We start from the raw sequence: 281,154 nt of genomic DNA, 5'->3' as shown, positions 1-281,154 counted from the left end.
CCCCTCGACCTAAAGAGAGCGCAGCGCGGAACTGTCCCCCGCGCCCTCGCCCCCACCCGTGACCAGTCACGTCAAAAGGGCTGGTCCAGGGGCCTCGGAGTCCCTAAAGCTTAAACCTGTGCTTCGCACCTGCTATGAATACAGTTAGGCAGTGAATGACTTCCCTGAGCCACTTGTTTGCAGAAAAGGGGTTCTTTAAAAATTGCAATTTGGGATACTAATTTTAAGGTGATTATTAAGAAACAAAAGACTCAACCAGGAAACAGCGACCCTAAAGAGGGGTGCGGGGTGTGGGGGACGGGAAGAGATTAACCAAAGAACTTGTATGCATATATGCATAGCCCCTGGACTCAGACAATAGTGTGGTGAAGGCCTGGGGTGAGGCAGGGACTGGGTAGCGGGGGAGGGGGGAGGAAATAGGGGACATCTGTAAAACTGTCAACAATCAAAAATGAACTTTAAAAAAAAAAAGACAAAAGAAAGAAAAAAACTCAGAAAGAACCTTTGACCCCCCCCCCTTTCTTGTCTAAGAGATTCAGATGGGAAAACTTACTTTAGAAAGCATTCCTGCCCTAGCTGGTTTGGTTCAGTGGATAGGACTGAAGGGTTCCGGGTTCGGTTCTGGTCAAGGGCATGTACATCGGTTGCAGGTTCCCCGGCCCTGGTCGGGCTGTGTGCAGGAGGCTACCAATTGATGCGTCCCTCTCACATCGATGTTTCTCTATCTCTCCGTCTCCCTTCCACTCTCTCTAAAAATCAATGGAGTCCTTTGGCTCAGTGGATAGAGCATCGGCCTGCAGAGTGAAGTGTCCCAGGTTCGATTCCCGTCAAGGGCATGTACCTGGGTTGCAGGCACATCCCCAGTAGGAGATGTGCAGGAGGCAGCTGATCGATGTTTCTCTCATCGATGTTTCCAACTCTATCCCTCTCCCCTCCTCTCTGAAAAAAAATCAATAAAATATATTTTAAGAAATGGAAAAATATCCTCAGCTGAGGATTAATAATAATAATAAAAGGCACTCCTTAAAACAGTCACCTCTAGGGTTCATCTTCTAGTTCAGACACCACCCCGCCTCAATATCCTATAATGTCTATCAACCTTTATTTGATGTGTATTAGATGGAGAGAGAAGGAAAATTGGAAAAGTTTACAAGCACACACACACACACACAGCTAATATGATCCTCATTTCTAGAACTGGTCTTCATAACTTCCTTCTCCCACTACCCTCCCTGTCCCCCTTTTGCTCTGCAGCCAGGACCTCAGCTGGTCAGAAGTCTCTACCTGGTGAGTGACGCAAACCTTTACTCCCATCGAGTCTGAATCCTTAGTGGTCTTGCCTGGACGTAGCAGTAGGATGAGAGGATCCTTTGGATTCAAGACATAGCCCTTCTCATCCTGTTATTTACCAGCAACCTGGTTTCCATAGGATAGTCAACATCAACCGTCCAAGCTAGCTCAGTAGACTCCTAGTTTGCCTTTTGATTCAATGGCATAAAGAAGCCTCAATGGCTGCACTAGCTGGTTTGGCTCCGTGGCTAGAGGACTGAAGGGTCCTGGGTTTGATGGCAGCCAAAGCACCTGCCCAGGTTGCGGGCTTGATCCCCAGTAGGGAGCGCGATCAATGATTCTTTCTCATCACTGATGTTTCTTCCTCTCTCTCCCTTCCTCTCTGAAATTTATAAAAATATATTAAAACAAAAACACACACACACGTACACACACAAATAAGTGCCTATTCAAGTGAGTACAAAATGCTCCCCCTTTTAGATAAATGTGGTCTGAGTCCATCAATCTGCAACCAGGGGGCTGGCTGGACGCCCCCTAAGGATGTTACCTGATAGGGGTTTCAGCGTTGGTCTCTGCTGTGGGCAGGTTGAGTACATAGCAGTGGCAGTGGCTGTGGCCATATCAATTGATGCCCGTCCCTGGGAGCCTCACCACTCATTGCTAATTCCCTTCAGCTTGCTCTTGCATCTGTATACTCACCTGGAGAGTATGATGCTAAGTAAAATCAGCCAGTCAGAGAAAGACAAGTATCACATGCTCTCACTCATATGTGGAATCTAATGAACAAAATAGATCCAGAGACATTGAAGCATGCAACAGATGTACGTGTTTCAGAGGGAAAGGGAGGGGGAGATTAACCAATGAACTTATATACATATATGCATAGCCCATGGCCAGACAGTAGTGCAGGGGAGGGGATGGGAGTGGGGTAGAGGGCGTCAATGGGGGGGAAAGGGAGACATCTGTAATTCTTTCAATAATAAAGAGAAATTTTTTTAAATCCCCTCATTATACTCTCCTCAGTTCAATCCACTGAGTCTACCATCTGCTTCCTTCTGAGACCTTGATCAATATACCCATCTAGCCATGTAGAACTCCCTATGATGTCACAGGTGTGAGTCAAAGGAAAGGGTGTCACGTGGCAGTGCTTTCCAGACCTGCTGGAGTCCTGGTGCCAAATATTCCACTTGCAGAGGATGTCAGTGCCCAGTTTATCAGGGGCAGCTGAGGTGCCCTGGCGCCTTGGTGCCCCATGGTCAAACATTTACACTTCACCACAGCCCAGGAGCCAGCCAGAAGCTGCTGCTCAAAAGGAAAGTACCTCTTTTGTGCTAGAGGACATGATTTGCTTCAAAACTCTGGGGGGTATGCCCTGGTCGGTGGCTCAGTGGTTAGAGATTTGGCCCATGCACTGAAGGGTCTCAGCTTCGATTCCCAGTCAAGAGCACGTACCTGGGTTGTGGGTTCACTCCCTGCCCCCTAGTTGGGGCGAGTGCTGGAGGCAACCAACCAATGTGTCTTTCTCTCATCAATGTTTCTCTCTCTCTCTCTCTCTCTCTCTCTCTCTCTCTCTCTCTCCCTTCTCCCTCCCTTCCACTCTCTGACAAGAAATGGAAAAATATCCTCTGGTGAGGATTAACTGTATGTTTCTCCTCTTGGGATTTGCCAGAGACTCCATGTAGCCTCCCAGTATGTCAAAGGGCTCTATGCATGTTGAATCTGTGTGATCATAAAGGTCAAGTGCATTGGACCTGCTGCAGAGCCTTTTTTTACCCTGGGTCCCACTGAAAACATGCAGCCTTATGGATTACTTGCTGAATGCATTGGTGTGACAATTAAATGTAGCATGTATTGTCTGCAGATTCTGAAAAGTCACAGACCACTGATGGTCCATGAGGTCCAAAAGATTGGTGACCGCTGGTCCAGACCATCTCCACACATCATTGAGGGTCAGGCTCTTGAGTTTCCATGGGTTTTATCTCCCATTTTCTGGCATACATGTATCTTAATAAAGCATTTATGCTATCTCTCTTTTTTAATCCTAACCCAAGGATATATTTTTCCATTGATTTTTTTTTTTTTTTTTTTTTAGAGAGAGTGGAAGGGAGGAGAAGAGACAGAAAGAAACATCAATGTGAGAGAGACACATCGATTCATTGCCTCCCACACATGCCCCTGTTTTGCACGGGGGATCAAGCCTGCAACCGAGGCATGTGCCCTTAACCAGAATCAAACTTGGGACCCTTCAGTACATGGTCTGATGCTCTACCCACTGAGCCAAATCAGCTAGAGCTATTTATGCTCTGTCTCTCTTTTTTTTTTTTTTTTAAATATATTTTATTGATTTTCCACAGAGAGGAAGGGAGAGGGATAGAGAGCTAGAAACATCGATGAGAGAAACATTGACCAGCTGCCTCCTGCACACCCCCCACTGGGGATGTGCCTGCAACCAAGGTACATGCCCTTGACCGGAATCGAACCCGGGACCCTTCAGTCCACAGGCTGATGCTCTATCCACTGAGCCAAACCGGTCAGGGCTCTGTCTCTTTTTTTAAAAAATACTTGTATTGATTTTAGAGAGGAAGGGAGAGGAAGAGAGAGATAGAAACATCATGATGAGAGAGAATCATTGATCGGCTGCCTCCTGCACAACCCACACTGGGGATCAAGCCCACAACCTGGGCATGTGTCCTTGACTAGAATCAAAGCCAGGACCATTCAGTCCACAGGCCGATGCTCTATCCCAGGGGTGGGCAAACTTTTTGACTCGAGGGCTACAATGGGTTCTTAAACTGGACCGGAGGGCCAGAACAAAAGCATGGATGGAGTGTTTGTGTGAACTAACATAAATTCAAAGTAAACATCATTACATAAAAGGGTACGGTCTTTTTTTTCAATAGTTTTATTCATTTCAAACGGGCGGATCCGGCCCGCGGGCCGTAGTTTGCCCACGGCTGCTCTATCCACTGAGCCAAACCATCTAGGGCTATTTCTGCTGTCTCTTGATCACCAGGTCCAGTAAACAAAATGTCTTCAATGTAATGGACCAGCATGATGTTCATCATGATTGTAGGCGCAATCAAGTTCCATTCACCCTGGAGTATGACAATGAGCCAGAGGATAGATATAGCCCTGAGATAAGGCACTGAAGTTGGACTTCTGTTCCTTCCACATGAAAGCGAGCTGATTCTGATCGTCTCTGCTGATTGGAAGGGGAGAGGAGAGCATTTGTTAGACAAATAGCCGCTTACCAGGTGCCAGGGTCTGGGTTGATTTGCTCTAGGAAAACAACATCATCCAGAATGACTTCAATTCGAGTCATAGCCTGATTACTTGTGCAATTACCCACTATTCATCGCCAGGTAGGTTAGAGAAGGATGTAATTCCTGCATGTTTGAGAGTGTCCTGTTCTCCCTTCCAAAGGAACCCAAATTGCTTCTTCGTGGGCACTCCTCCTCCATTTCTAGGGAGAGATGACGTCTTTATGTTACAATTTTCATTCTCCTTTTGTCAATCTGCGTCCCAGCTTCTTAGCACTCCAGCCTGGGGAGAAGAGATACTTTCACTAGGAAGTGGTTTTCAGTACCTGGATTCTCTTTGTGGCTTCCCCATTTATCATTTATTTAAAATAGGTTTAGTTTGGCAGTTCTAATTATAAGTACTGTCAATCTTATAATTAGAAGGATTTGTGAAAATAAATGTCCACGCCCAGTTGGCGTGGCTCAGTGGTTGAGCTTAGACTCTATGAACCAGGAGGTCAGGGTTTAATTCCCCTTTGAGGCACATGCCCGGGCTGCGGGCTTGATCCCCAGTAGGGGGCGTGCAGGAGACAGCCGATCAATGATTCTCTCTAATCCTTGATGTTTCTCTCTCTCCCTCTCCCTTCCTCTCTGAAATCAATAAAAATATATTAATAAATAAATGTCCACTATTACGGGAGAGTTTCTACTTCTTTTTTGTAAATATATTTTATTGATTTTTTACAGAGAGGAAGGGAGAGAGATAGAGAACTAGAAACATCGATGAGAGAGAAACATCGATCAGCTGCCTCCTGCACAACCCCCACTGAGGATGTGCCCGCAACCCAGGTACATGCCCTTGACCGGAATCAAACCTGGGACTCTTCAGTCCGCAGGCGGACGCTCTATCCACTGAGCCAAACCGGTTTCGGCTTTCTATTTCTTTTTTTAATACATTTTATTGATTTTTTACAGAGAGGAAGGGAGAGGGATAGAGTTAGAAATATCGATCAGCTTCCTCCTGCACACCCCCTACTGGGTATGTGCCCGCAATCAAGGTACATGCCCTTGACCGGAATCGAACCTGGGACCCTTGAGTCCCCAGGCCAACGCTCTATCCATTGAGCCAAACCGGTTAGGGCAAGAGTTTTTATTTTGGGGACCCTTTTCCCCCTCCCTATGTGGGAGTCCATTCTGTGGGACTCTTTCCCTCTCCCCATGGGAGTCTGTACTTGTTCTTCAATAAATCTCCACCTTTGCTATACCAAAAAAAAAAAAAAGTTTCTATTTCAATTGTGTTATATGGGCAAAGTGGACATGCAGCTAAGTTATTTTCTGTGCAAAGAGAGAAAATTTGAAAATAAAATGGTTCTCCAATTTCCAGATCAGGGACATACATGGGGAAATAGCTTACATGTGTGTGAAAGGCCAATAATAAGAGAAGAGGGCTGTGCCTTCCTATATTCCCCACCTCTTGTTCAACTACTCTATGAAGTCTGTGAATTAGAGGCCCAGACCACCGTGGTACGATTTCAGATAGGGAAACTTTTTTTTTTGCCTATATGAACATCTATAAAGTGCTTTTCTGAGAGTGGAAGTAACCTACCTTCCATATGTGTTACCGGAGAAACATCTAGTTGGGCTCGGGCTGCCTATCACTGTGTCCAATAACAAAGGCAGATTTGAATCATATAAGGCGTTTATTGAGAAGGCAGGGCGCCTGTAAGCATCAAATCCTGCCTTCCAGCAAGGTGCAGGGGACAGGATTATAAAGGGGGAGGGGTTGGCGTGCTATGTGCAGCCCTGGGGGTGACAGACATCAGTTATTGTCTTTAGTCATCAGGGGATGAGATGATGTTGATGAGATGATGTTGATGAGATGATGTTTTGACTTCTGGTGGGTCAGTCTGACCGCTTATCGGTTCTGCTTGCTGGATTCACAGCTGAGTCACCTCCTTAATCACTCGTGAGGGCCTTAAAAAGGAAACTTAAGAAAAACTTAACCCCCTAATCACATAAGTATATGTGTTCTAAGATTTAAAATAATATGATTCTTTTTCAGATTAATTCAGGTGCTCTCTCTATCAGATTATAGGTCTCGCTATCATGTGGAATATGAAATTTGACGTTAATATTACCAATGATAGTCTTTTTCACGTCTTATGGAAAATCCTGATGTCATATCCATAATTGTTACATTTAAAATAGTATGGCGCCCTAACCCTTTCCCTTCCTCTCTGTAAAAAAAATCAATAAAATATATTTAAAAAAATAAAATAGTATGGCTTTTAAAAAAATACATATTTTTGTTGATTAGGGATAGAAAGGGGGAGGGAGAGATAGAAACGTCCATGAGCCCTAGCTGATTTGGCTCAGTGGATAGAGAGTCAGCCTGCGGACTGAAAGGTTCCGGGTTCAATTCTGGTCAAGGACACATGCCCAGGTTGCAGGCTCGATCCCCAGTAGGGGGCATTCAGGAGGCAGCCAATCAATGATTCTCTCTCATCATTGATGTTTCGATAGCCCATTCTCCCTCTCCCTTCCTCTCTGAAATCAATAAAAATATATTTAAAAAAAGAAACGTCAATGATGAGAATCATTAATCTGCTGCCTCCTGCATGCCCCCTACTGGGGACCGAGCCAGCAACCCGGGCATGTGCCCTGACGGGTAATGGAACCGTGACCCCCTGGTTCATAAATCAGCACTCAACCATTGAGCCATGCTGTCTGGGCAATAGTATGGCTTTTTTCCCAACAGGTTTGCCAGCAGAACACAGGTGAATACCACTGTACCTGTTAAATCTAAATCAAAATGGGAAAGAAAAGATTCATATCAACATCATGGTCATTGAACATGTAGATTTGGACAAGTCTACCACTTACTGGCCATCTGATCTACAAGTGTGATGGGATCGACAAAAAAAACCATCGCAAAATTTGAGAAGGAGGCTGCTGAGATGGGAAAGGGCTCCTTAAAGCAGCGGTTCTCAACCTGTGGGTCGCGACCCCTTTGGCGGTCGAATGACCCTTTCACAGGGGCCGCCTAAGACCATCCTGCAGATCAGATATTTACATGACGATTCATAACAGTAGCAACATGACAGTGATGAAGTAGCAACGAAAATAATTTTATGGTTGGGTCACAACATGAGGAACTGTATTAAAGGGCCAGAAGGTTGAGAACCACTGCCTTAAAGTATGCCTGGGTCTTGGATAAACTGAAAACTGAACGTGGAAACTGGAGACCATCATTGATGCCCCAGGACACAGAGACTTCATCAACAACATGATTGCAGGCGCATCTCAGGCTGACTGTGCTGTCCTGATTGTTGCTGCTGGCGTTGGTGACATTTTTATTTTTAAAAAAATTTGCATTGTTGAGAGTATTGCAGATGTCCCCCCTCCCCCCATTTCCCCCCTCCATCCGGTTCCCACCCCGCCCCAGGCCTTCACCACCCTATTGTCTGTGTCTATGGGCAATGCATATATGCATATGAATTCTTTGGTTAATCTCTTCCCGCCCCGCCTCCTCCCTTCCCTCTGAGATTCCCCAGTAGGTTCCACATTTCCATGCCTCTGGTCAATCTTATTGGTCAGTTTAGTTGCTGAAGTTGAAGTGGGTATCTCCAAGAATGCGCAGACGTGGGAACATGCCCTTCTGGCTTACACACTGGGTGTGAAACAAAACAGATTTTACTGAGCCACCCCACAGCAAGAAGAGATATGAGGAAATCATTAAGGAAGTCAGAGCCTACATTAAGAAAATTGGCTACAGCCTGGCTGGTTTGGCTCGGTGGATGGAGTGTGGGCTTGCGGACTGAAGGGTCCTGGGTTGGATGCTAGTCGAGGGCGCGTGCCTGGGTTGTGGGCCCCCAGTGGGGGCCATGCCGAAGGCAGCCAATCAATGATTCTCTCTCATCATTGATGTTTCTATCTCTCTCTCCCTCTCCCTTCCTCTCTGAAATCAATAAAAATATATTTTTTTTAAAAAAGAAAATTGGCTACAGCCCTGGCTAGTGTGGACCTATGAACCAGGAGGTCACAGTTCAATTCCCACTCAGGGCACATGCCCGGGTTGTGGCCTTGATCCCCAGTAGGGGGGTGTGCAGGGGGCAGCTGATAGACGATTCTCTCTCATCATTGATGTTTCTATCTCTCTCCCTTCCTCTCTGAAATCAATAAAAATATATTTAAGAAAAGAAAAAGCCCTAATCGGTTTGGCTCAGTGAATAGAGCGTTGGCCTGCGGACTGAAGGGTCCCAGGTTCGAATCCGGTCAAGGGCATGTACCTTGGTTGCGGGCACATACCCAGTAGTGGGTGTGCAGGAGGCAGCTGATCAATGTTTCTCTCTCATCGATGTTTCTAACTCTCTATCCTTCTCCCTTCCTCTCTGTAAAAAATCAATAAAATATATATTTTTAAAAATGTGGTGATGCTGCCACTGTTGCTATGGTTCCTGGCAAGCCCCTATGTGCTGAGAGCTTCTCTGACTACCCTCCTCTGGGCCACTTTGCTGTTCATGACATGAGACAGTTCCTGTGGGTGTCATCAAAGCAATGGACAAGAAGGCAGCTGGAGCTGACAGTCACCGCGTCTGCTCATAAAGCTCAGGCTAAATGAATATTATCCCCAATACTGCCACCGTGGACTTAATTAGTGGTGAAAGAAGGGTTTCCGAACTGTTTGTCTCTATATGCAACCATAAAAAATGACCCAGACAGATCCCAAGTGTTATGGCTTAATAAAGCAATCCCAAATGTAATAATAAATTGCATCTGAAAAGTCAAAATGAAAAAACAAACAAAAAAATCCCTATACACACACACAGGCAAGAACTGTTTGTTTTAATTGGCCACTTAAGTTTAACAGTAAAACACTGGTTAATGATTACAACGCATCATAAAATTACAGAAGGAAAAGCGAATGTTCTGTGGATCATTTGGTTTTCTTTGTGTGGCAACTTTTGAGTGATTAGTCTCCACAATCAGTACTTTGTAATAGAAACAACTTGACCAAAAATATGTCACAGAATGTTGAGACCCATTGAAACAAAGTTTAATGAGGAAAAAATTGTTGTCACAAGTCCAAATCAAACACTTTTCAACTCATTCTATGAGGACAGTATTACTCTGATGCCCAAACCAGAAAAAAATACAGTAAAAATAATTTTTAAAACCTACGGACCAATATGCCTAATGCAGAAAACTCCTTAGCAAAATACTGGCAAGTAGAATTTACAAATATATAACGACTTATACACCACGACCAGGTAGGGTTTATCCTAGAGCTGCAATGCTTGTTTAATATATGAAAACCAGTCAATGCAATCCACCACATTAACAAGCGAAAGAAGAAAAATCACATGATCCTATCAACTGATGCAGAATGAGCACTTAACAAAACCCAACACCAATTCATGATGAAAGTCTCATAAAACTAGGAATAGAAGGGGAACTTCCTCAAGTTGTTAATGAACATCTACAGAAGACATATGACTAACATCTTACTGGTGAAAAACTGGATACATTCCCCCTAAGATTGGGAACAGGCAAGGATATCCACTCTTACTACTCCTGTTTTTTAAAATATATTTTTATGGATTTCAGAGAGGAAAGGAGAGGAAGAGAGAGAGAGAGAGAGAGACATCAATGATGAGAGTGAATTATTGATTGGCTGCCTCCTGCACGCCCCACACTGGAGATCGAGGCTGAAACCCGGGCATGTGCCCTGACCGGGAATCGAACCCTGACCTCCTGGTTCATAGGCTGATGGTCAACCACTGAGCCAAGCCGGCTGACCACTCTCACTACTCTCGTTCAGCATAGTATTGGAAATTCTAGCCAGTAAAATAAGGCAAAAGGAGAAGAAGGAGAGGAAGGAGGAGGAGGAGGAAGAAGAGGAGGAGGAAGAGGAGGAGGGGAAACCAAAAGGCACAGACAGACTGGAGAGGAAGAAATAAAACTGTCTCAATTTACAGATGATAGAATTGTCTTCATAGAAAATCCCAAGGAATCTACAGAAAAACTCCTGTAATTAATGAGTTTTACAAGGCTGCAGGATGCAGGATCATTACACAAAGCTCTTTACACTATTTTAAGGCTTATTATATAGCTACAGGAATCAAGACTTGTGATATTGGTAGAGGAATAGACACATAGATAAATGGAATGAAATAGAGAACTCCCAAAATAGATTCACATTAATTAGCCAAACTGTTTTTGGACAAATGCACAACAGCAATTCAGTGGATGAAAGACAGTCTATTCAATGGTGCTGGAGCAATTACACATCCATGGGCAAAGCAAAACAAAACAAAAATTTAAAAATTTTAACCAAAACCTTATATGAAACTTATCTAAAAATGCCCGGCCAGTGTGGCTCGGTGGTTAAGCGTTGACCAATGAATCAGGAGGTCATGGTTTGATTCCCTGTTAGGGCACATGCCCAGGTTGTGGGCTCCATTCCCAGTAGGAAGTGTGCAGGAGGCAGCCAATCAATGATTCTCTCTCATCATTGATGTTTCTATCTTTCTCTCCTTCTCCCTTCCTCTCTGAAATCAATAAAAATAAAGTTTAAAAAAGACTTGAAAAATGCAGAGAAGGAAATTCTATCACAACCCCATTGAATTCATCAATTTGGCCTGCACAGCAATTGGTTAAGTCTTGGTGGATGTGGCAGATTTAATGAATTAATTTATTACTTTATATGTTTTTTATTAATTTGAGAGAGAGAGGAAAGGTAAGAAAGAAACATGAATGAATCAACATCAATTGGCTGCCTCCTGCATGCCCCCTGCTAGGGATCAAGCCCGCAACCTGGGCATTGTGCCCTGACCAGAAATCGAACCAGGGACCTCTTGGTACATGGTGAATACTCAACTACTGAGCCACGCTGGCTGGGCAACTTCTTTCTTAGGGGCAGTAGGGTTGAGGTACAGCAAGTTGTTTCTCTCACCATCTCGATATGCCTCAGTGCACTGGATGCCCTGAAACATCACAGAGGTGCTGGGCCCCTGAATGTTCGGGGGATGGGGGGGTGGGGGTGGGGCTTTTCCCTCATCCTGTGGTGAAATATTTGCTACTTCCTATGCACCAGGCCCAGTCAGCATGATGTCATTAATGCGGTAGACCAGCCAGCCCAGCGTGATGCCTTGGAGGACAATGAGATGATCAAGTCAGCTCCCTGGGGACTTAATTATGATAATAGCCCAGAGCATTGAAGGGACAATGTGGGGGTGGGGGGTTCCTTTTGACCTTTCTGTCCATAATTGTCCTCAGCCCTTGAGTCAGGGAGCCCTTGTGGGAATTTCCATCTGCCAATTGTGTTTATTCCAATTATGCAAAGAGGAACTGGGGGAAGAGCCACAAGGGGGTCCGCACTGAAAGGGACATGGACAAAGACTCCTTTTCTGACCAGTGGGTCACAATGACATTCTATGTCCCCAGGGGAAAGTAGGAGGAGGCGTTAAAACCCAGTGTGCATTGAAGTGTTAGATGTACCTGGCCTCACCTTCCCTTATGGGCTCCCAACCTGTGAACTGACGGGGTCTGGGAATTAGATGAAGGGCCATGATGTACCAGGCCAGGCAGGCTGCCATTCACCACACCCAGAGTTTTTGTTGTTGGTTGTTGGGGTTATAGACATCACGCCCGCTACAGGTGGCCTATTAACAGGATAACATGATCAATAGCCACCACCAAAGATCCATGGGGAGACACTATTGTGGTTCCAGCTGCCAGTCAGCTACCTGTCAGGATACCCATCGTGTTTCTATGAGATTTAATGCCACTCCGTGGGCTCTGCCGCTCCCAGAGCCCATCATTCCTACTGAGAGTGCAAGCCTGTTTCCATGACAATGCCGCCTGCCTCCTTTCCCCGACTAGTTCTCAAGAACCTTCACCAAAATATGTCTAAGTCAGTGGTCCCCAACCTTTCTTTGGCCATGCCCCACCTAAGCATCGCTAAAATCCTACCCCCCTACCCCCGTGACATATAATGCTTATTATCCAAAAAGTAACTCCTATTCATATGGAGGAAGCCTAAAAGGCCATTCACTTGGCCTAAACAAGCTTCCAAAGAACATGGCATCCATGAAAGAGAAAAATCAAAGAACGAAAGGACATTGAAGTACTGAGGCAGCAATCACTAAGAAATTGTGTTTTTTTTAAATAAATTTTTTAATTTTTTAAATATTTTATTGATTTTTTACAGAGAGGAAGGGAGAGGGATAGAGAGTTAGAAACATCGATGAGAGAGAAACATCAATCAGCTGCCACCTGCACACCCCTCATTGGGGATGTGCCCGCAACCAAGGCACATGCCCTTGACTGGAATCGAACCTGGGACCCTTGAGTCCTCAGGCTGATGCTCTATCCACTGAGCCAAACCGGTCAGGCCAAGAAATTGTTTTTAAAAAATGATAATAAAGTGATATGAAGTGATATGAAAAAATAGCACATAAAGTTTCAAAGCACATAATAGAGAACTGAAATGCATAAAAATGTCACAATATATATTTATAAACTGTATATGAGGCCCCTAGAACCATAAGAAATGCAAAACATTCACTGTTAATAACTCATTCTCGAATTGCCCCCCTTAAAAATCAAATTGCGCCGAAACTGGTTTGGCTCAGTGGATAGAGTGTCGGCCTGCGGACTGAAAGGTCCCAGGTTCGATTCCGGTCAAGGGCATGTACCTTGGTTGCGGGCACATCCCCAGTAGGAGATGTGCAGGAGGCGGCTGATCGATGTTTCTCTCTCATCGATGTTTCTAACTCTCTGTCTCTCTCCCTTCCTCTCTGTAAAAAATCAATAAAAAAAAAAAAGTGACCAAAAAAAAAAAATCAAATTGCGCCCTAGCTGGCTTGGCTCAGTGGATGGACCCTCTGCCTCTGGACTGAAGAGTCCTGGGTTCAATTCTGGTCAAGGGCACATGCCTGGGTTGCAGGCTCCTCCCCAGTAGAGGCGTGCAGGAAGCAACCAATCAATGATTCTCTCTCATCATTGATGTTTCTATCTCTCTCTCCCTTTCTCTCTGAAATCAATAAAAATATATTTAAAAACAAATCAAATTTCCCCCCTGTGGGGCGTGTGCCCATGTTGGGAACCACTGGTCTAAGTGCTTTGGTGAAAGGAATATCCTTTGAGCCCTTTCAGGGAATGTAGTTAAGGGGTACGCCAGTGCGGGTGCACATGACAACTCCATTCCTCCATTCCCACCTCCCCGAGAGAGTTGGGATTGCAGGCAATGAGAGATGGGAGGAGTTGGGCACAAAGAGAATTGGCATCCCCTTGCTGGGCAACGGACCAGGTGAATTCATTGCAAGGTTTCCAAGAAAGGCAGGATCAGCTTCATCAGAAGGGGAGGAGAAGCTGTTTCCATTGGGAAGGGGAGATCCATGGGTTTCTGGGTTAAAAAGATATAGATTCAGCCCTGAGTAGTTTGGCTCAGTGGATAGAGCATTGGCCTGCAGACTGAAGGGTCCTGGGTTCGATTCCGGTCAAGAGCATGTACCTTGGTTGCTGGTACATCCCCAGTCGGGGGTGTGCAGGAGGCAGCTGATCAATGTTTCTCTCTCATTGATGTTTCTAACTCTCTATACCTCTCCCTTCCTCTCTGTAAAAAATCAATAATATATATTTTTAAAAAAGATATAGATTCATTCAACCAATATTTGTGAGCATCTTCTAGGAGCTGGGTATAGAGCAGTGAACAAAATAGACAAAATTGCCCAGCCGGTGTTGCTCAGTGGTTGAGCATCGACCTATGAACCTGGAGGTCAAGGTTTGATTCCCAGTCAGAGTACATGCCCGGGTGGTGGGCTCAATCCCCAGTGTGGGGCGTGCAGGAGGCAGCTGATCGATGATTCTCTCTCATCATTGATGTTTCTCTCTCTCTCTCCCTCTCCCTTCCTCTCTGAAATCAATAAAAATATATTTTAAAAATAGACAAACATTTCCTGGCTTCATAAAGTTAATATTCTAGTGAAGAAACAGACAATAAACAAGGTACATTTAAGGAAGAGGGAAGAATGTGCCTGGAGTATCCTGAACAGCTAAGAGGCACTGTAGTGTGGCTTTTACTCTTAGTGAGATGGTACTTTAGTTTCCTGGGGCTACCATAACATATGACCCCGAACTGGGTGACCATAAACAACTGAAATTTATTCTCTCACAGTCATGGAGGCAGGAAGATGGAGATCACTCTAATCTCTGCCTCCGTCTGTACGTGGTTTTCTCTTCTGTCTTTTCCCTTCTTTTCCAAGGACATTTGTTGTTGGATTTGGGGCCCACTTGGGCAATTCAGGATGATTTCATCTCGAGATACTTCATTATACCTACAAAGACCCTTTCTCCAAATAAGGCCATGATCATAGGTTCCAGGGGTTAGTGCATATCTTTTGAGGGCAAACTCTTCACCCCATTACAGAGGGGAAGCCATTGAAGGGCTTTGAGCAGAGGATGGCCTGACTTAGCGTTTAATGGCTCTTTCCGGCTGCTGTGTTGACAAGACACTATATTTGGAAAAAGTAGAAAAGGGAACTGCAGGAAGCCACTGAAAAACAATCTAGGAGACATAATGATGGCATGGACTACAGTGATAGCAGTGAAAAAAACCATTAGATTCTGCATTTCTCTTTTTTTTTTAAATATATTTTATTGATTTTTTTTTACAGAGAGGAAGGGAGAGGGATAGAGAGTTAGAAACATCGATGAGAGAGAAACATCGATCAGCTGCCTCCTGCACACTCCCCACTGGGGATGTGCCCGCAACCAAGATACATGCCCTTGACCGAATCGAACCCGGGACCTTTCAGTCCGCAGGCCGACGCTCTATCCACTGAGCCAAACCAGTTTCGGCTATCTCTCTTTTCTTTTTTTAAATTAAATCTTTATTGTTCAAATTATTACATTTGTTCCTCTTCCCCCACCCCCCCATAACTCCCCTCCTCCCAGTTCCCGCCACACCCTCCGCCCTCACTCCCCACCCACTGTCCTCATCCATAGGTGCACGATTTTTGTCCAGTCTCTTCCGGCATCTCCCACACCCCTTTCCCCCCAAGAATTGCCAGTTCACTCCCTTTCTGTGCCCCTGATTCTATTATAATCACCAGTTTATTCTGTTCATCAGATTATTTATTCACTTGATTTTTAGATTCACTTGTTGATAGATGTGTATTTGTTGTTCATAATTTGTATCTTTACCTTTTTCTTCTTCTTCCTCTTCTTAAAGGATACCTTTCAGCATTTCATATAATACTGGTTTGGTGGTGATGAACTCCTTTAGCTTTTTCTTATCTGTGAAGCTCTTTATCTGACCTTCATTTCTGAATGATAGCTTTGCTGGATAAAGTAATCTTGGTTGTAGGTTCTTGGTATTCATCACTTTGAATATTTCTTGCCATTCCCTTCTGGCCTGCAAAGTTTCTGTTGAGAAATCAGCTGACAGTCGTATGGGTATTCCCTTGTAGGAAACTGAGTTTCTTTCTCTTGCTGCTTTTAAGATTCTCTCTTTGTCTTTTGCTCTTGGCATTTTAATTATGATGTGTCTTGGTGTGGTCCTCTTTGGATTCCTTTTGTTTGGGGTTCTCTGCGCTCCCTGGACCTGTAAGTCTATTTCTTTCACCAGGTGGGGGAAGTTTTCTGTCATTATTTCTTCAAATAGGTTTTCAATATCTTGCTCTCTTTCATCTTCTGGCACCCCTATAATTCTGATGTTGGTACGCTTGAAGCTGTCCCAGAGGCTCCTTACACTATCTTCGTATTTTCGGATTCTTTTTTCATTTTGCTTTTCCAGTTGGGTGTTTTTTGCTTCTTCGCATTTCGAATCTTTGACTTGATTCTTGCGCTCCTCTGGTCTGCTGTTGGGTATCTGTATAATATTCTTTTTTTTAAAAAAATATATTTTATTGATTTTTTACAGAGAGGAAGGGAGAGAGATAGAGAGTTAGAAACATCGATGAAAGAGAAACATCGATCATCTGCCTCCTGCACATCTCCCACTGGGGATGTGCCCGCAACCCAGGCACATGCCCTTGACCGGAATCGAACCTGGGACCCTTCAGTCCGCAGGCCGACGCTCTATCCACTGAGCCAAACCGGTTTTGGCCTGTATAATATTCTTTATTTCAGTCAGTGTATGCTTAATTTCTAGTTGGTTCTTTATCACAACATTGAGGGTCTCATTAGATTTCTTGGAGATCTCATTAAGTTTATCAGCAGTTTCTAGAAAAGTATTGAAAGACCTTAAAAGTGTGGTTTTAAGCTCTATATCCTCCAATTCTGACATTTGCGTCCTGTTTCTTTGTCTCCGCATTTTTTTAAAAATATATTTTATTGATTTTTTTACAGAGAGGAAGGGAGAGAGATAGAGAGTCAGAAACATCAATGAGAGAGAAACATCAATCAGCTGCCTCCTGCACATCCCCCACTAGGGATGTGCCCGCAACGAAGGTACATGTCCTTGACCGGAACCGAACCTGGGACCCTTCAGTCCGCAGGTGGACGCTCTTTCCACTGAGCCAAACCGGTCTCGGCTGTCTCCGCATTTTTTATACTTTCTTGGTTCAACCCCTAGTGGTCTTTGTGCGCAGTCTTGTTGTAGTTAAGCCTTGATTGTTTTTTGTTTTTTTTAAAAAATATATTTTATTGATTTTTTACAGAGAGGAAGGGAGAGAGATAGAGAGTCAGAAACATCAATGAGAGAAAAACATCAATCAGCTGCCTCCTGCACATCTCCTACTGGGGATATGCCCACAACCCAGGTACATGCCCTTGACAGGAATCGAACCTGGGACCTTTCAGTCCGCAGGCCAACGCTCTATCCACTGAGCCAAACCGGTTTTTGCAAGCTTTGATTGTTGTCGGTAATACCGGGGGTGATTTGACCTCCAGGCTAACTGGCTATGAGGGTCAGCTGTGTCTGCAGTGGGAGAGCTTCTGTGCTGGATCTCTAGGGCGGTGCTAATCTAGCCTTTGCCTGAGGCTATCCTGCAAATACCTCTGTGCAGGGCTTGGGCGGGGCAGTCCCGGGGATCTACAGGGCAGCGGAGGGAGCAGTTATGGCTGCTCTCAGTTCTGTCCCTAGGTACTCTGCCTTAGAGAGTCCCAGCAACTGCTGCAAACTTCGGAGAGAAAGCTGCCTTCGAGTTCCTACCGAAGCCAGACAGTCCCGCTTCTCCCGTTTGAGTCTGGGTCCCCAGAGACTCGCCCGGATCTGGAGCTCAGAGTCTGAAACTCCCTCCCGACTGAAAACAACAACCGCACCCTCCGCCGCCAGCCTGCTCCACGTGTACTCCGCACCTGAGTATTTCACTTCAGCACTGCGCCTCCTCTGAGTCTGGGTATGATATTCTCTTTCCTCCTAGTTGTAGAATTTCCACTCAGCCAGCCTTCCTGTGGTTCTGGATGATGTCTGTTCTGTCCTTTAGTTATATCTCTGAATTGGTTGTTCAAGGCAGCAATTTCCGGCGTTAACCTATGTCGCCATCTTGGTTTCTTCTGTCTATCTTTGCTTAAAAAAATATTTTTATTGACTTCAGAGAGGAAGGGAGAGGGAGAGAGAGATAGAAACATCAATGATGAGAGAGAATTATTGATCGGCTGCCTCCTGCCCCCCACCCCCTACTGGGGACCGAACTCGAAACCTGGGCATGTGCCCTGATCGGGAATCAACCCGTGACCTCCTGGTTCATAGGTGGATGCTCAACCACTGCGCCACGCCAGCCAGACTCTGCATCTCTTTTAAAAGCAAAGATGACAGGCTTTGCTAACAGATCAGATGAATGCTGGAGAAAGATGAACCTCATAAAAGAACCATAAATGAATACCTCAAACTTATTCAGCCAAACCTGTACCAATGGGATATTATAAAATAATGGGGGAAGTAATGAACTGCCTATGGATTGGTTGATACTGGGGGCTTTGGTTATCTATAAAAAGTTAATTTAAATCATTATTATCATTACCTTGGCACACACCAAAATAAATTTTTTTAAAAAATATATATTTTATTGGTTTTTCACAGAGAGGAAGAGAGAGGGATAGAGAGTTAGAAACATCGATGAGAGAGAGAGAAACATCGGTCAGCTGCCTCCTGCACACTCCCCACTGGGGATGTGCCCGCAACCAAGGTACATGCCCTTGACCGGAATTGAACCTGGGACCCTTGAGTCCGCAGGACGATGCTCTATCCATTCAGCCAACCGGTTAGGGCCCAAAATAAATTCTTGATAGAGTAAAAGTTATCTGAGGAAAAACCAATCATCTGTGTTTTTTTTTTAAGCCACAGTACAATAAAATGGAATATTATTTATTCTTTGGTTGGCAGAGAAGGATTGGAAGAAAAGCAATAATTGCTCTCTTCTGTCAGGAGCAACTCATTAGAAAAGATAATGGCAAAAGGCACCCTTTACAATAGCAATAAAGAAATAACTAGGGCCCTCACTGGTTTAGCTCAGTGGATAGAGCGTTGGCCAGTGGACTGAAGGGTCTGGGTTCAAATCCCCTCAAGGGCACATGCCCGGTTGCAGGTTCCATCCCCAGTAGGGGCAGTGCAGGAGGCAGCTGAATCACTGATGTTTCTATAGCTCTCTCCCTCTCCCTTCCTCTCTGAAATCAATAAAATATATAACTAGGGATCCATCAAGTCCAGAGATGCAAGTTTAAGACCCCCTCCCCCCACCTTGAGAGATAGAAAAGGGAGAACACCAAAGATAGAAGTGCAGAGGTCTTAAACCAGGAGCCACTTCCTAGCTGTGCAATTCCGCAGCCATAAGCGATCCTGGGGCTATTCGAGGTGTGCTAAATGTAAAACACAAACCCGAAAGATCTGGTACCAAAAAAAAGTAAAATATCCTCTTCATAATATTGTGTATTGCTTACATGTTGAAATAATATTTTGGATAGCTGGGTTAAATAAAATTCATCATTAAAATAATTTTCAACTTTCTCTTTTTACTTTTTTTCTCCATGTGGCTGCTAGAAAATTTAAAAGTCCAGGAGTGGCTCGCACTCCATTCCTATTGGCCAGCGACTCTGCTGCTGCTTGAGAAATTGCAAGTAGCAAAGGGCTTTCAACCTCTTGGTGCCTTAACGTCTTCATTTTTCTATCGGGACTGATCTGATAGTAACCTTAAAGGGTCGGCGAGAGGCAGCAACAAGCTACAGTTAATGGAGTACTCAGCGGGGTGCCCAGGTGCGCAAATCCGGGTTAAACCCAGCGAAGGTAGAGCAACAGCGGCCGAAGCCACGCCCACAGGCTACGCGCTGCCTGGGAGGGGGGGCTGCGCTCTTCACAGCCCGAGCTGCCAAGGGCGGGGGCCGAGACCCAAAGCGCACGCGCACGCGCACGCGCACGCGCGCCACCGCTGGGGAGAATACAGCCAATGAGATTGCGCAGGTGGCCCGCGCGCGCCACGGGCCCCTTCATCCTGGCCCCGCCCCGCGGCGCGGCACGCACGGGGAGGCGCACAGGTGGGCGGGTTCTAGCGGCGGGGCCTCTGGGCGGTGGGAATCTATAGTCGCTCTTTTGGAGGTGGCTCACGCGGTTCGCACGTTCTGCCGGGCAACATGGCGGATATGGAAGGTAAGGGTCGGTCTGTCACGACTGATTTGGCTGTTTTCCCGCCTGGGGCCAGCTTTGCTGCCTCGGAGATCCTGGGTCAGGGGGCCGGCGTCGGAGCCAGAGCTCTCCGTTAGCTCCAGCTGTCCCGCGGGTCCGGTCGCTGCCGAGCCTCCTGCCATCCTTGCCTCTTGGCCTTGGCTCCACGGTTTAGGGCAAGAACGCGGGAGGCCCTCGCGATGAGCTGACGCTACGAGGCCCGGTCCTCCCGCTGACAGCACAACCTTAGGGCCCGGGTCGCCAACGAAAGGCGTCGACCCTGCTGGCGTGCACCCTGCAATGGCAGGAGACCAGTACCGGTGCTGTCGGCAGCCCAGACGCCGCCGGCAGCGCTCCGGGGCGAGGGAGGAAAGGATGGTCGCAATGGGTGCGGAAGAAAAGGGGTGGAGGGGCTCGGGCGTAGCTTTGACACGCAAGAAAGTTCTGGAGGTCACAAACACGCGGGGATAATCAAGGAGTCACTTAGGGAACTTTCCGGCACGCGGGCCGTGCCGAGCGCTTCTGCAGCACAGGAAGCCCCGCCACGTGGTGAACTTAATGGAAGCTGACACGTGCGACCGCTTCTAGTCTTACTGAGCCACGCAGCCCGCGCATTTGGCCTGACGCACTTTTGTTTTCCCAAGTAATTGCAGACCAAACGTCCATTGCCTACCTGCCCTGGTTCGTTCTCTATTTTAAACTTCATTGCCTTTATTTTCAGAAAGAACTCCCAAATCTCGTGTGTGTTTGTTTTTTAGCAGTTACTTTGCCCAAGAAGCATAAAAAGAAAAAAGAATCCAAGTCATTACCAGAAGAAGATGTTGCAGTGAGTAGGAATATGTCTCACTTTGTTTTGAGTAAAAGCAAAACTTAGGTAACAAATGAAACTATTTTCAGAGGTTTTGAAGGAATGGGTTAGAATTGGGTGGTCGTTGTACAAGACCCCAGCCAACCTAAATCTCTCCCATCACATACAATTCGCTAAGTGGTGTTGGCCACACCAACTGCTTTCCCTGAAATTTTCTTTCTTATTCCACCTGCAGACCCACTACCTCTCTTTCTCTTTAAAAACCTGTCCCCTTTTGAGGTCCTGGCTTATTTCTTTTTCCCTTGTGGGTCCTGTTGAAGGGGCATAGGCTTTGGCATTAATGGAGTTGTGCGGAATCCGGTGGGAAGTCTAATAGAGTGTGTTTCTGTCCTTGGAAGGAAATCCAACACGTTGGAGAATTTCTCATCAAACCTGAATCCAAAGTGGCTCAGTTGGACACATCTCAGTGGCCTCTGTTGCTAAAGGTACGTGGCTAAGATTGTGCATGAGGTCAGTGCCTGGCTTTTACAGTATTTCTAAAGGTTAAACAGTTCGTTAAGAGTGCTTGATGCTAGCATCCTTCACTTAGGAAGTGCCAGGTGATAGTCTATAGTGGTGTTCCTCAAAGTCTGAGATGAAGGACCAGGTGTGTTTTTTTTCCATTTCCAGTGCACCCGGCACAGTCATAGAATACAGTTAAAATGTCAAAACAACATTAAATTGCTATCACAGTTTATAAGCAATTAGTTCTTGGTCTCTGTACTTGACTTGACCAACTGGTACCAGTTTGTGAGCCACACATGGAGTAGGTCTACTTTAGTGCTTATTAAGCATGGGCATTGTGTGACCTTGGGCCAGTCATTTCACCTCTCTGAGGCTGTTTGCTCATAATATCTTTTAGGAAGTCAAGCCAAAGGTAATCCATGAAACATGTCTAGCCATAGTGCCTGGCATGTAACATGTCCTCTAGAAATGATTGATTATTATATTGTTTTTTTTTTTTAAATATATATTTTATTGATTTTTTACAGAGAGGAAGGGAGAGAGATAGAAACATCGATGAGAGAGAAACATCGATCAGCTGCGTCCTGCACATCTCCCACTGGGGATGTGCCCACAACCCAGGTACATGCCCTTGACCGGAATCGAACCCGGGACCCCTCAGTCCGCAGGCCAACGCTCTAGCCACTGAGCCAAACCGGTTTTGGCTATATTGGGTTTTTAATAAGGCAGTTTATTAATGAGTTGAGTTGCAAATTTCCTAAAGGACTGACTAGGCACCAGCTCTGAGATTGAGTTCCCAAGAACACCCCTTGACAAAGTGTTTTAATAAAACATATATGGGAAAGGAATGAGCTTTGTTTATATAATTCAACCCAGTTGAGTTTCTACACAGCCAGATGTGCCTGCCATTTAGATAGCATCTGCTTTTCTATTGCAGGCCCTGGGAATATGCTAGTGAACCTGATAGGCAATGTCCCTACTGTCGTGGAACTTAAAATCTAGGGGTGGGCGATAGTTAAAATAATTTCTATTTGTGATAAACACCATAACAAAACTAAACTGGGGGCGGGTGACATGAAAGGTGGGCTTCAAGTGAGGTGAGTGCTTTCAGACCAGTGATTGTGCCTCAGAAAGGAGAGTAACAAGGAACAGACATGAGGCAAACAGAGAGAGGAGCATTTGGAGGAAGAACAAGCAAGCCATGTTGGAGAAACATGGCTGCCAGTCCTCCTCGACTTGGCTGTGTTTTGTCCCTGAGAAACAGTCTGTCACAGCAGATAATGAAAATACAGGTGCAAACTCAAGTTTGTGAACTTGAAGGGTAACCATATCACAACTGATGGTGGGTGCTCATTTCTTGTTTTACATGGAGCAATAGTTTTGTGTTGTATCGTTGCTTTCTAGAATTTTGATAAGCTAAATATAAGGACGACACACTATACGCCTCTTCCTTGTGGTTCAAATCCTCTGAAGCGGGAGATTGGTGATTATATCAGGTAAGTGTGTTTGGAGCGAGCACGGTTCCAACTTCTGTTCTTTTCAAAATGACACCTTTTAGCATCAGCTATTTAAGGAGGTAGTGGCATCTTAGAATGGCATTGTCCTAAATCTCATCGCCTGTACCCATGGTGGATTCTCTTTGACTCTTCAGATTCAGTTTTGATTAGGGGACCAGAACCAATGCCCAGTCATTTCTTTTCCATTCTAGGACAGGGTTCATTAATCTTGACAAGCCCTCTAACCCCTCTTCCCACGAGGTGGTAGCCTGGATCCGACGAATACTTCGGGTGGAGAAGACAGGACACAGTGGTACTCTGGATCCCAAGGTGACCGGCTGTTTAATCGTGTGCATAGAACGAGCCACTCGCTTGGTAAAATCGCAACAGAGTGCAGGTATGTAATTTGCCATTGGAAGGTTTTCCCTATTTCCTTTCCCTTCCACATTCTGGCTCTTGAAATCGATTTCTTCATTAGTTAAAAAAAAAAATCCTAGTTTTCTGTGAACCGTCTGTGCTGTTTGTCTGCCTTTTCTTGGCATGCTGGGTTACTAGGCATGTGTACATTGAGCCAACCATGTCTGTTCCTAGCACTGAGGCAGACCTGTGTTCGAGTCCAGCTCAGCTAATCACTCCAGGCTCCTCTGACGTGATATTGCTGTTTCTGTCTAAAGTGCCCTTCTTACCCTAGCCAGTTTGGCTCAGTGGATAGAGTGTCAGCTTGTGGGACCGAAGGGTCCCGGGTTTGATTCCGGTCAAGGGCACATACCTCTTATTGCAGGCTCCTCCCAGGCCCAGGGCCCTGATTGGGGCAAGTGCAGAAGGCAACCAATCAATTCATTTCTCTCATAATGATATTTCTCCCTTTTCCTCTTCCACTCTCTAAAAATCAATGGAAAAATATCCTCGGGCTTAAAAATAAATAAAGTGCCCTTCCCGCATTTTCTTTTCTTTTTCTTTTTCTTTTTTTTTTTTTAAAATATATTGTATTGATTTTTTACAGAGAGGAAGAGAGAGAGACAGAGAGTCAGAAACATCAGTGAAAGAGAAACATCGATCAGCCGCCTCCTGCACATCCCCCACTGGGGAAGTGCCCGCAACCCAGGCACACGCCCTTGACCGGAATCGAACCCGGGACCCCCCAGTCCGCAGGCCGACGCTCTATCCACTGAGCCAAACCGGTTTCGGCATCTTTTCTTTTTTTTAAAAAAAACATATGGTTTATTGATTTCAGAGAGGAAGAGGGAGGGAGAGATAGAAACATCACTGAGAGAGAATCATTGATCGGCTGCCTCCAGTATACCCCATACTGGGGATCAAGCCCACAACCCAGGCATGCGCCCTTGACTGGAATCGAACCTGGGACCCTTCAGTCCGCAGGCCGATGCTCTATCCACTGAGCCAAAGCAGCTAGGGCTACCCTTCCCACATTTTCATCTGGGAAGATTCTCCACCTTGACTTTGCAGAGTTTTTCCTGGTTTGCAGGCGCCACCGGGTTCTCCAACTATCCTTGTCAGCACGTTGAACGTGGAACTCCCAGGGAGTGAGAGATTGTGTCTGCATCCCTTTCCCACACTTGCCCCAGGAAATCGGTCTTAATGCAAATTTTACAGAAACAGAAGGTCCAGTTGCCTGCTTTTCCTGGTGCACAAAATAGGAGCGATGAGATAGGAGTATATAAAAAATACAGAAAAGTCAGTGGCCACACCTGACTACTCTTTTGTCATTTTTCAGGCAAAGAGTATGTGGGAATTGTCCGGCTGCACAATGCTATTGAAGGGGGGACTCAGCTTGCTAGGGTAAGTGTAATTCTAGGGAGGGCATCTTTTGGTGACTTGGATCTCTGAAGCCCCTAGGCATGTGGAGACAGGTCAGCTTTCCTGGCTGGCCTCTCTCGTGCCCTTTTGAGCAGGCTGCCCATCGCAGCCTGGACTGGTGACTACAGGTGGCAGGGGCACTTCCGGCCATGTCCCTTCTGAGGAGAGAGTTCTGCTTCAACACTGAGCCATCCCTGTGTAGTTGAAGAAAGAAGCAAAAATTTGAAAGGGCATTTTAGACCTTAAATGATTGACAGGAATCTTGTGTGTTTCAGTTGTGTCCTTCAACTCCCCCAAATAACGCCCTTTGATGTTATTGGAGAGTCTATGCAATACGAGTCATCATTTCGGTTTGTGCTTATTCTCAGGCCCTTGAAACTCTGACAGGCGCCTTATTCCAGCGCCCCCCACTTATTGCTGCAGTAAAGAGGCAACTCCGAGTGCGGACCATCTACGAGAGCAAAATGGTTGAGTATGATCCTGAAAGAAGATTAGGTGGGTCACTAGGCCTGTGAAGGAGCTTAGTTAACAGGCCATGCATGGGTAGAAATGGATTCTTGAGAATTATACTCTGTTAATTCAAAGTAGATGTCTTTAGTTTAGTACAGTGATGGCGAACCTTTTGAGCTTGGCGTGTCAGCATGGACTGTGCTAGATCTAATGGTATTTTTAAATAACGCAAATTAATTAAACATTTACCTAAGAGTTTTCCCAAACTAACTTGGTTCAAGAAATAGACTATCAGTGGTACATGGAATTTGCTTTCCCATAACCTGGTAGTTCTGCATGTGTGTAATAAACGGATCTTATTTATTTATAACCCTAAGTTGACTGTGGTGCCGTGTCACATAGAAATTTTTTGATATTTGCAACCATAGTAAAACAAAGACTTATATTTTTGATATTTATTTTATATATTTAAATGCCATTTAACAATGAAAAATCAACCAAAAGTTCGCGTGTCACCTCTGACATGTGTGTCATAGGTTTGCCATCACTGGTTTAGAACATGGTGCAGTCATGGCCTGTGTCTGTCTGTAGTCTCTCTGGCTCAGGTAGAGAATAACTCTGGGTTTCTCAACTGGCGTGTTTACTCCGGAACATGTGGGCTACTTTTGTGTGTGTGTGCATCTTAGGAATCTTTTGGGTGAGTTGTGAGGCCGGCACCTACATTCGGACGCTGTGCGTACACCTTGGTTTGTTACTGGGAGTTGGCGGTCAGATGCAGGAACTTCGGCGGATTCGTTCTGGAGTCATGAGCGAGAAGGTATACACCATCAAGGGCCTAGCAGTTTTAGAGCTGGTACTTAATACAGGGTGGGGCATAAGTAGGTCTACAGTTGTGAGTAGATGGAACAGTTTATTATTTAGTAATTACTGTATTATTTTCCACACAACTATAAACCGACTTTTGCCCCCCCCCCTGTATATTCTAGCTCCTGGTGGAACGCCACCTGCTTCACGGCCTGGAAAAGGCAATTTCCAAAGTGTTGAGTTCAGTTCAGGACAGTTCCCTGTTCTGTTAATTAAACTTTGGGACATTGAAACACAGGCTAGGGGAGATGACTGGATAGAAAACGTTGTTCTATTCACTTACCTCCCAGCCTACAAAAATGCTTGCTCAGATGGAAGTACAGACAGTCCTCGGGTTACGTCAAACTCAACACATGTTGTTTCGTGGTTACATCGCCATCTCCCATTTATTTATAAAAAAGGTTCCATCATTTTGACATATGTACATATGTGCTTTATGTTTTTTATTATTTACCACAAGTAAAGGTCAGGTATTGTTATCTTTCTTAATAAGTTTTTTTTTACTGTTTCACTTCATTACTGCTGTGTATGTGCTCCATGTGAGTGACTAGGTGCTTATGTAGGTGGGTTCCGACTTACAGCAAAAATCGCGTTACGTCGCGCCGTAGGAATGGATCTCTGACGTAACCTGAGGACCTACTGTGCATCAGCAGGTTAAGGTATCCAAGAGAGACAAGGTTCTGAAGGGACCGAAGACTAATGAGCTTGGATTAGCAGACAACTCGATTCATTCCGCCTTTGGAAGTTTGGCGTCTGTTGTGCTACTTGAGATACAATGACTAATTTTCACACATGGCTGCTTTTCAGGACCACATGGTGACAATGCATGACGTGCTCGATGCCCAGTGGCTGTACGATAACCACAAAGATGAGAGTTACCTGCGGCGAGTTGTTTACCCTCTGGAAAAGCTGTTGACATCTCATAAACGGCTGGTTATGAAAGACAGCGCAGTAAGTTCTGGGTTTCAAGTCCATGTTTGCACAAAACGTGACTTCACAGCTGAGATGTGGTCCATGTTCTGAAAACGTTTTCTATTTAAAGAGGTGAAACGTGACGTCAACTTAAATTCCATGGGGTTTCTGCTTTTCGTTGTTTTGTTTTGTAGGTTGGACACTGGGTTCTTCCTTTTTTTTTTAATGAAGCATTTATGCATTTATGATTAACTTTTTTATTAAATCAGAACCAAATATACTGAATTAAAGTAAAAGTTTAATGCTAAGTCTAATGGTATTTTTAAATAACGCAAATTAATTAAACATTTACCTAAGAGTTTTCCCAAACTAACTTGGTTCAAGAAATAGACTATCAGTGGTACATGGAATTTGCTTTCCCATAACCTGGTAGTTCTGCATGTGTGTAATAAACGGATCTTATTTAAATCGCTGCAAGAAAAGGTGGTGGTTTTTTTTTTTTCTAAAACTATATATTTTATTGATTTTTTTTACAGGGAGGAAGGGAGAGGGATAGTTAGAAACATCGATGAGCTGCCTTCTGCACACTCCCTACTGGGGATGTGCCCGCAACCAAGGTACATGCCCTTGACCGGAATCGAACCTGGGACCTTTGAGTCCGCAGGCCGATGCTCTATCCACTGAGCCAAACCGGTTAGGTCGAAAAGGTTGTTTTGATGGGGATAAAAAGTTGAGACTAGAGTTTCAAAGATAAGTTATTTCTCTTCTAAGTAGTCCAGAATTTTTAAAATAGCCTTTTTATTTCTAATGGTCAGAGAATAGCCTTTTATAAATTAAGGATGTCTTTGTGCCCAGCTTGCATAACCAAGTTTTTGTCCAACATTATGTAGTAATAAAAGGTTTTCGGACTTTGAAGAACATAAATTTCTATATTAAGTAATTTGAGGTTTATCATTCATATTCAAAACCTGTTAAATAGAATTTTTAAAAAAATCATCACTTGATATTTTTTCCATTGATTTTTTTTTTCCCTTTGAGAGAGTGGTGGGGAGGAAGAATGGGGAGAGAGAAATGTCGATGTGAGAGGGATACATCAATTGGTTGACTCCTGCATGCGCCCTGACTGGGGCCAGAGGTCAAGTTTGCAACTGAGGTATGTACCCTTGACTGGGAATTGAACCCATGGTCATTAACAGAAGAGATCTAGATAGGACAAGGCAGGTGGAGCGGGATGCATTAAGTGCCATTGAACTCAGGGAGAGGTGGCCTTAACACGTACCTGTTGGCCTATAAGTTATGCCAAAACCTGTGGGTAGTTGGTTCAATAGGTCTTGGTAATCTTGCTTGCAAGTTACTCCAGGAACCTGTCACTACCCAAATCTCCCAGTAGATCTAATAGGTCTCCTAATTCTGTTAAGGTTTTCTCTCATTAAAGGAACAGAAGAGCAATTAAGGGAAACTAAGGCTAGGCATTGATTTAAAATGAAAACATCCTTAAGTTCCACAGACATAGAGGAGTTGCTGTTTAAAGTCCTAGTGTGTGGTGAGTGGTTGTTATTCAGAGTCTCTACATGCTCATTGCAGATAATGACTATCCTTGGCCCCAGTTCACATGTGGGGAGATGCCCACGGGCCCCCTCCCCTTTGGCTCTGGTGTGGGGTGAAGGCAGTGGCTGGGGCTCTCAGGGGTGATGTCATCCTTGTAGGTGAACGCAATCTGCTATGGGGCCAAGATCATGCTTCCAGGTGTGCTGCGATATGAGGACGGCATTGAAGTCAACCAGGAGATCGTGGTCATCACCACCAAAGGGGAAGCTATTTGCATAGGTATGGGGAAGCTCTCCCTCCTGCACCATCCTAGCCAGGCTCCCGAAGAGCAGGTCCTCAAATCCTGGTCCCATCTTTAGCGAAGGAACCTCAATTAAGACAGTAGAGCTTTTATTTTTTTATATTTTTTATTTTATTGATTTTTTTACAGAGAGGAAGGGAGAGGGATAGAGAGCTAGAAACATCGATGAGAGAGAAACATCCATCAGCTGCCTCCCTCACACCCCCTACTGGGGATGTGCCTGCAACCAAGGTACATGCCCTTGACTGGAATCGAACCTGAGACCCTTCAGTCCGCAGGCCGACGCTCTATCCACTGAGCCAAACCGGCTAGGGCGGCAGTAGAGCTTTTAAAAAGTGTAAAACTGGAATTCGGGCTTAGCAATTGTTGTGTCTTGCCCCTTTAAATCAGAGAGAGAGAGAGAGAGAGAGAGAGAGAGAGAGAGTGTGTGTGTGTGTGTGTGTGTGTGTGTGTGTGTGTTGATTGGTTTCAGAGAGGATGGGAGAGGGAGAAAGAGATAGAAACATCAATGATGAAAGAAAATCATTGACCAGCTGTGTCCTGCACACCCCCTACTGGGGATCGAGCCCACAACCTGGGCATGTGCTCTGACTAGAATCTAACTGACCTCCTGGTTCCTAGGTCGATGCTCGACCGCTGAGCCACACTGGCTGGACTTAAATCATTCTTTTCTCTCTTTGAACACCTGCAGCTATTGCATTAATGACCACAGCAGTGATCTCTACCTGCGACCATGGGATAGTAGCCAAGATCAAGAGAGTGATCATGGAAAGAGACACTTACCCTCGGAAGTGGGGTTTAGGTCCAAAGGTAAGTGGGACCAGTCATGTGCCCTCCTGAGTTACTAGGTTCAGCGTTGTTGAGCACTTGGGCAGCTCTTGGTGTGACCCCACCGCCACAGCCTTACCCTGTGCTGGGCTCTGGGGGAGTCAGTGGTGAGTAGGAACTGGCCCGCCTCAGACCTTAGAGATTTCAGTCTGCTGGGAGGAAGCAGATGGGCATCACTCAGAATGGTGAATTTTAGCCAAGGTGAGGGTTTCTCAAGGAGCCTGGCACTTCAAGAGTCTGCAATGAGGGGATCTGGGTAAGGGAGCTTCACTTGAGCCCTGCCAGTGTGAAGGATTATTAGATGGTGATGAGGTGATGAGCTAGGGAAAAGTCCAGGGCAGTTGGAATAGTATGTGCAAAGACCCTGTGCCACATAATGACACTGCAGAGGCTCTCACTAAGGCTGTAAGCTCCGTGACCTTTACCAAGTCCCATGTTTGTGCTTATCAAAGAGAATGGGTGGGGGTTTTTTTGTTTGTTTGTTTGGCTTTTCTCAATCCTAACCTAAGGCTATTTAGAGATTGGGAGTGAGTGGGGGTGGGGGTGGAGAAACATGTGAGAGACACATCTATTGGTTACCTCCCACACACACCCTGACCGGGGCTAGGGTCTCAAACCTGCAACCCAGGTACGTGCCCTTGACTGGGAATTAAACCTGAGACCTCTTGGTGCATTGGCTGATACTCTAACTATTGTGACACACTGGCCAGGGCAAGAATGGGTGAACTCTGAGTGCTCTATATAGGAGCTTGGGGCCCAGGTAAGACTACACAAGGGAGAAACTTGATTTGGGCCATGTGCGTGCAGTCAGCCTGCTATATGTGTTGATGCCATCCTGACGTTGAGATCCTGATGTCCACCAGGCCAGTCAGAAGAAGCTGATGATCAAGCAGGGCCTTCTGGACAAGCACGGCAAGGCCACAGCCAGCACACCCACCACCTGGACACAGGAGTATGTTGACTACAGGTGAGGGCAGGATGCTGTGGAGACCCAGGGCATGCAGACTGCATGCTTGCCTGCGTGCAGGAGTTGACATTACACTGGATGGCAGTGGCAGTGGGGACAGGAGGATGTGGAACTCGGAGGGGTGGACGCAGCATGCCCGGCCACCTGGACAAGCACATCAACTACACATGAGGCCAGGAGGTCATGGGGCCCAGCTGTGGGGAGGGGGCAGGATTTGTTGGGGGAAGGGTGGTGAATGGGGCCTTGGCCGTAGATTTGTTGGGGCAGGGAGGTTGCTGTGCCTTGACTGCCGGGCCTCTTGCAGCAGACAGTTATCCCTTTCTAGTCTGGCATGTGGGACTTTAGAGGGAGTCAGTCTGCAACAGTAAGTGGTGAGTTTGCTTTGTCCAGCGTCAGTATTTTGATGGTGGCTTTAGACTTGCCAGATAACTCTGATTGGCTGCAGATGAAGCAGTCCCTCCCCAGAAAGCTGTTCATCAAATCTAACCCCCTGGCTCCCCTCTCCTTTCAGTGATGCCGTGAAGACAGAGGCAGTTGCTTCACCAGTAAAGGCCACAAAGGTACAGGGCATGTGGTGATTCGTTTGGAATGCACTTCGGGAGATGGTTCTGTGTGGCTTATCCTGGTGACTGCAGTCCAGCCATATATCCTGGCTCAGTCTGGCAGGGCCTTCCACCCCGTGGGTGCGTGGTGCACAGAGAGATGACATGTTGTGCCCCAGGGTACTCATTGGGGCCCTGTAGGTGCCAAATCACATTCCTGTTGTGTCTGCTGGGAGACATGGGGGCTCAGGAATCAGACTGGTCTCATCTTCCACCTCAGCTCAGGCAGCACTGAAACTGGGGGGTGCGTATTATTCTGGCCCCCACCCTGGGGCAAGTGATGGCACACGTGTGTTGAAATTGGAGGCTGTAACACTTGGAGTTGTGTGGGACTCAGCAGGAGCAATGCGGGAGCAATGCCACCCGCGAGCTATCTCCAGACAGCACCAGTTCAGTGTTTCAAAGTGGCAGCTTGGCTTCCCAGGGTTGGGGACCACTGGCATGACAGCACAGAAAGACGTGTGGCAGAGTGACTTGAAGCCAGCTATCTAGAGGAGCTTTTCCTGCCTTGCTTGTCACCTTTGAGGACTCAAGGGGTACCCCTAGGGGACATGGAGTTCCAACTTGTACTCCTAGTGAGGTTGGCCTCCAGGAAAACGGGCTTCCTGCTCTTTGTGGATGAGACAGTCTCTGAATCCTTGGTAAACTTCAGACCCTCCTGTGTACCCAGTAAGGATCTCTTCTTACCTTTTCATTTCCTGAACCTTTCTCATCCATTTTTGCCTAAGATCTAACGTTTGGTCAATTGTCTCCTCAGCGGAGTCGAGAGAGTGAAAGTGATGAGACTTCGCCAGAGCCAGAGTCTCCAGAGCCGGTCAGGGAGAAGGAGAAGGAGAAGGAGAAGAAAAAGAAGAAGAAGGAGAAGAAGACCAAAGCCGCTGCAGAGGGTGCCGGCGAGGCAGCCGATGGGGTGTGTATAGACGTCAGGATCCTCAGCTCACTTAGTCCTCGGGTGCGGGCTTGTTTGAATTGCCCAGTGGTGCCAGTTTGATTACTTGGGGAGCTGTGCCATATTGCTGGAGTGCCTTTTTCCCCCACTATCCCCGCAGAATTGTACAGAGACAGACCCTGGCATTTTATATTTTTAATATATTTCTATTTATTTCAGAGAGGGAGGGGGAGAGAAATAGAAACATCAATGATGAGAGAGAATCATCAATCAGCTGCCTCCTGCACACCCCACAGTGGGGATCGAGCCCGCAACTGGAGCATGTGCCCTGACTGGGAATTGAACTGCGACCTCCTGGTTCACAGGTTAACATTCCACCCTGAGCCACTGTGGTCGGGCAGGCCCTGGCATTGTATAGTAACTGCTCATAGTTAGAATTCTGTGAATGGCAGGTGGTAGGGCATGTAGCTTGAGAATCTGAATGCTCCTGTTTGTAAAAGTGGGCCACTGGGGCGCCACTGACAAGCTCAGGACTTTGTTATGTTCAGAAATGATTGAACCCTGGGTATCCTGACAGATCCTGAAAAGGCCTACTTGGCCTGCATAGAGCGTCTCCGATTTCCTTTTGGGAGAGTGGCAGTTATTCTGTTAACAGGTTCTGTGAGCTTTCTTTTCTCTCTCTCCCAGGACAGTGATACCACCAAAAAGAAGAAGAAGAAAAAGAAAATCAAAATGGAAGTCGTTTCTGACTAGTGGAGATGACTTTAAGCTATGTGCCCAGCTGGGAGGAGAAATTAAAGCCTGAGAAAACATAGTTCCTTCTGTTCGTAAAGGGTGAGAGCTGAGGCACATTTAGCTGCTAGCCGAGACCTGAGTGATGTTACCTGGTGTGGTCATCCCATCTTGTCCTGTTTTAAGGATATGGGTGCAGGAGGCAGATTGGATACCACCCACTTCTCTCCTTGGTAGTGGGGAAGCCTCGCCTTCAGACCCTGCACTGCCTGGTAACCAGCACAGCTGTTTCCTGACAGCTGTTCTAACTCCATCCTCCTCTACTCGTTTGCTTCTGCCACTCCCCCATGCCCTTCTGTTAAAAAAGTTGATAGCAATCGCACCGTGAAACGGTGTAGAGCAAGTAAAAGAATAGGACAACCTGTTTGCTGGGGTAAATCTCCAGCGTGTTATGAGGAAAGTGGGCTAGGCTGGTGTCAGCGCCACCTTTGTTATTCCATCGGCTGGCAAGGACTCCTGGTCTTCCACCTTTCTAGCTATTCCTATCCCCCTGGCCTAGCAGTTGGTGCACTTCAGCTTGGGTACAGCCTCATGTACCTCGGTCCATCTGACTACTTGTGTTTGTGACAAAATCCAAAATGTATTCTCTTATTTCTACCCTCTTTCTTTCAAAGGATGCAATCGGTCCTTGCTGGGAGAAGGTGGTTGTAATTTTTACTTATTAAAGTTTGCTTACTGTGTTTTTTTTAAAGTATTCCTGTTGGGTTTTCTAATTGATGGTGGTCTCAGACTAGCAGAACAAAAAAATATAAAGTACTTTGATTAAAAATCAGGGGGCCTTTATGTCATACTTGAAATTTGATGCTAATTATGTGTCTGGCAGAAGGTGTGTGTGTGTCTCTGAATGGGCGGGGGGTGCCTGTGAAAGGCCTGAGGAAGCATGAAAGAGCTAGATTAAAAAAACATTTTTATTGATTTCAGAGAGGGAGGGGGAGAGAGAGAGACATCAATGATGAGAGAATCCTTGATTGGCTGCCTCCTCCACACCCCACACAGGATCGAGCCAGCAACCTGGGCCTGTGCCCTGACCGGAAATTGAATCATGACCTCCTGGCTTATACTAGTAGGTTGATGATCAACCACTGAGCCACATGGGCCAGCCAAAGAGCCAGATCTTGACAGGCCTTCAAGTATCTAAATACTTAGTGCTCCAACTCAGTGGTGTGGGGACCAGTGAGTGGCAAAAACCTCGGGGGGAGTGATGGGTGAATGTTCAGGAATCAAGGGCTTGGTGACGTCTAGGATTGGTTCCAATTTGGTACCAAAACCCATGAAACAATATGGGACCTGTGGGAGGCCCCCTGCCAGGGAAGGCGCCATGGCTCTCTAAGTCATGTTGACTGAACCCGAGGGGTAGGCACAGCCCTACCTTGGGGGCATTTCTGACCAAAAGGTGAGAATGCTTTCAGCTCAACTCTTCAAAGTCTAGGTGCTGGGAATGGGTTTTTATTATGTAAATTCAGTCACGCACCTGGAATACCTCCCTTATCTTGAGTTTTGGTGAAACCTGATATTTTGGGGAATTTGGGCTGTAAAATAAACACGCTGCTTCTGTGCTGGGTCTCTGCCTCTCCGCCAGAAGAGAACTTAGAAGCCCACCCAGACCCAGCTTCTCCCTCTATTTCTGTGTCTTTTCATTTCTCTAATCCCCAAAGCGCCTCCTACTTAAAAGAACTGGTTCCCTCCCCCCATATTGGATGTGGAGAAGGGAGCCCCCTGACATAGGGAGCAGTCTCCAGATGCAGCAAGGACCCCCTACTAAGCCCAGAGGCTGCCACCCCCTCTCCCCAGCATGTGACCAGAATGTAAGCCTCCAAGTATTAGGAAACTAAATGCCTGCCAGGGATGGGTTCAGGGTCAAGTCCTGTGTGGACACTAGGCTTGGGACGGGGTAGGGGTTTTTCTAGGGCATGTGCTTGTAATCCTAGTAGTTGCTCATTCCAGCTCTTGAGAGTTTAATTTGGGCAGCCAGTCATGTGGGTGCTCTAAAACCACGTCTTGTGGCCTAGCCGGTTTGGCTCAGTGGGCTGTGTGTTGGCCTGTGGACTGAAGGGTCCCAGGTTTGATCAGGCACATGCCCAGGTTGTGAGCTTGATCCCCAGTAGGGGGCATGCAGGAGGCAGCCAATCAATGATTCTCTCATTGATGTTTCTCCCTTTCCTTCTCTGAAATTAAGACAAATATATTAAAAGAGAAAGCCATGTCTTTGAATAAAGAGAAAGAGAAGGAGTGACTTGGGAAAAATGGTAAGATTTAGTAGACATGATATAGCCAAGGTTGGTGCCAGCAGAAGCAAAAATGTTTGCTTATCTCCCCGTGGAGCAAAACTGGACAATTTTACACCGATGCTCTCAAAGTGCTTTTTATGTGTTGCATGTGTACATGTACACACGCCTGCCTCTGCAGCAATTTGTGCCCTGCCCAGCACATGCACACCCTATCCCCCAAATAGGAGGTAGGATAATTCTGACCCTTAAGATTGTTCAGGTGGCTTAGTGGTTGAGTGTTGACCTATGAACCAGGGCACATGCCCGGGCTAAGGGCTCTATCCCCAGTGTGGGGCGTGCAGGAGGCAGCTGATAAATGATAACTTATTAATTTTTACAGAGAGGGAGAGGGATAGGGAGTTAGAAACATTGATGAGAAACTGCCTCCTGCATGCCCCCTATTGGGGATCGAGCCCACAACCAAGGTACATCCCCTTGACCAGAATTGAACCTGGGACCCCTCTTCAGTCCACGGGCGGATGCTCTGTCCAATGAGCCAAACTGGTTAGGGCTCATCATTGCTGTTTCTCCCTCTTCCTTTCCGAAATAAATAAAAACATATTTTTATAAAGGACTGCTCAACACTTGAGGGAGGCATCTGGTGGCGATGCCATCCTCCAGCTCAGTGGTCCTCAACCTTCCTAATGCCGTGACCCTTTAATACAGTTCCTCATGTTGTGGTGACCCCCAACCATAAAATGATTTTCGTTGCTACTTCATAACTGTAATGTTGCTACTGTTATGAATCGTCATGTAAATATCTGATATGCAGGATGTATTTTCATTGTTACACATTGAACATAAAGCATAGTGATTAATCACAAAAACAATATGTAATTGTATATGTGTTTTCTGATGGTCTTAGGTGACCCCTGTAAAAGGGTCGTTCGACCGCCAAAGGGGTCGCGACCCACAGGTTGAGAACCGCTGAGTGACCTTTCTCCAGTCAGATGCTTGTGGTACAGGTAAAAATGCAGAGCCCTAACCGGTCTGGCTCAGTGGATAGAGCGTCGGCCTGAGGGCTGAAGGGTCCCAGGTTTGATTCCAGTCAAGGGCATGTACCTTGGTTGCGGGCACATCCCCAGTAGGGGGTGTGCAAGAGGCAGCTGATCAATGTTCCTGTCTATCCCTCTCCCTTCCTCTCTGTAAAAAATCAATACTATATATATATTTTTTAAAAAAAACCACCCAGAGAGTTACAAGGTCATTGGCATTTTAACAGTAATCTCTTTATTGCTGTTGAGGGTTTTCCTAGAGCAGACATCCTATTGCAGAGCTGTTTCATTTTGGCATTTTAGAAAGGCAGTAAAAAAAAATGCTTTCTTCATAGTAAAGGCGTGATTAAAGGTGAAGGAGCATGGGCTTGAGAGGGACAGGGTCCAGGCCTTTCCTCGCTGTGAGCACCATCTCTGATTAGCATTTGCATTTGGGTCGTGCACCTGCCCCAATTTCCAGAGATTCTTTTGAAATCAATGGGGCCACATGCAGCAGGAAAACCAGAGCCGAGCCCTTGAGGAGCTTGAGTAAGACTGCCACCCACCGGCCTAATTAGGATAGTTGCATAGAGCTGGAAGCGGACACAAAACTAGCTGGAGCGACCCTGTTTGTCTTAAAGCAAGGGGAGTGGCGTTCCAAATACTGGATAGAGTATATGGTAGCCCCATTTCTGCAAGCCTAGTAAACCCAGGAGACAGGCACCCACTGTGGAGATCTGCACGCTTGGTCAAAGGCTTCTTGCAGTTTCTTAAGGATTTCATCAACGCCATTATTGACCAGCGAGAGGTCAAAGTAGTGCGCGTACTGGCTGCGGATGGCCTCCGAGTCCTTCTGCAGCTGCTGCAGGGCTTCCGTCTGCAAAGGAAAGAGAAGCAGCCACTGATGAAGCAGGTGCAGCACGCCCAGCCAGAGGGGCTAGTGACAACTTTTTAAAAGTAGTTGTTTATTTTTTATTTCAGAGAAGAAGGGAGACGGGGAGAGATAGAAACATCAATGATGAGAATCACTGATTGCCTCCTGCACAACCCAGGCGTGTGCCCTGACCGGGAATTGAACCATGACCTCCTGGTTCATTGGTCAACGTTCAACCACTGAGCCACGCTGGTGGGTTAGTGACAGCTTTTAAGCAGGTGTTGACTGTTGTGACCAATGCCTGGCTTCCAGTCACCTGCTTAGAGACAAATTCTGAAGACTTTGAGACTGTTGGAAGGGCATAGAGAGGCAATCAATTACGAACAATTATCAGAGGATCTCAAACTAACCCTCAAGCTAATTGGAGCTCTCTGGAAGACCAATAACTATCTCCCAGCTCTTGCCCTTGAACATGGACAGCCATTTCAGCAACCACCAGAGCTGCAATCACAGGACAAGGGCAAGTGCAACTTAGAACCCCAGGCCTCTTTCTAGGCCCCAAAACCAAGTGGCCATGAAGACTGATATTTAACTTTGTAAAAGTAAAAATGGTTCTGTAGCAATAAACACCAAGAGAGATGCCAAATTGGAAAAAAAAAAACTTGCAACTGATACCATGAAGGGCTAATTATGCTAATACAGAGTTCCTAGAAATCACTAAGAGAAAGGCCAATAACCCAACAGAACAATAAGCTAAGTGTTAACAGAAAAGACAATATAGCCCAGCTGGCATGGCTGAGTGGTTGAGCGTCAACCTATGAACCAGGAGGTCACGGTTTGATTCCCCCATCAGGGCACATGCCCCAGTTGTGGGGTCAATCCCCAGTAGAGGGCGTACAGGAGGTGGCAGATTGATGATTCTCTCTCATCATTGATGTTTCTATCTGTCCCTCCCTCTCCCTTTCTCTGAGATCAATAAAAATATATTTTAAAAAAGACAATACAGCCCTAACTGGTTTGGCTCAGTGGATAGAGTGTCGGCCTGCGGACTGAAGGGTCCCAGGTTCGATTCTGGTCAAGGGCATGTACCTTGGTTGCGGGCACATCCCCAGTAGGGGGTGAGCAGGAGGCAGCTGATCAATGTTTCTCTCTCATCGATGTTTCTAACTCTATTCCTCTCCCTTCCTCTCTGTAAAAAAAATCAATAAAATGTATTTAAAAAAAAAGACAATACAAATGGGCCTAGCTGGTTTGGCTCAGTGGATAGAGCGTCAGCCTGCAAACTGAAAGGTCCTGGGTTCGATTCCAATCAAGGGCACATGCTCGGGTTGTGAGCTCGATCCCCAGTGAGGGGGAAGTGGGAGGCAGCCAATCAATGATTCTTTCTCATTGATATTTCAATCTCTTTCCCTCCCTCTCTCTACCTCTGAAATAAAAACTATATATATATGTATACATATATATATAGTTTTATATATAGTTATACACACACACACACACACACACACATATACTAGAGGCCTGGTGCACGAATTTGTGCACAGGTGGGGCCCACTGGACCCTGCCGGCAGAGGGGTCACAGGCGGTTGGCCAGCGGGCCCCACCCCTGATGGAGGTGTTGGGGGCCGGGCAGCCTGGGGGGATGGGCTGATCAGGCCGGATCAGGCTGGTTGGCTGCCATAGTGCATGTCATAGCCACAGGTTGTTCTGGTCATTCCACTGTTCCGGTGGCTGGATATATATATATATATATATATATATATCTCAATACAAATGGCCCTTAAGAGTCTGACATGATAATTGCTTACAGTACAAGATAAAAGTATGAGATGCCATTTTCCCCTCTATCAGATTGGTCAAAAATGAAAGTTTGGAAAACATGATCCTGGCACAGGGAAGCAAGCACTCTCCCAGATTCCCATTTCCCACTTCCCAAAGCATGCATACTTGAACCCAGCAATCCTGTCTGGATTTTTCCCTACAGATATATTTGCACACACATGCAATGCCATATGTACAGAGCCATTGGTGCCATATTATTTACAATAGCCCAAGGTTTAAAACAACTCAAATAGCCTGGCTGACATGGCTCAGTGGTTGAGTGTCGACCTATGAACCAGGAGGTCACGGTTTGATTCCCTATCAGGGCACATGCCTGGGTAGGGGGCGTGCGGGAGGCAGCCGATCAATGATTCTCTCTCATCATTAATGTTTTTTGTCCCTCTCCCTCTCCCTTCCTCTATGATATAAACAGATATTTTTAAAAAAGAGAGAGTTAACCCCTCCCCCTGTACAACCCCCTCCTTCCCACCTGAGTGCCTTGGTCAGTAGGTGCGATAAACACAATGAAAGGTGAAAGTTCTGCTGTCCGGACAATCTTGAGAGTCTAGAAAAGAGGAAGGGGAAAGAAGAAAAGAGTTAAAAACTTAAGTCAGCTGTCCCGATGCATCTCTGGGCGTCACCAAGCCCAGTCCTATTTCCATCGCTTCCTATCCTACTGTTCTTCCAGATGGCCCCGCTGAGAGTATATGAAGCAAGTATGAGCTCCCCAAACATGCCCCCCAGCATTGCTCTTCAGCATCCCCTCCCCACGGGCCTGCCTTTCCGTGCCGACTCACCTGCGGCTCGATGTCCAGGATGGCAATCTTGTTCCGCTCATGGATCCGGTGCACTGTGTCAAACTTGGTGCCAAACATGTTGCCCTGGTAGCTACCGAACTCCAAGAACTCGTTGGCAGAGATGCTCCTGCTCATCTCCTCCGTGGAGATGAAGTGGTACTCCTTCCCGTCCTCCTCATTCTTCTTGGGCAGCCGTGTTGTATCTGTGCACAAGAAGCCCCAGCCCCTGACAAACTCGGGGTCCTCGCCATGGACCACGGTGTCTGTACCGAAACGCTAGCTGCCTGTGGTGCAGAGAGCTCATAGGGGGTTTTCTCCCACGGGACCCTTAAGGGCTGACGATAGGAGATGATGCAGATCAGGAAATCCCCCATCCACCCAGAACATGTTTAACCCTCAGGAGGCAAAGCCCAACATAAAAAATTTCTATCAGCCCGGCTGGCGTGGCCCAGTGGTTGAGCATCGACCCAGGAACCAGGAGGTCACGGTTTGATTCCCGGTCAGGGCACTTGCCCAGGTTGCAGGCTCGATCTCTAGTGTGGGGTGTACAGGAGGCAGCCAGTCAATGATTCGCTCTCATCATTGATGTTCCTATCTCTCCCTCTCCCTTCCTCTCTCTGAAAGCAATGGAAACATATTTAAAAAAAAAAAAGAAAAAGAAAACACAGTTACATTGTTAGTTGGAGCGATTACGGGTTCAAATCTGTATCTTGTCTAAATTGTGTTTTGTTTTTATAATGAAACATTTCAAATAAAATCACCAAAAAAAAAAAAAAAGGACCACTACGGTATCTCGGATGGAGAGTGCTCTCACTTGCCCTCCAAGGCCCCCAGAGCTACTTACACGGGGCTGGGTACTCAAACTTCTCCGGGTTCTGGCTGAGCAGGGCATTCTTAATATGGCTGCGACCCACCCCACTGGCTCCTGCAGAAGAGGAGAGAGAATCCAGGTTGCTGATTTTCATGAAGCCTTCCATTTCTTTGCCCAGAGAGAAGGGAGGGGATGGTAGTAGGAATAGGACATGGTTTTCCTCTCTCAGGGCCTGGAATCGCCAACAGGTGAAAGTGAGTTGGCACAGCCTCTGGGCTGGGGTCAGGTGCAAGCGTTCCTTTAGCACAGGGGTGGGGAACGTCTGGCCCTTGGGCCGTATAAGGCCCGTGAAATCATTTGGTCTGGCCCTGCCAAAGCATTAGGGGTGAGTTAAACGTTTGACCAAATATAGCAGGCTAATTTTTAAGTAGATAATTTTGTATGGCCTGAGAATCCTATATAATAAAACCCTAATATGCAAATGGACCGAATGGCAGAACAACTGGTTGCTATGATGCGCACTGACCACCAGGGGGAAGACGCTCAACACAGGAGCTGCCCCCTGGTGGTCCGTGCGCTCCCACAGGGGGAGTGCTGCTCAGCCAAAAGGGGTCCCAAAAAGTCCCAGACTGCAAGAAGGCACGGGCTGAGCTGAAGGACCCCCCACCCTCAGTGCACGAATGTCGTGCACCAGGCCTCTAGTGATGTTATAAATATCCAAATGGCCCTTTGCAGAAAAAAGGTTCCCCACCCCTGCTTTAGGTGCAGGGGGATTTCGGGCTCCAGGCCCTTGTGTCCCAGCTGGGGAAGGAGGCTCTTTCTAAGGGCTGAGGATCAGGACTCAGAGCATAACTGTTATTTCCACAGAGGAGCCAGCTAACATATGGGGTTTTCTGTTTTCTAAGGACAGCTTTACTGAGCTCTCCCAAATGAATAGTGTTGAATTTAAGATGGTGTTTTCACTGGAAATTTCACCAAAACCTAATCCAGATCTTCTAACCAACTAATGTTTAATTCTGAAGACAGGGAGGTGAGCCACCCTCCAGTGCCAGGCCCACATACCTGGGTTTGGAGCAAGGTCTCATTTCATTTCAAGGCCAGAGCTCATGTGGATGACTAAAGAGCTTATGTTACTAACAAAGCACTCTAACACATATACTTAAAAAAGAAGCACAGGACTGCCCTCACTGGTTTGGCTCAGTGATTAGAGTGTTGGCCCTTGGACCAAAGAGCCGTGGGTTCGATTCCCAGTCAAGGACACGTGCCTGGGTTGCAGGTTCAATTCTTGGCACCAGTTGGAGGGAGTGGTGTGGGAGGCAGCCAATTAATGGATGTGTCTCTCTCACATCGATGTTGCTCTCTCCCCCCCACATCTTCCAACTCATCCCCCACTTCCACTCTCTAAAAAATCAATGGAGCCCTAGCTGGTTTGGCTCAGAAGATAGAGCCTGTGGACTGAAGGGTCCCAGATTTGATTCAGGTCAAGGGCACATGCTCAGGTTTCGGGCTCGTTCCCCAGTAGGGGGTGTGCAGGAGGCAGCTGACCAATGATTCTCTCTCATCACTGATGTTTCTATCTCTCTCTCCCTCTCCCTTCCTCTCTGAAATCAATAAAAATATATTTTTTTAAAAGAATCAATGGAAAAAATATCCTCAGGTGAGTATTAACAAACAAACAAACAAAAGGCTCAGGACTGGAACACCTCTATGGTCAGTCAGATGAACAAAGAGAAAAACCCAGGTTAGGACTGGCCAGCCCCAAACCCTATCTAATAGAATTAGTTGCAGCCCAGCTGGCGTGGTTGAGCATCAACCCATGAACCAGGCGGTCACTGGTTCGATTCCCGGTCAGGGCACATGCCCAGGGTTGCGGGCTTGATCACCAATAGGGGGCGTGCAGGAGGCAGGTGATCGATGTCTCACAGATGTTTCTATCTCTCTATCCCTCGCCTTTCCTGTCTCTCTAAAAATAATAAAAACACATTTAAAAAAAGAATTAGTGGCAGGAAAACTTGTAAGGTGAACCCAGATGAGGTAAGAACTCAGAAAATTCCTTATATCTGTCCTATATGGAGAACCCAACAGACCTTCCTCCTATTCTTTTCTTCTTTTCCTCGCTGTCTTTTTTGTTGGAAGGATTGGACACTACAGGCAGGAAAACAAGGTCAGAAAGGTCCTGTAATGAGCAAAGCAACAGGAGGGGCAAGAAGAAGGTACCGATCAGCACCAGGGTCTTCCTTTTGAACGCAGGGAGCCGAACCACTTCCTCGTAGGAGACGACATCCAACTGGTCAAAAACTAGAGACAAAGGAAACCAAGCACAGTTCATTTCCAGAGCCCAGGAGAAAGCGCGCCAGGCGGCTTCCCTGCCTGTGACTCTCCTGACTCTTCCCATCTTTATCCAGAGCAGGATGGAGGCGTTTAATAAATGCTACCTCAATGCCCTAGCTCCGTGGTCTGCAAACTGCGGCTCTGTGGCCCCTTGAGTGTGGCTCTTCCACAAAATACCACGTGCGGGCACGCACGTACAGTGCGATCGAAACCTCGGAGCCAAAGAGCCGCATGTGGCTCGTGAGCTGCAGTTTGCCGACCACTGCCCTAGCTCAAGCATGTCAAACTCACGGCCCGCGGGCCGCATGCAGCCCACAATGAATATTTGTGCAGCCCAGCCAATATAACGGTATGTAAGATACGTTTTAATAAAAATTTCATAACTTATTTTTTACAATATCCTGTTATACATAATTATTAATAACGAATTACAACGTTCACTAATGACTGAGTACTATAATCGTGTTGCATTCATTTCCCTTATGCGCCTTACGCACAGGCGCACCATTTCTCTCCACTAATACCAGCAGCAAATATTTTAGCAGCCGATGGCCACATCTTTAGCCTGGACTGACTTGTTTGGTGTGTGCAACAGGAAATACTTCGCTTTTGGAGGACAAGAAAAATAGGTTTATTTGTGTGACGCTTATTAATTTGTGCAGTTATTCAGTGTCTGGTAAGTTAATGTTCAAGAAAAAATATTAATTTTTATTAAAATGTTCTATTATTTTAGGTGAACAATGACTCATTTATTTCAGCCCTTTGTGTTCAGCATGTCTCCACCAAAATAAACCTACGTTTCTATGAAAATTGAGGCTTTTATTTGTGTGTGTGGCCCGTATAAACTTCAACCTTGTTCATTTGGCCCATGTTAGCCTTTGAGCTTGACATGCTTGCCCTAGCCAGTGATGGCGAACCTATGACACGCGTGTCAAAGGTGACATGCGAACTCATTTTTTTGGTTGATTTTTCTTTGTTAAATGGCATTTAAATATATAAAATAAATATCAAAAATATAAGTCTTTGTTTTACTATGGTTGCAAATATCAAAAAATTTCTATATGTGACACAGCACCAGAGTTAAGTTAGGGTTTTTCAAAATGCTGACACGCTGAGCTCAAAAGGTTCGCCATCACTGCCCTAGCCAGTTTGGTTCAGTGGATAGAAGGGTTCTGAGTTTGATTCCGGTCAAGGGCACGTATTTTGGTTGCAGGCTTCTCCCCGGCCTGGGCCCTGGTTTGGCTTGTGCAGGAGGCAACCAATCGATGTGTTCCTCTCACATCGATATTTCTCTCTGTCTTTCCCTCTCTCTGCCACTCTTTTTTTTTAATATATATTTTATTGATTTTTTACAGAGAGGAAGGGAGAGAGATAGAGAGTTAGAAACATTGATGAGAGAGAAACATCGATCAGCCGCCTCCTGCACATCTCCTCCTGGGGATGTGCCCGCAACCCAGGTACATGCCCTTGACCGGAATTGAACCTGGGACCTTTCAGTCCATAGGCCGACGCTCTATCCACTGAGCCAAACCGGTTTCGGCTCTGCCACTCTTTCTAAAAATCAATGGAAAAATATCTTCAGGTGAGGATTTAAAATAAAGAATTAAAAATAAAGTGGATGTACCATTAAAAAAATAAAAACGTGTTAATTATTCATTTGTTATCTACAATCTGCCTGAAAATCCGGTTATAATTTTAGTATATTATATTCCCAACCATGGTAGGTTAAAAAACGAAGCCAGAATGAGATCTCGGGAAGACAAGATATGCTCTGGGGGTGTCCAGCCCTTCCGGCCGGGGATGCTGATGGGAATGGCACACTGAGAAGGGTCTGGAAGGCTGTTCAGTTGGTTACCTGAGGGGTGAGGGTGATGAGTAGGTGTGAAAAGGCCACTGGCCTTCCTTAATATGGGGTGTCCCCCCAAATGTATGCACACGCTCTGAATAATTATAAAGGCAGTGTTTATTAAAATACATTTCATTTTCAACATTGAGCTATCGGCTGTGAAAGTGTGGATACATTTTTTTGGGACACCCTGTATGTACTGGCATTGTCTCAGAGAGCTTGGGAAGATGAATGTAATAAAAGAAAAGCAGAAGAGCCCTAGCTGGTTTGGCTCAGTGGATAGAGCGTCAGCCTGTGGACTAAAAGGTCTCAGGTTCGATTCCAGCCAAGGACACATGCCTGGCTTGCAGGCTCGATCCCCCCCCAGCAGGGAGCCTGCAGGAGGCAGCCAATCAATGATTCTCTCTCATCATTGATGTTTCTATCTCTCTATGCCTCTCCCTTCCTCTCTGAAATCAAAGAAAAGCAGAAGAGCCCAGCCGATGTGGCTCAGTGGTTGAGCATTGACCTATGAACCAGGGGGTCCTGGTTCAATTCCTGGCCAGGACACATGCCCAGGGTTGCAGGCTCGATCCCCAGTGTGGGGCGTGCAGGAGGCAGCCAATCAATGATTCTCTCTCATCACTGATGCTTCTCTCTCTCTCTCTCTCTCTCTCTCTCTCTCTCTCTCTCTCCCCCCCCCCCCCAATCCCTCTCCCTCTCCCTCTCCCTTCCTCTCTGAAATCAATAAAAATATATTTTTAAAAAAAGAAATAGTAAGAAAAGCAGAAGATTCCCTGGCTGGTTTCTCAATGGTTAGAGCACCGGCCTGTGGACCTAAGGGTCGTGAGTTTGATTCCTGGTCAAGAGCACATACCTTGGTTGTGGGTTTGATCCTCAGCCCCAGTTGTTCAGGAGGCAACCAATCAATGTCTCTCTCCCCACCCCGCCTCCTCTCTCCCTTCTACTCTGTCTGAAAATCAATGAAAAAAAAAATTCTCGGATGAGGATTAAAAAAAAAAAAAAGCAGAAGAAATGGCATGCTTTCGGCATCACGTATGTTGCACTGAGCACCACGCCCCCTGCCCTTTGCCAGGAGCCCGCAGAGAGGAGCCCAGGAAGTTCAAGGACACTCACTTGCGCTGTGCTTGGCCAGGTACTTGTCTTTGTACTTCTTCTTCTTCCCAAAGGGACTGCAGCTCGGGGCTTCGCTTGGAGCAGACTGCGCCATACTCGCCACCCTCCTGGTAGGAAAGATGAACAGGGGTGTCAGCGGAGGCCAGTGGGAAAGCCCCAGGCTCGCTCCCCTGGGTTGTGACAGAGCTGAGTGACCCCGTCTACGCAAAACCTCCAGACTGATCTGCCTTCTTCCTTCCCTTGGCATTTGCCCAAACCTTCATGTCATTCTTGAACCTCTCCTCTCTCATACCCTCTGCCAGCTGCTCATTCTCTGTGAGTCTCTAACACTCATTCATTCTCTCTCTCTCTCTCTCTCTCTCTCTGCCCCTCTCTTTTTATTTTTTTAACGTATTTTTATTCATTTCAGAGAAGAAGGGAGAGGGAGAGATAGAAACATCAATGATGAGAGAGAATCATTAATTGGCTGCCTCAGGTCACAGGCCGACACTCTATCCACTGAGCCAAACCAGCTAGGGCTTATAATTTTTTTTAAATATTTTTTTATTCGTTTCAGAGAGGAAGGGAGAGGGAGAGAGAAAGAGAAACATCAATGATGAGAGAGAACCATCATCTGGAATGAGCCCTGACTGGGAATCGAACCATGACCTCCTGGTTCATAAGTCGATGTCAACCACTGAGCAACACTGGCAGGGCATGCCCCCCCACTTTCTGTCTCTCTCTGAGAACCCCCCCTCAGTCTCTCAGCCTCTCAGTGTCTGTACGTGTCTCTCTCCTCTCCCCGTACTCCTCATCTCTCTCTCATAACCTACCCTTTCTCATCTTCAAGTTCTCATATCCCTGCTCTTTCTAAGCTGTCTCTGCCAGCAACCCTCACCCTCTCTGTCTATCTCTCTCTTTTTCTAATCTTTCTTCTCTCCCTTCACCCCCCATTCTCCTTCTCTCAACCTCTCTCTTGTGTGTAGAAGGCTCTGGGTTTGTGGTGAGCAGCGTGGAGGAAGTGAGGAGAGAATCACATGTGCCGATGTGTCCGCTGTATTCTCGGTACCACACTGGGAGCTGGCTGCCTGGAGCCGGGGGCTCCGCAGAGAGAGGTGGAATGAGCCCAACTGCAATGTCAGGCTGCGCTGACAGGAGGACGTGGTGGGGGTTCACTCCCTCCCGGACACATTCTCATTGCCAGGTATTTGAATTCTAGAGGGCCTGGCCGGGATGGCCCAGTGGTTGAGAGTTGACCTATGAACCAGGAGGTCACAGGAGGTCACCATGGTTCGATGCCCTGTCAGGGCACATGCCTGGGTTGTGGGCTTGATTCCCAGTAGGGGGCATGCAGGAGGCAGCCAATCAATGGTTCTCCCTCATCATTGATGTCTCTCTCTCTCTCTCTCTCTCTCTCTCTCTCTCTCTCTCTCTCTCTCCCCTCCTCTCCCTTCCTCTCTGAAATCAATAAAAAAAAAAAAATATATATATTTTAAAAAAGAACTCTTCTGAGAGGTGAGGGGGTGGTGAGCCCTGGGAATCCCTGGGAATCCCTGGGAAGCCATCCGTGCATTGGTCTGGATGGCAGCTGGCGGGGGGCCTGAGGCCTGGCCCCTGCCTCTGAGCTCATTTTTGAACAAGTTGATTTACCACAGTGCATGGGGGAAGTGTGGTCTTTGCAATAATAGTGCTGGATCAACCAGCTAAGTATATGCGATAGAGGCTGATTCTCCCCTCATTTTCTATGCACTGGCAATTTGCATAAAGGACGAGTATTTAAAATGTGACTGCTTTCTGCAGGGCTCAGAAGATATCTTCTCAGAAAGGAGCTGGCTGGGAGGCAGGAGACCAGGGAAGCGCCAGTCCCGGTGCTGCCACTTCCTGGTAGGAACAGGGAGAGCATTTGAGGAAACAGAGGCCCTCGGACAAATGAAGAGCTATTCGGGCTTCTTTAAAGGCCTGCCAGCACGGCCGGCTTGGCTCAGGGGTTGAGCATCGACCTATGAACCAGGAGGTCACGGTTCGATTCCCCATCAGGGCACATGCCCAGGTTGCAGCTCCATCCCCAGTGTGGGGTGTCCAGGAGGCAGCTGGTCCATGATTCTCTCTCATCACTAATGTTTCTATCTCTCCCTCTCCCTTCCTCTCTGAAATCAATATATATATATTTTAATATTTTTTATTGATTTTTTACAGAGAGGAAGGGAGAGATAGAGAGTTAGAAACATCGATGAGAGAGAAACATCAATCAGCTGCCTCCTGCACATCTCCCACTGGGGATGTGCCCGCAACCCAGGCACATGCCCTTGACCGGAATCGAACCCGGGACCTTTCAGTCCGCAGGTTGACACTCTTATCCACTGAGCCAAACCGGTTTCGGCAATAAAAATATATTTAAATATATATTTTTTTAAAAAGTCCTGCTAGGTAAGCTTATCAACTCATTGTTACTGTGCCCTTACCCATTATGCCAGGGAAGCTGGAATATTGGTTTGGTTGAGAGAGAGAGAGATTACACGCGAGATGACAGGTTCGGGAAGCGAAAACATTACTGGTGACAGGTATGGGCCCATTCCACCCGCCAATGCCACCCGTGGGAAAGCAGCTCACCATTCCTGCAGCTCAGGAGAAGGGATCAGGCCTGCTGACTCCTTGGAGGAGCCTTCCACCCGCCCTTGCCACCAGTTACTGTCATCCTTGTTGATGATCTGGATAATGTCCCCAGTGGCAAACTTCAGTCCCGCCTCCTTGCAAGGAATCAGATTGTCCTTTTTGGGGTCATAGTCGAACTGCGCTCTCATGAACATCTGAAAGACAAGGCAAGGGGCAGCTTCAGGAGAAACACCGGCATCAGCACGCGTAATAGAAAGTTCTGCTGTAAATAAGTAGGGTCAGGCCCTAGCTGGTTTGGCTCAGTGGAGAGAGTGTCGGCCTGTGGACTGAAAGGCCCCGGGTTCGATTCCAGTCAAGGGCACATGCAGGAGGCAGCCAATTAATGATTCTCTCTCATCGATGTTTCTATCTCTCTCCCTCTCCCTTCCTCTCTGAAATCAATAAAAATATATTTTAAGAAAAGTAGGGTCAGGACTGAATGAATAACTCAGAGGCAAGAATGGATGGGGGGGACCCTTCCCCCCTCCCTACTTGGGAGTCCATTCTGTGGGACTCTTTCCCTCTCCCCATGTGGGAGTCTGTACTTTTTCTTCAATAAATCTCCACCTTTGCTATAAAAAAAAGAATGGATGGGGGGGGCAGGGGGCCGGGGGGCTTGCCAGCCGGTGTGGCTCACTAGTTGAGCATCCACCCAGGAACCAAGGGGTCCCCAGTTGGGTTCCCGATCAGGGCATATGCCCGGGTTGCAGGCTCAATCCCCAGTGGGGGGAGTGCAGGAGGCAGCTGATGGATGATTCTCTCTCATCATTGATGTTTCTATCTTTCTCTTCTCCCTCTATGAAATCAATAAAAATATATTTAAAAAAAAAAAAAGAATAGATGGGGAGCTGAAGCGACTGGAACTGGTTACTGTGGTGTTTGTGGAGGGGTCAGACCTGAGCCCTCCAACAAGAAGGTATGAATTGCCTTTTTGAGTCAACATGTTTGTGGTTATTGGTCTGAGTTGATGTCCCCTTGACCCCACAATCCACTTCTATGCAGAAGTTGTCAGTTACAATGTATAGATAATATCTTCACTGCAGAATTATTTTATTTTTCTTTTCCTTTCATTTTATTTTTTTGTTAATCCTCACCCGAGGATATTTTTCCATTGATTTTTAGGGGGAGTGGAAGAGAGGGGGAAAGACAGAAGCATTGATGTGAGAGAAACACACCGACTGGTTGCTGCCTGCACGGTTCCTGACTGGGGGCCAGGGATCGAGCCTGCAACTGAGGTACATGCCCTTTGACCGGAATCGAACCCAGGACTCATGAGTCCTCAGGCCGATGCTTGAACCACTGAGCCAAACCGGCTAGGGCCACAAAATTATTTATAAAGATGAACTACTGGAAACAACCTCATTTTCCAAGAATGGGGAATTTAGTTAACTTATGGTCATCTACTGAATGTATGACCACATACCTACAAACATCAATTTGTAGAAGAATATTTAAAGCCCTTGAAAAATGCTGCTGATATAACATTAAATGAGAATATCCGTCAACAAAAACAATACCTAGCACACTTGACATTTTAAAAAAGTATTTATTTGCCGAAACTGGTTTGGCTCAGCGGATAGAGCGTCAGCCTGCGGACTGAAAGGTCCCAGGTTCGATTCCGGTCAAGGGCATGTACCTGGGTTGCGGGCACATCCCCAGTGGGGGATGTGCAGGAGGCAGCTGATCGATGTTTCTCTCTCATCGATGTTTCTAACTCTCTATCTCTCTCCCTTCCTCTCTGTAAAAAATCAATAAAAAAAAATATATATATTAAAAAAGTATTTATTTATACATAGAAAAAAAGACTGGAAGAAACTACTCCAGAATTTAATACCAGTTACCTCGGGTAGGAAAATTAGGGGTGCATATCTAAGCCAAAGAAAGAAGAAAAATAATAAAGAGCAGAAACAAATCAAACAGAAAATAGAGTTGAGAGGATCAACAAAGGCAAAAGTGGTTCTTTAATGATTCACGAAATTAACAACCTAGCAAGGCCAATTAAGAAAAGAGAGAAGATACAATTTCCCAGTAGAGATCAGCAGAGATCCCAGAGATGTTTAAAAGGTTATACGATTTTATGAACAATTTCACACAAATACACTTGACAAATCACTGGAAAAACACAATTTACCAGCCATGACACAAGAAAATGAAAATATGAACACTGATATGTCTATTAAAGACCCTGAACTTGTTGTTACAATGATCTGTAATAAAACTTCAGAGTTGTTTTGAAAAAAACAAACCAACCAACCAAACCAAACTCCCACATTCATCTGTCCAGGCCCCTTCCGAGCTATTTCTCTCTTCGACGGTAGGATTGGATATTTTTTCATATGTTTCCTGCCATGTGTATTTTTCCTCCTAGGAATGATCTCTTCATTCTCTTCACCCATTTTCTTCTTGGGGTTGTGGAATAAGGAGATTATCCCTTCCTTTCACATTCATTGCAAACAGGCAGCAAAGTACCAGAAAGAAGGCCTGTCTATTTGTAATGGATGTTAGTTTAGTTCAGAGAGCACCAGGCAGCTACATCTGTAAGATATATAGAGCTTAAAAGTTATGCCCGGCTGGCGTGGCTCAGTGGTTGAGCGTCAACCTATGAACCAGAAGGTCACGGTTTGATTCCGTCAGGGCACGTGCCCGGGTTTCGAGCTCGATCCCCAGTAGGGGGCGTGCAGGAGGCAGCCGATCCATGATTCTCTCTCATCATTGATGTTTCTATCTCTCTCCCTCTCCCTTCCTCTCTGAAGTCAATAAAAAAAACCATTTTTTATATTTTCAATACAATCATGTCATTTCAATCACATCTCAACACTGGGCCTGAATTCTGCCATCATCGCAACAGAGCAAACCCACCTGTAATGCAGGAAGACGGTTTTGCTGGTTGGGAATTACTTTTAATGAGATGATTCCTTTGGTTTCTTTCTATTGAAAAAGAAAAGGGTAATAAAATGTTAACTTGGATGATTTGGGTTTTATAAAGTCATTTCCCCCCTCAAAGTCCCATCTGTTTTTTCCCCAACAGCCATTTTTACTGCACACTTGGAAATTCTGTAGGACAATTCCTCCTTCAATTCTAGTATCATGTGCCCCCAACCACTGTAACAACATGGAGACGCACAAAGAATAATATAGAAAAAGCTAATGATTGCCCCTCCTCCCTACACTCGACCACAAAGTACCTAAGGTGAGTCCTGGCACACATGTCCGAGGCTTTCTCTACACCAATAAAAACATTTACAAATACAGGGTGTCCCAAAACAATGTAGTATACACACTTTAACATCTGATAACTCAATTTTCACTCCTTTTCAGGTTTAACTGAAATAATGGGTGAAGCCAGACTAAGCTTTGAATCAAGAAAATTTATCGCTCAGCCAGCATGGTTCAACGGTTTGAGTATTGACCTATGAACAGGCCCGGGTTGTGGACTCGATCCCCAGTCGGGGGGAGTGCAGGAGGCAGCTGATCAATGATTCTCTCTCCTCATTGATGTTTCTCTCTGCCTCCCTTCCTCTCTGAAGTCAATAAAGATATATTTTTTTAAAAAGAGAAAGATAGTGAAATCTTGGATTATAATCATGGATTTGTATTTTTCTTCTTTCAGTTCTGCCAGGTTTTGCTTCAAGTACTTTGGAGTTTTGTCGTTAGGGGCATGGGCATTTAGGATTTGGGTCATTTCAAGAGGCAGGGTCCGGCATTAACTGGTTTGGCTCAGTGGATAGAGCATCGGCCTACAGACTGAAGGGTCCCAGGTTTGAGTATGGTCAAGGGCATGTACCTGGGTTGTGGGCACATCCCCAATAGAGGGTGTGCAGGAGGCAGCTGATTGATGTTTCTCTCTTATCGATGTTTCTAACTCTCTATTCCTCTCCCTTCCTCTCTGTGAAAAATCAATAAAATATATTTTTAAAAAATAAAAATAAATAAAACATATATATTTAAAAAAAAAGAGGTAGGGTACATATGGTCCCTGTTCTCCATCTTGGTCAGAAGCAGAAGTCTACACAAGAAGTTTTGATGAAAGCAAATTCTTTTTTTAACACAGGGGTCCTCAAACTTTTTAAACAGGGGGCCAGTTCACTGTCCCTCAGACCGTTGGAGGGCCGGACTATAGTTTAAAAAAAACAAACTATGAACAAATTCCTATGCACACTGCACATATCTTATTTAGAAGTAAAAAAACAAAACGGGAACAAATACAATATTTGTATTTGCATGTGGCCTGCGGGCCATAGTTTGAGGACCCCTGTTTTAACATATTTTTATAGATTTCAGAGAGGAAGGGAGGGGGAAAGATAGAAACATCCATGATGAGAGAGAATCATGGATTGGCTGCCTCCTACAAGTTCCTCACTGGGAATCGAGCCCACAACTTGGGCATGTGCTCTTGACCGGAATCGAACCCAGGACCTTTCAGTTCGCAGGCTGACGCTCTATCCACTGAGCCAAACCGGCCAGGGCTGAAAGCAAATTCTTAAAAGCCATGTGATTGTGGGCAAGTTTCAGAACTCTCCAAGGTTCCATTTCCTCATCTCTGTCTCAAGTGAGAAAACACATTTTGGTTTTCAAATGACACTTCCTTCTGGGTTGCTGTTCTCTGATTCATTCCCAGGCAAGTACCCTAGAATCTCACTCCTAAGTGCCCAAGGTGTGGCTTCTGCTGCGGTGGCCAATTACACCCAACCACCCCTGGGTGGCTTTTAAAAAATCTTTATTGTTGAAAGTTATCACATACGGCTCCCTTTCCCCTCCGTTGACCTCTTCTAGCTTGTCCCCACCCCCCGCCCCAGGCCTTCGCCACCCTGTTGTCTGTGTCCCCCATGGGTATGTTAATGCTTTGGTTACAGGAATGATCTCTGGTGTGTGCAGAGGTGGAGGAAGATGGTGAAGAATCTGGAGGGGCCCACAGGACAGGCAGCACGTACACCAAGTACAATGCCTGGCACATAGTAAGTGCTCAACAAATATTGACCAAATCTAAAGGGCACACTCAACTTTTCATTAGAATATCCCATTTGCTCTTCATAATAAATCTGTGACATAAGAAGAGGAGTTACTGCTCTAACCGGTTTGGCTCAGTGGATAGAGCATCGGCCTGTGGACTGAAGGGTCCCAGGTTCGATTCTGGTCAAGGGCATGTGCCTTGGTTGCGGGCACATCCCCGGTAGGGGGTGTGCAGGAGGCAGCTGGTCAATGTTTCTCTCTCATCGATGTTTCTAACTCTCTATCCCTCTCCCTTCCTCTGTAAAAAATCAATAAAAAAATAAATAAAAGTAAAATAAGCCCTGATCGGTTTGGCTCAGTGGATAGAGCGTTGGTCTGCGGACTGAAGGGTCCCAGGTTCAATTCCAGTCAAGGGCATGTACCTTTGTTGCGGGCACATCCCCAGTAGGGGGTGTGCAGGAGGCAGCTGATCGATGTTTCTCTCTCATTGATGTTTCTAACTCTCTATCCCTCTCCCTTCCTCTCTGTAAAAAATCAATAAAATATAAAAAATAAAATAAATTCTTTAAAAAAAAGAAAAAGAAGAATGAGTTACTATCTTTGTTTCACAGATGACTCAGAGAAGTTAATTCACTTGCTCAAAATCACAGGGCTAGAATAAAGTAGGGCAGGGATTCCGAGCTGCCATTACAGACCACGGCCTTCTGCCACCCAGACCAATGTTCTTTCTAGACAGATGCTCTGCACTATTTGCCTTGTTTGAGAAGTTTACTCAATGACAGCAGAGAACTCTCATTCTTGCACAGAATAAAGATTGCCAACGGTAATCGTTTCCTCTACGAGATACAAATACTTTGACAGGAAAATGAGGCACAGTGACACCGATGAAGACAATGACATAGAAATACTCACCATCGCCTTCTGCAGCTGATCTACCGAGTGATTGGTCACGTTTGTGCCATTGATTTCTAGGATCTCATCCCCCACGTGAAGGGAGCCTGCCATGAAATGAAAAAAATCAGTCCACAAAAGAATAAATGTTCAACTCTGTAAAGTATATGATGGTCTACTGCTATGCTGCATACCTGAAACTAACATAAAATAATATCGAATGTAAACTGTAATTGAAAAAAAATTTTGTGAAGAATAAATGTTCAGCCCGGCTGGTGTGGCTCAGTGGTTGAGTGTCAACCTATGAACCAGGAGGTCACGATTCGATACCCGGTCAGGGCATATGCCCGGGTTGTGGGCTCAATCCCCAGTAGAGGGTGTGCAGGAGGCAGCCAAGCAATGATTCTCATCATTGATGTTTCTATCTCTCTCTCCCTCTCCCTCCCTTGCTGAAATCAATAATATATATATATTTTAAATATATTTTAAATATATTTAAATATATTTTATTGATTTTTTACAGAGAGGAAGGGAGAGAGATAGAGAGTTAGAAACATCGATGAGATAGAAACATTGATCAGCTGCCTCCTGCACAACCCCATTGGGGAAGTGCCCGCAACCCAGGTACATGCCCTCGACAGGAATCGAACCCTTGAGTCTGCAGGCTGACACTCTATCCACTGAGCCAAACCGGCTTCGGCAATAAAATATATTTTTAAGAAAAGAAGAAATGTTCAGCCCTAGCCAGTTTGGCTCAGTGGACAGAGCATCGGCCTGTACACTGAAGGGTCTGGGTTCGATTCCGGTTGTGGGCTCGGTCCCCAGTAGGGGGCGTGCAGGAGGCAACCAATCAATGATTCTCACTCATCATTGATGTTTCTCTCTCTCCTTCCTCTCTGAAATCAATAAAAATATATATTTTAAAAAAGGATACCATAGAAAAGAAATCATGGCCTAGACCAGTGGTCGGCAAACTCATTAGTTAACAGAGCCAAATATCAACAGTACAATGATTGAAATTTCTTTTGAGAGCCAAATTTTTTAAACTTAAACTATATAGGTAGGAACATTGTTATTAACTTAATTAGGGTCCTCCTAAGGCTTAGGAAGAGCCACACTCAAGGGGCCAAAGAGCTGCATGTGGCTCGAGAGCCGCAGTTTGCCGACCACGAACCTAGAGCATAGTACACAATACAGGATTTTACACAATTCAACCATGAATGTTCTTTTGTTTCCCTTGAGGAATGTATTGAGGCAAGTACTTCACAGTTTAAGACTATCACATCCTCCCTGACTTCAGTACTCCAACAGCAGAATAAAAGCACCTCGCCCTTGCCCTGACCAGGTAGTTCAGGTGGTTGGAGTGCTGTCCCATACACTGAAGGGCTGCATGTTTGATTCCCGGTCAGGGCACATAGCTAGGTTGTGGGTTCGATCTCCGGTCGGGGCATGTACGGGAGGCAACCAGTTGATTGATGTTTCTCTCTCACATTGATGTTTCTCTCTCTAAAATCACTAAACATATCCTTGAGTGAGAATTTAAAAAAAAAATAAATGAAAGCACCTCATCCTCAAAGTTCCCTGTAATTAGAGATCCCACTAAAAAGAATAACAATGTAAGGCAAAGAACACAGTACTCCTCATTCGCCAGAAAGTTCGATATTTCTTTGTTGTTTAGCTAAAACCACAAACTGTTACCTAATGGTAAAGTTCATCAGTATTTAGATTCTATGTGAAGAGTGCTTACCAGTATTTGTGCCACCCCAGATACAAAACTGAACATAAAAGTGTAGGAGCTAATGTTTAATGTCTATTTGCTCAATTTAACTGTGAGCTCCAGGAGGTATAGATGGTTTGTTTCGTTCACTACTCTGTACTCAAGTTCTAATGCAATGGGTTGTATACAGTAATTGCTTAAATATTAACTGGAAAAATATTGGTATCCTATATAATAAGAGCCTAATATGCTAAGTGTCCAACCTTTCGACTGTTTGACCAGTTGCTATGACGCGAACTGACCACCAGGGAGCAGATGATCTGACCGGTAGGTTAGCTTGCTGCTGGGGTCCAGCTCGGGCCTAGGCGAGACAGGCCAGACACGCCCTAGAGCCCTCCCTCAGTCCCTCCCTGGCCCCGATTGTGCATTGGTGGGGTCCCTTGGCCTGGCTTGTGCCCTCTCACAATCTGGGACCCCTCGGGGGATGTCAGAGAGCCGGTTTCAGCCCGATCACCTTAGGCCAGGCTGAGGGACCCCACCAGTGCACAAATCCGTGCACTGGGCCTCTAGTATATAAATAGGTGTATAAGAAAAGCTCAGAGGGAGAGATGGTGGCACTGGGCAATTCATATGAAGAGCTTATCACACAATTAGTCTAAAGAGCCAGTTATTAAGTCACAAATAATCTCTTGACACACATACAAAAATGCTGTTTGGGTAATCCTCACCCAAGGATATTTCCCCCCTTGATTTTTAGAGATATTGGAAGTCGGGGGAAGAGAGAGAAAAATATTGATGTGAGAGAGACACATCGATTGGTTGGTCGCCTCCCGCAAGCAGCCTGACCAGAGCCGGGGATCAAACCTGCAACGGAGGTACATGTCCGGGAAACCAAACCCATGACCCTTCAGTGCCAGGGCTGATGCTCTACCACTGACCCACACCGGCCAGGGCCAAAAAATGCTCCCAGTTTTGAAGATTATAAGCTCCATGTCCCTCACCACTGAGGTGAATGAAACAATCTAGGAACCCCACAGAGTACCTTGTCTATGAATCATGCCACCATGAAGAATTCTCGCCACTGTACAGGATTGCTTCTCGTTCAGTTTCAGAGTGATTCCCTGAAATAGAGAAAATGGTGCAGAATGCTTTCATGTAAGCTCTTTCTGAGGTTATCTTGAAGACAATTTAAGGCAATTTCTCAGGAGAAAGATTTTCCATCTATACATGGGGTGCTCCTCAACTAGAACAGGCATGAAGCCTGCTTGGAGGAGGAGCTTGAGATGGAGACAGGCTATACGACATCTGGCTGCTTCCCTAATTCAGCTTCTGAGTTTCCTCTCGCGGCCCGGTGACTTATGTGGTTGAGAGTAAGCAGGGGGTAAACAGGATAAGGGGTTACCATAGGCTCCTCTGTGACCTTCTCGAACTGGATGAGTCGCACCTTCCGCACCTCCTGTCCCTTAGCCTGGGTAGGGCTACCTGGGGCAGCAGACTCTTCGGTATACATGTCCTCGGTCACGGCATTCAACTGGTGCGACACGGCCTGTCCCATCAAAATAACAGAGCAATGTGTGAAGTAAACAGCGAAGATCCTCCCCTGGGCCAGTCTGTAATAGCAATTCTAAAACCCCATGGCCCTGCCCTGACCAGTTTGGCTCAGTGGATAGAGCGTCGGCCTATGGACTCAAGGGTCCCAGGTTCGATTCCGGTCAGGGGCATGTACCTTGGTTGCGGGCACATGCCCAGTGGGGAGTGTGCAGGAGGCAGCTGGTCAATGTTTCTCTCTCATCGATGTTTCTGACTCTCTACCCCTCTCCCTTCCTCTCTGTAAGAAATCAATAAAATATATTTTAAAAAATAAAAAATAAAATAAAACCCCATGGTCCAGCTGGTGTGCCTCAGTGGTTGAGAATCGACCTGTGAACCCGGAGGTCATGGTTCGATTCCTGGTCAGGACACATGCCGGGTTTGTGGGCTCAATTCCCAGTAGGGGGTGTGCAGGAGGCAGCCAATCAATGATTCTCTTATCATTGATGTTTCTCTCTCTCTCTCCCTCTCCCTTCCTCTCTGAAATCAATAAAAACATATTGAAAAAATTAAACCCCAAGGCTCTGAACACCAACAGTTCTGAGTTTGGCATCCAATCTCATTTGAATTTATGTGAAGCTGTCTGAAAGCTTTATTTATCCAACTTAATAGACATGTTGACTCAGTTCTCTGCAGAAATATTAATGTGTTTGATTTACAGGGTGCTGCCCTGCTGGGAGAATTACAAAAAATAGAACACAGTCTGGAAAACTGTGATTTCTAATGTACATTGGGCCCCGAGAGCTTCTGGTAAGGGGCTGTGTACCTACATGGGGCATACACACACATACTCCATAGTGAAGGCCCAAGGGGGGGGGCGTTAATTCATAATGGGAGGAGGCAGAGGGGACAAGTGCAATGGGAAAGCCTCAGTAACGTGGAGAAGTGAGCACGGATGGCGGTGGCCTTTCCCATGTGCCCTGGGCCAGAATCAAACTTGGGACCTTTCAGTCAGTAGGTCAACGCTCTATCCACTGAGCCAAACCACTAGGGCTACTATTGTCACTTTAATTAACATACTTTTAAGAGGTCAATGGAGACTCTGGTAAGATGGTGACATTTGAAATAGTTCTAGTTATGGGGTGGCCTCAAATGAGGGAAGTACTAAGAAAGAGAAACTGCCTGTGTAGCAACCAGACTCACATGACACCAAATCATATGACATCGCTATTAAAACAGAATTGTCTGAGATACGGTTGTATATTTAGAAATCATAATTTCAAGGTTCTCTATAGTAGACGGCTCAATAGTCTAGTTCACACTGCATCTCATGGGGGTATCCTAGCATGTAGCAATGACAAGGAGGTGCTGAGGTTAACCTTGAAGATAAATTGTTAAGAGGAAGAAAAAGCCACAGCGAGGAAAGGTATGCTATCATCAGCATAAACAGTGAAACAATGGCCACGTTCATACTTGCTTGTAAATGCATATGCAACCTCTGGAAGGAGAGACAGGCAACCGTAGCTGCTTCTGGGAAGGAGAACTGGGTGACCACAGAATGGGGCGAGAAGGAAATTGTATTCACCGTGTAGCCACTTAAACCTTTCACATTACTTACTATGTGCATGTGTTACTGTGGTAAAAGAAATCAGTGAGAGCCCTGACCAGTTTGGCTCAGTGGATAGAGCATAGGCCTGTGGACTGAAGGGTCCCAGGTTCGATTCCGGTCAAGGGCATGTACCTTGGCTGTGGGCACATCCCCAGTGGGGGGTGTGCAGGAGGCAGCTGATCGATGTTTCTTTCTCATCGATGTTTCTAACTATCCCTCTCCCTTCTCTCTATAAAAAAATCAATAAAATATATTTTTAAAAAAAGACATCAGTGAGAGAAAAAAACACAGCATAGGTTACAGCATAGGTTACAGATCATAGGCACGCCTTCTGACAGAAACAGACCCAAACTGTCTGGGTCCGCGTCCTGACTCTTCTACTAACATCTGAGTAATGGTGGGCACGTTTCTTGAGCTCTCAGTGCTTCACTTACAAATGTGGGCTGTTGTCAAGATGCTGTGCAAGTCTGTCTGCAGGAGAGTGCTGAGGTGCATTTAGAACCCTGAAAGAGCCCTGACCGGTTTGGCTCAGTGGATAGAGCGTTGGCCTGCGGACTCAAGGGTCCCAGGTTCGATTCCGGTCAAGGGCATGTACCTGGGGTGCGGGCACATCCCCAGTAGGGAGTGTGCAGAAGGCAGCTCATCGATGTTTCTAACTCTCTATCCCTCTCCCTTCCTCTCTGTAAAAAATCAATAAAATATATTTTAAAAAAAAAGAATCCTGAAAGAGCCCTAGCCGGTTTGGCCCTGTGGATAGAGCATGAGCCTGCGGACCAAAGGGTCCCAGGTTCGATTCCTGTCAAGGGCACATACCTTGGTTGCAGGCTTCTCCCCAGCCTGGGCCCTGGTCGGCACACATGCAGGAGGCAACCAATCGATATGTTTCTCTCACATAGATGTTTCTCTCTTCCTTTCTCTTCCACTTTCTCTAAAAATCAAAGGAAAAATATCCTCAGGTGAGGATTTAAAAAAAAGAAAGAAAGAAAGAAAGAAAACGAATCCAGAAATACACTGCTACAGAAGATGCTCAGCATATAAAATTTCATGTATCAGCCCTGGCTGGTATTTCTCAGTGGTTAGAGCATCAGCCCATGGACCAAAGGGTCTAGGTTCGATTCCCAGTCAAGGGCATGTACCTGAGTCCCAGGCACGATCTGGCTGGGTCAGGGTGTGTGCAGTAGGCAACCGATAGATGTGTCTCTTACATAGATGTTTCTCTCTCTTTCTCTCTCTCTCCCCCTCCTTCCTCCCTTCCACTCTCTCTAAAAATCAATGGGGAAAAAATATCTTTGGGTGAGGATTAACAACAACAACAACAACAAAATAAAATAAAATAAAAATTTTTCATGCATCCCTTCAGTTTCAATTAATTTGTTTTTTATTGTTTTTTACATATATTTTTATTGATTTCAGAGAAGGAGGGAGAGGGAGAGAGAGAAACATCAATGATGAGAGAGACTCATTAATCAGCTGCCTCCTGCACACCCCACACTGGGGATGGAGCCCACAACCCGGGCATGTGCCCTAACCGGGAATCAAACCATGACCTCCTGGTTTATCATAGGTCGATGCCCAACCACTGAGCCACGCCAGTTGGGCTCAATTTATTTCTACACAGGCAAATGAAAATCTATTATTCCTGAAAGCTCTACAAAGTGCAATGCTTTCCATTCTGGCGAGAGAGAATTCTCATGACTGTGATTTGGGTTCAAGTTGGCAGCCTCAGTACCTGTGTGCACCCCACACCCTGTTTAAATGAGAGCAAGGGGGGGCAAGGACATAGAAACACACACCCCAAAAGAAAACATGAGGAAGTCATCAGGGACCGGAGATTTCGATCACTTTTTAGAAGACGGAAAGCAGATGGGGGACTGAAGGGTTACTGATCAAGCAGAGCTGAGAGGGCAGAGGAGGACTTGGCTGGGGAGAGGTGTGTTGCTCTGCAAAGCACAAGATCCCAGGGCTCCAAAGTCCCTGTACAGAGAAAGGAAAAAATGAGCTTGGGGTGAAAACATCTCCCGAAAAGCTGCCAATCAGGCCCTGAGCTGCACTGTCAAGGCAGGAAGAAGGGAAAAGGGCCAGGACAGCTGTCCCAGAACGTCTCCAACGCACATCTGTTCGCGTCTCATCGGCCAGAATTGAACACGGCCAGCCCAGGCTGCAAAAGGGACTGAGTGAGAGAAGAAGAACTGCCTTGGCGTCTTGCCATCCCAAACAAGATCAGGGAGAGCTGGGATAAGGAAGACAGTAGAACAGCGGTTCTCAACCTGTGGGTCGCGACCCCTTTGGGGATCGAACGACCCTTTCACAGGGGTCCCCTAAGACCATCGGAAAACACATATATAATTACATATTGTTTTGTGATTAATCACTATGCTTTAATTATGTTCAATGTGTAACAATGAAAATACATCCTGCATATCAGATATTTACATGATGATTCATAACAGTAGCAAAATGACAGTTATGAAGTAGCAACGAAAATAATTTTATGGTTGGGGGTCACCACAACATGAGGAACTGTATGAAAGGGTCGCGGCATTAGGAAGGTTGGGAACCACTGCAGTAGAAGGAATCAGAGTGCAGTCTGAAGGCATGCAAGTGGGGCAAAGCTGTTGGGTTGGGCTGAGGAGTGGCTGCCCCCTGCAGGCAGGCATATGCTCTCCAGGTCTTTCCTTCCTGCTCCCTGTACAGAAGCCAAATGCGGGCTGCCAATTCCCCTGCTCCTGGGACGTTACTTCCCTAATATACAAGCAGCTTCACTCACCTGATCCATGTGGGTTACACTAAAAGCCCCTCTGAATGACTAAAAAATCATGTATGTGATGTGAAGGCCCAGGCCCTGAACAACTGAAACAATTTCAAAAAGGAAGACAGTACAGCCCTAGCTGGTTTGGCTCAGTGGATAGAGCGTCGGCCTGTGGACTGAAAGGTCCCAGGTTCGATTCCAGTCAAGGGCACATGCCTGAGTTGCGGGCTTGATTCCCAGTAGGGGGCATGCAGGAGGCAGCCAATCAATGATTCTCTCTCATCATTGTTGTTTCTATTTCTCTATCCCTCTCCCTTCCTCTCTGAAATCTATATCTATCTATATATATATAAAAGGAAGTCAGAAGGAATCTGTGTACACAGTTTCAAGACATATAGCTACAAGTAATCAAGAATGTGTGGTGTAGCCTGGCCGGCGTGGTTCAGTGTTGATCATCAACCTGTGAACCAGGAGGTCACCGTTCGATTCCCGGTCAGGGCATATGCCTGGGTTGTGGGCTTGATCCCTAGTGGGGGGCATGCAAGAGGCAGCGGATTGATGATTCTCTCTCATAATTGATATTTCTATCTCCCTTCCTCTCTGAAATTAAAAAAAAACCCTCAATAATAAGAACAATCTAGTTGAAAATGAGCAAAGACATGAGCAGCTATCTCACTAAAAGAATATGTAAGGAAGGACGGCAAATGAGGATATGCAAGCATGTTGCCCATCATCAGGGAGGAATGCACATGAAAACCATAATGAGAAACCACTAGGTACTCAGAATAGCTTAGGTTAAAAATAGTGACAGCACTAAATGCTGGTGAGGATGCGAAGAAACTGAATCTCTCGGCCAGTGCTGGTGGGAATGTAAAATGGTATGGGCATTTGGGAAGAGAACTGGGTCCTTTGTTGGGAAATGTTCACACAAAACCTGTACATGAAGGTTCATAACAGCTTTATTCATAATACACAAACCTGGAAGCAACCAGAATGGCCTACAATAGGGGAGCACTTCAATGGACTCTAGTCCATCCTTACCATGGAACACTTCTCAGCAATAAAAAAGAATAAACTATTAATATATGCAACAACCTGGGATGGACCTAAAAGGCATTCTGATGAGTGAAAAGAGCCGATCTAAAAAATTTGCATACTATATGACTCCATTCATATAACATTCTTGAGATGACAAAATCATAGAGATGGAGAACAGAGTAGTGGTTGCCAAGGGTTAGGGATGGTGGGAATGAGGGGGACATCCTATAGGATAAAAGCCTAATATGGAAATCGACTGAACGGTGGAATGACCAGTCACTGTGATGCGCACTGACGGCCAGGGGGCAGACAGTCAACACAGGAGCTGCCCTCTGTGGTCAGTGCGCTCCCAGAGGGGGAGCACAGCTCAGCCAGAAGCTGGGCTCACAGCTGGCGAGCGCGGTGGTGGGAGCCTCTCCCACCTCTGTGGCAGCACTAAGGAGCAGAGAGCTGAGAGGTAAGGAGCAGCAAGCAGGCGGGTGGTAAGGAGTGACAGGTCCTGGCCTGTGAGAGGGCGCTGGCCAGGCTGCGGGATCCCCACAAGTGCATGAATTTCATGCACTGGGCCTCTAGTGTGACTATAAAGCGGAAGCACCAGGAACATCTTTATGGTGATGGAACAGTTCAATCTCTTCAATGTATCTTGATTGTAGTGGTGGTTACGTATCTACACGTGATCAAATGGAATAGAACTACACTCACACATCATACAAATGTCAAATCCATGGTTTTGATACTGTACTGTTATTGAGCTCCTAGTAGAGTTGAGCTTATTGCATAAAATAAGTAGCAGAATGGCTGGCCAGTAGCACTTGTTTGCAACCAAAGAACTATAACTAAGAGAGCTTGGTACCAAGGAATGGGTACAAGCAACAGATCTTTGAGAAATATGCAGTATACAGGATTGGTTTTCAGACTATGAGATTCCCACTCATATTCTGGGATGGGAAAATAAGAGGCCATGATACACAGTGATGAAGCAGTTCCTCGAAGCGTTGCCCATGGTGACCTGGGACATTTGGTTATAGCTCTTCAAAGCTAGGTATCTACCGCCACAGATCCATTTAAACGGCACAAGATCAGATATCCAAGTAGATTCAGGAAAACCAGAGCAAAAGCAGCATAAGTTGGCAGGGAAGATTCCTTTACTCAAATTAACCATCTATATTATTTGTATGTTCTTACCATGTGCATGGATTACAGATTGAGTCTATAGAATGAGGAATTCAAGGACCAGGGATTGAATAATTGCTGCCCTCAAATTATGAGCTCGAATCTCACATTTTTAATGCACAGCATGAAATAAAATTAAGGACTTTCCTTGACCCTGACTTATGAATCTCTTATCACTTGTTATTGTGGGGCTGAGAAAGCTGAAACCTGAACTTGGAAATTAATTGTATGGGTTTATCAGCAACTACCATTTCTGTGTGTTGGGAAGTAACAGTATACAGGTGGCCATAAAGTCTGGAAAGGTGGGTCATATTATTTTATCATGTGCTGTAATGTCCCACGATAAACCATTTATGATGATTCATCTGTGCTTTCAGACTTGGCGAACCCTGTATAATGTTCTGAATAATGACCGATTAGAAAGTCTTAGTCCACAGAATACAAAACGACCTTTGAAAGGGGGAGAAGCCTCCACGATAGAGGACCTAGACGAGGCAGATAAACTTCTTACTCAGCCTCATTACAAAGGTTGATTTGACCATGTCAGCCTTTAAATTAAGGACTCAGGAAAGCTTACCAGAGGCAAAACACATTCCAGTCAGACAAGTTCAAGAGTTGCTATCCCAAAGGTTGGTCTTTCAAATGTGCTTATCCATCAAGTCATTCCCCTCCGCGATGACTAAGAGTCACTATCACCCTCCCCCAGAAGTTACAAATGATGATTAAGGGCAACGGAAGCCTCCGACATGGTAAATAAAGAACCAACCCCGCAACAGGCAGGCATCCAAAAGCAAAGCACAATCTCCACCATGAACTTGTCCCCGAGCCACCCTGTCTTCCTGAGAAATATCAATGATGAGGGAGAATCATTGATCGGCTGCCTCCTGCACGCCTCCCACTGGGGATGGAGCCCACAACCTGGGCACATACCCTTAACCAGAATTGAACCCAGGACTCATTAGTCTGTAGACTGATGCTCTATCCACTGAGCCAAACTGCCTAAGGCATCATTGATGTTTCTATCTCTCTCTCCCTCTCTCTAAAAATCAATAAAAACAACCAACTAGCAAATGGGGCTTTACAGCTAAATGGTGAGGAAGATGGCACCTGCAGGGGAGAGTGGGGAAGAAGACAGGAAGTTCTGGGAACAGACCACAGTGAAGTCTGACCTTCAATGGGAGGCGAAGACAGAAAAACGGGGATTCAGACTCCAGTTCTGCCTGAGGAAGTTGCATCCCAGTGCTCCGCTGCACAACTGGCAGAGGCTGGGCTCAGGAGGGAGGGGTGACACAGGGTAACTAACTGGCCCAGGTGGACATCTTAAGGCATGTGTCCTGGCTCCTTGATCTCCTCAAACCTGTCCTGTTCGCTGGCCATTCATCCCAATGGGCTCTGTATGTTTCACTTGTTGACTCCGCTGATCTTCTCTCCGCAGCTGGAGTGTAAGTCCCACACAGGCAGAGCCCTTACCTCTGCTGTCTTCCCTCACGGACCTGGGCCCCCAGACACTGCCGGCTCTAACAGAAGCATCTGCGATGTCACTGATGACATGCATGACGAAAGTCAATGGCACATGCTACTGTTTTTCAAAAATATAGTCTTATTGATTTCAGAGAGGCGGGGAGAGGGAGAGAGAGATAGAATCAACAATGAGAGCCAGGCCGGTTTGGTTCAGTGGATAGAGCATTGGCCTGCGGACTGGAGGGATCCCGGGTTCGATTCCGGTCAGGGGCATGTACCTGGATTGCGGGCACATCCCCAGTGGGAGATATGCAGGCGGCAGCTGATCGATGTTTCTCTCTCATCCATGTTTCTAACTATCTCTCTCCCTTTCTCTCTGTGAAAGATCAATAAAATATATTTAAAAAAAAAAAAACAATAAGAGAAAATCATAGATCAGCTGCCTCCTGCACGCCCCCTACTGGGGATTGAGCCCGCAACCGGGGCATGTGCCCTTGACCAGGAATCGAACCGTGACCTCCTGGTTCATAGGCTGACCCTCAACCACCGAGCCACACCTGCTGGGCTTTTTCAGTTTTGCCACCACCATCATCGCCACCAGCATGTGAGTGGTAACTGACGAGAGCAATGCTGACAAAAGGGAAAAGTCAAAGGTAACTAAACTCCATTTTGCAGAGTTCCCTCCACAACTTCAAAACCGCCACCCTCATCTCGGGTGCACCTGGGAAGCCCCGGGGCTGAGGTGGGCCTCCCCACCCCCCCCCCCCCGACAGGCAAGGTGGAGTGACCCTCCTTAGAGATGACTGCTCGGGCTCAGGAGAAACTGGGGAGCAAACACGGCTGCACGGCTGGCCTTTGCCCTGTAGCCTCTTGGCCTTGAATCCTACAAACTGCTGGAGTGGCAAGCCTGTTGCTCTGAAACCCCCTCTGGAGGAAACATCTGCCACAGGGTTCAAAGGGCAGAGGTAGCTGCTCAAAGGAAGTTGGGCTTAAAAAAAAGATGAAAAACAAACTTGGGGGTGGGGTGGGGGGGAGTGAATGAAGCAGGGGCAATGAAAGTGGCTCTTCTCATTCAAACCATCAAATGACAAAGGAGTGACAGTGAATGGAGGAAAGAACGAATACAGTTCAGCCTACTGCCAGGCTCTCTGCCAACCCGCCGCTGGCAAAGAGACAGGAGAGAGTCTGGGCCCAGAAGGTGGGCGGCCACCAAGAGGGCAGACCCTTGGCACTTCCCCTTAACAGCTGCCGGCCTGCCACGGCCCTGCCCGGCCCGGGGCCAGGGGCATGCAAACATCCCACCCTTCGCCCACCCACGAGATCCTAGTCCACTCTGGGAAAACAAAACAAACAAAAACACCAAGACAAACTTTAAGAAAACCAAAGCGGGCTCCAAGGCACTAGGAGGAGGTTATCACTGTTTAACCACAAATGACCGAGAACTGGGGGAAGAGCTGGGGGGAGAGAGGAAGACTTAAGAGCCAGGGTTTCTGGCAAGTACTGTCTTAAAATTATACATTAACTAGGCGCATTGTTTCTCAGGCAGTAAAGAGCTCTGAGAACACATACATCAAATCCAAAGGCCAACTCCCTAAAGATCCTTTTCCAATACCCTTTATCTACCCACTGTATGATGTCCACTGAAGGCAAACAGGACTGCAAAACCAGATACTGTGTGTGAAAAGGTTTAGAAATTTGTCTGAAGTTAAAGGGCTAGTAAGTTTCAGACTCTAGGACTTAAATTAAGAGCACGGCCCGGCCAGCATGGCTCAGGGGTTGAGCGTCGACCTAAGACCCAGGAGGTCACGGTTTGATTCCCCGTGTGCCCGGGTGGTGGGCTCAATGCCCAGTATGGAGCATGAAGGAGGCAGCCAATCCATGATGCTCTCTCATTGATGTTTTTCTCTCTCTCTTCCTCTCCCTTACTCTCTCTGAAATCAATAAAAAAATTTTTATATTATTTTTTTAATCCTCACCAGAGCATTTTTTAAAAAAAAAAATATATATATTTTATTGATTTTTTTACAGAGAGGAAGGGAGAGGGATAGAGAGTTAGAAACATCGATGAGAGAGAAACATCGATCAGCTGCCTCCTGCACACTCCCTACTGGGGATGTGCCCGCAACCAAGGTATATGCCCTTGACCGGAATCGAACCTGGGACCCTTGAGTCTGCAGGCCGACGCTCTATCCACTGAGCCAAACCGGTTAGGGCAGAGCATATTTTTCCATTGATTTTCAGGGAGAGTGGGGGAGAGAGGGAGAGACAAGAGAGAAACATCGATGTGAGAGAAACACATTGATTGGTTGCCTCCTGCACAAACCCTGACTAGGGCCCTGGGCCAGGGAGGAGCCTGCCACTGAGGTACATGCCCTTGATCAGAATTGAACCCGGGACCCTTTGGCTGCAGGCCGACCCTCTATCCACTAAGCCAAACCAGCCAGGGATTAAAAAAAAAAAGTATTTTTTCAAAAAGAGAATGGACTTCAGAATTTGTGAGGGTTGGAGGAAGAGCAAGGGCACAGCACCTTCCAAAGTGCACAGCACGGGGGGGGGGGGGGGCCTTTATGTGAGGGGCGCACACGGGTATCTATGGAAGTTCATTTCTACCGGAACTGCAGGGCACTCTGTTCCCAAGTCATCTCCTCGCCTGGAGTCCAAGCCTTGGGGGGCTTCCCCACACAACTGGGCAAGCTGAGCCCGTGAGGGGACTAGTGCGCACCTGACGAAGGTACATGCAGGTGCCTGGGGCACAGCAATGAGTAGGAGACAAGACCCCGTGCTCACAAGTGGGCGTGGCAGTGGGCAGATTCAACAACTACACAATCAGAGGGAGAGAGAGACAGAAACATCAATGATGAGAGAATCATCGATCGGCTGCCTCCTGCACACCCCCCACTGGGGATCGAGCCCGCAACCCGGGCATGCGCCCTTCACTGGAATCGAACCTGGGACCCCTTCGGTCTGTAGGCTGATTAGATGGAATATCAAAGACGGTATGTGCTATGGAGGAAAATAAGGCAGAAGTGGGGCAAGGGGGTTGGCGATTTTAAGTAGGGTGTCCAGCCCGACCGGTGTGGCTCAGTGGTTGTCGACCTGTGAACCAGGAGGTCAAGATTCCATTCCTGGTCAGGACACTAGCCCAGGTTGCAGGCTCGATCCCCAGTGGGGGGCGTGCAGGAGGCAGCTGATCAATGATTCTCTCTCATCATTGATGTTTTTATCTCTTTCTCCCTCTCCCTTCCTCTCTCTGAAATAAATTAAAAACAACAAAACAAATTAAGTAGGGTGTCCAGAAGCGGCCTTGCAGGAAAGGTGATTTTGAGCAAACGCATACATATGTATTCTGTTCCTGTATATTTCTTTATATGGAGGAAAAAGAAAAAGTGAAGAATCAGAAAAGAAAAGTCCAAGTTACGAAAGTTGTGTTCTGGTTCCATAATTCAGAGCTTTTCTTCCTGCCTCCCTCCTCCCCCGGGGTCACTTCCCCTCTCCCAGAGCTTTTGGAAACTCGGCTACTTACTCTTTCTTGCCTTCCTATACCCCACACCCAGAACCCTCCTTTCTTAGCAACACTGAAAGTTTTGAGCAAGTCACTGCTTAGGGAAAATCCCTACCTCACTGAAATGTCAACTGATTTCATCTTGCTTGCCTCCGGGTACATTTGGCAATGTCTCTAGACATTTTTGTTGTCCCAAGTCGGGAGTGGGGCAGATATTAGTTTCCCCAACAAAGAATTACCAGACTCAAAATGTCAATAATGCCAAGGTCAGAGAGACCCCGACTTCAGGGAATTGGTCTTGACCTGGGAAATCTAATTCATTGTCAGGGAACAAATGACTTAGAAAAGGTTATCTTCTCTAATTTAAAAGATTGACTAGAATGCGAGTGGTCACAAGGACACCAAACTCTTTAGTTCTGAAAGGCAGTCACCAAGTTCCCAGAAGGGAAGGAGTCCCACAGAGACCACACCTTGTGCTGGGAAAGTGGGGAGAGGACTAAATAATTTGAAAGTTGCACTTTCTTTTCTTTCTTTCTTTTCTTTCTTTCTTTCTTTTTTTTAAATGTTTTTCTTGATTTCAGAAAGGAAGGGAGAGGGAGAGAGAAAAACATCAATGATGAGAGAGAATCATTGATCCGCTGTCTCCTGCACATTCCACACTGGGGATCGAGCCCACAACCCGGGCATATGCCCTGACCGGGAATCGAACCCTGACCTCGTGGTTCATAGGTCAATGCTCAACCACTGAGCCACGCCGGCTGGGCTACACTTTATTTTCTATTATGCTTTCTGTGAAAAGAAACAACTCGGGCTCCAACAGCTTCACAGCACCCTACACCTGCCTCTGTGTCCTCACTTATTTCCTTCTTAGCCACAGCAGCAAGGCCTGCACATAGTAGGCCAGCATGAATGATGACCAGTGTGGAGTGATGCCGCATGTGGTGGCCTAAGAACCAACAGACAGGTCTTCTTAGTGGAAACTCACCTGGGCCTGACTTATTTGTTAGTTCTTTTTTTTTTTTTCTTTTTGGTTTGTTAATCCTCACCTGAGGATATTTTTTCTACTGGTTTTTAGAGAGTTGAAGGGAGGGGGAGAGACAGAGAGAAACATGGATGTGAGAGAGACACATTGATTGGTTGCCTCCTGTACCTGCCTGACCGGCTTCAGGTATAGAGCCTCAGCTGAGGCGCGTGCTTTTGAATGGAATCAAACCCGAGACCCTTCAATCCATGAGCCGATGTTCTAACCACAGAGAAAACTGGCCAGGCCTGTTCATTCATTTTTGTATGTGGGATAGGCACAAGTGAATTTTTAGGGATTCTCGACTTATTTAATGCCAGGTCATGGGAAAAGTGCTGCTTCAAATCAGACTAAAGAGAAAAGCAGTAGTAGGAATTTTACAATGTTTTATGTGTACTAATGGACACTATGTAAAGAATAAGGCCAGCCCAGCCGGTGTGGCTCAGTGGTTGAACCTGAACCTATGAACCAGGAGGTCACAGTTCTATTCTGGGTCAGGGCATATGCCCGGGTTGCAGGCTCAACCCCCAGCATGGGGCGTGCAGAGGACAGCTGATCAATGATTCTCTCTCATCATTGATGTTTCTATCTCTCTGTCCCTCTCCCTTCCTCTCTGAAATGAATAAAAATATTTTTTAAAAAGAATAAGGCCAGAGAAAGCTTATAAAATCAGTTTCTCTAAGGAAGGAACTATATACAGTGGGGCCTTGACTTACGAGTGTCCCGACTAACGAGTTTTTTGAGATACCAGCTGTCTCTCCACGGATTTTTTGCATTGAGTTGATAGACTAATTTGAGTTAACGAGCTCCTTAACAAGCTCCTTAACGAGCTCGGTCTCGGAACGAATTAAACTCGTAAGTCAAGGCCCCACTGTACTTAATGGTGGGAGAGACAGGTTACAGTTCAAACCTATTGCAAAATTATCATTTGACACTTTTTCAATATTAAATGTGGGCTGCGGTCAGACATAAAACTTTGGGTTTCGAGTCTTGCCAGGATAGGAACACGGGATGCCTGCCCCTGGACAGGCAGCTCTTAGAGAGATGTTGGATGTCCCAGTGCAGTTCAATGTTCCAGCGCGGTTTGAAGTGCCCGACAAGCATTATCTCAGGGAAGCATCACTATGACTCTCCAGACTCTCCAGGCGGGGCCATTTTACAGAGAAGAGAAACCTAAGGCACAGAGAGCTTCAGCAGCTTGCCCGAGGCCACACAGCACGAGGCACAGCCTAGTGTTGGCAATGTAGACTGGTTAAGAGCCCCAAAGGGAAGGTGAACCTCAAGAAATAAGAATCAGCCGGGCTGGCGTGGCTCAGAGGTTGAGCATCGACCTATGAACCAGGAGGCCACGGTTCGATTCCCGGTCAGGGCACATGCCTGGGTTGTGGGCTCGATCCCCAGTGTGGGGCGTGCAGGAGGCAGCTGACCCATGATTCTCTCTCCTCATTGATGTTTCTGTCTCTCTCTCCCTCTCCCTTCCTCTCTGAAATCAGTAAAAATATATTTTTAACAAAGAAATAAGAATCAGCAGGTTGGTGGGGTGAAGCCACCCATCACCACTTGGAGATTCTTCCTCTGAAGCCCACCCACACCTTGGCAGATCTGGATACGCTGTCATTCAGGGATTTAGTACGTTTTCTTCTTTCAGCTTTTTTCCAAATCCTCTAATAACAACAGAACAACTGGGAGGACCCACAGACTGTATCCAATATTTGAGGATAAACTCACAGCTCCACAAAAGCCGCCGTCTACTCGGACGGTGCACCCACCACATAACTCTTGCAGTCATAGGGCCTCTTTTCAAATAGGCAGACGATCTCCCCACCTGCCCATGAGATGTACACACAGTCTGGTCCTGGAGTTAGAGAGGGGGCTCCGCTTATGTTGAGTGAAAGGAAGCAGACAGAAAAGGACTGCCCACAGTTGGATTCTCTCTCTCCCCCTCTCCCTCTCTGCTCCTCTCTCTCCCTCCCTCCCTCTTCATTCACTGGTACCTGGCCACCACGCTGTGAGGAAGACCAGGCCACTTGCATGTCCCGTGGCTGATGGGTCCAGATGAGAGCCTCAGATGAGCGAGGGAGTGAGTGAGCTTTCTGGTTAACTGCACCCCTGCCTGAGAGACCCTGAGCGACCACCTTGCCTTGCTGGGTCCCACTCACACCCAGAACTATGAGAAATAATAAGAAAATGGTCACCCTCCCCTGCGGGCATCTTTGAGGACAGAGGTTCGAAGGTCATCGCAGGGACCCTGAGGGCGGAATTACCTCTGAAATCCTTGCATTCCTCGTCCACTCACACACACATACAGGCGACCGCACGCACACACTAACACAAGGGATCCTGCTACATGCAGAGGGACAGTGAGTGAGCACTTTAGAGCCGGAGTTGGCTTTTACAACCCTTTCTGCTGACCAGACACAAGCATTTCAACACCAACGAATCAGACCTCTTGGATCTGCTCCTCAAGTCTTTCTGTTACCCCGACTTCCGTCCACGAAGAAGTTTTCCCTGACCTTAAAAACACTATATCCAGGCCTCGGCCTCGGCTGATTCCCACCCAGAAGGGCTGCCCAGGGCAACCACCCACCGCACCCAAAACTCCGCACGCGCTGCTGCCCGCCGCGGCCTTCACCCCGGAGACAGGACCCCCGAGGGCAGGCTCCCGGGGGCCAGGGCCGCAGACGGAGGAGGTCCCGCAGCAGGCGGCGCGGCTGGTTCCTGGCTCGGCACCCCGCGCCCCCGGGGACCCACGGGGCCCGCTCACCTCGGGCCGGCTGCGCTTCTGCAGCAAGTGCTCCAGGTAGAGGTCGGAGAGTGCGGTGCGCATGCTGCCCCCGCTCTCGCCCCCGCTCGCCTTGAGCGTCATCTTGCGGGAGCCGGGCCGCCGACACGCGGAGACGCCGAGACCAGGGGCCGGAGCGCGGCTGCTGTGCGAGGGCTCGGTGCCTGCGGGGCGAGGGCGGCGGAGGCGGCGCAGGCGGCGCGGCTGGGCCAGTCTCCACCCCGCGGACGCCCCGCCCACTAGCGCCCTAGCCCCGCCCCTGGGCCCGCCCCCGCCCGGCCCCCGCGGCGCTGGCTCCCGAGCGCCACCAGGAGGCGCTGCTCCCCTCAAGGCCCCTGCGGCTAAATTCCCAAGGGCTCCTAGGAGTAAAAACAGCGCCAAACAGGCCAGGGACCCCCCAGCCTCCCGCTGGTTGAGCGCGAGGCCCACTCCCTTGGCCAAAGTCCTGGGAGATCAGAAAGCATCTAGGACAGTGGTTCTCAACCTTCCTAATGCCGCGACCCTTTAATACAGTTCCTCATGTTGTGGTGACCCCCAACCATTAAATTATTTTCGTTGCTACTTCATCACTGTAATGTTACTACTGTTATGAATCGTCATGTAAATATCTGATATGCAGGATGTATTTTCATTGTTACACATTGAACAGAATGAAAGCATAGTGATTAATCACAAAACAATATGTAATTATATATATATGTGTTTTCTGATGGTCTTAGGCGACCCCTGTGAAAGGGTCGTTCGACCCCCAAAGAGGTCGCGACCCACAGGTTGAGAACCGCTGATCTAGGGGCTTCGATGGCCTCCCTTTGGACTCCAGGCTCTACCCAGAAATGGATGCGGGTACGAGACATTGCGAAAATGCCTCTAGGGCTCCTGCGCGGGAGGTACTCTGTCATTTGCATTGCTGTGCAGTGCTGGCTGGGGCGGCACTATACTTTGCTGTTCAATGATCAAAGACCCGATGGCCTTCCAAAGCAAACTGGTTTTCACCTGGATGGGCCACACCTGCTGCTGATGGACCACTTTTTTGAGAGATCAGCGGAAGCGAAGGGGGACGACATTGGAACAGGATTCCATAGCATCCTAACGCCTTAATGGTGTTAAAACAAAACTTTTTACTGGACTGCGCAGGGCTCAGCGCTGTTCACTGTCTGTAGAAACCTTTACCTGATTAAAAAAACAACAACCTGGTCCCCTTTACACCAAGCTAATAACCTCACGGTATTATACGCAGTTAATTACTCTGTGTAATCTTATTTGGACCGTCCAGTAACTCAACCAACAGGAGGAAATCCAAGGGCAAGCGTTTGGAGCCAGATCACCCACTTTTGTTTGGTAAGAAGTTGAGCTCACATGACTGATGGCTCCCTTCCCCAAGATTGCCCTAAGGCCGTGGTCGGCAGACTGCGGCTCATTGGCCCCTTGAGTGTGGCTCTTCCTAAGCCTTAGGAGTACCCTAATTAAGTTAATAACAATGTACCTACCTATGTAGTTTAAGTTTAAAAAATGTGGCTCTCAAAAGAAATTCCAATCATTGTACTGTTGATATTTGGCTCTGTTGACTAGTGAGTTTGCCAACCACTGCCCTAAGGGACTACAGAAGGAGAGAAAGAGAGAGAGAGAGAGAGAGAGAGAGAGAGAGAGAGAGAGAGAGAGAGAGAGAGAGAAATCAAAGTTAAGAGTGTGATATTGTGCAGGTATAGACTGAACAAAGGGATAGATTAGAGAACGCAGAAACATAGCCTTGCATGTGTAAAATGGGGGTATATGGTAGAGGTGGTAAGTAAAGGGGAACTTTTCATTAAGTGAAGCTGGAAAATGGTATTTATACTGAAAGAGATGAAATTGTAACCCTGCCTCATGCCGTACACACACACACACACTCTATTCCAGGTAGATAAGACTTAAATGTCATAAACACAACTTTAAAGCTCTTGACAGAAAACATTGGCAAAGAACTATGGGATAGAAAAAGATTTATTAAACAATGCAGACAAACCATTGACTATAAAACAGAATATTGATAACTTTGACTTTGTTAACATTAAGAACTTTTACTCATCAAAAGACAAAGCCAAAAGCAAAAAAGACTAGGTGTGCATTGGGAGAAAATATTTTCAATAAACACAAGTGACAAAGGATTTTTATTATGAATATATATGTATATTATATATATACATACATGTATGTACAAAGTAATAAGAAATTAACAAATAATCCAGTAGTGAAATGGGTAAAAATCATGAATAAACATTTCATAGATGGAAAAATACATATGACCAACAAGTATATGAACAGATATTCTACCTCATTAGTGATACGGGAAATGCAAATCAAGACCACAATGAAATTCTACTGTATACTCATTCAATTATCAAAAATTAATAGCAGCTGTTGGAAATGTGAATCCATATGAGCTCTTGAACACTCCTGGTGGGAATAACAATTGCTACTTAACAGGAAAACAGTTCCCCATTATCTCTTAAAATTGAACATGCATCTACCTTCCAAGATAAATTCTTTTTTAAAAAAAAAATATTTTTATTTATTTGAGAGGAAGGGAGAGGGAGAGAGAGATAAAAAACTTCAGTGATGAGAGAGAATCACTGATTGGCTGCCTCCTGCACATGCCACACTTGGTGTTGAGCCCCCAACCCGAACAGGTGCCCTGACCCAAGAACCGAACCATGACCTCCTGGTTCATAGGTTGATACTAACCACTGAGCCATGCCAGCCAGACCCAGGAGAAATTCTTAAATATGTACCACAGGGACCATGTACACCAAAGTTCGTAGATATACTTTTGTTAATAGCAAAAACAACTCAAATGCCCATTAACTTCGGTATATTAACACAATGAAATATTAATGAAACAAGAAGAAAACAAATCAGAGATACATGCATATGTAAAATAGAGAAAAACCCTTCCTTCATTCCTTCTCACTCCCTAGAGGAAACAACCTTCCCCAGTTTGGGGGGTAACCTTCTGAGCCTTCCTCTAGGCCAGTGGTTCTCAACCTTGCTAATGCCGCGACCCTTTAATACAGTTCCTCATGTTGTGGTGACCCCCAATTTCATTGTTACAAGTTGACCATAATTAAAGCATAGGGATTAACCACAAAAACAATATGTAATGATATATGTGTTTTCCGATGGTCTTAGGCGACACCTGTGAAAGGGTCGTTCGACCCCCAAAGGGGTCGCGACCCACAGGTTGAGAACCGCTGAGTCTATGCACATACAAAATATTAAGAACCAGAGTTGCCTTGTTTGTCCTGAAAGAGAACCCGTAGAACGCATGGCTTTGCTCCTTCTCCCAAGCCCAATCTTTCTTCATTTCCCCCACCTCCCCATGAAGCAGGCCTCCTTTGGGGACTGACCCAAGACAAGATTTTATAACCAGAAGATTGGTTTCTGGGTTCAGAGGAAAACAAAGCCTGCAGCAAAACTGTCAAGGAAGGGAAAGGAATTGACCTGCCAGCAGGTTTTGACCTCATCTCTCTCAGTGGTCAAAGTTCACCCAACTGGGCGTTAATTTCCTCACACCTTTGAGTTGTGTTACTTTGGTCCTGGCTGTCACTGGGGAGTCAGATCCCAGATGCCACAGTTCAGTGCCGAGTCCGGAAGTCGTAGGAGTCAGAGCTTCCATGAGTCTGTTCAGACTGAGTTTGAGAGGTATAAATTGGGTCCAATGTTCCCAGTTTTATATGTCAAGTAACTACAGTGATTGATATCAATCCTTAAGAATAGTTTCTGTCTTAGTCTTTTTCCATAAAATCCACCCATTTAAAGTGAACAACTTATGCCCGGCTGGTGTGGCTCAGTGGTTGGGCGTCGACCTATGAACCAGGAGGTTTGATTCCTGGTCAGGGCACACGCCTGGGTTGTGGGCTCGATCCCCAGTGTGGGGTATGCAGGAGGCAGCCAATCAATGATTCTCTCTCATCGTTGATGTTTCTTTGTTTTTTAAAAATTATTATTTTATCATCGTTGATGTTTCTCTCTCTCTTTCCCTCTCCCTTCCTCTCTGAAAGCAATAAAAATATATTAAACAATAAAGTGAGCAATTCAAGTGTTTTTAGTATAATCACAGAGTTGTACAACCATTACCACTATCTAATTTCAGAGCAATTTCAACATTCCCACACCCATCATCAGTCATTTCCCAACCCCCTCCCCCGGCCCCTGGCAACCACAGACCTGTTTTCTGTAGGGTTACTATTTGAATCTACCACCAGGGGCTAAAAAAAACCTCACCCTCAAAGTTTTATAAGTACAGATTGGCCCTTGCACTGGTTGGTTGCCCAAAGTCACACTGCCCAGGTGGCCTGACAAACTTTAAGTAGATAATGTAACTTTAAGCAATTTCTTTTTTTTCCTAAAATATATTTTTATTGATTTCAGAGAGGAAGGAAGAGGGAGTGAGAGATAGACACATCAATGATGAGAGAGAATCATTGATCGGCTGCCTCCTGCAAGTCCCCCACACTGGGATCAAGCCCGCAACCCCAGCATGTGGGAGGCAACCAATTGGGAGGCAACCCAATCGATGTGTCTCTCTCACATCAATGTTTCTCTCTCTCTGTCTCTCCCCCTCCCTTCCACTCTCTCTAAAAGTCAATAGAAAAATATCCTTGGGTGAGGATTAACAAAACAACAACAAGAGTATAAAGGTATGAAGATTGGGAAAGAAGAAACAAAATTGTTACTATCTGCAGTTACTTATTGTCTTTGTAAAATATTGGAAAACCTACAGATAAATTATTAAAATGATAAGCACTATTAGTAAGGTTGCTGGCTAGAATCATTATACAGAAATTGATTGCATTCCTGTATACCGGCAACACACAGAAAATATAATTGAAAAAACACCATTTATTACAACATCTAGAATGATCAAATACCTAGGAATAAATCTGTCTATACAGACTGTATGGAGAGAATTATAAAACTCTGTTGGAATCCATTAAAGAAAAGCTAAAAAAAAAAAAAATGGGGAGATAAGTCGTGTTCGTGGTTTGGAAGACTCAGTTTTCTTTCTTTTTTTTTTATTGCTTAAAGTATTACAAAAAGTATTACATATGTCTCCTTTTTTCCCCCCCCGCCCTTGACAATCCCCTGGCCTCCCCTACCCCCCAGTGTCTTATGTCCATTGGTTATGCTTATATGCATGCATACAAGTCCTTTGGTTGATCTCTTACCCACCTCCCTCCTGCCCTCCCACCCTCCCCGGCCTTCCCGCTGTAGTTTGACAGTCTGTTCGAGGCAGATCTGCCTCTGTATCTATTTTTGTTCATAAGTTTATAATGGTCTTTATTATCCAGAAATGAGTGAGATCATGTGGTATTTTTCCTTCATTGACTGGCTTATTTCACTTAGCATAATGCTCTCCAGTTCCATCCATGAGGTTGCAAATGGTAAGAGTTCCTTCCTTTTTAGAGCAGCATAGTATTCCATCGTGTAGATGTACCACCGTTTTCTAATCCACTCATCTGCTGATGGGCACTTAGGCTGTTTCCAGATCTTAGCTATGGTGAATTGTGCTGCTATGAACATAGGGGTGCATATATCCTTTCTGATTGGTGTTTCTGGTTTCCTGGGATATATTCCTAGAAGTGGGATCACAGGGTCAAATGGGAGTTCCATTTTCAGTTTTTTGAGGAAACTCCATACTGTGGAAGACTCGGTTTTATGAAGATGTCAGTTCTTCCCAAACTGGCCTGTAGACTCGATGCAAGTCCAATAGACATCTCAACAGATATGTTGTGTGAAACTCGACAATCTAATTTAAAAATAGGTGTGGAGTTGTAAACAACAAGAAGAGCAAAAACATTGTAGAAGAACAAGGTGGGGAGATCTGCCTTCCTGATACCAAGGCCTGTAGTTATGGTAATTAAGAGAGTGTGATAGAGGCACAGAAATAGACAAATAGCACTGTGGAACAAAAGAGAGATTAGAAGCAGATTTACGAAATATATATATATATACACACACACACATATATATATACACACACATATACATACTAGAGGCCCAATGCACGAAATTCGTGCAAGGGGCCCAGCCTTCGCAGCCTCAGCTGGCCCTCACAGCCCTGGCTTCATCTGGAAGGTTGTCTGGACAGTCGTTCTGCTGTTTGGTCTAATTAGCATATTTTTTTCCCATTGATTTTTTTAGAGACAGTGGAAGGGAGAGGGAGAGATAGAGAGAGAAACATCGATGTGAGAGAGACACATCATTTGGTTGCCTCCCACACACGCCCCAACCAGGGCTGGGGATCGAGCCTGCAACCAAGGTATGTGCCCTTGACTGGAATCAAACCCGGAACCCTTCAGTCCAAGCGAGGGCTAACGCTCTATCCACTGAGCCAAACCAGCAAATTTATGCATATTTAGACCTTTGGTAACACGACTACAGAGCCGTAGGGAAAAGACAGACTTGCATTAAGTGGTACTGGGCATGTTGGAAGCCATATCATCAAAACAGAAACAGACTGGTTAGAGGTGCAGGCAAACATTCTATCCAAACGACTGCGGTTGGAAGAAGTTCAGAGAAGGTGACTCCTTGGACACAATTTAAAGTTTTTACTGAGGCAGAGCTCAGGGTGGAAAAGTACTGGGCAAGCGAGTCAGCTGACTCCGAGGATGGATGGTCACACAGCTTGTCCTTTTTCAACATCCCCATGCCTTCTTCTGGTCAGCCAGTTCCAGTTCAAGGTGCTCACTACTCAGAATCTGATCTTGCTCCTTGGAATTTATTGCTTCTTGGAATTTATTGCAAGTACCTGCTTTTTTCAATTCTTGGAATTGCCCTTAGGCTCAAACGTTCAGTTCAAAGTTCAGGAGTGGAAAAGGCTAGCTTCTTACAAGATTGAAAACAATAAAATTGGACTCTACCTCACACCATACAAAAATTAATTCCAAGTAGCTGAAGGACTTAAATATGAGAGGCAAACCTACAAAGCTTTTAGAAGACAATATGGGAGACTTGAGATTTGGGGGTAGAAAAGTGTTTCCTTTTTGGGGGCTGGGGTGTAGAAAAGGCTTTCTTAAATAGACAACAAATACACTAACAGAGAAAAATGATTGCCAAATTCGATTACATTAAAACAAGTACTTCTACTCATCAAAATACATCACATCGAGAGTGAAAATATCATCCTCAAACTGGGAGAAGATATTTTCCATATCTATAGCCTACAAAGCATTAGTATACAGAATATATAAAGAATTCCTGCTGATAAATAAGGAATAAATGAAACTACAATTCAGAAAAATGGGCAAAATTCATTAACAGTAATTTCATAAAAGAGAAAGACAAATGATCCATAAATACATGAAAAAGGTCTTTAATTGCCCAGATGGCATGGCTTAGTGATTGAGCATCGACCCATAACCAAGCAGTCATGGTTCCATTCCCAGTCAGGGCACATATCTGGGTTGTGGGCTTCATCACCAGTAGGGGATGTACAGGAGGCAGCCGATCAATGATTCTGTCACCATTGATGTTTTTATCTCCCTATCCCTCAAGAGCTCTCTGAAATCAATAAAACCTTTTAAAAAGGCCTTTAATCTCATCAGTTATCAGGGGAAACGCAAAGTAAAAAAATAATAAGATACAACTTCTCATCCATAAGATTGGCAAAAATTGAAAAACGGATAATATTGCATGTTCTCAAGGAAGTGGGATAATGAGAACATTACACTCCTCCTGCTTGCTGGTAGGAGTATAAATTGGTTCAATCACTTTGAGAAGCTGGCATTGTATAATGAAGTGAAGTGTGCACTGACCCTTTGACCCGGCAAGTCAATCACTGGGTGTATTACTTTAGAGAAATTCTTGCATATGTGGCCCACAAGACCTGCAATAATATTTATAGAAGCTTTATTTCAATTAGGTAAAACCCCGAAACCATACACATGTCCTTCTACAGTTGATGGTCTAAATGAGTAGAGCCCTTTTCATATAATAGGATGTTACACAGAATGGATGAACACAGGCTAACTACTACTGCAAGCATCAACATGATGGATCTTAAGACATAAAGCAAGTGGAAGGAGAAAATCACAGAATGCATACATATGATTTAGTTTTTATGAAGTTTAAAAACAAGCAAGACTATTATGCTGGAAAACAGGTCAGTGGTTACATTAGGGGTGAGGAGGAGCTGGTGATGCGAAGGGGGGAGGCCAATCAACTTGTTTACTTTGTGATCATTCTTAGAGCTGAAAACTTATCTGTGCTCTTTTCTGTAGGCACACTATACTTCAGACAAAGAAGTGAGGCCCACCTGGTGTGGCTCAGTGGTTGAGCATTGACCTATGAACCAGGAAGTCATGGTTCGATTCCTGGTCAGGGCACATGCCTGGGTTGTGAGCTCCATGCCCAGTGTGGGGCGTGCAGAAGGCAGTCAATCAATGATCCTCTCTCAGCATTGATGCTTCTATCTCTCTCTCCCTCTCCCATTCACTCTGAAATCAATACAAATATATTTTGGAAAAAAAGTTAGAAAATTCTGGGGCATTGAGCCTCAGGGTACCTCAAGCATTTAAAAAATACAGGCAAAATTAAATAGATATTGCCAAACATAATGGCCAAAAATATAAAGGAAACTGATGAAATAACACAATGTACAGGACAGTGGGAGGAGAGAGGCCTATGAGCTTGGAGTGTAAATTGTTACAACTATTCTGCGGAACAATATAAAAAACCATAAAATGGTCATAGCCTATAACACAACAATTCCACATTCAGCAACTTAAGGAACTTGGACAAGATATAAAGACTATAAAGATGTGTGTAAGGATGCTCATCAAATTGTTTGTGTAGCAAAGTCCCAAATGCTACTAACCCTGAACTTGGATGTTCAGAAAAACGCAGTTCTTCTGTTGTTGTTTTTTAAATATATTTTAAAAATTGATTTCAGAGAGGAAGGGAGAGGGAGAGAGAGATAGAAACACCAAAATGATGAGAGAGAATCATTGATTGGCTAACTCCTACATGCCACACACTGAGAATTGAGCCCACAAACCGGCCATGTGCCCTGACCAGAAATTGAACCATGACCTCCTAGTTCATAGGTCGATGCTCAACCACTGAGCTATGCCAGCGGGGCTGACTCTGGTTTCTTTGCTGCTATTTGAACATACCAGGGGTGCTCTCTCAGTCCAGTGCCTGTGCCCTGCTGCACCTTCTGCCTGGAACACCTGTTGTTGCCTTTGAATAATCTGAAACCTCCACTGGCAGGGGCAGGGGCGCTCCACAGGAGCCAGAATGAGTGTCTGTTTTGCTACCTGCCTGGAATAGTGCCAGGCTCACAGTAGGTGTTCAATAAGTGTCCACTGAATGAATGATTTCAAACGCAGAACAGCAAAAGGGAAAAGCCAGTGAATAATTTATAAAACCATTACCTGCATTATATTTATAACTAGTGACCCGGTGCATGGATTCGTGAACATTGAAAGGAAATTAATTAGAAGGTGGCTGGCAGGGTGGGACTGAGCCAGATGGGCCAGATGCCCTGGAGCCAACCTCCTGCAGTCCCTCCCCGGCTGGCTGCACCTGGGATGGCACTGTTGCTCGAAGGGCATCTGTGGAGTGAGCCGGGGTCCCTCTGGCAGGTGGGATCCCTCAGCCTGGCCTGTGGGGATGGGGCTGAAACCGGCTCTCCAACATCCCCTGAGGGGTCCCAGAGTTCGAGAGGGCACTCTGCAAAGTTGCTGTTGTACAGGGTGTGGAATGCAGACGCATGTGTGCAGTAAACCAGATTCGGGGTGACAGTGCCCCAGCAACAGCATAACCCATGGATGAAGGTGGAATCGTGCAGCCCCGCAAGGAATCGGGCTCCCTCCTCTCTGGTTTCGGGGTGCATCACCTGAGAATCGCTGCTGCTAAGCCACTGCAGGTTGGCAGCTCCCGTGTTGAGCATCTGCCCCCTGGTGGTCAGTGTGCATCATAGTGACCAGTCAGATGGCTGGACACTTAGCATATTAGCCTTTTATATATATAGACAAGGAGAACTTTCCCACCAAATACAACATTCAAATTCATAATTTCCCTTAGTAATCTGTCTATGGCATTTATAGCATGACTGGATGCCATGGTGCAGTCATCGATAATGAGAAGTTGGGCCTTTTTAATAGTTTTAGCAACTTCACTGTTTATATTGAGTCTAGAAATTGAACTTTCATTTAATGGAATTGGTAATTTATATTTGAATGAAAGGTTCTTCCACTGAGAAGTAAATTTGCAGCAATTCCTGTAGATGCTGTGGGTAAAACAGTACCACTACGACCTCTAATATTATGTACTAAAACTTCATGGGAGCCCTGACTGCTTTGGCTCAGTGGATAGAACGTCGGCCTGTGGTCCCAGGTTCGATTCCGGTCAAGGGCATGTAACTTGGTTGCAGGCACATCCCCAGTGGGGGTTGTGCAGGAGGCAGCTGATAGATGTTTCTCTCTCATCAATGTTTTCTAGCTCTCTATCCCACCCCCTTCCTCTCTGTAAAAAATCAATAAAATATATTTTAAAAAAACTTCATGGGAAACAGCTTGGGGAGGGCGCAGCCCTTGGCAAGGCAACCCAGGACTCAGTGTGTCCATGCTTTGAAGGCCGGTTCCTGCCTCAAACCTTGCCCTCAAGGGAAACAGCTCCAGGAAACAGCTCGAGGAGGGCACAGCCATTGCCAAGACGACCACTGCAGGACTGACTTCCTTCCGGTTGGTCGAGCCTCGGTCGTGACGCGCTACACCCAGGGTTTATATAAATAGATAGTGAAAACATAGAAAAACCTTAAATGCAGTCACACACTGCTGAAGGACGAGGAGACTTCTGAGAAATGTTAGGTGGTTGTATTGTTATGCAAACATCTTAGGATGCCTGTACACAAACCTAGATGGTGCAGCCTACTGCACGCCTAGGCTGTATGGTGCAGCCTATTGCTCATAGGCCTGTACAGCACATTACTGTGCTAACCTGAGAGTAAATAAAGCACAAGAGAAAATAATGCAATCAAGAGCCATGATGGCCCAGCCAGTGTGGCTCAGTGGTTGGGCGTTGACCTACGAACCAGGAGGTCATGGCTCGATTCCCGGTCAGGAAAATATATGGAAAAAAATTATGTAGACACTTAGTTATTGATAGGGAAAGATATTCATGATATGTCACAGTGAAAAAAAAAGTAAGCTACAAAATAGCATGCACTGTGTGCTATTTAGTAAAAGAAAAATTATCCATGAGTTTCTGTGACTGTGTGTGTCAGCATTTCTCAATCCCGTGTTCCAATTTCTGCACGTTATACCCTCTGCTGGAAATTCATATTTGACTTTAAAGGTCCTATAACAAAGAAACAAACAACATGGAAACAGACTCACATTTACAAAAAACAGACTGACAGCTGTCAGAGGGGAGGGAGTTGGGGGAGCCGCATACACACAGACAGCAGTGTGGTGATTACCAGAGGGAAAGGGGGTGGGGGAAGTAGAGTAGGGGAAAGGGGATAAATGGTGATGGAAGTAGACTTGACTTGGGGTGGTGAGCACATCATACAATATACAGATGATGTATTATAGAAGTGTACACCTGAAACCCATAAAATTTTATTAACCAATGTCACCCCAATACATTCAATTGAAAAAGAAGAAAAAAAAACACCATGCTTACATTTGGTTAATCCAGCATCTCTCAAAACTTAATTGAGCCCTGGCTGGTTTGGCTCAGTGGGTAGAGCGTCGGCCTGAGGACTGAAGGGTCCCAGGTTCGATTCCGGTCTAGGGCACATGCCCAGGTTGTGGGTTTGATCCCCAGTGGGGAGCGTGCAGGAGGCAGCCGATCAATGATTCTCTCTCATCATTGATGTTTCTCTCTCCCCCTCCCTTCCTCTCTGAAATCAACAAAAAATATATTTAAAAAACTTAATTGACCTCAGAGCCCCTATTGTCTCATAACGTTTTTATTAAAACAGAAGTATTGTTTCCTAGAAAAGATTTTGGGAAACTGGTACTATGAGCATAGGAAGATTTGAAAAGAGACACACCAAAATGTTAACAATGTTTATTTCCGGGCTCTAGGATTATGGATACTCTTCCTTCTTTTTGTATCTTATGAAAAAAAAATTTGCAACAAGCATGCGTTACTTTTATAATCAAGACAGTAATAGGGTGTTACCATTTTTCAATTGCATGTTTTAAAGGAGAAAATAAGACAAAAATAGTGCAAGATAAATACAATTTATTTTTTTATGTTTTTTTTTAATTGGTAGATACATTCTCATTATAAGCAATGAGCACACTGCACTTTCTTGAAATCCAGCCAACTAAACTCCATGCTTGCCCAATTGAATCTTCTAGGACTTTATTGGTCTGGTTCACCCACAAGAATGCTGAGGGAAAAAAGAGAAAATAATGAATGCTGAACAAAGTTTAAACTCTTTTCCACTCTCCTGGTCTGCACAGTTACATCATCTTTTCCAAGATAGGAACTTAGACAGCTTCTTCTTTTAATATGAACCAAATGCTTTGATTTGAACCAAATGCTTTGGTGACGAGAAAATGTTTCTGGTATAGGTAGGATTGGAGGTGGAAGTAGAAGTATGGTCAGATAATTTTTCTTCTTTTGTTTTTAAAGCATCTTTTAAAAAACACACTAATCACCCTGCCGGCTTGGCTTAGTGGTTGAACGTTGACCTATGAACCAGGAGGCCACGGTTCGATTCCTGGTCAGGGCACATGCCCGGGTTTTGGGCTCAATCCCCAGTGGGGGGTGAGCAGGAGGCAGCAGATCAATGGTTCTCTCTCATCATTGATGTTTTTTTTTCTCTCTCTCCCTCTTCATTCCTCTCTGAAATCAATAAAAATATATTTTTAAAAATAAAAAAATACTAATCAAACAATATAGTTTGTTGTGGAAAGATTAGAAAGTGCAGATGGACAACACTAAACATGAAATTAAATAACAACAGTAGTAATAATAATTAAAACCATCTAGTCACTACTACAAGGAGATAACCCATCTATATATATAAAAGGCTAATATGCGAAGTGTCCCCTCAGGTGTTGGACCAGGAAAACTAGTCCGATTGCTCACTATGATGTGTGCTGACCACCAGGGGGTGGCACAGAACATGGCAGGCAATCAGCAGCAACAGCGGGCACTGAGGGAGTGAGGGGAGGAGGAGGCAGGGAGGTGGGAAGGTAGGGAATCAGATTGGCCTTGATAGCAGGCCGGGCCTAGGGACTCTACCGGTGCACAAATTTCATGCATAGGGCCTCTAGTGTCTAATAATTTGATTTGGTCCTTAAAGGCTTTCCCCCGTACATATGGTTTTAAGTAACACATCGGATTAAATTATATATCCTCTGTTATAATCTTTTTTCCACTCAACAATGTTTCATGAATATGATTCCATGTAATTGTCCTTCTACAACAATGTTTTGGTTACTATATAGTACTCATTGTATGAATATTCAATGCTTTCTTAACCAACCAGTGGACATTTGTTTCTAGCTTTTCACTATTGCAAACAGTACTAAAAAGTCCTTATATATGTATCTTTGCATACTTGGTAGTGCCTGCCAGTCCCCCTGATTGGCACTGGAGTTCCAGAGGCTTCCATGTGGATTTCCTCAGCTAACCAGAAGCTGGCTGAAGTCTTCATTACAGCTGCAGCTAATGGTGTATTAGAGACACAGGATCAAAAACTATGTCTAGGCCCAGCCAGTGTGGCTCAGTGGTTGAGCTTTGACCCATGAACCAGGAGGTCATAGGTGTGATTCCTGGTCAGGGCACATGCCTGGGTTGCAGGCTTGATCCCCAGTGTGGGGCATGCAGGAGGCAGCCGATCCATGGTTCTCTCTCATCATTGATGTCCCCCCCCCCTCTCTCTCCCCCTCTCTGAAATCAATAAAAATATATTTTTAAAAAAAGAGGCACAGAGAGATTGCTTCCTGGCCTTTTGGTTAAGATCAAGTGTAGTATTTGTTCTTATCAGTTTACTATCTGGTATGTCCTCTAGCCGAGGACAATATATTAAATGTATTTTTGGAGCAGGGAGATAGAATAGAGCTTGTTCCATCCACTCTGCACATTAACCCAGTACTGCAGTACTTCTGGGGAAAGTGCACACACACTAAAGAAGCACAGACAAACTTTGCAATCCTTGCTGTGAAATGTATTAATACAAAAATCAGCTCTGGCCAGTTGCTCAGTGGTTAGAGTGTCGGCCCACAGGCCAAAGGCTGGAGGATTGGATTCCTGGTCAAGGGCAAGTACCTTGGTTGCAGGCTCAATCCCCAGGCCCCGTCGGGGTGCATGTGGGAGGCAACCAATCAATGTGTCTCTCTCATACCTCTCTCTCTCTCTCTCTCTCTCTCTCTCTCCCCCCCATACCTCCTGCTCCCTCCCATCCAATCTCTCTAAAAAAATTAGACCTTGGAGTATTCTTTTCTGTTGTATTATTTTGCTTTTCCTCTACAAAGGAATTGTCTCCTGCATCTATCATTTTCCCTCTGATCTTCCTTCCATTAAAGTCTTTGTTTATCTCTATTTCATAGTACCGGCTTTTTTGCTCCTGCATTCCAACCCCCAACTTCTCCTCAATATCTGCTTTGGTTTTGCTCTATCTGGCCTGCCCTCATGCCCTCATGCCCGGATGTGCCTTCCCTTAGGCAGCTTGTTCCCCGTGAGGGCTCACTGGGTTTTCTCCTCAGGCTGAGCCATTTACTTCAAAGGAGAAAGTATTTCTCTTGGTCTGTTGCCTGCTTTATCTACACAGAAGTGTCTCTGGATGTGCATTTTAACCAATCCTTCAGATGTTTCTCATGCCGCTGGCCGGCTGGCCATAGTTTCAGTAACATGACTTAAAAGGTACAGAATCAGATATATCTTGACTTCGTTGTAGGCAGTTAGACAGACATGCGCAGAGCCAGGACGATGGGCCAGGTACAGAAGACCACCAGGGTGGAGAGCCCCAGGTGCCCAGCAATGGACAATCAATGGTGGGGTGGGACCTCGCCCCCAGGGTGACCTTCCCTTCCCAGCAGATCCTGGTCATGAGGTTTGGAGCCCCTGGCCTTTCCTCCCTAGAGATGACATCAGGCCTCAGTTGAATTTCGGCTCCAGGCCCAGAAAAGCACCCAAACCAGCCACAGGCTGACCTCAGGATCAGCTGCATGGAATGATGGGTCCCTGCCCTGGTGGGGACCACAACCCTGCAAGGACACACCTGGAAAGCTGCTGAATATTCTATGGAGATCTTCCCCTGGGACCTCTCCTAAACTCTCCGCCCTTAAACCCTTAGGATGGAGGACCCAGTGCGCTCTCCCTCCCAGGAGCATGCTCGGGCTTTTCCCTTTCTCTTCTCCCTCCCCTTCACTGCCCCAGGCAAGTTACCTTTAGTTTTCTCATTCCCAAGCTCCAAAGACCCCCCCCCCTTTTTTTTTTAACTTTCATACCTCATTTCCTAAGCCCATTTCATCTAGGAATTACTATTCTGCCTCTATAATTTACCAAAGAAACGTTCTCTTACAGTTTGCTCTGAATTCCTCCCTAGCCAGAACCCAAGAACCGAGGTTGCTGAACCCAGGGTTGGTCTGACCCCACAGGTCAGACACCTGGCGCTGTTCCCTCCACCTATAACAGCCGTGGGCAAACTACGGCCCGATGTTAGGTCAGAGAAAGCCCAGGATCGTATACATGCAGACATGTGACGAGATAATGGACTCCCTCTGGCATGTCTGGCAGGTCAGCATGCCAGACACAGATACTGGCTTCTCCCTGAATCAACACCGACCCCACACAGATACTGACTCATTCCTGAATACCTGGCTGACCCCTGCAGCTGAAACTTCCTCAACTGAATACCTCAGCTCATGTCCCCGCCCCCCACCCAACCGCAGTATAAAAAAAGCGCCCCCCTCCCTGTTGGTGTGAATCCACGTGCCCTGTCCTTGGGGTACGTGGGTCTTCCAGGGACGCAGAAATAAACCTTTTCCTTTCCTTTCTTTTTTGATTCACTGGACTCTCTATTTCTTGCGCCGGATCCGGCCCGTTTGAAATGAATAAAACTAAAAAAAAAAAAAAAAAGACCGTACCCTTTTATGTAATGATGTTTACTTTGAATTTATATTAGTTCACACAAACACTCCATCCATGCTTTTGTTCCGGCCCTCTGGTCCAGTTTAAGAACCCATTGTGGCCCTCGAGTCAAAAAGTTTGCCCACCCCTGACCTACCACAACTTGAGTCCTGGCTTCTTTAGCTGGGAAATGCAGTCTTCCTCTGTGTTTACGAGGAAGGAATAGGGCTGGTGGACATATAGCCCGTCTCCATCACAGTCTGTCTTCCTGACCACCGATACCTGTTTCGCTCTTCCTTCCATACACAGAACGCAGCCGCCCTGTAGTGCGCACGGAACCATGCCACCCAGACTCCCCCTTGGAAACGACCTGGTTTTTCCAGCTGCTGAGAGTGCTGTCAATCAATACTCAGCTGCTAGCTGCTAGCAATTTCAGGGTTTGCCTCAGCTGTCAAGAGCTGCCTGCACTTCCCACATCCATGAACGCATTGAGGTGAGGTTATACAGGTCCAGCTATTTCAGGCTAAGGTGGGACAGCTCTGATGGGGTCAACCAAGGCTTCATTGAACTTGGAAGGCAGTTGAACTTCTCCTCCCCCCTCCCCCCTCCCCCCTGCTACCCTCCACAGGCATTGATCACTGATAATACCCTGTGTACCAAAGTCCTAGCTCACTGTCCGCTTCCAGAACACCTGACTTGTGGCACATTTCCCCAAGGCTCAAATCCAGTCCTAACCTTGTCCAGCTCAAAGTCCAGAGTATCTGTGTGATGCTTGCTTCTCTCAAGTCTGGGTCTAGTTCTTCTTGGTTCAGTGGCCTATGAACTGAAACAAGTTATCTGCCCCTGATCACCACACCCCACATACAACGAAGGAGCAGGAAGAAGATAGGCACCATCAACCTTCCCATATGGAAAGAGGAAAAATGGGAGGCAGAGCAGTCCCTTCTCTGTATTAATTGTGGAATCCTGCTGGGCAGACATTGATTAGGCCAGCACCTTGCTTTATAGGAGAGCTCCCTGGCCCATTGCCCTTCCTGTCCATTATTCTCTATGGCTGCCTCTGAGGTCAGTGTTGGGGAGCACACTCTCCCAGGAGCCTTCGAAGCCTGTGTCCAAATACTGTTCTAAGGCTCAGACAATGAGTAGCTTATTTTGTTTTGGTTCATGGTTTCTTTAGCAATAAGCTTCTCTCAAAAACTTAGCTGACTTCTATTTGGCTCCAATCAGTTCTATGTGCCAGTAACCATACCCAAGGTTGTTTCCTAGACATAGTTCATATATATACATATATATACTAGAGGCCCGGTGCACAAAAATTTGTGCACTTGGGGGGGAAGGGGGGTCCCTCAGCCCGGCCTGTGCCCTCTCGCAGTCTGGGACAACCTCGGGAGATAACGACCTGCTGGCTTAGGCCTGCTCCCAGGTGGCAGAGGGCAGGCCCAATCACTAGGTGCAGCCCCTGGTCGGACTCAGAGCAGGGCCGATTGGGGGGTTGGGGCGCTGCACCCTGTCACACAGAGCAGGGCCGATCAGGGGGTTGGGGCACTGCCCCCTGTCACGCTGATCCCATTGCCAGGAGGCCTCTCGGCTCCGCTGATCCCGGTGCTGGGAGGCATATTACCCTTTTACTATATAGGATAGAGGCCTGGTGCATGGGTGGGGCTGGCTGGTTTGCCCTGAAGGGTGTCCTGGATCAGGGTGGGGGTCCCCACTGGGGTGCCTGGCCAGCCTGGGTGAGGGCATGATGGCTGTTTGCAGCTGATCACACACTGTTCACGGTGGGGGTCCCCACTGGGGTATCTGGCCAGCCTGGATGAGGGGATGATGGCTGTTTTCAGGCTGGGACTGAAGCTTCCAACCGCTCCTTTTTTTCTTTTTTCTTTTTATTCTGGGCCAGCTTTAGCTCTGGCTCCAGCTCTGAGGCCTCTGCTGCTGAAAGAAGGTATCTGGTTTGTTTGTGTTCTATAATCGAAACAATGTATAACTCCAGCTCTGAGATCCCAGGCTCGCTGAAAGCAGGTTTCTGGGGTTTTGTTTAGCTTCTATATTTGTTACAATGTTTCTTTTTCTTCTTCTTTTTTTTGTTTTTCACCATCACTGTAATAGACTTTATTTATTTATTTTTTCCCATTTTTGGACACTATTTTATTTTATTTTATTTTATTTTTTTATGTTTCTTTTTTTTTTTTAATTGCTTAAAGTATAACAAAAAGTATTACATATGTCTCCTGTTACAATGTTTCTTAAACTGCAAGCTCAGAGGCCGGCAAGGCAGGCGGGGAACGTTGGATTCTTCCGTCACTGAAGCAAGCAAGCCTCATGTTAGTTTCAAGCTGCCTGGCTGCTGGCCGCCATCTTGGCTGGCAGTTAATTTGCATATCTTGCTGATTAGCCAATGGGAAGTTTGAAACATTGTAACAAATATAGAAGCTAAACAAACCCCAGAAACCTGCTTTCAGCGAGCCAGGATCTCAGAGCTGGAGTTGATACAGTGTTTCGATTATAGAACCCAAACAAACCAGATACCTGCTTTCAGCAGCTGAGGCCTCAGAGCTGGAGCCAGATCTAAAGCTGGCCCAGAATAAAAAAAAATAAAGAAAAAAAGGAGTGGTTGGGAGCTTCAGTCACCCACCAGCCTGAAAACAGCCCTCAGCCCCTCACCCAGACTGGCCAGGCACCCCAGTGGGGACCCCCACCCTGAAGGGTATGTGACCAGCTGCAAACAGCCATTCTCCCCTCATCCAGGCTGGCCAGGCACCCCAGTGGGGTCCCCCACCCTGAAGGGTGTGTGACCAGCTGCAAACAGCCATCATCCCCTCATCCAGGCTGGCCAGATACCCCAGTGGGGACCCCCACCCTGAATGGTGTGTGATCAGCTGCAAACAGCCATCATGCCCTCACCCAGGCTGGCCAGGCACCCCAGTGGGGACCCCCACCCTGATCCAGGACACCCTTCAGGGCAAACCAGCCAGCCCCACCCATGCACCAGACCTCTATCCTATATAGTAAAAGGGTAATATGCCTCCCAGCACCGGGATCAGCGGAGCCGTGAGGCCTCCCAGCACCAGGATCAGCGGAGCCAAGAGGCCTCCCAGCACTGGGATCAGCATGACAGGGGGCAGCGCCCAAACCCTCTATTCGCCCTGCAGCTCTGTGTGTGACAGGGGGCGGGGCCACAACCTCCCTATCCGCCCTGCTCTGTGCCTGATACGGGGGGAGCTCCCCAACCCCCTGATCGCCCTGTGGCTCTGTGTGTGACAGGGTGCAGCGCCCCAACCCGCCACCCCCCCCACGGGGCCTGCTCTGTGTGTGATGGGGTAGAGCCATAACCTCCCCATTGGCCCTGCCCTGAGTGTGACAGTGGCGGCGCCCCAACCCCCTGATGGGCCCTGCTCTGTGGGTGATAGAGGGCGGGGCCCCAACCCCCTGATCCGCCCTGCTCTGTGTGTGACAGGGGGTGGTGCCGCAACTCCCCTATAGGCCCTACTCTCTGAGTGACAGGGGGAGCTCCTCAACCCCCTGATGGGTCCTGCTCTGTGCGTGACAGGGGGAGCTCCCCAACACCCTGATGGACCCTGCTCTGTGCGTGACAGGGTAAGGAGCCCCACCCCCCCGATGAGCCCTGCTCTGTGAGTGACAGGGGGGAGTTCCTCAACCCCCTGATTGGCCCTGCTCTGTGCGTGACAGGGGTTGGCGCTGCAACCTGCCCATCGACCCTGCCTTGACTGTGACAGGGGGCGGTGCCCCAACCCCCCAATCGGCCCTACCCTGAGCGTGACTGAGGGTGGCATCGCAACCTCCCAATCCGCCCTGCTCTGTGCATGACAGGGGGCGGCGCCCCAACTCCCCAATCAGCCCTGCTCTGAGCCCGACCAGGGGCTGCACCTAGGGATTGGGCCTGCCCTCTGCCACCCGGGAGCAGGCCTAAGCCAGCAGGGCGTTATCGCCCGAGGTTGTCTCAGACTGCAAGAGGGCACAGGCCAGGCTGAGAGACCCCCCCACTTCCCCCCAAGTGCACAAATTTTTGTGCACCAGGCCTCTAACATATATATATGTTAGAGGCCCAGTTCACTGGCAGGGGGGGTGGCCCTCAGCCTGGCCTGTGCCCTCTTGCAGTCCAGAAGCCCTTGGGGGATGTCCTTGGGGAATGGGCCTAAGCCAGCACTCAGACATCTTTAGTGCTGCTTTGGAGGCGGGAGAGGCTCTTGCCACCGCTGCTGCACTCGCCACTGGTGAGCCTGGCTTGTGGCTGATCAGTGCTCCCCCTGTGGGAGTACACTGACCACCAGGGGGCAGCTCTTGCATTGAGTGTCTGCCCCTTGGTGGTCAGTGTGTGTCATAGTGACCGATTGTAACGCTGTTTGGTCGATTTGCATATTAGCCTTTTATTATATAGGATATATATATATATATATATATATATATATATATATATATATATACATATATATATATATTTATATATATATATATATTTCAGAGAGGAAGGGAGAGGCAGAGAGAGAGAAACATCAATGACGAGAGAGAATCATTGATTGGCTGCTTCTTGCACGCCCCCCACTGGGGATTGAGCCCTGACCAGGAATGGAATTGTGACCTCCTGGTTCATAGGTCATTGGTCAACCGGTGAGCCACACTGGCCAGGCTTAGACATAGTTCTTAATCCTGTGATCATTTTGGGGTTCTTAGGAGTCATAGGTAGAGACGCCACACCCTCAATCTAATCTTTGCCCTCAGCTACTTTATTAGATTGTAAAGTTTGAACAGCCCTTTACCACACAAAGCCTTCAATAATCCCATCACACTCTTTCATAGGCTTCCCCACCATAGCACTGACCCATCAGCTTTGTCATTATTTCTCTGTCTCTCTAACAACCAGGACAGAGACAGTCAGGTAGGTATCCTATCTAATAAAACAGAAAAATGGTAATTGGCGTACGACGATACCCTTTTCATTGGCTAATCAGGGCTATATGCAAATTAACTGCCAACTAAGATTGGCAGTTAACTGCCAACAAGATGGCGGCTAATTTGCATATGTAGGCACAATGCAGGGAGGCGAAAGGGAAAGCAGGAAGAAGCCCCCTGCCACTGACAGTGATCGGAAACCCAGGGGGGAGCTAAGAGCTGGGGGGCAGGGCAAAGGCGGCCCTGGGGCCGCCTTTGCCCTGCCCCCCAGCCATGATCAGAGAATCAGGTGCCTTTGCCGCCCTGGCCAGTGATAGCAGGAAGTAGGGGTGGAGCCAGCGATGGGAGCTGGGCACGGTCGAAGCTGGCAGTCCCAGGAGCTAGGGGTCCCTTGCCTGGGCCTAAAGCGAAGCCCACGATCGCGGGGCCGCTGCAGCTGCGGGTCCCCGCTGCCCGGGCCGGACACCTAGGCCAGAGGCGTTAGGCCTGGGCAGGGGCGGAGCCTGCAACCGCGGGGAGCTGGGGGTCCCCTGCCCAGGCCTGACACCTCTGCCGGAGGCCTCAGGCCTGGTCAAGGGGCCGATCCGGTGATTGGTGATCGGAGGGTGATGAGGGTCAACTCCTCTGGCCGAGGCATCAGGCCTGGGCGGGGGCCGGAGCCGGGGATTGGGGGGATATGATGGTCCCCTTGCCCAGGCCTGACGCCTGGGTCAGAGGCGTCAGGCTTGGGCAAGGGGCCGATCCTGCGATTGGAGGGTGATGGGGGTCCCCTGCCCAGGCATGATTCCTGGGCCAGAGGCCTCAGGCCTGGGCGGGGGCCAGAGCCAGTGATCGGGGGAAGATGGGGGTTCCCTGTCCAAGCCTGACACCTCTGGCGGAGGCGTCAGGCCTGGGCAAGGGGCCGATCCTGCGATTGGAGGGTGATGGGGGTCTACGCCTGAGGGCTCCCAGTATGTGAGAGGGGGCAGGCTGGGCTGAGGGACAATCCCCCCCCCACACACACACCCAGTGCATGAATTTCGTGCACCGGGCCCCTAGTCTTTTGATAAGTCCGAACTGAAGTAATGAAATTTAGGCTTTTCTAACTCTCTGTAACTATATTGTATCCTTTTTCAGGAATCTCTTTGGCTTCATGTGACTTATGTAGAGCAGCGATTTTCAACCTTTTTCATCTCGTGGCATGACCAAACGACTAAAGTTCTGTGGCACACCAAATAATATTAAACTTTATGCCTCTCTGACAAAAATAGGTATAATTTTGATTCATTTACACTGGACAGCTATTGTGTTGGCTGTAGTCATTTTTAAATTTGAAAATCCAAGAGAAAAGAGGTCAGTGCCCCTGACTAAATAGCCTAGTATTGCATATTTTAAAAATTCTTGCAGCACACTGGTTGAAAATTGATGATGTAGATAAATATTTTGGTAAATTTTCAGGCAATTGAAAAAACAGTTAATTATATATTTTCCATGTATAGTTCCTAAACCAAAGGGAAGGATAATTAAGAGTTAATAAAGTTAGTAAAAAAAAATGATCAGTTGCAAACACTGGTTATTAAAGGTCACCTGTAAGTTGCTAGTAATGGGCAGAGCAGGTTGGAGGAATAAAAGAAAGTAGGGGAAGCTTTTGAAAAGGGGGCACATGGCCTTTCAGAGTTTTGTTCCCATAATTGAGGAGATGGAAGGGCTAGGTAGACAGTGAGGGGAACATGGGGGCGGGGCGCTGAAACAGGAGGAACCTGGGGAAACCAGCTTGCGGAAGTTACTAAAGAAACCCAGCTGGACGGGGAAGAAGGGTGCTTGCAGACGTAAGCTTTAAAATGTATAGATACTGCTAAGACCAGCAGCTTGCAGACAACCAATCACAAGGCAGTGAGGCGTATAACCAATCACAAGAATGTTACTAAGCAGAATCCTTTGAAAGAACCAGTCAGGAGCTAGCAAGGCATGTATCTACCCCTAGAAAAAGAATCTCTCTCTCTCTCTCTCTCTCTCTCTCTCTCTCTCTCTCTCTCTGTCTCTCTCTCTCCTTATGGCCATGTGGGACTCTACACATGGACTAATGGACTTTAATTCGCTTGGATGCTGAACTACACCCAATTGCAACATGGAACAGAAGCTCTGGACCCTGGCCTGTTCCTGGAACCCCAGCTGCATCTTTTCCAGGACTGGCTTCTCTCAATAAACTTTGCTTCTGCTAACCATTTTTTTTTGTCTACAAATCCATCTTCAGTTTTGCAAGACAACGAACTTGGACTCAAACACCACACCTTGGTTTCAGAATCACATTCCTTATCATTTCCCCCAAGTTACCGATGCACAGGCTGGTGTGGAATCTGAATGTTCCTGTCTCTTCCTGGGGTTCCCTCTCTCCTCCCTCCCCTCATCCCACAGCAGCTTACGTGAGGCAGCAAAGAGTTCCCATTAGCATGGTGCTCACAAGAAAGGCAAAAATGGCTGCCGGAGGTAGGGAGCTTTTGATGAGATCCCGCACGTAACTCTTGAAGTTGCTCATCCAGGACCTGTAGTTTTCTGCATAAAGAGCATAGAGTTTCATTGAGGAGAGGTCAAGTATGTAAATGAAGACGCTGTGATTTCAACACTGATTCAAGTTCAATTAGTTGTCCCAGGTATAATGCTCTTACAGTTGGCCAAAGCCCATATCGTTATCTGTTTTGCTTTGCTGCCTCTAAGATGTTCAAGGGGTCCACATCTGTACTAATAAAAGGGTAATATGCTAATTAGACCAGACATCTTCTGGACATCCATCCGGACATCCTTCCGGACAAAGCCACGGTGTTGGGGGTAGAGGCAGAGGCCGTTAGGGGTGATCAGGCTGGCAGGGGAGAACAGTTAGGGGTGACCAGGCCAGCAGGGGAAGGCAGTTAGGGGCAACCAGGCTCGCAGGGGAGGGCAGTTAGGGGTGACCAGGCCAGCAGGGGAGGGCAGTTAGGGGTGACCAGGCCGGCAGGGGAGGGCAGATAGGGGCGACCAGGCCAGCAGTTAGGGGTGATCAGGCCAGCAGACAGAGGTGGTTAGGGGCAATCAGGCAGGCAGGGGAGCAGATAGGGGCATCAGGCAGGCAGGCAGGTAAGCAGTTAAGAGCCAGCGGTCCCGGATTGTGAGAGGAATCCTGGATTGGAGAGGATGCAGACCAGGCTCAAATTTTGTGCACTGGGCCTCTAGTTAAAAATAATAATAATTTAAAAGTATCCACAGCCCTAGCCGGTTTGTCTCAGTGGATAGAGCATCAGCCTGCCAACTTAAGGGTCCCAGGTTTGATTCTGGTCAAGGGCACATGCCCGGGCTATGGGCTCGATCTCCAATAGGGAGCGTGCAGAAGGCAGCTGATCCATGATTCTCTCTCACCATTGATGTTTCTCTCTCTCTCCCTCTCCCTCTCCCTTCATCTCTGAAATCAATAAAAAATATATATATTTTAAAAGGCAGCCACCGATGGATATAATCTTTGCCTCTTTATGAGTCAAATTGGTAGTAAGTGTCCCAGAAAGAGAAAGGAGAAGGCCACCAGCATCCAAAGGGGGAAGGGGCCAGGGCAACTGGCAGAAGGAGCGTCAGAGGGAGTCTACTGATTAAGGTAAGGCTCGAGATAGTGGGTGTTTTCTTTAGGAAGTGAACATTACTTTTAAATACTGACCTGAGGTATGCATGTTATGTCTTAAGAAGACAGGAACATTCATTCTAACAACAGACAAACCCCTTGAGAGGGGTTTTGATCCTTCCTCCTCTTGTAGTCTATAAGCAGTTAAAGATGACGAAGAGGAAACCAGAGGTTCCAAGAAGCAAGTTAGAGAGCATAGCAGAAATCCAACAATCAGCAACTTCTGGAGGTTCATGGATCCTCCCAAGGGCCGCTGAGCTGCACTCGCTCAGCCAAGGAAAGATGGATGTTTTTCCTTGGCTCTTTCCAAGGCAGCTTTGTCTGAAAAGTTACAAAATGATGGGTTAGTTTTGTTAAAAACATCAGTTTTATTGATTTCAGAGAGGATGGGAGAGATAGAAACATCAAGGATGAGAGAGAATCATTGATCGGCTGCCTCCTGCATGCTCTCTACTGGGGACCAAGCCTGCAACCCAGGCATGTGCTCTTGACTGGAATTGAATCCGGGACCCTCCAGTCCGCAGGCTGATGCTCTATCCACTGAGCCAAACCAGCTAGGGCCAGGCAGTTCCTCTTAAACGGCTACACACTGAACAACTCAGACTCACTCCCTCTGAGCTCCAGAATTGGGCAGAAGCTAGAGAGGCCCCACAGACATATGGGGAGAAACTGAATTGTCTGGCATCAGGGTAAGACCTGGTGTGGGGGCGGGGGGGCAGCTTTCTCCCAGAAAGAAGTGCTGGCAGAGGCCATTGTTCCTTTGATGAGCCCTCCCCCCACAGAGCTGGCATCTGAGACTCCATTAACTGGGCTTACACTGTTTCCCCCACCCTAGTGATTCTTAAAGTGCCCCCCCCCCATTTTGGAACCACCCAAGCTGTTTCCAGTGGCTTTTCCACAGCAATGGCCTGTCTTGGCTCATGTTTCAGATTTCCTAAAAATCTCTCAAGCAAGCAGCTGCTGGCCTCGGTGTGTCTCTTACTCCTTCTTCCTAAGTGGCATCAGCCCTGGCATCAGGAGCAGCCAGCCTTTGTTTGCAGCTTGGCCTCTCCTGGGTACCTACAAGCCCAGAAGAAGTAGCAGCCATCTGCAGATCACTTTGTAGCTCATGCTGGGTGGTCCTGAGCAGAACACAGGCAGTGGCTGACCTTGGCCTGCACCTCTCAGGAGGCCCCAGAACCAGTGCACCCAATGGACAACTTTAGACCATGCCCCAGAGCATTACCACTCAACCACCTCCATAAGTGACACACTCAAGAAGCAGACTCAGTGAGCACAGGAGCCCCGCTGAAGTAAGCCCTTCTCTGTGGGATGGGACCCTGCACAGGGATCCTCCACAATGGTAAGTGCTTAGAGTTGTTGGCTGATGGTCCCAGCCAGTCCTTGTAGCTGATTGGCCAGGGGGTGAGTTCCTCCCATTGACATGCCAACAGCAATCAAGGCTCAACTACAAAAGGAGGGTGTACACAGCCCACACTGGGGCACACGCCTTGAATGCCCAGCTTGGGTGATTGGGGAGGCTGTGTCATTGGACCCTACAGAACACCTACTACATTAGGCCACTCTACCAAGCCTGGGAGACGTAGCTGCTGTACCTAATACATAGAAACAAACACAGGGAGGCTGCCAAAATGAGGAGACAAAGCAACAAACAGAAATCTGATGGGTAGCTTCTGGGAAGACTTTTTGCTGTATTGATCAAAGAGAAGGTGCTGCCATTTTTCCTTTGTGCTGCCTTGACCATTGTTGAATTGTTAGCCGAAGTTGGAGCAGCCATCCTGTGACCATGAGGCAATGCACATGAGAAAAAGGTCAAGAAAGTGACATCCATTCTGGCTCTGACAACTTCAGGCCACTAAACCAACATGTCCATTTGCCTACCTCAAGACTGCTTGTATGAGAAAGATAACCCCCTATTTGAGTCACTGGAATTTGGGGTTTCTGTTACTTAAGACATTTATAACTGATACACTCATCCACTATGTCATAGGGTTCAAAGACAGCCATGTTAGGTGGGAAACCACTTACCTGAAAATTGACTTACCACCAACAGATCCAAAGAAGCAGTGAATTTGACCTCAGCCTTCAAAGTACAACGGGAGAAACTAGTAACGGTCTCCCCCTTACGTCTCTGAAGTTCCAAATAGAATTCTACCACTCCTTATGACATCATTACTGCATTTGACCCTCCCCAGCCTCTCTCCATTTGACAGTTAGGCATACAGACATCTTTTCCTGTCTATGCATAAACATGTGTTGATTCTGAAACCCATCCTTACAGTAGCTGTATCCTCTTATCACGTGAAGAATTCTAAGATATTTTACTTGCCACATGGTAGCTACTACTGTTTACAATAGTGTACATATGGAACTTTAATAGATGAAAATGGTGGCATTTTACATCAGTAGAGGAAAAAAAGATGATTTAACATAATGATTAGCTACCCATTTGGATGCATTAAAGTGAGAGCCCTATGCACAAAAACAAATTCTAGATGGATTAAGAACTAAACAAAAGTAAAACCCTATATATATTGAAATAAATTTTGGGTGAATGTTTTCATAATCAGTGTGGAAGAAGCTACTCTGAGCATGTCATAAAACCCAAAAAGTCATGAAAATACTGATAAATGTATTGCATAAAAAATATAAAGCTTTCATACGGTAAAATATTGTAAAGAAAGAAGATTAATGACAAATTAGATCAGGGGTCCTCAAACTACGGCCCGCGGGCCACATGCAAATACAAATATTGTATCTGTTCCCATTTTGATTTTTTACTTCAAAATAAGATATGTGCAGTGTGCATAAGAATTTGTTCATAGTTTTTTTTTTTAACTATAGTCCGGCCCTCCAACGGTCTGAGGGACAGTGAACTGGCCCCCTGTTTAAAAAGTTTGAGGACCCCTGCATTAGATAATGCATTTTTTAACATATATGACATCTTCTCCAAGGTTCTTATTGGTCACAATCTCTAGAAAACTTATAAAAGGAGGGTTAATGGGATAAGCCACAGTCCCCACTGCTCCACTTAGTCCTCAGAAATACCCCGTTCCCTTGAGTGCCCAGTGTAGGTATTACTCTCTGCCCCTATTGTGTAGCAGCAGCCCTGACTCCTCATGAATACCAGGGTCAATTACTACTGCTGGTATGGGAACTCCTATCTGTGAGGTAAGGAAGGAGAGAATGCTAATTGAGTAAGCGTCTCTTTCTTGATCATGCTTGGTGTCTCCCTTTTCTTAGATCCTCTCTCCTAACCTCTTGAGAGAATCAATTTCTACTCGTGTTGCTGTGTGGAACTAAATAGAAAATTGTAAACTGTAGGATTAAACTACTTTTCAAACTGTCTAATTCAACAGTTCCTCAAGCAATTTAGCATGCCACCTGTGCTTCCATTTCCAGACTTAACCAAGGTCACCAATTCCTGGCTGTTTTGAAGGATTCTTAGTGTAAATCCAGTTGCTTCTTGGCTATGTTCTGTTCTGGTCTTTCCTTAATCCTTCCTTGTACTAAGAGACTCTATTTGATCTGAAGATTCACATTTTTTATTACTATTATTTTATCTCAAGTAAAAATTTTTATATTGTTTTATTTGACCACATTCATTCTGATCTTTCCTTCAGGACTTTCAATTTCTTATCATGGTAAGAACACTTAACATGAGATCTATCCTCTTAACAACTTTTGAAGGGCACAATACCTTATTACCTATAGAAACTATGCTGTATGTCAGATCTCTAATACTTATTCATGTAGCATAACTGAAACTATACGTGTTGGACAGAAATTCCCCATTGCTCTCTCAGTCTCCCTCTATATAAGCTCTTCTGGATCAAGACTTCATTTTTAATTTTAAAAATTTTATTTTGGATATATCACTTTTTACTGTGAGTTCAATTTAATATGGTTTTCTAACTCAGTAATTTATTTATTTTTAAAAATGTTTTTATTGATTTCAGAGAGGAAGGGAGAAGGAGAGAGAAATAGAAACATCAATGATGAGAGAATCATTGATCAGCTGCCTCCTGCACTCCCCACATTGGGGATCGAGCCTGCCTCCTGGGCCTGTGCCCTGACCAGGAATTGAACCAACCGTGACCTCCTGGTTCATAGTTTGCTGCTCAACCACTGAGCCACACTGACCGGGCAGTGCCTCTCTTTTTAAAAATATCATCATTTACATTTTTATTTCAAGGGTAAAACACAACTCTTCAAGGCCATTTGTTTATGTGTCAATGTCTTATTTAACTGCATATTTAGGAAATCGGCAGGAAGACCAAAAAAAAAGCTGGTTCCAAGAACATTGGAGAACTAGAGATGTATATATAGTCAATGGGAAAAGAATGTCAAAACCAGATTATTAAATTATACTATTTCAGATTTCGTCAAAGATAGCATGAGGCCGAAACCGGTTTGGCTCAGTGGATAGAGCGTCGGCCTGCGGACTGGAAGGTCCCAGGTTCGATTCCGGTCAAGGGCATGTACCTGGGTTGCGGGCACATCCCCGGTAGGAGATGTGCAGGAGGCAGCTGATCGATGTTTCTCTCTCATCGATGTTTCTAACTCTCTATCTCTCTCCCTCCCTCTCTGTAAAAAATCAATAAAATATATTTAAAAAAAAAAAAAAGATAGCATGAGTAGCGATTGCCTTTTATAATGCACTTTGCGGCACAAAGCTCCCTGAAGATCCTCTCACAAAACTGTTAACTGTGAATCAATGAAATACTCTGTAGCATTTCCCTTTGGAACCTGTAAAAAAATTAATAAATTAGACATGAGTGTTTAACCTTTTACAGAAATAAAACCATATCACCTTTGGGGTTAACTTCTCTACCAGGCTATAAAGCAAAATGAGTTATTGAGTCCTGTAAGTTAACCTTTAACCTTAAAAGAACCTTATAGGACCATAAATCATTTGCACTTTGATCAGTTGTGGACTGAGATTGTGCAGGGTGGGGCAAAGGGAGGTTTACAGTTGTAAGTACACAAAACACAGAGTTTATTCTTGTATTAGTGATCCTAACCTATTATATTTTTTGTTGATTAGAATTAAGACCAAATGGCTTCATTTCTACATCTTTCTGATATTTTTAAAGCCCTGTGCCCTTAAAAATCTTCTTAAGTCTTTGGACACTCTTGTCAGAAAACACACATATGCATTCATACATAAATGTACCTAATCCAGGGGATTTGGGGGCTCTTGAATCCCATCTATGAGCCTCAGTTTAAGAACACTAGTTTTAGCCCTAGCTGATTTAGCTCAGTGGATAAAGCATTGGCTTGCCGACTGAAGGGTCCCGGGTTTGATTCTGGTCAAGGGCTCATGCTCAAGTTGCAGATTCAATCCCCGGTGGGGCTGTAAGAGGCAGCCGATCGATCATTCTCTCTCATCATTGATGTTTCTATCTCTCTCTCCCTTTCCCTTCCTCTGTGAAATAAAAATATAATTAAAAAGAACATTATTATAATCTTTTATTGATTGAGCCTGAAACCTGGGCATGTGCCCTTGACTGGAATCGAACCATGACCTCCTGGTTCATAGGTCGACGCTCCACCACTGAGCCATGCTGGCTGGGCTAGAACACTAGTTTCTGAGGTAAGAATATACCACTAACAGTGCCCCAAGATGGCTAAATAAGATATCTATTTTTAAGGAGGCAAAACCAGACTTTAACGGAGTCGTTCTTATATTATCTCCATGTTGCAGGATGTCAAAATGACTTGCCTTTTAACTTCCAGACTGTGATGATCTGATCCCCAAATGTGTTGTTCCATGTTTGACCAGGATAATAAAAAAGTGAGAGTTTTATTTTCAATGTTCGAAGCCTCTGCCAAGTTTAGATACATTGTTTTTCTACAGAGGAGGAAGTGGTGGCTGTGGGAGAGGCACCATTTGTCAGAGGAGAATGCTTTCCAGATGGGTTTCCTCAGATATATCTTTTTGCCTGACTACATGGAAGGAAAGACCAGTCTTCTAGCAGCTGCAGAAATGCTTAAGAATTAAATAGTATGCAACACTCCCCTCAAGTGCAGGCTTAATGACAAGTGCTTTGGGAAGCTTCAGGGCAGTGTCTGCTTGGACTGTGTTTCTTTTTTAAAAAAATATATGTTTAGCCGAAACAGGTTTGGCTCAGTGGATAGAGCGTCGGCCTGCGGACTGAGGGGTCCCGGGTTCGATTCCAGTCAAGGGCATGTGCCTTGGTTGCGGGCACATCTCCGGTGGGGGGTGTGCGGGAGGCAGCTGATCAATGTTTCTCTCATCGATGTTTCTGGCTCTCTGTCTCTCTCCCTTCCTCTCTGTAAAAAATCAATAAAATATATTAAGAAAATACATATATGTTTAGCCCTAGCCGGTTTGGCTCAGTAGATAGAGTGTCGACCTGTGGACTGAAGGGTCCTGTGTTCGATTCCGGCCAAGGGCACATGCCCGGGTTGTGGGCTTGATCCTCAGTATGGGGTGTGCAGGAGGCAGCTGATCCATGATTTTCTCTCATCATTGATGTTTCTATCTCTCTCCCTCTGCCTTCCTTTCTGAAATCAATAAATATATTAAAAATTGTTTATTTATTTCAGAGAGGAAGGGTGAAGGAGATAGAAACATTAATGATGAGAGAGAATCATCGATCAGCTGCCTCCTGTACGCCCCACCACTGGAGATTGAGCCCGCAACCCAGGCATGTGCCTGACCAGGAATCGAACTGTCATCTCCTGGTTCATAGGTCAACACTCAAGCACTGAGCCACACTGGCCGGGCTGCATCCTTTCAATACACAGGAAAATGATAGTGCCAAGGGCAGTGCAGGGCACGAAGTAACCCAGAGGCCAGGCTCACGGGTAGAAGACAAGTCTGAGAGAGAGGCATGTTGGACTGGAGTTAGGGAATGCTCTGGGCCCAGGAGGGTGGGGCATAGAGACTGGCAAGGGCTTTGCTTTAACCGGGACAGTCCAGGACAAACTGGGATGGTTGGTTATGCTAGTGGTGCCATGTTAATAGCGGTGGGAGGGGCACTTAAGACAACCCTATGATTGTATACTATACAAACCATTGTATTTTACTACATTTTATGACAGGAATTCTATGTTTTAGTGGTTTCATTGGATCAGGAGAATTTATGACAGTCTCAGAACTAGTCCCTTGAAAATGCCAAAGTTCTCATACTTTATTTCTGTTTTTCAAACATATTTTTATTGATTTCAGAGAGGAAGGGAGAAAGAGAGACAGAAACACTAATGAGGAGAGAGAATCATGGATCGGCTGCCTCCTGCAGGTCCCACACTGGGGACTGAGCCTGCAATCCGGGCCTGTGCCCTGACCGGGAATCGAACTGTAACCTCCGGGTTCCTAGGTCGACGCTCAACCACTGAACCACGCCAGCAGGGCTCATACTGTATTTCTTGTCCTGCTCAGGACAGCTGCTGTGTCTCGCAGCCCAGAATCTCCAGCCTCAGGGCAATGTGGTTCACCCAGCTCCGGGGGTGAATTCTCAGGTAGCGTGTCAGGAGCGGTGGGTCTAGCGAATTCACCACAGGTGTGAGGGAGTCTTGATTTCCCTGAAAAACCTGAAAGAGGAATGACAGCATTTATTTGTTGTCCGGCAGGAAAAAAATTATGTTTTCCCAACATGGCCAGGAGAAGTGAGTGTGACATCTAGAATTGCTGCTGTGGAGGCCTTCGTCTTTACTTCCTGGACAGTGCCAACTCCTTTTATCATGAGAGCCTTTGTATACGTGATTTCCAGTGTTGAGAATACTCTTACCCCTCCTGTTATCCCATTTTTATCTTTTGGGTCTTGGTTTAAATACTATGTCTTGCCCGGCCGGTGTGGCTCAGTGGTCAAGTGTTGACCTATGAACCAAGAGATGACAGTTTGATTCCCAGTCAAGGGCACATGCCCGGGTTGCAGGCTCGATCCCCAGTGAGGGGCGTGCAGGAGGCAGCTGATCAATGATTCTCTCTCATCATTGTTGTTTCTCTCTCTCTCTCCCTCACCCTTCCTCTCTGAAATCAATAAAAATATATTTACCAAATAAAACTAAGGCCATTCTTTTACATAACCACAGGATAACATTATTATACCCAACAAATGTATAATTGATATCACAATGTTATCTTCATATAGTTTTCTAATCCAGAATTTAGTAAAAGATCTCACATTGCATTTATTTATCATATCTCTTTAATCTAGAAGAGATTCCTACTCTCTGGTCTTTTTTTGACTTTCATGACATTGACTTTATTTACTTATTTACTTATTTGGATTTGGAAAATTTACTTTGGAAATTTGGGGCATTGGCATTTAAAAAATATATATTTTTATTGATTTCAGAGAGGAAAGGAGAGGGAGAGAGAGATAGAAACATCAATGATGAGAGAGAATCATTGATCAGCTGCCTCCTGCATGCCCCACACTGGGGATCAAGGCCGCAAGCCAGGCATGTGCCCTTGACCAGAATCAAACCTGGGACCCTTCAGTCCTCAGGCCGACACTCTATCCACTGAGCCAAACCAGCTAGGGCGGGGCATTGGCATTTTAAAAAACGTCCAGCACCATTGTGCTATAGAATGTCCTACATTGTAAATTTGTGTGACTGTTTTCTCGTTATTAGGTTTTGGTTAAACATTTTCAGTGCAAATACTAAGTAGGTGATGTGTCCTTCCCATCATACCGCATCAGGGGACACATAATACCAGCTGGTCCCATTATTGACACGAGTTTGACCACTTGGTTAAAGTGATGTTCACCAGCTCTCTCTGTGATAGAGGTAGCTATCTCCCTTTCCTGGCCAACAATCTGTGAAACGATGTAAATATTCAGTTCCCTATCAGGCTTTCAACCAATGGTTTTGGCATCCCTTAAAGTTCCCTGCAAGCATTCAATAGCATGCTGATAGTTGCAAATTGATTTCCTAATTTTGTCATTTCTTCCACATTTTTATCGTATGGCAGAAGGCAGAGACACAAGATGAGTCAAACATGCAATCACATAGAAGGCTTCTGTTTGGAAGTGGTGTATGTCATGTCTACCTACTACATTTCATTAGTCAAAATGAGTACTACTGCCAAGCCCAAAGTCAATGGAGTTTTCAAGGAAGGAGGGAATGAAAAAGCAAGGACAAACAAGAATACCCTTTACCTCATCTGCCATTGTCTGTTCATTTAGAAATTCCTTATTTTTTCTCGTTCTATCAATAAGAGGTGGTTTTATAAAAGGTTTGGGCGACCTATTATGTTTCTTAGTCCAGGAGTACCCCCTACTGTTGATAAAGTGAAGTGCAATCTATTTCTTTTTTTTTTGCTTCTTCTTCTTCTTCTTCTTCTTCTTCTTCTTCTTCTTCTTATTCTTATTCTTATTCTTATTCTTCTTATTATTATTATTAGTTAAGGTATTACAAATGTGTCCTCATCCCCCCCATTAACCCCCAACCTCCCCCCCACACACAAACTCATGCTCCCATCCCCCTGTTGTCCATGTCCATTGGTTTGGATTATATACATGTATACAAGTCCTTCGGTTGATCTCTTCCCCTTACCCCCGCCCTCTCCTACTTTCCTTCTGGGGATTGATAGCTTGATCGCTGTTTCTCAGTCTTTGGGTCTGTCCCTTTTCATCAGTCTATGTTGTTCTCTATAATCCACAAATGAATGAGATCATGTGGTATTTATCTTTCTCTGACTGGCTTATTTCACTTGCATAATACTCTCCAGTTCCATCCATGCTGTTGCAAAAGGCAAGAGTTCCTTTTTTTTTTTTTACCGCAGCATAGTATTCCATTGTGTATATGTACCACAGTTTTCTAATCCACTCATCTGCTGATGGGTACCTAGGCTGTTTCCAAATCTTAGCTATGGTGAATTGTGCTGCTATGAACATAGGGGTGCATATATCCTTTCTGATTGGCATTTCTGGTTTCTTGGGATATATTCCTAGTAGTGGGATCACTGGGTCAAATGGGAGTTCCATTTTTAGTCTTCTGAGGTAGCTCCATACTGTGTTCCACAGTGGCTGCACCAGTCTGCATTCCCACCAGCAGTGCAGAAGGGTTCCTTTTTCTCCACATCCTCTCCAACACTTGTTGTTTGTTGATTGGTTGATGATAGCCATTCTGACAGGTGTGAGATGATAACGCATTGTCGTTTTGATTTGCATCTCTTGTATAATTAGTGACTTTGAGCAGGTTTTCATATGTCTTTCGGCCTTCTGTATGTCCTCTTTCGAAAAGTGTCTATCTAGGTCCGTTGCCCATTTTTTTATTGGATTGTTTATCTTCCTTTTGTTAAGTTTCATGAGATCCCTGTAAATGTTGGAAATTAAACCCTTATTGGTGGTATCATTGGCAAATATGTTCTCCCATGTAGTGGGTCTTCTTGTTGTTTTGTTGATGGTTTCCTTTGCTGTGCAAAAGCTTTTTATTTTGATGTAGTCCCATTTGTTTATTTTCTCTTTAGTTTCCATTGCCCTAGGAGCTGTATCAGAGAAGAAATTTCTTCGGCATATGTTTGCGATTTCGCTGCCTGTGGATTCCTCTAGTATTTTTATGGTTTCCCGTCTTACGTTTAAGTCTTTTATCCATTTTGAGTTTATTTTTGTGTATGGTGTGAGTTGGTGATCTAGTTTCATCCTTTTGCATGTATCTGTCCAATTTTCCCAACACCATTTATTGAAAAGACTGTCTTGACTCCATTGTATGCTCTTGCCTCCTTTGTCGAATATTAATTGGGCATAGTGGTTTGGGTCGATTTCTGGGGTCTCTATTCTATTCCATTGATCTATATGTCTGTTCTTGTGCCAGTACCAAGCTGTTTTAAGAACAGTTGTAATACAGTTTGATATCTGTTATTGAGATCCCACCTACTTTGTTCTTTCTCAGGATTGCTGCAGCTATTCGGGGTCTTTTTTTATTCCAGATGAATTTTTGGAACGTTCGTTCTAGATTTGTGAAAAATGCCGTTGGTAATTTAATGGGGATTGCATTGAATCTATAAATTGCTTTGGGTAGTATGGACATTTTGATGTTGATTCTACCAACCCATGAACACGGTATATTCTTCCATCTGTTTATGTCTTCCTCTATCTCTTTTTTCAGTGTCCTGTAGTTTTCAGCATATAAGTCTTTTACCTCCTTAGTTAAGTTTATTCCTAGGTATTTTAATTTTTTTGGTGCAATGGTAAATGGGATTTCTTCTGTAGTTTCACTTTCTGTAAGTTCACTATTGGTGTAAAGAAATGCCATGGATTTCTTAGCATTAATTTTGTATCCTGCTACATTGCCGAATTCATTTATTAAGTCTAATAATTTTTTGATGGAGTCTTTAGGGTTCTGTATGTACAGTATCATGTCATCTGCAAATAAGGACAGTTTTACTTCTTCGTTTCCAATCTTGATGCCTTTTATTTCTTCTTCGTGTCTGATCACAACGGCTAATACTTCCAGTACTATGTTGAACAGGAGTGGTGAGAGGGGGCATCCCTGTCTTGTTCCTGTTTTTAGGGGGAATGGTTTTAGTTTTTGCCCATTGATTATGATGTTGGCTGTGGGTTTGTCATATATGGCTTTTATTATGTTGAGGTATGATCCCTCAATTCCTATCTTGCTGAGAGTTTTTATCAAGAAAGGGTGTTGGATTTTGTCACATGCTTTTTCCGCATCAATTGATAAGACCATGTGGTTTTTTTCTCTCAATTTGTTTATGTGATGTATCACGTTTATTGATTTGCGGATATTGTACCATCCTTGCATCCCTGGGATAAATCCTACTTGGTCATGGTGTATGATCTTTTTGATGTACTGCTAGATCCGATTTGCTAGGATTTTGTTGAGGATTTTGGCATCTATGTTCATGAGGGATATTGGCCTGTAATTCTCTTTCATTGTATTGTCTTTATCTGGTTTTGGGATTAGGGTGATGTTGGCTTCATAGAATGAGCTGGGAAGTGTTCCTTCCTCTTGGATCTTTTGACATAGTCTGAGGAGGATATGTTTTAGGTCTTCCTTGAATGTTTGGTAAAACTCCCCTGTGAAGCCATCTGGCCCCGGGCTTTTGTTTGCTGGAAGCTTTTTGATTACTGCTTTGATTTCCTCCATAGTTATTGGCCTGTTGAGGTTTTTAGATTCTTCCTGGTTAAGTTTTGGAAGGTTGTTTTTATCTAGGAATATGTCCCTTTCCTCCAGGTTGTCTAGTGTGTTGGAGTTGCAATCTATTTCTTACTAGATGGGCCAGTAAGGGGGTTGTTTCTTGTGATTTTGTGATTTGTTTTTGCTTTTACAGGACACTTAATTTTCACCATTTGAATTCTTTTTGTTCATCACAAAGCCTGCAAGATATGTAACCCCCTACACCAGAAACAAATGCCTTTTCAAATCTGCGGCCTCTAGCCACACATACTTTCAATCTCTTTTTAGAAGTGATTTTATGGACTCGAATGGGAACTAGGCCATTGGCTCTCCTGGGTGTCCAGCTTTCGGATTCACCCTGTAGATCTGGGGACTTGTCAGCCTCCATAGTCCTGTGAGCCAATTCCTTATAATGAATCTCTTTATACATACACTCCCATGTACCTAGGCACACATGTGCACATCCTATTGGTTCTGTTTCTCTGGAGAACCCTGACTACTACTTGTGTACGTGGAATCATACAATATTTGCCCTTTTATGTCTGGCCTATTTAACTCGGCATAATGTTGTCAAAGTTCATCCAGAATATCCTCCAGAATGTATATTATCTATACCCTAAGTCTTTCATTCAGCCTTAAGAGGCCAGGGAATTCTTGGAGGAGATGATGTTTATCTGAGACTTTTAAAGGATGAACAAGGTGACAGGGACAGTGGGAAATCCCTAGGAAAAAAAAAACATTCCAGGTAGAAGAAACAGTATGTGTAAAAGCCTGTTGTCAGAAGGAACATGCAACTTTTAGGGGCCTGGGAGTTTATTAGTCTGGGTGGAGCTTAGAGAGCAAAGGAGCAGGTGTCAAGAGACTGTACTAGAGAGATTAGTAAGGGCCACATCATTCTTGGTGAAAAAGAAGATAAAAGACACCATAGAGATGAATTATACATCCCCTCATAACTCATGAGATAGCAAGACTTTACTAGTACACTACGTCCTCTAATTAGCATAATTTGTTGACGTATCTAGCAAATCAACATCAAGAAGGAAGACTGTCTGGGTCACTAAAGTTCAAGGTCAATGAGGCTTGGGAATCTAAGTTGCTGATGAGGGATACAGACACCATGAAGCCTTTGGGAAATACTTGTCATTCTTCCTTACCCCTCTGCTTCTTCTTCTTTTTTTAAAAATATATTTTATTGATTTTTTACAGAGAGGAAGGGAGAGAGATAGAGAGTTAGAAACATCGATGAGAGAGAAACATTGATCAGCTGCCTCCTGCACATCTCCTACTGGGGATGTGCCCGCAACCCAGGTACATGCCCTTGACCGGAATCGAACCTGGGACCTTTCAGTCCACAGGCCAATGCTCTATCCACTGAGCCAAACCGGTTTCGGCCCCTCTGCTTCTTGCCACAATCCTGGATGACATGAAAATTCATGAGGAAAATCAACTTTGGGCTCTACGCTGCCCTTTTCTGGGGATTATACATCCTTGCCTAGAGTCACTGTGTCCTCCCCAAATGCTTTTCATGGTGTCCTATTACTACAGATACTCGGTGACGTTTATCCTGAAAGTTTGATCCTGTATCAACCTTGTTGTACTCTTAAATGTCACGCTCTCGGTCAGGGTTGTGCCTTTCCTATGAGAGCAGCATACCTTTACTTTGCCATTCTGAAGACACGGAGTCCAGTTATGGCCATCTTGGCTGCTGGAGATGAGGAACTCCTTCACATACATGCTGGTAAGGAGAGATTTCGCACCCTGGGTAGTTATTCCTGTGACTTTCCTTGTCTTCCGGAAGTCCACTTGCAGCCACTCTTCTGGACTATTCACCTGAGGAATAATCTAGTTAGACTAGTTTCCCGTTGGTCAGGATTTGCTCCCAGAAATCCCGAATTCCTTCTTATTAACCACGTCACAGCACTTACACTCTGCGTTTTAATTGTCTTTGTCAGTCCCCCTTCTTAGACTCTGAGTAACTTGAGGGCTATCATTCTTCATGATTCATTTCAGTATCCCCAGGGTCAGCTACTGAATCGATACTTAGTAAATGTTTGATGGATGAATATATGAGCCATATAGAGATTGGCTATTTATTAAGTTTAGCCATGTGTTATATAACCTATTTTGTTTAAAGTGAGCCCCCAGTCTGGCTGGTGTGGCCCAGTGGTTGAGCATCAACCTATGAACCAGGAGGTCACGGTTCAATTCCCAGTCAGGGCAAATGCTTGGGTTGCATGCTTGATCCTCAGTGTGGGGCGTGCAGGAGGCAGCCAATCAATGATTCTCTCTCATCATTGATGTTTCTCTCTCTCCCCCTCTCCCTTTCCCTCTGAAATCAATAAAAATATATTTAAAAATAAAATAAATTAAGCCCCCGAAAGGAGCAGACACCATTAACTCCACTCATCCCCAAAAGCTATTCAGTGGTTGAAAACTCACAGACTGAGTGGTTCTGGAAAAGAATTGTGCCCAATGAACTGTTCCATGACTGTGACCCTTTTCTTTGAGACGCTGAGAAATCTGCATAAAGAGCTAATTATTGATACTTCTTTCTGTGAAACTGGACTTCAGCTAGAATTCTATGACAGATATTAGCCTAGAACTGCATCTACAGAATCCGTTTCCAGTTAGGGATCATTTCCCCCGATGAATGCTGTGTGTTTGACACCGCTAAATATCTGTGGGTTTTCCTGCCCACAGTCAACCTTCCTTGACACTCTTGGGGAACAACCAGGTGACACAAATACCTCTGCGGAAACAGTCAAGGGCTTTCTTCATTCCTTCCCAACCACTACTTCCCACGTTGCCGCAGTTGAATAGAACATTTGTTGCCTCTTACCCGGGGTCTCCAGGCATTAGTCCTCCCCTGGAGGTGAAGTCGGGCTTGTGAAGGAGGCCAGGTGGCAAACACATTGTTTAAGTAGGAGGAGGCAGTAATCTGTGCATCTGATATTGTTTTATTTTCCATTCCTAGTGGAATGCTGCAGCCTGAAGGAAACGAAAGGAGAATGTAATCACAAGGACAAGATGCAGCCCTGGTCCCACTAGCCTGCCTCCACTGACACTTAAGGACTACTGTCATCATGATGTCACTTCCCAGGAATTAACTTTTGCATTGATTCTGTGATTGGTAACATGCCCCCCCCCTTTTTTCTGGTCAGATCTGCTCAGCTTTGACTTTGATTTATTTGCCTTGTTAATAGTACAGAAGGAGGTGGCTGCCCATGGGGAATCCCATGGTTAGAATGACAAATTCTTGCCCGGCTGGCGTGGCTCAGTGGTTGGGCACTGACTTATGAACCAGGAGGTCACTGTTCGATTCCAGGTCAGGGTTGTGGGCTCGATCCCCAGTGTGGGGTGTGCAGGAGGCAGCTGATCAATGAGTCTCTCTCATCATTGATGTTTTTCTCTCTCTCCCTCTCCCTTCCTCTCTGAAATCAATACAAATATATATTTTTAAAAAAGAATGACCAAGTCCTGGGTTTGCCCAGGACTCTGCTGGTTTTAGCATTAATAGTTCTATGTGCTGAGAAAATCCGCAGCCTCTGGAAAACTAGGACTATTAATTATTCTATTCATGGTTGGGAGATGGAAGGATATGGGATGACGTGGCACTTACTGTTTAAATCACAGCCCATCAACTCCATGCGGAGAGTGCTGCGGATGCTGTAGTGTGTTGGGTGCAAACGGATGTACCGAGCAACAATTGGAGGGTTAAAAATATTGTGTTTTATTCCAGACGAATCCACATTGCCAAAGAAGACCTGTAGAGAGGGAATAGCACAGATACGTGGAAAGTGAAGACAGAGCAAAAAGCAATTCCTCCCAATCATGTTTTCCTTTGTGCGTTTCGCAAAAGCATCCAACATTCAAAACCATTTTGGCTAGACAGATGTCAGGATAGAGTTCAAGAAGGAGAAAAATACCAGGAAGAGGAATGGAGCAAGGGAAATCGGGTCTGGGCAGGTAAAGTAGTCTATTTTCGGCCCCATAAAAAGTTCACCAATGTTGAGGAAGCCCGCTCGGGCTTTGCTAATCCAGTGTGGGCCACAGACCAGTAGCATCAGCATCACTTGGGGGCAATTAGAAATGTAATATCTTGGCCTTATTCTAAATCTACTGAATCAGAACATAAAATTGGAAAAGCACTAGCTTAGGGCAGAGCCAGCTAGGAAAGAGGACTGGGAATCGGCAGCTTACCACACTGGTCTCAATGGTCTTCCAAGAATGTGGGCTCTGCAGTCAAATGCTCTAACTGATGTCACCCCAATAAATTTAAAAAATACTCTGGGCTCTGTGTGCATGTGTGAACTGCTGGGCATTAATGAATGATTCCTTATGTATGAATTTATGAGAAAAATGTTAATATCCAACATGTGAAATTTAGGACCTTGACGTGTCTACATTCTAGAGAAAAGCACATGACATATTTAAGGGAAAAGGAACACAGTTTGAGAAGTATGGTAGTAATGCCAATTCCAAAGGCCTAGAATTAAAACATGGTATACAGTGCAAAGAAAGTTGAAAATCATCTCTCATAAAATACCTGGCATTCTATATCTATTTGAATACACTGAAATAAGAATCAATGTGTTTGTTATACAAGATGGGGCAAAAATAGGTTAACAGTTGTTCATATGGGAAATAATACAATCTACACTAATAAAACAGAAACATGGTAATTGGCATACGACCGCTACCCTTCCCATTGGCTAATCAGGGAGATATGCAAATTAACTGTCAGCCAAGATGGCGGCCGGCAGCCAGGCAGCTTGAAACTAACATGAGGCTTGCTTGCTTCAGTGACGGAGGTCAGAGACGGAGGAGGCCGCTGCAGGCCTTTGAGCCTGCAGTTTCAAACATTGTAACAAATATAGACGCCCAGAAACCAGCTTTCAGCCGGCTGGGGATCTCAGAGCTGGAGTTGATACAGAGTTTCAAGAACCGAAACAAACCAGATACCTGCTTTCAGGAGTGGAGGCCTAAGAGCTGGAGCCTCAGAGCTAAAGCTGGCCCAGAATAAAAAAGAAAAAGAAAAAATAGGAGCAGTTGGGAGCTTCAGTACCAGCCTGAAAATAGCCCTCAGCCCCTCACCCAGATTGGCCAGGCACCCCAGTGGGGACCCCCACCCTGAAGGGTGTGTGACCAGCTGCAAAAGCCATCATCCCCTCATCCAGGCTGGCCAGGCACCCCAGTGGGGACCCCCACCCTGATCCAGGACACCCTTCAGGGCAAACCAGCTGGCCCCCATCCGTGCGCCAGGCCTCTATTCTATATAGTAAAAGGGTAATATGCCTCCCAGCACTGGGATCAGCGGAGCTGAGAGGCCTCCCAGCACCGGGATCAGTGTGACAGGGGGCAGCGCCCAAACCCCCTGATTGCCCTGCGGCTCTGTGTGTGACAGGGGGCAGGGCCACAACCTCCCTATCGGCCCTGCTCTGTTCGTGACAGGTGAAGGCGCCCCAACCCCAATTGGTCCTGCTCTGTGGGTGATAGAGGGTGGCGCCCCAACCCCCTGATCCACCCTGCACTGTGTGTGACAGGGGGTGGTGTGCCAACTCCCTATTGGCCCTACTCTGTGAGTGGCAGGGGGGAGCTCCTCAACCCCCTGATGGGCCCTGCTCTGTGTGTGACGGGGGGGGGGGGGGGGGAGGAGAGCTCCCCAACCCCCTGATTGGCCCTCCTCTGTGCGTGACAGGGGGTGGCGCCACAACCTCCCCATCGACCCTGCCTTGAGTGTGACAGGGGGCGGTGCCCCAACCCCCCAATCGGCCCTACCCTGAGCGTGACTGAGGGTGGCATCGCAACCTCCCAATCCGCCCTGCTCTGTGCATGACAGGGGGCAGTGCCCCAACTCCCCAATTGGCCCTGCTCTGAGCCCAACCAGGGGCTGCACCTAGGGATTGGGCCTGCCCTCTGCCACCCGGGAGCAGGCCTAAGCCAGCAGGTCGTTATGTCCCAAGGGGTCCCAGACTGCGAGAGGGCACAGGCCGGGCTGAGGGACCCCCCTTCCCCCCGAGTGCACAAATTTTTGTGCACCGGGCCTCTAGTACTTAATAAATAATAATAATACAAGAATGAACTCTGTTTTGTGTACTCAACTATAAACCTACTTTTGCCCCACCCTGAATCACACATCAGAGTTATAGTATTATGAAGAATTTTTAAAAATTGGATCCTCTCTCTTTTTTGATGAGCTTGATTAAAGGTTTATCAATCTTGCGCTAGCTGGTTTGGCTTAGTGGTAGATCGTAGGCCTGTGGACCAAAGGGTCCTGGGTTAGATTACGGTCAAGGGCACATACCTCCTCCCCGGCCTGGGCCTTGGTAGTGGCTCATGCAGGAGGCAACCAATTGATATGTTTCTCCCACATCAATGTTTCTCTCTGTCTTTCCCTGTCTCTTCCACTCTCTCCAAGAATCAATGGAAAAATATCCTCAGGCGAGGATTAAGAAAAAAAAAAAAAAGGTTTGTCAATCTTGTTTATCTTTTCAAAGAACCAACTTTTGGTTTCATTGATTTTTTTAGATTCTATTTTGTTTATTTCTGCTCTGATACTTATTTTTTCTTTTCTTCTACTCACTTTGGGCTTTGATTGCTCTTTTTATAGTTTCTTTAAGTGTTAAGTTAGAATGTTTATTTGAAAATGTTCTTGCTTTTTCAGGTAGGCCTGTAATGCTATGAATTTCCTTCTTAGGAATGTTTTCACTGCGTCCCATAAATATTAGGTTGTTGTGTTCCCGTTTTCATTTGTTTCAAGGTGTCTTTTGATTTCTTCCTTTATCTCATTGTTAACCCATTCATTGTTTAGTAGCATGCTATTAAGCCTCCAGGTGTTTGTGTTTTTCATATTTTTCTTGTGATTGATTTCTGGTTTCATATCGTTATGGTCAGAGAAGATGTTGCTATGATTTCAATCTTCTTAAATTTATTGAGACTTGTTTTGTGTCCTAAAATGTGGTCTATCCTAGAAAATGTTCCATGTGCACTTTGAAAAGAATGTATATTCTGCTGCTTTGTGGTGAAATGTTTTGAAGATATCAAGTGAATCCATCTGATCTAGTGCGTCATTTAAGGCAGTTGTTTCCTTGTTGACTTTCTGTCTGGAAGCTCTATCCATTGATGTCAATGGGTTGTTGAAGTCCCATACTATGATTGTATTATTGTCAGCATCTCCATTTATGTCCATCAAGATTTGCTTTATGTATTTAGGTGCTCCTATGTTGGATGAATAAATGTTTACAAGGGTTATATCCTCTTGTTGAATTGATCCCTTTATTATTATGTAGTTTCCTTCTTTGTCTTATTATAACTGTTGGGGCATGTTTCTTTGTCTACCCATTTTTGGCTGCCTCTGTATTTGTTTCTGTCCTATGAGGCTCAATAGTACAGTCTTCCTGATCACCCAAGCAAGGTGCTACAGGAATGTCCCTTCTATGGGTTATGTAAGCCTTCCTATTGTAATTGAGTCTTGATTGCTGTTGGCCTGTCTGTGCATGGGGTCAACCCATAGGCTGGCTGACTGTGGAGACTGAACATGACTACAGTGCATGAGCTGCTGTGCGAGTGCTGGTTCGACTCAGCAGGGCCTGGTGCCTGTTGACATCTCCCTTTGGATGTGCCACTTGTGCAGTTAATTCAATCCTGCTCTGATGTTGTTTGAAGCAGATGTATTTGTTCTGGGGGCTCTTGGGAGGACTCTCGTGCAGGTCAATGCCAGATGCTGCCTGTGACTGGCCTTGGGCAACCTGTGTGGAAGTACAGTTTGTGGCTGTCTCTAATGGGCCTTGGTGTGCATAGCAAGGACCAAGCTGTAAACCAAGGCTGGCTTCCACCAGGGGGCAGGTCAGTAAAAGGTCCAAGGCATCTGAGATCTGCCTCTGCCTTCCTCTACCTCCCGGCAGCCTGTTTGGCTCAGTCACTGAAAGTGTCTCTGGTGGTACTAGAGTTTCATGGGGAAGGGACTCAGTGAGTCACCAGGTAGGGGAAGGTAGTGTTCACCAGATTGATACAGGTTCAATCTTGGTGTCAGTGCTGGGTCTGTGGCCACTTAGCAAATGTCCCAGGGTATACCAAGTCTAGTTGCCATCCTCCAGGTGCCCATTGACCTTTGTGGAAGGGCAGGGTCTCACAAAATTGTCAGGGTGAGGCCAGCAGAGTTTATCAGGCCCAAACGGGCCAAGATTTGGCCCTGTGAAGGGAGGGCTCAATACCAATCAGGTGTGTGAGGGGAAAATGGCCCCTGTCCTTGAGCCACACAACTCATTGTGTTCCAGATTCTGCCAGGAGTTCAAGCTCAGCCAGGCGGGGCTGCTGAGAGTTGGGAGGGTGGGGCCAGTGGATCTCCCATGATGGGGAGCATTAGTCAGGCTTGGGGGAAGGCTCTGTCTCCAGAGCCACCAAACTCAATCACTGACACTGTCTGAGCCTCCCCGGATCTCTACACCCCTTCCCAGGCAGTTGATTCCTCAGCAGAGTGTGAGCTCTGCAGGGTGAGGTGACAATGAGTCCAGAGCGTAGGGCTAGTGCATTCTCCCAGGCTGATGCTGTAAGGGAGTACTCCATTCAAGAAAGATGACTTCTATGGTATGGGAGAGGGACTCAGCACAGGGATCCTGGTGGCTGTCCCTTCAGCTCTCTCCCAAGAGCCACAAACCCCTGCCTCTCCCCACGTGACTCTAGTCTGCTCTGCCCTCCCATCACCAGAGCCCAGGGTGTGTGGTTGTGGATGAGATTTTTGTGTGCTGGCCTTTTAAGAGGGTGCCTTGGTTTCTAGCAGGTTCCTGCCAATTCCTGGCAGTTAGAATTCCCACTGATTTTCACAGCCAGATGCTATGTGGGATATTTTCCTGGCTCTGGTGCTGTGGGCTGAGAAGCCCAGTATGGGGTTGAGACCTCTCACTCCTCAGGGAGAAAATTTGCTGCTGAGATATCCCTCCAGATTCTCAGGCCTGCCCCATGAGAACAGGGCCAGCCCTTTTCGAGTATCTGTGCTTCCTACCAGTCTTGATGTGGCTTCTTCTATAAATCCTTGGTTATAAGACTTCTGTTCAGCTAGTCTTTGGTTGGTTACTCGGGTTAACTGTTCTATATCTTAGTTGTAATTCCAGTTTGGTTTTTGGAGGAGGTGAGTGTACACCTACTCTGACACCATCTTGGATCTCTCCTCTACAAAATATTTAAAGAAAGACTAATGCCAATCTTTTCCAAACTCTTCCAAAAGACAGAAAAGGAGAGAAAACTTCCCAACTTATCCTACAAGGTCAGCACTACCTTGACACCAAATCCTGATATATATACCACAAGAAAAAAATTACAGAGCAATATTCTTTACCAAGATGGATGCAAAATCCTCATAAGAATTATAGCAAAATGAATCCAAGAGTATAGTATAAACATTCCATTCCATGTCCAGGTAGAATTATCACAGGAATGCAATGGTGGGTGGTTCAACATAAGAAAAGTGATTAGCCGAAACCGGTTTGGCTCAGTGGATAGAGCGTCGGTCTGTGGACTGAAAGGTCCCAGGTTCGATTCCGGTCACGGGCATGTACCTGGGTTGCGGGCACATCCCCAGTGGGAGATGTGCAGGAGGCAGCTGATCGATGTTTCTCTCTCATCGATGTTTCTGACTATCTCTCTCCCTTCCTCTCTGTAGAAGATCAATAAAATATATTAAAAAAAAGAAAAGAAAAGTGATTAATCGCCGAACCGGTTTGGTTCAGTGGATGGAGTGTCGGCCTGCGGACTGAGGGGTCCCAGGTTCGATTCCGGTCAAGGGCATGTACCTTGGTTGCGGGCACATCCCCAGTGGGGGGCGTGCAGGAGGCAGCTGATCAATCTCTCTCATCGATGTTTCTAACTCTCTATCCCTCTCCCTTCTTCTCTGTAAAAAATCAATAAAATATATTAAAAAAAGAAAAGTGATTAATCAACACCACAGTAGTGAACTAAAAATAAAAACCCATATGACCATCTCAGTTGATGCATAAAAAAAAAAAAATCAACAAAATCCAACAACATAAATTTCCACAACATAATAAAGGGCATTTAGAAAATACCTAAAGCTAATGTCATACTCCGTGGTGGAAGATAAAAACTTTTCCCTTAACATCAGAACAAGACAACAATGTTTGCCTTCACTGCTTCTATTCAAGGTTGTAAGGGAAGTTCTATCCAGAATAATAAGGAATGAAAAAGAAATAAAAGACATCCAAATTGGAACGGAAGAAGTAAAACTATCTCTATTTTCAGATGACATTATTTCATCCTATCTAATAAAAGAATAATATGCAAATCAACCATCACTCCATCACAAAAGATGGCAGCGCCCATAACCAGAAGATGGCGGCGCCCACTCCCCTCAGCCCTGCAGCTGAAGTGTCCAGGCCTGTTGGCCAGGCAGGTGGCGGAGGAGGCGGGGGGGGGGAGGGGCTGAGGGGCAGAGAGGGCGATCAAAGGGAGCAGGGGCGGAGCCGGTGATCAGAGGGGGCGGGGGGGAGCCGGTGATCAAAGGGGGCAGGGGCGGAGCCTGTGATAGGAGGGGGCTGGTCTCCTGTCCAGGCCTGAGGCCTCAGGCATGGGCAGGAGTGGAGCTGGCAATGGGAGGGGGCTGGGGCAGAGCTGGTGATCGGAGGGGACTGGGGGGGGGGCAAAGCCGGTGATCTCAGGCCTGGGCAGAGGGTGGATCCGGCGATCATAGGGGGCTGGAGGTCCCCTGCCCAGGCCAGAGGCCTCAGGCCTGGGAAGGGGTGGAGCCGGCGATCTCAGGCCTGGACAGGGGCATAGCCAGCAATGGGAGGGGGCTGGGGCAGAGCCGGCAATCAGAGGGGGTTGGGGGTCCCCTGCCCAGGCCAGAGGCCTCAGGTCTGGGCAGGGGTGGAGTCGGCAATCTCAGGCCTGGGCTGGGGCGGAGCTGGCGATTGGAGGGGGCTGGGGGTCCCCTGCCCAGGCCAGAGGCCTCAGGCCTGGGCAGGGGCAGAGCCGGTGATTGGAGGGGGCTGGGGCAGAGCCAGCGATTGGAGGGAGCAGGGGCAGAGCCAGAGATTGGAGGGGGCAGGGGCAGAGCCGGGGCTGGGAGGGGGCTGGGGGTCTCCTGCCCAGGCCAGAGGCCTCAGGCCTGGGCAGAGGTGGAGTCGATGATTGGAGGGGGCTGGGGGTTCCCTGCCCAGACCTGAGGCCTCAGGCCTGGGCAGGGGCAGAGCTGGTGATTGAAGGGGCAGGGGTGGAGCCAGAAATGGGAGGGGGCAGAGGCAGAGCTGGTGATGGGAGGGGGCTGGGGCAGAGCCAGCGATTGGAGGGAGCTGGGGGTCCCCTGCCCAGGCCAGAAGCCTCGGCCAGAGGCCTCAGGCCTGGGCAGGGGCGGAGCCGGCTCCTAGGGGAGCAGGGAGCAGGCCTAAGCCGACAGTAAGACATCCCCTGAGGGCTCCCAGTATGTGAAAGGGGGCAGGCTGGGCTGAGGGACTCCCCCCCCCAGTGCATGAATTTCGTGCAGCAGGCCCCTAGTATATTAGAAATCCCTAATGAATCCACAAAAGATTAAAGTTAATAAATGGATTCAATAAAGTTTCAGGATACAAGACCCCCCCCCCACACACAAAAGTTGTATTTCTATAGACTAGCAATGAAAAATCCAAAATGAAATTAACAAGTCTATTTAAAATAGCATCAAAAGAAATAAAATACACAGTAATAAATTTAGACAAGGAGGTGCATGACTTGTGCTCTGAAAACTATAAAGAATTGCTGAAAGAAATTAAAGATGACCTAAGAAATGGAAAGATATCAGCACTCATGAATTGGAAGTCTTAACATTGCTAAGATGGCAATTCTAACCAAAGTTATTGACAGAGTGATAGATATAGATGTAACAGGACAATAAAACACAGAACCTGGCTAGAGAACCTAGTGAGAGAACATGGACACAGAACCTGGCTGGAGAACCTAGCGAGAGAACATGGACACAGAACCTGGCTGGAGAACCTAGCAAGAGAACATGGACACAGAACCTGGCTGGAGAACCTAGCGAGAGAACATGGACACAGAACCTGGCTGGAGAACCTAGTGAGAGAACATGGACACAGAACCTGGCTAGAGCCTGGAGGGAGAACCTGGCTATGCTGATTAACTGAACCCTGTCTCCGTGTCCTTCATTCTTCGTTGACTCTGTCCACACCTTTGGGAACCCCTGGACCTGCTGGGGCTGGACCCCAACACAATGAAGGATGCAGAGTGATGTTACTAATGTACACACCTTCAATCGTGTGTAACACTCCCTGCCACAATAAACTCTATTTCCTAGAACTTAAAAAATAAAATTAAAATAATATGGTGAAACAAACAAACAAAAAGGGTGTTGGATTTTGTCAAATGTTTTTTCTGTATCGGTTTATATAATTATGTGATTTTTGTCTCTCAATTTCTTTATGTGATGTATCACATTTGTTGATTTGTGGATATTGTACCATCTTTGCATTCCCGGAATAAATCCCACTTGGTCATGGTGCATGATAAAAAAAAAAAAGTTATTGACAGTAAATGCAATTGCTATCCTGATCCCAATGATTTGTTACAAAAATGTAAAAGCCAATCCTAAATTCAAATGGAATTTCAAGAGACTTTGAATAGCCAAAATAATCTTGAAAAAGGAAAACAGTTTGAGGACGCACACTTCCCTATTTCAAAACAGCATAAAGCTACAATTATCCCAACGATGTGGTGCTAGCATAAGGTCAGATAATTAGATCAATGGAATAAAATTAAGAATCCATAAATAAACCCATAATGCTATTCATGCACTAAGAACTGAAAACAGGTATTCAAATGGAACCCTGTTCTAGAATGTCTATTGCAACACTACTCACAATAGCCAAAAGGTGGAAATGACCCAAACATCCATCAACTGAGGAACTAATTAATGCACAACATGTAGCTCACCCATACAATGGAATATTATTCAGCCACAAAAAGGGAATGAAGTGCTGATTCTTGCTACCATGTGGTTGAATTATAACGAGAACATCAAGCTTAGTGAAAATAGCCAGACACAAAAGGCCAACCATTTTTTGTATGATTCCTTCTCTAGGGAGTTTCTAGGATAGGTAAACCTCTATGGACAGGAAGCAGGTTCATGGTTGCCTGGGGTCTAGGGGAGGAGGAGAGGGCATGTGGGGGTGGGGGGAGGAGGAGGGCAGTGGGAGTGACTGCCACACAGGGTACAGGGGTTTCTTTTGGGGGAGGTTCCAACGTTTTGGAAGTAGTTATGCTGGCTGTCCAACATCACCAGTTATACCTGGTGCCACTGGATCCCACATGTTTTTTCTCTACAACATTCCTGTCCAGTGGACAGTGAGAGCTCCCTAAAAGAGAGAGTCCCATGAGCAAGGGTGAGCAGGGCGCTGCCAGCGCCCCTTCTTTGCAGGCCCCGGCCCACCAGGGCCAATGGGAAAGCAGTGACCTCACCGAACTTATGCGTCATACAGCCTGTACCTGGACCAATGAGGGGTCGGTCCATGGTCGCGAGGATACAGAGCAGGAGCCTCTGTACTGGCCATCTTGAGCGGTTGAGACCAACGGGCACCTTCCTGAACCTAACCGCACTGAACCGCACGGCAGAGCTAGACGGGTCAGATTCAGCGCACCCCAGCGCCCAGCATGTCTGAGCAAAGGAGCCGCGGAGGGTCTTCTGGTCGCCAGAGGCGGAACCGCACCCGAAGCCGCACCAGCAGAGCTGAATTGACCTTCTCTGTGAGCCACCTGGAGCACCTCCTGCTGGACGGCCACTACACCCAGCGTCTCAGCGCTAACGCACCTGTGTACCTGGCGGCCATCATCCAGTACCTGACGGCCACGATCCTGGAGCTGGCGGGCAACGAGGCTCAGAAAATCGGCTGCAGGCGCATCACCCCGGAGCTGCTGGACATGGCGATCCACAACAACGCACTGCTCAGCGGCTTCTTCGAGAACACCACCATTTCCCAAGTGGCCCCGGGCAGGCGGTAGCTTCCCAACATGACCTGGGCTCCCCGGGCCTCGGCCCACTCACAGCCCAGGCAGCCCGGGCCTGTCTGGAGCCTTGGGCCAAGTTATTGAAAATAAAGCGTTGAAGGAAACCCCTGTGCCTGCTTCAGTCACTCTGTGGGAGGTGGTTGGAGGGATGGGCTGGTGGTGATGTGTTCCTGGGAGCGGGGGTGGCGTCGGGGATGACAAGACAGGAGCAGCCCCTCATGGTGACAGTGCAGGGGGTGGTCCAGGGTGGGAGAGGGCGGCTGGGTGGGGGTAGGCTGGGGTCTGGAAAACTCCCCCATCACCTCTGAGCAAGTCAGAGCCTGGCAACGTCCCCAGGAGGCTGGTGTTCACTGGGGTGGAGTGCAAGACCATGACTCAGGCATCGTGATAGGGTGAAGGTGCAATGCCACCCCGCCTGCAGAATGGAGGGGTGGGCGGAGTGGTTGGCATCGACTCCCATGGGGCAGTGGCTTTGACGGGAAGATTGAGGTCTGATGCGGGGGCCGAGGGAAAGACAAGGAGAAAGATGCAAAATCGGGATGAGGGTCATGCGGGATCACGAGTTTAGTCTTGGTCCTGTTCCTTTAGAGATGCTGGAGACACCCTTAGCAACCTGGGTAAACAAGCTGCCACCTAGCAACAGAGGGCTTGCGGCCAGGCCCCGCCCCAGGACTCGTGATTTGTTTATGCTCTTTGCACCGGGCCAGGTCCCGCCCCAGGACGTCGATATTTTGCATATCACCACGGCAACCAGGGGGCGCGGGGCTTAGGTGCGGGAGCCTGCGTGCTGCCCAGCTGAGCCGGACGCAGGGCACCTTGCAGCCAGCTGCCAGCACCCGCAGGTCCACCCTGCTGCGTCAGCGCGACCGGAAGCGCTTATGCTGGGAACATGGCGGCGTCCTCCAGCGGCTTGGGTGGCGGTGCGGGCCCGGGACCCGAGACCGGGGACTTCCTGGCCAGATACCGGCAGGTGTCTAACAAGCTGAAGAAGCGGTTCCTGCGGAAGCCGAACGTGGCGGAGGCCGGCGAGCAGTTCGCCCAGCTGGGCCGCGAGCTGCGCGCCCAGGAGTGCCTGCCCTACGCGGCCTGGTGCCAGCTGGCCGTGGCGCGCTGCCACCAGGCGCTGTTCCACGGGCCGGGGGAGGCCCTGGCGCTCACCGAGGCCGCCCGTCTCTTCCTGCAGCAGGAGCTCGAGGCGCGCCAGCGGCTCGCCTGCCCCGCCGCCTACGGGGAGCCCCTGCAGGCGGCCGCCAGCGCCCTGGGCGCCGCCGTGCGCCTGCACCTCGAGCTGGGCCAGCCGGTGGCCGCCGCCGCCCTCTGCCTGGAGCTGGCCGCCGCCCTGCGCGACCTGGGCCAGCCGGCCGCCGCCGCCGGCCACTTCCAGCGCGCCGCCCAGCTGCAGCTGTCGCAGCTGCCCCTGGCCGCGCTGCAGGCGCTCGGGGACGCCGCCTCCTGCCTGCTGCTGGCGCGCGACTACAACGGCGCCCTGGCCATCTTCACGCGCATGCAGCGCCTGGCGCAGGAGCACGGCAGCCACCCGGTGCCGCCGCCGCCGCCGCTCCCGCTGCCGCCGCCACCGCAGGTACACGGACCCGGCGCGGCCCCCGCCGCGCCGCTCCCACCCCACGCCGCCGGCTCTGCGGCCGCGCCCTCCCCCGCCGTGCTGGGCGCCTTCTCGGACGTCCTGGTCCGCTGCGAGGTGTCCCGCGTGCTGCTGCTGCTGCTCCTGCAGCCGCCGCCCGCCAAGCTGCTCCCGGAGCACGCGCACACCCTGGAGAAGTACTCCTGGGAGGCTTTTGACAGCCAGGGCCAGGAGGGCAGCGGCCAGCTCCCCGAAGACCTCTTCCTGCTGCTCCAGTCCCTGGTCATGGCCACCCACGAGAAGGACACGGAAGCCGTCAAGGCGCTGCAGGTGGAGATGTGGCCGCTGCTGAGCGCCGAGCAGAACCACCTGCTTCACCTCGTGCTGCAAGAAACCGTCTCCCCCTCGGGACAGGGGATCGGATGACTCGCATTAGCCTGGTGACTGCCTGCTGCCAGACCCCCGGCACCCGCCGCTGCATTTGGAGGGAAATAAAAGATACTGATCGCCGCCGTTCTACCTTTGTTAGCTTATTCCTCTTGCCACCACAGAAATCTCGTTGACTGAAAGTTACCTGTACCCCAAAGACTTCTTTCCATAATAGTGGGAGAAAAAAACAGTGTGATGGGATCTGAGAGCACATGACTCGCTTCTCAAAAACTGCGACATAAAAATGAGACTCCTTAAAAAAAAAAAAAAAAGCCTCACCGGAAGAGAGCCGCTGCTTTTGATTTTTAGGGAGCGAGAGAGTGGAAGGGAGGTGAGGTGGGGGGAGAGACAGACATCGATGTGACAGCTATACGTCAATTGGTTGCCTCGCGCATGCGCCGGGGTGGGGATCAAACCTGCAGCGTACCTCCCCTGGACCGGGATCAAATCCCAATCCTTGCGTGCGCGCGCGCGCGCAGGCTTACACTCTAACCACTGAACCCACAGGCCAGGGCAAAATGAGAATCCTTTTATCCCTTTTCTCTTCCACCCAAGTTGATCCGCCCCATGCACCCACGCTCTAGTCTTTGTTTCATTGTCAGGAATTTATTGCACACACTCTCAATACTTAAGCTATGTGGTTTTCTTATGGTGATTAATTTATTGGCTATTTCTCCCTTATCTGCCTCATACTTATTGGTGGGAATCAGTTGCTTGGTATAATTGTTGCCATAGCCCTAAATCCATAATAAAGCCATTCCAATACCCCTCACTTGTGGTTTAGATTTAGTTCGCCTATAAAATGGGTATAACTTATCTACCTGGCAGGGGGCAGAAAGCAGAAACAGGTAGTTCTTAGTTCCAAGATTATTCATTCATTTGAAGTTGACAGTGTGTCTAGTCTAGTGTGTGGGCTATGCCAGTGAATCTACAGACATCATTTGCCCTGTGGTTCTTACTCGGAGAGCTGCAATACAAACGTATTCCGTGCAAGGTCATTTCAAGGGTAGACTGAAAGGGAGTGGGGCCCAACTTAAATGTGTCAGGTGTGCACTGAAATTCACATTTATGGTTCTATTCTGAGAGGTATCTGTACTACCCATGACCATTTTTATCTGTAGCGATCTTTCTGTAACTCAAATATATAAAATCAGCATGGTTCTTTGGTGTTGTGTGATCATGTATATGCAAGCCAGTGTAATTCTCTAAAACCATCATGGCATGCGATTTATTTATTTTAATTTTATTATTATTTTAATTTTTTATTGATTTCTGAGAGGAAGTGAGAGGGGGAGAGAGAGAAACAGAAACATCAATGATGAGAAGGAATCATTGATTGGCTGCCTCCTGCATGCCCCGTACTGGGGATCAAGTCCATAACTCGGGCATGTGCCCTTGACTGGAATTGAACCTGGCACCCTTCAGTCTTCAGTCCGATGCTCTAGCCACTGAGCTAAACCAGCTAGGCAATAGCATGCCATTTTTAAAAACACTAAATTTCCAATGCTTTTTGGTCTAAATGTTACATGCAAACCCACTTAGCTGTTTTTGTTTTAATGCAATTTATCATATTTACAGTTTTCAGAGTGATAATAAGAACTTCAGAGTATACACTCTTTGGGTATACTCCAGAGTTCTCATCCTTTAGGCTGAAATTGTATACAGTACTAATCTTTTGGGGTGAGATTTAAGGACACAGTTTGGGGGTAGGTTTTTGTTTTGTATTTTTTGAGGGGATATGTGGATGGTTGTCTCTATGAATTAAGTGCCTCAAAATGGGTGGGAATTTTATTTATTTATTAATTAAATTATTGGTTTTTTGTTGTTAATCCTCACCCAAGAATATTTTTCCATTGATTTTTAGAGAGTGGAAGAGAGAGGGACAGACAGAGAGAAGCATCTATGTGAGAGAAACACATTGATTGGTTGCCTCCTGCACGCGCCCTGACCAGGGCCCTGGGCTGGGGAGGAGCCTGCAACCAAGGTACATGCCCTTGACCAGAAATGAACCCAGAACACTTTGGTCTGCAGGCTGACGCTCTATCCACTGAACCAAACTGGCTAGGGCTGGGTGAGAATTTTAAAATATATATATTCTTATTGATTTCAGAGAGGAAGGGAGAGGGAGAGAGAGAAACATCAATGATGAGAATCATTGAGTGGCTGCCTTCTGCATGCCCCCTACAGGGGATTGAGCCCACAACCCCGGGTATGTGCCCTGACCACAAATTGAACCGTGACCTCCTGATTCATAGGTGGATACTCAACCACCGAGCCACACTGGCCAGGCAAAATGGGTGGGACTTTTCTGCTTCTATTTCAACAGTGTGGAAGCAATAGGCAAGGAGTGACAGCATACACCTATTTGTGACAGATTGAGTCACCATTCCTGTGCTCTCATTGGCTGCCAGGAAAGGCCCTTTGGTACCCTAAAAGCCTAGTCCAATTTATTGTAAAAGTGGTAAGGGTGCATGCTGCTTTGTGCTTTGCTTTTTTGGGTATACTCTTCTCACCCTGTTCTGCAGGCCTGGCCGGCTGTCTTACTGTCTTATGACAGGAATGCTTAGGAGTTCTGTAATGTGACTAATGGTAGTATTTGGATTTGGATTTAAGAAAAATCCTCCTTGCCCTAACTGGTTTGGCTCATTGGATAGAGCGTCGGCCTGCGGACTGGAGGGTCCTGGGTTCGATTCCAGTCAAGGACATGTACCTTGGTTGCAGGCACATCCCCGGGGGGGGGGGGGTGGTGGTGGTGCAGGAGGCAGCTGATCGATGTTTCTCTCTCATCGATGTTTCTGGCTCTCTATCCCTCTCACTCTTTGTAAAAATCAATAAAATATATTTTAAAAAAAGAAAAATCCTCCTTAGGCCTCTATCTAAACTTCTTGCATTAAGGAGGTGGGTGTGGGGGTTACCAGAGAGGCAAGTATTGGGTTTATAAGTATAATTTAGGAAACACTAAAGGTTGTTTTCCATTCGCCATTGGCTCATTTATGTATGTCCCTCAGAAATTTCATAGTATAGATAGCTGGGCCCAAGTCAGATTTCAGTGATTTTGACAAAGTTCTCTTGCCACATAGCAACTTAATATCCAAATTCACACTGATTGCTGACATGATCGAAAAGAAATATTTTAAAGGAGATGGTCAGTCTTTTTAACTTGAAAACCAGAGGGAAAGATTTGCATCATTGAAATGTTCATTGACAATTCAAAATTAGCATTCAAAGTATTATAAACCTGAAAATGGCAGCAAATCATTGATTTTTAAAGGGTTTGGGGGGGTTCCCTTTCCCCCCTTTATGGAGGGCTTCTGTGATGAGAAATATTGATTATGAAAAATATTTTGGCCTGGTCTCGGTGGCTCAGTGGTTGAGCATTGACCTATGAACCAGGAGGTCACGGTTTGATTCCCGGTCAGGGCACATGCCCGGGTTGTGGGCTCCATCCCCGATTGTGCAGGGGGCAGCCGATCAATGATTCTCTCTCATCATTGGTGTTTCTCTCTCTCTTTCCCTCTCCCTTCCTCTCTGAAACCAATAAAAATATATTTAAAATATTTTGTATGTGAATGGTACAAAGATATGAAACACTGGAGAACTACTGCACTGGAGGAAGATTACTAAGACTGAAATTTATAAATTAGACAAGCTCTGGAACAGAAGGTTCTGGTTAACACCAACTGCCTAGGTGTCTGTACTGCCATTAGACTACACCTCAGTCTGCAAACCTTTTCTGTAAAGGACCAGCTAAAAATATTTTAATTTTAATCTTTTCAGGCCACAAATGACCGCTGTAGTGTAGTTTTCTTTGTTTTTGCAACTTTAAATATGTAAAAACCATTCTTAACTCACAGCCCATACAAAATCAGGTTGTAGTCCAAATCCATGGGTTCTAGTTTGCTCATCCTTTTGCTAGAACCTAGAACAGCCGTGGGCAAACTACGGCCCACGGGCCGGATCTGGCCCGTTTAAAATGAATAAAACTAAAAAAAAAAAAAAAAAAAAAAAAAATGACCGTACCCTTTTATGTAATGACTAGGGGCCCAGTGCACGAAATTCATGCAGGGGGCAGGGGGAGTGTCCCTCAGCCCAGCCTGCCCCCTCTCACATACTGGGAGCCCTCAGAGGATGTCCTATTGACGGCTTAGGCCTGCTCCCAGCTCCCCTTGGGGAGTGGGCCTACGCCGCAGTCTGGCCTCCCTTTGTGGGAGGTGACCGGGCTGATCAGGGGAAGTCACCAGCCCCATTACCCCGCTGCTGCAGCCACTGCCAGTCACCGCAGCCAGCAAGGTTTTTTTATCAACACGGACTCCAGTCCCGTCACCATGAAAAAATGACAACTTTTTTTAGGCATTTTCAAGATGTGTCTTTCATATAATAATAATTTCTTTATTATTTTTTTATCCTCACCTGAGGATATGTTTCCACTGATTTTTAGAGAATGTGAAAGAGAAAGGGAAAGACAGAAACATCAAAATGAGAGGAACACTTTGATTGGTTGCCACCTGCATGAGCCCTGACCTGGGCCCCGGCCAGGGAGGAGCCTGCAACCTAGGTACATGCCCTTGGTCAGAATTGAACCCAGACCCTGCCATTGGCAGGCCAAGGCATTATCCACTGAGCCAAAGTGGCTAGGGCAGGATATGACATTTCTTAGCCCTCCAGCAGCAGACCTTCGTTTTTTTCACCAGGAGTGTGGTGAAAAACCCTAGATCACTGTTTTGGATTCTTATTTCCCAAGTTACTAAGAATATTACCAGTGGCATACAGGGAGCTTAACCAATGAGCGGTCAGAAAAGGTGCTTCCTCTGTAGTTCACACCAATCTGCAGCTTGGCACCCCACCTACCCCCGCCCCAGGCTTGACGCCTCTGGTCCAGGCTTCAGGCCTGGGCAGGGGAACCCCATCTCCCTCGATCACGGGCTCCACCCTTGCCCAGGCCTGACCCCTTGGCCAGAGGTGTTGACCCCCATCACCCTCCGATTGCCAGATTTGCCCCTTGCCCAGGCCTGATGCCTCCGCCAGAGGTGTAAGGCCTGAGCAGGGGACCCCCATCTCCATCCCATAGGTGGCTCCGCCCCCCGCCCAGGTGTGAGGCCTATGGCCCAGGTATCAGGCCTGAGCAGGGGACCTGCACACCCCTCCGATTGACGGCTCCACCCGCCCCCCCAGGCCTGACGCCTGGGCCAAAGGCGTTGACCCCCATCACCCTCCAACTGCAGGATCGGCACCTTGCCCAGGCCTGATGCCTCTGCCAGAGGCATCAGGCCTGGGCAGGGGACCCCCAGCTCCCCACGGTTGCAGGCTTCGTCCCTGCCCAGGCCTAACGCCTCTGGCCATTAGGCCTGGGCAGGGGACCCCCAGCTGCCCAGGATCGCGGACTCGGCCTCGCGATGGCTGGTTCCGCCCCAGCGCAGGCCTAATGCATCTGGCCAAGACATTAGTCCTGGGCAGGGGACCCCCAGCTGCTTAGGATTGCCAACTCCGCCCTTGCTCCCCGCGATGGCTGGTTCCACCCCTGCCCAGGCCTAATGCCTTTGCCCGAGGCATTAGGCCTGGGCAAGGGACCCCCAGCTCCCTGCGATCTCCCACCCTGCCCCTGTCCAGGCCTAATGCCTCTGGCCAAGGCGTTAGGCCTGGGCAGGGGACCCCCAGCTGCTCAGGATTGCTGACTCCACCCCTGCCCAGGCCTAACGCCTCTGGCCGAGGCATTAGGCCTGGGCAGGGGACCTCCAGCTCCCCGGTGGTTGCAAGCTCCGCCCCTGCCCAGGCTTAACGCCTCTGGCTAAGGCATTAGGCCTGGGCAGGGGACCCCCAGCTGCCCAGGATCGCTGACTCCGCCCCTGCTTCCTGTGATGGCTGGTTCTCCCCCTGCCCAGGCCTAACGCCTCTGGCCAAGGCATTAGGTCTATGCAGGGGACCCCAGCTCCCCAGATTGCAGGCTCCACCCCTGCCCAGACCTAACGTCTTTGGCCAAGGCTTTAGGCCTGGGCAAGGGACCCCTAGCTCTCCGGACTGCCGGTTCCGCCCCTGCCCCTGCCCAGCTCCCATCGCGGGCTCCACCCCTGCTTCCCGCGATCACTGGTTGGGGGTGGCAAAGGCGCCAGGTTCTCTGATCACGGCTGGGGGGCAGGGCAAAGGCAGCCCCCAGGGCCGCCTTTGCCCTGCCCCCCGACTCTTAGCTCCCCCCTGGGTTTCGGATCACCGTCAGTGGCAGGGGGCTTCTTCCCTCCTTTCCCTTTCGCCTCCCTGCATTGTGCCTACATATGCAAATTAACCGCCATCTTTGTTGGCAGTTAACCGCCATCTTAGTTGGCAGTTAATTTGCATATCTCCCTGATTAGCCAATGGAAAGGGTAGCGGTCGTATGCTAATTACCATGTTTCTCTATTATTAGATAGGATGTTTACTTTGAATTTATATTAGTTCACACAAACACTCCATCCATGCTTTTGTTCCGGCCCTCCGGTCCAGTTTAAGAACCCATTGTGGCCCTCGAGTTAAAAAGTTTGCCCACCCCTGACCTAGAACATAGTACAGTTGACACTTGAACTGCACTGGTCCACTTATACTTGGATATTTTCAATTGACCCATGCAGTTCAAAGCCATATTGTTCAAGGATCAACTGGTAATTTGGAATCCACCTAAGTGGACGGCTGTCCGAAATTATAAACAAAAAGGGTACACTGTTCACTGCTGGTGGGAGTTTGGAGTACGGAGTTTCCTCAAAAAATTAAAAATGGAACTGCCATTTGACCCAGTGATCCCACTTCTGGGAATGTATGCTAAACACCCCAAAACACCGATCAGAAAGAATATACGCACTCCTATGTTCACAGCAGCTCTATTTACAATAGCTAATATTTGGAAACAGCCCAAGTGCCCATCAGTAGATGAATGGATAAGAAAGCAGTAGTACATTTACACAATGGAATACTATGCAGCAATAAAAAAGAAAGGGTCTCTTACCCTTTGAGACAGCATGGAGGGACCTGGAGAGTATCATGCTAAGCGAAATAAGCCAGTCAGAGAAAGACAAGTATCACATGATCTCACTCATATGTGGAATCTAATGAACAAAATTAATTGACTAAGAAAATAAGTCCTGAGGCATGGAACAGATTGACATATCTCAGAAGGGTGTGTGTGTGGGGGGGAGGGTGAGAAAAGAAAAACCAAAGAACATATACTTATAAGCATAGCCCATGGGCACAGATAATAGTATGGTGAAGGCTGGGGCGGGGGGGAAGGGGGTCATCTGTAATACTGTCAACAATAAAAATATATATTAAAAAATTATAAGCAGATTTTCAACTGCCTGTACTGTAGGTGCCCAAACCCCTGAGCTGTTCAAGAATCAACTGTAGTTAATGACTTAAAGAAATGACCCTTATGAAAGTGGTTAATAACTATTTTATCATTATCATTGAACAAGAAAGGTAAAAAATGAATGAACTAGTCCTTCAACTGCAGATTCTAGGAAACAAAAAGTAAAAGAAAGTGAAAGACAATTTTAAAAGTTTTGAGCAGAAATTAATGAATTATAAAACAACACTTTAAAATCTATGTTCCATTTTAAGACGCAGAGTTGATTCTTGGAATATCTGAAAGAATAGACAAACACCTGCTAAGTCTGATAAAGAAGGGAAAAGAGAGCCCTAGCTGATTTGGTTCAGTGGATAGAGCATTGGTCTGTGGACTGAAAGGTCCCGGGCTGGATTCTAGACAAGGGCACATGCCTGTGGGTTGTGGGCTAAATCCCCAGTAGGGGGCCTGCATGAGGCAGTCAATCAATGATTCTCTCTCATCATTGATGTTTCTATCCCTTTCTCCCTCTCTCTGCCGCCCTGAAGTTAATGAAAATATTTTTTTAAAAAAGGGAAAAGAGATGTGTGTGTGTGTGTGTGTGTGTGTGTGTGTATGTGTGTGTAGATATACTAGTATGAGATGGGAAGGGAGATAGGACTCTAATGTACGCATTTACAGAAATTAATTACAGGTGACAAAATGAGGTGCCAGTTGTCAAGTATCTACAACCTAATAAGGCACAAGTGGCTTTTCCATCTAACTTTCTTTTCTTTTTTTTAAAAAAATTAAATCTTTATTGTTCAGATTATTATAGTTGTTCCTCTTTTTTGCCCCCATAGCTCCCCTCCACCTGGTTCCCACCCCACCCTCCGCCCTCACCCCCCACACTGTCCTCATCCATAGGTGCACGATTTTTGTCCAGTCTCTTCCCGCATCTCCCACACCCCTTTTCCCCCCAAGAATAGCCAGTTCACTCCCTTTCTATGCCCCTGATTCTATTATAATCACCAGTTTATTCTGTTCATCAAATTATTTATTCACTTGATTTTTAGATTCACTTGTTGATAGATGTGTATTTGTTGTTCATAATTTGTATCTTTACCTTTTTCTTCTTCTTCCTCTTCTTAAAGGATACCTTTCAGCATTTCATATAATACTGGTTTGGTGGTGATGAACTCCTTTAGCTTTACCTTATCTGTGAAGCTCCTTATCTGACCATCAATTTTGAATGATAGCTTTGCTGGATAAAGTAATCTTGGTTGTAGGTTCTTGCTATTCATCACTTTGAATATTTCTTGCCACTCCCTTCTGGCCTGCAAAGTTTCTGTTGAGAAATCAGCTGACAGTCGTATGGGTACTCCCTTGTAGGTAACTGACTGTCTTTCTCTTGCTGCTTTTAAGATTCTCTCTTTATCTTTTGCTCTTGGCATTTTAATTATGATGTGTCTTGGTGTGGTCCTCTTTGGATTCCTTTTGTTTGGGGTTCTGTGTGCTTCCTGGACTTGTAAGTCTATTTCTTTCACCAGGTAGGGGAAGTTTTCTGTCATTATTTCTTCAAATAGGTTTTCAATATCTTGCTCTCTCTCTCTTCTTCTGACACCCTTATAATTCTGATGTTGGTGCGCTTGAAGCTGTCCCAGAGGCTCCTTACGCTATCTTCATATTTTTGGATTCTTTTTTCATTTTGCTTTTCCGGTTGGGTGTTTTTTGCTTCTTCGTATTTCACATCTTTGACTTGATTCTTGTGATCCTCTAGTCTGCTATTGGAACTCTGCATAATAACCTTTATTTCAGTCAGTGTATGCTTAATTTCTAGTTGGTCCTTTATCACAACATCAAGGGTCTCACTAGATTTCTTGAGGATCTCACTACATTTATTGGCGGTTTCTAGAAAGTTCTTGAAAAACCTTAAAAGTGTGGTTTTGAACTCTATATCCAGTCGTTTGCTTTCCTCCATTTCTGTCATTTGTGTCCTGTTTCTTTGTCTCCGCATTTTTTATGCTTCCCTGTGTTGGTAGAGTGGCTTTGTGTGCTAGGTGTCCTATAGGGCCCAGTAGCTCAGCCTCCCCAATTACTTGAGGTAGAAACTTTTGGTGCACCACTTTGTGAGCTTTGTGTTCAGTCTTGTTGTCGTTAAGCCTTGATTGTTGTAGGTAACACTGGGAGGATATGACCTCCAGGCCAATTGGCTGTGAGAATCAGCTGTGTCTGCAGTGGGAGAACTTTTGTGCTGGAGACACCCTTCTGGGGCAAGACTTGCTTCAGTGGGGCTTTGGTGCTCACTGAGTCTGCCCCCTGAGTGTGTCCCTTATGGATCTGAGGAGTTGTAATTGGATGGTCCCACTCTGACCACTGGGTACACTGGCTCTTGGATCTAAGGAGGTGCTAATTTAGCCTCTGCCTGAGGCTACCCAGCAGGAGCTACAAAGAGATCTGCAGATTCCCCTTCCTTGTTTGGGGTTTGGAGGTGCCCAAATGAGGCCCAGCTGTGAAGCAATGCAAGCTGCTGTGGGGCCTTGGGCCTTCTCTTGGAAGTTCTGGGTCTGTCTGGCCCAGCTGCAGTTTGTTAGGTCATTTTCAGATTGCAAAGGGCCAGGGCATTCATATGCAAAAGCCTCTGCCGCAGCTTGGGTGGGGCGGGGTCTCAGGGAATCAACAGGGCGGAGCAAGCAGCTATGGCTGATCCTCAGCCCTGCCTTAAGGGGCCCGGCATCTTAGTGTTCCTGTAATTGCTGCAAGCACATCCGAGAGAAAGCCGCCCTCGAGTTCTGAGTTCTGCCCGCTGCCAGACAGTCCAGTCTCTCCTGCACAAGTCCGGGTCCCCAGAGACTTCCCAGAACCGGAGTTCAGAGCAGTCAGGGGCTTGTGACTCCCTCCTGATTCAAAAAGACAGCTGCGTCCTCAGTCGCCAGCCCTTGCAGCATGCGCCTCCGTACCTCTGCACTCCACCTCTGCAGCTCCTCTGAGTCTCAGTGTGCTTTTCTCTTTCCTTCTAGTTGTAGAATTTCCACTCAGCCAGCCTTCCTGTAGTTCTGGATGATGTCCATTTTATCCTTTAGTTGTATTTTTGAATTTGTTGTGGGAAGCAGCACTTTCCGGTGTTTACCTATGCCGCCATCTTGGTTTCTCCTCCCATCTAACTTTCATTACACACATGATTACTACATTAATTAAACTATTTTAGAGCAATAGTTTAATGGAAAAAATGGAAGCTTTTCCATTTATTTTCAAGTTTAGTATAACTCTCATGACAAAACCTGATAATAGAGCCCCTGAAAAAGGTAAACCAATTTTATTTATTAGTATAGACAGAAAAGATCTAAATAGGATGCTAGCAAATTGAATCCAGATAAGTTGGTTATTTTTGGTTATTCTCTTCCAAGGATATTTTCCATTGATTTTTATTTTTTTAATATATTTTTATTGATTTCAGAGAGGAAGGCAGAGAGAGAGAGAGAGAGAGAGAAAGAGAGAGAGAGAGAGAGAGAGAGAGAGAGAGAGAGAGAGAGAGAGAGAGAGAAAGAGAAAGAAACATCAATGATGAGAGAGAATCATTGATCTGCTGCCTCCCGCACACCCCCCACTGGGGATTGAGCCCACAACCCTCACATGTGCCCTTGACTGGAATCAAACCTGGAACCCCTCAGTCTGCAGGCTGACGCTCTATCCACTGAGCCAAACCAGTTAGTGCTTCCATTGATTTTTAGAGAGTGGAAGGGAAAGGATTGGAGCCCAGGGAAAGGAATCGAACCCAGGACCCTTCAGTCTGCGGGCCAATGCTCTACCCAATTTGCTAAACTGGCCAGGGCCCCAGAAACGTTTTAAATGATTAATACACTATGACCGAGGGCGGTTTTCCCAGGAATGTAGTACAGTGCTGTGCTGGCGCTCACTAGTATTGGCTTGTGAGAGCTAATTGTGTTCATTGTGTTCATGGGTTCCAAGCTCTGCATTCAGTGACATTACACCAGCAGCTTGGAACCTGGTGTAATGGGAGTATTTGCATCATAGAAATCAGCAAATGCTACAGAGAAGGCCTTTCCCCCATCAAACCCTCCTGCATTTTGCTCCAGAGCCCGTTGTTAAACATTTGCCAGCACACCACTGAATGTAAATATAATTTGACGATAGGAAAAAAGAAATGTGATCACAGCAAAAATGCTTGAAAAGCATTTGATGAAATTCTGCAGCCATTCCAAGTAAAGTAAAAATAGAAGGAAACTTTTAAATAGGACAAAAGTTAACCGTGAACATTATATAAAACAGTAAAATATGGGCTCCATCCCCATTAAAGTCAGGAATAAGATAGGCTTATTTGTTTTATCTATCTATCTATCTATCTATCTATCTATCTATCTATCTATCTATCTATCTATGTGACTGTGTGTCGGTGTGTATGTATATTAACATGTTAATCACAGGAATATTTAGGGTGATTGCTATTTCCTGTTTACCAGGTCCTGTCAGCATGTCATCAGTATAATGGACCAGTATGGTGTTTTGTGGGGGGTGACAAGATGTTTGGAGTCCCTTGGGTTTATATTATGACAAAAAACCAAGGAAGCTGGCATGACCCTGAGGCATGAACAGTAAAGTTAATACTCCTGTTCCTACTTCATAAATGCAAATATATTCTCATTTTGCTTATCAATGGGAATAACCAAAAGAGCATTTTCCATGTCAGTAGTTCCATATCAGGTGCCTGCTTCTGTCTTCATTTATTCCAGAGGAGATACCACATCTGGAATTTGCCATATTTTTGTCATCACCACCTGATTACATTTGTGATGATCTGTCATTTTCCCATGATTCATCTGGGTTTCGTAGGGGCCACAAGACTAGTTAGGAACGTAACATAATAGGTCACTTGCGAAGTGGTGGGGCCCTGACTATAGTAACAGCAGTGTCCATGAAGCAGAAGAGGCGTGAGAGGCATTACAAAGAAAGAATTGGCTGGATTTGTGCGTCAATTCATTAGAGGGCATAAAAATGAGGGAAGAGTAGATGCTACTGCTAAGGTTTTAAGCCTGTTTAAGGGTCTTGGGCCCCTAGAGAATTCATCATTTCCCATGTTTCATCCATCCCTTTGTGTGGAAGATGCAAATCTTCGCCTGCATTGGTGCTTTTGTCCCCTTTCATCTACTGCCTGCTGGACATTTAACTTGATTGCCCTACTGTCACCTCAAACTTAGATTATCTTTAAGCAAACTCACCATCTTATCAGTCCACCCAGTCCTGAGTCACATGTTTCTGTCAACAGAGCATCTCTTAATTTCTATTATCTATGAGATCCTACCACATTTTTTGTCCATCTATATCAGTGGTTCTCAACCTTCCTAATGCCGCAACCCTTTAATACAGTTCCTCATGTTGTGGTGACCCCCAATTTCATTGTTACAAATTGAACATAATTAAAGCATAGTGATTAATCACAAAAACAATATGTAATTATATATGTGTTTTCCAATGGTCTTAGGTGAGCCCTGTGAAAGGGTTGTTTGACCCCCAAAGGGGTTGCGACCCACAGGTTGAGAACCGTTGATATATATATATGCCTAAGCGACCATTACGACCAGTCAACTGGTCACTATGACGCACACTGACCACTTGGGGGCAGACGCTCAACAGAGGAGCTGCCCCCTGGTGGTCAATGTGCTCACACAGTGGGAATTCCTCTCAGCGAGCTTACTGAGCAGTGGTAGCAGGAGCAGCAGGGCTGGATGAGCGGGAGCCACTAGGCGCCTGGCCCAGGCTCGGGAACCTCCCCGGCCACCTGCCGCTTCGCACACTACTACATCCCTCGGCCAGACCTGCAGGGGTCAGTCCGAAACGGCAGTCCAACATCCCTCGCAGGGTCCTGGATTGCAAGAGGGTGCAGGCCAAGCTGAGGGACCCCACCGGTGCACGAATCTGTGCACCAGGCCTCTAGTATATCCATAATCACTCCTACTACGCACACATGGAAAACTCTGGGAGTTAAGTCTGTAGATGATAGGAGTATTTGTCTCATATCTGAAATCTGTCAAAAGCTCTTTAAAAGATTCATGCATTCTCTGGAAAGGATTAATTACATACCATTAAGGTCCCAGTGGAATTCCCTCGATAGCTCTGCCACTTCAGCCCATCGATACTATACATGATGATAAACTGAGAGATGTAGAGGCTGGAGAACTTGTGACGGGCACCCTGGGTCATGATGCCGTGAATAATCATTGGTGCCAACAGATCCACCTGCCAATTAAAACAACACTTTATTTTAAATGTATGGACCACCTTCTGAAATTAAGTATTGACTTAAGGAGAATCTACATTGACACAGATATGCCCAGTATTACCTTGGATGTGCAGTTGAAGCAGATACCAACGTTGAAATATAGGTGTGTGTGAAGCCATGGGGTATATGATGGAATGAGTAGGAAAGGTGCTTATTTTTAAAAAAAATATATATATTTTTTTATTTCAGAGAGGAAGGGAGAGGGAGAGAGAGAGAAACATCAATGATGAGAGAGAATCATTGATCGGCTGCCTCCTGCATGCCCAACACTGGGGAAGGAGCCCGCAACCCCGGGCATATACCCTGACCGGAATCAAACCGTGACCTCCTTGTTCATAGATCGATGCTCAACCACTGAGCCAGGCCAGCTGGGTGAAAGGTGCTTATTGAGTTTCCAGCCTACTTCCTGTAAAACCAGAATGCTTTGAAAGAATTGAAGCTTTTGCTCTACTCACATCCTTTGTGCTGTACACATGAACCCACATAACCTAGTGCTTTTCCCACACCTCAGCCTAGTCAAAGCCAATTTCCTCCTCTCTCTCCAGCCCAGCCTCCAGCCTAACATTTCTATCTGTGATAAACTGCTTCTCCTCCTTCAAGTGTTAGTTCAGAAACTATTTCTCTTGATTAGCCTTTCCTACTACCCCAGACAAATTTAGTGCTGCTGCTTCTATGCTTCCACTCCATTTTGTATAATAACTTCATTATAACAAATTATTGCACCATGTTATAAAGGTTTCTTTGCTTATCTGCCTTCTTTGTTAGACTGAAATTCTTAAGGCAATGAACCTATTTGAGTGGCCTAACCTATCAGTGTCTCAGCTTCTTTATCTGTAAAGTGGAGATAATAATGGTGTTTATCTCAAAGGTTTACCAGAAGGATTAAAGAGTTGACCCATGTGGCCAGCGTGTTTGAGTGGTTGAGCATTGACCTATAAATCAGGAGGTCACGATTTGATTCCCGGTCAGGGCACATGCCCAGGTTGGGTCTCCATCCCCAGTAGGGGGCGTGTAGAAGGCAGCCGATCAATGATTCTCTCATTATTGATGTTCCTCTCTCTCCCTCTCTGAAATCAATAAAAAAATATTTTTTAAAAAGCTTAGTGATCAATTCAGTAAATTCTTTGAAACTGGGAAGACTAGGAAATACTTTGGGAAACAGAATCTTGGCAAGCGGGAACAACGGGTCAAATCTAATAAGTGGAATCCTCAGGGTTCTTTGGCATGGGAAACCCTCTACCAGTCTCATCAAACTGTATCCAGTGAGGGAGATATAATTCCCCAAGTGGAAATAAGGGTGCTATTACAAAACAATAAATGCATAGAACAGATGCAAAGCAGCCAAACAGATTAAAATGTCCACTACACAGGGATATATGGAGATATATATATATATATATATATATATATATATATATATATATATATATCTGAATGAAAGTGATAACTACAGGAATACAAGGTGAGAACATGTGGTTTGGCAGCCTCACAAACAAACAAAAATACTTGGGGATTAGTGAACAGTCCTCTCAAATCGAGTCATAACTGGCAGCGCCTACAACACAAATAAAAAAGATGAACTGAAGTGGCATTAACAGATGTGCTCTCGGTGCCTGCTTGCTGGTAAGGCAGTTTATTTTTCCTGATTCCTATTCAGCATTTTTAACCTCAGGAAAAAGAGAAGAACAGATGCCATCTCACAAAGAAAAAAATACATAGGGGAATGTCCTCAGCCAACGAAGAAGAGAAAGAAGAAAGCTGGTGCATTATGAGAAGTGGATGGAGCTGTGGGAGGCAGGTGGTAAAACATGTGTACTGTAGTCCCTCTCCAGGGTGTAAGTACCAGAGGTGGGAGGCATGTTAGGTCGAGAGCAAAGCCGGAAGCAGAAAGGTTTCCTCCCTTTTCCTGTTTGGGCTCTAGAAGGAACCTACCCTTGTGGTTAAGCAGAGAGGTTGAGTTGGCACTCCCAAGCTGCGCTCAGCTCTCATGTGGCATGGAGGGGACACAGAAGTTCCCGTATGTATGCCCTTGAAGGGGGTCACAGTCCTGATTGATCACATGTTGACATGACACTATTTTTGTATATGTTGTACTAAATAAAATGGTATTAACATGAACTTCACGTCTCATAATTTTATAAGATAGCTACTAGGAAGTGTAAAATTACACATGTGGTTTGCACTTGTGGTTCACATTACATTTCTATGGGACAGTGCTGCTCTAGAGGAAATGGGGAAGTGAGAAAAGCTGAAAGATTCAGTCATTTAAAAAGAAACTGAGTTAACCGAAAGGCACTGTTTCAGCTCCTGGCTCCAAGTTAGTTTACAAGATTGGACGAACTTCAGTAGGTGCTTCCTACCACTGAGTGGTATAGAATTTGTGAACAAGATGGATTCCGTTCTCTCAAATAAAGAAGCCAACTTTTCTTGGCTTGTGTGATGGGAGACTGAGCCATTTGTTTCTGTGTTAAAATAAAGAGATTGGAGGACCACAGGCCACCTCGGTTGGAGGCATCTAATCATAGAATACACGATCTTGGGAGGTAGTGAGTTCAATGATGTGGAAAGTATTCAGATGTCCTAATCCCAGGAGAAAGATGAAGAACCATAACTAGAACACCTCAGCATGCTCAATTCTATTCCCCAGTTCTCCCCTCATCTGTTACCTGGAGTTTGATGAGAATGTATAAAAGAGATGCGTAGTGCTGTGAGCTTGCAAAAGGAATACGTGATGCATTTTCTAACCTTGATCCAGGAAAAGGGATCCTTGGTGCTCCAGGCATTGATTGATCCAGAATAATGAAGTCTGGCCAGATTTGGGGCCCACTGTCCTTTGCCCAAGAAAGGGGAGAAAAATTAGGTTCAGTTGGGTTGGTTCTAGGCCCTTAGGAATAAAATTACTTTCTCTTTTTTGGAAAATATATCTTTAGTGATTTCAGAGAGGAGGGGAGAAGGAGAGAGAGAGGCAGAAACTTCAATGATGAGAGAGAATCATTGATCGGCTGCCTCCTGCACGCCTTCCACTGGGGATGGAGCCCGGGCATGTGCCCTAACCCTGGTTCATAGGTCAACACTCAACCACTGAGCCATGCCAGCCAGGCAAAATTACTCTCTTTTTTAAAAAAATATATTTTATTGATTTTTACAGAGAGGAAGGGAGAGGGATAGAGAGTTAGAAACATCTATGAGAGAGAAACATTGACCAGCTGCCTCCTGTACACCCCCTACTGGGGATGTGCCCGCAACCAAGGTACATGCCCTTGACCAGAATTGAACCTGGGACCTTTCAGTCCGCAGGCCGACGCTCTATCCACTGAGCCAAACTGGTTAGGGCCAAAATTACTCTCTTGAGAAATGTCAAGCCTAGCTGTGAAGACGATAAAGGCACAAAGTAAGCAGTATCGATTACTAACTACCTACGTGTTTTGCTTGTCCTTTTTATTTTCTAAAATGTAATAATTTTGTTGATCGTTAGTCCCTCTAATTATCTGACAATGGGATGTGTTTCCAGCACTATCAAATATTATTATTTCTTTATTACACATGTTCATTGTGGAAAAATTAGAAAATTAAAAGTAAAACATAAAAAAATAGGAAAGCAAAATAAGCCAGTCAGAGAAAGACAAGTATCACGTGATCTCACTTATATATGGAATCTAATGAACAAAATAAACTGATGAACAAAATAGGTCTAGAGACATGGAAGCATGCAACAGACTGAGGAATCCCAGGCGGGAGGGGGTGGGTGGGTGGTAAGAGATTAACCAAAGAACTTACATGCATATATTCAAAACCCATGGACACAGATATCAGTGTGGGGAAGGCTGGGGTGGGGTGAAACCAGGTAGAGGGGGGCAATGGGGGATATCTGTAATACTCTCAACAATAAAGATAAATAGAATAAAAGTGCAGCTTCCTATTACAGTGAAGAAAATGGACTCAAGGGGAATAATATCACAGGCAGGCACGACATTTAAGGAGGCAGTGGCATTACCCAGGTGAGAAGTGATGGTGGCCTGAATTAGGATCGTCATAGTGGGAAATGAAGAGAAAATACATTTGAGAGGCACCTATGGAGTAAAATTAATAGAAGATCGAGATGGATTGGTTATCTGAACCTATCCAACAAAAGTAAAAAAGATAGCCCAGTGGGTGTGGCTCAGTGGTTGAGTGTCGACCTATGAACCAGGAGGTCATGGTTTGATTCCCAATTCCCGATTCCCGGTCAGGGCACATGCCCAGGTGGCGGGCTTGATCGTCAGTAGAGAGCATGCAGGAGGCAGCTGATCAATGAGTCCCTCTCATCATTGATGTTTCTATCTCTCTCTCCATCTCCCTTCCTCTCTGAAATCAATAAGAATATATTTAAAGAGGAGTAAAAAATATATACTCAGTCCAGTTCTTAAAGGGAAAATAATATTTACCATATTGTCCTGAGGCTGTAATCTGAAAATCTCTGATGCGCCCAGAAGCCATTCCCAGTGGAGCTTGACACTCTGAAATCAAATGAGGGAAACACAGTAACTAGAAGTGCAGAAAACTGAGCTTCACAAATTCAAGTTAACAAAAATGGGAGCATACCAACAAATGGTCATATTTTGTTTACTATGTGTCAGTAATTGTATGAAACATTTTATTGTATAATCTCATTTCATTCACCCCAACAGGTAGGTGCTACAACTATTCACATTTTTTAGCTGAGGAAACTAGGGTCTATACTAAGTAGACCAGTGGCTTTCTTATTTAAGATTAAATATCAAGCTCTTCCAAGCAATATTTGTAGTTATCTTTAGTAATCAAACCAAAATTAAGTCTCAAAATTTGCTCTTGGCGATTTTGGAGCTTCACAAAGTTGTGAAAATGAAGAGAGAGGTTTTTTTTTTTAGCATTCGTTTGTTCAATACGAGGGCATCAAAAGTAGGTTTACAGATGCTCATATGGAAAATAATACAATAATTAATAAATAATAGGAAAATAAACTCTATTTCACATACTCACAACTTTAAAACCTACTTTTGCCCCACCCTGTATTTAGAGCTTCAAGTTCAAAGTGTTCAAAGTTTCAAGCATAACCACCCTCCTCTGAAGACTCATAATTTCTACCAGCAATATTCATTTCAGATTCCCTGACTGTGAGCTTGTATTTACTAATTGACAAAGGCAACCTCTCTAGGAAGGAGAAAAGGTGTATAGATGTAGGCTGAGTAGGCAGCATGCCTCTGCCCATATCACTACTCACTCTTTTTTTTTCCTTCAATAAAGAAATTTTTAATCCATTTGAATTCAGAATTTACAATTATAATAGGGTCTCCTGTGCAAAGGTGTAAAGGATATTTTCTTTTCTAGAATAACTTATTTCAGGTTAACAATAATTTGTGGATCAGAAAAAGATGGAAATTCCCTTTAACCACTCAAGACTAAATATAGAAGTGAATATGGCATTGATCTGGCTAATATACATTAAATATATGTACATCACATTACACATAATATTACCATTATTTATCATTTTAAAAATGCATATTCAGTTAGTCACACTCTAAATACATACAGTTGTCCCTCGGTATCTGTAGGGGATTGGTTACAGGACCTCCTGCAGATACCAAAATTCACAGGCTTGCTACTCACGCTTGTTGTACACCAGGAAAAGAGTGCTCATCCCAGCTTGCAGGTGTTCGCCAATAAGGCATTCTATCCGCCAAATTCCAACTTTGGATGGTAGCATTTCCACTGTCTCAAAAACCCCTTATAAAAAACAAAAGGAACAAAAACATTGTTTTCACTAAAAAATGAGCATGAGATACATTGGCTTATGCAGAATATCAACAGAGATCTATCTAAGTCAATTCCACCACCGATAGATTCTGAAACTCAAAGTGCTTGCTATCAGATCCCTATTTGGGAGCACTGGAGATTGAGTCCTTTTTTAAAAAAAACATATTTATTTATGAGAGAGAGAGAGAGAGAGAGAGACACTTATTGTTCCACTTATTTATGCACTCATTGGTTGATTCTTCTATGTGCCCTGACCAGGGATTGAACCCCAAAACCTGGCGTAACGGGACGATGCTCTAACCAACTGAGCTAGCCGGCCAGGGCCTGGAGACTGAGTTCTGACAGCCTCCCACCCTGGGAAAGGGGAGAGAGGGCAACAGGATGCTTTGATGGTAGAGACGGGAGGAAGCTACTGCATAGGCCTGTACTCGGGGTTTTCAGAGCCACAGGTGTGTTTCTCATTGACCAGATGCGGGCTCCCTGGGAGAGAAAAGTCAGGGAGGTCCTCCCAGATGTAACCTACCGGAGCTGCCTTGAGTGCTAGAGTAACCCCATCAGCAGAGAGCTGGAAGTGCATGCTGAGGGCCTGAGGAATGAGTGAGCAATCACCTGGGGTGAAGATGGAACCAACCAACCAGGTCAAGGGGATTTCATGAAAGAGGGTCCCCAAAAGAGCCCCCTGGAAGTCTCCAGCAAGAAGAGTCAGTTTTAAATATCTTCCAGGTAGCCCAGCTGGTGTCGCGCAGTGGTTGAGCATCGGCCTATGAAGCAGGAGGTCAGGGTTCGATTCCCAGTCAGGGCACGTGCCCAGGTTGTGGGCTCCATCCCCAGTGTGGGGCATGCAGGAGGCAGCTGATGGATGTTTCTCTCTCATCATTGATGTTCCTCTCTCTCTGGCAGTCAGACATCCTTAGTGCTGCTGTGGAGGCGGGAGAGGCTTCTGCACTCACTGGCAGTGAGCTCGGCTTCTGGCTGAGTGGAGCTCCCCCTGTGGGAGCGCACTGACCACCAGGGGGCAGCATCTGCATTGAGCGTCTGCCCCATGGTGGTCAGTGCGCATCATAGCACCAGTCGTTCTGCCATTCGGTGAACTTGCATATTAGCCTTTTATTATAGGCAGTCCTCGGGTTACATCGGACTCGATGTACGTCGTTTCATGGTTACATCCCCAACTCCCATTTATTTAAAAAAAAAAGTTGGTCATTTTGACGTATGTACATATGTTCTTTATGTTTTTTATTATTTACTAGAGGCCCGGTGCACAAAAATTTGTGCACTCGGGGGGGGGGGGAGGGGGTCCCTCAGCCCGGCCTGTGCTCTCTCGCAGTCTGGGACCCCTCGGGAGATAACGACGTGCTGGCTTAGGCCTGCTTCCTGGTGGCAGAGGGCAGGCCCAATCCCTAGGTGCAGCCCCTGGTTGGGCTCAGAGCAGGGCCGATTGGGGAGTTGGGGTACTGCCCCCTGTCATGCACAGAGCTGGGCGGATTGGGAGGTTGCGATGCCACCCTCAGTCACGCTCAGGGTAGGGCCGATTGGGGGGTTGGGGCACCGCCCTCTGTCACACTCAAGGCAGAATCGATGGGGAGGTTGTGGCGCCACCCCGTCACGCACAGAGCAGGGCCAATCCGGGGGTTGGGGCGCTGCCCACTGTCACACACCGAGCAGGGCCCATCAGGGGGGTTGGGGCTTCTTACCTTGTCACGCACGGAGCAGGGTCAATCAGGGGGTTGGGGAGCTCCCCCCGTCATGCACAGAGCAGGGCCCATCAGGGGGTTGAGGAGCTCCCCCTGTCACTCACAGAGTAGGGCCGATAGGGGAGTTGGGGCACCGCCCCCTGTCATACACAGAGCAGGGCAGATCAGGGGGTTGGGGCGCTGCCCTCTATCACCCACAGAACAGGGCCGATCAGGGGGTTGGGGCGCCGCCACTGTCATATTCAGGGCAGGGCCGATGGGGAGGTTATGGCTCTACTCCATCACACACAGAGCAGGGCCCGTGGGGGGGGGAGGTTTGAGGTGCCGCACCCTGTCACACACACAGCAGAGCTGATCAGGGAATTGGGGCACCGCACCCTGTCACACACAGAGCTGCAGGGCCATCAGGGGATTGGGGAGCTCCCCCATATCAGGCACAGAGCAGGGCTGATCAGGAGGTTGGGGCGCCTTCCCCTGTCACGAACAGAGCAGGGCGGATAGGGAGGTTGTGGCCCCACCCCCTGTCACATGCAGAGCCTCAGGGCGATCAGGGGGTTTGGGCGCTGCCCCCTGTCACGCTGATCCCGGTGCCAGGAGGCCTCGCGGCTCTGCTCATCCCGGTGCTGAGAGGCATATTACCCTTTTACTATATAGGATAGAGGCCTGGTGCATGGGTGGAGCAGGCTGGTTTGCCCTGAAGGGTGTCCTGGATCAGGGTGGGGGTCCCCACTGGGGTGCTTGGCCAGCCTGGGTGAGGGGATGATGGCTGTTTGCAGCTGGTCACACACCCTTCAGGGTGGGGGTCCCCACTGGGGTGCCTGGCCAGCCTAGGTGAGGGGATGATGGCTGTTTGCAGCTAGTTACACACCCTTCAGGGTGGGGGTCCCCACTGGGGTGCCTGGCCAGTCTGGGTGAGGGGCTGAGGGCTGAAGCTCCCAACTGCTCCTTTCTTTCTTTTCTTTTTTTTTATTCTGGGCCAGCTTTAGCTCTGGCTCCAGCTCTGAGGCCTCTGCTGCTGAAAGCAGGTATCTGGTTTGTTTGGGTTCTATAATCGAGACACTGTATCAACTCCAGCTCTGAGATCCCCGCAGGCTGAAAGCAGGTTTCTGGGGTTTTGTTTAGCTTCTATATTTGTTACAATGTTTCAAACTCCAAGCTCAGAGGCCGGCAAGGCAGGCGGGGAACGTTGGAGTCCTCCGTCACTGAAGCAAGCAAGCCCCATGTTAGCTTGAAGCTGCCTGGCTGCCGGCCGGAATCTTGGCTGGCAGTTAATTTGCATATCGCCCTGATTAGCCAATGGGATGGGTAGCGGTCGTACACTAATTACCATGTTTCTCTTTTATTAGATAGGACTAGAGGCCCGGTGCACAAAAATTTGTGCACTCGGGGGAAAGGGGGGGGTCCCTCAGCCTGGCCTGTGCCCTCTCGCAGTCTGGGACCCCTCGGGAGATAAGGCCCTGCTGGCTTAGGCCTGCTCCCGGGTGGCAGAGGGCAGGCCTAATCCCTAGGTGCAGCCCCTGGTTGGGCTCAGAGCAGAGCCGATTGGGGAGTTGGGGCGCCGCCCCCTGTCATGCACAGAGCAGGGCGGATTGGGAGGTTGCGATGCCACCCTCAGTCACACTCAGGGTAGGGCCGACTGGGGGTTGGGGCACCGCCCCCTGTCACACTCAAGGCAGGGTCGATGGGGAGGTTGTGGCGCCACCCCTTGTCACCCACAGAGCAGGGCCAATCCGGGGGTTGGCGCGCTGCCCCCTGTCACGCACAGATCAGGGCCCATCAGGGGGGTTGGGGCTCCTTACCCTGTCACGCACAGAGCAGGGTTGATCAGGGGGTTGAGGAGCTCCCCCCTGTCACGCACAGAGCAGGGCTCATCAGGGGGGTTGGGGAGCTCCCCCCTGTCATGCACAGAGCAGGGCCCATCAGGGGGTTGGGTAGCTCCCCCCTGTCACGCACAGAGCAGGGCCCATCAGGGGGTTGAGGAGCTCCCCTCTGTCACTCACAGAGTAGGGCCGATAGGGGAGTCGGGGCACCGCCCCCTGTCACATACAGAGCAGGGGGATCAGGGGGTTGGGGTGCCGCCCTCTATCACCCACAGAGCAGGGCCGATCAGGGGGTTGGTGCGCCGCCACTGTCACACTCAGGGCAGGGCTGATGGGGAGATTATGGCTCTACCCCATCACACACAGAGCAGGGCCCGTGAGGGGTGCGGGGTTGGGGCGCCGTCCTCTATCACCCACAGAGCAGGGCCGATCAGGGGGTTGGGGCGCCGCCGCTCTCACACTCAGGGCAGGGCCGATGGGGAAGTTATGGCTCTACCCTTTCACACACAGAGCAGGGCCAGTGGGGTGGGGGGGTTTGGGCGCCGCCCCGTCACACACAGAGCAGGGCCCGTGGGGAGGGGTTGAGGTGCCGCACCCTGTCACACACAGAGCAGGGCTGATCAGGGAATTGGGGCGCCGCACCCTGTCACACACAGAGCTGCAGGGTGATCAGGGGGTTGGGGAGCTCCCCCCTATCAGGCACAGAGCAGGGCCAATCAGGGGGTTGGGGCGCCTTCCCCTGTCACGAACAGAGCAGGGCTGATAGGGAGGTTGTGGCCCCGCCCCCTGTCACACACAGAGCTGCAAGGCGATCAGGGGGTTTGGGCGCTAACCCCTGTCATGCTCATCCCGGTGCCGGGAGGCCTCTCAGCTCCGCTCATCCCAGTGCTGGGAGGCATATTACCCTTTTACGATATAGAATAGAGGCCTGGTGCATGGGTGGGGGCTGGCTGGTTTGCCCTGAAGGGTGTCCTGGATCAGGGTGGGGGTCCCCACTGGGGTGCCTGGCCAGCCTGGATGAGGGGATGATGGTTGTTTGCAGCTGGTCACACACCCTTCAGGGTGGGGGTCCCCACTGGGGTGCCTGGCCAGTCTGGGTGAGGGGCTGAGGGCTGTTTTCAGGCTGGGACTGAAGCTCCCAACTGCTTCTTTTTTTCTTTTTTTTTATTCTGGGCCAGCTTTAGCTCTGAGGCCTCATCTGCTGAAAGCAAGTATCTGGTTTGTTTAGGTTCTATAATCGAAACTCTGTATCAACTCCAGCTCTGAGATCCCAGCTGGATGAAAGCTGGTTTCTGGGGTTTTGTTTAGCTTCTATATTTGTTACAATGTTTCTTAAACTGCAAGCTCAGAGGCCGGCAAGGCAGGCGGGAACGTTGCAGTCCTCCGTCACTGAAGCAAGCAAGCCTCATGTTCAGTTTAAGCTGCCTCGCTGCCGGCCGGCATCTTGGCTGGCAGTTAATTTGCATATCACCCTGGTTAGCCAATGGGAAGGGTAGCGGTTGTACGCTAATTACCATCTTTCTCTTTTATTAGATAGGATTTACCACAAGTAAAGGTCAGGAATTATCTTTCTTTTAATTTTTTTTTAGTTTCACTTCATTACTGCTGTGTATGTGCTCCATGTGAGTGATGTAGGTGCTTATGTAGGTGGGTTCCGACTTACGGCGAAAATCACATTACGTCGAGCCATAGGAATGGATTTCCGATGTAACTCGAGGACCTACTGTATAGGATAAGAGTGGCCCAGCCAGTGTTGCTCAGTGGATTGAGCGCAATCCCATGCACCAAGAGATCATTAGTTTGATTCCCGGTTAGGATATATGCCTGCCCAGTTTGTGGGCTTGATCCCCAGTAGGGAGTGTGCAGGAAGCAGCTGATCAATGTTTATCAATCATTAATGTTTCTATCTCTCTTCCTCTCCCTTCCTCTGTCTCTCTCTAAAATAAAATAAAAAAATCAATAAAATCATACATAAAAAAGGTAAGAGTGAAGCAGAAAAGTCACTGGTCCTATCGGAAGTTTTATTCAAAAATGGGGCAAGTTTATTCCTACTATTAAACCTGTTTTAAAGGGACAGTGGAGAACTAACATGAAGTTGTGCTTTGATCAACACTGTAGATAGTAGTTAACATATTGGTAACAGACATAAACAAGTCACTTCTTGGATAACTACTGGTGCCATATGTAGGATTTTTTTTTTTTAACTTTTTTAAAAATATATTTTATTGATTTTTTACAGAGAGGAAGGGAGAGAGACAGAGAGCCAGAAACATCGATGAGAGAGAAACACCCATCAGCTGCCTCCTGCACATCCCTCACTGGGGAAGTGCCCGCAACCCAGGTACATGCCCTTGACCGGAATCGAACCTGGGACCTTTCAGTCCGCAGGCCGACGCTCTATCCACTGAGCCAAACCGGTTTCGGCCCATATGTAGGATTTGAGATGGAAAAAAATCTCTCTTTTCCTAGGAAAGTGCTATGCCATTAACTATCCATTTATTCTATTCTATTTCCTTTATAGCACATTATCTGTATCTGAAATTATCATATTCACTTACGAACTTATTTATTATCTTTCTGTAGTGTAAAGTAACTTGAAAAAGTAAGTTACCCATGAACAGAAGTTTGCCTGCTTTTTTCACTGATCATATTCCCAGTGCCTAGACCATTTCAAGGAAATCTATAATAATAAAAGCGTAAAATGCTAATTAGACCAGACAGCTGAACGACCTTCCGGACATACTTCCAGATGACCTTCCAGATTAAGCCGGGGCTGTGAGGGCCGAGCCCCTTGCACAAATTTCGTGCATTTGGCCTCTAGTATACAGTAAGTACAGAAGGTAGAAGAAAGAGCACAAACCAGCCCATACCTGGATAGAGGTTGTAGACTGCCATTTTGTACTCCTTTTTTTTCCTTACAGTGAAGACGTGTCCACTGAAATGAATAGAATGGATGTTTTCATTGCTGCCCATGCTGAGCAGATACCATCGGATCCTTTGATCATGAGCCATTACTAAGCCAGGTAGAGTATCCATCACATAGCCATTGATCGCTGGAGAAGGAGAACAGAGAAGGCTGTTAAAATCTATTAAAGTTTCTTTTTTTAAAAAAAGTGTGTTTTATTGATTGCAGAGAGGAAGGGAGAGGGAGAGAGAGAGATAGAAGCATCAATGATGAGAGGGGATCATTGATGGGGCTGCCTCCTGCACGCTGGGAATTGAACTATGACCTCCTGGTTCATAGGTTGACACTCAACCGCTGAGCCACGCCGGCCAAGCTAGAAGTTTCTTTTCCTGCACCCCAGTCAAAAATATTGATTCTTTGAAGATTCCACTCCCATACGCACACTCTCAATTCATACAGTGTCCAAGCCTCAGGCTCGAGGCTCCTTTGTCATAGTGCATGCTGCTTTTCACAGTGAGCGTGGGATATATTTGGGCGTGGGATACATTACCATGGAAGCGATACTTTTCTTTAAAAGCAGGGTCCTCCATCTGGATATCGCAGGGAGCTCTGCAGTTCCTTTCCATGTTTTCAGTGAAGTACCAGCTCTTGGTCTCATCAAAAATAGTGAAAAACAGAGCAAATTCCCGCACTGTCACTTGTCGCCCATGAGCAGGGTTCAGAGTGTTGGCGCGGCAGATCAGAAGAGGTCCAATCAAGCCCGAATGCATATCCTTCTCCTGAGAGGGAAGACACCAATACTGTGAGTATAAGCTCCCCCACCTCTAAACCAGCGTAGGTTTCTCATCAACTTTTATGCCACTCCAATCTACTCCCCATCTTCCCACAGTATGATTCATCCTCCTCGGTAGATTCCAGAATAGTATTTCTAAAACACAAATATGATGCTATCTCCTCTTATTTATTTTTATTTTTATTTTTTTAAAATATATTTTTTTGATGTTTTTTACAGAGAGGAAGGGAGAGGGATAGAGAGCTAGAAACATCAATGAGAGAGAAACATCAATCAGCTGCCTCCTACACACCCCCAACTGGGGGTGTGCCCGCAACCAAGGTACATGTCCTTGACTGGAATCGAACCTGGGACCCTTCAGTCCGCAGGCTGACGCTCCATCCACTGAGCCAAACCAGCCAGGGCTCTTATTTTTTATTAAAAAAAAAAAAAACTTGAGGGAAACCAAGATAGTGGCATAGGTAAACACCGGAGATTGCTGCCTCACACAACCACTTCAAAAATACAACTAAAAGACAGAACATACATCATCCAGAACCACAGGAAGGCTGGCTGAGTGGAAATTCTACAACTAGAAGGAAAGAGAAAAGCATACCGAGACTCAGAGGAGGTGCGGTGCGGAAGTAAAATACAAAGGTGTGGAGGTGCATGCGGAGAGGGCTGGTGGCTGAGGTCACGACTGTCTTTTTCAATCGGGAGGGAGTCTCAGGCTCTGAGCTCCAGTTCCAGGCAAGTCTCTGGGGACCAAGACTCATACGGGATTAACAGGACTGTCTGGCATTGGTCAGAACTCGAGGGCAGCTTTCTCTCGGAGGCACACACAGCGATTGCCGGGGCCTCTGAGGACAGGACTGAGAGAAGCCATAATTGCTCTCTGTGCTCACCCTGTTGATCCCCTGGGGCCCTGCCCCGCCCAAGCCATGCACAGAGGCTTTTGCATATGAAAGGCCCAGCCCTTTGTAATCTGAAAATTACTTAACAAACTGCAGCTGCCCAAGGCCCCAGGGCAACTTGCATTGCTTTACAGCTGGCTTCTGCAGGGTAGCCTCAGGCAGAGGCTAGATTAGCACCTCCTTAGATCCAAGAGCCAGTGTGCCCTGTGGTCAGAGTGGGACCATCCAATTACAACTCCTCAGATCCATAAGGGACACACTGAGGGGGCAGACTCAGTGAGCACCAAAGCCCCACTGAAGCAAGTCTTGCCCCATAAGGGTGTCTTCAGCACAGAAGTTCTCCCACCGTAGACACAGCTGATTCTCACAGCCAATTGGCCTGGAGGTCATATCCTCCCAGTGATAACTACAACAATCAAGGCTTAACTACAAGACTGTGCACAAAGCCCACAAAGGGGGTGTACCAAGAGTGTCTACCTCAGGTAATTGGGGAGGCTGAGCCACCAGGCCCTATAGGACACTTAGCACAGAAAGCCACTCTATTGACACAGTGAAGCATAAAAAATGCCAAGACAAAGAAACAGGACACAAATGACAGAAATGGAGGAAAGCAAACGACTGGATATAGAGTTCAAAACCACACTTTTAAGGTTTTTCAAGAACCTTCTAGAAACTGCCAATAAATGTAGTGAGATCTTCAAGAAATCTAGTGAGACCCTCGATGTTGTGATAAAGGACCAACTAGAAATTAAGCATACACTGACTGAAATAAATAATATTATACAGACTCCCAACAGCAGACCAGAGGATCGTAATAATCAAGTCAAAGATTTGAAATACAAAGAAGCAAAAAACACCCAACCAGAAAAGCAAAATGAAAAAAGAATCCAAAAATACGAAGATAGTGTAGGGAGCCTCTGGGACAGCTTCAAGCACACCAACATCTGAATTATAAGGGTGCCAGAAGAAGAAGGAGAGCAAGATATTGAAAACCTATTTGAAGAAATAATGACAGAAAACTTCCCCTACCTGGTGAAAGAAATAGACTTACAAGTCCAGGAAGCACACAGAACCCCAAACAAAAGGAATCCAAAGAGGACCACACCAAGGCAAATCATAATTAAAATGCCAAGAGCAAAAGACAAAGAGAGAATCTTAAAAGCAGCAAGATAAAGAAAGTGTCGGCTGATTTCTCAACAGAAACTTTGCAGGCCAGAAGAGAGTGGCAAGAAATATTCAAAGTGATGAATAGCAAGAACCTAAAACCAAGATTACTTTATCCAGCAAAGCTATCATTCAGAACTGAAGGTCAGATAAAGAGCTTCACAGATAAGGAAAAGCTAAAGGAGTTCATCACCACCAAACCAGTATTATATGAAATGCTGAAAGGTATCCTTTAAGAAGAGGAAGAAGAAGAAAAAGATAAAGACACAAATTATGAACAACAAATACACATCTATCAACAAGTGAATCTAAAAATCAAGTGAATAAATAATCTGATGAACAGAATGAACTGGTGAATATAATAGAATCAGGGGCATAGAAAGGGAGTGGACTGACTATTCTTGGGGGGGAAAGGGGTGTGGGAGATGCGGGAAGAGACTGGACAAAAATCGTGCACCTATGGATGAGGACAGTGGGTGGGGAGTAAGGGCGGAGGGTGGAGTGGGAACTGGGAGGAAGGGAGTTATGGGGGGGAAAAAAGAGGAACAAATGTAATAATATGAACAATAAAGATTTAATTAAAGAAAAAAAAAAAAACCTTAAGCCTGGCTGGCGTGGCTCAGTGGTTGAGCGTCAATCTATGAACTGGGAGGTCACAGTTCAGTTCCCGGTCAGGGCACATTCCCTGGTTGTGGACTCGGTTCCCAGTGGGCGGTGTTTAGCAGGCAGCCAATCCATGATTCTCTCTCATCATTGATGTTTCTCTCTCTCTCTCCCTTTCCCTTACTCTCTGAAATCAATAAAAACACATTTTAAAAAATTTAATATGTCTTTGTTGATTTTAGAGAGAGGAAGGGAGAGGGAGAGGAAAAGGGAGAGAGAGGGAGGGAGGGAGGGAGGAGGAGGAGAGAGAGAGAGAGAGAGAGAGAGAGAGAGAGAGAGAGAGAGAGAAACATCAATTATGAGAGAGAATCATGGATCAGCTGCCTGCTGCAGGCCCCCACACTGGGGATCGAGCCTGCAACCAGGCATGTGCCCTTGACTGGGAATTGAACCAGTGACCTCCTGGTTCATCAGTTGACGTTCAACCATTGAGACACATCAGTCAGGCTACCTCTCCCTATTTAAAACCTCCCATTATACTTAAAATAAATACCCAAATTCTTAGCAGATATTGCAAAGACCATTTCTTTTAAACCAGAAAGTGGCCAGCACAGTGTAGACCTGCTTACCAGATCAACATCAGAAAAATAAGCCCAGGCTTTGCAGTCAAACTCATCGGCAGTGGGAGCCATCTGATGTTGCACTTTCCAAAAGTAAATTCTGGTTTCATTGGGCTCCACAAACTTTTTTCTAGGTTCTGTTCCTTGCCTCTGATCTTCCTCATACGAAATAAGGCTGGAGTAGAAGGAGTAGGGACGAGAGGCCTGGTTTTTGAAAGTTACCTGCAGAGCAAAACAGAAAAAGAATGTAAGCATTGTAGCGTTTACATCCCTAATCGTAATGCCTATTTTGGCTCTGTCCAAGTTTTAATACCCAGAGAAAGTGGTATAGGATGGCTATTGTAAGAACCCAAACCTAAAGATCTATAGAGGAAATGCTGAGGAATTTTTGAATTAACAATGTTTTAAGGCATGGACTCAAAGGAGGAAATTCCTAAAGAGACCATAATCTCACGACTTGGTACTTAAGGTTCTTCATGACAAATGCACATAATCTTTTTAAAAGCCCGGTTTTCAGATTTGAAAAAAAATGATACGTTGCATAGGACATATGAAAAGTAAAATACAAATCAAGGCACCATCCCATAATTTTATATCCTTCTATATCCTTAATATAAACCATCAATTGGGACAATGATTGACTATTTGGGGGAAAAAATAAAACGAATTTGACCTTTGGCTCCCACAATGCACCAAAATAACTTTGTCTATAGAAATTTTGATGGTTAAAAAGTTAATTTTTAGGAAATTAAATTGTAAAAGAAAGTTCAAGAATAGGTGATTTTAAGAAAAAAAGTCTCTGTATGGGGAAGGATTTTTATAAACATGAAAGCTATGAAAGTGGCATAAAGAAAAGATTATAGCAGCGGTTCTCAACCTGTGGGTCGCCAACCTGTGGGTCGCGACCCTTTTGGGGGTCGAACGACCCTTTCACAGGGGTCGCCTAAGACCATCAGAAAACACATATATAATTACATATTGTTTTTGTGATTAATCACTATGCTTTAATTATGTTCAATTTGTAACAATGAAAATACATCCTGCATATCAGATATTTACATTACGATTCATAACAGTAGCAAAATTACAGTTATGAAGTAGCAACGAAAATAATTTTATGGTTGGCTGTCACCACAACACGAGGAACTGTATTAAAGGGTCTCGGCATTAGGAAGGTTGAGAACCACTGGATTACAGGTTACTTCCTGTTTTTAATGAAAAAACCACTATATATAAAATTAAGAGACAACAAACTCAGAAAAATACTATTCACTAAAATGATCAATGATCTATAATATATGAGGTAATATAAATTAATAAGAAAAGCACTGCCTCCAAAATTGTCAAATGTGCAAAGAATATTAAGAGATCATTCGTTACAGAAAGTCTTAAACTGTTCACATACATTTCACTTTTAGAATTTTACCCTACGAAAAGTTGTTATTGCAGCATTATTTAAATAGTGTAAAAAACCTATTATAGGGTTATTCAAAGTCCATGGTTAAATAAACCATAAATTCATGTAATAGACTATTAAGCAATCACTTTAAAAATATACTTAGCAAGTATTTTTAAATGACATTAGAAATGTTTATGATATATTTAATCAAAATAGAAGAATTATACATTGTGTAATTTTGAATACACAAATAGAAGAATACATAGGAAAAAAGAACATACACCAAAATGATATTTATGAGATTATTTTTCAACTTCTTTATTTTCTATATTTTTTAAAAATGATAATACATTATTTTTATACTCAGAGACAAAAAATACACAGGATTCATTTCCTTGTGATTCCATTGTCCTCAACTCACCCTGATATTGTCTTCGACTTCTGCTCTTATACATGGCCCCAGGAGTCCCAAGTGTTCATTCAGTTCTCCACGGTATAAGGGCTGAGTAAAGGAGCCATCAGTAAATTCCTGGAAAACCACCTTCTTGAACTGAGCCCTGAAGACAAAAGCAGAGGAAAAGCAGTATCTTTATGGACCAGGTGTGTAGAAACACCTCACCTATTTTTTTTTTCCTTTAAAAAAATATATTTATTGATTTCAGAGAGGAAAGGAGAGGGAGAGAGAGAGAGAGAAACATCGATGAGAGAGAATCATTGACCGGCTGCCCCCACACACTCCCCACAGGGGATGGAGCCTACAACCTAGGAATGTGTCCTGACTGGGAATTGAACTGTGACTCCTGGTTCCTAGATCTATGCTTAACCACCGAGCCATACTGGCTGGACAAGGATGTCCCAGTTTCAGGGCTTTTGCACTTCCTGTTCCCTTTGCGTGGACACATCTCTTAGAGCTGGTCTATCATCATTTAGGTCTCAACTCCATAAAGGATTTCTCTGACCACCACAGCTAAAGTAACACCCCAGTGTTACTCTATCATATTATTCAATTCTATCTTCTGAATAGCATCATCAAGACCCCCTATTTACTGTTTTTTGATTTTTTAAAAATTAAATCTTTATTGTTCAGATTATTACAGTTGTTCCTCTTTCCCCCACCCCCATAGCTCTCCTCCACCCAGTTCCCACCCCACCCTCTGCCCTTACCCCTCCTACTGTCCTCATCCATAGGTGTACGATTTTTGTCCAGTCTCTTCCTGCACCCCCACACCCCTTTGCCCCCAAGAACTGTCAGTCCACTCCCTTTCCATGCCCCTGGTTCTATTATATTCACCAGTTTACTCTCTTCATCAGATTTTTTAATTTACTTGATTTTTATATTCACTTGTTGACAGATATGTATTTGCTGTTCATAATTTTTATCTTTACCTTTTTCTTCTTCCTCTTCTTAAAGGATACCTTTCAGCATTTCATATAATCCTGGTTTGGTGGTGATGAACTCCTTTAGCTTTTCCTTATCTGTGAAGCTCTTTATCTGACCTTCAATTCTGAATGATAGCTTTGCTGGATAAAGTAATCTTGGTTGTAGTTTCTTGGCATTCATCACTTTGAATATTTCTTGCCACTCCCTTCTGGCCTGCAAAGTTTCTGTTGAGAAATCAGCTGACAGTCATATGGGTACTCCCTTGTAGGTAACTGACTTTCTTTCTCTTGATGCTTTTAAGATTCTCTCTTTGTCTTTTGCTCTTGGCATTTTAATTATGATGTGTCTTGGTGTGGTCCTCTTTGGATTCCTTTTGTTTGGGGTTCTGTGTGCTTCCTGGACTTGTAAGTCTATTTCTTTCACCAGGTAGGGGAAGTTTTCTGTCATTATTTCTTCAAATAGGTTTTCAATATCTTGCTCTCTCTCTTCTTCTGGCACCCCTATAATTCGGATGTTGGTACGCTTGAAGTTGTCTGAGAGGCTCCTTACACTATCTTCGTATTTTTGGATTCTTTTTTCTTTTCCGGTTGGGTATTTTTTGTTTCTTCATATTTCAAATCTTTGACTTGATTCTTGGGATCCTCTTGTCTGCTGTTGGATCTCTGTATATTATTCTTTATTTCAGTCTGTGTATGCTTAATTTCTAGTTGGTCTTTTTTCATATCCTCCAGGGTCTCACTACATTTATTGGCGGTTTCTAGAAGGTTCTTGAAAAACCTTAAAAGTGTGTTTTTGAACTCTATATCCAGTCGTTTGCTTTCCTCCATTTCTGTCATTTGTGACCTGTTTCTTTGTCTCGGCATTTTTTATGCTTTGCTGTGTCGATAGAGTGGCTTTGTGTGCTAGGTGTCCTATAGGGCCCGGTGGCTCAGCCTCCCCAATTACTTGAGGTAGACACTCTTGGTGCACCCCTTTGTGGGCTTTGTGCACAGTCTTGTTGTAGTTAAGCCTTGATTGTTGTAATTATCACTGGGAGGAATTGATCTCCAGGCCAATTGGCTGTGAGAATCAGCTGTGTCTGCAGTGGGAGAACTTTTGTGCTGGAGACACCCTTCTGGGGCAAGACTTGCTTCAGTGGGGCTTTGGTGCTCACTGAGTCTGCCCCCTCAGTGTGTCCCTTATGGATCTGAGGAGTTGTAATTGGATGGTCCCACTCTGACCACTGGGTACACTGGCTCTTGGATCTAAGGAGGTGCTAATTTAGCCTCTGCCTGAGGCTACCCAGCAGGAGCTACAAAGAGATCTGCAGATTCCCCTTCCTTTTTGGGGGGTTTGGAGGTGCCCAGATGAGGCCCAGCTGTGAAGCAATGCAAGCTGCTGTGGGGCCTTGGGCCTTCTCTTGGAAGTTCTGGGTCTGGGTGGCCCAGCTGCAGTTTGTTAGGTAATTTTCAGATTGCAAAGGGCCAAGGCATTCATATGCAAAAGCCTCTGCCACAGCTTGGGTGGGGCGGGGTCTCAGGGAATCAACAGGGCGGAGCAAGCAGCTATGGCTGATCCTCAGCCCTGCCCTAAGGGGCCCCGCGTCTCAGTGTCCGGGTAATTGCCGCAAGCACCTCTGAGGGAAAGCCGCCCTCAAGTTCCGAGTTCTGCCTGCTGCCAGACAGTCCAGTTTCTCCCCGAATGAGTCCTGGGTCCCCAGAGACTTCCCGGAACTGGAGTTCAGAGCAGTCGGGAGCTTGTGACTCCCTCCTGATTCAAAAAGACAGGGGCGTCCTCAGGTGCCAGCCCCTTTTTGTGAGTCTCGAGCCTCCCTACCTCTGCACTTTACTTCCGCACCTCCTCTGAGTCTCAGTGTGCTTTTCTCTTTCCTTCTAGTTGTAGAATTTCCACTCAGCCTTCCTGTAGTTCTAGATGATGTCTGTTTTGTCTTTTCATTGTATTTTGAAGTGGTTGTGGGAGGCAGCACTTTCCGGTGTTTACCTATGCCGTCATCTTGGTTTCTCCCCTTTATTTTTCTATTAATTTATTATCTTTTGCCCTCCCCAACAGAATGTGAGCTCCTACTTTGCTGCACTCATGCCTACAAAATTGTCTGCCATGTAGTAGGTGCTCAATAAATATTTGATGACTGCAATAAACTCTTATGTTTACCTTCCAAATTTCTGTTTTCTCTCCCCTACCCAACCTCCTTCTGTTCCCCTAACTTTGCCCTCTGTACCCCCAAGCACCATGAAAAACTTTTCCTACATCCTCAACTTCTTTGTCACACACTTCACTTCTTCCTCCTGCCTCTTCAGGGCTCTCTCATGACACTATGACTATTATGGCAGCTCATAAGGCTGATAAAGTTGACTTTCTTCCTACTCTCCATTGCTGCTCCTTGACTCTGACACTTCTACCCTTCTGTAAGCCCCTCTCCTTCTCCTCCATCCCACCAGAGTAGGAGTTTTATGCCATCTGGATTTACCATCCTCTAACTTTCACTGTTGGGCTCATCTAACCTTCCATTTACTCCTCAGCTTCATTTAGACCAGTGGTTCTCAACCTTCCTAATGCCGCAACCCTTTAATACAGTTCCTCATGTTGTGGTGACCCCCAACCATAAAATTATTTTCATTGCTACTTCATAACTGTAATTTTGCTACTGTTATGAATCGTAATGTAAATATCTGATATGCAGGATGTATTTTCATTGTTACAAATTGAACATAAATAAAGCATAGTGATTAATCACAAAAACAATATGTAATTATATATGTGTTTTCTGATGGTCTTAGGCGACCCCTGTGAAAGGGTCATTGGACCCCCAAAGGGGTCGCGACCCACAGGTTGAGAACCGCTGAATTCTAGACGTTGCCATCTGGTTCTCAGGGGTCTTCTATAAAGCCATCTGGAGTTACACTGCTGCAGATTGGCTGTCCCTTTCCTATTGTTTCAGTATTTGGTAAAATCAGAGGTCACCATAGCAGGACCAAGGAATAATCAACGTACCCATACCTGTTTCTTGGTGCATGGGGGGATTTGCTCAATCCATAATCCCAGAGCTGCTCCACTGCAGCAATAAAATAATGTCGTGTCTTCTTTTGAAAGCTGCGAGGGTCCTGACGTTCATCCTCACCATATATATCAAAATCCTCTCTCTTCGTTTCCGTTGAGAAGGTATCATCATAGTCAATGTCATCTTCCTCTGGCTGAAGAGGAGTAGGGGTTATTTCCCTTTGATGGTGTTTCAAGACGGGTGGATTTTGAAGGCCCAATCTTCCAGTCCCACCTTGTTTTGCCCAGGTGTCCTCACTTTGGGGCTTCTCTTGTCTTTCGTTTATTGCTGCTATTGAATGATTGTTTTCATAAGGGTCTAGGGGTGAAATGGTGTCTTTTGTCTTAACAGTTATATTTTGTTGTGACTCCTCTTGGGATTTCCACTCTTCTCTTGGTATCTGGGTAGCATATTGATTATCCCAGGCGAAGAGATCTAGCAGCTTGGAGGGAGTCTTTTCAGAGCTTTCGGCTGCCCATTTCGGAAAAGCCATTTTTCCAGGTTCATTTACTTTGTTCAATTTAACAGCGTCCTGTGTTTTCTGAAGGAAGATCTCTTCTACCAGATCCCCGTGGCCAGGAGAACCATTGCCAGTTTTCGTAGGCAAAGAGTCTACCTGATGAATATGAACTTCAGGAAGTGATTCCACTTTGCCAGATGCTTCAGACAAGCCTGGTTTCAAGAGAACAGGATCCTCAGGTTTCTTGTATATGAGTGAGTTTGTAGCACTTTCTCCCAGAGAGCTAATATTTTCTTGACCTCTCATCATTTCCATTAGGAAGGCTAAAGAGAGATTTCTTTTGTCTCCTTGTAAGAAAGGACTGCTTTCTTGGACTCCAGAACTCCTTTCCCTAAAGGTATAACTATAGGCTGGTGCTAGATGAGAAGGGTTGTCTTGGGGTGGGATCTTGGTCACATCTGTAGGTCTAATTGATGGAAATGCTGATGCCTTTACAATGGGTAATGCAGACCCATCTGTTTGATTGATGCCATGACTTCTCATAGAAAAATCTGGTAAGAGGGACTGAGTAATGGCCCTTTTCTTCTTCTCATGGTACTCTGTCTGTGTGACGGCGTCCTGGGCCAAATATTTCATGTTTTTGGACCACTGGGTTGAGACGTCATTCAAAATTACACCCCTTTGAAGCTTTATTTCTTCTGTTGGGAGTCTAAAGTGTTTTAAATCCCGCTTACCACGCTGAGCAATAACATTCTGTGGACTTGGATTAGGACTTGGATACTTCTCTGTCACTTGTTTTGTTTGATTTCCCAAGCCTTCCAAGTTTGTTTCCTCTCTTATTTTTGAGAAATGGGTCATGTGAATCCCTGCTCTAGTTGCTGAATCATTTAATGACCTGGGGCCTTGAAGTATTGGAGTATATGTGCCCTCATTTAAACTGTCTACATTTTGCTTAGTGCTTAATAAAAAAAGGTCCTTCAGCAACTTTTTAGTGCCATTCACTGTATACACGTGAGGCAAAACTACATTCTCTTGGATTAATTTTTCCTTCACTCCTCTCTCTTCCTGGGATAGTTTTGCTTGATTGTGTGTATCGTTTTCTTGGCTATTAGTCAAGTTAGTAAAAAATATGCCTTTACTGTTTGGAGAAATCATCTCTTTGAGTCCCTGGTCCTTTGTAAACTCATCCTCTTCTACTACCACTTTATTCTTCTCTGACAAGAAATTCTGACCGTTCACAGGTTTTTCTGATCCTAAAGGTATCAATTGCTTTGGATCAGGCCTCTGTCCAGAACTTAGGGAGTTCTTGTCATGGGTCTTTTTCATCCAATTTGCTGAATCTGGCAAGATGGATGTATCTGGATTTTCTGCACCTACTGGAACAGAGTCCTCTTTTTTATGGTGGACCATTTCCATACTTTCTGGTGAAGTAGTTTTATTTGACACATAATTTAGCCCCAAAGCTGTAGTATTTTTGTCCATGAGCGTTTCATCAGGAATCAAAGAAGTCACTTCTTGAACCTCATCATTACTTTTTAATGTAATATCTTGCCAGACTGATGTACTATTCTCAATTAATAATGTTGGGCCATCAATGTGAGTCTTTCTATTCATTGTTGAGATAACTGGTGCCTTGTTTGTCTTTACTAAAGAGACATTAATTTTGAATGAAGAATTATCTTTGGTCAGTGAAGTAGGTTCATGGACTCTTTCCTCTTTAAATAACCTATCACTCTCCATTGATGATACATGTTCTCCTAGTGAACTTTCTTGACTATTCATTAAAGCTGCTTCTAACAACTTGGAATCATTATCTCCCTTACTTAAGTCCAAAGGCACACCAGACCCAATAAGGAAAGATGCATTTTTGTCCAATACAATGGTGCCTAATTGATTACTAAAGTGAACTGGTATATTTGTGGGTCCTAAGGAACCTGTCTTTTCAGTACCTGCTGTCAACTCTTCTGATGGAATTGTTGGTAAAGTCATTAGATTGCTTGATAAATTAGAAATTGTTAAATCAAGTTTCTTTGAGTCTACTTTTATAGTTGACCCCAAATTCTCGTTTAATCTTAATTGTAGTTCTGGCTCAGGAGTAAATACTCTGTCCTTACTGTTATGGAGCTCTGGCCTGAGATGTGCCATTTCAGATAGGCCTTTGTTTCTTTCTATTGGTCCAGGTAAATGATCATCAGCCTCATGTGTGGCTTCTTGGAGATCAGATAAGGATAATCCATGTGGAGTAGGGTTCTGTCCCAAGAGCATCAACAAATCATCAGGGGAAACACTTTGTACTTCATGCAGCGGTGTTCTCTCTCCAGACCAAAGCTCAATCTTCTCCATATCATTTTCTGGAGTTGTAGTGCCTCTAAATTGATCTTGCCTAGTGCTGGGGTGCCTTGAATTCCGGGAGAAGCTTCTGGGTCCAATGACATAATTTTCATTCAGCAAGGAAGTTGGAATGTCTTCATATGGATCCTCATAATAATCACCAGTGTTTCTGTTGTTACAATTAGAAACCTTCAGTAAGGCTGTCATGCCTCTGTTCCGAAAGTCTGAGTTGTGGCACCCCAGAACCCACAGACCTGGAGATGAGAAAGAATAAGACTCTGGTTACTCATAACCTAGGTACCAAATTAGTTTTGTGTTAGAGGGTATCTCCTATTCCCAGAAGAATGAAAAAAATACTAATTGGTACCATTATAGGTAACTGGTATGTGTATTCTAAACCTGTAACAGTAGTTTAGCAATGGTAGCAAAAGTGAGATTTGCATGGCTGCTGTTGTGGTATATCTGTTTGTGACCATAAGAAAGGGTTGTGATTAAAAGTGAATAGATGTTGGAATAAAAATGGAGAAATGTAAGTAGCATGCACAATAGTGGAGAGTCTTAATAGTCGCACAGAGCGCTAATGATGACAGTGCCTTAACTCAGGAAAGGTTATATAGGCTAGCTGTTATTGCTATATAACATAGTGGCACAGGTTCTAGAGTCAGATTGCCTGGATTCAAATCCTAGCCCTACAATTTACCAGCTATGTGACTTACAGCAAATCAATTAAGCTCTCTGAGTTCTAGTTTTCCAGTTTATAAATAAGGCTAATAGTATCTAGCCCATCATATAATGCATTCTAATCATATAACACAATGCCTAGCATCCACAGCATCACCCATTTGCAGAGTAAATAAGCACAAGGGAGTAGGACTTAGGATTAGAATACACATACAAATCCCACCACAATTTTAGCAATATTAATTTCTACTGTGGCTAGGTTTATCCAATGAAGGAATTTCATGGTAGTAAAGTAGATGCATAAGCATAAGTGAAAAAATACATATCTGAATAAAAATAAATTTAACACATCAACCTATATAATAAAAGCATAGTATGCAAATTGTCCCCTCGACCAGGAGTTTGCCCAGGAGTTCGACCAGGCGGCGGGGCCGGCCAGGAGAAGGGAGGGAGGCCCTGGCCAGCAGCTGGCAGCCACTAGGGACCCTACCACTGGGCCTCTAGTTAGTTAATAAATCTCAATCCAACAGCTTAAAGAATAGTTGAGTTTTGTAATGAAAAACTCAATAAAATAAATCACCAAATAAAAATAAGAAATTTCATATATAAAAAATTTGAAATAAAAAAGGAGATATAATCACTGATGCACAAAAGGATTATAATTTCCTTGAAGAAAATTCAGCTGCCATTCTCCTCTAACTTCTGGCACAGGCAAGTTTGAGACTTGATCAGCACTACAAATATATAGATCAGCCTTGTGCCTCAATAATATAACCAGGGATTCAGTAAGCTAATTTTGTAAGCTGTTATCAATCCTGGAACTTGTTCTTATCAAAGTAACCCAGAGAGACAGAGCCTAGCCTACCACAAGCGGGTACAAGCACATTTCAGGCTTCAAAAGACAAGAGCTCTTCAATCAGCCAAGGCTAGTACAATATCCTAGTATGGAATATTAAGCAATCTTTTATAATGATGACTAGAGGCCCGGTGCACAAAAATTTGTGCACTCGGGGTTGGGAGAGGAGGTCCCTCAGCCTGGCCTGTGCCCTCTCACAGTCTGGGACCCATCAGGAGATAAGGACCTGCTGGTTTAGGCCTGCTCCCGGGTGGCAGAGGGCAGGCCTAATCCTAGGTGTAACCCCTGGTCGGGCTCAGAGCAGGGCCCATTGGGGAGTTGGGGCCCCGCCTCCTCTCATGCACAGAGCAGGGCGGATTGGGAGGTTGCGATGCCACCCTCAGTCATGCTCAGGGTAGGGCTGATTGGTGGGTTGGGGCACCACCCCCTGGCACACTCAAGGCAGGGTCCATAGGGAGGTTGCAGCGCCACTCCTGTCATGCACAGAGCAGGGCCGATCAGAGGGTTGGAGCTCCGCACCCTGTCACACTGATCCCGGTGCTGGGAAGCCTCCCTGCTCCGCTGATCCCAGGGCCAGGACGCCTCTCGGCTCCCCTGATCCCTGGCCCGGAGGCCTCTCGGCTCCGCTGATCACCGGGGCTGGGAGGCCTCTGGGCTCCGCTGATCACTGGGGCCGGGAGGCCTCTCGGCTCCGCTGATCGCGGGGCCTCCGACTCCGCTGATCACCGGGGCCGGGAGGCCTCTCGGCTCCGCTGATCACTGGGGCCAGGAGGCCTCTGGGCTCCGCTGATCACTGGGGCCGGGAGGCCTCTCGGCTCCGCTGATCACTGGGGCCGGGAGGCCTCTGGGCTCCGCTGATCACTGGGGCCGGGAGGCCTCTCGACTCCGCTGATCACCGGGGCCGGGAGGCCTCTCTGCCCTGCTGCTTCAGGGCTGTTTGGCTTCGCTCTGCTTGGAGCCTGAGTATGCAAATTAACCGCCATCTTTTAGCTTCTATAATTAAAACATTGTATCTTTTGGAGTTGTTGCTTCAGGAGCTCAGAGCCCTGCAGCTGCGGGGATCCTTGACTTTCTCCATCGCTGGGGCAACCAAGCCTCCTATTCTCAGCTGCCTGGCTGCCAGCCGCCATCTTGGCTGACAGTTAATTTGCATATCTCACTGATTAGCCAATGAAAAAGGTATCGGTTGTACGCCAATTACCATTTTTCTCTTTTATTAGTATAGGATGTTCATATATATTTACTGGCATAGAAAAGTATCAAATATATTAAGTGAAAAAAAAGGTTACAAAACATGATATAAACATGCTTTTTATTGATTTCAGAGAGGAAGAGAGAGGGAGAGAGAAACATCAATGATGAGAGAGAATCATTGATCAGCAGCCTCCTGCACACCCCCTACTGAGGATCAAGCCCACAACCTGGGCATGTGCCCTGACGGAGAATCAAACCATGACCTCCTGGTTCATAGGTCAACACTCAACACTGAGCCACACCAGCTGGGCCAAAGGTAGTTTTTAGAGCAAAGACTTTTAAGTAACTTAATGTGGTGCTGTCATTAAAATACCTTGCAATTACCCCAAATCACCTGAACCACTTAATATCTGCCCAAATGTGGGTCAGTGGACCAAAAAGCATATGAGTGGCTATTGGTACAATCACAGCTGTTACTAAAAGAATAATGTAGCCCTAATCGGTTTGGCTCAGTGGATGGAGTGTTGGCCTGCAGACTGAAGGGCCCTGGATTCGATTCCGGTCAAGGGCATGTACCTTGGCTTCGGGCACATCCCCAGTGGGAGGTGTGCAGGAGGCAGCTGATTGATGTTTCTCTCTCATCGATGTTTCTAACTCTCTGTCCCTCTCCCTTCCTCTCTGTAAAAAATCAGTGAAATATATTAAAAAAAAAAGAATAATGTAAATAACTAACCTGGGTTTTCCATTGACATGAAGACAGTTTCTCCGGACAACGGGAATAGGGTAAGTGTGTCTTCGAAGACTGTTTTGTGTTTGAAGGTATATCCAGAGAAGAAGACAGAAAGGAAGTCAGTCTGTGCTCCAACACTTAGAATGTACCAGTAAGCCACCTCATGCAAGCAAATCGACAGCTGCAAACTATCAAAAACATAACCATTGATGCCTGCAAAAGAAATGGAGAACAAGAGGTTTTAGCAGTATCAGGGTTTACTAGTTTGGATTGTCGTGATAGGATTAGAAATGATGGTTATGTCCAAGAAGCGATAGCATTATACCTTCCAGAAAAGTCGATTGTTAATACTTGGTCAGCTAGGTCCTAATCCCAAGGGCAGGGGAGTCATAGACCATCATGGTAGAGATGGCTTTGAGTGCTATATGGGGGTGTGGGTGGGGAGCAGGGGATTTGCATGGTCTCAAAGTGTCTCCCTCCAAACTGCTTATAGTTGCAAGGGGGAAAGGAGTAACCAGACAGAGGAAAAATCAGAAAGGAAATACAAATTTGATCAGGTGAACCAAATCAATATCTGTTAATGTTCCAGATTCAAGGACTAACGGGTTTCAAAAAAGCAGGACAGCCCGGCCGGTGTGGTTCAGTAGTTGAGCATCGACCTATGAACCAGGAGGTCATGGTTTGATTCCAATCAGGGCACATTCCCCAGTGTGGGGCATGCAGGAGCAGCTAATCAATTGAGGTTTCTCATCATTGATGTTTCTACCTCTCTCCCCCTCTCCTTCCTTTCTGAAATCAATAAAAATATTTTTAAAACTTTAAAAAAGTTCTCTGAATATTTGTTGCTTTCTAAATAAATATGTTTTATGATCATATGCATTTATATGAAATTGTATATGTTTGTATATAATGATTTTTAAGGAACTATGACTTACATGGCAGATAAAGCAATCCACTATATGGACATCAATTTGGCTTCAATTTCCCTTTGTCTATTACTCATTAGACAGGCACTGCTTTACTTACTGTGCATGATGTTGGAAACTTGGAAGTCTGGATCCTGGGGCTGCATTCCATCTGCATTGGGGAGGAAGCGCTGCATATTCTCTGTGAGGTACCAGCTTCGGTTCTCATCAAATATAGAAAACAGGATGACATTTCTCTTGTCTGACATCATCTGTTAATTACACACATTGAAAGAAGGAAATACTACTACCATTGTCAAGTAAGAATTTGCAGTCTACAATAGAAGTGATAGCATGCATATGCTATATCTATAATCCTTTGGTTCAATTCCATTTCTCCATAGGTCACTATTATGGCATGGACCAGAGCTTGGGAGTGGGAGTGGGTGCTATGGGCAGTAAGTATATGTTTTCTGTTTGTTTGTTTGTCTGTTTATCCTCACTTGAGGATATTTTCCCACTGATTTTTAGAGAGAGTGGAAGAGAGAGGGAAAGACCGAAAGAAATATCAATGTGAGAGAAACACATCAATTGATTGCCTCCTGCACGCATCTGACCAGGGCCCAGGCTGGGAAGGAACCTGAAACTGAGGTACATGCCCTTGACCAGAATCGAACCAGGGACCCTTTGGTCCGCAGGCTGACATTCTATCCACTGAGCCAAAACAGCTAGGGCAGCAGTAAGCATATGTTCAAAGCGAATGTATCCTCAGGACAAAAGGTTGACTGGACCCATTAAACTTCATTTATTCTGGAGCCAAAGCCATATGATGACTGATTTTTTGGTACAGTCTGTAGCCTCATTCTTTCCATGTTCAGAATAGAGGAGTTTTACTCGTAAAGACCCAAGTGATTATTCAGTGTCTTTCTTAAATAAGTTAGTCACGTCAAGTAAGATTAATGCCTTTCCTAAATTTCCATCTAGCAATTGCCCTTCCACAAGGCTACCAATCTATTAAAAAAATTAAAAATAGGCGCTGCATTGTTTGGCCCAGTTGATAGAGTGTTAATCCTCGGACTAAGGGACCCAGGTTCAATTTCGGTAAAGGGCATGTACTTCAGTTGCAGGCTCATTCCCCAGCCCTGGCTGGGGCACATGAGGGAAGCAACCAATTAATGTTTCTCTCTCTCCCTCTCTCTCTCTCTCTCTCTCTCTCTCTCTCTCTCTCCCCCTCCCTTCCACTCTCTCTAAAAATCAATAGAAAAATATCGAGTGAAGATTAACAAAAAAAAAATTAAAAATATTTCAATTGATTTTTTAGAGAGAGAAAGGGAGAGGATAGAAAGATGGAAACATTGATGAGAGAGAATCATCAATCAGCTGCCTCCTGCACGGCCCCTATGGGCGATCGAGCCTGAAACCAAGGTACATGCTTTTCACCTGAATCGAACCTGGGACCCTTCAGTCCACTTGCCAATGCTCTATCCACTGAGCCAAACTGGTTAGGGCAAAAAAAAAATTTTTTTTTTAAATAGAAAACAGATCAAATAATAAAGCTCAGATGAACTGCAAAATGTTAACTATTATTAATACCTTAAGTTTTCTGTTGAAAAAATTTTAAGTGTTTTTCAGAAGATCAATTTGTATAAGAGCCAAAGTTATGAGTTAGTCACTTGTTAACTGAATCTCCTAAAATTTAATGTGTAAACTTCACTAATATGTATCAATTTCATTTTGCATAATCTACTGCTACACAAAGCAAAATGCTGAGGGGAAGAGATTGAAGTATATAGATGTACATTTTATTTTATTTCATTTTTTTTAGACGTACATTTTAGTCCTCTTCCCCCAAATAGTGGAGAAACCATAATTAGGAAAAATTTGTCAAGACAGGTACTTGGCCAAATTGATGCCTCTGGGTTTGTGTGCCACTTTTTTTTTTTTTTTTGCATTAAAATTCATGTGCTTTAGTCTCTAAACCAATGAAGTGTTTTCAGATTAGTAGGAATCTTATGTATCATAACCAAATGGACATATAGTCAAGCCTCAACAACATGGCCATGACTTTTTGTGAAGTAAGTTTTCTTATTCAGAGAATTAAACTTTATTTTTTAAAGTAGCAGAAGTGGTCCAAATTCTAGTCATATTCTGAAATATTTTATATCTTTCCCTGTATTTTGCTCAGCAAATATTTATTGAACTCTAGAGAAGTCTAGGCTGTGATAAGATTTGTGTGTCATCAAAAAATAGGTGATAATTGCCCTAAGCCAGTTTGGCTCCGTGGATAGAGCGTAGGCCTGTGGACTGAAGGGTCCCTGGTTAGATATCAGTCAAGGACACATGCCCGGGTTGTGGGCTCGATCCCCGTGCAGGAGGCAGCCAATTAATGATTCTCTCTCATCACTGATGTTTCTATTTCTCTCTCCCTCTCCCTTCCTCTCTGAAATCAATAAAATATATTTTAAAAAATAAAAATAAAAATAGGTGATAATTGAGCATATTAAAAGGGGCAAGATCACCTACAAGGAGTGGAATTTTAGACTGGGTATGAGTATTGGAGAAATAATAGGGCCCAGGTCTCCTATTTATCCAGCAGGCAAGATTATTACACCAAACTTAAAATCAATTAACACCTGTGAGAGACCCAATGCATTTCTTTTACTGGCCAATATCGCAGATGACTATACTGTCTGCATTCTACCGGGAGACATACACCGAGGCAGTATAGGAAATCTTATGTGGAAGTTCCTAAACATCATGTCATTTTTAGCTTCAAATAAGCACTTGGAAAGAGAAGAACTCACCTGGTTTCCACTTTGATCTACAGATTCTTTGTAGCAGATGAGGAGAGGGCCAATGAGCCCTGAAGCCAGATCTCTCTCTTGATTAACGAAGCTTGAATAATACCGCGTCAGGCACCGAGGATCTGATTTAGTTGGCCCATCTTCTACAGTCACTGTCCATCTGTACTTGAATATATTTCCTGGCAGAATTGGCATATCTTTCAGATGTTTCACACCTACCCACATCCAAACCCCAGAATAGCTTGATTAGAATATAACAAGCCACATATTGGTAATCATGTTGCTATTGCAAGAGCTCTACACATCTAGATGTACATATGTTTTTCAATAAATGGAAACTAAATTTGCACCTATTACAAGTTTAAGATTCATACAATTTTTAAAAAATATATTTTTACTGATTTCAGAGAGGAAGGGAGAGGGAAGGAGGGAGGGAGGGAGGGAGGGAGAGAGAGAGAGAGAGAGACAGACAGACAGACAGAGACATCAATGATAAGAATCATTGACGGGCTGCTTCCTGCATGCCCCACACTAGGGACCAAGCCTGCAACCTGGGCATGTGCCCTGACCAGGAATCGAACCATGACCTCCTCATTCATGGGTCGATGCTCAACCACTGAGCAATGCCGTTGGGCACCCCCATAATTTTCTAAAACTACATATGTGTGTTTAAAGCAACAATTATAGCATTTTCTTGTGAGCATTATAAAGTACATAAATGAAATACATCTGGAAATTGTAGCATAAGAGATAGTGGGAGATAAATGTGCCTATATGGTGCATAACAGCTGGGGCAGGCCCAGCACAATTTTAGTTGTTGAGACTGCGACCTCATCTGTACCTACAGGTAAGTAAGAACTATAAAACTGAGTTAACACTTACCTTTTGGCCATCTCCCTTCATGCAAAGGCCTGACATCAGTGATTCCATGAGGGAAGATGTTATATGGTCGGCTTGCTTGATTCTTAAATATAATCTGAAAGTATAAATGAGCTAGATCAAGTCCTAAGACAACTAGGATCAAGAAGAAAAGTGTGGCCTATATCCAGAGAAAAGCTTCTCTACATCCACATCATTGGGGTTTGTTCTTTTTTTCAAGATTCTTTTGTCTATGGGGGTCCTTTGCAATTCTATCTATATTTGAGGATTAGCTTGTCAATTTCTGCAAAAAAGGCAGTTGGGATTTTGATAGGGATTGACTTGAATCCTAATAATAAAAGGCTAATATGCAAATCAACCGAATGGCGGAACAACTGGTAGCTATGATGCGCACTGATCACCAGGGGCAGACGCTCAACGCAGGAGCTGACCTGGTGGTCAGTGCACTCTCACAGGGGGAGTGCTGCTTAGCCAGAAGCCCTGAGCCAGTCTCATGGCTGACTAGCGCAGGGGTGGCGGCAGTACTAAGGATGTCCGACTGCTGGCCTAAGCTGTCAGTTGGACATCCAATGAGGGCTCCTGGACTACAAGGGAGTGCAGCCCGGACTGAGGGACACCCCCCCCCCCACCACCACCAAATGCATGATGTTGTGCACTGGGCCTCTAGTCTGTAGATAAATTTGGAAGAGTCTTAACAGTAATTGATTCTTCCAATCCATGAACATATGTCTTTCCATTTATTTACATCTTTAAATTATCTAAGCAGTGATTAGTAGTTTTCAGTGCACAAGTCCCTTTTTGTTAAATTTATTTCAAATTATTTTATTCTTTTTTGATATTATAGTGAATGAGATTATTTTCTTAATTTCGTTATCAGAGTATTCACTGATAAGAATATACAGAAATATAATTTTTTAATATTGATTTGTATCTCACAACCTTGCTAAACTTGTTTATTCTAACAGCTTTTTAGCAGGATTTTCTACCAATAAGATTATGTTATTTACAAATAATCTTCCTTTTCAATCCAAATGCCTCTAATTCCTTTTTGTGTGTGTGTGGCTCATTTCACTGGCTTCCAGTGCAATATTAAATAGAAGTTACAAGAGTGCACATCTTAACTTGTTCCCAATCTCTAGGGGAAAACATTCAGTTTTCACCACATTATAAAGTTTTCTTAGATGTTCTTCAAGTTAAGGACCTTGACTTCTGTTGCTAGTTCACTTTTTTCCGATCATGAATGGGTAGTGGATTTTGTCAAACCCCTTTCTCCACCTATTACGTGATCATGTGCTTCTTTCTTTTATTGAAATACTATGGTGTAGTTCATTACAGGCCATCCAGAAATAGACTATGAGCCAAATTTGGCTCACAGGCAATAGTTTGCTGATTCCTGTACTATATAATTGGTGGGAAAAGTTTTAGAAGGGTATGTATCAAAGCCTAAGCAATGAATATTTCAAAGGAGTGGCAGGTTTAATGAGTGGCATTAAATTTGTATTGTATACACTCATATTTTTAAAACAATTTATAATACACATTTATTTGTGTAGTATTTATGATTTTGAAAAGATAATGCCCATTAGAGGTAAGGCTGAATTATGAAGTTTTAAGAATCTCAAATCCCTCCAGACTTTTTCTTCTTACCCAACCTTATAGCTTTTCCTCAACTTACCAACAGCGTATCTCCAACTTCTCCATAAAGTAAAGGTCCCAGGATTCCTGATTCATATTGAATAGCTTCACGAGTTTTAAATGTTTCATTTGTGTATGCCATAAATCGGACTTTTTTGTACTTTCTACCAATACGCTGAGGACCATTATTCAAATATAGACTTTTATAACTGCTGTATGAGAAACAAAAAGATGAGAGGTTGAAATGGAGAATTCTAGGGAGAGGACAGGTAGCTAAAATTTAACTCTAAAACAACTGAATGATTTAATCAAGGAAAAGAGTGGGAAAAGTACAAGCATCTTTGATGCTTAACTATTTTTTTAAATTAAAACTTTATTGTTGAAAGTATTACATGTCCCCTTCTTTCCCCCATTAAACCCTTCTAGCCTGCCCCAGCCTGTCCCAGGCCTTCACCACCCTACTGTCTGTGTCCATGGGTCATGCATATATGCATACAAGTTCTTTGGTTGATCACTTCCCACCTACCTACCCACCCCCACCTTTCCTCTGAGATTCTGCATTCTGTTCTATGCTTTTATGTCTCTGGATCTAGTTTGTTCATCAGTTTATTTTGTTCATTCGATGCCACGTAGGAGTGAGATCATGTGATACTTGTCTTTCTCTGACTGGCTTATTTCACTAGCATACCACTCTCCAGGTCCCTCCATACATCCTTGATGCTTAGCTATTTTAGTTTCCAAACATATTAATGTACTTGACATTTGACGTCATACCTGCACCTACCTCAAATGTGGTTTGAAGATTTATTGTTCTGAATAACTAGGAAGAACTTTTTGAGTATTGGGAAGAGATAGTAGCAAGCGTCAAAAGGTGCTTACCTGTCATTGGGGGAGGGGACTGAGGGAGCATAGTCCCAGTCCTCCTCTTCAGCAGCAATATAGTGGACCCAAGTTTTAGGATGCTTCTTGGCAACTGAGCGGGCTTGGATAAAGGAAGAAGGGTCATCATCATCAAACCTGACAAGATCCATGTCAGAGTCATAAGTATCATCATCCTCATATTCCTCTTCTTGATTATTTTTCTTCCGTAGTTGGGGTTCCTCTGGGCAGCTATCCACTTTAACATAAGCTTCCATACCATCTGGAGTCAGACAAACGAAACAATGTCAAATTCCTACAAAACTTTCTTGCCTTAACTTCTGGCATCATTCTCTGTCATTAGGCCTTCAAGGCCCTCCCTCTTTTTTTTAAAAAAAATGTATTTTTATTGATTTCCTAGAGGGAGAAAGAGAAAGAGACAGAAATAGAAACATCAATGATGAGAGAGAATCATTGATCAGCTACCTCCTGCATGCCCTACATTTTCTCATAAAACATCTCTTCAGCTATATATGACCTGCCATCTCTCCACAGTATCAAGGCCTAGGTAATGGGATCAGGCTGGAAAACCAATAATATACTGTCCTCCTCACTTTTGCCACTTCATTTATCCTGAACCCATCTACCTTGCCTCTATCACAGGTATTTAACTAAAATGTCACCAATACTACAAGTACTCAAGCCCTCTTATACTCAAGGCAACATCTTTACTTTGAAAGCTGGCAACCAGGGAATCTCAGTTGAGGTCTAACATAATCCTATACTGGACAGTGGACAGAAAATGTAATTAAAGTAAGAGCTGGATACTTATCATACTAGTTTTTAAGATCCACAAGTATTACCATGTTGGTGTGAAGAGATATGGCAAAACAGTAGAAACTGGCCAAGGTCCATCAGGTGTGTCTGAGCAGTAAGGAAAGTTATTGGTGAGATCTCCAAGGAGGCCTGTCGATGGTTCCTCACAAGAAATGTGTGACCTTCAAGGAAAATTGAGTGCACTTCGGGGGCGGTGCCCATTCCAATCACATGCCAATAGACCAATTTCTTGTGACATCCGATCAGACCTGTAAAGTTGTAATAAGATATCTATGATCATGAAGTAGAGAAACTGAAATGGAAAACATTGTCTAAGATAGGATGGACAGCCTGGCCGGCGTGGCTCAGTGGTTGAGCATCGACCTATGAACCAGGGGTTCACAGTTCAATTCCCAGTCAGGGCACATGCTGGGTTGTGGACTCAGCTGATCAATGATTCTCTTATCATTGATGCTTCTATCTCTCTCCCCCTCATCATTCCTCTCTGAAATCAATGAAAACATTTACAAAAGAATAGGATGAACAAATTTACTTTATAAAGTTTATTATCTTGACTTGAAACCAAACTTTCTAAGGACTCTGGGGTACTGTGAAAGGAACAGCTCTTGCCAGAGTCAGGGATGATTGTCATGCTGTTAATTCCAATGGGTATTTCTTAGTTTTCATTTGCACCTGTTGACCATTCATTCCTTCTTGTGATTCTCTCCTTCACTGGCCTCTATGCCAACACCTCTCTGGGTTTTGTTCCCCTGTTGTTTAAAGTGCTTCTTCTGTCTCCTTCCCTGATCCCTCCTTCTCTACTTACCCATTAGATGACAGATCACCTCAGTGCTCAGCTTTAGGCCTTATTTTCTTGTTGATCAATATTTTCTCCCTGATCAATAACATCGATTCTCATGGTGTTAATGAACATCTATATGCTGATAACTCTCCTGTTTCAGACCTCTCCCATAACTCCCAGACTCATACAACAACCTTTTCACTATCTTCACCTGGATTATTTCATAAAGCCCACACATCCAAAATCAAATTTGAGATCTTTATTACCTCATCTTCTTTCAGAGAGCCTCATTTCAGTGATTGGTACCATCCTGCATTCAATTATGTGAGAGTTATTACAGTCTTCACTCTCACTGTTTACATCCAATCTAACACCAATTGTGACAATGTGATTAATAACACTAATATTTACTGAGCATTTTTTTATTTCAAGCACTGTCCAAAGTCTTTTCCACGTTTTAGCTCATTCACTCCTCACAATAACCCTATGAATGTAGAAATTACTATCATCTTTCTTCTCTTAGAAGAAACATGTCCAGGGAGGTTCATTAACTTGCTCAAATTTGAACCCAAGCAACTAAATATTTAGATATCATACTGGTAACTACTAGGGCACAGCTGTTTTCTATTTTGGCTCTCAGAGCCTTCAAATATATATATTTTTCACTATCATTACTACCCCAACCATCTTAAGCCAAGCTAGCTACCATTATCTCTTACCTGAACCACTGGAATAGCTTCGTTACAGGTCTTTCCACATCTGGTCATACTCCCTTCCAAGCTTTCCACTCACAAGGAAACTTATGTGGTGTGTTTGCATTTCAGATCTGATTGTAGTATTCTTCAGCCCAAAACCCTTCAGTGACTCCCATTCCATATAGAATCAAGTCCAAACTCTCTAGGAAGGCCTAGAAATCCCTGAATAGCTAGATCCCTGCACCTCCCCAGTCTCATCTCACATCATCTCATTTCCCTATTCCCAATCTTGTTTCAACACTCAATATAAATGGCACTTCTTTAGGGAAGCCTTCTCTGATCCCCAGTCTAGGTCAGTCTCCTTTATTGTATGTTCACATATGATTATGCAATTTTCCTTCGAATTCTTGGTTTGTAATTTTGTATTTATTATTATGATTATTTGATTACAACATGTCTGCCTATTATGCTCTAAGCTATGTGAGAGCAGGGACTTTCATGATTTGAAAGTTAATTTCTTTTCTAATTCTAAAATCATGCATATTCATGATAGAATTATTGGAAATACAGCAAAGAATCAAGGGAATACCTGTCCTCGTCCTTTATTATTTTCTTATGTTTCTAAATTTTCCATTTTCCTCTTTCTTGGCTTACATTCCAGTTTTACTTACTACATCTTCAATGGCTTCTAAGGGCTACCATTTCTAAAAATGTCTTTATTCTTCCCCCAATGCTGATTTACAGTTTGGCTATGAATTCTAGGTTGAAAATGACTTCTACCTTAGAACTTTAAAGTACTGCTTCATTATATTGCCAATCTAATTCTCATGTCTTTGCATGTGACTGTTTCTCCCAGGTCTCTGTGTTCTCAGAATTCCACAATAATAATTTTGTGTTGGGATCTTATTTATTTATTTATTTATTTATTTATTTATTTATTTATGTATGTATTTATTTATTTATCCTGCTGTGAAATTTTAATACAAAGACTCAAATCTTTTTATTCTTAACACATTTCTTTAATTTTAAGCTCTATATTTAAACATATTCTTAATGTCTTTTTTGTTTTACTGAGAGATTTTTTTCTATTTGACCTACCTTCTATTGAGTTTGTATTTTGACCATTGTAGTCCTAATTTTGTGAGCATATTGGTGTTTGATTATTTTTTCATAGAATCCTATTGTTACTTTATTAATGAAGGATCCTGTTGAATCTTTAAATATATATATATTTATTGATTTCAGAGAGGAAGGGAAAGAGAGAGAGATAGAAACATCAATGATGAGAATCATTGATCGGCTGCCTTCTGCACACCCCCTACTGGGGATCGAGCCCCAAACCCGGGCATGTGCCCTTGGCTGGAATTGAACCCAGGACCCTTCAATCCGTAGGCCAACACTCTATCCACTGAGCCAAACCGGCTAGGGCGAACCTGAGGATTCTTCAGTGAGTGTATACATACCTGGAAGAGACCGGTTTACATAGCCATTGATTGTGTGCATTTCAGTCCGGGGCCGAGCAGATGCCTGTGTGGAGGACTCATATGTTTCTGAATGCCAACTTTTTCCTGATGAGAGAGGATGCAAATGTAAGCCCAACTGAGTGTCTGTCTCATGACTGACCCTCCTTTTCTTCTTCCCTCTCTCCCATGGGGTAAAGACTGCTCACACTTTAAACATTTCTTCTTTTTTATAAAAAAAAATTTTTTTATTGATTTCAGAAAGGAAGGAGAGGGAGAGAAAGATAGAAACATCAATGACGAGAGAGAACATTGATTCCCAGTCAGGGAACATGCCCGGGGTGCGGGAGGCGGCTGATCAATGATTCTCTCTCATTGTTCATGTTTCGGTATCTCTCTTCTTCTCCCTTCCACTCTGAAATCAATAAAAATAAATAAGTAAGTAAATAAATAAAAGTTCAAAGGTGAAGATAAAAGAAGGTATATTCATTGAAGCAGAGAGTAGAATGGTGGTTTCCAAGAGCTGGGATGGGGGAAATGGGGAGATATTAGTCAAGGGTACAAACTTTCAGTTTTAAAATGAATAAGTTCTGGGGATAGAAAGCACAGGCATGATAATCATAGTTACTAAGAGTGTGTTGGAAAAAAAAAAAGAGTGTGTTGAACACTGGAAATACGCTGAGAGTAGATTTCACGTACACTTGCCACACGCAAATGTTCACTGTGAGAAAATGGATGTCAAATTAGCTTGCTGTAGTTAACTATTTCACTTTATGTATGTAAAATCATCACCTTAAATATATGCAATGTACAATTTTTACTAAAATTTTCTTAAGTTAAGCAAAAAGTCCTTGTTTGTGGATTTAATGAGAGGGATTAGGCTAACCTGTGACCCAGTTCCTGCATCTTACCTCAGCTGCCAATGAAACCATGGGTGCATTTAGGGGTGGGGATTCATTGTCATTTCCACCTCCTTCATTTCTGAACAGTAAAGTAGTTTATGATCTTTCTAGAATCACTTCTGGACAATAGCAGCTCTCATTTCAAGTACCAGAATAAATTAATATATTTGCTTTCTTTCAGGAGTTCAAAATTCAGATTGCAGCTCACTAACCTTCATCAAATACAGCAAAAAGCAGTACAAATTCGTGTGTCGTTTCTTTGGCCAGACTCCCTGCAAAAGAAGCGAGGGCATTTATTGTCTATTGAAAATCCTTTCCCAGCAAACTGACACTAGGAGGAGACATTACTTCATCAACAGCCTGAGAGTAGCACAGATGTAGTCCTTTGTCTCTTGTTAACTTTACCATAACATCATTTCTTTGGTATGAGGTTTCCTATACCAATGCTTCTAAAACTCTTCGGGTGCTCGCTTCGGCCGCACATATACTAACATTGGGACGATACAGAGAAGATTAGCATGGCCCCTGTGCAAGGATGACACGCAAATTCGTGAAGTGTTCTGTATAAAAAAACCACCACCACAACTATTTTGGGTAAAGAACCTTTTTTTTTTTCAAATTTCAAATTTGTTGCAGACCATGACTTTTGTAAAATGTAATAAAAATGAATTACTAGCCCACTAGCTCAGTGGTTGAGCATCGACCTATGAACCAAGAGGTTGTGGTTCGATTCCCAGTTAGGGCACATGCCCGGGGTTGCAGGCTCCATCCCAGTGTGAGGTGGGAAGAGATTAACCAAAGAACTTATATGCATATATGCATTACCTATGGACACAGACAATAGGGTGGTGAAGGCCTGGGACGGGGCGGGAACCTGGTGGAGGGAGGCAATGTGTGTGTGTGGGGGAAGGGACATCTGTAATAATCTCAGCAATAAAGATTTAAAATATATGTATATATTTTAAAAGATATATAAAATACAAGCCCATATAATTATATTTTATATAGTATATACATATGTGTTCAGAGCAAATATAAGAGAAAAAGAAAAATTACAAAATGTGCCTATAAGCAATTAATATAGAGAATTTCTATTATGTTTAACATTTTTACTTCTGCAGTTGTAAATAAACAAAAAAGTTGTGAGCAAAATAACAACTATCTATATTAAACACCTCAGTCACTTTAAATGAACACCATGTACACCAATATTTAGAATTGTTAATGTTAAAAATGAGCTTGCTTCATGTGTTAATGGTTGAATTTGTTGGCTGTCTTTCTTAGCATTGTATTTCTTCATTTTGGGGGAAAGTTTTCTTTGAAGCCCTATTGTGAGTAGGAAGATTTTTGCTCATGATATTCCCCTTTTGTCTCTCTTGTACCCTGGCTGCTTGGAAAGTAAAAGTTAGATTGGACAAAGAAAGTAACTCACCTATACAAATTTAAAATACAAGCAAAGTTATCTGAAAACTTTATTTTATTTTTTAAATTATCAAGAAGTGGCCCTAGCTGATTTAGCTCAGTGGATAGAACATCAGCCTGTGGAATGAAGGGTCCCAGGTTTGATTCCGGTCAAGGGCATGTACCTCGGCTGCAGGCTTGATACCTGGCCCTTGTTGGGGCGTGAGCAGGAGGCAACCAATCAATGTGTCTCTCTCGCATCCAATGTTTCTCTGTCTCTCCCCCTCCCTTCCACTCTCTCTAAAATTCAATGGAAAAAATATCCTCAGGTGAGGAATAATAAAAAACAAAACAAAACAAAAAGTGCATTGTGGCAACATAGGATGAACACCTGTTCCTCTAGGAAACTAGATTATGCTCCTTTTCATGGGCATGATGCTAGGGGAAAGGAACCTCTTTCAGATTAAAGAACATAAATGCTATCTTTTATGGACAGACCCAAATGTTTGTATTTCCCTGCTTATTTCCTCTCAATCCTACCATTTCTTACACTTACCTTCTCTACAAACCAGGAGGGTTCCAATGAGACCTGAATTCAGATCTTTCACCAGGTCCACATGAGAAAAATAGGAGTAGGTGAGACATGGTGGGTCAGAGGCCATTGGGCCATTCTCCTTCAGGACCTCCCAGACATAGGTATGACTGTCACCAGGAATGACTTTATCATCTTCCTTCTCCCTTTGGCTGGTCTGATCCTCATATTGAGCACCTAAAGCAAGAATGCATAAAACTGTCATTTTTATGCCCATTGTCCACTCAGGGAAACATATCAAATTTATTGTCACCAGTAGATTCTACACAAGCAATAGCCTTTCTTCATCTTTATTTGGAAGACTAATAAGCAGCAGCTATAGCTCGGCCAGCATGGCTCAGTTGTTGAGCATCAACCTATGAACCAGGCGGTCATGGTTTGATTCCTGGTCAGGGCACGTGCCTGGGTTGTGGGCTCAATCTCCATTGTGGGGTGTGCAGGAGGCAGCTGGTCAGTGATTCTCTCTCATCATTGTTTGTTTTTTTTTAACATATTTTATTGATTTTTTACAGAGAGGAAGGGAGAGGGATAGAGAGTTAGAAACATTGATAAGAGACAAACATCAATTCAGCTGCCCCCTACACATCCCCCTACTGGGGATGTGCCGGCAACCAAGGTACATGCCCTTAACTGGAATCAAACCTGGGACCCTTTGGTCGGAAGGCCAACGCTCTATCCACCGAGCCAAACCAGTCAGGGCTCTCATCATTGTTTCTATTGCTCTCTTCCTCTCCCTTCCTTTCTGAAATCAATTAAAAAAATGACAAGTATGCAAAGCCATAGAGATACAAAGCATATCAGTGGTTGCCTGGGACTGGGGATGGAAATGGGGCTTGAACTTGAAAGAGAGAACTTCTTTAAGTGTCCTAAAGCTGGATTGTGTTGATGACTGCACAACTGTCTAAATTTACTAAAAGTCATCAAGCTACCTTAAAGGGGTGAATTTTGTGGTATCTAATTTGTACCTCAATAAAGCTATTTAAAAATGCTATGAGGTAGCTATACACAAAAATCAATTTGAGATGGTGTGAAGGGTAAAATAATAAAATTTCTAGAGGAAAGCATAGAAGACAATTTTCGTGACTTTGGGATAGGCAAATGTCTTAATAAACAGGACACAAAGCTCTAAAATAAAAGAAAAATGTGATAAATTTTTGTGTTTCATTAACTGTTGAATTTCTATGCTTCATTTACTTTAAGAACATGTGTTTATGAAAATAAAATTAAGATAGTAAAAATTCAACCCACAGACTAGAAGATATGCAAATATTTATATGTCTTTGGATTGGTATTTTGAATATAAAGTACCTCCACAAGTCAATAAGAAAATAATAAACAACTCATTTGTTTTCAACAGGATAAACGCTTAAACACTAGATCAAATACTTTACAAAAGGATATGAGAAAAGTCAACAAACTCATAGAATGATATTCAACATCATCACAAATTTACTTGACAGTTGTGGGCTCCCAGACTAGTATAAGAAGGTCAGGAGCTTCTTGATCATAACATCCTATATAATAAAACCCTAATATGCAAATCAACTGAATGGCAGAATGACTGGTTGCTATGACACACACTGACCACCAGGGGACAGACGCTCAATGCAGGAGCTGCCCCCTGGTGGTCAGCCAGAAGCCAGATTCATGGCTGGCAAGCGCAGTGGTGGTGGCAGGGAGCCTCTCCCGCCTCCGCAGCAGCACTAAGGACCCCTCAGGGGATGTCCGCCTACAGGCAGACATCCCCTGAAGGGTCCCAGACTGCGAGAGGACACAGGCTTGGTTGAGGGACCCCCCCCTAGTGCAAGAACATCATGCACCGGGCCTCTAGTAAAAATATGAAGGCTCATGATAGGACTACAAATCACATGGGCATTAGGCCATCACCTGACTGTGTTGTTCCTGGGCAGAACCACTGTAGATGCCTGTGTGAGAAATTAGATAATCAATTTTCCCAAACCTTACCTGGCTTAGGGTACAAGTGCTATATGCTGCACAATTGTGAGAACTCTGGACTCTCTCAAATGCCCCTAGACTTATTTTAAATGCTCCCAAGTAGATAAGCCTCATGGAAATAGCCAACCCAGCTCCAGCCAGAACTTGGAATGATTTTTCCTCTATACCATCTGCCCCATCCTATCTCCTTCCCCCAATCCAGGTCAGCCCTAGCCTCATGAGTGCAACCCAGAAAATTAAGGTCTTCCAATTTCAGAATAAGAAATTGGTCAACATATAAGCACAGTTAGGCTGTACAACATAGAGCATGTGCTCCAATAATTTATTAAGGATTTTCTTGAATCTTCTTGATCTATATCTACCTGGACAATATCATAGTCAATTGTGGCACCCTCTTCACTCCCTTCCTGCATTGTGAAGTTTAAGGAGAAGATCGTTGAAGCGGGGACTGTGGCCAAACAGGTTGTTTGTTTTAACGAGGTCAGCTTGTGCTTCTGCTAGTTGTCTCTCATCCCCTAGTGGCATCCATATTTAGAAATGGGGGGAGGGGAAGGAGAGAAAATATCTGAAAAGTCAGAATCTAAAAAAGGAGAAGGAAAATTCTGTTTCAACTTTATACCATGAGTCTTGATTCCTCTCTAGTAAGTTTTCTGGGCATAGGAAGGCAGATGAAGTGGGAATTTTAGGATCTGTGGCTTGGATTCCCTTGGGAGAAGAGGGGACCAAATAAAAATTCAGGGGATTAGATTAAAATGACAATGTTCTTAACTTCACGAGAGAGGCCTAGGTTAGCCTCTTAACTCTACTATTCATTAGTTTTATGACCTTATACTCAATATTCTTCTATGCCAAGATGACAGGACAGTAGGAGGACATTTTGACTCACCTTCAGATGCTTTCCAGTAGGCAACACCAACGGCATGAAGACTGACCGCATGAGAAGCCATGTTCTTAAGTGTAATGACCACTGTGTCAGAAACCTCAGCCCGAATGGTAGGACCCAGCAGACCTGCAAGAATGAGATGGACCCCAAAGGTCACTTGGAGGGTGGCACTCCAGAAAACCTGTTTTTATGAACGTTATGGTCTGAGTCACAGTGGAGAAGCATGTCTCTGTGGTTACTGATAAAAAGTGGTAGTCGAATGAATGTAGAAACTGCTATCACCAGCTCAACCTTATGATTGTTCTGAGGACACAGTTCTGGCAATTCATTCAATGCATTCATTCATTTAACTAATAGTAGCTGAGTTCCGACTACAGTATATTCTAGAGACTGTCCTAGGCAGCGGAGATATAGTGAATAGGACAGATCATGGAGATCACAGTTGAGAGACATTAAGCACATAAAAAATAAATAAGCCCAGCCAGTGTGGCTCCATGGTTGAGTGTTGACCCATGAACCAAGAGGTCATGGTTGATTCCCAGTCAGGGTACATGTAAGGGTTGTGGGCTCAATCCCCAGTAGGGGGTGTGAAGGAGGCAGCCAATCAATGATTCCTGAATAGGTGGGTTGATATCTCTCTTTAGAATTTGGGGATACTTGTCACCTATAATTTTTAGCAATAATTCTAAGATAGAAAATGTTTCATCTTAACATCTTATTGCATGCTTATTTGACATCTAAGTGAAGGTATCAAGCAAGCAGTCAGAACTGAAGATATAAACTTAAGATTATTAGCATAGAGATGATATTTTAAAGCTATAAGACTGAACAAGATCACCTAGGGACTGAAGGTAGAAAGAAAATAAAGCAAATGCAGGTCCACGACCCTTGGCACTCTAATATCTACAGTAAAAGCAGAGGAGGAAGGGCCAGCAGAAAAAAACTGAGACTATTCACCCAGTGTGTTTCCCGATAGGTGGTAGCAGATACCCAGTTTTATAATAAACAACCAATACTGTTTTCATACCCATCCATGGTGGCCTGGGCTTGGCAGTGTTGAAAAGGTGATCCGTGAACTCTACAAAGACAGTCTTTTTGTATATGACTGAGGTGTTGAATGGAAAAGATCTTGGCATTTCAGGAGGAAACCTGTGTGAAAAAAGGAAAAAGTTATATGATAAATCATAGCCCTAGCTGGTTTGGCTCAGTGGATAGAGCGTTGGCCTGCAGACTAAAGGGTTCCGGGTTTGATTCTGGTCAAGGGCACATGCCCAGGTTGCGGACTCAATCCCCAGTGGAGTGTGTGCAAGAGGCAGCCAATAAATGATTCTCTCATCATTGATGTTTCTATCTCTCTCTCTCCCTTTTTCTCTGAGATCAATAAAAAATTTTTTTTAAATGATAAATCAGCCCTAGCTGGTTTGGCTCAGTGGATAGAGCATCGGTCTGCAGACTGAAGGGTCCCAGGTTCAATTCCAGTCAAGGGCACATGCCCAGGTTGCGGGCTCGATCCCCAGTAGGGGTCATGCAGGAGGCAGACGATCAATGATTCTCATCATTGATGTTTCTCTCTCTCTCTCTCTCTCTCTCTCTCTCTCTCTCTCTCTCTCTCTCTCTCTCTCTCTCTCCTTTCCTCTCTGAACTCAATAAAAATATACTTTAAAAATGATAAATCATATAAGTGATACCCATACAGTGCATCAGCCAAAAAATCATTTGCCAAAGCAATAACTACAGTATCCTTCAATTTCATCTCTAAAACAGACTATAACTTTTATCTAAGAACCTTATATTCAAATTTTGTCAGTATGTACCTAAAATTATACTTCCCTTCATAGGGATACCAGAAATAAGGAATACAACAGAGAAAATGACCTTCCAATGAAAACTATGTATATTGAGACCTACAGGTGCCAGGAGCTATAATTTAGAGTCAATCCTCCATTAATACTAATTATTTCTTAAAATATATCTTTATTGCTTTCAGAGAAGAAGGAACAGGATGAGAGAGATAGAAACATCAATGATGAAAGAGAATCACTGATTGGCTGCCTCCTGCACACCCCACACTGAGGATTGAGCCCACAACCTGGGCATGTGCCCTGACGGGGAATCAAACTGTGACCTCCTGTTCATAGGTCGATGTTCAACTGCTGAGCCACACCGGCTGGGCTAATGCTTATTATTGTCTACAGTCAGATACTCTCAATTATCCATTTATTTGTGGATCAGCTACTAAATCAGAAATTTTATAATTATATAAATGTTCCCAAAATGTTTCCTATGCCTAAAGGATAAAACTCTTTTAGGTGAAGGCTGGTTCCGAAAACCTTTTCCTCTCTCCTTACCTGACAAGTTAGGTTGTTGTTTCCTGAGGCCCAGTTTAGGTTGAGTAATCAAAAGGACCAATGCGAATCCTAGTGAAGAAGACCCCCATGAATTGGTAGAAAATACCAAGTGGTTGAGGTGAGTATTTCCACGCACTGGTTTTCATCTGCTAATTATTTTTGCACCCCAGGGAGTGTTTCTGCAGATTTCTATATGCCATAGAGAGCCGCTCCTGGCTTATGCTCCTGGACATCTAATCTCTCACCAAATTTTACCAACTGGTTTTGTTTCAACGATCAAGAGACTATAGGCACAGTCATGAACATTTCAGGAATGAATATTCATGTGGAGAAAGCAAAGGCTCTTGCCCTGGAAGAAAGTTTTCACGTGCAGATCCTGGTCTCCAAACCTTGATCAGTCAAAAAAAAAAAATTAAGCACTCACTCCCCCCACAGATGTATATTCATTCATTTATAAACCATACTAGAGGCCCAGTGCATGAATTTGTGCACAGGTGGGGTCCCTCAGCCTGGCCAGCGATCGGGGCCATCGGGACTGTCTCGCCCAGTCCTGATCAGGGCCGATGGGGGCCAGCCAGCCAGGGGGAGGGACCTCGGGAGGTTGGCCGGCCACAGAAGTTAGTTATGAAAGCACACTGACCACCAGGAGGCAGCACCTGCAATGAGCATCTGCCCCCTGGTGGTCAGTGCACGTCATAGTGACCGGTTGACCAGTCGTTCAGTCGACTGGTCCTAACGGTCGCTTAGGCTTTCAAATATAGAGATACTACATGCCACTGTGCCATCATAAAACACATGCTAAAAATAAATATGAAAAAAGAGAGGTTTTTAAAGATATATAATTACATGTGGAGTGGGTGTTGTTTCTGGTTTCTGATGTCTTATTGACTCTCAAGGGCTTTTGAAAAGCAGGAGATACGCCTGGCCCGTGTGGTTCAGTGGCTGAGCATCGGCCCATGAATCAGGAGGTCAAAGTTCAATTCCCGGTCAGGGCATATGCCTGGGTTGTGGGCTCGATTCCCAGTGTGAGGACAACACACTGCAGGAAGCAGCTGATCAATGATTCTCTCTTATCATTGATGTTTCTATCCTTCTCTCCCTCTCCTTTCGTCCCTGAAATCCATAAAATATATATATGTGTGTGTAAGAAAAGTGGGAGATGTGATGGAAGGAGGACAACACAAATAAATGGTGATATACTTGGTATGGGATACCACTGAAGAAAGAACCCCAAACATTAGCTACAAATGACAACAATAAAGATAAGGTGGCAGAAAGGAGAGGTAGCTTCCGCCTGTGGATATTAGTATGCTTGGAGCAAAAGCCACACCATACCTAGGATTACCAGGATGTGAAATCAATAACAAGGTACCTGACATTTATTGCTTATTTCTTTCTCAATCTTTTGCTGAAATAACAAAAATATCAATGTTTATTTCAGGAGCAGCCACACCAAAGAATCATTCATTCCTGTAAGAATTTTTTTTTCCTTTTTCTTATAAAGGCTTTAGTAGGAATGCTGAGGTAGAGAAGGAAAATGCAATATAAAATTGAGAAAGTTGCTAAACTGAAAAATCAGTGATGTACAAGGAATGAATCAAAAGATACCTTGAAGGAAATGAAAATGAAAACACAACAACAACCCCAAATCTATGGCACAAGGCAAAGGCAGTCCTAAGAGAGAATTTCATAGTATTACAGGTCTATCTCAAGAAACAAACAAAAAATCTCAAACAAACAATCTAACTTTACACTAAAAGGAACTTGAAAAATAAAAAGCCCAAAGTGAGTAGAAATAATAAATACTAGAGCAAAAATAAATGAAATAGATTAAAAAACAAACAAACAAACAAACAATACCAAAAAAATCAATGAAACCAAGAGCTGGTTCTTTGAAAAGTTAAAGTTTGATGAACCTTTAGCCAGACTCATAGAAAAAAAAGAAAAAAAAAGACGGAGCCCTAGCTGGTTTGGCTCAGTAGATAGAGCATTGGCCTGTGGACTGAAGGGTCCCGGGTCCAATTCCAGTCAAGAGCACATGCCTGGGTTGCGGGCTCGATCCCCAGCAGGGGACGTGCAGGAGGCAGCCAACCAATGATTCTCATTATTGATGTTTCTATCTCTCTCTCCCTCTCCCTTCCTCTCTGAAATCAATAAAAATATATTTTTAAAAATACAGGAGTCAAACAAATAAAATCAGAAATGAAAGAGGAGAGGTAACAACTGACACCAAATAAACACAAGGGACTGTAAGAAAATATTATGAACAACTATATGCCAACATATTGGACTATGTGAATCAATGGATAAATTCCTAGAAACATACGATCTTCCAAAACTGAATCAGGAAAAAATCAGATAATCTGAATAGACATATTACTACTAGTAAAATCGGAGGAGTAATAAAAAACTCCCAACAAACAAGTCCTAGACCAGATGGCTTCACAGGTTTTTTGTGGGTTTTTTTAAAAACATTCAAAGAAGAACTAACATCTATTCCTTGTCAATCTATTCCAAAAAATTCAAGAAGAGGGAAGACTCTCAAGCTTATTTTATGAGGCCAGCACATTATCCTAATTCCAAAACCAGACAAAGACACTACAAAGAAAGAAAATTATAGGCCAAAGTCCCTGATGAACATAGATGCTAATATCCTCAATAAAATATTAGCAAAACAAATCCAGCAATACATTAAAGATCGCACACCATGATCCAGTGGGATTTATTCTGGCGATGACAGGTTGATACAATATCTGCAAATCAATAAACATGCTACACCACATAAACAAAATGAAGGACAAAAAACAACAACACATGATCATATCAATAGATGCAGAAAAAGCATTTGATAAAATCCAGCATTAATTTATGATAAAAAGTCTCAGTAAAATGGGAATAGAGGGAACATCCCTCAACAAAACCACAGCCAACATCATATTCCATGGGCAAAAACTGCAGATGTTTCCCTTAAGATCGAGAGCAAGGCATGGATGTGCGCATTCACTACTCTTAGTTGACATTGTAGTGGAAGTACTAGCCACAGCAATCAGACACGAAGAAGAAATAAAAGGCATCCAAATTGGAAAAGAATAAGTAAAACTGTCATTATTTGCAGATGACATGATGTTATATATAAACAACCCTAAAGATTCTACCAAAAACTACTAGAACTGAGAAATGAATTCAGTGAAGAAGATACAAAATAAATATCTAGAAATCAGTTGCATTTTTATATACCTACTAAAGGCCCGGTGCACAAAATTTGTGCACTCAGGGTGGGGGGGGGGGGAGATGTGTGTTCCTCAGCCCAGCCTGTGCCCTCTTGCACTCCGGGAGCCCTTGGGGGATGTCTGACTGATGGCTTAGGCCTGCTCCCCCCTGGGAAGCGGGCCTAAGCCAGCAGTCAGACATCCTTAGTGCTGCTGCGGCGACGGGAGAGACTCCCGCCACTGCCACTGCGCTCACCAGCCATGAGCCCGGCTTCTGGCTGAGTGGAGCTCCCCCTGTGGGAGTGCACTGACCACCAGGGGGCAGCTCCTGCATTGAACATCTGCTCCCTGGTGGTCAGTGTACATCATAGTGGCTGTTTGTTCAATCTGCATATTAGCCTTTTATTATATAGAATAATGAGCTGCCAAAAAGGGTAGAGGTGAGGCCATAAGACCTTTTTTGTGAGGCACACAGTTATCCTCCACCCACCCAAATCAGGAAACACTGGTGAAGGTGGAAAAATGCATCCAGGTTCCCATCAGGGTGAAACCTGAGTAAGTCCCTGAGTTTGTGCTCCTTGAGTTTGGATGAGGGGTGTGGCCCAGAGACACATGTTTGAACTATTCTAGTGAACAATAAAAATCCATCAAATTGCAGACACAGCAGACCCTGCAATGTGAGTTTCCAGGAGTCACACCCAACTCGAACTGCACAGAATGTTCGAAAAGAGAGGGATGAACAGACAGCTGCTCACAGAAGGAGGCTCTGTGAGCCCCAGACATGTCGATGTGGAAACCAAGGCAGAAAGAGTTAGCTGAGGAAACCAGGGAGACTGCCTCTTAAGAAAACAGAAGGGGTTGGGTGGGCCTTAGAATGGTGAGCCTACACCTAACAGTGAGCACTCACTCACATAAAGTCAAGACTGTTGGGAGCACGAGGAGAAATTGACCAGCGTACAGTCACAGAGGAAGACCTTCACACCCTTGGAGGGACCTAGCAGCAGATTGGCTGAAAAGGCTTCTTGAACCTGTGCATTGGTTTTTTAAAAAAATATATTTTTATTAATTTCAGAGAGGAAGGGAGAAGGAGAGATAGAAACATCAGTGATGAGAGTGAATCATTGATTGGCTGCCTCCTGCATTCCTCCCCCCTCCCCCACCCCGCCACTGGAGATGGAGCCGTGACCTCCTGGTTCATAGGTAGGCTCAGCCACTGAGCCACACCAGCTGGGCCTGCGCATTGTTTTGAGTTGACCTCTCTCAAAGAGACCAAATGAATGGGGCAAAGGTGAGGCTGAGTTCATTCTCACCTCTCTAGGCACCCTCCCCTCCCACAAAGCCCTGCATTTCACTCCATTCCAGGGTTTTCTAGGCACCCATCCGAGAAAGCACGTAGCAGGAGCAGCTCTGCCAACCCGAGGCCATGACAAATGACTTTCTGTACTGGCTGAGGGCCACAGGCCAGAGTACTGATAAGAAAGCTCTTCCAGTAAAAGGAGTTGATTTACCGAGGAAGGAATGAGGGCCTGCATTTTTAGAGAGTCACCAGCATGCTGCAGGAGCAGGTTATCAGAGGCACATCTTGTCCACTCGTGGTACACTGACACCTTACTTTCAATCACACCCGTGGCTATATGGGGGATCCCTGCTGACCAGTTACTAGTGGAGGAAAAAGCCTGGGAAGTCTTGATATGCAGATGTAAGCCAAAAACTGATTGCTGTAAATCCCCAAGGGGCCAAACTTCGGCCCTTGTTGTTGATTGTCCTTTTGGCTAGAAAGAGAAATGGCCCGCCCTAGCCGGTTTGACTCAGTGGATAGAGCGTCAGCCTGTGGACTGAAGGGTTCCGGGTTCGATTCTGGTCAAGGGCACATGCCCGGGTTGCAGGCTCGATCTCCAGTAGGGGGCATGCAGGAGGCAGCCGATCAATGATTCTCTCTCATCATTGATGTTTCAATTTCTCTCTCCCTCTCCCTTCCTCTCTGAAATCAATAAAAAATATACAGTGGGGCCTTGACTTACGAGTGTCCCGACTAACGAGTTTTTCGACATACGAGCTGTCTCTCGGCCGATTTTTTGCTTTGAGTTGCGAGCTAAAATTGGGTTACGAGCCAGCTTCAGATACCCCACCGCTAGTTGGCGTAGCGAACGTCACAGTGAACGCCACAACATCAGCCCAACATCCCGTGTCTCACTCGTTCACTTTAATGATTTGACATACGAGTAATTTGAGTTACGAGCTCCGTCACGGAATGAATTAAACTCGTAAGTCAAGGCCCCACTGTATTAGAAAAAAAAAAAGAAGAAAAGCGAAATGGCCCAAGGTTCAAATATATACAGACTAATGGACAACAGCAAATGGCTTGGTTGTCTGGTCAGGGGCCCTGAAAGAAAAGACTAAAATATCAGGGACAAAAGTGTCTCTGGGCAAGGCTTATTCAGTGAATAGACACTAAATAGAAAGATCATTTCATATGTTAATGCCATCAGAGAGCATCTACCATGGAAGAAGCACAAAACAATAATGTGGACAAAATTACTAGCAATGAACATCAGCTATCCCAGTGCTAAGCATTTCTGGTGGCAGGGAGAGAATTTATGCATGGACACAAATGCATGGATTCCTTCTGACTAAGGCAGATCAGGCTAGTGTAGCCCCCCAAAGTCCAACCTGTCAGCAACAGAAACCAATGCTGAGTTCCCAATATGGTACTGCCTATCATGGAGACCAGCCAGCCAGTTGACTGCATTGGACTTCTTCTGTCCTAGAAGGGATAGCACTTCATTCTGATTGAAAGAGACATGCATTCCAGGTACATGTTTAGCGTTTCCTGCCAGTACCACTCACTGAGGACTTACAGAGGGTTTGAGTCCCTGATGTGGGATCTGATATAACATCATGTCAGACCAGGGGACCCACTGTACAGCAAAGGATGTGCTGGAGTGGACCCACGACCATGGTCTCCATTGGCTTTATCACATGCTCCCCCATCCAGAAGCTTCTTAAAGCACAGCTAAAGATGCAGCTTGCACAAGTCCCTGGGAGGATGGAGGGCCAATCTCCAAGATGCTGTATATGCATTCATTCAAAGATGCTTATGTCCCCAATAAAAGGGCACATGGCTTTAGGAACCACAGAGTGGCAACAACAAAAGCTCTACTTACCATCACTCCCCACGACCCACCTAGCGACTCTGTGTTGCCCCTCCCTGCAGTTCTGGGCTTGGCAGTCTAGAAGGCTCACTCAGAAGAAACACAAGAATCTCATTAGTGAGAAGCTAAAGGTGACGCCTGGGCACCTGGGGCTACTCATAAGTACCAAACAAGCAGCAGGCCAGACTTGGAGCTCCAAGGCTGTGATCATGAGTAGGGGAGGTGTTGTCACACCAGGGTAGGCAAGAATGCGCTACACCAAAGGGCAACCATACCACCTTAAGGGCACGGTGCATTGGAAGGGGTGGCCAGGAAAAAACTCAACCCCCATCCACATGTGGGGAGGGGGAAGCTGGAGGATGGCCCTGGGTCAGGAGCCCAAGACTCCTCCCTTTCTTTCCCAAAGCATCCCACAGGCCCTTCCCAGGGCACGCCACACCCCTTCCCACAAAAGGCCATGCCCCCTTCCCAGGATAGCCAGCGATTAATGACTAATCAGTATCTATAATAATAAAAGTGTAATATGCTAATTAGACCGGAGGTCCTTCCAGACAACCTTCCAGACGAAGCCGGGGCTGCAAGGGAAGCCCAGGTCCTGGGTGCCGGAGGAAGCCCGTGCCGGCAGCTGGGGGAAGGAAGGCCTACTCTTGCATGAATTTCATGCATCGGGCCTCTAGTGGAAATATAAAGGCCTGGCCAAGCTGGCCCAACTTGGGACAACTCAGAAGGGTCATTCCAGCTCCAGAGCTCCATGTACGGTCGGCCTGCACTGCAGCCCAGCTTCTCCCTCAGCCCACCCCTGCCTCTGCCCTGTCGTTCCCTTCCCTTCCCGTTCTGGTCCTCAGAGCACTCTAAAGCAACTTCCTGCACATTCATCTCTGTTTCGCAATATGCTTCCAGGGAACACAACCAGTGACATTAATTCATATTTAAATGTGCTCCAATTTCATCCATCTCTAAAAATTTCCATGGCACTAGCTTTGGCATAGACCTGCGTGGTTTTTAGTTATTTAAACATTATTTGATGCTGATATCATTGTGTGTACTCTTCCCTTCGGTCCATTTGTCCCATCTCCTGGCCACTTTGAGACTTAAGCCCTTCCAAACTTTTCAACTCATCCCCAGTGTGTTCCTCTTCCTCTTTCCCCATTTTGTCTCCTAGGTTCTGCTGAGTCTATCCTACCCAGTTTCTCCAAAGTTTCCATTGGTTTCTAACAAGACTCAGATCCATGTCCAAGGATAGGTATTTGACATGCACTAGCACAGTTTAATATTTCTGACCAACATGAACATATAAGACACACAGAAAGTGTTTACTAGAGCAAGAGCTTGGAAAAGCAGAGAGGGAAAAGGATCAACAGTAGACAAAAATTGCCCGGCCGGCGTGGCTCAGCGGTTGAGTGTTAATCTATGAACCAGGAGGTTGCAGTTCAATTCCTGGTCAGGGCACATGCCAGGGTTGTGGGTTCGATCCCCAGTGTGGGGCGTGCAGATCAATGACTCTCTCTCATCACTGATGTTTCTATTTCTCTCTTTCCTTCTCCCTTCCTCTCTGAAATCAATAAAATATATTTTTTAAAAAAGAGTGGACAGAAACACATGTTTCTCCCTCTGAGGGAAGAGTGAAAAAAACAAGAAGCCAGATGAAGAAACAAGGTTGTGAGACAGAGAAACAGGAGGCCTAGGCCTAGGTTCAGAGTAGGTCAAAGGGACACACTATACATTCCTAGGAGCACTAGCAGCAGCCAGGTGTGGGGTTCAGTTCAGAGATGAGCCTATCCAGGACCATATAGCTCCCCAGCCTGAGACCTTTTCCATTAGAGTGAATATTTTTCACTGGAACAAAAATACGTGCCTGTCTCAGTTTCAGGGTAATCTGCACAGTAAGTGACAAAATGTTCCAGGATTCATAGGGTTTACTCCTTCCTAACTTTTGTGGGGTTTTTGTTTGTGTATTTCCCTGGAGACTGGATATATAAGTCTTGCCAAATATATTTGGCAACAATGTCCTTGGCATGAACTGTTCTTTCACATTTTATCTAAAACCAATCAGAAAACCTGTTCTATTTCCTGACCCCTGCTTAGAAGAAGCTGAGCAGCTGCAGGAACAGATAATATAAAACTGAATTTCCCCAGATGTTTATTTCAAAGCTTGGCAGAGCTTGTCAGGATGTGTTCAGCGTCAGCTGATCCTGTTAGTATCAAAATAATCTAGACTATAAAATGGTATCATAAAAATAAAAATTCTAGCCCTAGCTGGTTTGGCTCAGTGGATGGAGCGTCAGCCTGTAGACTGAAGGGTCCTGGGTTCGATTCTGGTCAAGGACACATACCTGGGTTGCGGGCTTGATCTCCAGGAGGGGGTGTGCAGGAGGCAGCTGATCAATGATTCGCTCTCATCATTGATGTTTCTATCTCTCTGTCCCTCTCCTTTCCTCTCCAAAATCAATAAAAATACATTACAAGAAAATGAAAAAACAAACAAAACATAACTACTATTCTAACTTAAAAAAAATAAAATAAAAATTCTACCAATTTTTTCTTGGTAAGTACATGTGACTGCCTACACAACAACACAAAGCTAGACAACAAATCCTTTTCTCCATTCAATTCAATTTTTCACTCAGACTATAATTCACTATGCCACAGGTTGCATGTTAGAGGGGAGCTACAAAACAAAGCACAATGAATAAAGTACAATTATCTCAATATTAATTTTTAACAATATCAACATTAATGGATACGTGGCTAAATGGTCAGTTAGATACCACGCTATTGACTATCTGAATCTCTACTTCTGGGTCATTAACATGGCACAGCTTCCCCTATATAAACTATACAAAAAACTTATATCCCTTCCTCATACTATATGTACACAGTGAGATACTACTACACCGTGATTAAAATGATGAGAAATACTGGCAACATCTAATGTTGTCCAGGATGTGTCGAAATTGGCACTTTTACGCATTGTTGGTGGGACTATAAAACGGTACAGCCATTCCGGAAATCTGTTGGCAGTCTCTTATAAAGTTAAACATGCATTTACAATATGATCCAGCAATTTCAATCCTAGATTTTTAGCTAAAATAAATTAAAACAGATGTCCACACATAAAACTTGTACAGGAATGTTCATAGTAGGTTTTATATTAGTTCCCAAACAGGAAACACTCCAAAGGTCCAGGTGACAGTGAATGGCTATGCAAATTATGATATGTTCCCATAATGGAGCAGTAATTAGTAATAAAAAGGCTAGACAGTGGTCGGCAAACTGCGGCCCCTTGAGTGTGGCTCTTCCACAAAATACCACGTGTGGGAGCGCACGTACAGTGTGATTGAAACTTCATGGCCACACTCAAGGGGCTGAAGAGCCGCATGTGGCTCGCAAGCCACAGTTTGCCGACCACTGGGCTATAACTATTGCATGCAACAACCTGGATAAATTTCCAAATCATGATGCTGAAGCTAAAAAGCCAGACATTGAAGAGTGCAAACTATATGATTCTACTGACATAAAACTCTTAAAAAGTAAAAAATGAGTCATGATTCCAGAAAGCAGCTTATTGCTAGAGGCCTGGTCAGGGAGGGAAACGCAATGAAAAGTTGCAGAATGGTTGATGGAAATGTTCTATATGTTGATTAGGGTGGTGCTTATGTAACTTCTATGCATTTGTGAAAACTTACCAAACTGCACATTTAAAATCTGTGCATTTGCCCTAACCGGTTTGGCTCAGTGTATGGAGCGTCGGCCTGTGACTGAAGGGTCCCGGGTTCGATTCTGGTTGAGGGCACATGCCCAGGTTTTGGGCTTAATCCCCAGTACCTCAATGATTCTCTCTTACCATTAATGTTTCCATCTTTCTCCCCTTCTCCCTTCCTCTCTGAAATCTATAAAAAATATTTTAAAAAATTTTTGAAAAAAGAAAATAAGCCTCATTTAAAAAATAAAATAAAATAAAATCTGTGCATTTGCCCTAGCCAGTTTTGTTCAGTGGATAGAGCCTCGGCCCGCAGACTGAAGGGTCCCGGGTTTGATTCCAGTCAAGGGCATGTATGCTGATCCCTGCCCCAGTGAGGGCGAGTGTGGGAGGCAACCAATCAATGTGTCTCTCTCACATTGATGTTGGCTTTCTCTCTCTCTCCCCCTCCCTTCCACTTTCTCTAAAAATCAATGGAAAAATGTCCTTGGGTGAGGATTAACAACAACAAAATAAAATCAAATCTGTGCACTTCATTGTATGTAAGTTATACCCATGGTAGGCAAAATTTTGTCCCTCATGACCTTTGCTTATGCCTATGAATTTGTTACCTGGCCAAAAACAGCAACCAACAACATATGGAATTATGGTTGCTAATTAGCTGACCTTAAAAGGGGAGAGTTATCTGGGTGGGCCCAAGGTAATCACAAAGGTTCTTTTTCGTTTGTTTGTTTGTTTGTAAATCCTCACCTGAGGATATGTTTCCATCGATTTTTAGAGAGAGGGGAGAGACAGAAAGACACATCACTGTGAGAGAGACATATTGATTGGTTGCCTCCTACAGGAGTCCCTCTGGGGATCGAGCTTGTCACTGAGGTACATGCCCTTTGACCAGAATCGAAGCCGGGACCCTTCAGTCCTTGGGCCAACTCTCTATCCACTGAGCCAAACTGGCTAGGGCCACAAAGTGGAAGAGGGAGACAGAAAAGGTCTGAGAGATGTAGTGGAAATTTAAGTCAGACAGATTCAAAGCATGAGAAATTCTTAATGCACTCTTGTTAGTTTGAAGATGGGGGGCACTACATGGAATTGAGAGGAGGAACTGAATTCTAAATAAGCCTGGAAGTGAACTCTCCCCGGAGCCTCCAGTAAGGAACACAGCCCTGTCCACACCTTGATTTTGGCCTTGTATGACCCTGAGCAAAGTACCCAGTCATGCCCACTGAAACTGTGAAATAAATGGATTTTCTCGCATGCTTCTAAGTTTGAGGTAACTTGTTACACAGCAGTAGGAAACTAAAAGAATACTCCAAATAGAGGTAAATATTAAGAACAACAAGCAAATAAAAATTCAATTAAAATCATGCTTCTAAATGAAATCAAAGATGATATTATAAACTATACTGAAAACAATGAAAAGTAAACTCTTCATACCACAACCTATGGGATACGGAAAAGATGTTCTGAGAGAAAAATATATACCATTAAGAGCCTTCACTATTTTAAAGAAGGACAAAAAAGAGAAAAGTACATATAACTTTTCCTAAGGTATTAGAAAAATACAGCACAATAAACTCAAAGACACTAAGAAGAGATCATTGATGAGGGCAAAATCTAAAAAAATGAATTAAAATAAAAAATAACTACAAAACCCTGGCCAGGTGGCTTAGGTGGTTGGAGTATCGTCCTGTACACCAAAAGGTTGATGGTTCTAAAAAAAAAAGTTGAGGGTTCAATCCCTGGTCAGAGCATGTGCAGGAGGCAGCTGATCAATGATTCTCTCTCATCATTGATGTTTCTATCTCTCTCTCCTTATCCCTTCCTCTCTGAAATCAATGAAAAATATTTTTAAAAATGAAAAAGAGATATAACTACAGACACAGAATAGTTTAACAATATTACAAAACTGTTATGTAACTTGATATCAGTACATTATCAAATACATGGATAACTGCTTTCCAGGAAAATATATATAACCAAATTTGCCTGAAGAAGAGGTAGAAAAATCTGAATAAATTGATGACCATATTGAAAAAGTTATTTAGTACTACTTTCCCAAAATACATCAGAACCCCCCAAAGATGAAAAGCTTTTGAACTCATGGCTAATACTATCCTTATGCCAAAATTGGGCAAAGAAGTCAAAACCACATCACACACACACACATTACAACAAGAGACTAAACTTCTGTGTAATGTTGATGGGATCTCATTGCTCTCCTTCTCTCTCTGGAAGCTATGTTCTCTCTCTTATGCTCCTTGCCTCTTTGCCCTTTCTCCATCCTGTAGCTTCCAGAGTGGTAGCATCATAATAATAAAAGGCCAAAAGGCATCACGACCAAAACGACCAAACGACTGGCCACCAGGAGGTGCATGGAGCACCCCTCAGCCATAACAACCTAACAACAGGTCTCTATGACGCCCACTGGGTCCTGCCTCCCACCCAGCGTGGCCAGCGGGTGTCAGTCTGGGTCCCGCGTCTCGCCTGGTGGGGCGGGAGTCAGTCTGGGTTCCACCCAGCGTGGCTGGCGACAGTTAGTCTGGGACCCGCGTCCCACCTGGCACAGCAGGAATCAGTCTGGGTCTCGCGCGATATCACGCACTGGACTTCTAGTCTATCTATATATATAAAAGCCTAAGTGACCAGCCGACCGACCGATAGCTATGATGCACACTGACCACCAGGGGGAAGATGCTCAACGCAAGAGCGGAAACCACAGGCATGGAAACATGGAACAGACTGAATTTCAGAGGGGATGGGGGAGCGGGGAGGGCGGGAAGAGATTAACCAAAGATGTTATAGGCATACTAGAGGCCCAGTGAACGGATTTGTGCACCAGTGGGGTCCCTTGGCCTGGCCTGTGCCCTCTTGCAATCCGGGACCCCTCGGGGGATGTCACATTGATGTTTTTGGCCCCATCCCTGCAGGCCAGGCTGAGGGACCCCACCGGTGAACGAATCCGTGCACTGGACCTCTAGTGTGACAGTAATAGTCAATGGACAGGTGGCTATTGTAGAAGTGCCAATGGTCAAAATGAAGTTCAATCCCTTTATGACTTCTGACCCGAGCAAGAACCATAAAAGGCATTTCAACACACTTTCCCACATTCAAAGGAAGATTATGTCTTCTCCTCTTTCCAAAGAGCTGAGACAGAAGTACAATGTTCAATCCATGCCCATCCGAAAGGATGATGAAGTTCAGGTTGTTCAAGGACATTATAAAGGCAGCAAATTGCCAAAGTAGCCTCAGTTTACAGGAAGACAAATGCCATCTACACTGAACCAGTACAACGGGAGAAAGCTAATGGTACAACTGTTCATGGGGACATTCACCCCAGCAAGGTGGTGATCACTAGACTAAAGTTGGACAAAGACCGCAAAAAGATCCTTGAACGTAAAGCCAAATCTCGCCAAGTAGGAAAGGAAAAGGGCAAATACAAGGAAGAAACAATTGAGAAGATGCAGGAATAAGGTAATATTATATACAACTTTCATTACAAACTTAAAATGAAAAAAAAGATTCAACGGACAAAACAGAACAAAATATCAAATAGGTCAGTTCTATGAAAGGGACAGGCAGTTAGCATTTACGCTAATAGCACAGATGCGCACATGCCTTGCCTGGAAATGCTTTTTCAGCGCTTAACTAGCATCACAGCCATTCTAACCTGTTGTCTGCACCTTCCTCCAACCAGTCATATCCCCACAACCCTGGTCAAACTCTATGGAATGTGTCTTTACCTTGTATCCACGTGGAGCTCACTGAGTCGTTCACTTTGCACGTAGTCCCAGGACAGTTCAACTGTGCCCAGGTAGTATCTTCTGGTGGCACTAAAGCTGACAGGCAAAAGGCACAGAAAGAAGCAGGTGGCCAGCTCTATTTGCATGGCTCTTACGGCTAGGAAATGTTCAACTGGAGAAACGAAAGATTAATTCTTCTCTAAAACATCCTTGGCTTCCAAGAGAGAAAAAGGTAGATCTTCTATGATTTAGTGAAAAGTCCCAAAATTTCTGCAGAGGATTTTAGGGAGCGTTACCTGCTGGATGTGACAGCAGCAGCACTGAGCAGTAAGGGATAGGATTGCTTCCTTTTTGGCTGTGGGAAGCAACCACAGGAAGAACTGACTAGGAAAAGGGCGGCTGAGCTAAAGCTTAACCCATTCACCTCTGAGAACAGTAAGAGCACGAGAATACTGCTTTAATCAGAACCTTTAAGGAAAGGAAGAGAAGGAGGGGGAGGTCAAGGTACTCATATTCCCAGCCTACTCCGACCCTCTTCCTTAGTAGCAGCAACAGATTCTGGAATCCACTTGCATAAGCAAGAGTAACCAGGATCCTAATAGCCTCCCTACTTCTCCCCTGGCCCCTCACACGCCACCACTGACTTCTTAAAGCTATGAAGCAGCCCAGCCCGTGTTGCTCAGTGGTTGAGTGTTGACCCATGAACCAAGAAGTCACCAGTTCGATTCTCGGTCAAGGCACATGCCCGGGTTGTGGGCTCGATCCCCAGTATGGGGTGTGCAGTAGGCAGCCAATCAGTGATTCTCTTTCATCATTAATGTTTCTATCTCTCTCTCCCTCTCCTTTCCTCTCTTTCTAAAAATCAATAAAAACATATTTAAACACACACACACAAAAACTATAAAGCGGATCCTGTCACTCCTTTGCTCAGAACCCTCTACTGGTCTCTAATCTCACTCGGAGTAAGATCCTGGGTCTCTACCAAGGCCTAGTGCATCTACCATGATCTGCATGTCCCTTCTTCTGACCTCCGTGGTCCCATCTCACTCTGGCTACTGACCTCCTTGCTTTTCCTTAAAATACAAAGCAAACTCTTGTGCCTAAAACTTGCCACTGGCTATTTCCTCTTCTTGAAACACCTTTCCCCCAGATCCCCACACATTCCCACTCCCACATCTCCTTCAAGTCTTGACTCAAATCTTGCCTTCCCAATGAGCTCCAACAAGGACCAACTTTACATGGTAAGCTCTGTACCCACAATGGCACTACTGATATCCGTCCTGGCTTTGTTTTTATTTACTTTCAAAAAATATTTAAAAAATCAAAATATTGATTTCAGAGAGGAAGGAAGAGGGAGAGATAGAAACATCAATGATGAGAAAGAATCATTGATCGGCTGCAACCTTCATGCCCCACACTGGGGATCAAGCCCACAACTGGGGCATGTGCCCTGACTGGGAATGGAACCTTGACCTCTTGGTTCATAGGTTCACACTCAAGCACTGGGCCACACCGGCCGGGCCTGGCTTTGTTTTTATGCATAGCACTCATAACCACCAGAAATGTATGTGTCTATTTATCTTGCATCATTGTTACTTGAGGCTTCTTACGTTTGCTTACATTTGGCCCAGGTATAGGATACTGTATCTCCTTACATCAGAAACCTGCCATGCTTAGTTCAAGCAGAGAAACTATTGGGTTAATATACATTAGGGGGAGTGTATCTCCTATACAAAGTATAGGAGATAATAAGAAGAAACTTGACCAGGGTTGCAGTAAGAAATGTTATCACTGAGAGTTCAGTTCTGCCCGGGTAAGAATGTGTTTGGCAGCAATTGGTGAGATGTTGTCCAGCTTGGAAACAAGCCAGAGGAAGGCCCTTTGATAAAAATGTGCGGTACCTCTCTCTACCAGGCACCAGGATGCAGAGGTAATAACTGCATGTACTACATGCCAGGAACTGTTGTAAGTGCTTTCTAATGCAGCTGCTATTCTTTTAAAAAATATTTTTTTTATTGATTTCAGAGAGGAAGGGAGAGGGAGAGAGAGATAGGAACATAGATGAGAGAGAAATATTGATTGGCTGCCTCCTGCACACCCCACAATGGGGATCAAGCCCGCAACCTGGGCATGTGCTCTGACCAGCAATCAAACAGGTGACCTCTCAGTGCATAGGATGATGCTCAATCACTAAGCCACACCGGCTACAACTGTAATTCTTGTCTTCATTTTACAGGTGATGAAACTGAAGCATAGAGAGGTTAGGCAACTTGGCCATGGTCACCCAGTTTGTAAGTGGTAGCATTCAAACCCAGGTAATCTGGTTCCAGAAGTCATGCTCCTAACCCCTAAGCCTCAGAGATGAATAAAATCCAGGTCCCGCCTTCTGGGAGACACAGTCCAATGGGGGAGACAGAAAAGTATCCCCATAGTTACACTACAGGGTGATAAATTCTCTGCCAGATGCTTTACACATTATCTGATTTAATCCTCACAATGCAACTGCAAAGAAAGGTGTTTCAGGAAAAGGAAATAGCAGGTGCTAAGTTCTAGGCACAAGAGTTTGCTTTGTATTTTAAGGAAGAGCAAGGAGGTCAGTAGCCAGAGTGAGATGAGACCATGGAGGTTGGAGGAAGGGACATGCAGATCATGGTAGATGCACTATACCCTGGTAGAGACCCAGGATCTTACTCTGAGTGAGGTCAGAGGCCAGCGGAGGGCTCTGCAAAGGAGTGACAGGATCTGCTTTATAGTTTTTTGGGTTTTTAAAAAAATATGTTTTTATTGATTTTTAGAGAGAGAGGAAGGGAGAGGGAGAGAGAGATGAGGCATCGAGGTGCACAGAGATTAAATGGTTTGCCTAAGACTATGCAACTACCCATCTGTCCTAGGCACTGGGTGCACAGTTGTGAAAAATAAAAACAGCTGAGAGACAATAAGCAATACTTCTAATACATTAGTATCTTATTCACTGTGTTAGAAGGTAAAATAAATGTGCACAAAAGAAAGTACAGTCAGCCCTTCGTACCTGTGGGTTCTGCCTCCTGGGGTTGGGGATCCTCAGATGTGGACAGCCAATGGTAATCATTGTTGTACAACATCCTATCCTATCTAATAATAGACAAACATGGTAATTAACCATACCTCCGCTACGGTTCCCACTGGCTAATCAGGGTGATATGCAAATTAACTGCCAACCAAGATGGCGGCTGGCAGCCACGCAGCTGAAGCAAACATGAGGCTTGGTTGCCCTGGCAATGGAGGAAGCCAAGGTTCCCCGCCTGCCACGACCCAGCTCTGAGCTCCGGATGCAACACTGTTTCAATTATAGAAGCTAAACAAACCCAGAAACCTGCTTTCAGCCAGCCACCCTCAGAGCTGGAGCCGCAACAAAGTTTCAATTACAGAAGGTAAATAAATCCCAGAATAAAAAAAAAAAGAAAAAAGGAGAGACTGGGAGCTTCAGTTGCAGGCTTGGCCCACCTGAAAACAGCCCTCAGCCCCTCATCCAGGCTGGCCAGGCACCCCAGTGGGGACCCCCACCCTGAAGGGGGTGCGGGCAGCCTGAAAACAGCCCTCAGCCCCTCATCCAGGCTGGCCAAGCACCCCAGTGGGGACCCCCACCCTGAAGGGGTGCAGGCAGCCTGAAAACAGCCATCAGCCCCTCATCCAGGCTGGCCAGGCACCCAAGCAGGACCCCCACCCTGATCCGGGACACCATTCAGGGCAAACCAGCCGGCCCCCTCCCGTGCACCAGGCCTCTATCCTATATAATAAAAGGGTAATATGCAAACTGACCCTAACAGCAGAAAGACTGGGAATGACCGGTCACTATGACACACGCTGACCACCAGGGGGCAGACGCTCAATACAGGAGCTGCCCTCTGGTGGTCAGTATGCTCCCACATTGGGGAGCTCTGCTCAGCCACAAGCCAGGCTGATGGCTGCCAGTACAGCTGTGGTGGTGGGAGCCTCTCCTGCCTCCTCAGCAGCTCTAAGGATGTCTGACTACAGCTCAGGTCTGCTCCCTGCTGGCAAGTGGACATCCCCCGAGGGCTGCCAGGCTGCCAGAGGGATGTCTGATTGCCATCTTTGGCCCAATCCCCCGGGAGCAGGCCTCAGCCAGCAGGTGGTCATCCCCCGAGGGGTCCCAGACTGAGAGAGGGCACAGGCCGGGCTGAGGGAACCCCCCCCCCCCGCCCAGTGCACAAATGTGCACTGGGCCTCTAGTCTATATATATAAAAGCCTAAGCGACTATCTGACCATTCAACCGGTAGCTATGATATGCACTTGACCACCAGGGGGCAGGCGCTCAATGCATAGGCATGGAAACAGAGGGAAGGGAAGAGGGGGGAGGATGGGAAGAGATAAACCAAAGATCTTATATGCATACTAGAGGCCTGGTGCATGGATTCGTGCACCGGTGGGGTCCCTTGGCCCAAAGTCAAGTCTCTTTCTGTGGTAGGCAATTAGTGCCATTTGCCAACCACACCGAAAGACAGATGAAGTTAAGAGAATAAATCACATCAGCATAAAGCTGACGGGTATTCTACTGAGATCCTCCCCTAGGATCTCCCCTAAATTCCCAGCCTTTATTACACCTCAAAATGAGGGTCAAGCCTGCGCTCTCTCTCTCCCAGGAGCATGCCCAGTGCCTTTCCCCTCCTCCTCCTCCTCTTCTTCCTCCACAGGCATGTATCTCCTAAACTCTAAGGGACCCCAAGAAGTTTGCAACCAGGGTAGCAATGGACAGCAGCAGTTCATCCTGGCAAACCCCCTGAACTTGTCCCCAAGATCCCCTTCTCTCTAACTTCTTAGTGAACCCAGGCAGCCCAGCCTAGGCTCATTTCCCCACCTAGTATTTCTAATATCCTAGGCCCTTCTTTGTTTCACTGTCCCCAGCATTTTTTAAAAACATTTTTTTTATTGATTTCAGAGAGGAAGGGAGAGAGAGAGATAGAAACGTCAATGATGAGAAAGAATCATTGACTGGCTGCCTCCTGCACACCCTGACTGGATATGGAGCCGACAAACTGGGCACATGCCCTGACCAGGAATCTAACTGTGAGCTCCTGATTCATTGGTCAATGCTTAACCATTGCACCGCAACAGCCAGGCATTGTCCCCAGCTTAAATAAACATCCCCTAAAATTCACCTGGATTTGTGTTGTGAATTTTTTTTGTACAAAATCAAGAACCCACACAGAACTGGCTAGCCCTAGGCAAACCCCTAGGACCCGGTCCCCTTCCCCCCAGCCCACTTTACCTCTGGTAATCATCATACTGTCGCCTGTGTCCATGACGTGTTTTTTTTCTTAATCTCTTCACCTTTTTCACAGCAATTACCTTTAAGACTCATCTTTCTGGTCCTGTTGGAGAAAATAGATTTTAGGGAGACAAGAGTAGAAACAGGTCAACCTCTTAACTGGGTGTGACCTGGGCTAAAATGTTAGCACCGGGTGAGTGAGAAATGGCCAGATTCACTGTGAAGGGAGAGTTTATGGGGGTTGCTAATGAATTGGATTTGTGGGGTTTGATAGGAGTTCGAATAACAAGGGCTCCATAGGTATTGTAGGCAAAGAAGCTCTTTAATTTCTTTTTCTTAAGCTAGAATCTTTAAATCCAATTTATTTTATATGTTTATTGTTGAAAGTGTATGTCCTTTTACCCCCATTGGCCCCCTCCAGCCCACCCCCGCACCCCTTCCCAGGCCTTCACCACCCTTCTGTCTGTGTCCATGGGTTATGCATATATGCTTACAAGGTCTTTGGTTGCTCACCTCCCACCTACCCATCCACCTTCCCCCGCCTTCCCTTACAGATTCTTCACTCTGTTCCACCAGAAACTCTTTTCTTTCTGAGCGCTTCTATTACTGATTATCAGCGTCGGGATCATAGCGGCTCTGATAAAGATTTGCTCAATGGTTACATAAACAAACAGAACAAGCCTGTTTTATTTTTAGTAAAATCGTCTTTACTAGAGAAGGACCCGGTTTCGTTCACGCCCGTGAAACTCCCCAGGACGTGAACTCCCAGAAGTACCCTTGAGAAACTGCGCGCCGGGCTTTTCTGCGCATGCGCGACGCATCTGCTGGGCGGGGCCTCGGGGCTAATGACGCCGTGCCGGGAGCCTTGTGACGCAGTTGCGCGCTGAGGTTGGGAGACGCCGCCTGGAGCCCAGCCCGCCCTCTTCCGCTGAGGCCTCCGGCATGGAAACATCTGAACCACGTGCCGGAAACCAGCCCACGCCGACGCCGCCGCGCCACTCCTTGTCTTTCGGCGCCGAGCTGCCACGCATGTCATCGCGAGATCAACTCGCCGAAATGGCCGCGTCCACTCAAGGTAAGGACGAGCACGCGCGCCGCCGGCGTCGCGGGAGCCGCCTTCCTTGGCTGTTGAAGCAGGAGGCTCCACAGCCCGGCAGAGCTCCCCCGGGAGCCCTAACAGCGCAGGGACGGGGTGGGCGTCCGGGGTTTGCCCCTGTCCCGGCCGTTCCCAGGGTCCGGCCAAGGTCAGGCGCCAGGCAGGGGCTGATCGGCCCGGGGTGTTGCCTCCTGTTGGGCTCAGACTTCCGGCGCCGCCCCCAAAACCTAAGCCCTGAGACATTCCGTCCCTGTTCCGTCCCTGTTCTCCGTAGGTCTGGCACTTTGAGACCAAGGCGGCTTATTTCTCCCTTTGAACGCTCATGTCAAACCCCCGGCAAGTGTTTTTCTGTGTGCAAGGCGCCTCCCCTGGCGCTGTTGATGATTTTTAAAGAGTAGTATCCTTGGGATGGTACTTTGAAATAGTCTTTTCTTTAGTCTGCGTAAAGGAAGATTCCCAAGAATATAATACGCAGGGGAACACGTCTTTAAATCATGCTCTTGCCCTACTTTGACTACTTCATAGTCATAGTCAATTCAGTACTTGCTTACAAGATTCAAGTACTAAACAGAGCCATGGAACAGACAATCTCAGGGAAAGGGGGTCGGAGTGGGTGGAAAGAGATTAACCAAAGAATTTCTATGCATAACGCATGGACGCAGCATCTATAATACTTTAAACAAATATAAAAATATATTTTTATTGACTTCAGAGAGGAAGGGAGAAGGAGAGAGAGATAGAAACATCAATGCTGAGAGAGAATCATTGATTGGCTGCCTCCTGCATGCCCCACACTGGGGATCTAGCCCACAACCCTGGCATGTGTCCTGACCGGGAATCGAACTGTGACCTCCTGGTTCATAGGTCAATGCTCAACCACTGAGCCACACCATCCAGGCTAAAAATAAAAATTTAAAAATCAATGATATAAACTTAAAATGACATAAATTATGCCCTGGCTGGTGTGGCTCAGTGGATAGAGTGTCTACCTGTGGACTGAAGGGTCCCCAGTTCAATTCCGGTCAAGGGCACTTGCCTAGGTTGCAGGCGCGATCACCAGTGGGGGGTGTGCAGGAGGCAGCCGATCAATAAATCTCTCCCATCATTGTTTCTATCTCTCTCTCCCTCTCCCTTCCTCTCTGAAACCAATTTTAAAAATTACATAAATGATGTTAAAACAAAGACAGTGAAAATAGTCAAAACATCACTTTATTATTTGCCATGTTTTACTGTTATTTATGCTCTTAAGGCGATTTACATTTATTGTATCTATGTGATGGAAATGGCAGTATGGTGCACTACTGTATCTCTTCCCAAACTGTGTTCAGTGATGTCACAATTCAGTGATGTCACACTCACAGTGAGTGAATACACCAAGGAAATGGGCACACACTACAAATCAGCCCTCCCCCCAAACTGTTTGTTAAACATTTATAAACACACCACTGAATATAGATGACTAAGGGATTGCAATGCACAATCTAATTATTTTCCTGCAGAGCAGTCTGCCCTCACTTCAAATGTGTAGTTTGATCAAGTATTTGTACCTAGGAAATTATTGCCAGAAATTTTGAGGTTGATATCATGAATTTCGATCTTTATCATAGTGATCATCATGTAACACTGTGATCACTGATTTCCCCCAGTGCTTCGCAGTGTTTGTTGAATGACTGAAGTTGTGTGAACTAAATGGCTCTAATTTGATCCCCCTTTTGACTGGAGCCCCCTTTGAGCTAAGGGGCTTGGTAAAATTACATGAAAGCAGAACTCAAAACTCACTCTTACTTTCAGTTTTATTTAACAAAGCGAAAGAGTTTTTTCAGCATAGCAGTAATGTCGTCTTTCTTTTTTCTTTAAATATATTTTTATTGCTTTCAGAGATGGAGAGAAACATCAATGATGAGAGAGAATCATTGATTGGCTGCCTCCTGCACGCCCCCCTACTGACAATCAAGCCTGAATCCCGGGCCTGCGCCCTGACGTGGAATCGAACCACGATCTCCTGGTTAATAAGTCGAAACTCAACCACTGAGCAACGCTGGCCGAGCAGCAGTAATGTTTTCTTAGGTTAGAAAGAAGTTTTTCATTTAACTACTTGTGAGGTCATAGACAGCCCAATTCTTCAAACATCCATACTTTAGATCTGGGGAATTGGGATCCATCGTGAATTAATTCTTGAATTGTATTTTGTGTATGATAGCTAAGGTAAGGGTCGAGGGTTTTGATTTTACAGACACCTAATAGTTCTAATACAATTTGCTGAAGAGTTTCATTACCCATTTAATTACCTTGGTGCCATGTTTCAAAAATCAAATGACTATATGTGTATCCTTAGGTCAGTTTTACACTGTCAAATATGGTAGCTTTGTAAGTCTTGAAATTCTTTGACCTTTGTTCTTTTCCCCCCAAAATTGCTTTGGTCACTTATGGCTCTTTGTGTTTTCCTAAATGGTTGCAGCAACATCTTCCATTCCACGTGCTTTCTTTTCACTGTGACTTTGACATTCCTTCTGAGACAGGCTAGTAAGCCAGGATACACCCAATAGGGAAACTGAAACAGATAGTTAAACAGCAGTTTGCAGCCATCTAGTAATTTCTATCTTCCCTAAACCAGGGACACTAAGAGTAAATGGTTTACATTTCTCGCCACCCGCCCCCCCCCCCCCCCAGAGGGAAAATAGCTTAAACCACTCTACTCACGGAGACAGCAGGAATCCAAATTAGTGCCATTTGCCAACCACACCCAAGGACAGATGGAGTTGAGACTAAATCTCTTTTGGTACATCAGCATAAAGCTGATGAGTATTCTATTGAGATCCTCCCCTAAATGTCCAGCCTTTAAAACCCCTCAAAAATAAAGGTCCACTCCCCCACTCCCTTCTTCCCCTACAGGCATGCATCTCATAAACTCAACCAGACCTCAGTTCTTGTTTCCTTGAAGGAAAGATTTCAATCAAGAGACAAAATGCAGAGAAGCAAGCAAGAATTTATTGACCGAAGCAGAAACATGCTTAGGACAGTGGAAGGGCATAAAGAAGCAACAGGAGAGCCTAGGCTGGGCTGCTTTAACTCACTGGGAAGTCAGAGAAAAGGGGGCCTTGGAGACAGGTTCAGGGGTTAGCCCAGGACAAGCTGTCGCTGCCAACTGCTCCCCTGGTTGTAAATGTCATGAGGTCCCTTAGAGATTAGGGGATACATACCTGTGGGGGAAAGAGGGGAAGGGAATGGCACAGGCATGGTCCCAGGAGGGAGAGCACCCTGGGACTGAGCTGCTGCTGCCCATTGCATCCCTGGTTGTAAGTCTCATGGGCCCCCTTATATGTTTGGGCATACGTGGCAGGGCATAAGGGGTGGGGAGGGGGAGCACACAGGGACCTTAATTTTCAGGAGTTAAGGGTTGGGCATTTAGGGGAGGTCTTAGGGGTGGATCAATAGAATATTCATCAGCTTTATGCTGACACACCAAAATGAGTTTCTCTTAATTTATCTGTCCTTGGGTGTGACTTGCAAATGGCACTAGGTGGATTTCTGTTATCTGTCTCCCTGAGTAGGGTGACTTAAGCTATTTATTCTCTGGTTGGGGAGAAGTGTCTTTGGTTTAGGGAAGATAGGATTTACTCGGTGGCTGTAAACTGCTATGTAACTACTATCTGTCTTAGTTTCTCCTATTCCACTTGTCCTGGAATTTTCCTAGCTTCTTACTATTCTATATCACTAAGTGACCCCACAAGGCTTGCAACCAGGGCACTGAGGGGTAGTGGCATTTCATCCCAAGCAAACCCCCCTGAACCTGTCTCCAAGGCCTCCTTCTCTCTGACTTTTTAGAGAGCTAAAGCAACCCAGCCTAGGCTCATTTCCCCACCTAGTACTTCTCCTGTTATCCTAAGCCCTTCCTTGTCCCCATCTTTAATAAACATCCTCTAAAATTCACCTGGACTCCTGAAACGTTTCCATCATGAAGTTAAGAAACCACACACTACTGGCTGACTCTAGGCAGACCCTTAGGCCAGGTCCCCTTTCTGGTAACACTTCCAATGAGTTGATGGGGTCTGTATTCTCTCTTGAATCTGAGCGCGAGTTTGTGGCTGATCCAACAGGATGCAGCGGAAGTAACACTGTTTGGCTTCTGAGGGTAGGCCTTAAATAGTCATTCTGCCCACCACTCAGACTCCCTTGCTCTCTCACTTTCTCCTTTGGAACAGGCATCCTTGAACCTAGACACCATGCTCTAAGGCAGTCCAAACTAACCACATAGAGGGACAGCCTGTGTGTGTGACTGTAGTAGATGATTTCAGACCCCTGCCTGTAAGTCTTGTATTTAAAGCCTCACACATCATGCAACTGGCATGTGCTGTGATGCTGTGCCCAGTCTTAATGCCTGCTTCACAGAGTCTGAGAGCACAATCAATGATTGTTTTGCTCCATGAAGTTTTGGGGGTAATTTGTTTTATAGTCATAGTAACTGAACAGTACGCTGGGCCCTGTGCATCTTCATATTCATTTTAGAAGCAGTTTGTCAATCTTCTTATATCATAAAAGCCTAATATGCTAAGTGTCTGGTTGCCCAGTGACTGGTAGACTGTTCAACAAATCAAAGCGTAATCCTACTATATAAAAAGCCTGGGGCTGTCACAACCGAAACAACTGGATGGAGAACCCAACGGCGGGCTGCGTGGGGTGACAAGGTTGGCAGGGGGTTAGTGAGGGACGACCAAACGACTGAACAGCAGGCTGTGTGGGGCCACCAGGCCGGCAGCAGTGGGCAGTTGGGGTGACCAGGTTGGCAGGGGGGGGCAGTTGGGGGTGACCAGGTCGGCAGGGGGAGCAGTTGGGGGTGACCAGGCTGGCAGGGGGGGCAATAAGGGGTGGCCAGGCTGGCAGGGGGGGAAGTTAGGGGCAACCAGGCTGGCATGGGGGGACAGTTGGGAGGGACCAGGTCAGCAGGGGGGCAGTTGAGGGTGACCAGGCCAGCGGGGGGGCAGTTAGGGGCAACCAGGCCAGCAGAAGGGGGCAGTTGGAGGCAACTAGGCTGGTGGGGGGGTCAGTAAGGGGCGACCAGGTTGGCAGGGGGGTAGTAAGGGGCAACCAGGCCAGCAGAGGGGAAGTTGGGGGCGACCAGGCCAGCAGGGGGGAAGTTGGGGGCGACCAGGCCAGCAGGCAGAGGCAGTTAGGGGCAATCAGGCTGGCAGGGGGGGGCAGTTAGGAACCAGCGGTCCTTTATTGTGAGAGGGATGTCCGACTGCCGGTTTAGGCCTGATCCTAGGGACTGGGCCTAAACTGGCTGAGGGTACTCCCCCCCCCCCCGCACAAAATTTGTGCACCGGGCCTCTAGTATGTTAATGCTGCTCAACTGCTCGCTAAGATGTGCACTGATCACCGGGGGCAGACGCTCCGACCTGTAGGTTAGCTTGCTGCTGGGCCAATCGGGACTGAGCGAGATGGGCCGGACATTCCCCAAAACCCTCCTGCGGTCCCTCCCCAACTGGCCAACCTCCTGCATCCCTCCCTGGCTTGCCGGCCCCTATCCGCCCTGATTGGTCCAATTGGGACTGGGCGAGACTGGGCCGGACATGCCCTGGAGCCCTCCCACGGTCCCTCCCCAGCCCCGATCATGCACTGGTGGGGTCCCTTGGCCTGGCCTGCACCCTCGCAATCTGGAACCCCTCAGGGATGTCAGAGAGCCGGTTTCAGCCTGATCCCACAGGCCACGCCCCTTGGGAGGATGCCAGAGGCAGGGCTCATGGCTGGTGAGCACTGCTGGGGCAGCCCGAGCTGGAGATCCACATAATACTCAGAATCTAGCAATTTGTGGGCCATTGAATATTATTGAGTTACTCCTGAAAAGGAGAAGAAAATGAAGGAAATCCATTTAATTTAGAATGCATTATTAAGTATTATTAGCAGTTTTTCCTATGTCTTTTTGGTGATCTTTTTAAAAATGTATTTTTATTGATTTCAGAGAGGAAGAGAAAGATAGACACATCAATAATGAGAGAGAATCATTGATCGGCCACCACCTCCACGCCCCCTACTGGAGATTGAGCCTGCAATCTGGGCATGTGCCCTTAACCGAAATTGAACCAGGGACCCTTTAGTCCGCAGGCAGACACTCTATCCACTGAACCAAACCAGCTAGGGCTTTTTGGTGGTTTTTAAATTCGAGAGGAAAAACTAGAGTTACTGACTTTAAATCGTCTAGGTTGTTTTCTTCTAGGACAAATATTATTTGTTGATTTCAGTCAGATTTTCAAGAATTGCCAGTCAGAATTTCAGAACTAATTTACTATTGAAAATAGAATAATATTGGGAGGTTCTTATTCCAACTATGTCTTTTTAAATCTCTTAATCTAGTTAGGAATGGTAGTAATTTATTGTAAAAGTGGCCATGTTCTTACTCACTATCTTCATTCTTGTAGGTCATTTTGAGTCACTGGACCTTGCGGAATATGCTAAGAAGCAGCCATGGTGGCGCTCTTAATCTAGTTAGGAATGGTAGTAATTTATTGTAAAAGTGGCCATGTTCTTATTCACTATCTTCATTCTTGTAGGTCATTTTGAGTCACTGGACCTTGCAGAATATGCTAAGAAGCAGCCATGGTGGCGCAAGCTGTTCGGGCAGGAAACTGGGCCCTCAGCTGAAAAATACAGCGTTGCAACCCAGCTGTTAATCGGAGGTGTCACTGGATGGTGAGTGATGTGAAAGGTGGCCGGTGTCTTTGTTTGCATGTTTTAATATCGTGGTGATGGGAATCACCTCCTTTAGCCAATAAAAGCACATTGGCTTCTGTGAAATCGATCACTTAATGTGTAGCATTTATCAAAACATGTTAAAGTGTGATTTAATGGCTACACAAAGTATTTACTACATGCCATATAATCATTTCCTTCTCACAACTCTGAAATCAGTACTGTTATTATTTATCCTCATGTCCCCCAGTTTTAGTGAGAAGTAATTGACATATATCACTATATAAGTTTAAGGTGTATAGCATGATGCTTTGATTTACATATATTGTGAAATGATTACCACAGTAGGTTTGGTTAACATCCATTATTTTATATAGATACAATAAAAAAAAGAGGAAAAAGTCTCCTTGTGATGAGAACTCTTAGGATTGGCTCTCTTAATAACTCTCCTATTTATCATACAGCGGTGTTAACTCTAGTCATCATGTACTTTACATCCCTGGTACTTATTTGTCTTATAACTACAAGTTAGTATCTTTGGACCGCCTTCTTCCAATTCCCCCTCCCCCTGCTCTCTATCTTTTTCCTTTTTCTTTCTTTCTTTTTTTTTTTTTTGTTAATCCTCACCCCAGGATATTTTTCCCCCGTTGATTTTTTTTAAAAAAAAATATTTTTATTGATTTCAGAGAGGAAGGGTGAGGGCGATAGAGATAGAAGCATCAATGATGAGAGGGAATCATTGATCGGCACGTGCCTCCTGCACGTTGGACCGAGCCCGCAACCGAGGCATGTGCTCCCGACCAGAATTGAACCTGGGACCCTTCGGTCTGCAGGCCGACGTTCTATCCACTGAGCCAAACCGGCTAGGGCTCCTGCATTGATTTTTTAGAGAGAGTGGAAGGGAGGGGGAGAAACAGAGAGAGAGAAACATCGATGTGAGACCCATCGATTGGCTGCCTCCCCCATGTGCCCTGACTGGGGCAGGGATCGAGCCTGCAACCCAGGTACGTGCCCTTGACTAAAATCGAACCTACGGCCCTTCAGTCAGTGGGCTGACACTAACCACTGAGCAAACCAGGTAGGGCTCTCTTTTTCTAGGATTCCACATATAAAGGAGATCATACAGTATTTGTTTTTCTTTGTCTGACTTATTTCACTTATCATAATGCCCTGTGGGTCCATCCATGTTGTTGTAAATGGTAAGATTTTCTCAAATTTTTAAGGCTAAATGATATTTCATATCATATATATATGATATATATATCATTTCATATATATAATATTTTAAATATTTCATTATATATGTGTATATATGTCAGAACTTTTTGTGTATTTAACAGCCTGTCGACTTGTCTGATGGTGGTTTGGTTTTTGTAGGTGCACAGGTTTCATATTCCAGAAGGTTGGAAAATTGGCTGCAACAGCTGTGGGAGGAGGATTTTTTCTCCTTCAGGTCTGTATGTGAAATATTCCTAGGTGTTTGGAAATTCTGCTTGCCCATTAGGGATGTGGTATGCGGAGCTGTAATGTAACCCTGCCAATATTACACTAGAATAGTCTTTGCACTTGTATACATGTACTATTTGAAATGCCAGCAACCTTTGAGTCAGACTTCATCAATTACTAGTTGCATTTTATTTTCTCACTTATAATATGGCCATATAAGTACCTATTTCTCTCTCTCACTCTAACCACGGAAACACCACCAGCCAGGGCTCTAACTTAAAACCTTTTAGAGAGGGGTAAGTGTATAAATAAAGTAAAAGAATTGCCAGGAGTCATTGAAGGGCTGTCTATTGAATTCTGGTGCCAGGCATAGGGCCTTGCACATAGGGTGGATGCCAAGTAGATGTTGAGTGAATATCATTGTCATACAAAGTCCTGGATGGCAAATGTCTCAATAAATGGAGTCAGAAGGGATTTCGATAAAGCACTTCAGTGATTCATCCTGACAAAAAGAAAGAATGAGCCTCTGTTTCCTATTTCTTGCCGTTGTTGAAACTATAGATTGCAAACCACACTGGCTACATCAAAATTGACTGGCAACGAGTAGAGAAGGACATGAAGAAGGCCAAGGAACAGCTGAAGATCCGCAAGAGCAACCACTTACCTACAGAGGTGAAAAGCAAAGCCGAGGAGGTGCGTCCGGTTTATTTATGTGAAGTGTGTGAAGGGTGCAGACAGTCGTGTGTGTCCAAAAATGGGCTTAGACATCTATTTGTCAACTTTGGATGGAATAGCTTCACCTCGGACATTTTTTAAAAATATATATTTTTATTGATTTCAGAGAGGAAGGGAGAGAGAGAAAGGTAAACATTAATGCTGAGCAAGAATCATGGATCGGCTGCCTCCTACACACCTAAACTGGGGATCGAGCCCACAACCTGGGCATGTGCCCTGACCGGGAATTGAACCATGATCTCCTTGTTCATAGGTCAATGCTCAACCACTGAGCCACACTGGCTGGGCTCAGGCATTTCTTTTAATTCTCACCCGGGGACATGCTTAGAGAGGGAGGGAGGGAGAGAGGGAGAGGAGTGTGGGGGACAGAGAGAGAGAGAGAAAGAGAGAGAGAGAGAAACAGAAACATCAATCAATCAGTTGTCTTCCATACATGCCGACTGGGAATCGAACCCACAACCTTTCAGTGCATAGGATGACACTTGAGCAGCTGAGCCACTCCAGCCAGGCCAGAGTCCTTTTTTTAAAAAGCTGGGCAATTGAAGTATTTGGTGACTTGTCAGTGAGTGAGAATGCAAAGTGATATGTGCACGTACGTGAGTCCATCATCTCTTGAACTAGTTCTTGTAGGGATGGGGGCAATGCAGCCAGTGAGGAGGATAATAAGGATGCAGATGGTACAGCCAATACAATCATTTTTTGTGTCCATGCAAAAAATGGACACATTTTTTTGTCCCCTCCCAGCCTCCGCCACCCCCCGGCACTTGCCCTCACCTCCCCCCCAACCCCCCACAGTGTCTTGCATCTATTGGTTGTGCTTCTATGCATGCATGCAGGTATATGAAAACAGTTATTTTTATTGAGTTAAAGATTTTTTTTTAATTCAAGAAAAATGATCTTTAATGTCTAGCCTTGGGGGTGGCAACCTTTTTTTGTAAAGGGCCAATGGTAAATATTTTCAGCTTTGTAAGCCATGTGGTTACAAATACTGAACTCCACTGTGTAGCACAAAAATAACCATAAATGATATTCAGACAAAGTGGGTGCAGCTTTGATGTGATGGAACTTGATTTTAAAGCACACAGCCAGCTGGATTTGACCCATGGGTGTGGTTTGCACAAAACCAGTTTAGGTTATATTGGCTGGCACTGGAGAACAGGAAAAAACTTTTCCTTTTTAAAAGGATGTGTTTTGCTACTGCTTTATTAGCCCGGCTGGTGTGGTTCAGTGGTTGAGGGTCGACCTATGAACCAGGAGGTCACGGTTTGATTCCCAGTCAAGGCACATGCCCGGGTTGTAGGCTGGATCCTCAGTAGGGGGCGTGCAGGAGGCAGACGATTATTGATTATCTCTCATCATTGATGTTTCTATCTCCCTCTCCCTCTCTGAAATCAATAAAAATATATTTGAAAAAGAGAAATATGTTAGATGTCCCCAAGTAATAATTACAGTGAACTGTAGAGAAATAAATGGCTGGCACCTTCATAGCCTGGAGCAATGGAGTTCTGGATTCACAGAGAAAGGGGAAGGATTTATGACTTAGGAGTAAACTGAATTAGGCCTTGTCTTTGAGGCACTCACACTCTAGTAGCAGTGACAGGAGAAAGCCATGTAATCAAATAGAATAGGTGGTAGTAGGTGAACTTGGGTTAAATGTTGGCAGATTGAACATAGCATTTCTCTGCTTCCTTCTGAAATATACCTAAATGACAGTAATAAAATAAAAGTGGTTAAACCCACAAGGACCAAGGAAACAGGAGAGGAATATCAGTAGACAGCAAATGTCAGCAAATTTGGGGGAGTTGGAAAGCACGTAGCTGAGTGGTAAATGACTTAGCAGACTAGAAAAAGGCTGGACACCGTTCCGCATAGCCAGGTATATGAAGACAGTTTTTTTTTAATTGAGTTAAAGATTATTTATTTATTTATTTATTTATTCAAAATTTATTTATATATTGTTTAAGGTATTACAAATAGTAGTACATATGTCTCCTTTTTCCCCCCATTGACCCTCTCCCCCCCCCCGACCTTCCCCTACCCCCCAGCACTTGCCCTCAACCCCCTCCGCAGTGTCTTGCATCTATTGGTTGTGCTTATACGCATGCATACAGGTATATGAAGACAGTTTTTTTTAATTGAGTTAAAGATATTTTAATTTTTATTTCAAGAAAAATGATCTTTGATAATGTTACATGCAATAAACATTAATATCTCAAGAAAAATGATTTTAAATATAATGTTGCATGCATTAAACACCCATTATTCAAGAAAAACATTCTTAAATATAATAATACTAGAGGCCCGGTGCACGAAATTCGTGCATGGGTAGGGTCCCTAGGCCTGGCGGTGATCAGGGCTGATCTGCGGGGCAACCGGTGGGTGATCGGGGGGTGGGGGGAGGGCATGCTGGTACCCACCTTGGCCGGCCTGAGCGTCTGCCCCTGGTGGTCAGTGCACGTCATAGCGACTGGTCGTTTCACTGGTTGTTCAGCCATTTGGTCAATTTGCATATTAGGCTTTTATTATATAAGACTAGAGGGTGGGGTCTGGCTAGGCCTGTGGGGGAAGAGGAGATGGTGGGAGGTTGGCTGGCGGGCCCCACCCCCAATTGGGGTAGGGGAGCCGATTGCAGTTGGGACTGGCCATGGGAGGGGCTGTGGGCAGTGGGCCCGCCAGCCCAACCCCTGATTGGTGTGTGGGGGGGCGTTTAGGGGTGGAGCTTGCTGGAGGGAGGGGCTGCGGGTTGATCGGGTGGTGGAGGCTGATCGGGGGCAGTACTGGCTGTGGGGAGGGGCAGTGAGCCGGTCAGCCCCGCCCCTGAATGGGGTTGAGAGGCCGATCAGGGGCCAGTGGCCTGAGGGAGGGGCCATGGGTGGTTGGCCAGCCAGCCCTGCCCCTGATTGGAGTTGGGGGGGGGCTAATCAGGGGCGGAGCTGGCTGAGGGGAAGGGCCATGGGCCCATCAGGGTGGTAGGGACCCACCAGGGGTGGGGCCGGCCCCACCCCCAGATCAGGCCAGTTTGCTTTAAAAAATATAGTTGAAAGTATCACACTTTTCCCTCTTTTCCCCCCATTGACCCCTTCTAGCCCACCCCCGCCTCAGGCCTTCACCACCCTATTGTCTATGTCCATTGGGTTATGCATATATGCATCCAAGTTCTTTGGTTGGTCACTTCCCACCCTCCCACCTTCCCACACCTTCCATCTGAGATTCCTCAGCCCATGAACACTTTTTAAAAATGTTTTTATTCAAAGAGAGGAAGGGAAAAGGAGATAGAAACATCAATGATGAGAGGGGATCATTGATCAGCTGCTTCTTGCACGTCCCCTACTGGGGAGCGAGCTCACAACTGGGGTATGTGCCCTGACAGGGAATTGAACTATGACCTCCTGGTTCATGGGTCCATGCCCAACCACCGAGCCACACCAACCAGGCCTCATGAATACTTTTTTTCAAAATATATTTTTTTAATTGATTTCAGAGAGGAAGGGAGAGGGAGAGATAGGAACATCAATGCTGAGAGAGAATAATGGATAGTCTGCCTCCTGCACACCCCCTCCTGGGGATCCAGCCCCAACCTGGGCATGTGCCCTGGACTGGAATCGAACCTGGGACCCTTCAGTCCTCAGGCCAATGCTTGTCCACTGAGCCAAACCAGCTAGGGCCCCATGAACACTTTTGAAGGTGGTGGTTCTACTTGGAAGAAAGTTCTCTTACCAACATTCTGAAGTGGAGATTATAGAACACAGACATGGGAGCTTCAGATGAGTAGGAACTAACTTGACTGGATGTAGGAAGCTTTGGGAATTTAAGAAAATAAGGACCTCATCTCTTAGTCATCCTCTGATATAGTGAAGTGTGAGAATAAGAATACATAGCATCTCCTTGAGAGATGGTCTCAGAGGGGTATGGGTGGATAGATGGACAGATGGATGGATAGGATGAATGTATAGAAAAATTTGGAGTTGAGATTCAGAGTGAACAGCCTCCACTGGATAGCAGGCATTGAAGAGAGTGGAAGGAGTGAAATTGGAAATCTTGAATTGCTCTAACCAGTTTATTGAATACAGCTCTGCTCTTTCCCCATAACTGCCCCCATGAACTCTGTCCTTCCCTGTCCCTGTGTGAACTTTTGGGCGGATTTCTTAGCTCTCTTCCTAAAGACAGAGTCCATTGGTGGGGGAGGCAGCCAGTTGATGTGTCTCACATCGATGTTGCTCTCTGTCTCTCCCCCTCCCTTCCACTCTCACTTGACTTCTCCTCAGCCTCTATATGACCAGTTATGTGGTCACACAAAGTCCTGTCTTGAAAACATCTGTTGAATTTAATCACTGTGCACTAGCACCCCTGCTACCACCTTGATCCAAACACCTACCATCTCACCTCCTGCTCTGTGTCCTACTTCCTACTGGGCTCCCTGTAGTCTTATTCTCCCCACAGCAGCCAGGGCTCTTTTTCACACGCAGGTCCATTTATAGCTTCTCTTACCCTGTGGGTAAAGTACAAACTACTCAACAGATGAGTGGATTGACATTGTCAAGATGGCAAAGATAACAGAGACAATCTCTATATCGTGATGGCGAACCTTTTTTTTTCTTCAAAATATATTTTATTGATTTTTTACAGAGAGGAAGGGAGAGAGATAGAGTCAGAAACATCCATGAGAGAGAAACATCGATCAGCTGCCTCCTGCACACCCCCACTGGGGATGTGCCCACAACCAAAGTTATATGCCCTTGACCAGAACCGAACCCGGGACCTTTCAGTCTGCAGGCCGACGCTCTATCCACTGAGCCAAACTGGCTAGGGCGATGGTGAACCTTTTGAGCCCGGCGTGTCAGCATTTTGAAAAACCCTAACTTAACTCTGGTGCCGTGTCACATATAGAAATTTTTTGATCTTTGCAACCATAGTAAAACAAAGACTTATATTTTTGATATTTATTTTAAATATTTAAATGCCATTTAACAGAAAAAATAAAAAAAAATCTGCCGAAACCGGTTTGGCTCAGTGGATAGAGCGTCGGCCTGCGGACTGAGGGGTCCCGGGTTCGATTCCGGTCAAGAGCATGTACCTGGGTTGCGGGCACATCCCCAGTGGGAGATGTGCAGGAGGCAGCTGATCGATGTTTCTCTCTCATCAATGTTTCTAACACTGTATCTCTCTCCCTTCCTCTCTGTGAAAAATCAATAAAATATAAAAATAAATAAATAAATAAAAATAAATAAAAAAATGAGTTCGCGTGTCACCTCTGACGCGTGTCATAGGTTCGCCATCACTGCTCTATATATATAAAAGCGTAAGATGCAAATCGACTGGACAGTGAAGCAACTGGTCGGCTATGATGTGCACTGACCATCGGGGCGGATGCTCAACACAGGAGCTGTCCCCAGCCTGTAGGCCCTAATCACCCGATTGGGAACTGGGGGTGGGTGGTGGCAGATGCAGGCAGCGCCAGGGCCCAGTTGCCCCACACACACAGGGCTACCGGTGGCAGTGGCAGGCGGGGCCAGCTGCCAGCAGCCAGGGAAGATCAGTCCTGATCTCAGGCCAGGCCTAAGGACCCTTCCTGCGCATGAATTCCATGCGCCGGGCCTCTAGTTTCTAATAATAGTAAGATCCTTAGCAAAATAGCTTATTGCCTGTCTCTTGTTTCCCAGGTGGTGTTGTTTGTGAAGAAGAATGTTCTAGTGACTGGTGGATTTTTCGGAGGCTTTCTGCTTGGCATGGCTTCCTAAGGAAGACCTCCTCTCTTCCGTTATTCCCGGTTTCTGTACCTAGACCAGCCTCTACACTCCATCATAGGACATCAAGTCTCCTCCTCTTCTCCTGTGCCTTCTTCCCTGCTATAGCATATCTGAATGGCTTCTATAGGCATCTGTTGATACGAACTGATAATGACCCTACCGTGAGCCTCATGACAACAACGGAAGATACAATAGACCACCTGTCCTCCCAGAACACTCCCCACTTGACTGAGCTGTAGGTCAGGAACGTTCCTTTCCCCCCGACATAAGATACTTACTAGCACAGTGCAATATAGCTCACTGTGGAGGATGAGTGGATCTTCAAAGGTGCCCCAAACTTGAATTAGAACAGGAATAACAAGCACATAGATACCTTAGTATGTGCGGCATGGAAAGGAACTGAATACATTTGCATTTAAGCATGAAAGATTTTTGGTGTCTACTTTCTTTTTTAGTTGGTTTTGGATTACAGAAAGAGGTATTTATAACTGTTAAAATTATCCTGACAAAATGGTGGGATAAACAGTATAATTGAAACATTATGGATGTAGAATGAACTTGTGCTAAACATATGATGAACTAAAGATAGGGTGTTTGGTGGGACAAAGTTTAGGGAAATCAACCAATAGATACATCATTGGATAATCAGACTTAATGAATCATTTTGGGGCATTAAGATGTTATCCGGGGATGGGGGGTTTCCACCATACAGGGTAATACGTCTCATGGCTATTCCCAAAGCATTTATTTATGGTCAAATAAATGACTTTAGCTGGGAGGAGGAAGCTCTTGGATTTTTATTTCATACAAACAGTTTTAAGCTTTGAAATGTGAAGTATTTACTTCTTGACAAAGCATTAGGGATAGTTAGCTCCTCTGTGCCAATTGTTTCTTTATCCAGTTAGTATAAAATACGTTAACGTTTGAACCAGGTTTAAAGAGGTAGCATCCTTGTCCTGCCCAGTTTGACTGGCAGAGGTTCTCAACCTGTGGGTCGCGACCCCTTTGGTGGTCGAACGACCCTTTCACAGGGGTCGCCTAAAACCATCCTGCATATCAGATATTTACATGACGATTCATAACAGTAGCAACATGACAGTGATGAAGTAGCAACGAAAATAATGTTATGGTTGGGTCACAACATGAGGAACTGTATTTAAAGGGCCAGAAGGTTGAGAACCACTGGGTTAGAGTGTCAGCCCATGGACTGAAGGAACCCAGGTTCGATTCCAGTCAAGGGCATGTACCTGGGTTGCATGCTCGATCCCCAGGCCTGATAGGGGCAAGTGTTGGAGGCAACCAATGGATGGGTCTCTCTCACATTGATGTTGCTCTCTCTCTGTCTCTCCGCCTCCCACTCTCTCTAAAAATGAATGGAAAAATATCCTTGGTTGAGGGTGCACAATAAAATGAAAAGGTAGCATCCCAGGTATTCAGAATTGAGAATGGTGGCAATAACATGTGAAATCAATTATTTCCATCATGAAATGTAAACTGCTGTCTCATGACTCTGACTCTTAGACTTATTCTTTAAAATAAAAGTTCAGCCCTAGCCAGTTTTGCTCAGTGGATAGAGCATCAGCCTACAGACTAAAAGGTCCCAGGTTCGATTCCTACCAGGGGCACATGCCTGGGTTGTGAGCTCGATCCCTCCCAGTGGGGGACATGCAGGAGGCATCCGATCAGTGATTCTCATCATTGATGTTTCTATCTCCCTTCCTCTCTGAAATCAATAAAAAATATATTAAAAAAAAGTTTATAGACAAACATAGGCTTAGAGTCTCAGTGCACTTTGCTGTAATGGTCTGATATCACATCTGCAGCCCTATCTAGAATATCTGCTTCTAGAGGGCAAGGTTTGTGTGTTCACCATTATACCACGGAGCCTAGAACTTAATAGGTACCATTTGCTGAATATATGAGTAATGACCTCATACAAAGGTATCTGGAAAAGGGGCTGATGCAAAGACTTGAGACTTTATTTTTTTATTTTTGTTTTTTAAAGAATTAAGACTATGAATTCTGAGAATACAGAAAACTTGGAATTTGTTTTTTTTTAAATATATTTTTATTGATTTCAGAGCATAAGGGAGAGGGAGAGATAGGAACATTAATGATGAGAGAGAATTGATCGGCTGCCTCCTGCACGCCCCCTACCAGGGATGGAGCCCACATCCTGGGCTTATGCTCTTGACCAGAATCAACCTGGGACCCCTTAGTCTGCAGGCTGATGCCCTATCACTGAGCCAAACCAGCTAGGGCTGGAATTTGTTTTTAAACTTGCAGTTAATCCCTTGCAAAATGTATGTTTTTAAGGCCTTTTAAAATGTTTGCCTTTTAAATTACCTTGGGGATGGTATATTGAATGTGGAAATTGTAGCTACCAATGGATTTGTGGAACTTTTTAGAATTCATCCATCTGCTCCACTCATCTGCTGATGGGCACTTAGGCTGTTTCCAAATCGTGGCTATTGTAAATTGTGCTGCTATGAACATAGGGGTGTATATATTCTTTCTGATGGGTGCATTTTTCTCACATTACGGTAGTACTTTATGGCAGCTTAAGTTATTTCGCTTGCAATGTTTATGAATTGTCCTCAGTAGTAATACTATGAGCCTCTTTGTTGCATATTTTTATACAAGAACTTAAAATATTTTCACTTTTTATTATGGAAACTTTCAAATATATATGAAAGTAGAGAAAATGATACACTTGATCCCCTGTGTATCCATCACCCACCTACAATGATAATCAAATTAGAGCTCGTTTTATGATTTATTTTGAAATAAATACCAAATGTGTCATTTTATATTTTAGTATGTATCTCTAAAAGGTAAGAACTCTTTAAAAACCATAAATCCAATATCCTATTATATAAAAAACTAATAATCACTTAATAGCATCAAATATGTAGTCACTGTTCAAAATTCCCTCTCAAGTTTTACATTTGGTTTGTTTGAATCAATGCATATAAGACATCCAGTTGGATGTCTCAAGTCTCAGTCTTATATGCTCTTTTTATTTTGACTTCTAGTATATTTATTGAAGACACGGTTATTTGTTCCCTAGTTCCCCACATTCTGATGCCTGGGTACCCGGGTTATGCCAAATATGGCAAGTCTGAAGTCTTTCATGACTACCCATGTGACTCACACAGACGAATGGAATAGTGACTATAAAACCTAACTGAAGTGCCCTGTGCACCTTTGGGTTGCATTTGGGGAAAGTGGCCACTGAATGCCTCTCCAGTAATCTGTGGGTTCCTTTTGTCCATCTATTTTTTTATCTGATTATCAGTGATGACAACAAAGGTTAGCAGGTTGGTCTAAGCTGCTTTGAGTGGGTTATAATCCTATATAATAAAAGCCTAATATGCTAAGTGGTCATCCAGTTGGCCACTCAACCAATCAAAGCATAATATGCTAATGACTAGGGGCCCGGTGCATGAAATTCGTGCACTCAGCCCAGCCTGCCCCCTCTCACATACTGGGAGCCCTCAGGGATGTCCTACTGATGGCTTAGGCCTGCTCCCTGCTCCCCTTGGGGAGCGGGCCTAAGCTGCAGTCTGGCCTCCCGTTGTGGGAGGCTACTGGGCTGATCAGGGGAAGGCACCAGCCCCATCACCCCGCTGCTGCAGCCACTGCCAGTCACCGCAGCCAGCAAGGTTTTTTCATTCACACAGACTCCAGTCCCTTCACCATGAAAAAATGACAACTTTCTTTAGGCATTTTCAAGATGTGTCTTTCATATAATAATAATTTATTTATTATTTTTTTATCTTCACCTGAGGATATGTTTCCATTGACTTTTAGAGAATGTGGAAGAGAAAGGGAAAGATAGAGACATCAAAGTGAGAGGAACACTTTGATTGGTTGCCTCGTGCATGAGCCCTGACCTGAGCCCCGGCCAGGGAGGAGCTTGCAACCTAGGTACATGTTCTTGGTCAGAATTGAACTCAGACCTTGCCATTGGCAGGCCAAGGCATTATCTACTGAGCCAAACCGGCTAGGGCAGGATATGACATTTCTTAGCCCTCCAGCAGCGGACCTTCGTTTTTTTCACCAGGAGTGTGGTGAAAAACCCTAGATCACCGTTTTGGATTCTTATTACCCACGTTACTAATATTACCAGTGGCATACAGGGAGCTTAACCAATGAGTGGTCAGAAAAGGTGTTTCCTCTGTAGTTCACACCAATCGCTGGCTTAGCCCGCCTCCACCCCCCCCCCCAGGCCTGATGCCTCTGGCCCAGGCGTCAGGCCTGGGCATGGGACCCCCATCTCCCTCCGATCGCCAGATCGGTTCTTGCCCAGGCCTGACACCTTGGCCAGAGGCGTCGACCCCCATCACCCTCCAATTGCCGGATCAGCCCCTCACCCAGCCCTGGGCAGGGGACCCCCAGACCCCTCTGATTGCCGGCTCCACCCCTTGCCCAGGCCTGATGCCTCTGGCCCAGGCTTCAGGCCTGGGCAGGGGACCCCCATCTCCCCCCGATCACCGGCTCAGCCCTCGCCCAGGCCTGATGCCTCGCCCAGAGGCGTCGACCCCCATCACTCGCCAGATCGGCCCCTTGCCCAGGCCATGTCAGGCCTGGGCAGGGGACCCCCATCTCCCCCCAATCACCGGCTTCTGGGTGGCTTCTGGGGCCGGCCTGCAGCCCAGGATGGCGGCTGGCGCTGGTGGCTGGCGCTGGCAGCTGCCCTGTCCCGCCCTGCCTGCAGTATGCAAATTAGCACCATCTTTGTTGGCGGTTAATTTGCATATCATGCTGACTAGCCAATGGGAGGCATAGTGAAGGTACGGTCAAGTACCATGTTTGTCTATTATTAGATAGGATATCCTAGGGCTACTCAACTGCTTTCTATGACATCCACTGACCACCAGGGGGCAGATGTTCTGACCAATAGGTTAGCTTGCTGCTGGGGTCCAGCCGATCAGGACTGAGCAAGACAGGTGGCCAACCTCCCACATCCCTCCCTGGCCCCAATCATGCACCAGTGGGGTCCCTCAGCCTGGCCTGCGCCCTCTCACAATCTGGGACCCCTCGGGGGATATTGGAGAGTCAGTTTCGGGCCGATGGTGGAACAACTGGTCGCTATAACACACACTGACCACCAGGGGCAGACGCTCAATGCAGGAGCTTCCCCCCGTGGTCAATGAGCTCCCACAGGGGGAGCACCGCTCAGCCAGAAGCCGGGCTCACAGCTGGCGAGCAGGCCTAAGCTGTCAGTTGGACATCCCCCAAGGGCTCCCGGACTGCGAGAGGGCACAGGCCGGGCTAAGGGACCCCCCCCCACCCCCAGTGCACGAATTTCATGCACTGGGCCTCTAGTAGTAGATAATAGACTGAAATAAGATCTATAGATGTTTTTTAAATATTTTTATTGATTTCAGAGAGGAAGGGAGAGGGAGTGAGAGATAGAAACATCATTGATGAGAGAGAATCATTGTTCGTCTGCCTCCTGCACACCCTACACTGGGGATTGAGCCCACAACCTGAGCAGTGCTTTGATTGGGAATTGAACCATGACTTCCTGGTTCATAGGTTGATGCTCAACCACTGCGCCACACTGGCTGGGCAATAGGTCTTCTTAAAGTATATTCCCAGCTGTCTGCTTCTGGGACCCCGAGGGGCATGGTTGAGGGCAATATTCCATGTTGGCCTCATCCTGCTGCTATGAGAATGGCCTTGAGTGGGCCACCACGTGGCTGTGCAGAGCTGGTGCAGGGTTGAACCTGGCAGGACTCTGGCACACATCTTGCATTTCCCCTGAGCTGAGTCGCCAGTGAAGCAGGCTTGGGCATCTGGGGAGCCTCTAAATTGAGGCTCTATTGCCAGCAGCTTTGCTTCAGGTGGTGACGTGGGAGATAAGGATTTCCTTCCGAAGAAGAGCTGCCACCCCTTCATGCAAAACCAAGATACCGGGACCAGGCTACTGCAGCTGTGAATGCACTATTTTCATTTGAATAGTGAGGCCTGTTTAGCGAGGTGCTGATTTTTCTCCTGTACCCAGAGTCCAGTAATGTGCTGAGCGTTCTTTTTTGGGGTGGGGAGCGGAGGACGGGGAGACAGCAGTTTTTCCTTGACTTATTGAGGGATTCAGAGTGTTCTGGGTGGTTCCGCCCCAGCAACTTGACTTTGAACATGTTTATAGTTTTGTCGCCCCCTGCTGGCAGGAACGTGTAATGCCGCACTTCGGGCTTCTCAACCTGTAGCTTGACCCCAATTGGGAGACTATCCTCTGGCACTTAGCGAAGTAGGTATCAGCACAAAACATCCACACCTGGTGGCCGGAGCTCCAAGGAGGCTCATCTCCCCTTTGGCTCCTCACACCGCGGCATCCTCACCACTCTGGGCCATCCTTTGACCCAGCATTCCTCCTGCGATAGAACCGGGTAGGATGAGGACTTGGGGCCGGATACAGTAGAGCTATAATGCTTGAGTCCCTTCTCCCCCAAGTTCTTCCTGGCGTCAGAGGAGAGGAGAGGGATCCAGGGGCGTTTTCGCTTTACAAGGCTACGTTCAGGCTCAACAAATATTCAGGATGTTTTCTTTCTGCCTAAGGAGAGACGCCTCAGTGCTGACACTGTTTTAGCTCACCGGATTCTTGCCCGAGCCTCCCTGTTGTCATGTCACTGTCATTGTGATAACATACTAATAAGATTTTGCTCCTGCTTCCCTATTTGGTTCAATTTCTCACCACTCAGCCTAGGACCGTTAAGCAACAGGACAGAGGGGCAGGGCTTGACTTCCTTGCCTGGTCTATTACTTGGGGGAAAGCCCTGCCTACTGGGTGCTGGCAGAAGACAGGAGGTGATTAAAGTTGGAAGACATTATTTTTTTTGTTTCAAATGTTTTATTTTTAATTGGGTAGGAAGGCATATTCTTTTTTAAATTTGTTTTTATTGATTTCAGAGAGAGGAAGGGAGAGAGAGAAAGAAACATCAATGATGAGAATCATTGATCAGCTGCCTCCTGCACGCCCCCTACTGGGGATGGAGCCCATAACCGAGGCATGTGCCCTGACTGGGAATCGGACTGTGACCTCCTGGTTCATGGGTCCATGTTCAACCACTGAGCCACGCTGGCCAGGCCAGCCTGAGTTTTTCACATGCCTCAAGTGTTTCTAATGAGCACCAAGGTTGAAAACTACTGAAATACAGAGTGGGAAGCTGGTGCTAATACAATTATAGTTCTGCTGTTAAAAGTGAATACTTGTGCCCTAGCTGGCTTAGCTCAGTGGATAGAGCATCAGCCTGCAGAGTGAAGGGACCCAGGTTCGATTCCAGTCAAGGGCATATGTTTGGATTGTGGGCTCAGCCGACCAATGATTCTCTCTTATCATTGATGTTTCTATCTCTCCCTCTCCCTATCCCTCTGAAATCAATAAAAAAAATACAAAAATAATAAAAGTGACTACTTGTCTGGTGTTGCTCAGTTGGTTGCACATGGGAACCATCCCCAGTAGGGGGCGTGTAGGAGGCAGCCAATCAATCCTGATGTTTCTCTCCCTCTCCCTTTCTCTCTCCAAAATAAATAAATAAATAAATAAATAAGTGATTACTTAATGGACCCTTTAAAGCTTTTTAAGTTAAATGCCATACAACTTCAGGTGCTGAACATAAGTGTAGTATTACAGTGTATTAAATGTTATAGGGATAGTGTGGCGTGGATGCAGGGAAGAGCACTGGCCTTCTAGCATAGTGATTCTCAACCTTGGCTGCACATTAGAATCACCTGGGAATCTTTTTCAAATCCTGATTTCTGGGCCTCATCCTCCGGAAATTCTGTTTCTTTGTTACTCATGTTGTGGCCCCACCCCATAACGAAGAAACAGAATTTCTGGAGGATGAGGCCCAGAAATCAGGATTTGAAAAAGATTCCCAGGTGATTCTAATGTGCAGCCAAGGTTGAGAACCACTGCAGCATAATGGCAGAGCAGGGCCTTTTGTCCCCAGGGGATGCTACAGCTATTAGGTGAAAGGTTGTGGGATATTCGTAGGGCATCAACATATAGCCCCACATGTCCATTACAGAGGGAAAACGAACTTTCCAGCGTAGAGGTCTGTCATTCACTACTTAACCAAGTGATTAAACTTATCATCACTAAGAGCCCATTTACAAGCTTTTCAGTCTCTAAAATGCAGGATGAGATCATAGTTCTTACCTTCCCAGTTCTTCCCCGAAGACAGATTCAGTGCAAATCATGGTCCCTAACACATAAAAAACATTCAGTAACTAAATTTCTCTGGTGGCTATTTGATTTTTCTGTCATAATAGCTAAGAAGAATAAGATTTCAATCAGTGTCTGCCAATAGATGTTGACTTAAACTGAGACAGGACTAAATTTAAAAGATAGGAAGGAACTATTGATTTGAAGCTTCCAAATCCCTAAATAAAGTAATATACTTTAGGAAAAATATTTATTTTTTATTGCTTTTAGGAAAAAAAAGTTAAAAGTTTGAAACGAGTAATTAACTCAATAAAAATGATTTTATAATAAAGCATAGAAAAGCAATCTATTTGATCATGGGATTCCTAATGGAAATCCCAGCACCACCATCAATTGACCATTTTAAATGTAATTTAGACTTGTATATGATATAAACATAGTTTTAAAATGTTTTATTAAATTGTTTCAGTACTGCTTGGCCGGCATGGCTCAGTGGTTGAGCATCACCTATGTACCAGGAAGTCACAGTTTGATTCCTGGTCAGGGTGCATGCCCGGGTTGTGTGCTCGATCCCCAGTAGGGGGCATGCAGGAAGCAGCTGATCAATGATTTCATCACTGATGTTTTTGTCTCTCCCTCTCCTTCCCTCTCTGAAATCAATAAATTGTTTCACTACTAACACAAAGGTTCATTTGGATGATTTTATGAACTTGTAGCACTGTTAACCTGGTATGTGGGCCAAACATCTCTAAGGCACCATTTCTCCAAGTCTCTCTGGAGAACATTCACCCTGAGAGATGCTGTCCGCAGAGTGGGTTCGCTGGCTATACTTTGAAAAGTACTGCATACAATAGTCCTTGCAAAGAATCATAATTCACATTAGCATATGAAAAGCTCTGAAATCTTACAGGAAAGAAACCTGTTTACTTGTGTGCAACATAAGAGCTTCAATTTCAGGAGCACCAGGCTGCTCTTTGATAGCCTGGAAAAACCATGTGGGGGACCAGAAGAGAAGGATGTAGCCTTTATTTGTTTTTTTAAAATATATTTTTATTGATTTCAGAGAGGAAGGGAGAAGGAGAGATAAAAACATCAATGATGAGAGAGAATTATTGATCGGCTGCCTCCTGCACGCCCCCTACTGGGGATCGAGCCTGCAACCTGGGCATGTGCCCTGACTGGGAATCAAACCTTGATTTCCTGGTTTATAGGTCAACACTCAACCACTGAGCCATGCCGGCAGGCCAGGACATAGCCTTTATTACTTGCACACGGGGAAGACCCAATGGCTGCCTGTCGGGTAAGTTTCCCAACCCTGCCAGGGTCAGGCGGGGGCTTATTTAGCAGAGGGGAGGGGGTGCCATGCTTTGGAATAGCTTGAGTGCAGGCCAAGGACAAACAGGGTCTGCCGAGACTTGTTGGCTGTCAAGGACGTGGGAAGACACCTCGGTCTGTGCTGCTCTGTTTCTTGTGGCCACCAGCCAGGCAAACAATGTTGAACTGACTGGGGGCAGGGCGGGGGGAATTGGGCTATAGCCTTGTGTGACCCCACACTGGGTCTAACCTAGCATGCCCCAGACATATCTGAACACAGAAGACTTTTCCCCCTATGATAGCAATTCCTAGAAACACTTTGGGGAATGGTGCTTTAAAGAACAGTTGGTCTCAGATAATAATGGTATTTGCACATCAGGGATAGACTATCTCAGTCCATCCACAGCAATGCGGGCTTTGTCTAGCATGCTGGAAGAGGTGAGGAAGGATCCTTGTATGGACTGAATGTTTGTGCACCCCAAAGTTCACATTTGAAATTCTAACCCCCAATGTAATGGTATTTGGCTGTGGGGCCTTTGGAAGGTGATTAGTTCATGGGGGTGGAGCCCTCATGAAGGGTTAATATCCTTATGAAAGAGGCCCCACAGAGCCCCTTCTCCCCTCCCACCACATGAAGACACAGTGAGAAGGCAGCCATCTACGAATAAGGAAGCAGGCTCTCGCCAGATACTGAATCTGTGGTTCCTTGGCCTTGGCCTTCCAGCTGCCAGAACTATGAAAAAGAAATGTCTTGTCTGTGGTATTTTGTCATAGCAGCTTGGACTAAGATTAGGTGCCTATCAGAATTTGTTTCTACTCTTGCTTAGAAAGTAATCTTTTTCTTGATTGGTTGGGGGGAAGGGAGGAAAGCAAATGGCCTGTTTGATACTGGCCACCCCCCATCCACTGTAAGAAGTCACGAATAGTCCTAGCCAGTTTGGCTCAGTGGATAGAGTGTCAGCCTGTGAACTGAAGGGTCCTAGGTTTGATTCTGATCAAGGGCATGTACCTCGGTTGTAGGCTCGGTCCACGGCCCCAGTTGGGGCGTGAATGGGAGGCAACCAACTGATGTTTCTCTCTTTCTCTCTCTGTCTCTCCCACTCTAAAAATCAATGGTAAACAAATCCTCAGGTGAGGATTAACCACACACAAACACAAAGAAGTCACTGACAACTGTCAACAGGTTTCCTTTGGCAGCCTTATATTAACACCAGGACCTGCTGTAATCAGTTTTGATTATAAGAATATAAAGAGTAGCTGGAACTGGTTTGGCTCGGTGGATGGAGTGTCGGCCTGTGGACTGAGAGGTCCCGGGTTCGATTCCGGTCGGGGGCATGTGCCTGGGTTGCGGGCGCATCCCCAGTGGAGGATGTTCAGGAGGCGGCTGATCAGTGTTTCTCTCCCATCGATGTTTCTAACTCTCTATCTCTTTCCCTTCCTCTCTGTAGAAGGTCGATAAAATATATTTTTTAAAAAAAGAATGTAAAGAGTAGATAAACCACCTAAGAATTCTAATTCAGTTGCTGCCTGCCCAACTTCCAGTAAAGTTCTCTCATGATAAATTGGGGGTCATTAAAAAGAAGAATCATTTCTATGCCTTTTCTACCACTCACTCACTAAGTATGACATGCCTTCTGGCCAGGCACTGTGACGGGGATGCAAAAGCAGAAAGAAATGCTCTTTCTTGCATTTGGGAAGACGCTTTGCTTTAAATTATTGGAAATACTAGAGGCCTGGTGCATGGATTTGTACACCAGTGGGGTCCCTTGGCCTGGCCTGTGCCCTCTCACAATCTGGGACCCGGATGTTGGACTGCCGGTTTCTGCCAGGCCGAGGGACCCCACTGGTGCAAGAATCTGTGCACCAGGCCGGTTTCGGCCTGATCCCCGAAGGCCAGGCTGAGGGACCCCACCGGTGCATGAATCCGTGCACTGGGCCTCTAGTATGCATATAAGATCTTTGGTTAATCTCTCCCCCGCCCCACTTCCCTCTGAGATTCACCAGTCTGTTCCATGTTTCCATGCCTGTGTGTTGAGTGTCTGCCCCCTGGTAGTCAGTGCGCATCATAGTTACTGGTTGGTCACTTAGGCTTTTATATATATAGAAAACGGGAATGGGGTTGGGTTAGAGAAACCTTTTAATTTAGCATGTAATCTATCAAAGATGTCACAGGAGAGATGTTTTCACCAAACACTTGGCTACTAGTGATTGAACTCAATCTTCTCCAGCCCCTCTTCCCTTCCCCAGAAATTGGGTGTGGGCATGGGGGTGGGAACTAAAAGTGCCAACCCTCTAATCACGTGGTTTCCATGGCAACCGTCCCCCAGCCATGGGTTACCTAGGAGCTTTCCTCATTAAAAGTCACCTCATTAATGTAATAAGACATCTTTATCTTTCGTATCACTTAGGGAATTCCAAAGGTTTTAGGAGGTTTGTGTCTGGAATGGAGACAAAAACCAAATATATATTTCCTGTGAGTGATGATATCACAGTACCAAACCAAAATTTTTTCACATAACAGGTTTATTTTAGCAGCTCAGTTTTATTACATTCTACATATTTAATATATTTCTATCTGTTCTGCATAGATGGCATATTTATTAACTTTTATAGTTGACTTTTTCATTTGCTATTTGCTGCTACCTGGCCTGAAGAGTCAGGAGGATAAATAGAACTCGCTTGGTGGAAAGGTGGTGCAGCATTGAACTTCTCCGCAGAACTTTACTTTGATGTGGACTTCAGCTTTTCTTCCTCTTCTTTTTCAAATCCTGAACAGACGAGAGATCTTCCCTTGGGATAGCGAGCACAACACTTACGAAGTTCTTGGATGACAGCCTGACACTTAGATTCCATGTAGTTGTTGGCTGAAAAACAGACAGGCAGAATCTAGTCATGATCTCATAGGACTAAGGCACAGGGAGTTGGGGGGTTAGATCAATGCTTCCCACTCCTTTTTACTTTACTGTATGTACAGACCTGGAAGAAAGAGGATATATTAAAGTCCATGGAATTCTTCCTGATTTAGAGACCAGGAAGAAAAGTATGATTTACAGAGTGGTCAAAAGGTATTTTTCTATATAATTTTCTTTTCTTTTAAAAAATATATGTATTTTTATTGATTTCAGAGAGGGAGAAGGAGAGATAGAAACATCAATGATGAGAGAGTATCATTGATCGGCTGCCTCCTGCACACTCCCCACTGGGGATCAAGCCTGCAACCTGGACATGGTGCCCTGACCAGGACTCAAACTGTGAGCTTCTGGTTCATAGGTTGACCTCAAAGCTCAACCAACTGGGCTCATTTTCCTTAAGGTTGAGTTAATAGTTCATGTTCCTTGGTCACTAACTCCTTTACAATTTGGTGAATTAGAAAAATGCGCATATGAAAAATGCATTTTGCATACAGTTTAAGGTGGCTACTAGAAGCTTCCCTACCAAGTCTATGCATCAGAGGTTTGAAACTGCAGCCTGAGTCAACCCTTTTTTACAGTTGTGAGCTAATAATGATTTTTACATTTTTAAAGGGTTGTAATTTGCCTCTCCTCCTTCCCTCTCTCTCTCTCCAACAAAGACCTCCTGGCCTCCAAAGCCTAAACTATTTCCTGTTTGGACCTTTATAGAAAACATCTGCAGACCCGGCTATACATAGATCCTAAGTCAAGGAGGACTTGACCTAACGGTTCTAAATCATCTTCAATTGACTTGAGTCCCTCGATACTAAATTGGGGTGCATGGGAGTTAGCCTGTGATAGGAAAGACAATTCTGACCACCCAGAGTATAGTGGAGTTGCTGAGTCCAGGCTTGTAGCCAGGTCAGTGGGATTCAAACCCTCACTGTACCCCTTACTAGTTGTGTGACCCTGGGCAAGTTATGTAACTTCTGTGTTGATTTCCACATCTGTAAAATGGAGGTCATGGTAACATCTACCTCATGGATGAAATGATCAAATGACTTAATATGGTTAAAGCCCTTTTGGCTATAACTGTCATCCAGGGAATGATTAATTCGAACTCTTAGTCCTTCCAGCCCTCAATCCTCCCACACTGTGGCAAGGGGTATAACTAGTTCTAACTTGATTCTTGTTCTCCCTAAGTCAGTAGTTCTCAACCTTCCTAATCTCTCGACCCTTTAATACAGTTCCTCATGTTGTGGTGACCCCCAACCATAAAATTATTTCCATTGCTACTTCATAACTGTGATTTTGCTACTGTTATGAATCTTAATGTAAATATCTGATATGCAGGATGTATTTTCATTGTTACAAATTGAACATAATTAAAGCTTGGTGATTAATCACAAAAACAATATGTAATTATATATTCAATATGTGTTTTCCGATGGTCTTAGGCGACCCGTGAAAGGGTCGTTTGACCCCCAAAGGGGTCACGACCCACAGGTTAAGAACCGCTGCCCTAAGTCATGGGTTGCTAGTTCAAATCAGTTAATTTATTTGGAAGAAATTGTGAAAAAGATTTTTCCTTTTTCTTAAATTTGGAGAAAGGGATGAATAAAATGGCATTGTTATAAACACTTTAGATTAAAAGATTTTACAGATAATATTGCTTACATCATAAAATGGAAAGTTCAAGAATGAATAGACATTAAAAAGAGAAAATATACAAACAAGGATTTTCTTTGATGTTGAGTCTTTGGGGAACTCAACATTTTCCCTTCCTACCTTTCTCTATTTTCATGGGTATCCATCTCTATTATTGTACTTTAAAAATGGGAAAATGATCAAAAAGTCAGTTTTCAAATTCACATCGTCTTGATGCTTTTTTTCATTTGTTCTGCCAATAATCATTTACTGATTAAAAACAAAAAAGAAATCCTCTGGCATTTGTTCAAACATATTGGCTGATTTAAAACCAAATGGACAAATCACATCACATAGACTTTAGTTGAAATTCACTTTTACCTTTAAAAGTTAGTTGCTAAGTTTGGCAGCCTGAATTCCAATTGTATTTTCAACACCCACCCCCCCATTCTAACCTGACTGCTTTTAAAAAGTGAGTTATTAGGCAGTTAAGTATAATCAACCTATTTTAAAACTAGTCTTTTTTTTTTAAGGATTTTGCTCGGCTTAGTAATTCTCAACTCTGCCTGCACATTAAAATCACGTGGTCAGCTTCTTAGGTCCCTCTGCGCAGACCCCACTCACTGGAAGTCTGATTTCATTGTTCTAGGCAAGTTTTTAAAGCTTCCCATGTGATTTTACTATACACCCAAGATTGTAAACCACCAGCTTAGATCACATCACTTTTTATTTTCTATATCTTCAATTGTACAGTGAGAAAGATATTCAGGCTAAATTAATTACAGAAATATTCTATTCTGAGAGGAGTTAATATAGTTTGCTGATAAAAAGAACAATTGGTCGCTTGTAGTTGGTTCACAGATAAAGTGGAAACTATGTAAAAAGCATTGAACATAGTACCTTGTAAACATTTCTGTATTTCACAGGCTTGTTTCTGGCACGGATCCTTCTGCAGCATATCCAGTAAACTAAAATAAGAAAAATGACTTTTATTTTGTCTTTTATTTATAAGGACTTTAAAGCCCCTCTAGAAGGAATTTTCTTCAGAGACAAGCAGTATGCCCTTCCAATTGTTGGAAGACTGTTACACTGAAAAATACTCTTCCCATTCATAGGGTGAATCAACTGTATTTTTTATAATAGCCATTTCATTTGATTCGAAAGATATAAGTAGCTTTACATGGGAAAAAGACCCTTGAATTCAATAAATTCATCCTGAATATTGTAAACCAATGTTGGGCTAGAGGAGCCGACGCCGCAGCCTGAAGGACCCGCCCACTGCCCACTCTGTCATTGACAAAACTACCCTTGGCAATGATCAAGCTCCTTGAGCCTTTCCCATTATTAATGTGTAAACTGGGGATCATACCTACCTCAAAGCATTGGTGGAAGAATTAAAAGTATACGAAGTGCATAGACTAGTGCCTGGAAGGCAGTAAGGACTCGCTACGTGGTAGTTATTGTTCCTGAGATTTTTAAAAAGCAAAACTAAGGGGTTTTTTTTTTGCATATAAACTGTTATAACTATTTTAACTCAGGAAATTATCAGGCAGTAAATGGTTTCTTAGGGATCAGCAATATTTGGCCCTGAGATAAATGCTAGTTTAGCAGCTAAAAAAATTTTTTGAACTCTTACAGAAAAGACTTATTTAAAATATCTGTAACCAGAGAATAATCTTAAGTGCCCACTATTTTGATTATTAGCAACATCTAAGAATTTGAAGACACAATTTCAGAAAGAAAAAGGGCCAGGAGCCTTTGTAGCTAATTTCATTAATGCAAATAACCTCTTTTTTTCCCTTAGAGCTCCCTAAATTCTTAGTAGATCCAAGTTAGGTCAGTACTGGGATGGGAAACACTGGAGCAAAACCCAAGATATTTACAGGATGGGAGAAGGAAAGGCAGGTGAATTGCTGCAGGGCAAAGAAACGACCAATAGATGTTGATGCTGCTAGGAGCTGCTCTCTTCTCTCTAAATCAGTACCAAGTCCTTGGTGATCAGAGCATCTGTTGTGTAGCAGGTGCTGACTTTTGTGGGATTCATCAGATCCCAGTTCCGGCTGATGATGTCCATTAAAGGTTCTATGGCAATTTCCAAAGGAGTCAATTTCAAGTTACGAATCCTGACTAAGGGCTTTTGTTGACTCGCTTTCTGCCTGTGTAACCCCCTCTCTGCAGTTCCACTTGCGGTGTTCTTCATGACCCTTCCTAAACTTCTGTGTTCTTGAGCAGTTTTTCAACCCACTCCCTCCCCCAGGCCCACAGGTGGGTGCACTGCAGTGGTGGATGAAGTGATTGCCATATACTGAACAGAACAGAGGAGCATTTCTTCCTAGAATCCCAGCACCTGGAAAAAAATAGATCATTAAAATCACCACAACCGGACAGAGTGAAAAAGAAGAGAGAGAGACAGTGGAGAAACAAAAATACGTACCAGGTTAATCATCAGGCAAAAGCTTAAGCAACAGCTCCTGTACTCCCCTGACCTGTCAGAAAAAGAAAAGTTTATAGAGTACTCTGTTACAAGAGTCCCAATATGATGGAAAATGATTAAGCAACATGTGTACCATTAAATGATGCTGGATCTGCCACAAGCGAGAGTTGTTATCCATGTAGCGCTGCTCAGGGTAGAGTTGCCACATGAGAGGTAGCTGGGAGGTAAGAAGGTGACTTGGCCTAACTGCGTCACCTAAGGGAACCTGAACTTGCTGGATTCGTGCCCTTAGGAAACTCGTCCCCTGATGGAAAGAAATGATCAAAAATAAAACCAAAGACTTTCAGGATACTGTGACTAGTCAGAAACCAAGTTGATTGAAAGCAAAATCAAAAAAGAAATAAGCAAAACGTAAAGTTACCTGTTCCACGACGGCCACCCACGTGCGCTGGTATTCGTCTCGGTAGATACCCTCTTGGTGAACCCAGAGGCGATCGGGTGGAGCCCCCACATCCTCTCCTGCCATTCTGGGCTTTGAGTTCCAATTCTAGCCCTGCTTTTCTCCACCTAAGCCTGCAGCACCCGTGCACAGGACACAGGTGTGACTTTTGGGGTTTGAATGAACTCACCAGTGAGCCAGGTGACCTGGTACTAGCAACCACCAACCAGAACCAAACTTCATATATGTCTACGTGCACAGTCTAAATAGAACCAAGGCCATCTGAAGCTCCCTGCAAGACACTGAAGTGACACTCAGGCAGAGCCCTGGGTTGACTACAAAGCACTCAAGAATTTAGTTAGGTAAGGAGTTCTGTGGAAATGTAGGACTAGCATTACAGGAAGCTGGGCAGTGGTCTCAAGTTTGCATTCACAAAGCAGTATCTGACGAAGTGTAGTTAGCAACAGAATATGCGTAGGAGTGTGCCTAAGGACACACTTATTTGGGCAGGAATGCGTTATGAAAGACAGATGAACGTCCCATTCCCCATGTAAAAGCAGTTTTCCTTTTAAAAGGTAAGACTGAGAAGGTGAATCATGTGCATGGCTTTCTAAATTGAAATTAAAAGTTTGTTTTCAGAGCAAACAACCTATTTATCAGTTTACTTAGAAAGGTATCGCAGCTGGGCATTTCCAGAAGGGGGTATGTGTATTAGGGAGAATATTTAAGGTAGCTTCATGGAATTTCTGAGCTGCAAGAGGCTTTGGGACCATGGCAATTTGGAGCTGAGTGAGAGAAAATGATAATTATCCACCTAGGTCCTTGTTTCATCTTCGTAATGCTTTTCAGGATGTCACAGGAGTGCATTTTTCCATACAAGTGTGGGTTTAAATTGTGATTTCCCGAGTCGGAAACCCAGAAAAGTCCCTCTGCCCTTCGAGAGGTATAAAGGAATCCCACCTCCTGGACCAACTCTTCACATGGGGCAAACTGGGCTCGAAACCCATACATCCTCTGCCCAGCCCTGGATCTCACTTCAGGGCCTCACAATAACTTCGCCTGCACTTTGCATTTTGTACCGCACAGTTTTCACTGTGTTTCTACTTTTGGCAGAGCACAGGTACAACACTGGGGGATCTCCCCACAAAACACAGGCCTCCTATTCCAATCGGGTTGCCGTTAGGTGGGAAAGGAACTCCAGCACAGCTTGGGAAGTTGTTAAACCCTCCAGTGAGACTGTCCGGAGCAAATGAGATGCCAGAACACAGAATGAAGCAGGCCAGGACAAAGTGAGCCAGAAAGGATTAATTGAGCTAAACCAAGCCCTTTGTTCAGAACAATAATCTGAGTCTGATTTTTTTCTGAACACTGTTAGTTTACCTTCCCTTAAAAGGAAAGTAGAAAATATCTTTTATAGATTTAAGAAAGGGTCTGATTTTAGTGAATAACTTAACAACATCATAGTTGCTTTGCCCAGTGTACTCTGACTCTGAGTCCATTGTCAGCTCCTGTCTTATAGGGGATGGTTCCCTCATTTCAAATTCACCTAAAGTGAAACCCCTTCTCCTTAACCAAATTCTGATTTCTCTCAATGGCAACACCACCCCTCCCGTTCCTGCAGAAATTTACTAGTTGTCTTGAACCCCTTCATCTGCTTCAGTTGCTACATGCTATCTGTCACCAATTCTAGGAAGAACCACTACCACTGTATTTGAGATAAACTTTCTCCCAAACACCGGCTAATTTTAGCTCTATATCCTTGATTTTGCTCTCCACTTGCCTAAAATGCCTCCTCGGGCCTCTCTACCTCAGTACTATTATGGCCGAGTGCAAGTGTCTGCCTTTTCCATGAAAACTTCTTGCCTCCCTATGACTACTATAGCTTTTAAGTCTAAACTCATATTTTAGCCTCTAATTATATATTTCTTTGCATATTTGCTCTGCTTATTTCACAAGTCCTGGCTCTCCCCAAATGCAATACTTTAAGCTCTTCAGTAGCACGAATGATACAGTACTGGGCACCCCAAGTCTCAAATACTAGTCAAATAGATAATCATTGTTCTGCCTCTCCTCTTCCCCGGGGCTTTGGAAAGGAGTGATATAAACAAAAACCCAGTAAATGCTAATGTCAAAAGAAAATATATTAAAGTCTGGATTTCGCCGAAACCGGTTTGGCTCAGTGGATAGAGCGTCGGCCTGCGGACTGAAGGGTCCCAGGTTCGATTCCGGTCAAGGGCATGTACCTGGGTTGCGTGCACATCCCCAGTAGGAGATGTGCAGGAGGCGGCTGATCGATGTTTCTCTCCCATCGATGTTTCTGACTCTCTATCTCTCTCCCTTCCTCTCTGTATAAAATCAATAAAATATATTTAAAAAAAAAAAATAAAGTCTGGATTTCAAGTACAAAAGAAGTAAGTGTGGCTTTTTTTTTTTTTAAGTAGAAACCCAGTGTTAATGGGTTTTAATACCATCTCAATTTCACAGATAGGTCGTAGCAACAACCAACATAATTGACATTTAAGTTTGTTTTGGAAGGCGAAATTTTACTGGTTACACTGACGTGAAAAGGAAATAATTCCAGTGGGCAAACAAATTGGAGATGATGATCTGAGTTACTATGAATCACTACAAAGAGGCCTATGAGTCATTACAAAATATGCTCGAAACGCAGCATGATGTGCTGTTGAGACCCAAAGGCCAATGTGCTGGGCATCAGCATATGACTCCGGACTTGCTTACGCTACTTACTACTCAGAGAGCATGAAGGCCCAGTAAAAGGCGACTGCAGTGATCAAGGGACTGAGAAGCCATCACGTGAACATTAACCAACATCCTCAGCAGAGAACCGCAAAAGCAAAGGCTGAGTGAGAGGGATTAAGATCAAAGCCCACAAAATCACAGGTTGTATGAATGGGACACCATTTCTCTAAATGTGATTCCTGGAACACGTGCCCCTAACCTTTTCCTTGGTCAAATAAATTTGGGAATCTGATAGCGTCATAAAGCATGTTAACACATGTAAAAGCTCTGGCAAGTTATGTAGTATAGAAACTTTATTTCGTTTAACATTTCCCAAATTTATTTGACTAGAGAGCATTTCTCTGCACATAAAACTTGCTCACAAAATTCAGGACCCCTTGAACTAGGACAAATCTCTTAAAACCTCAAGATAAGCTTAGGTAAAAGGTGCACTACAATACACAGAACATAAACTTGTTCCACTCAACTCAAGGAATACTCCAGCTGCAAATTCAAATACATTTAAAAAGTGTTTATATAGCTTTATCATCCATGAAGGCACTAAAAGAGATTGTCCCCATGGGGGTCACCTTAATGCCACAATCGGAGACCACACTGGCCTAGAGAGACTATTTATTAGTAAGGGGTTCTGTAAATTAATTATGTTTTAAATGGATGATATAAAATATAGAAGGCTTCCTTAGGTAGTAATCTAAGTAAAACCATTATTTTTCCTTTACAGAATAGATTATTTTGTGTCTTTAAAAAAAAGGAGTTTGCTTTAATTTCCTGGTGTTTTAACAGTTTTTAAACATTAATCAGTTAAATACACTTATTTCATTTGAAATCAATTAATGAACTCATCCGATTATAATAGATGAGGATACCAAGAACATATATACCTGGAATCAGAATGGCCTGTGTATAAATCCTGGTTTTGCCACTTACTAGCTGTGTGACCTCAGTTAAATTTTCTACACTTGTTTTCTGATTTGTAAAATGAGAATTAAAGAACATATTGATTAGAATAGTCAGCAATTATTTAGCACTTCCTATGTGTTTCATATACATTGACACTTTTAATTTTCATAATCACCTGATTAGATTAATACTATTTTTCCCCCCACTTAAAGATGAAGGAAGTAGCCCTGGTCTGGTGGGCAGCAGGTTCGATTCCTGGTCAGGGCACATACCCAGGTTGTGGGTTCGGTCCCAGGTTGGGGCGCACACAGGAGGCAACCAAATGATGTTTCTCTCTCTCTCAAATCAATAAAAACATATCCTCAGGTGAGGGTTATTTAAAAAAAAAAAAGATAAGAGAAGGCACAGAGAAGTTAGGTAACTTGCTTGAGGCCACACTGCTAGGAAGTTGCAGAGCCGGATTCCAAATTGGGGCAGTTTACACAAAGTCTGTAAGTGCTTAGTAGAGCGTCTAGCACAGCGGTTCTCAACCTGTGGGTCGCGACCCCTTTGGTGGTCGAAGGACCCTTTCACAGGGGTCGCCTAAGACCATCCTGCCTATCAGATATTTACATGACGATTCATAACAGTAGCAATATTACAATTATGAAGTAGCAACGAAAATAATTTTATGGTTGGGTCACAACATGAGGAACTGTATTTAAAGGGCCAGAAGGTTGAGAACCACTGGGCTAGCACATATTAAGCTTGCCATACATGTTATTAAACGTTTAGGGCTATAAAATGAAGCCATGAGCATTATAAAAGTTAGAGAATGCCATTCTAGATTATGAGATTAACATCAACAAATAAAGGGTTTTTTTTTTTCTTTTTGAAGGTGCCTAAAGACAATTTATAAACTCAAAATATCCCATCACTGAACATAATCACAGCCACTCTCGCCCCATCAGGGCAGAGCATACTAGCCACGAACAGCTATTGAAAATATGTGGTGCAAAATCGAAACTTAAGCGAAAATTTACGTGGGTCCAATGTAATTGCACACTTGAAATTTCTCCCGAGCTTCATCATTATCAAAATGAATCACGGAAAGTTGTGCCATGTGATCCTGAAGCCTTAGGTAAAAATGGAGGTTGCTGGCATACATACCACAGATAGTTCTACTGGATGAGGGCCCTATCTGTGGAAAGACGTGGGTTGGAACTGACTAGGGAGAAAAGAGCAAAGCATCAACACCTCTTCAGGTAGCACCTTGGGAATGTTCCCTTTCCAGTACTGCCATGTCTACCTGGCTTCCAAACTCCACAGCGAATAGATAGAAAGCGAGATCAAACAAACAGAAACACCGATGGGCTGTGGAGGTGGCTCGGCATAGATTTTTCTTTGATTTTTGAATCGTTCCCCAAATCCCCTGTAATTCCTAACCTTGGGAGTTGAAAGATCGCTACTTTCAACCCATGGCACATTTGGCATACGGCGAAAGAAAATTACTTTTACCTATAATTTCACCATGTCTGAGAGCGTCCAGACAAGGGAACCGAGGAAACTCGTAGAGTGGATAACTACTGTGATACACCCGACCTTGAATAAAACCTGAAGTCCCCCATTCCCCTTCCCTAGAACAAATAGTTAACATTCTTTGCAGAGAGTAGCAGCAGCCAAGTTTGAGAGTGATACTTTTTCAGATACAGTATAGCACTGTTTCTGCAAGAGGTTACTCACATGAATATAATGTTTCTTGGGCTAATTAATCCGCCTCGGGATCAGCGAGGCTAAAACTTCCAGGTCCCCCACCTCGGGTCAGTCAAGCGGGGATCAGGACGTGAGCCAGGGGCGAGCAGAGGGGCATCTGGGGCCGAGGTCACCCGAACCGAAGTTTCCAGGCAAGGGCCGGCAAGCGGAAGTGGTCCAGGGAAGAGTGGGACAAAATTCAGGGGCCGCAACTTGGAAACAAAACGAAATAAAACCTTAACTATCTTAGGACGGAATTTCCCAAAGAGCGTCCCACTGGCTCGAGAGGCTGACCCGCGCGGCGGAGCTGCCTCAGGGTTGTCCCTGGAGCGTGTAGGCCGCGTCAGCGGGCGGGCAAAATGGGCGCCGGCGCTCCCGAGGCGCCTGCCCCGCAGCCCGGGCGCCGCTCACAGACCGCGTCCGCCTGCGGCCCTGGAGCACCGCCTCCCAGCCGCCCCTGCGTCCCGGCCTCCCGGCCTGAACCCCTTCCCGCGGCCGGCCACAGCCCTCTGCCCCGACGGCCACGCCTGCCCTAACCGGCGCGGGCGTTTCCCAGGTGCCGCTGGGCCGCCCCGCCCCCGCCCAAGCTCCGCCCCCGCCCAAGCTCCGCCCCCGACCAAGCTCCGCCCCCGCCCAAGCTCCGCCTCCGCTCCACACGCCCGCCCCGCCCGCGCGCCCTAAGCTCCGCGCCCGCCCCGCCCCGCCCGCGCTCCCCAAGCCCCGCCCCCGCGGAACCCGCTTGCTGGAGCTCAGGGTTGGTCAGGCCTAAGAGGGCCCTAGGCGGACGTGAGCAGGGTCGGACCAAGATGGCGATGCAGGTGGTGCAAGCGGTGCAGGCGGTTCATCTGGAGTCGGATGCTTTCCTAGTTTGTCTCAACCACGCTCTGAGCACAGAGAAGGAGGAGGTGATGGGACTGTGCATAGGGGAGGTGAGTAGGTCAGTGAGTTAGCCTGGCCGGAACCTTGATGAGCAGCCCAGCGTGTCCTTGGGGTCGGTGTTAGCAGCGCCCAGGGCTGCGGAGGCCACAGGCACCCTGGCTTTGATCCTGGGACAGATCCTTTGGATGCTCCTGTCGCGGAGTTTCGGTATCCTCGGGTTGCTTGAAGCTTGGTTAACCTCCCAGCACCCCCCAGCGTTCCGGCTAAGCTAGGGGTTGGGGAGAGCTTTTTTCTCGACTAATCCCTGGCCTCTTCTGTAAATCTGGAAGTTATCACCCCATTGACCAAACCTGAAAGTCAGGCCAGAAAGACAATATAGCACAATAGGACATCAATGTATTAAGACGCTACTGACCACTGTTAGGGCAGCTGCAATCTTTCCTCTAGGATGCATTTTAATTGTATCAAAGAACCTAAGAGAGGAGAGGGTTTCAAAGACACAAAAGTTTCTGCAGCGATAAAGTGTTGCAGAGGAGCGAAAGAGGATGAGGAAATAGAGCTTAGTTGCTTACAATCCGAAGTAAAAATTCTCCAGTTTTTCATGCTCGCATGCCCTATTTTTCGTATAATCTGTATCATGTACATCAAATAAGCGTACTGTGATCAATAATGTTTTCTCCTCTTTCTCACTCTAGTTGAATGATGACACCAGGTAAGACAATGTTTGTTTACTCGTGTCTTTTGGTCTATATGCCATTATTAACTCAGAGTTATGACAAGCTTGGCAATATTGGTTAGGGATTGTATTTTAAATTACCATGATCAGTCTGGAGATCCCTCAATGATACACTTTGAATAGCTTCCCAGTCCTAAAGATTGGTTTCCACCTAACTTCCTAGTAGGAAGATTTTCAGTTGATATTATCTGTGACCTTATGTGAAAAATGTGGTTTAGGGAAACAAGATCATGAGTGAATGTGTGAACTCTCTTACAGATAGAATTCTGTTGACTGATATGGTGCTGTTATTTTCCATTTCCTTGCTTGATATGTTTTTATGTTCTGTCTCCCCTAAAATGACAGTGAGATACTAGTCATTTTCTTTGTGGCAGATAATGTGCATATTAAGAGACGTTTCCCCCTATTGACCCATTCCTTCATCTAAACTCACTCTTCCATTTCCATGGCTTTCCGCTTCCTGCTGCTGAACCCTACAGTGATCTCAGAGACCTCCAGTAGCTTGGATGCTTCGAAGTTTTAACTTAAACCTAGAAGCATAGCAGAATGTGTACTCTCATGCCCACCTCTTTAATACCAAGGATACTAGGAGTTTAGCTTTGCCCATGAAAACTTTATACACTCAGCCACATATGCATGTGTGTCAGACTGCTTCTCACACCTTTAGCTTCAGTTTACTTTCCTTCTTCCTTTGTCTCTGCTAAGGTTTTATTGTTCCCTTTTTTCTAATTTATCCCCAAAAGGAGTGACTCCAAATTTACATATACTGGAACTGAAATGCGCACAGTCACTGAAAAGGTATGTGTGCTTGAATTTGCATGATGGAGACTTGCAGTTGGGGAGGGATTTCTGTGCTCTGTTTGATGAACTCAGCCAGGGATCGATCCCTTTTGTGTAGGACCACATTTGTGGCTGAGTGGCGTGTTCTCTCTAGTTAAATCTACGCACTAGGAATGGGACCAATTTTCTGTTCTTTGTAGCAAATTTTTACTATTTGATCAAGATGAGTAATCACTGTCAGCTTTCCTCCTTGCTGACATCTGTCTGTTTTTCTGGCTGGCTCATGTCATTGTTATCTTTTTATCCTGAGTCCGAATGTCTACTCAGGCAAAATCTTCTCTCCTTACAGGCAAACTATCCAAAGCTCATAGTTCTTAGTCTACCTTGACTTTCTCTTTTCTGGTTTGTTCTAGTCATATGGTTTAGTATAATGCTTCTCAACCTAATCGTTGTATAGGAACAGTTAATTTCCCTCCATTATGGTGCAGGCCGGTGCTTTTGTAAAAGACAGTAACAAAAATTATGTCCTCTCCTCTGCCAAGCAGATGATAGAGGTGATAAAAGCTATAGGGCAACAACTCCATCTACTTATTAACTCTACTAGAGGTCTGGTGCACTAAATTCGTGCACTGGGGGGGGGTGTCCCTCAGCCCAGCCTGACCCTCTCTCAATCCAGGACTGCTGGCTCCTAACCACTCACCTGCCTGGATGCCTGATTGCCCCAAACCACTCTGCCTGCCAGCCTGATAGCTCCCTAAACACTCCCCTGCCAGCATGATTGACACCTAACTGTTCCCCTGCTGGCGTGATCACCCCCAACTGCCCTCTCCTGCAGGCCTGGTCCCCCCCAACTGCCCTCCCCTTCAGGCCTAGTCCCCCCCAACTGCCCTCCCCTACCAGCCATCTTGTGACAATAGGGGTGGCCATCTTGTGACGACATGGGGACAACCATCTTGTGGCAACCATCTTATGATGACGTGGGGGCGGCCATCTTGTGATGACATAGGGTGGCCATCTTGTGATGGCCATCTTGTGACATCACGGGGGTGGCCATCTTGTGATGTGAGGGCATGAGGGTCAATTTGCATATTACCACTTTATTATATAGGATATACAAAATTCATCGTGTTAACCACTTGGCGTTCTTTCTTCCTATATGAAGGAAAGAAGTTCATTCCCTACACAGAGCTACAGTTTCTTCAAGGACCTTGCTTATGAAATACCCTGTCTTGCCATAGCCAGTCGGCCTGCGAACTGAAAGGTCCCAGGTTCGATTCCAGTCAAGGGCACATGCCCAGGTTGTGGGATCGATCCCCAATAGGGGGGCTTGCATGAGGCAGCTAATCAATGATTCTTTCTCATCGTTGATGTTTCTATCTCTCTCTCCCTCTTCCTTTCTCTCTGATATCAATAAAAGTATATTTAAAAAAAGAAATACACTGTCTTTCTTCTGTGTCTTCAACCTTCTGTCATCTGGCTCTTTTCCCTTGGGATATAAATGTGCTTACATCACTCTCTTTTCAGAAGGGACAGAAAAATCACTTCTTGATTGTCTATCTCCCTGTAATCATTCTTCTCACATCCTTCCTTTAAGAGCCAGCCCTTATTTACCTTCTCCATTCAAACCCACCAAAATCTGCTTTCCAGTTCTGCCTCTCCAGCCCCCTTCTCATTGCTACATCCCTGGATTGTTTCTTGGTGCGTCTCTTAATCTTTCAGTTCGGAACTCAGAACTCCTATGAGGGTTTTTGTTTGTTTTGTTTTTGCGGTATCTCCATATTCCTCCCCTTCCTTATTCTTTTTGGACTCTTCCTCCCCTGCCTATGCATTAATTATTCTCCAAGTTTCTGCCTTGGCCTCCTTCTATTCCCACAATGTTTTTTTTTAAATATTTCTATTGATTTCAGAGAGGAAGGGAGGGAGAGAGAGAGAAACATCACTGAGGAGAGAGCATCATTAATTGGCTATCTCCTGCATGCTCCACACTGGGGATTGAGCCCACAACCCGGGCATGTGTCCTGACCAGGAATTGAACCCTGACCTCCTGGTTCATAGGCCAATACTCAACCACTAAGCCATGTCAGCTGCGCTTGCCAGAATGTTTTCTTAGGCAACATTACCTCTCCTGTGGCTTTAGTTGCAACAGACATTGAGGTTAGAGAGATCTGTCTTCAGATCCTTTCTCTGATACTTACTGTGTGACTTTGGGTACATTACTTAACATCCTCGAGCTTCTCATTCTTTATGTGTAAAACAGAGATAGTGATCATCACCAACCTCATAGAGTTGTTGGGAAAGTTGGATTTGCGTAATGTAAGTAAAACACTCACCTATAAAATGGGCATAACAATAGTACTAACCTCACTGGGTCATTGGGAGAATTAATTTAATACATGAAAAGCCCTTTTACAAGTGCCTGACACATGGCAGGTAGCCAATAAATATTGGCTATTTTGACTGTTGTTGTTAACCAGTAGATGCTAGTTAGTATAAATTATTCCAAGCTCTAGAATGTCATAGTCAACTGTCTAGTGGACATCCAAGTTTAGCTAAACATGGGCATCTTTTAAAATCTAATAATAGAGGAATATGCAAATTAACCTGGACGCCGCAATGTCATGACCAATCTACAAGCAGCAGAGAGCTACGGGAGGGCGGGGCAGCGGGCAGAGAGCTACAAGAGGGCATGGCAGCGAGGTAGGAGCGGTGGAGAGCTACCAACAGTGGTGGGCGGGTTGGCCAGCTGAGGCAAGCAGCAGCGAGCTACTCGTGTATGGATTCGTGCACATTGAAAGGACATTAATTAGAAGAAATATTTTAAAGGCCGGGGAGGGACCCCAGGAGGGCTCCAGGGCATGTCCAGCCCATCTTGTCCAGTTCCCATCGGCCAGACCCCAGCAGCAAGCTAACCTACTGGTTGGAGCATCTGCCCCCTGGTGGTCAGTGTGCATCATAGCGACTGGTAGAATGGTTGAACAAATGGTTGGACACTTAGCATATTAGGCTTTTATTATATAGGATATTTATTGATTTCAGAGAGGAAGAGAGAGGGAGAGAGAAAGATAGAAACATCAATGAAGAGAGACAGTTATTGATTGGCTGCCTCCTCCACGCGCCCACTGGGGATTGAGCCCGCAACCCAGGCATGTGCCCTGGCTGGAATCAAACCATGACCTTCTGGTTCATAGTTCAATGCTCAACCACTGAGACACACTAGCTGGGCTAAACACAGGCATCTTAAACTAACATGTTCAAAACTGAACCTTTTCTCTTCCTCAAACCCTTCAACATCCCTGCTGCCACAGTAGTTCCCAAGCCTGGACTCACCCAGTAATCTTTAAAAAATCCTGAGGTGGTTCAGTTGGTCTGGGGTGTGACCTGGGCAGCAGAATTTGGAAAAGCTATCCAGGTGATTCTTTTTTTTTTAAATTTTGTTTTATTGCTTAAAGTATTACAAAGAGTATTACATATGTTTCCTTGCCCCCCCACCTTGACCTTTCCCCGGCCTCCCCTACCCCCCAGTGTCTTGTGTCCATTGGTTATGCTTATATGCATGCATACAAGTCCTCCGGTTGATCTCTTACCTCCTCCCTCACCCCTCGCAACCCTCCTCGGCCTTCCTGCTGTAGTTTGACAGTCTGTTTGATGCTGCTCTGCCTCTGTATCTATTTTTGTTCATCAGTTTATAATGGTCTTTATTATCCATAAATGAGTGAGATCATGTGGTAGTTTTCTTTCATTGACTGGCTTATTTCACGTAGCATAATGCTCTATCCAGGTGATTCTTATGTGCAGCCAAGTTTGGTAACCACAGCCTGCCATTGAGAGCCATAAACCTAAATTGCTTTCATATTTGTTTCCAATGCTTCATCCCAACTACTGCTACCTTATTTATTTGAGGTCCTCATCACTTCTTTCTTCGATTTCTGTGCTAGCCTCTCCATTAGTTTCATTGATTCGAGTCTCTCTCGACGCTATTCCTTTCTTACTGCTTAGGATGTAATCTTTTGAGAACATAAGTCTGATATACCTGTGCTTAAAATCCTTAGGATGAAGTCCCATTGGGGAAGCATTCAGGGCCTCTCATTTCTGTTTATGTCCTTACTAGAGGCCCAGTGCACGACATTCATGCACTAGGGGGGGCAGTCCCTCAGCCCAGCCTGCACCCTCTTAGCACTTCCCCAGAGGGGAAGCTGTGAGCCTGGCTGTGAGCCTGGCTTCTGCCTGAGTGATGCTCCCCCTGTGGGAGCACACTGACCACCAGGGGGCAACTCCTGCATTGAGTGTCTGCCCCCTGGTGGTCAGTGCACATCATAGTGACCGGTTGTTCTGCTGTTTGGTCGATTTGCATGTTAGGGTTTTATTCTATAGGATACTAGTGGCCCGGTGCACAAAATTCATGCACAGGTGTGTGTGTGTGTGTGTGTGTGTGTGTGTGTGTGTGTGTGTGTTCCCTCAGCCCAGCCTGCACCCTTTCCAATTGGGGACCCCTTGGGGGATGTCAGATTGCTGGGTTAGGCCTCGAGGAGGCTGCAGATCAGACCCTGCTTTTCTCTCTCTCCGGGCCTCACCAGCAGCTGTGGTAGCTGCTAATCAGCCCCGCCTCTCTCTCTCCCTGAGAGGTCAGCAGTTCAGCCCGCTTGCCAGTCCCCACCCACCAGAGCCTGCTGCGTGCGCAGCCTGGTGTTCGGTTGTTTTGTTCGTTACAGACCCTGGGTTTTTATATATTAGGACTAGTGGTCTGGTGCATGAAATTCGTGTATATTGAAAAGGAATTAATTAGAGAAAATATTTTTTTAAATATATATTTTATTGACTTTTTACAGAGAGGAAGGGAGAGGGATAGAGTTAGAAACATTGATGAGAGAGAAACATTGATCAGCTGCCTCCTGCACACCCCCTACTGGGGATGTACCCACAACCAAGGTACATGCCCTTGACTGGAATCGAACCTGGGACCTTTCAGTCCACAGGCTGATGCTCTATCCACTGAGCCAAACTGGTTATGGCATAGAGGAAATATTTTAATATTGCTATTTGCCTTTTCTCTATAATAAAAGTGTGAGAGATAAAAGGAAATGAGTACAATGTATATCAAAATAATACATAATTCTATTAATAAATAAACAATAATAAAATGATATAACAACAACAAACTCATGATATAAAAACAACACTGAGGCAAATAATGACTGATAAAGTGATTAAACTTATTCTACTATCTCCCTGTACACCACATTAAGAGTAAAAACACTTTCAGAGTGCTTGACTAATTTCCCTTGGGATAAAGTATTTACAACTTTAACATCACACGCTCTTCGAACTTGAGAGAAAGGAACATATAACTGACCATGTGTGAAAACGGGTTCAGGTAGGAATATGCCTACTCTGTCTAGAGTTTGTCCTTGTGATTTATTAATAGTCATCACAAATGCTGGCATCGCGGGAAACCATCGTCGAATCAATTTAAATGGGAGGCCAGTGTCAGATGGGGACAAATCAATTCTTGGAATCAGAACAACCTCTCCCTCTGCAGATCCGGTTAATACTTCAGCTTCGATAATCTTTTGATAATAAATCTGGTACCATTACAAAGACCCCATTTACTATTGAGATTTCTCAATAGCATGATGATTGCACCCACTTTCAATTTTAATTTATGACACGGCATTCCCGAAGGAGTAATACTGTTGAGAAATTTGATGGGAAAATTTTCCTTTTCAGCATCATCTGTTGAGTCAATGGAATCATCACTCAAATATGTGTGAAAATCTCCATCAAGTATATCCAAAATTTCTTCATTTAAGTTTTGAACATGCTCATTTTTTGGACAAAGAATTGCACGTTTAGATATTTTTTTAATATTATCTATAGATATACTATTTCCAAAGGTGGCTTCAATAATAGATCCGTTACAAATCATTTCATGGGGGATTTCAATAATATCCATTCCTAAATGAAAACTGCTATCAAGTTTGCCATCTCCAAGTTTTACTAACCATTCCCTATAAGCAGAATCCTCTGATCTCATATTTGTTATAAGAGACAACTTTCTGAAACATTCCCAAACATTGCAGTACTTTAAACTTGTTTGTACTATGGCGGATCCCATAGCATGCGGTACAATACTGAGACATTGTTGAAAATCCCCTCACCAAATGCAACATTCAAATTCATAATTTCTCTTAGTAATCTGTCTATGGCGTTTATAGCATGACTGGATGCCATGGTGCATTCATCAATAATGAGAAATTGGGCCTTTTTAATAGTTTTAGCAACTTCGCTCTTTACATCGAGTCTAGAAATTAAAGTTTCATTTAATGGAATTGGTAATTTGTATTGGGAATGAAAGGTTCTTCCACCAAGAAGTAAATTTGCAGCAATTCCTGTAGACGCTGTGGGTAAAACAGTACCACCACGACCTCTAATATAATGTGTTAAAACTTTATACAGATATGTTTTTCCACTACCACCTGGACCATCCAAGAAAAAGCATTTGGGGTGTGCAGTTTGATCTTCGATGGCTGAAGTTATAGTCTGAAAGGCTGCCAACTGTTCATCATTCAGAGAATTTATCAAAATCTCTGCCCTTTGTTGCTCATACAATTGATCACATGTATTTGCATTCGTTAATAAAGGATAGTCCGGAAGTTTGAAATGTGAACATTTCATTCCATGCAATGTGAATACCTCCTGAATTTCGTTAAGGGCATGCGTTTCACAGTTTGCACAGGCACCTTCTCTTCGGTGTAATTTCCAACAGAAATCTTCAATAAAATGAGATTTATTCTCATCCCATAATTTGTCTGCAGCAGAAGGCTATCCAAACACATATATATATATGCAAAAAGTTGCCGTAGTTGTTTGGGCATGTTAAGGATGATTGCATCGTCAATCATATCTTTCCAGATAGTATCATCAAGTAATAATCCCTGGTGTTTAGCAGCTTCACGAAATGTATCATAAGTTACACCTCCTACAGTTCGCAGATCCTCAAAACTTACCGCACCTTTTACATGCAGAAGCAAAAGTCTAAGGTAATATCGTTCTGGTTCTCTAAAGCTCACAGTGAACAGTCTACCTAATACTTTATTCCCACCCTTTTGGCGTTTTGTCCACAAAGAATTAGTAAACACATAATGCTGTGGAATCTCCCAATAATAATAATTACGTGCATTAGAGTCTTCTTTATTCAATAAGAACCAAGCCATCTAAGTTGAGTTATGCCTTTTAGCCCTATCTAAAACTTCAGCAAAATCATCTGCATGAAAATATAAATTCTGATCATTTGGCAAATGAATAGCTAATCTTGTGATTGCATGAGATTGGTCATGCATTCGCATTCCAAAAGGTCTCCAAACAGCCTCAGGAGCGCTCACATACCTGGAGTCAATGAAGTCCTGTACTTCGTCATGATTGATAACATTTTTTTCAGAAATTTGAATATTTTCACAGTCGTTCCCTTTATAGATGTATTTAAATAGATATTTGACACTTCTGATTGATGCACAGACTTCAACATTTATATGACAGTTATATTTGAGGCACAAATACGGGTTATAAGGGACAATCCAAGTATTATCAACAATTTTATTTCGAATAGACATGGTGCTACGAGATCTTCGTTTGTATTTGGGATATCCATCAATATTTCCAATGGTCGCATTTTGAAATTCTTTCGGATATCCCTTTGAACATTTTCCATTTTCCATACATGGACTACTGGGATTTTGCATTCCACATGGTCCATGTACCATATTTGATTTTACAATTTGAAAAAGTCGAGGACACTGGTTCTCATCTGGAATTTCTGCCTTAACTATATGGTCAATGTCATCTTCTGAACGTAATTTGGACTCATTATCTAATATCAATAATATGTGAGCGTGAGGCAGTCCGCATTTCTGAAATTCAATGACATGAATCTTAGTTATTACTTTGCCAAATAAATGGAATTTACAGACATCATTTAAAAGAGCGTTCAGCTTAATATTAAAAACTCTGGCTACCAAGTCAGGTCTGTTTTCAACTTTTTGCCAGCATTGTAAATTGTTTGTAATATCTGCCCATTTGGGGTTGCATGTCATGGTTATGAATAAAAAAGGCTTGCTATACTTCGTTACAATTGCCATAGCATCCCGATATCGCTGCTGCATATTTCTGGGACTACCCTCAGAAGATGATGGAAGTATTATCATTTTACCAATCGGCACATTGTCATTTTCAGATCTAGATTTGAGATAATCCATCAAACCACTATATTTTTCAACTCTCAACTTAATGAAATTTATCTGATTGGCCTCCATTTTTTAATACGAATCCACAATAAACTGTTGAGTTAATTTTCCTGCATTTAAAATAGGATTGAATGTGTCCCGCACAGAGAGATGAAATCCATAATACTGCATTTGTGTGACTCGTGTCCTTACATTTTGTCTAGTATTATTGTCTATTACACTGTTGTCTCTGAGTCTCAATGCAATATCTGTTCCCCAGCCTTTTCCACCATGTGGAAAAAGAATAGGATACGTCATTGCATCTAATGTAGGAAACAGGATATTGATTTGTTTCATTTTTGTGGCATTTGGATTATTGGGATCTGGTTTACAATGAATGAGCAAGTCCCTTTCAAAAGGAGGTTCTCCATCTTCGTTTCTGAATATGGCAGCAACCTCGGTTACATGGGGAGAATTATATCTACCTGGGTCACTGTTGCGATCATATTTACTTGCCATTGTTACCTCTGTGGGAGCAATACCTTTTGCTGCTGCTTCAGATTGGGCTTCCTATTCTACCTCATGTAGCATCTTGTACGATTTTGTTAATTCATTGATTTCATGCATGAGGTTGTTGATGTTGATCATGAGTTTTTCTGAGCAGCCCTGATTTTCTGACATTGCTAATCTTTTACTTGTAGCTTCGGCTGTATCCAAAATATAGAGTTGAGCAAACTTCCGAGAAACACCATCCGAAGGGTGTAAAGTTCCAGTATGGTGATAAACTTGCCCATGTATTCTAAAACAGTATGGCCCATATCCTGATGGTGATGCAATATTAGCACCCATGGAAGCAAAAGCAAAAGAACTATTTATGGATCGAATATTTTCCATAAAATTTTTACTGTCAGAATCTTCGTTTGTCATTAATATTTTTAAATATACGGGTAATCTGGAAAATGTATATCATTTGGACAGACTTTCCCTTTGCTACAACATCGAGTAAACTTCCCATCGGATGGTTTTTCATCCGAGAAATTTAGGGATAGGCAAAAGTCACATCGAACAGTCATTCCACCACAACTATGTTCGAGAATTGCATCGTCATGTACTCCATTTTCGCTGAAAAGGCAGTTCCTTTCGGTATTGGTAGTACTTGCTGTTGACTGTTCTCTAGACATATTCTGTCGTCACCACCACCTTCTTTCAACTTCAAAGGCACGTTGGTCTTTAGACATTTTCTGTTGAAGACGCCTCTGTTTTTCAGCTTTAGAGCAACGTTTTTCCAGTAGCTGCTCTTCAGATACATTCTGTTGCAGATGCAAGTTGCTCTGCAGACATTTTCTGTCGATAACGCCGACACCTTTCGGCTGCAGAGCTACCTTGTATCAACTGTTTTTCTTTGGATATAGTCCTACCTGTCTACTGACACGGTCTGAGATGCAGGTGAATGAGAGTCCTGCCTGTCAGGCCACTGAGAGCTGTGTGACTAATGGCTGATTCTGGATGATTCTGTGGGGGTGGGACTTCCTCCTTCCTGCTGTCAGTTTCAGAAACTGTCATGAGGAAGCTGGCATGACAGAGGAGCCACGCTGTCCCTGCAGCTGCCCCGGCGGGGTCGAAAGCCTGAGGGCAATTTGTGGGCGGAGCTGGTGGCAGATCGGTGCATTAGCACCTGCCAGCCAATTATGCCCGTTGGAGGGCCGTTTGTGGGTGTGGCCATTGGCGGATGGGTGCATTAGCACCTGCCAACCCGGGATCCCCATGGGAGGGCCGTTTGTGGGCGTGGCCAGTGGCGATGGGTGCATTAGCACCCGCCAACCAGGGATCCCCAGGGGAGAGACGTTTGTGGGTGTGGCCAGTGGCGGATCAGTGCATTAGCACCTGCCAACCAGGGATCCCCAGGGGAAGGCCGTTTGTGGGTGTGGCAGGTGGCAGATCATTGCATTAGCACCTGCCAACCCGGGATCCCCAGGGGAAGGCCGTTTGTGGGTGTGGCCAGTGGCGGATCAGTGGATTAGCACCTGCCAACCCGGGATCCCCATGGGAGGGCCGTTTGTGGGTGTGGCCAGATGCGGATCAGTGCATTAGCACCTGCCAACCCGGGATCCCCAGGGGAGGGCCATTTGTGGGTGTGGCCGGTGGCGGATCGGTGCATTAGACCCTGCCAACCCGGGAACCCGATGGGAAGGCCGATTGTGGGTGTGGCCAGTGGCGGATGGGTGCATTAGCACCTACCAACCCGGGATCCCCATGGGAGGGCCGTTTGTGGGTGTGGCCGGTGGCGGATCAGTGCATTAGCACCTGCCAACCCGGGATCCCCAGGGGAAGGCCGTTTGTGGGTGTGGCCGGTGGCGGATCAGTGCATTAGCACCTGCCAACCCGGGAACCCGATGGGAAGGCCGATTGTGGGTGTGGCCAGTGGCGGATGGGTGCATTAGCACCTACCAACCCGGGATCCCCATGGGAAGGCCGTTTGTGGGTGTGGCCAGTGGCGGATCAGTGGATTAGCACCTGCCAACCCGGGATCCCCATGGGAGGGCCGTTTGTGGGTGTGGCCAGATGCGGATCAGTGCATTAGCACCTGCCAACCCGGGATCTCCGCGGGAGGGCCGTTTGTGGGCATGGCCATTGGCGGATCAGTGCATGAGCACCTGCCAACCCGTGATCCCCATGGGAGGGCCGTTTGTGGGTTCGGCCAGTGGCGGATCAGTGCATTAGCACCTGCCAACCCGGGATCCCCACGGGAAGGCCGTTTGTGGGTGTGGCCAGTGGAGGATCACTGCATTAGCACCTGCCAACCCGGGATCCCCATGGGAGGGCCGTTTGTGGGTTTGGCCAGTGGCGGATCAGTGCATTAGCACCTGCCAACACAGGATCCCCGCAGGAGGGCCGTTTGTGGGTGCAGCCGGTGTCTGATCGGTGCATTAGCACCTGCCAGCCACGGATCCCCGCAGGAGGGCCGTTTGTGGGTGTGGCCAGTGGCTGATCAGTGCATTAGCACCTGCCAACCCGGGATCCCCAGGGGAAAGCCGTTTGTGGGTGTGGCCAGTGGCGGATCAGTGCATTAGCACCTGCCAACCCGGGATCCCCAGGGGAAGGCCGTTTGTGGGTGTGGCCAGTGGCGGATCAGTGCATTAGCACCTGCCAACCCGGGATTCCCAGGGGAAGGCCGTTTGTGGGTGTGGCCAGTGGCGGATCAGTGCATTAGCTCCTGCCAACCCGGGATCCCCAGGGGAAGGCCGTTTGTGGGTGTGGCCGGTGGCGGATCAGTGCATTAGCACCTGCCAACCCGGGATCCCCAGGGGAAATCCGTTTGTGGGTGTGGCCGGTGGCGGATCAGTGCTTTAGCACCTGCCAAACCGGGATCTCCGCGGGAGGGCCGTTTGTGCGCATGGCCATTGGCGGATCAGTGCATGAGCACCTGCCAACCCGTGATCCCCATGGGAGGGCAGTTTGTGGGTTCGGCCAGTGGCGGATCAGTGCATTAGCACCTGCCAACCCGGGATCCCCAGGGGAAGGCCGTTTGTGGGTGTGGCCGGTGGCGGATCAGTGCATTAGCACCTGCCAACCCGGGATCCCCACGGGAAGGCCGTTTGTGGGCGTGGCCAGTGGTGGATCAGTGCATTAGCACCTGCCAACCCGGGATCCGCAGGGGAAGGCCGTTTGTGGGTGTGGCCAGTGGAGGATCACTGCATTAGCACCTGCCAACCCGGGATCCCCATGGGAGGGCCGTTTGTGGGTTTGGCCAGTGGCGGATCAGTGCATTAGCACCTGCCAACCCGGGATCCCCATGGGAAGGCCGTTTGTGGGTGTGGCCAGTGCCGGATCAGTGCATTAGCACCTGCCACCCCGGGATCCCCAGGGGAGGGCCGTTTGTGGGTGTGGCCGGTGGCGGATCAGTGCATTAGCACCTGCCACCCCGGGATCCCCAGGGGAAGGCCGTTTGTGGGCGCAGCCGGAGTCTGATCGGTGCATTAGCACCTGCCAGCCACGGATCCCCGCAGGAGGGCCATTTGTGGGTATAGCCAGTGGCCTATCAGTGCATTAGCACCTGCCAAACAGGGATCCCCAGCGGAAGGCCGTTTGTGGGTGTGGCCAGTGGCAGATCAGTGCATTAGCACTTGCCAACCCGGGATCCCCATGGGAGGGCCGTTTTTGGGTGTGGCCAGTGGCGGATGGGTGCATTCGCACCCGCCAACCTGGGATCCCAGTGGGAGGGCCGTTTGTGGGCGCGGCCAGTGGCTGGTTGGTACATTAGCACCTGCCAACCCAGGATCTCCCCGGGATGGCTGTTTGTGGGCGTGGCCATTGGCGGATGGTGCATTAGCACCTGCCAACCCAGGATCCCCGCAGGAGGGCTGTTTGTGGGCGTGGCCATTGGCGTATGGGTGCATTAGCACCTGCCAACCCGGAATCCCCGCAGGAAGGCCGTTTGTGGGTGCAGCCGGTGTCTGATCGGTGCATTAGCACCTGCCAGGCACGGATCCCCGCGGGAGGGCCGTTTGTGGGTGTAGCCAGTGGCTGATTGGTGCATTATCACCCGCTAACCCTGGATCCCGGCTGGAGGGCCGTTTGTGGGCGTGGCCATTGGTGGATCTGTGAATTAGCACCCGCCAACCCGGGATCCCCACGGGTGGACCATTTGTGGGCGTGGCCATTGGCGGATGGGTGCATTAGCACCTGCCAGCCACGGATCCCCAGGGGAGGGCCGTTTGTGGGCGTGGCCATTGGTGGATCTGTGAATTAGCAACCGCCAACACGGGATCCCCAGGGGAAGGCCATTTGTGGGCGTGGCCAGTGGCGATTAGTGCATTATCACCTGCCAACCCGGAATCCCCGCAGGAAGGCCGTTTGTGGGTGCAGCCTGATCGGTGCATTAGCACCTGCCTGGCACGGATCCGCGCGGGAGGGCCGTTTGTGGGCGTGGCCATTGGTGGATCAGTGCATTAGCACCTGCCAACCCGGGATCCCCAGGGGAAGGCCGTTTGTGGGTGTGGCCAGTGGCGGATCAGTGCATTAGCACCTGCCAAGCCCGGATCCCCAGGGGAAGCCCGTTTGTGGGTCTGGCCAGTGGTGATCAATGCATTAGCACCCGCCAACCTAGGATCCCCAGGGGAAGGCCGTTTGTGGGTGTGGCCAGTGGCGGATCAGTGCATTAGCACCTGCCAACCTAGGATCCCCAGGGGAAGGCCGTTTTTGGGTGTGGCCAGTGGCTGATGGGTGCATTAGCACCTGCCAACCCGGGATCCCCAGGGGAGGGCCGTTTGTGGGTGTGGCCAGTGGCTGATGGGTGCATTAGCACCTGCCACCCCGGGATCCCCAGGGGAAGGCCGTTTGTGGGTGTGGCCAGTGGCTGATGGGTGCATTAGCACCTGCCAACCCGGGATCCCCAGGGGAGGGCCGTTTGTGGGCGCAGCCAGTGGCTGATCAGTACATTAGCACCTGCCAGGCAGGCATCCCTGCGAGAGGGCTGTTTTTGGGCGTGTCCGGTGGCAGATAGCTGTGGTCCTGCCGGCCAGCCCTGGGTCGGGTCCCATACGGGCTGCCTGCCGCCCGGGTCACAGATAGCAGGCCCGGATGGCAGGGGGGCAGGCGGGATGGCGCTGTCCAGCCCTGCCTGTAGTATGCAAATTAGCGGCCATCTTGGTTGGCAGTTAATTCGCATATCATCCTGATTAGCCAATGGGAAGCGTGTTGGAGGTATGGTTAATTACCATGTTTGTCTGTTATTAGATAGGATTTCTTTACATGGATCCAAGTTCTAACCATGGTAAATTATGTCGGTTTCCACATTATGCTCTGCTGTTTCACTCCTTGTATCTGCTGGTTGTTATGCATGGACTGCTTCCCTCTTCTCCGCTTGGTTAACAACTTATCCCTGGCAGTTCAGCCTGGGTGCCACTTGCCTCCTTTAAGTAGCCTGCCCTGACCTGTAGGCTAGGTTAAATAGTGTCCTCTGTGCTACCCTAGCTCCTTGAGCATATCTATTACAGTGCTTATATGTTGTTGTGGAGTTGTTTCCCTGTCTCTCTTCCTGGATGTCACTACTGTATCCTGTCTATCATTGTACACTTAGGCTACTCTGTAGTGCTTCCCATATAGTATATACTCAATAAATACATATTGTATGAATGAACGTATGTCCTCTACAATAGGAAATTAGTGTTATATGCCCATTACCCATGGAAAGCCACGCCAGAGGGTGCAAACTTTCTGGAAAGGGCCAGATGGAAAATATTTTTAGTTCTGTGGGCCATGTGGTCTCTGTTGCAGTTATTCAGCTCTGCCATTGTAGCACAAAAGCAGCTGCAATACATAAATGAATGGACGTGGTCAGATTTGGCCCAAAGCAGCCCAGGCAGGCTATAGTTTGCTGACCCTTGATCTATACCAAGACACAGGAACAAAAGGAACTGGTTTCAGTATCTTAATTCCAAGACTGAAAAGGTGTAGGGGCCGATCTAGCCAAGCTGGAATATCTTACTACTTATGTGACTATGACCATAACAGTCTTCCTCTGGCCCTTCAGCTACCTGTGGCTTTCAGGGACACCTGTTAGTCCTTTGTGGCCTTTATTTATGCTTGTTTTATTTTGTTTTTCATCTATTCCTGGCCTGGTCTTGCCATTCTATCCTGAATTTCTTTCGCTCACTCTTCTTGGATACTGCAGCCATTTCTGACTAGAGACAAAGAGAATATTCAACCTTGGCATCAGCTCCTACTAAAATGCATTTCCAATCTTTTTTTTTTTTAAATATATTTTATTGATTTTTTACAGAGAGGAAGGGAGAGAGATAGAGAGTTAGAAACATTGATGAGCCAGAAACATCGATCAGCTGCCTCCTGCACATCTCCTACTGGGGATATGCCTGCAACCCAGGTACATGCCCCTGACCGGAATCGAACCCGGGACCCTTCAGTCCGCAGGCCGACGCTCTATCCACTGAGCCAAACCGGTTTCGGCCATTTCCAATCTTAATGACATAATTTTATTTTTCAAGAGTCTATTCCCTTATCTTAAATTCTGTGTAAGTTTGTACCATCCAAATACAGTGGAACCTCGGTTCTCGAACTTAATTTGTTCCAGAAGGCTGTTCGAGAAGTGATTTGTTCAAAAACTGAATCATTTTCACCCATTAGAAATAGAATTAATCTGTTCTAGACCCCCAAATGATTCCTTGTTGTAACCTTTCTTATATACGGTACATGTCTAACTTACCGTTTAATCTACAAATAAACACTTCTTTTCTTAAGTTTATCGAACCACCCCTACTAGCCTTAAAGGAATCACTTTTAGCATTTGGTCCAGGGATGTCTTTCAGGTCAGCATGCAGCATCTTTTCTTGTTCACATATCACTGCCTCCCAAGGGCTGTCCCTGGCTAACTGCTTTTCCTTTATCCAAATCAACAACAGTTTTTCTACCTCTCCCATTGCCTGTGATCAGTTTCTTTCACATCCTTAGCAACATTGACACTCTTGGGGGCCTCTTTATGTTTTAAAATTTTGCTAATCATTGATTTCTCCAGCAACAAAAGCATTTTTTCCTTTGTTGCCTGAGAGAGGTGCTTTTGGTCATGCTGAGTTATAAGCTTGAAAGGATTGTCAGTGGAAGTTTGGTTTGACAAGGGAGACCTTTTCTCTGAACAACTTGGTCAAGAACCGAATGTTGGAAATGGGAGAGGTTCGAGAAACGAGGTTTGACTGTAGATATTAAACTTCATGAGAATTCAGGGACCTTATCTTTTTAGTTAGTGTTGGCATGGCATATCTTTTCCATTCTTTTATGTTTAGCCTTTCTGTGTATTAATATTTACAGTGTGTCTTATTAGGAACATATAGTTTTGATAATCCAGCCTGATAATCTTTTTAATTGGAGTATTTAGTCCAGTTACCTTTGTTGTAATGATTGATATATGTGGGTTATTGCTCCATCTTTTTGCTTTCTATTTGACTCACTTTGTTTTGTTCTTCTCTGTTCTTGCCTTCTTTTGGATTCATTAACTGTATTTTATTGTTCCACTTTGATCCTCCATTAATTAGTTAGAACCTTCTTTTACTTTCCTTTTAGTGCTTATCCTACATATTATGATATATATTCTTGACTTGTTAGTCTAATAAAAATGGATATATTTTTTTTTTACTATTTCTCTGCTAATACTAGAATCTAAGAACACTTTAATTTCATTTACACCCTCCCACCTTTTGGATTATTGCTGTCATGCATTTTATTTATTTATTTATTTATTTATTTATTTATTTATTTATTTTTTATTGCTTAAAGTATTACAAAGAGTATTACATATGTATCCATTTTATCCCCCGCCCTTGACAGTCCCCTAGCCTCCCCTATCCCCCAGTGTCTTATGTCCATTGGTTATGCTTATATGCATGCATACAAGTCCTTTGGTTGATCTCTTACCCACCCCCCTCCTGCTGTCATGCATTTTAATTCTATGGATATTTTACACACCACATGACATTATTATTACTGTTTTGTACAATTAGTATTCATTTACATCTACACACATATTTTACTCTTTACAGTGTTCTTTATTCTTTCCTTCATAGCTGGGATTTTCTTTCTTCCTGAAGAACTCTATTTAGTATTTCTGTGCTGATAATGAATTCTCTCAACTTTTTGCATATGTACGTATCTGTATTTTGCCTTCAATTCTGAAGGTTGTATTCATTCTCTTTAGGCTTTGATTGTTTCTGTTGAAAAGTCAGCTCTTTTTTCTTTTTTTAAAATTAAATTTATTTGGGTGACATTGGTTAATGCAATTATGTAGATTTTAAGAGTACATTTTTATGATACATCATCTGTATATTGCATTGTGTGTCCACCACCCAAAGTCAAGTTTCCTTTCATCACCATATTTTTTACCCTCTTTACCCTTTACTACCCCTCACCTCCCTTCCCTCTGGTAGCCACCATACTATTGTCGGTTTCTATGAGTTCTTTGTTTGTTTCTCTTGTTTGTTCATTTGTTGCTTTCAGTTTTATATCCCACATGAATGAAATAATATGGTTCTTGAATTTTTTCTGACTTATTTTGCTTAGCATGATATTCTCAAGACCCAGCTATGTTGTTGCAAATGTCAGTATTTCATTTTTTCTTATGGCTGAGTAGTATTCTATTGTATATATGTACTATATTTTTATCCAATCATCTATTGAGGGACACTTTGGTTGTTTTCATGTCTTGGCCACCATGAATAATGCTATAATGAACATGGGGATGTATATATCTTTGCAAATAAATGTTTTCAATTTTTTTGTGTAGATACTCAGGAGAGGGATTACTGGGGCATATAGTAACTCTAGTCTTAATTTTTTGAGGAACATCCATACTGTTTACTTTTTTAAGAAGTATGTTTTTATTTATTTCAGAGAGAGGAAGAGAGAGGGAGAGATGGAAATATCAATGATGAGAGAGAATCGATTGGCTGCCTCCTGCACGCCCCCTACTGGGGGTTGAGCCTGCAACCTGGGCATGTGCCCTGACCAGGAATTGAACTGTGACCTCCTGGTTCATAGCTCCATGTCAACCACTGAGCCACACTGGCTGGGCCATGCTGTTTTCCATAGTGGCTGTACCAGTATACATTCCCACCAGCAGTGAATATGGGTTCCTTTTTCTCAACATCCTCTCCTACATTTGTTATTACTTACTACATTTGTTATGGCTATTATCTTGTTGATAATAGCCATTTTAACAGGTGTGAGGTGGTACAATGGAGAAAAAAAAGCCTCTTCAATAAATGGTTCTGGGAAGCCTGGCCTGTGTTTTTAAGTGGTTAGATAGAGTGTGGGCCCCATGCACCAAAGGATTGCAGGTTCGATACCCAGTCCCCCTGGGGGTGCATGTGGGAGGCAACCCATCAGTGTGTCTCTCCCACATTGATGTTTCTTTCTCTCTCTCTCTCTCTCTCTCTCTCCCCACTTCCACTTGCTCTAAGAATCAATGGGGAAAATATCCTCAGGAGGGAGGTTTAACAAAAAATAAAAATTAAAAAAATGAATGGTGTTGGGATCAAAGACCTAAATATAAGATCTGAAATAATAAACTACACAGAAAGAAAACATAGGTTCTAAACTTACGGACTTTGGTCTTAGAAAAGATTTTATGAATTTGACCCCAAAGGCAAAGAAAGTAAAAACAAAACAAACAAACAAAAAATGAATGGGACTATCAAACTCAAAAGCTTCTGCACAACAAAAGAAACCACCAATAAGACAAAAAGGCAACCAACTGAATAGGAGATGATATTTGCAAACAATTGCTCCGACAAGGTGTTAATATCCAAAAACTGGAAAGAACTCATCCAACTTAACAGCAAAATAATTATCCAATTAAAAAATTGGCAGAGGACCTGAACAGATACTTCTCACAAGAAGACATACAAATGGCCAACAGATATATGAAGAGGTGCTTGACTCACTAGCTATTAGGGAAATGCAAATCAAAACTACAATGAAAAGTCAATTCTTTTTCTTGTCGCTCCTTCGAAGGTCAAGTGTCTTTCTGTCTCTGCTTTTGATTTTCCATATTGTGTACTCTGTGCCTGCCAGACACTGTATGGTCACTGGGGTAAAAACATAACTAAAACATGTTCCCTGCTCTTAGGACCTTACATTCTAGTAGAGGAGGAAATTATGTCAACCAAGAGAACACAACATGACATAAACTCTAGCAAAGATGTGTATTTGTATTATTAAAAAACGTATGACAAGGGAGAATGATCAATTCTTTATAGGATGAGCATTTAAAGGCTCATCAAAGGGAATTTAAAGGCTATGAGAGAGTTTACCAGGTAGACAAAGGCATGAAAGGGGACCACATTTCAAGCTCAGTAGCCACATGTGCATAATGGCTGCTGTATTGCACTGTGTAGGTCTGTAGCTTACTCAAAAATCTCCTCTTAGATTTTACCCATGTCCCTGCAACGTCTGGCAATGCCACACCCATCTTTCCCCCTGAAACTTTTGAACCATTTCATTGTTCTGGTTTTGACTACTCTGTCTTCCTTCCTGGCTCCTCTTATTGTACTCCATCCGAAATGTGGGTACCTCCCTTGATTTAGGCCTGGACCTCTGGGCTGTCTCTCCACACGATTCCTTGCTTTTATTTGCATCCTCTCATCCCAGATCAACTCATCTGAAAACACACTCATCTTCCTTCCTTCCTTCCATCCTGATCCTTGCTAAACTTAAATCTGCCTCCCGTTTCACCATGTCAACTTTAAAACTTCAGAGTCATCCTTGACACTGTCCTGTCTTCTATCACCCATGGCCCATAAGCTACCAAATCTTGTGGATTCTTCCCTCTTAATGAATCTCAAATCTCTTTCTTCCATCTCTGCCATACAGTTAATCCAATACATTATCATCCCTTCATGTCCAGGCGATCTGAAATATTTTCCTTTGTCCGGTTCATCCTGCAGGTCATGGGTTGGCATTTGAGGTCCCGCACATTTTTACTTTAACCTTCTTTCTCAGCCTTACTATCTGCCATTCCATATCAAGTTTTCTCTTTAAATCAGTTGGCCAACTTGTCTCCCAAACATATCACCCACATGCATTTGAAATCTTAAGAAATTCTATCTACACACACACACACACACACACACACACGCACACGCACACAAACACAAACACAAACACATGCGTGTGCACATACACAGCAGTCAGGAAATATGAATGCTCATCTGCCTTTTCTATGAAGATTTTTTTTTAATCTAAGTGACTCCTTTCCTTTGAGCTTCTCTAGCATTAATTTACTGCATTATTTTATAATGCAGTGAATTAATGATATGCTTGCTCAACCAGACTGTTAGCATTTTAAACATTTGAATTTTCAGCACTGTGAAAATTGTCTTCTTTTGTGTGTCTCACACATAGATGTGAATCAGATGATTTTAAGTTGATCATGCAAAAAGTCCTTCCTTGATGTAAATATTAGCTTTAGTATTTTTTGTTTTGAAATGTATATGGTGAGGTTAGATGTCTTTTATTTGAAACATTCCATCATTCGAGGGGAGAATATCAGTTTTCTAAAATGGAATCTTTAACCTGATAATGTAATACAATGCAATTCTATAATTGCAGAGGGAGATATTATTGGAGAGAGACAGAAGTAAACATTTTTGTGGGTTTTTCCTTAGGTTGACACCGTCAGAATTGTTCACATCCATTCTGTCATCATCTTGCGACGTTCTGATAAGAGGAAGGACCGAGTGGAAATTTCACCAGAGCAGCTATCTGCGGCCTCAACAGAGGCAGAGATATCCTTATTGGTTGATGAGAAGTTGTTGTTTTTTTAAAAATATATTTTATTGATTTTTTACAGAGAGGAAGGGAGAGGGATAGCGTTAGAAACATCGATGAGATAGAAACATCGATCAGCTGCCTCCTGCACACCCCCTACTGGGAATGTGCCTGCAACCCAGGTACATGCCCTTGACCAGAATTGAACCTGGGACCCTTCAGTCCGCAGGCCAATGCTCTATCCACTGAGCCAAACTGGTCAGGGCTTGATGAGAAGTTTTTATGTGCTCTGGGGCTTCTAAGCCAGGTCCCTCTGTTTGCTACCTTAGCCTGCTTTAGGAGGAGGTTTCACAGGTTTTCTTCCTGGTGACTCCCAGTTTTCATATTTGCCCCTTAGATCCAATTGCTTGGTTAATCAAAATTAAAAAATATTTTTATTGATTTCAGAGAGGAAGGGAGAGGGAGAGAGAGAGAGAGAGAGAGAGAGAGAGAGAGAGAGAGAGAGAGAGAAACATCAATGATGAGAGAGAATCATTGATTGGCTGCCTCCTACATGCCCCACACTGGGGATGGAGCCTGCAACCGGGCATGTGCCCTGACCAGGAATCAAACCTCCTTGTTCATAGGTCGAGGCTCAACCACTGAGCCACACTGGCTGGGTGGTTAATCAGAATTTTTGTCCACTTCTCCTTTTGTATGGCTTTTATTGAAGAATTTGAAATTTCTAACATTCCTTCTCTTAAATGCCCAAAGATCCCAAGGTCAAATCCTATGGCAATGAACTCTATGAGGAGTCCCTTCGTCCTCCTCCCCCCACCACTCTTCAGTCCCTTATGCCCCGCTTCCCCAGTTTTCCTAGTATCATTTAATTTCTAGGCTTTTTACCATCTTGGTCTATGTTGTTTGGAAACATTCTCTTTTGAGGCTGCCTCTCAAAGGAAAAAATGCAATGCTCGCCCTGGCTGGTTTGGCTCAGTAGCTAGAATGTCAGCTTGTGGACTAAAGGGTCGCAGGTTCGATTCCAGCCAAGGGCACATGCCCTGTTGCAGGCTCGATCCATGATTCTCTCTCATCATTAATATTTCTATCTCTCTCTCCCTCTCCCTTCCTCTCTGAACTCAATAAAAATATTATTTAAAAAAAAACAAAAAATAAAAAGAAAAGGAATGTTGAGAACTGAATGCAATATTCCATGTAAAATACGACCAAAGAATGGTCAAATGGGACATTTGCTTCCTATGACCTGGACTCCATACCTCATCTAGTCTCCTCACGAAGAGACTGTGCTGATCAGTGGTCTGTGGAATACTCCAGAGGGACCCTCTGGATATGCAAGAGTTTTTCCCTCTACTGCTCTCTTCCCAGTCCTCCACCCTGCCAACTCTAGCTGCTGGACGGTCCGATCCATCTCCTAAGCCCAGGGAGCCGGCTGAGCTGCACCTCAGTTCCCCTTCCTGCTCTGTGGCCTGGACATTCTCTCAAGGGCTCACCTTGTTTGTTTCCCATTTGTTGGCCTTCCTGTTTCATATAATCCAGCTTGTTTGCTTGTCTCAGGCAGGAGATAAGTCCAGTCCCTGTTCTTCCATTTGAGTCAGAAGCAGAAAGCCCATTCATTGGTATTCAAGCAAACAAAGACAAACTCACCCCAAATAAAATTCCCAGAAAAGATGTGTGTTGATTGTGATTATGGATTGTAACTTCAAACTAAAAGGAGTCCATTCTCAAAGTGGGAGAGGAGTGGCTGGACACATTGTTGCATGTTAATGTACTGACCTGACTGTGAGTGTCTATCAAGTATTTACTCCGTGCCAAGGCAAGATGCTCCTTGCTTGGATTACCTCATTTACTCTTCACTGTGTGAGCTGGACTCCCCCATCTGCAGCTGAAGACATGAGCTTAGAGCAGTTAAGTAATTTTTCTTGGCGACTGAAAAAAGAAAAGATAACTTAAAAAGTATTCTTTCTTAGACTCAGTCGTATAAAAAAGTGTTATCGTCTTTTAATGTAATTTGCAGGGAAGTGAGCCAGCATTTTACACTTTAGCAGCAATAGTCTTTTTTTTCAAATATATTTTATTGATTTTTTACAGAGAGGAAGGGAGAGGGATAGAGAGTTAGAAACATCGGTGAGAGAGAAACATCGATCAGCTGCCTCCTGCACACCCCCCACTGGGGATGTGCCCACAACCAAGGTACATGCCCTTGACCGGAATCGAACCTGGGATCCTTCAGTCCGCAGGCCTATGCTCTATGCACTGAGCCAACCAAACCAGCCAAGGGCTCTGAGTTGGGTTCTTATCTCAAGTTAGAGCCTCAGAATTATAGGCAAATTTTATTTCCAGAACGAAGGAGGAAAAGATTCCTTTGGGGGCTATTTCTAGACAAATGGGGAGACTGAACTAGGTTCATTTGATCTCTGCACATGTGACAGGCACCTCACACAGACATCAGAGGGAGAGGGCTGTCCCGAACCTCGAGTCTTGTCTTCTCAAAGAAATGAATTTAAATGAGAAAACTGCAGATGATTGCATTGTGAGAAAGCTAATTTATTGAAGCAATTAAAGCAAGCGAACTTATTAAAGAAGCAAGGCAAGCAAATCCCGTTCATTTCAACCAGCTGGGAGCACAGATGGGCTTTTCCGGCTAACCCGGAAAAGTGAGTACCTGGCAAGTGTTCTAGGTGTTATATGCCCTCCTGTCTATAGGTTTCAGAGATTCTCTTGTTGAATATCTTGGTTTAGATTGATTCTCAAGGTCCCTTTTAACTTTGTTGTGGCCTTCCCAGAATTCATGAGAAGCACGGGGCAATTTTATCTTCCAAGCCCTGAGACTCCTGGCTTCTCTGCTTAGGGAGTGAAACTGCCCTTTCTTTCCTTTCCCCTTCCCCCTCCTCTCCTGCATTCCTTCCTTAGGGAGGCTTTTAACCATTTGCTCTCAAGTGTCCTTGGCCTGGGAAGATAATTGCTTGTTATTTGCAGGCCAGCTTCAAATTGCCCACAAGCTTTGACCTTGTTTGAACTTTCCTGTCTCAGTTTCCCTATTCCTTCTGCCCTGCAATTTTCCTAGCTTCTCACTATCCTGTAACAAAACCACCCTGGTTGCTATTGTTGACATGGGTAGCCTGCCAGAGAGAAAGCAAATGAATTTTTTAAATCTTGTATTTTTCAAAAAATGGGAGTAGGATGGAGAGAGAGAGAGAGAGAGAGAGAGAGAGAGAGAGAGAGAGAGAGAGAGAGAGAGAGAGAGAGAGAGAGAGAGAGAGAGGATAGAGAGGATAGAACAGTACACTGGGGCCTTGACTGACGAGTGTCCCGACTAACGAGCTTTTTGAGATACCAGCTGTCTCTCAGCCGATTTTTTGCATTGAGTTGACAGAGTAATTTGTGTTAACGAGCTCAGTCTGGGAAGGAAACTCGAAAGTCAAGGCCTCACTGTACTCCAGTTAATAATGTAAGCGACTTCCAAAGATTTAGAAAAGTTTCTCCAGACAGCACAGTGATAAGTATTTCAGTGATCAAATATTAGCTAAGGAGAATGTAACTATATACAATAATGGGAACTGAGTGGATTTCAGAGAGAGAGAGAGAGAGAGAGAGAGAGAGAGAGAGAGAGAGAGACTCCTTTGTTTTTAAATGGGAAGTCTGGAAAATTCTGTGTATCAACCTTACTTCATTCTTTATTGGCATTAAATTGTAAACGGGTTGTTTTCAACCTCAGGATGCTTTCTGAGCCCTTGTCAGCATCACTGCTTTTTATTCCACAAGTTGAAAATACCTTGACAGACACACAGGTTGGCTGAACTAACAGGTCGTCCCATGAGAGTGGTGGGCTGGTATCACTCCCATCCTCATATAACTGTTTGGCCTTCACATGTTGGTAAGTATGGGGTTGCAGTATTTATTGTTCTTAGACATGAATATGATTTTCCTTTTCCATTATGTGAGCTATGGTTGCTTTCAAGCAGAATTTAACTATCCTTAAACAGGTGTCCTAATTTTTATTGTGCTATGTTTTAAAAGTAATGATTTACATCATATTGAGTATTTTTAATAGAGATAAAATTTCAGCACTCCATTTTGAATGAGCAACACTGTAGTCAGGCAACCAAGTCAAAGTGCCAGGTAGACAATTGCATATATGATTCTGGAGTTTGGGGTAGAAGTCTGGGACTAGAGTTTATTGGGTGTGAGTTGGGAGTGGTTAGTGTAGAGATGAGGTATGAAGCCGTGGAACAGGATGAAATCCCCCAGGGAGTGAGTATAGCCCTTGGTATGCCACTATGTCAGGAGTGGGAAGATGGGAAGGATCCAACAAGATCAGAGACTGGAAAAGATCAGCCATGAAGGTAAGAGGACAGAGGGGAAGAGTGGGAGTGGGAGGCCAAGTGAAGACAGTTTTAAGGAGGGAACAATCGGGTAAATTGAGGGCCAAGAATAGATCATTGATGATCTTGATAAAAGCACTTTGGGTGGGATGGTATGGACAGTAATCCTTTTTAGACTCAGATAGCCGTTCTTCAACAATGCTTCAGGAATGCTTATGAAATATCTTTGATGTGCTAGACTTTGTGCTAAAAAATCTTGCAATTTTAAAAATACAAAGCCCTGTGAATGTAGGGATGATGTTTATTCTTATTTAACAGACTAGGGGCTCAGTGCACAAATTTGTGCAGCTTGAAAGAAACTGTGGGCCGTGAGGCTGTGGTGGGCACAGGGGCGGGTCTTGGCCCATCTTCCGCACCCCTGCCCGGTCCCTCCCACCATGGTCCCTGGTCTCCTGTCTGCTGCAGCCCACTCCCATCACTGTGGCTGCCATGCACTGAGGGCACTGGCCCTCCTCACTCGCATTTGACCCAGTGATCCCACTTCTAGGAATATATCCCAAGAAACTAGAAACAACAATCAGAAAGGATGTATGCACTCCTATGTTCATAGCAGCAAAATTTACAAGAGTTAAGATTTGGAAACAGCCTATGTGCCCATGAGCAGATGGTACATCTACACAATGGAATACTACGCTGTGGTAAAAAAGAAGGTACTCTTGCCATTTGCAACAGCATGGATGGAACTGGAGAGCATTATGCTAAGTGAAATAAACCAGTCAGAGAAAGATAAATACCACATGATCTCACTCATTTGTGGAATATAGAGAACAACATAGACTGATGAACAGGGACAGATCCAAAGACAGAGAAACAGCGATCAGACTATCAATCCCCAGAGGGAAATAGGGGAGGTTGGGGGTAAGGGTAAGAGATCAACTAAAGGACTTGTATGCATGCATATAAGCCAAACCAATGAACATGGACAACAGGGGGATGAGAGCATGAGTGTGTGGTGGGGAAGTTGTGGGTTAATGGGAGGATGAGGACACATTTGTAATACCTTAACCAATAAAGAAATTAAAGATAAAAAGAAGATAATGCAAAAAAAAAAGAATTTCCTCTGTAATAGGTCTGTGCTTCTGTTTTTTAGTATCAAGTCTAATATATTCACTTCCCCAGAAGCTATCCATCAAAAAGTTTATTCTAGGAAATCTTTTTAAAAAATATATTTTTATTGATTTCAGAGAGGAAGGTAGAGGGAGAGAGACAGAAACATCAATGATGAGAGAGAATCATTGACCGGCTGCCTCCTGCATGCCCCCCACTGGGGGTCGAGCCTACAACCATGGCATGTGCCCTGACTGGGCATCAAAATGTGACCTCCTGGTTCATAGGTCAATAGTCAACCACTGAGTCATGGTGGCTGGACTCTAGGAAATCTTTTTGTTTCTTTCCAGTGCCCTCCTTTCTCTTTGGGTCCCCTAGAAGCAATTATCAAGTTTGGGGGGCTAATTTAAGTTTTCCATTTTTCTTTTTCTATGCTACGTTTCATAGGAGGGCTAGTCTTGGAGTAGGCAGCCTAGAGTTATTAATACGTTTTCTAATTTAATTGCAGACATCCCATAGTATTTTTCTGACCTAGTGAAATATTAATACTTTGACAACCATATTGTACTGAGGATATATTCCTTTTAAGCCTATAGAATCTGAATCTTGGGAGGATTGTATACCACTTTTAAATCTTTTTTTTAAAACATATATTTTATTGATTTTTTACAGAGAGAATGGGAGAGGGATAGAGAGTTAGAAACATTGATGAGAGAGAAACATCAATCAGCTGCCTTCTGCACACTCCCCACTGGGGATGTGCCCACAACCAAGGTACATGCCCTTGATCAGAATTGAACCCGGGACCCTTGAGTCCACAGGCTGATGCTCTATCCAATGAGCCAAACCAGTTAGGGCCACTTTTAAATCTTTATGTCTATGAGATACAGTTTACTGACATCAGATTTTGATTTTTATTTACAGATGTTCGCACACAAGCCATGTACCAGATGATGGATCAAGGCTTTGTAGGACTTATTTTTTCCTGTTTCATAGAAGATAAAAACACAAAGGTATTGTGTGTGTGTGCCTGCATATGCGTGAGTGCGTGTGTGTGTGCGTGCGTGTGTGTGTGTGTGTGTGTGTGTGTGTGTACACACACAGAATAGAGAAAAATCTTTTTGCAATTTCAGTAGGGTGGCCAGGGAAGGTTTCAATGAGAAAGGTCATTGAGTCAGGACCTGAAGAAAGTGAGGGAGCAAGTCTTGTGGATTTCTTGGGGGAAGAGCATTCCAGGCAGAGGAAATAGCCAGTGCAAAGAACCTGAGGTGAGTGTGTCATGTTCAAGGGAGTCAGTGTGGCTGCAGCAGAGTGAGGAAGACCGTGACCACATGTCCCCATATGCCTCTGTCAGCCCCAGTTTTACCCCAATATCCCCATCTCCTATGCAGTTGATTTACTTCTTGGAAGTGTCCTGGTTTGGATGATAACTCATTTGGTTATCCTACCATGAGGTCTGAAAGATAACAGGGACCAGGTTTTGTAAGGCCTTGACTTTGATTTGAGAAGCCACGAGAGAAGTGATTTTCAACCTTTTTTTAATCTCATGGCACACTAACTAACTACTAAAATTCTGTGGCACACCAAAAAATATATTTTTTTGCTGATCTGACAAATAAAATAGATATAATTTTGATCATTCATACCAAATAGCTATTGTTGTGTTGGCTATTGTCATTGTTAAAAATATATGTATATTTTTTGTCCTAGCTGGTTTGGCTCAGTGAATAGAGCATCGGCCTGTGGACTGAAGGGTTCTGGGTTCGATTCCGGTCAAGGACACATGCCTGGGTTGCAGGCTCAACCCCCGGTGGGAGGCGAGTGGGAAGTATATATATATTGATTTCAGAGAGGAAGGGAGAGAGAGATAGAAACATCAATGATGAGAGATAATCACTTATCGGCTGCCTCCTGCACGTCTCCTACTGGGGATCGAGCCCGCAACCCAGGCATGTGCCCTGACCAAGAATTGAATCATGTCCTCTTGGTTCATAGGTTAATGCTTAACCACTGAGCCATGCCAGCTGGGCAGCTTTTGTCATTTTTTATTTTAATTCTAAGGGAAAAGAGGTCAGTGCCTAGTCAGATATTGCATGTTTTAAAAATCCTTGCAGCACACCAGAGTGCCGTGGCACACCAGTTGAAAATCACTGCACTAGAGGGTGATTTTATGTTTGAACTAGTGGCCCAGTGCATGAAATTCATGCACATTAAAAGGGAATTAATTAGAGGAAATATTTTAATATTGCTATTCGTCCTTTCTCTATAATAGAAGTGTCTGGCTGGCCCTATCCCGATTGGGAGACACCAAGACTTGGCTGGCCCCATGCCCGTCAAGCCCCGCCGGGCAGGGGACGCAGCCTCACGTCCCAGCACCAGGGCGGGGGGTGCTGCCTCAGGTGCCCCAGCCCAGGTGCCAGGGCAGGGGCGTGGCTTCGGGTCCCACATCAAGCCCCGCCAGGCAGGGGCACAGCCTCAGGTCCCCACCCCAGCCTGGTGCCACACAGCCTCAGGTCCCTGCTGATTTGCATGATGGCATGATGACTATTTGCATATTAGCCTTTTATTACGATGATGGGAAATTTTTGGTTACTGTGTTAATAATAATTTGCATAAGGTTTACATAAGCATTAGGATGGGATTGGTGGGGGGGAGCTATGGAATCCATGGATCCATGAAAGAAGTTAGGAAGATATTACAGTAATCTAGCAAGAAATGATGGAGGTTTGACCATAGTGGTAGAAATGGAGGCAATGTGAAGTGGCCAGATTCTGAATATATTTTGATGGCTAATAATAGTAACAAGTGCTACCATTTATCTTATTGTATGGCACATACTTATTAGGTGTTTTACATAAATATGTTCTAACCCTGATAACAAGCCAATGAGGATCCATTATTATCCATATTTTATGGATGAGTACACTGAAGCTCAGAGATGTTAAGCAATCTGATCAATGGCTAGTCTTGCCACTCTCTGTTTAGAGTGCTTCTGTTTGAATTTTATGTTCATGTTAAGAGATTTTGCTAGGTGTCCCTTCAAACAAAAATTACTTTTAACATTGTTGGTAGGAATTTTGCCAACAATATCAAGTGAGTCCTATCATTAGCTCATCAGTTATATTCTCAGAATCTATGTTAACAATGGATATTCTTCATAAAATCACCTTGAAAAAATATTTTTATTGATTTCAGAGAAGAAGGGAGAGAGAGATAGAAACATTAATGATGAGAGAGAATCATTGATCGGCTGTCTCCTGCACAGCCCCCACTGGATCGAGCCCACAACCCAGGCATATGACCTGACCGGAATCAAACCATGATCTCCTAGTTCATAGGTCAACAATCAAACACTAAGCCATGTTGGCTGGGCCATAAAATCACGTTTCCACAAAGTGAAGTTCAGTATTTTGAACTTTATACTTTATTTGAAATGCTTTTGGTTTTGTCATCATAAATTTATTTGTTGTCATTATAAATGGCTATTGAATAAGTGTGTTGGTTTCCAACAGAGCAGTCTGAATATTCTGGTTCTTAGCTTCTCGGTTCTCATGTTTGTGAGCAATTCTCTACTATCATATGAGCAGATGTTTGATTGTGGCCACTGTGTGTTTTGTTTTGTTTTTTTTTTCAAATGAGAACTTTTTTTTACTTCAAGAGAAATGATTTTATTTTATTTTATTTTTATATTTTATTGAGTTTTTACAGAGAGGAAAGGAGAGAGATAGAGAGTTAGAAACATCGATGAGAGAGAAACATCGATCAGCTGCCTCCTGCACACTCCCCACTGGGGATGTGCCCGCAACCAAGGTACATGCCCTTGACCGGAATCGAACCCGGGACCCTTCAGTCCGCAGGCCGACACTCTATCCACTGAGCCAAACCGGTTTTGGCAAGAGAAATGATTTTAGATATAATAATGTTACATGCAATAAACATTAATATTTTAAGAAAAACAATCTTAAATATAATACATGCAATAAACAATATCTCACAAAAATGATTTTAAATATAATAATGTTACATACAGTAAACACCAATTACTCGAGAAAAACTACCTTAAATATAATATTACATGCAATAAACATTAATATTTCAAGAAAAAAAGGATTTTAAGTATAATAATATTACCAAAACTGTACTAACATAGTATGATATCAAAAAAGTTGTAGGAGGGGGAAGTATTAATACCAGACACATGTTTAGAAGATAATTTGTATAGGAGACCATCTTTCAACAAATCCTATCATTCCAGCCCGAGGCAGCTCTTCCCTCACCTTTTTTTCAGGTACTAGCCATGCTATAAGGTTATTAAAGGTGAAATTTGAATCTTTGAAGAGACAAGGCTGCACAAACTGGACTGACTTGGGATTGCTCTCTTGGGGTTCACACGGTGCTCTTTAAGACTGAATAACCCCATCATGGAAAATAATCTTGCAGGAAATGAATGCTCACTCCGTCATTTATCCTGTGAAAATACTAATCACAGGGCAGGAAGGAAGGAAATATCCTCTCTTCTCTTTGGGGCGTATGGGGAGAAGAAAGAAAGGAAGCATGGGGTATAATTTCGGCCTGGACTCTGAAGCACAAAGTTGCAGGGTTTGTAATCATGGGAAACAAACTGGTCCTGGCCACGTGGACTAGAGCCAGAAGCAACTCAAGGAGCCAAGCTGGCCGATGCAATTATCATTCTCTGAGTGCTTTCCAAAGCCCTTCGGTTATTGTTAAGCATTGGAGAGAAATTTGCCTCAATTACACTGGGGGGAAGTGGGGAGGGTCTAAGTCCACAGTTAAGACAGAAGAGCAGCAGTCAGTCCCTCTCTTGGGCCTGAGTCACTGGTCGAGGCAGGCAGACGCAGTAGAAGGGTCATGCCTTGAGGGTCACCTGCAGCAGAGCCAATACTATTGCCACTGGGAGAGGAGGCCAGCATGGCAGAACCTAAAGACTTAGTCCTGAGCAAAAAAAAAAAAAAAAAAAAAAAAGCCTTTCAAGGAGGATTAATTTTCAGCAATGAAACAATAGAGGATCATGTCATAGACAAGCTATTAAAACTTCCTTGGTAACTCCAAGGTCAGCAGGTTCAAAGACCAACTTGGGCTTAGTTTCAATGTTTGAGTTTCTTTACAAAGTATCTTTCAATTGGGGTTTTAGAGCCTTTACTTTGGAATCAGAAAATGATGGAAGAAAGTGCAGTCTTTCATTTGTTATAAAAACATCTCCCATCACTTAGTTCTCTCCTCTCCCTCTCAGCAACTAAGCCCTCTGGGGTGTTTCCCTTTAATGTCTCACCTTCGTCCTCTTCCACTCGTTTTACTAAAGAGGGATCCTTGGCCCCAGTGTGACAACACACAGCCTTGTGTGGAATGGTAACTTTATTTCTCCAACTTTGAAACTTATCAAGTAAAGTGATTGAGAAACCCATTCAAAGCCATAGAAAGAAAGGTGGCTGAAGTTAAAACAAATTTCAGCTGTTGGTCTCCATTGATCTCTGGGGTAAATAGAAAAAAAAACTAACAAGGTTACTGGCCTCCTTCTGATTACCAGTCATTATTACTGTGCTGTTTTCACACCTCGGTGTACCTTCTTAGTTGGGACCATCCAGTAAAACAATCAAAATGGGCATTCTTTTTTTTTAGATGGAAAGGCAACCATTTAGATTCTAAACTTGTAAAGTTGTGGCTTTGAGTTGCAAGAACTCACTTGGACAGCCACCATAAGCATAAATAATGAGCACCCGAAAAACCAAACTTTGGTGTTATAAAATATGGATTTCAATTTTGCTCAGTAAAGAAAATGGGCATCTCTAAATCAAGAAAGACAGGCTATCTCTTTCAGGAGATAACAGTCGAGTTAAATGTAAGCATAACTAATGAAATAAGCAAAAAGACTCATTCCTATTGTGACCATGTTTTAAACTGCACTTTTAGTCCTAGCAGCGATAAGAAGGTTGAAATAATGAAGCAATTTTCTGGGGGTGTGGTGGGGGGAGAATGCCCAGCCAGCATGGCTCAGTTGTTGAGCATCAACCTATGAACCAGAGGGTCAGGGTTCAAAAAAAAAAAAGTTGTAGGAAATATTAAAAATCTGCAAATAACAGGATTACTTCTATTATATTCTAAAATATTACTTTCCCCCTCTGGCTCTATTTTTGTTCATCAGTTTATGTTGTTCATTATATTCCACAAATGAGTGAGACCATGTGATATTTATCTTTCTCCGACTGACTTATTTCACTTAGCATGATGCTCTCCAGGTCCATCCATGTGATTGTGGCCACTGTGTGTTGAGTTAGTTACATGATACTTACAGAAGCTGATTTATGGCATATTCCATCTCTGTGATCTCTTTTAACCTTCCACTTTCAGAGTGCTCTTTGAACTTGAGGTTAGAGTCCACAACATTGCTATACCTTTTTCAAAATTAATCCTTCTCGCTGAAACCGGTTTGGCTCAGTGGATAGAGTGTCAGCCTGCGGACTGAGAGGTCCCGGGTTCGATTCTGGTCAAGGGCATGTACCTGGGTTGCGGGCACATCCCTGGTGGGGGATGTGCAGGAGGCAGCTGATCGATGTTTCTCTCTCGTCGATGTTTCTAACTCTCTCTATCTCTCTCCCTTCCTCTCTGTGAAAAATCAATAAAATATATTAAAAAAAAATAAAAAAAAATTAATCCTTCTCCCTGTGACCTATCTTTCTTTTTTATTTATTTATTTTTTTGTAGACTGGCCGGGTACTCTACACTTGCTTTCAATCCATTCAGGCCCAAAAGAGCTCAGAGTAAGTATGGCAGAGATGTACGTATGTATTGATGGGCTAATTTCTAGTCCAGGACATTGATTGTTTTGTTTCTTTTTAAATATATTTCTTTATTGATTTCAGAGAGGAAGGAAGAGGGAGAGAGAGAAACATCAATGATGAGAGAGAATCATTGATTGGCTGCCTCCTGCATGCCCCCTACTGGGGATCGAGCCCGCAACCCAGGTATGTGCCCTTGGCTGGAATCGAACCCGGGACCCTTCGGTCCGCAGGCTGACGCTCTATCCACTGAGCCAAACTGGCTAGGGCGATTGTTTTGTTTATTTTTGTTGTTAATCCTCACCTGAGGATATTTTTTCCATTGATTTTTTTTGACTTTTTGGGAGTGGAAGGGATGGGGAGAGACACAGAGAGAGAAACCTCGATGTGAGAGAGGCACATTGATTGGTTGCCTCCTGCATGCCTCCTGATCAGGGCCGGGGATTGAGCCTGTAACCGAGGTACACTCCATTGACCAGAATCGAACCTGGGACCCTTCAGTCCATGGGCTCACACTCTATCCAGCAAGCCAAAAACGGTTAGGGCTGTTTTGTTTCATTTTATTTCTCTCACCGGTAAGACTAAGAATTCTATAGTCTACTTATTTCCACTAACATCTCTGTGAGGAGTTAGAATCTCTTTAGCATCTTGGGTATTGGGGACCTAGAAAGCTAGGGTCATATAAGCAGTCTTTTAATTGCAATTACACCCTCACAGTCCTGTCATTTCTTTTAAAAAATATATATATTTTTTATTGAATTCAGAGAGGAAGGGAGAGGGAGAGAGAGAGAGAGAAACATCAATGATGAGATCGGCTGCCTCCTGCATACCCCTTACTGGGGATCGAGCCCATAACCTGGGCACATGCCCCGACTGGGAATCAAACCAGTGACGTCCTGGTTCAGAGGTCTCCACTCAACCCTGTGCCACGCCGGCTGGGCCTGTCCGGCATTTCTTGTATCTCTTCTGAGTTGCACTGTTACTTTTCCCTTTTCTGGTGAATTGTAAATCAAAGACCAAGTATGTGGAGTACTATAGATTTGTATAGACCAGGGGTGGGCAAACTTTTTGACTGGAGGGCCACAATGGGTTCTTAAACTGGACCGGAGGGCCGGAACAAAAGCATGGATGGAGTGTTTGTGTGAACTAATATAAATTCAAAGTAAACATCATTACATAAAAGGGTACGGTCTTTTTTTTTTTTTAGTTTTATTCATTTCAAACGGGCCGGATCCAGCCCGCGGGCCGTAGTTTGCCCATGGCTGGTATAGACTATTGTCTTTGCTGTGCCATAAACTTAACTGTAGAATTACGGTATCTCATTCCAATGTTTGCATTGGTTAGCTTCCTCATTTAAATTCAATTAAACCTAAATTAGAAAAAATCTTAATTTAATATCTGCTATATGCCAAGCATCAGGGTAGGCACTGAGGATGCAAAGATGAAAGTCAGGCTGATTATCTAACTGGGAAACAGAAGCAAAGAATGTTTTAAATTTTTTCTTATAATAATTGTTAAGTTATTATTAAAGCATTGTAGCATTGTTTGAAATAGCAACAAATTGGAAGAAACATATGTCTGTCAGTGGAAAAAAACGGATAAAGAAAAGGTAATGTGTGTATATGTATGAATATATACCATTTCCAGCAACATGGATGGACCTGGAGAACATTATGTTAAATGAAATAAGCCAGACACAGAAAGGCAAATCTTACATGCTCTCACTTACATGTGGAATCTAAAATAGTCAAACTCATAGAAGCAGGGAGTAGAATGGTGGTTGTTAGGGGTGGGGTGGTGGAGGAGAAAATGAGGAAGTGTTGGTAAAAGGATACAAAATTTCAGGATGAATTCTAGAGATCTAATGTACAACAGGATAACTACAGTTAAAACTATTATATTACATACTTGAAATTTGCTAATAAAGTAAATCTTAGTGTTCTCATGACAAAAACGATAACTGTGAGGTGATGAATATGTTGATTAGCTTGAGCATGGTAATCATTTCACAGTGTATATATATCAAAATATCAATTTGTAAACCTTAAATATATATATAACTAGAGGCCCAGTGCACGAGATTCGTGCACTAGGGGTGTGTCCCTCAACCAGCCTGTGCCCTGTTGCAGTCCGGGAGCCCTTGGAATGTCCGACTGCCGTGGAGGCACTCACCAGCCATGAGCCTGGCTTCTGGGCTTCTGGCTAATATCTGCTATATGCCAAGCATCAGGGTAGGAACTGAGGATGCAAAGATGAAAGTCAGGCTGATTATCTAACTGGGAAACAGAAGCAAAGAATGTTTTAAATTTTTTCTTATAATAATTGTTAAGTTATTATTAAAGCATTGTAGCATTGTTTGAAATAGCAACAAATTGGAAGAAACATATGTCTGTCAGTGGGAAAAAATGGATTAAAAAAAGGTAATGTGTGTATATGTAGCCAGACACAGAAAGGCAAATCTTACATGCTCTCACATGTGGAATCCCACAGTGGTGGTCCCCCTGTGGGAGTGCACTGACCACCAGGGGGCAGCTCCTGCATTGAGCATCTGCCCCCTGGTGGTCAGTGGCGTCATAGCGACC

At 45.2% G+C, this 281,154-nt stretch overlaps 9 protein-coding genes, 4 non-coding genes and 1 pseudogene across 19 annotated transcripts in view; 10 read left to right on the top strand and 4 right to left on the bottom strand.

The window, feature by feature from the left end:
- The first annotated feature begins 19,970 nt into the window (after positions 1–19,970).
- Positions 19,971–43,710, top strand: DKC1 (dyskerin pseudouridine synthase 1). 3 transcript variants are annotated; one of them, XR_009450527.1, is made up of 16 exons: positions 19,971–20,118; positions 20,892–20,959; positions 21,340–21,426; positions 22,850–22,941; positions 23,154–23,338; positions 24,677–24,741; positions 25,128–25,254; positions 25,896–26,026; positions 26,881–27,024; positions 28,692–28,812; positions 29,526–29,644; positions 30,526–30,629; positions 31,141–31,189; positions 31,989–32,141; positions 32,808–33,255; positions 43,694–43,710. XR_009450527.1 is itself a non-coding variant. In XM_059678846.1 (15 exons), the coding sequence occupies exons 1-15, from the start codon at positions 20,103–20,105 to the stop codon at positions 32,871–32,873; spliced, it is 1,527 nt and encodes a 508-aa protein (XP_059534829.1). In that variant the 5' UTR covers positions 19,971–20,102; the 3' UTR covers positions 32,874–33,681. The 3 variants fall into 3 exon arrangements, 2 of the variants coding, with proteins under 2 accessions (XP_059534829.1, XP_059534830.1); XM_059678846.1 differs by lacking the exon at positions 43,694–43,710 and having other exon boundaries at positions 32,808–33,681; XM_059678847.1 differs by lacking the exon at positions 43,694–43,710 and having other exon boundaries at positions 20,029–20,118; positions 20,895–20,959; positions 32,808–33,681.
- LOC132225391 (small nucleolar RNA SNORA36 family) lies at positions 26,240–26,372 on the top strand. Its single transcript, XR_009450904.1, has one exon. It is a non-coding gene; the product is annotated as a small nucleolar RNA SNORA36 family (small nucleolar RNA).
- On the top strand, positions 30,931–31,060 carry LOC132225404 (small nucleolar RNA SNORA56). Its single transcript, XR_009450916.1, has one exon. It is a non-coding gene; the product is annotated as a small nucleolar RNA SNORA56 (small nucleolar RNA).
- Positions 36,387–73,001, bottom strand: MPP1 (MAGUK p55 scaffold protein 1). The gene is made up of 12 exons (XM_059678848.1): positions 72,786–73,001; positions 57,341–57,484; positions 56,981–57,059; positions 54,243–54,328; positions 51,240–51,308; positions 48,339–48,535; positions 45,750–45,856; positions 42,674–42,754; positions 40,490–40,570; positions 39,646–39,848; positions 39,339–39,413; positions 36,387–37,030 (listed from the first exon to the last, which is right to left on the bottom strand). Exons 1-12 carry the CDS (start codon positions 72,885–72,887, stop codon positions 36,854–36,856), a joined length of 1,401 nt encoding a protein of 466 aa, XP_059534831.1. The 5' UTR covers positions 72,888–73,001; the 3' UTR covers positions 36,387–36,853.
- A 13,743-nt stretch (positions 73,002–86,744) lies between these two features.
- Positions 86,745–86,934, top strand: LOC132225456 (U2 spliceosomal RNA). Its single transcript, XR_009450952.1, has one exon. It is a non-coding gene; the product is annotated as a U2 spliceosomal RNA (small nuclear RNA).
- Positions 86,935–96,049: 9,115 nt separating this feature from the next.
- Positions 96,050–97,645, bottom strand: SMIM9 (small integral membrane protein 9). The gene is made up of 2 exons (XM_059678879.1): positions 97,507–97,645; positions 96,050–96,320 (listed from the first exon to the last, which is right to left on the bottom strand). The coding sequence occupies exons 1-2, from the start codon at positions 97,643–97,645 to the stop codon at positions 96,187–96,189; spliced, it is 273 nt and encodes a 90-aa protein (XP_059534862.1). The 3' UTR covers positions 96,050–96,186.
- Positions 97,646–104,552: 6,907 nt separating this feature from the next.
- F8 (coagulation factor VIII) lies at positions 104,553–200,799 on the bottom strand. Its single transcript, XM_059679620.1, has 26 exons — positions 200,199–200,799; positions 185,077–185,198; positions 184,053–184,175; positions 181,175–181,387; positions 179,430–179,489; positions 178,319–178,423; positions 175,406–175,627; positions 174,564–174,825; positions 173,725–173,896; positions 172,053–172,146; positions 171,171–171,385; positions 168,488–168,638; positions 167,465–167,674; positions 161,170–164,254; positions 157,213–157,348; positions 155,402–155,614; positions 151,870–152,098; positions 151,285–151,467; positions 144,754–144,870; positions 143,550–143,621; positions 141,871–141,956; positions 138,927–139,082; positions 113,144–113,288; positions 112,364–112,512; positions 111,178–111,354; positions 104,553–104,970 (listed from the first exon to the last, which is right to left on the bottom strand). The coding sequence occupies exons 1-26, from the start codon at positions 200,342–200,344 to the stop codon at positions 104,815–104,817; spliced, it is 6,999 nt and encodes a 2,332-aa protein (XP_059535603.1). The 5' UTR covers positions 200,345–200,799; the 3' UTR covers positions 104,553–104,814.
- Positions 123,178–123,578, top strand: LOC132224428 (histone H2A-Bbd type 2/3). The gene has a single exon (XM_059679622.1). The coding sequence runs from the start codon at positions 123,178–123,180 to the stop codon at positions 123,523–123,525; it is 348 nt and encodes a 115-aa protein (XP_059535605.1). The 3' UTR covers positions 123,526–123,578.
- Positions 124,267–126,700, top strand: F8A1 (coagulation factor VIII associated 1). The gene has a single exon (XM_059680429.1). It carries the CDS (start codon positions 124,421–124,423, stop codon positions 125,537–125,539), a length of 1,119 nt encoding a protein of 372 aa, XP_059536412.1. The 5' UTR covers positions 124,267–124,420; the 3' UTR covers positions 125,540–126,700.
- On the top strand, positions 179,681–179,787 carry LOC132225338 (U6 spliceosomal RNA). Its single transcript, XR_009450861.1, has one exon. It is a non-coding gene; the product is annotated as a U6 spliceosomal RNA (small nuclear RNA).
- Positions 199,450–199,964, top strand: LOC132224427 (large ribosomal subunit protein uL24-like; annotated as a pseudogene).
- Positions 200,800–206,359: 5,560 nt separating the features above from the next.
- Positions 206,360–221,954, top strand: FUNDC2 (FUN14 domain containing 2). The gene is made up of 5 exons (XM_059679621.1): positions 206,360–206,540; positions 213,110–213,248; positions 214,626–214,701; positions 215,256–215,387; positions 221,090–221,954. The coding sequence occupies exons 1-5, from the start codon at positions 206,408–206,410 to the stop codon at positions 221,165–221,167; spliced, it is 558 nt and encodes a 185-aa protein (XP_059535604.1). The 5' UTR covers positions 206,360–206,407; the 3' UTR covers positions 221,168–221,954.
- An 11,199-nt stretch (positions 221,955–233,153) lies between these two features.
- MTCP1 (mature T cell proliferation 1) lies at positions 233,154–244,032 on the bottom strand. Of its 5 annotated transcripts, none has more exons than XM_059680064.1 (5): positions 243,457–244,021; positions 237,636–237,687; positions 237,085–237,548; positions 236,102–236,169; positions 233,154–233,527 (listed from the first exon to the last, which is right to left on the bottom strand). In XM_059680064.1, exons 4-5 carry the CDS (start codon positions 236,157–236,159, stop codon positions 233,385–233,387), a joined length of 201 nt encoding a protein of 66 aa, XP_059536047.1. In that variant the 5' UTR covers positions 236,160–236,169; positions 237,085–237,548; positions 237,636–237,687; positions 243,457–244,021; the 3' UTR covers positions 233,154–233,384. The 5 variants fall into 5 exon arrangements, with proteins under 5 accessions (XP_059536047.1, XP_059536045.1, XP_059536046.1 ...); XM_059680061.1 differs by lacking the exons at positions 233,154–233,527; positions 236,102–236,169 and adding exons at positions 237,769–237,939; positions 238,057–238,208 and having other exon boundaries at positions 243,457–244,032; XM_059680062.1 differs by lacking the exons at positions 237,085–237,548; positions 237,636–237,687 and adding an exon at positions 238,057–238,208 and having other exon boundaries at positions 243,457–244,022.
- Positions 244,033–244,184: 152 nt separating this feature from the next.
- Positions 244,185–281,154, top strand: part of BRCC3 (BRCA1/BRCA2-containing complex subunit 3) — a 45,575-nt gene continuing 8,605 nt past the window's right edge. The window contains exons 1-7 of the mRNA XM_059678849.1: positions 244,185–244,394; positions 245,040–245,056; positions 245,824–245,878; positions 266,247–266,366; positions 270,136–270,223; positions 272,703–272,791; positions 278,499–278,554. Of these exons, the coding sequence (XP_059534832.1) occupies positions 244,272–244,394; positions 245,040–245,056; positions 245,824–245,878; positions 266,247–266,366; positions 270,136–270,223; positions 272,703–272,791; positions 278,499–278,554 (548 nt within the window). The 5' untranslated portion in view covers positions 244,185–244,271. The remainder of the gene's footprint in view (positions 244,395–245,039; positions 245,057–245,823; positions 245,879–266,246; positions 266,367–270,135; positions 270,224–272,702; positions 272,792–278,498; positions 278,555–281,154) is intronic.

Source organism: Myotis daubentonii, chromosome X (assembly GCF_963259705.1).
Source record: "Myotis daubentonii chromosome X, mMyoDau2.1, whole genome shotgun sequence".
In the NCBI taxonomy this organism is placed as follows: Eukaryota; Metazoa; Chordata; class Mammalia; order Chiroptera; family Vespertilionidae; genus Myotis; species Myotis daubentonii.
This window is presented reverse-complemented; position numbering and strand designations above follow the sequence as displayed.

What these genes read in the sequence shown, in the direction of transcription:
- MPP1 (XM_059678848.1), bottom strand. Translation starts at nt 72,887, where the DNA reads ATGACGCTCAAGGCGAGCGGGGGCGAGAGCGGGGGCAGCATGCGCACC. An exon ending in TGGCATGATTCATAGACAAG is followed by an intron (nt 54,329 to 56,980) that starts GTACTCTGTGGG and finishes ATTTCATGGCAG; the next exon opens with GCTCCCTTCACGTGGGGGAT. An exon ending in ATCAGCTGCAGAAGGCGATG is followed by an intron (nt 51,309 to 54,242) that starts GTGAGTATTTCT and finishes CTTTTTCAATAG; the next exon opens with AAAGAAACCAAAGGAATCAT.
- FUNDC2 (XM_059679621.1), top strand. Translation starts at nt 206,408, where the DNA reads ATGGAAACATCTGAACCACGTGCCGGAAACCAGCCCACGCCGACGCCG. An exon ending in AATGGCCGCGTCCACTCAAG is followed by an intron (nt 206,541 to 213,109) that starts GTAAGGACGAGC and finishes TCATTCTTGTAG; the next exon opens with GTCATTTTGAGTCACTGGAC. An exon ending in ATCGGAGGTGTCACTGGATG is followed by an intron (nt 213,249 to 214,625) that starts GTGAGTGATGTG and finishes TGGTTTTTGTAG; the next exon opens with GTGCACAGGTTTCATATTCC.
- SMIM9 (XM_059678879.1), bottom strand. Translation starts at nt 97,645, where the DNA reads ATGAACCTCCAGAAGTTGCTGATTGTTGGATTTCTGCTATGCTCTCTA. An exon ending in ATCAAAACCCCTCTCAAGGG is followed by an intron (nt 96,321 to 97,506) that starts GTTTGTCTGTTG and finishes CTCTTTATGCAG; the next exon opens with AAAACTACAGGTCCTGGATG.
- MTCP1 (XM_059680060.1), bottom strand. Translation starts at nt 236,711, where the DNA reads ATGCAAAAAAAAAACCCCTTAGTTTTGCTTTTTAAAAATCTCAGGAAC. An exon ending in TCTTCCACCAATGCTTTGAG is followed by an intron (nt 236,170 to 236,574) that starts GTAGGTATGATC and finishes TTCTTATTTTAG; the next exon opens with TTTACTGGATATGCTGCAGA. An exon ending in AATACAGAAATGTTTACAAG is followed by an intron (nt 233,528 to 236,101) that starts GTACTATGTTCA and finishes TCTGTTTTTCAG; the next exon opens with CCAACAACTACATGGAATCT.
- LOC132224428 (XM_059679622.1), top strand. Translation starts at nt 123,178, where the DNA reads ATGTCTGAGCAAAGGAGCCGCGGAGGGTCTTCTGGTCGCCAGAGGCGG.
- F8 (XM_059679620.1), bottom strand. Translation starts at nt 200,344, where the DNA reads ATGCAAATAGAGCTGGCCACCTGCTTCTTTCTGTGCCTTTTGCCTGTC. An exon ending in AGTTTCCAACATCATGCACA is followed by an intron (nt 167,675 to 168,487) that starts GTAAGTAAAGCA and finishes TTTCTTTTGCAG; the next exon opens with GCATCAATGGTTATGTTTTT. An exon ending in GATGGGCTGTGATTTAAACA is followed by an intron (nt 112,513 to 113,143) that starts GTAAGTGCCACG and finishes CGTTTCCTTCAG; the next exon opens with GCTGCAGCATTCCACTAGGA.
- DKC1 (XM_059678846.1), top strand. An exon ending in TGATCCTGAAAGAAGATTAG is followed by an intron (nt 25,255 to 25,895) that starts GTGGGTCACTAG and finishes TGTGCATCTTAG; the next exon opens with GAATCTTTTGGGTGAGTTGT. An exon ending in CTGGAGTCATGAGCGAGAAG is followed by an intron (nt 26,027 to 26,880) that starts GTATACACCATC and finishes GCTGCTTTTCAG; the next exon opens with GACCACATGGTGACAATGCA.
- F8A1 (XM_059680429.1), top strand. Translation starts at nt 124,421, where the DNA reads ATGGCGGCGTCCTCCAGCGGCTTGGGTGGCGGTGCGGGCCCGGGACCC.